This window comes from Corvus cornix, chromosome 8 (genome assembly GCF_000738735.6).
Source record: "Corvus cornix cornix isolate S_Up_H32 chromosome 8, ASM73873v5, whole genome shotgun sequence".
Taxonomy (NCBI): Eukaryota; Metazoa; Chordata; class Aves; order Passeriformes; family Corvidae; genus Corvus; species Corvus cornix.
This window is the reverse complement of record NC_046338.1, coordinates 29,197,915-29,486,272: the sequence shown is the minus strand read 5'-3', so window position 1 is coordinate 29,486,272 and position 288,358 is coordinate 29,197,915. Positions and strand designations below refer to the sequence as shown.

The following is a 288,358-nucleotide window of genomic DNA, read 5'->3' as shown; positions in this document are numbered from 1 at the left end:
TTTCATGCTCAGTTGCTCTTTCACCAGATCCAGTCATCCTACTTGACAGAACACAACATAAATCACAAAACAAAAGCTAAATATACAGTCTACCAAAATCTATCATTTGTTATTACACATAAGAAAAAAAGATTGTGTAAATAACCAGATTTTCTTCCTGTTGTCATTCCTTTCCACCTGCCCTTAACAAATGCACAACTCTGTGGCCGAGGGAATCTCCCATGGACCAGAGAACCCCAGGCTAGAATAAATGTACCAGAGGCTCTTTCTTAAAGACGTTTACAGCGTAATGGATGTGTAGTTCCCTGAAGAATTTCCTTTCCCAGGCAGTTGAAAATCATAATGTAAAGTAATCTGAAAGGTTAATGATCAATTAGACCTGGGGGCAAACATTAACTAGAGGGTTTGAAGGAGTTTGTCCTTTGGGTTTTTGCTTTTTTGAGATGCTTCATCACGCCAAACCTTCAGACTTTAACTGAAGTGAATTACTCATTCAATGTTTCTTCTACCACGTAATTTTGTCCTTTGGAGAAAAAAAAAAGTAAAACAGCAGAAACAGATTTCCAACACTGAGAAAAAAAAGGTTACACATGTTTAAAATATCTCCATAGGTGATGAACATATATTTTTTCCCGGCAAGGGTTTAATAAGGATAAAAATGTAAACACCTACGGTAGTCAGCAGTGCTATTATCTGTATTTACCTCATGGATTAGAGCTCAGTTTCTGAATGAAAACTCCAGTGTGGTTTATACACAACATCCCTTCATCCATCATCCAGTTTTTATTCATTTTTCTTTAACACAAAGAAAATCTTTAGTCCCTTCAATTTTCTGGAAAGACCTTGCCATTCTGAAAGGAGCCATAGATAAACAGTCTAACATGCCCCCCTGCGTGATCCCTGTGCATTTCCTGTGTTGGAAATATCTGCTGCCTTAACTACTGGAAAAAGATCATGGCTCTGCTGTACTGAATGCACAGGCAGGGATCCATCTTCCTAAGATGTCCAGAAATACTCACTTAGAGAGGATGTAGTCAATAAATACTAGAATTTTTTAGGTTGAGAAAGACCTCTAATACCATCAAGTCCAACCACTCCCCCAACTCTGCCAAGGCCACCACTCACCCATGTCCCCAAGTGTCATATCTTACATGGCTTTTAAATCGCCCCAGGGATGGGGACTCTACCACTGCCTTGGGCAGCCTGTTCCAGGGCTGGACTACCCTTTCCGTGATGAAATGCATCCTAATATCCAACCTGAGCCTGCCCTGGCCCAGCCTGAGGCCGTTCCCTCTCCTCCTGTCCCTGTTCCCTGCGAGCAGAGCCCAACCCCCCCGGCTGCCCCCTCCTGTCAGGGACTTGTGCAGAGCCACAAGGTCCCCCCTGAGCCTCCTTTGCTCCAGCCTGAGCCCCTTTCCCAGCTCCCTCAGCCGCTCCTGGTGCTCCAGCCCTTTCCCCAGCTCCGTTCCCTTCCCTGGACACGCTCCAGCCCCTCCAGGTCTCTCTGGCCATGAGGGCCCAGAACTGGACACAGCACTCGAGGTGCCTCAGCAGTGCCAGCACAGGGGACAGGCACTGCCCTGGGGCTGTGGCCACACCGTGGCTGGCACAGTCCAGGGGCCACTGGCCTCTTGCCCACCTGGGCACATCTGGACTCCTGTCCAGCCTCTGTCCTCAGCACTCCCAGGCCCTCTTCCAACTTTCCAACCCCTCTGAAGCTGGGGTTGGAGTGACCCAAGGGCAGGACCCAGCACTTGTCCTTGGTGACCCTTACGCAGTATTTTGTCCACCTCTTCACCCCGGTTGGGTGATGCATAACAGATTCCCTCCACTGTACCTCTCTTGCTGACCTTCCCCCTGATTCTTGCTCATTCTTGTCCCAGTAAACAAGAGAGGAGAAATACTGATTCTAGTAATGGTGAGAGATGTAGCAGTTGAGGTCTCAGTGCATCATTAGGTAACTCAAAACTTCTGTTACCAAAGCAGTAACATGCTCTGTGTTTCAGTTGCAATTTTTTTGCAGCAGATTTTTTTTAATACAATGTCTATCTATTCTATTACTTCTATAATCCTGCACAGAGTAGAAGAATAGCACTTGTTGTAAGCCTTGATATAGGGAAGAGCAATTGGAGATTAGATTTATATCCACCAGAAGTGCAGGTACTTCATTCCTTGTTTGTCGTGTTTTTATGAGAATAATTGTGGCTATACTAATATTTTGAGCTGATTTTGAGGAGAGACTCTACCACCATGAGAGAACAGCAAATCTGTTCTGTAAAGCTCAGACTACTTAGCATTAAACTGCAGCATCAAGTGCTGTGTAGTAGGGAAATGCTGAACAGGATTTATTAGAGTTGTTTTAGGTAACAGAAGCAGTTTATGTGTCAAGCATGGAGTTCAGAAGACTAATGTTCTCCTCCATCAGTCTGTTGAACTGCCATAAGCAGTGGTATGTATTAAAATAGAAAAAAATAGCAAATTAGTTCATGCTGAGATCCATGCTCTGAAATAATGCTTGCAAAACCCAGCGGGTAGGCTGCAGTATGGCTGTGACTTTGTATTCATAAAGCATCTTAAAAACTTCTTGGAAGGTAGTTCTCCTCCTTTAGAATCCTGCTGGTTAACTCTTAAACTTCATTGGCTTCATCTGGTTTTCATAAAAGCACTGTCTTAAGGACATTGAACATCTGAGATTGTAAGGTATTTAGTTCCCCACACTGCAGCATTCTGTGGCAGAACTATCCTGATTTATAGTGGGCTATGGAAAAAGTCTGGATGAATAACCATAAAAATCCCAGGGTTAGGATGCTCATCTGTTACCATACTGGAAATTATTGTAATGCAGTGAAGAATACAATTAATTCAAAAGCCTTTGACTGCTTTCCATGCACTAGAGGCTTGAGTCTATTAAACCTACATAAGTATTGGTCATTTATTAGGAATGAATTTCAAAATTGTACAAATCCATTTTTTTTTACAAATAGCAGAAGGCACCAGACCAGATTAATGACTAAAGAATTGCCTGCCAAATTTCTTATTTAATTAAAACTTTGTCTTTTTCCCTCTGAAAATGAGAAGAAAACTACTAGAAGGGACTTAAAAACTGTTTTTCATATTATGCAAAAATAGTTGGGCTTTACTAATATTAAAGTTTTTCTGATTTTTGTGTGAATTAGTTTAAAAAGTAGATTGTGCAATACAATTTAAGACTCAAATTCCAACACAGAATAAACTGAAAAATGAATTCTATGAATGATTTTTACATCACATTTTAAAAAAATCATTATTTTATATTTATTTGTTTAGACCAGACCAGGGTTTCAGTGTTCCAGCAGCTCTGAATAGATGTCTGAAAATGCAACACTGTCCTAATAATTTTAGGATTGAAAACCATGCAAATTTTGGGTTTGTTGACCGTGGGAGGATCTCCTCAACATCTGGTCTACTGACACCTGATGGGATGCACCTTTCTCAGAGGGGAAAAAGGAGCTCTAGCACAGGAGCCAGCAGGGCTCATTCAGAGAGCTTTGAAATAGCTTGGAAGGGGGAAGGGGACCAAGCCATGCTGGCATGAGCAATGGGATGGAGTGCCAAAACTTGAGGAAATGAACACTAATGGGATCCCTCAATCTGCTCTATGAGGCTTTGGCCACAAGGAACCTCACCCGAAGTGTTTCTGTATCAGCACACTCAGCACAAGGAACAATCAAGAGCAGCTTGATGCTTTGGCCCAGTGCCAGAGATTTGACATCATCGGCATACATGTGATGCCAGAATGATTTTTGCTTTTCTATTTCCTTCATATGTATTTGTAGTTCTGTAGACTATTTCAAGAAGTGCCATCTTCCTCAGCAACAGAAGTGCATCTGCCGGACTCTTCTTCTGTTCCTTTCTCAGTGTATGGTCCAAATCCACCATGCTAAAACTTAGAATTCTCTTTTCCACTTCTTCTAAGGAGCCCTTGACACGATCCTGGCAATCCCAGGCAACCCATTCCCAAGATGATGAGTAATAGAAAGTGTTTTTCATTCTTTGAAGTTCAGCATACTTTGACAAGGAAAATAAAGTCCCAGAAAGATTTCTTAATGGCAGGATCTTCTCTGCAGGACAGCTACAAAACTGTTTCAAATTAAAGACAATTTCACAAATGCAGAACAGAAAAAGCAATATTTCTCACATTAAACCTGATTCCTTTTTGGGTTTGCCCTCTTCCCCTTTAAAAACATCTTGCAATTGTTCATCTGGAATACAGAAGTGCTTCCACAAATGGTAGGTTGATTTTCATCCTGGTGGATCTGTACAAGGGTGTTTTTCAGTTCTAAGGAAAGCATCACCCCAGAGGAGTCAACACACTACAGCTTGGGCATTCGGAGGTCATGTCAATCATTTGATGTTAAATCTCTCTCCTCGGCTACCTTTAAGGTTTATCTCGCCTTGCCTGAGGACTTGTGAGTACATTTTGTTGTTCAATAAGACATAATACTAGAAAAGCTACAACTCCAGCTCCAAAAGAGTGTCTCAGCAAAATCAGTCTAGCTGGAATGCTAATAACTTACACTACTACAAAATAAAACTCTCCACTGTCTCAATGAGCTACTTGGGTAGCCCACCTCACCTTCCTCAAGAGCAGACACAGACTTACAATCAGCCTTAGATTTTCCTGAGTACAAGCAACCTCTATCTCCAGCCATCACAATGCAACAGGCTCTGTGAGCTTAACACTACATGAATTATTTTTTCAGAGCTGGTAGCCGGTGAGCTGCTTAAAGTGATTAACAGACACTTTCTACAAACTAGAGTATTTTTATTCTTTCATCCAAAAGAGACACGAAAGGAGCTAGGGAAATGTACTAGGGGAAAAAAAAGCAGTTTCTGTACACTTCTAAATGTTTATCTTTCCTGATGAGGTTTATTAACCTGTTGTTGGCCTGTTGACCTTGATCTCTGGGGTGGGAGCAATGGCTGTAAGATCCCTCATCTGCCTCACGATCATCGCCGAGGACAGAGACTGAGCACAGGAGTCCTGGCCTGGCTGAGGTGGGATGTCTGCCAAGTGTTGGCTGCAGGTGTGCCCACTGGGAACTGGTACACATTCCTGAGGAAATTAGTGCAGGTCCCAATGGACTGCATCAATTCTTGTTGCCAAAGCAGGAAGGACTGCACTGAAGTGGAAAGGAATGACCTGTCCTGTACGACCTGTCCTGTACGTCCGTCCTGTACCTGTTTCCCAAAGCAACGGGCCCCATAACAACGGCTGTAGATTTCCCCCACCTCTTGGCCAGTTGGCCCTCACTTCTGAAAAGGACTATAAAGGGACTTTCTGAAATAACTGAGCTTGGGATCTCCCCACGGAAAGAAGGTGAATCTATTGGCAGAAGACCATGAGGACTTCGTCTCATCTGTTGGTAGCTATTCCCCCCCTTCTTCCTCTCTACTCTTTGTTTTCTTTATCTCTCTCTCTCCTCTATCACATTACTGTGTTGTGGGCACTTAATAAAGGTGCACTGTTCTGATTAAAACTGAAATCCCTTGAGTCCTTTTACACTCTGAGATCTATAAACGAACCATCACGACCCCTGCTTGTATTGCCGGATCGTGACAATGGCCTGAACTGTTGAGGCACTTTCCTTGTCTCAAAGTCCGTGGTGCTCAACTGCAACACCAACTACTCATCTTCTACTCACTTCCAAGCTTTGGCAAGTATCTCCAAAGCTCTCTTTGGGCATCACATCCCAGATCTTTAGATTGATTCCCTATAAATGTTTCCAAAATATCAGGTCTCAAGCCAGAAACATTTCTAATGCCCTTTTTGTATTCATTCCATAGGGGAATTACTCTCTGCCACCTGTTTTTTACCTTCCTACGTCTTCTACGATTTAATTTCAGTCATTCTGGTATGTCACTCTTACATATCAGGGAAAAACGTGCCAATTGAGAGACATCCGTACACAAACCACCCAAAACGCCTCTGCTCCTAACAGCCCTGTTTGATTATCCTGTTTCATTAGAGCACTCTTCTCTCCATCACCTCTCTCCCCCGTTTCCAGATAATCATACAATCACTGAGGTTGGAAGGGGCCACAGAAGGTCTCTGGTGCAGTTCAGATGAGGTTGCTCAAGGTTCAGGTCTCAAAAACCTCCAAGGATGGAGGCTGCACAGACTCTGTGCAATCTGTTCTGCTGTTTGCCTGTCCTATTTTCAAGCAACATGCCTCTGAAAAAACCCAAAGCTGCTGCTTGCAGGATGCACAGAAATGGTAACGAAGCAGCAGTGGAAGAATTTAAGGGCAAAATTATCACACATACAATTTGCAGAAATTTATCTGTGGAAATATGAAGGGAATTTCGTATTTTTGTTGAAAATTACTAGAGAGGGAAACAGAATCTCTTTCAGTGCCTGTTTTTCCTGCCCCTCCCAATGATTTACATTTTTATAACATATTTTGAGGACAGAACAACAAGAAACACCCCTCTGAGCTACAGAAAGTCAAGGCATGGCTTTAATGGAACCCACCCCAACTATTTTAAAACATATTACATGGCAATTTCAAAAATTCTGTGACCAAGACAACCTCTAATTGCTGCCTCCTAACACATTCCCTGTTTGCATTTTGCCTGCCATTACTCCTCTATGCAATATGCTTTACTGGAGAGGTTAAATGGTTTTTAAAAATTGATTAAAGTTGACTAAGCTTCCTGTGCCTGCTTGCTCATTCATACATTGGAAAATGAATGAGCACTGATTTAGCATTTATGAATTTCACACAAGATGCAACAAAACTTGCATGCTGGACCAGAGATATTTAATTATACAACATCTCTGTGCTAGCAAAATATTTAGTCATATGCTGCTGCTATTTGACTTGGTGGCTTTTCTATCCAGGACAAACTCCATGTATTGTTAGGATTTGGCATAAAGGTTACAGTAGTTTGTACCACAGATACAGAAGCATTAATGTTTTTTGCTATCACAGAAATACTTTTAAAGAAGTAAGTTAATACATAAATAATGAGTTAATGTTGCTTGGTGATGAGTCTTAGAAGAAGTTCAGTTTTATTTTACTTAGAAATTCTGAATCTGGCTTCTGGATGCTTTAAAAGTACACAATGTATAAGTTGTGTACTTTTGCAGTGGGAAAAAATGAACTGGAGGCAATTTGAAAAGGAAGCTCAAAGAACCTTTTTATATACATGCATTTAAAATTTAATGTATATATATATACCAAATATAGTAGTATAATATGATAAATATCTGTATCTCAAGCTGTTTACTTTCTGCAACATTAACAGAGACAGCTTGGATTTTGAAAGCAACTAACTGCTTGCTGTGAATTTCACATTAACTGTATATTTTCTTGTCTAATAAATATTTCTAAAACCATTGCAGCCTTGAAAAATGCAAAATTGAGTGTGACTGGAGAACTGTTCTGACTTGCCTGCTAAGAATGTCAATAGTTATGTGAAAGCATAATGCATTTGGAAATACTGAGAAATATGCTAGACAGAGCTTGAACTACATGACCCGAGACAGCAGAATTAATTAATTAGTACCAGTTGATATATAGCTTGTGTAGGGCAGCTCTAAGCTATCTCAGTGCATTGCATCCCTAATATTGTATATTATATAAGACGTATAAACCTTCATTGAGAACATAAGCAAAAATGTGTGGATGTATTTTTATACATCAGACAAAATATATTGTGTTTGTCACACAAAGGTCTGTTTTTAAAAGAATATATGTTTCCTTTCCCCAGCCAAAAAAGAAATCTCTGTTCAGGCTCACACTTTCAAGGCCACCTACATTCAGAAGAGCACAAAACCTGCGCCACGTACATAGACTTTAGGGAAACTTTTAAAAAAGGCTGAACTCTAGCCTTCATATCCTGAACTGCAGACTTCATGGCTTAGACACTTCTCTTTCTCTCCCTTAGTTCAGACTGAAGTTATCAAAGAAAGTTTCCTAATAGAGAGATTTTAACTGCTGAACCATTTCCCAAGGGAAGTAACAAAAGTCTGATGCTAAAGCTTTTGGAAACCAGCCATGATAAAATCCTGGCACACATAATTTGAGAAAGACTGCTACACTGGCTCTCGAGGGATCACTAGTTGTTCTGCTAAATAACTGCACTCTGTGGATTGAGAGGACACAATTTACTGGCATTAGCTGAGGGAAAGGGACTTCTCTTTTGGACAGAGATGAGAATTTGAGACCTCTAAAGAATCGCAGAATCACAGAATATTCTGAGCTGCGAGGGACCCACAAAGGGTCTTCGAGTCCAACTCTTAAGTGAATGGCCCATGTGGGGATTGACTCCACAGCCTTGGTGGTGTCATCACCCTGCTCTGACCAACTGAACTACTGTGGCATTATGTCAAAGGGATGCAAAATTCTCTCAGTTATTATAACAGTGTCTTCTGGCACTTTGGAGCTTCAAAGCTGTCTCTGCATCACAGTGAGGAAGAGAGCTGACTTTTTTAAAAGTTTTTCTGCAAATTCTTTGCACACACACACAAATATAAATATAAATAAAAATAAATAAATAAATAAATATATATATATATACACACACACATTGTGTAATCTACATAGTCATACAGCATATAGACAGGCATAAAACTCAGTTTGCCATGCAGCCAGAATCTACTGAAGGTGATGGGGACTTGTTGCTATGGAATTCTACACCCTGAAAGAATCCTTTTAAACCCCTTTGTTGAGCCAAATGATTTGTAAAGATGCCTCTGGGTTGGTGCTTTCAGCTTTACCACCTAGTGCACATAGGCTTGTGCCAGAAGAAAAACAGGACAAATCACTTTTATCCTGTCTTTAAAAAACCCAAATCCCTGTCTGGCTAGAGTTTACACTAAAACTAGGAGGGAAAAACTTGCTTTATTATTTGATTTCTGCATTGTTAACTTATTAAACATCATCTCAGCTTTCTCTCTCTGAAAATGTGCATTGGATTAATTTTGGTAATCCTTGTTATAATATTAATTCAGATTTCTTTATAAGACAGGAAAGAGAAGAGGTCAGGGCCTAATTAATCAAAGTGACACCCAGCTTGTATCTATCTTTTCAAAAGCAAGTATCAGTTTTCCCGAAACAAGAAGAGAAGAGAAAGAATATTTAGTCCTAATGACATCCAAGTTTCAGCAATATTTTTCTGGACTGTGGTGCCTAACAGAGATAGATGATGTTATTTTACCTTCTAATGGAAAACTGCAGAAAGATAAAAGGTAATTGGGAAAATAAAATTCTTTTCAGGAAGCTATGAATTTAACTCTCTTTAAAGTATAGATAATTCTCTTAGTAAGCCCTTAAGAGGAATGATCATGTTTTCTGCTGCACTGACAATGAAAGGTAATCCAAGGAGATTATATTTTAGCAAATCATTAATTACATAGTTCAATATCTTAAACTGTATGGTAAACAGAGAGGATGAGCCAAACAACCCAAATCTGTCACTGCTTAGTTGCGTTGGGAAGCTGATGGGTTTCTTTACCCCAGAAGAGATTAATGTGGGTTTTTTTCAGCTGTTTGTTGTGAAGCTGTGATATATGAGATCAATAGCAAGCACACAAATTTAGGGGTATTTCAATAGATTTTCCCTCAATTCAAGCACAGGACACTGAATCTTCATCAAATATGCTTTTGCAAGACCAGTGTAACAATTCGGTAACATAGAAAAAGGAACCATAGAATCACAGAATATCCTGAGCTGGAGTGACCCACCAGGATCATCCAGTCCAGCTCCTGTACCTGCACAAACAGCCCAACAATCGCATCCTGGGCATCCCTGAGAGTGTTGTCCAAACACTCTTTGAGCTCTGGCAGCCTCGGGGCCGTGCCCATTCCCTGGGGAGCCTGGGCAGTGCCCAGCACCCTCTCGGGGAAGAACCTTTCCTGATATCCAGCCTAAACCTTCCCTGTCACAGCATCACACCATTTGAGGAACTGGAATATGTATATGCCTTCTGTTATAATTAGGGTCTACGTGGCCCACCCCAGTGGCACATTTAAGTGTTGATAAGTGGATGAAGATGCATAAAATGTCACAGTTATGGGCATGAATCTAACAGAAAAAAGTACTAAAAAGGAGACAGCAGAGTGAGACTAAATCAGAGCTGTGTTATACATCTCAGTGACCGTCCTGAGAGGATTTGTGCTAAAATATAATGGGATGAAATAAAATATGGATGGGATTATTTAATATGTCTGATTGGAGGCCAAATGGGTGTGCAGAAACAAAACCAGGTAAACTACTCTCCCAATTTTCTCAACCTGTGCGATTGTAGGGGTCTAGTCTTGGAATCACGGAGACAAGGTGGAATGGCTGCCATGATCTGAGTGTTGCAATGAAGAGATAAAGGCTTTGTAGGAATGAGAGGATGGAAAGAGGGGAAATGGGCCTTGCTACATGTGAGAAAACATCTGGGGTACACGAAGCTGTGCCAGGGGATGGATGAGGAGGCAACTGAGAGTTTATGGGTTAAGATTAGAAGAGGCCGGGAAGGGTCTGCTCTAGCCTGCCTGACTGGAAAGAACAAGTGGGTGAGACCTCTATAGACAGATTCTGGTCCAGCAGCTGGATTCTGGAGTAGCTCTGGTCCTCATGGGGTTTTTCAACTACCCTGATATCCACTGGAGGGACATAACCAGGGCATAAGCAATCCAGAAGATTCCAGAGACCGTCAAAGACAATTTCCTCTCCCAAATGGTAAAGGAGACAACAAGGAGATATGCTTTGTGGGACCTCATACTCACCAACAATGAGGACCTTCTTGTGAAGGTCAAAGGCATTATTGGCTGCAGTGGCCATGAGATGGTAAAGTGAAGAATGATTAAGAGGAGAAAGAAGCCTTCCTACAGGTTGTAGAGTTATTGGGTAAGACATTAAGAGTGCTGATCTATCAGTAATGATGTTTTCTTGTTTTGATTGCTTTGCCCATCCTGCCATTTTGTGTTGGCTAACACAAACCTATCTTGAACATTCCAGCCCTCTTTGAAACAGAAATCTCTGCCTACAGTCAGTTGCACCCTTGTCCATTTTATGTGGCTGTAAATAGAAGCAGCAACATATTCAATAGTCCAGAGAAAACCAGTTCTATCCATAGTAAAGAAGCAGTTCCTGCCTTGCACAACCAACATGTTGGATTCTGCACCGTCTAGAGATGGTTTTTTCTTCCATTTTCTTGCCAGGTCCAAGAGGAGAAGGAGACATAGCCCAGGATCTGGATAGAAGGATCAGAAACAGTTCATGACAGTCCTATAGATGTGGGTTGCAGACTGCAAAAGTGATAAAGAAATCTTTGGCAAACGTGTTGAGAATAAAGGCAAGGTTTGTCAAGGTGAGTCTGGGAGTGCCACCACAAACTTACACACACAGGGACAGTGAAAGTGGGAGCTAAGTTTTAAAACACACTTTAAAAATCTCTGTATGTTTGGCAGCTGATAATTTTTCAGCATTTTGGCTGGACAGAGTGGTTTGCCTCCTCCCAGCCTCTTGCATATTGTCTGCACCCATGTCTGTACCCATGTCTCACTGAAATGCAACAGTCAGGGACCTCTCAAAACCTTTCATTGAATGTACAAATTTTATTATATTGTTGAAGAGAAAAGTAGTTTAAATATGTCAGTTTTTGAGCTGTAGAGATGTTTTCTGCAGCATAGAAAAGGTAGATAAGGCAACATATAAGCGAAACACAAAAATGGAGGAATACAGCTTTGATATCTTTAATCCTTCAAATTAATAATGATAACCCAGTACCAGAAACAAAAGAAAGTACTAGAAAAATCTCAAGAAATTGGATATGCAGTGCAAACAGACTAGTCTGACCTCTTTATAAATCACAAGGAATAAGAGACTACACGCCTAAATTAGCTACAGCATTGTCTAGTTCCAGTAAGCCATGGGTGAATTTTAATTTACAGCATGTCTAAATATGACTGAGAATACTTGGAAAGCCCTAATGTTTCAAATATTTTTCAATTTCCTTTTTGGAAAGCCAAATTCTAAAGCTCATGGAGAAGACGAGAGCTTGTAAAAATCCAAAGTTTAAAAATAAGCATTTTTTAATTTCTAGTTCTTCACAATTAATTGATGCTTTCAAGCTCTGAATAATTTATAATAATAGCAATCAAAAGCAGCTGAAATTAAGCTTTGTGATCAGGACAATAGTGGTATATTGATGGCGTTGTACATTTATTTATGGCTTTTTTTTCATAATAGGGCCACCCAGAAATTTGGTCTGAGAACCAATTCTTCCCAGAGAAGCTGTGGCTGCTCCATCCCCAGGAACATTCACAGCCAGCTTGGATGGGGCTTGGAGTAACCTGGTCTAGTGGAAAGTGGATATAGGCTTTAATGCAACAGGGTAATCTGTGAGTTCTGACTCCACCCAGCACAAATAGTCTATACCCTGAGGTGCGGTGTCTGGCTCCACTCAAATCTCTGCAGATTTGCCTTGGGAATAGCGAACCCAAATCTCCACTCTTTGCTGTGGTCTTGGATGTACCTCAAGTCACATCACCCAGTTATCCTTAGTGTTCTCTTTTCTCTTCCTGTTGTTGCTATTTCAGGTTTAACTTTGGGTAGAAAAAAAAGCAGTCTGAGGTCAGCAGCAGACCCTGGACACAGGTGAGCAGAAGACCACTGAAAAACATGAAGGTATGACTGTTAGATAGAAACTGTCCATGTTTTAGCTCTTGGGTGCTTTTCTAAAGGATTTCAGTGAGGACGTGACAGGCTGAACTGGACCAGAAACCCACCAGAACCATTATCCACCAGAAGTGGGCCCTCTGGTTTAAATTTGAGGTGCAGTGTCATCTGTTGCCAGGCTTATTTTGAGGATTCACTGAGTTGCCTCAGGGCCTTTTCTCCTTTTGAGAATATATAGTTCTATAATCAGTTTCTTCTGCATTTGAACCACTGAACAGATGCACAGACTGCCCTGGCTCCAGATCTTATCATTAATTGCCCCTCTCTCATAAAGAGAGGACAAGCACCTTATTTCAGCCTGCATTAGTGACCATGCCACAGTCATTACTTGTCCCAGTTTGTCAGCAATCCAGATGATTCCCTTCTGACTTGCTACTCTTCCCATTTAGTTTTGGATAAGTTTCCTTCACTTTTCTAATTCAAAATGAATTATGCTGAGAGTAGTATATATATATATGTTAACAAAATACTGTATACGGGAATTAGAGGTAAGTCTTATGCCAAATTCTGACCATAATTCTTCAGTACTGCATAGTAGATGATACTCAGTCTCCAGGCACTTAATATACTGCCTGATTTACTTTTGTTCACTGTTTTGGATAAAGAAAAAAGCATCTTAAATGGAAGGTGGATAGAGAAAGCAATCCCAAATTTATAACTTGAAAACTGTACTGTTCAGCCTTCAATATGTCAGTTGCAATAGAAAAGAATTAGCAATTTTAGCTCCTGGAGGTGCATTTTCATGTGGCAACATGAGACATGAAAGCTGGAGATGAGGGTAGAATAAGAATTCTACAGGTCATAAAAATACAAGATTTGTTGAAATCCCACCTATGCATCATCAATAAAAGATACCAATGATGAGCAGCACTGCCATATACTGGTCTAGAAAAAATATTTAGGCTTTAGTTCTGTGTGGAAGAAGTAACAGTTTATAAATTCAGCCTGTGAAAAGAAGAAAATAAGCCATCTACTCAACCTACAACATTCATATTCCTTTAGCTGGGCCATGTGGTTTTTAGAAAATCACTTTTCTGCACAATATTTTAAAAAAATAATCATTAGAATGGTAACGCTAATACTTTATCTCAGAGTCATTTTGTGATCACACTCCAGAAGGAAAAAGCCCTCTGTCAGAGGAAGGAGCATCAAGGGACATCCTAGAGGGCTGTGGTTCCATTTCAGATGTTTTCAGCCACAAATACTTAAGTTTGATATCTAATGGGTATATAAGGGCTGATGCAGCTCTTGCACTGGGAGGGAGAGGACAAAATTAACATTAGTGGACAAGAAGCCATTTGACCATTTCTTCCTTCTTGCATGCACACATTTATAGAATTAGAGCTTTTCCTTGTCCACAGGAAGGCAGAAATTCCCTCAGCACTTTTCACGTGAATATTTCTGTCTACAATCCTGAAACAGAACACCAGATGAATTTAAAAAACGTCAAATCTGGATCTAAACTTTCTGTATCAGATATATTATTACATGAACCAAGTTCAAGTTTTAAAATTCCCTTATAAAACTCCTCAGGCTGATCTGTATAGAGTAAAGTGACCCAAACAGGTCTGACAGCGCTGACATCTTGCACCAGAGGTTGATATATTCTTATTAAAAAGTAGCTATGGTTTTCTCAGAGGAAAATTTATATTTTGAGCAGTGGAATAAGGAGACATCGTAAAGTTTTTAATAGAATTACTGGATGCCTTGTGATTTGGAATTCTTTAAAGCTACAATAAAAACAGCATTTAAAAATGAATCACTATTCAAGTCTCTGTCATTTTCCATAATTGTGGTGGCCAACTGTGGTCCAAGAGACAGAGAGAGCTCTTGGTAAGACAGTCTCTGGTGCCAAAGACTTGGTGGTTCTGGTGAGGCAAAGGAGCCTCTCCCTGATTTATCAAGATATGAATATCGATATACAACTGAGAGAGACAAAAGCACTCTTAACAGTTTAGAGTTAGAAAGTGAATGTTTTATTGGCGCCAGGCACTGCGTGGAACAGCTTCCTAAAGTGCAGTGTCCAGGTATGAATGGTTACAGAGTTCATTTATCCACAAAAGTGATGAATATCCAAAATACAAATACATATTTATAACAATGACCCCTCCCATTCTCCGCTTCATATGGAAATGAGCTTTAATGTCATTAAGCATGCCTAGTGCGTGCTCTGAATTGAGTCGCTGGTCTCGAATTGGGTCAGTGGTCCCAGATAGATGAAGTAAGCTCCTCTCCCTCATTTTGACCTTTTTGGCCTTTCTGAACTTTAACAATCTTAATTACTTTAGTGACCTTCAAATTTCCTCTTGCGTGACTTTTGAATAGGTTCTCGCAGAGGGAGGAAATTGGTAATTGTTCTTGTTCCCTACACCAACTTATCAAAGTTTCTGTTCCTTGTTCTAAGCACAGCTAAGCAAACATACAAATGGCAGATCATCAATTATTTAGTAATCAATTACTAACATTGAAAACTGTTTCAGGTCCAGCTCTCTTAACTATTTTAATTAACTCTAGCTGGGCCCGAATTCCTTCTTATTCTAACTAATTTCAACACATCTAGCCTAGAACTAAAATCTTTATGTTTCTTCTAAATCTATGTTTCATCCCAGGATGCCGTGCTTGGTTATGGTAATGTTCTGCTTCCCCGGTTGGCTCCTGGTGCTAGCCACACCCCTGTACTTAAGCTCCAGCTGTCATGTGCTCGGGGTCCTTTACCTCTAGAGCCCTTCGCAAGTTGTAGAAATAAACTGCTTTCTGTGGAACTCTAAGCAAGGACCCTTCTCAACTCCTTGCCGTTGGCTTAATATTACTGAAGCCATCCCTGCGTCTGTGTGCTCACAGAGCCACAGAGCCAAAAGGGACTCAGTAATACACAATCTTTAATATAGCCAAAGGACATAATAATTTATCTAAAAATTTAGAAGTAGAATAGATAATAAAATATATCTTTCAAGTGCATGAGGGCCTTAGCTCTAAAACCAACATCTTCATTGGGACCTTCATGCAGGTGTTGAAACCTTTGTTGTTTTTCGTTTTATTTCTGAAGTCAAAGTCTACAAAGGCCCCAGTTATGTAAATTGTACAGGCACATCTAAACTGACAATTAGGAGCATTCTTGTAGCTTTAATGGGGCCACCAGTAAACTGACTGATAATCAAAAATTAATTATTTATTAGTCTAACTTCAGATTAAAAGCACTATCTCAACTTTGGAAAACATTAGGAACTTCTGGTCTTGAGCCATTTCTTTCTTAACAGAGTTCAAAGTTTAATCCAACAGGAACCAGTTCCCATTTTTAGTGGCTTCTACCCAAAACACAACAATAAACAAAAGTTAAAAATGTTCAAAAGTGTATGTCCACAATACAAATTATCACAAAATTGCCTGTGACACTGATCTCATATGTAGCAGACACAGTGATCATCTTGAGAAAATTAATCTGATTTGCCTCACAATTTCACAATCCTTCTAGTCTAATCTTATTACAGGTTTTGATTTTTTCAATATTTATATCTACTATTATATAAACACATGTTGTTAAGCCACATTTGGGGATGCAGTAAATTATTTCTGTTTAAAAGAAGATTAACATCTCTGCTGCAATTTACTGATGTATTTTTGGGATTGCATCAGTCTCATGATCACTGTAGGCTTTTGTCTCAGGACTTTTCTCAAAGGAAATAACAAAGATATTGAACTGGCTTAGGAATATTTCTCTTCACCATTAAATTGTAGGAATGGTATCTATTGAAAGCTATTTCTTAAATTCAACGTAGATAGAAAATGTAGACCTTTGTAGCATGTCTGGGTGTGATTTTAAAAACATAAATATACTTAAGTACAACTCAGACTGAGAAAGTTGTGGCCAATTCATTTCAAAGAATTCTTCATGATCTAAAAAGCAGATGAAGTTTTCCAAAGTGCCTGCAATATTTGGGTGTGTCACGTGAAGGAAGTCATGATACCCTGTGTATGCAGGCACATAAATGAAGTTACAGGTACCTACCCTAGATGCTCGTTTCATTTTCATTTTACTTGTTCTTTCTGGAATTCAATAAACAGTGGAAGTTCCTACACTTATATTCTGAGAGAATATCCTCGAGGGCAGAGAGGCCCTGCAGACACCTTGACAAATTAGAGAGATGGGTGATCACTGATTGTACGGAATTTAACAAGGGAAAGGGCTGGATTCTTCCCCTGGGACAGGGCAACCTTGGCTGTGTGTATGGACTGGGGAGCAAGAGGCTGCAGAGCCGCTGTGGGAACAGTCCTGGTCCATGGCCAGCTGGATCCGAGTCAGCAGTGCCCTGGCAGCCAGGAGGGACATCCCTGTCCTGGGGGGCACCAGGCCCAGCAGCGCTGGTCAAGTCAGGGGGGGATTGCCCCGCTCTGCTCTGCACTGGGGCGGCCTCACCTCCAGTGCTGGGGGCAGTTTTGGGTGCCACAATACAAGAAAGATATAGAGCCATTAGGGAGCATCCAAAAGAGTCCACAAGGATAATGAAGGGTGTGGAGGAGCCGTATGAGGAGCAGTTGAGGGCACTTGGTCTGTTCAGCTGGATAGAGGAGACTGAGACCTCACTGAGCTCTTCAACATCCTCCCAAGGGGCAGCACAGGGACAGCTCTGATCTCTGCTCTCTGTGACCAGGGACAGGACTCAAGGAAATGCCTGGAGCTGTGTTAGGGCAGGATTAAGCTGGATACCAGGAAAAGGTTCTTCCCCCAGAGGGTGGTAGGGCATTGAACAGGCTCCCCAGGGAATGGTCATGGTCCCAAGGCTGCCAGGGTTCCAGGAGTGTTTTGCCAATGCTCTCAGGCACAGGATGGGATTGTTGGGATGTCCTGTGCGGGGCCAGGAGTTGAACTGCACGTTCCTTGTGGTTCCCTTCCAACTCAGCATATTCTGTGATTCCATGAGAACTATTTATTGACTGATTGGTCATTTGGGCTGTTAATCTACTTGTCAATATCTCCTGCACAACAGATAGGGTATTATTCTTATTTATGTCTTCTCTCTCTTTCAGTCCCTTTTCTCATCTACTTCCATAATGACCATAATCTGGAAACAGAACAAAATTAAAGCCATATTTTTGGCCACTATAAGTATGAAAACAAACTCTTGTGCAAGTTATTTTTCCTTACTCTATCACTGCTCATTTGCAACAAGAATCATAGAATCACAGAATACTTCAGGTTGGAAAGGACCTTTAAAGGTTATCTGGTTCTAATCTCCCTGCCCCAGACAGGAGCACCTTTCACTATCCCAGGTTTCTCCAAGCCCCATCCAACCTGGCCTTGGACACTTCCAGGGATCCAGGGGCAGCCACAGCTTCTCTGGGCACCCTGTGCCAGGGCCTGCCCACCCTCATAAAAAAATTAGTACAAAGCAGCTGCAGTTACCTTTCCTGAAACTTTTGGTGTTTCTAGCCATTGGTATTATGATCTCAGCCTAATCATCCTCAGGACATCCCTTGGACAAATCTGCACTCAGTCTGTACTTTTAGAATTAATGTTAGCTCTAACTAGACACCAAATCAAACATGGACAGCTTCCAGGAAAGCTATTTCCTGTTTCCATGTAGAGGACATTATTTACAGCTCCCACATGTAATACACAATTAGAGTAGTAAATCTGTTTATTCACAGAAAGAATAACAAGTGCCAAGTAAATAGGAAAACTTACAGGCAAGTAATATAAAAGCATTACTTTTGCTTGGAACACTATTAGCTATTAACAAACGTGTTCTAACAAACTGAAAAATGTCTAGAGGATTTAAGTGCTAAATCTGCATAAAAACCAACTGATTTTAGCCTGTTTGAGTTCCCTTCTGTTTTGATTGTGTGGTACTTTCAAAGGATAGAGCCATAGTCATAGTGGTGTATAGCTGCCTTTTGTTAACCCCACATCTTGGTTCCAGGTGTAACTGCTTCCTTTCTTCCCCTCACCCAGTTTGTGACTTTGTCCATTCCTATCTTGGAGACAAAACCATGGAATGTCTGAGAACGGAGGAAACCTTTTTTGGAGATCATCCAGTTCAACGTGTTCGATTAAGCAGGTTGCTCAAGGCCTTGGCCTGAAATAAAATCAAGGGAAATTTGGCCTACAAAAGCACAGGAATTATTCTATATTCTCCCCCTCCTCCCCCCTCTCTTTTGGGGGAAGATGCTGAAAACAAGAGATGGTAAATACTGTGAGGTCTACCCATACTTCAGCACTTGTTGTTTCTAGATTTCCCTATTTAACAGCAGGGAAAAGCCATCATAACCAGGGCTGGCAAAGAACTTCTCTACAGATTTCAATTTCCTTTGCTTTTTTTAGGGTTTTTTTGGGAGTGAATAAACAAACTAAGCTTTATTAAGCTAAACTGCTAACATACCTGAACTTTGTCCTGTCTCTTAGTAAGACTGAAAAGTGTACAAAGGGCTGTTTCAAACCCATCTGTCTACAACTACCATGCTGCAGGTTTTCCACTGTAGTTTTCAGGCCAGCCAAGAAATAAAAAATGTACTGTTGAAGCCAATAAATTATTCTGCCCACTCTGTATTAGAGCAACGTGTTTGTTTGTTCTTGACCAAAAGACATTTGATACAATAATTCAGAAGCAGATCAATGTTGTCCATAGAGGAGAGGTCCTTGAGCCTGGAGAATCAAGTGTTTCAGATTTTTTCTTGGTGACTGAGAAAGGGTAATAATGCCTTTCTTATCAAATACAGTGTTAGCAGAGTCTAGCTTTATTCTATGCAGTATTTATATGTTATTTCAGAGAAAAACAGCAAGACAGTGGAATGAAGTTTTATCAATATCTACAATTTCTTACCTTTCCTGTTCCCCCCTTCCCTTTTAATTGCCACCATTTGTGCCATATCTCAGAACATCTTAAAAAGCAAGTCTGAAGATTAGGTCTAATAAAGTTGATTTCGCATCAAATAACACACAGTCCATTAATTATGTTTCATAATCCTTTTTTCTCCAGCATTTCTGGCCCTTGTTGCTTATTTTTAACTTTAATCATCCGAGATCCCATGACTTTTTTTACACTTTAGACTTAAAATAAACAATGGTATTAATTGAATGGCATCAAACTTGAAACGAAAAAAACCCAAACCAACTCCCATCCTCATTGTTTGGATGGCTTTAGCTTTTCAGTTTAGTTAAAAAAAAAGGTAAATCATACACCAAAAGGAGAGGAAATTACGTGTTTTGATGGTGAACCTCCACAAATGTTTGTTATGTATTTTTTTTTCACAAGCAACAAATCTTTCTACAGTTCAAGGGCTGCAGTCATCATGTGTGACACAAAACCTATTAATTAGCCATTAACTCCCAGAGTAAACATAATGTGCTTGTCCCTTGTAAACTTCTGAAGAAAATTAAAATGCAAGTGTGAAACAAACAACAGATACTCAGGATTACAGCTATTTATTTCCTCAGTTACATAAATGAGTGATTCTTAAAAAATTCTGGCAATTAGACCATGTTCCAAGGTGATGTCAGCAAGAGCACCTTGTGACTGGAGATGTGCTGCAAGTTCTTTAAGCTGCCATTGTCAGCACCAATATGTGAAGCATAATTAAAGGGCACAATTTAAATGCAACAGAAAAACACAATTTAAAAAATCAAATGGTAAGTCTGATTTTATAGACATCCAGAAAAACTGATGTAACTAAACTTGGCTGAAAGAAAAAGAGGTATGACATGAATTAGGGAGAGATCTCATAAAAATCATCATGCTGCATCCCTGTCCCAAAGTAGGGCTTGTATATAAAATGCAGTTAATAATTTTTTGTCCCTATTTAATACAAAAAAAGATAAAAAAATTCTATCAAAAATTTTTCAAGTAGTAAAAAGACCTAATCAATAAAGTCTGCCACCCTAGTGTGGCATGTAATTTTTCATCTATTTAATAATTCAGTGCTATAATATATCAAAAACAAAGTAGAAACCCCAATCTTAAAATGAATATAATGACAAAACCACTAAAATATTAAATTTCCCAGGAGTTTTCTGGGGGTTTGAGCACTACCTTATCAAAAGCCGAACAGAATGCCAATTCCAAAAATCTTGCATAACAATGGACATTATTTCCATGAAGATTTATTTATATGGCTCTAATGCCAGGGGCTTACCTAAACTTTAATAAAATATCCGCTGCAGATATATGTGAATTGTTAGGGTGCAAAGTTGAACTCCTGACAACTCTACAGGCACTTGCTGCTGTTTTTATTATAAATCTGTCAGCTATCCCTGCCTTCTCCACCACATCCTGTTCCATTCACCTGGGGTGTTTAGTGCCAGAGATACTAGGCCATTTATTCTATTTACATTGTGACAAGTCAATGCACAGTAAAAAGTGGTCGCTTTCAAAATCTGAAACACATATAAAGCTAGGGAAAAAATAACATAAACAGTGTCTTCTGTGTGTTCCACCACCCACCCCTCACCAGGGCACTGGATTGCCCATCAGATCTTGATCTCAGCCTCTTGATTTGGATTACTAGCAGAGAAAGTGGATCATTTCCATTCTCCCTGCTGCCCTGGTGCTTCCTCAAATCTTATTTAAAAGCAAGCACTGACCTGCAGATTCACATGCAATCAGTAATTTCTATGACCATGGATGCTCAATTATATATAATTACTAAATTGCAAACCGGTAGGGATGTTTGTTCATTCGTTCCTTTCTTCCTCCCTCCCAGTCTCTCTTCTTTGCCCTCCTTCCCCCTTGCTCCTGAGAGTAATTTTAATGAAATAAAAAGCAAATAAGTTTCAGAAAACAGTGGGGTTAGAAACCGTATCTTCTGTCAGATATTTAGAGCAGAAAACTCATACAAGTGGCTAGGGGAAGGATGACTTTGCAAATTAACACTGCCCATGCAATATTTTTGATCTCTTCTCTTTGACTGCCACAGAGCAAGCCAAATTACGAGATTATGTTGCAGTAAATTTTCTTTCAATCAACAAAGAGTGTAGCTTCAGTTCTTCTGGAGTATTCAAATCTATCACTTGGATCCCTAAGAAATAGAATAATAGAACTTTTAAGCTTATGTGTCATTAGTCAATCAGCAGAAAAATACAGAATCAATCTCTTAGGAGCTCAGTTCTGCACTCATTTCAATCATCTGGAGCATTGGCTTCTTACACATCCCAGTGAATTCCTTTATATTCACACATCTTTGTGTAAATATAAAGGAATAAATATAAACCAACTTTGTGGTTGGCTGTGTTACAAAACACTTGATGAGGTACATGTTGTTAGCAAAGTCACAATGGCACAGTGTGCTGCTGTTGGTTGTGCTGTTTCCTTGGGTTGGTTTGTTTTGTTGTGCTTGGGGGTTTTCCCCCTGTAGAAAAATTATTAGTTCCTTTGTACCCTATGTGATTTGAGTAAACACCCTGTAAATATTCAAGGTTGCACATGCAAACAATGCTGGCCCAGACTTTCCTTCTGTTACCATTTCCAGAGGTGTGTCATTAACTGGGTATTAAATGTGCTAAAATTTATAGCCTACAGTATTCAAGTACAAGTAGAAATCAATTATTGTTTCCTATTAAAGTAGAAGTTATGGACTATTAAACAATGTCTCAAATGGACCAAGGTTATTACTGGAAAAAATTGATGGAAAACATTCCAACTCATTATGCTCATGAGCTCTTACAGGCAGACCCTTAATTGTGAGTATTTCAAAATGATGTAGCATTTCTGGTCGATACAGAGGTAAGAGTGACCATCAGGTTTTATCAGACCTCTGTGTGATGAAAACTAAGGAAGTTTGTGGAATAGTGACACATGTTCACATGCTTGCAGATGAGTGAAAATAAATTAATTTGCTGCACGATAATGTGCAATTAAGTCTCAAATCCCTGACTACACAATACTTTTGATGCCTTAGGTTTTAACGTTTGTATTTTTCAAATCCTGCACTGCCTAGTGTGCAACTCTGAAGTTTCCTGTGGCCTGTTAGCTGCTGTTCTCTCAGGCTGGTTAGACAAACCTCTCTAGGTTTGCACACCAAGGACACCAGGCCACAAAATGTGTAAACTGAAAGCCCCTGAAGAGGAGGGCAAACTTGGGGTAATTACATAATGGACTGAGGTTATAATTGGAGAATTAACCCTGATATGCAAATGGACCAAACTTATAAAAGGGTGAAGAACCCGTGACCCAGGGTCCATCTTGGGTGTAGCCTTTTAACTCCCTAGAGTGTACCCTGAAGGCCCTTCAAATAAATACCTACCTTTATTCCCTTTTTCTTGTCTAGTCTCTGTTTTTAGGTGGCCACCTCAGGCATCACTTTCATGGCACAGCTCAATACAGCACACTTCATATGGGTTTCTAGTGCTCTCTCAACACTGATAGAGCTTTCTGAGGAAAAGCAGAATTTAGAAATGAAGATAGTTACTTAGCACATTTTCAAACCTCTATCCAGTGGTTCAGATGACAGCTAATTTAAATTAACTTTTCGGTTAAGATTGTAAGACTTGGTAATAAAAGCATTGCTAATATTCAAATATAATAAATATATGACACTTACTTTATCTGCTAAATAGGTTTTTTTTTAAATAAAATTAGGTTTGCTCATAAAAGTATACCAATACTCTAATTATTGTTTCAGATTTGATCCAAATCCTGCTAGAAGCAATTGAAAATCTCCCAATGCCTTAGATGGAACAGGATTGGGATTTTCTGGTTTTAAATTTAGTTTTGCCAGGGAAAGGGCACTGATATCTACTAAGTAGTGGGAAAATGAGTAATAACTGGCTAATTTTAATATATAAAGCCTTTACCTATGTAAAATGTTGCATAATACAGCTCATTAACAGGAAGGAAGGAAATAAGAAAAAGGTGAAATTTTCTTGCAAAAAGACAAATTGAACTGCGTTCAAAGATCCGTCTGTATTAGATCATTGTTAAAAGATTTCACTACACTGTGTGGTTAAACACTCCTCTTACAATATTCTAATACTGGCAAAAGGTAAACTTGGAAAGATTTGCCTTAAGTTATCAGAAAATTCTGTATCCCAAAGTTCAAGTTTTTAATTCAAAGCAGGGACAAATGAGGGTACAGAAAGCTCACCCCCAACACCCTGCCAGAACAGGGTGGGCTCCATGGTGTGCTGACACTCATCCTTTTTCACTCCTTCTGTCTCCTCCCTCCAAGACCTTCAGTCCCAGACGATGTCCTGGACTCTTACACTGCAGATGGGCACCGCAAAGCCACTGTGAACTGACTTCCTCAATTTTACCAGGTCTGGAAGATATTAAAATTAGATGCTCATATAATTATATGCTTATACAGTTATGCAATTTTATGAGTACATAATTGTGGTGTAATTGTCCACTGTTTTAGGGGTTGTCCTTACTCGAGAGAAAAAGGAGTCAGGAAACTAGATTTAAAGAAATCAGATGTTAACTCCTTCAAATAAAATAAATGATGCCTGACAGGAAACCTGTGGGATTCTTCAGTCCCACACTCCACATACACACTTATATGGAACCATTCCAACAACACTTGTCAAGTGCTTAAAAATTATTTTCCCTCTTTAAATGCAAAGATTATGAGAGAAGAAGGAAACACTGGCGTAGTAATGCTTCATGATGTGGAAAATTTGTAAGTACACTGTTTTTTCTACAGGGATGACAAAGATTCTGTCTCACAGGTTCAGCAAAAAAGGAAACTTAAATCTGTCTTGTGGTGAAATAATTTTCAACAAAACAATTCAATCAATCCTATTAAATATTTCAGGCCGAACTAGTCCTTCCCTTATTATTTTGAGGTCTCTGTAGGCTGAGCAGTTCAATGCCAAACATGCAGTGCAGCCCAGTCTTCCCTCCTCACCAATTTCCACTTCTGAGGAAAGAAATGAGCTCTCATGCAGGTCTCTTTCTACTTGATTTTTCCCACTCAGGAAGCTTCATCCTGCTGGCACTAATTACTCCTGTCGCTCCGTTCTCTAAGTCACTGACAGATTTTAGTATCAGGTGCAATCCTGCTTGGAGCAGATTGGGAAAGGAACTTCCTTTCTTTAGAGTGAGGGAGTTGTCACACAGGTATACAAGAATCTTCTCATATCCTGTCCTCATCTCACCTCATTTGATTTCAAATTAAGTAAATAATCCAGTGGTGAATTATATTTTGAAATTACTGTGCATAATACTTAAAGTTTTCTTACCTAAAAGTGCTGCTGTGCTGGCAGAATATTTCCAAAGCAACACAGTTTTAGTCAAGTCTAATCTGTCTTTTAAGATGTCCAAGGCCTTCACTGTCTAAGTGTCTCAAGAATGTCTCATAATCTTGATAACCTGCTAATTAGGTGCCACCAACATCTGCTGTCCACATATATCTTGTCCTTGCTAGAAGGAACTGGTGTTTTCACACACATAAGCTCTCATTCAACGTCTTCACGCCAGTCTTAATATTTGTAGTGCAAATCTTAGCTGAAGGAAGCTGTGCAGGCATGTGCAGAATTGTTTTGTACCAGTCTGGTATAGATCTACTGTACCAACAAGTTGATTTATGGTGCAAAGCACATAGAGGGAAAGAAGTGTGAACAACACAGACAGAACATTTTACAGGCTTTTAATAGGGTGCATTTACACAGATGAGTGAAGGGTGTCACATGTTCCTCCTGACTTAAGGTTCTTATCACGGGATAGAAGACTTCCCATCTTTAAGAGGCAGTAATCCAAATTTCATCAGAAATGTTCTATTTTAATGCTGCATATTTACCTTGATTTTAAACTCTTGAAATGAGTACATTTGCTGAGGGTTTTTAAAAATCACTAGAAGTCACTGAGGGGAACACACAACACTGACTCCTTGTAAGAAAAAATATTTCATGTCTTTATGAGACACAAAAATCAAGATGATCTGATCAGAAACGACTTTGGTTTGTGCCTGCTGAGGATCTGAACTGTGATTCATAGAATAATTCATTGGTTAGAAACATGCAGAGTTATCAATCCATATATCCCGACTTACACTGCAATTGCAAAGGTATAAGTTCGATTCTTGAAGCCACGTTTTCTAGACTAGAAGGAACCCCGTTCTCTCTCTCTGCACCTCCAGCAGTGCTGCGAGTGGGTATAGAATGTCTGGGTCCTGGCCATGCCCCTCCCAGCTACTGCAGAAATTAACCCTGTCCTGGCCAGCACCAGGACGCAAAGAATTTTTAAAAATTATCCATTACTATAAAATAAACTGGAAAACACTTTTTTTTTTAATGGCACAATACTGCTGTGATGTGACAGTGAAATGTGGCAGTCTTTTGGTTAGGGGTTTGGGGGTTTTTTTCAGTGAAAAAGGAGATTTCACAATATTTTCTCAGAACAAAATCTGGAGCTCAGATTTCTTGTTTTTAAGAACTCATTTTAGTAGGATATCCACAAATTATTTCATTTCAAAATGTGTTTCACTAGTTCTTGGACCTAATCAAGATGAGGGTGATATTGCCTGTGTGAGTCTGTACAGAGCAAATACAGAGCACGAGGGGAGAACTACATCAAACAATGCACTCAGGTCCAAATGGGCACCATGCACAGAGATTTTCTAAGTTTTCAATTTCTGTTCAGCCTGCTTAAGGAGCACAAAGACAGAAAACAAGTTATTCTTGCATGTTTAAAGCCAGGTTTTAGATCTAACTCAAGTCTTTTGCTATCTGGAATGGGAAAGGAGACAGGCAAATGGTAAAGTATCAGGTAGAAACACAACATTTAAAAACAATGTAAACTTCCTTAAAAAAAGAAAACTTCCCCACAGCCAACATTAATACCAGTTTCATGACTGGAAAAAAAAGATCCAGTTCTGTATGTTTTCAGAAAATTATTCTAGCTCTTCAAGACATCCATCCATCCATGGAGTCAGTTTCTGTGTCGTCCTGTGTGGCTGTAAGCTCATTTTTGCACTGTGGACCAAAGTAGAAAATATTACCATTATCTTAATGTAAGTGCAGTATATTTATTAGATTTGAGTATTACCAATACTCTTATTACCAAGTCTCAAAATTTTAATGGAAAATTTAATTTAAATTAGCTTTCATCGGAGCAGTCTGGGATTTGAAAATGTTGTAAATATTCACCCTAAAATAAACACTTTCTTTGCCATCTAGAAAGAGTTCACATAACATTTGCTTATTATTCTTTAAAATGAAGCAAATCACACCACCAAAGTACTTCTTCAGGCTGCTCTCTTGTGGGAAGGATTAATCCTCCTCACCTACACAAAGGAATGTAACATTGAATACCAAACAATTCCCAGTGGGCTGTGAAGGAAGCATTGTGACAACTCGAGGGCAAATTTTTGAGGGACTTTTTAAGAGGGCACAGAGTGCCAGGACCAAGGGGAATGGCTTTAGTCTGATGGATGGCAGGGTTAGATGGGATATTGGGGAGGAGTTGTTCCCTGTGAGGGTGGGGAGTTCCTGGCACACGGTGCCCAGAGAAGCTGTGGCTGCCCCTGGATCCCTGGAAGTGTCCAAAGCCAGGTTGGATGGGACTTGGGGCAACCCAGTCTATAGTGGAGATGTCCCTGCCCATGGCAGGGCGTGGCACTGGGTGGGCTTTAAGGTCCCTTCCAACCCAAAACTGTCTCGGACTCCATGACTCTGTGATCCGTAAGTGTAAAAACACCACTTGGAACTGGGTTGTGAATATTTATCGTTAGTTTAAATAAGAAATATTTTCCAAGGTGTGCGTCCTGCTGTCTCCTGACCTGGGTGTCACGAGAAGGAAGGAAGGGAGGAGCAAAGAGAAAGGGAGAGCTATGGGCAAGAGCAAGAGTGGGAAAGAGACACCAAAACCATGTGTATAGGAAAAGAACAACTGCCTCAATCCTACTTGTGTCATGCAAGGATACAGGATCTCTGAAAAATACCTCAGAGATAAGCATTTCTCCAGCCCAAGGCACTCAATTTAAGGCAAAACACAAGCAAAAATATATTATTTACAGCATAAAATCTCTTGAAATTGACTTTCATGAAGTTGATAATCTCCACTGAATTTTAAATTACCGTTAAAAATTGACTGCCTTATTTATCCTTCTCATCTTTGGATTCCCAGGTTGGAGAGAAACTCTGCATCTCTCAGAGACTCTGAACAAAAACTGTTTAAGAAATTGGACTTTTCTTAGAGATATTTGGAATTTTTTTTCATTGTAATTAGTTATGAAAATCAGTGCGTATAATTTCTTGTTCTGCAGGAAAAAGGTTTTTGGAAAAAAATGCTGTGGGTTGTCTCTGAGAAGGAGGGATTTCCTTTTTATATTTTTTCAATGGTTAAATGAGACTAAATCACTGAAATGGACACCTGCAGCTAAATATGAAATGTTAATTCAACACAGTAAAAAATACAATATTATTCTCAGTGGCCTTAATTAGAAAGAAACCTCAACAATCTTCTAACACCATTTCTTATGCCTCACTAATGTGATTAATTTGAAAACCAGTCTATTTTCATAAAAAACAACTGAAGCAATTAACTGGTCTCTATTTACTCACTTCTGAAGCAAAAAAAAAGTCCACCCAGCACAGAATATATAACCTCTTTTATTTATTCATTTTAAATTAACATAGAAGACCTGTAATCAAAGAATTCATGGGAAAATAAGGAAACAAAAGGCAAATCTGCTGGCTGCTCACTGTGTTAAAGGGAGCTTGGTTTAATTTTGGGTCTCCTTTACTTTTCCCTTCGTTCCACAGGTAAATGACAGTCATCACCCCCCTGAAGAAGTTTAGAAGAGGCAGACCTCTTCCCAGAGGACCACTCAAGGGGACTCCTTCTTAAGGGCCCTAAAATGTAGAGACATTTTAAGAAGGAGTCCCCTTGAGTGGGGACTCTTGCACTTGAACCCACCCTCCCATGCTCCCTGCTCTGAAAAAGGCAGGTGGCAGTAAACTGTTGGTCCTGTTTTCACCCAAGTCTCCAAGGGACTCAGATGATGGAAAACTGAGACATGAATGGCTGTGGAACACGTGGAGCTGCATCTAGGCAAAAGGAAGTCATCCTGCAAGATATGATTTAAATGGGAGTTCTGGATGCGTGTTTGGTGGAGTTTTTTAATGGTAATGTATTACTTTGTGATGGACACAAAAGCAACAAATGATTTAGACACTGTTGATTTGAATTAAACAGCCCATGGATTTAAATTTAATTGGTTTATTCTTCTCTAGGTCTAGATACATAGAACAAAATCCAGGGAGCATCCATGTAGCCCATTGCTTATGCAAAAATTTCTGCAAGCTTCCAGAGGTAAAAGTATTTGGGGACACTCTAGTTTTGCTCTGCAGGGCCATGATGGTCCAGCAGAATCACCTGGTTCAGATAATTAAATTTTGCTGACCTACTTTCTCTTCCTGTTCTTGAACCACAGGACATTAAACTGAGGCAGGGTATGTTTAGATTAGATATCAGGGAGTAATTCTTCCCTGTGAGGGTGGGGAAGCCCTGGCACAGGGTGCCCAGAGAAGCTGTGGCTGCCCCTGGATCCCTGGCAGTGTCCAAGGCCAGGTTGGATGGAGCTTGGAGCACCCTGGGCTAGTGGAAGGTGTCCCTGCCTATGGCAGGGGGTGGCACTGGGTGATCATCAAGGTCCCTTCCAACCCAAAAGGCCTGGGATTCCATGATTCCATGATCTGTCATGGCCATGTGCTCAGTCACTCCTGTGTAGGAGCCGCAGAGAGACACAGAGGTACCCAACATCTGGGGAGGAATTGAACCCCATGTCCTAAGGAATTAATTCTGTAAGTGCAACAGTGAAATTCAGGTTTGTGTCATAGTTACCGTCGTGGTGTAGCTTGATATGTTGTGCACGTGTCCACACTCAAGTTTGAAGTAATAGAAACATCACAAGTCATAGTTCTTGAATAAATAATTTGAATTATATATCCTGACAGAAAGAATGGGGCCTGTGGAAGAGTCCGATCAAGCTCACTTTCTTCACTGGGAGAAAAAATGAAACATGGATTTTTGAAATATTTTTCTCCAACAGGCAGTAGTTCAGTGGTAAATTCTTCAAACCAATTTTGGGGAATTTGGGTATATTGTCATCACTGCTTCACAATGAAGAAATGAAATCAGAGATGGGAGTAATGTACATATAAAACCAGTAGTGACAAGAAATAATGTAAATGCTTCCTCACTGAGCTTTCTGGAATGGTACCAGGATGGAACTGGTGACCATGCCAGCCCCACAGGCAGACATGACATGAGACTTACAGAATGACACAAGAAAAGACTGCTCTGGACATGTGTTTTAACTCAAATCGGGATCAAAATTGTTTATTGATTTTTATTTGAGCAACACCTAATGAAATGGCAATCCCAGAGCTATACATTTATAATCAATAGCAGCAATACGACACCTAAATGGCATTACTACACATTCAATAGCTGTTAATAAAACCCTATAAATTTCCAGAACCCTTTAACACCTTTCTGCAAAACGTTCCAAGTATGCACTCCCACACAGTGCCATTCACACACTCACGTTGATCCACCCCCACACCGTGTGTGCTGCCATCACGCCTCCCCTCTCCTGGCTCTGAGGGTTCCCCTTCTTGCACACCCTCCGTGGGAGCTGCCGGTGGTCCAGCTCCTCCTGCTGCTTCTCACAGCCCACTGAGCCACTGACACCTCAGAGAGCCACAGCTGCACAGCCAAGGTGGGGCCCTGTGTGCTTCCCAGTCCGGCAGGGATGGTTGGTTGTGAGACACAAACACCCTCCTGGGAGGCTTTTTGGAAAGGGGACTCCTGGGGTGTCAAGTCTGGGCTTACTGCTCTCTGTTACCTTCTTCTCAATCGCTGCATCATGTATTTCCCATCCTTAATTTTATGCCTTTTCAAGCTGACTCCTTCTTTCATCCAAAGCCTCTTGATCATGCTCTGGACAGATCTTAATTTGGCTGATCATGATCATAAGGAAACCTTGTTAAGATCTTAATTTGGCTGATCATGATCATAAGGAAACCTTGTTATTTTTAATTTGCTCTTGATCGTAATCATCAGTGTTTGGGCAAGCAGCCTCTCAGAGGAGAGGGTTTTGGGTATTCTGGTCACACACTGTTGTCTTCACGCTCCCTGAGTTATCCAGGTTACATTCCCCAGTGGTGTACTGGGTGTGTAAGGCAAGGTCTTGGTACAGGGAGGGCTCTTAGGGGTGGCTTCTGTGAGAAAATGCCAGAAACTCCCTCATGCTCAACACAGTCAGTTCCAGGCAGCTCTGAGATGAACCTACTGCTGGCCATGCCTGAGTGGAAGAAGTTGTTGACCCTCACCGCCCCTTGGCAGACCCCTCACAGCTGTCATCTAGAGAGGAGGCCGAAGTGGAACAAGTCTTCTGGCAGGACTTGTGACCAAGGCTGGAGCAGCCTTTTGCTGAAGGACTGACCCTGTGGAAGGGACCCATGCTGGAACAGTTTGTGAAGAGCTGCAGCCCATGGGAAGAACCCAGTCTGGAGGAATTCATGAAGGATTGTCTCCCACAGGTGCAACCCCACACTGGAGCAGGGGAGTACGTGCTGAGGAAGGAGCAGCAGATATACCATGGGATGCACAGACCACAACCCCTGTTCCTGTTCCCTGTGCTGCTCAGGTTTAGGAGCTACACAACTGGGAGTGAAGCTGAGCTCAGGAAGAAGGAAGGGTAGGAGAAAGTTTGGTTTAGCTCTGTTGTTATTTCTCATTATCCTACTCCTTTGTTGTTTGGTAGTAAATGAATTCCCCAGAACTGAGTCCATCTTGTCCTTGCTGGGGATCTGCAGGGGATCTTTTTGTCCTTACCTCACCCACCAGCCTTTAATCACGGTTTCTCTCCCCTGTCACACTGAGAAAGGAGGAATGATAAAGCAGCTTGGTGGGCACCAGATATCCAGCCAAGGTCAGTCCAACTCAGAAGGCTATGCAGATTACTAAAAACTGGAAAACAGAGACATAAGGAAGAGGTAGAGATTTTACTAAAGACTTTTTTAATTTTACAAAAATGGATGACAACATCTTTTCAAAATGTTGTTCCCCTGAATGAAGAGAGTTTAGAGTTCTTGGTCTGGCAGAGCTCAATCAACTTCACTTTATTTGTGTGGTGCATCTTGTTATTTCTGGCATCCTCTTACAGCCATAAAGTCAAATATGATGTTCCAGGTGGGTTGTGCAACCGTGGTGCAACCTGGCATTATTTCTGCATATATATCACGGCATGACTTTAACAAATGCAGCACAGAAACCCTACTCGCAATTTTTCTTTCATCTGGCATTCTGCCTTACTGATGCAGGTTTCATTTGTTGCTTTTTATGAGTTCAACTTTTCTTTCATATCTCCCACATCAACAGTGAATCTCCAAAGTTTTGAAATAATTCTTCCTTAGGTGTATTGACTTGACATTTTTCAAGATCCGTTTCATTGTGTTGCTCTTTCCTGCCTCCCAATATTACTACGTCCCTCTGCATTCTATTTCCTTGTCCTCAGTTTTGCTTTGCATGTGAGTGAGTGATCAAGGATCACAGTGTTCACTTAACAGAGAGATGGAAGAGTTAACAGGTGGAAGTGGCTTCTTCACCTTCACCAAGGTGCATGCCTTCTCAAAATCTCTTCTGCACTTAGGCCTAGGTTAATACTGCTGTGTCTTTAAACCATCTAACTCAATCTAGTTCTTTATCAGCAGTTTTGTTTTTTCTCGTGGTGTGTAGTTGATACATGAAATTTTCATGTGTTTAGAAAAACATATGTTCTGCTTTCAAGCTAAAAAATCAATTAATTTGCTAGAGAAAAACAAGTTCTTACAGGTAAACCACTTGTCCTTATGCCAATCTCTTAAATCAATTCTGTTGTCTGTTTGAGGCCAAGTAAAACTGACATTTTTCACTGTTTATGGTACTGGCAAGCTTATTTTTCAGTGGGGAAATGTTAACTAAGGAAAAGGGAATAGAACTTTTATCTCTGAGTTCAGCCAACAACTCTGAACAGCCTGTCTTTTGAAAATGAAAAGGCACCAGAAGACAGGAACTCGCCTAACTGGGTGATTACTGTACTGTATGTAGGCAAACACTTTATCTGCCAGTGAGGCTGGGATTTTGTGGCTGTGCTCTGAGAAGAGACTCCAGCGAGATCACAGATGAGATGGCAGCAGGTGTAGGAGTTCCCATGAATAAAACAGAACCAGCAGCAATAGAGGAGCTGAGCAGCTGGGCTTAGCTACTCGATGTTGCCATTCTCTTCCTGCAAGATTGATTCCGTGGATATCTCATTGAAATTATTTTAGCTGGCTGGTTGGATTTTCCCCTAGATTTGTCTGATAACTGATCTCCCTTCCTAGAGATGGGTTTTGAGTTTATCATGGTAAATTTAGGAAAATGTCTAAGTAAAGTCTTTATGAAATTCAGCAAGTTGCTCAAGAGAAAAAAATAAAGTTATATTCCTCTTCCTTTGGAGCTGCTGGAGTACTGTAGCAGAATCTAATCTTTCCAAATCTGCTGCGTGCACTGTGCATTTTTCTTTTTTTCTGTACTTACCATTCCCTTTGGTTCTTGGATGCCTTCACAGAAGACTATAAAGGGCCTTTTTTGGGTCAGTTCTGCTTTATATAACATTTAAACGTGTTATATAAAAACAACCTCTCTGCAGGGGAGCCTGGTAGTAACATGGTAGAGCCCTTCCATTTTTATGTACATTGTGAACTCTTGTCAGCAAACTGGATGCTGATAGAAGCAGAGAAGAATCCCCTTGTGTGTGGCTAAATTCCTAACAAAGGCAAATCCAGCCAGTGGGCTACACTTAACATTTTTAGGAACTAAAAACTGAATTTACTGTTTTGCTACAAACACAGATGCTGGTGCTTCATCACGAGTCCCTTTTACCCAGGGGTGAGAGAGAGGGGGGATTCTTGTGAGTAGCAGCAGATGGCTCTTCTGCCTATTTTCAAGCAGTCTCATTAAGAGATGCCACTGAGAAAAACTGCATGGACTTCATTATTTTTCTGGTAATGTGTAAACTTGGAAAGCATTATCAGCAGATTTTGTCATGCCGTGACAGGAAATAAGTACAATTAGTGGTTATTTCCAAAATAAGGTGGCTCCTTTGCTCAATTCTCACATTATAAAAAGAGCTACAAAGGAAAGACAAGCAATTCCAGACTTCTTTATGGAATGTGCTACATTGCCGTGCTGTGCCAAGGGGACCACAGCAAGACACACAGACAAAATTCTTGTCTTGGTCCTCCACCCAGCACTCCAATTTTAGCATTTCTTAAGGTTGTCCCTAGTAAATATTTTGTCAAAATGCATTAATCAATCTTCATCAGTACCTGGAAGGGGCGTACAAGAAAGATGGAGAGAGACTATTTTAAGAGCTTGTAGTGCCTGGACAAGGGGAATGGCTTCACGCTGCAGAGGGCAGGGTTAGATGGGAGGTTGGGGAGGTCCTGGCACAGGGTGACCAGAGAAGCTGTGGCTGCCCCATCCCTGGCAGTGTCCAAGGCCAGGTTGGACGGGGCTTGGAGCAACCTGGGACAGTGGAGTGTGGACCATGGGTCTGGGTGGGACTTTAAGGTCCCTTCCAACCCAAACCATTCCCTGATTCTCTTCTGTCCCATGTCACATTGAACTGTGACTAGAAGTATTCCAGAAAATGTCTGTCCAGATTTCAGGAAGAGGGTCAGAGTTCATGAAAATGTTACTGCAAAAGGTTTCCAGGGTCTTAACTGCAAAGAGGCCCATAAAAGTTTGAAAATATAAACTGTTGTGAAATATCCTGATTTTCTCCTCCAAGAAAAAAAAAAAAAAGATGAAATTCTAATTTCAAATTAAATGAAGAATTTTCAATCCAAATTTCTGCTCACAACAATATTATTGTTGTTTTTATTGCTCTCATCAGCCACCTGCCATGTACTTAGTCCAAGTACAAAAATGCAAAGATCCGTCCAGGGAATGTGCTGAGGCTCCAAGAGTTTGTTGCTCCTGTTTCCTGTCTTGCTTAATTAGTTAAGCAAAGAACTGGGAGCTTATTAATATGTGACTTAAAGCTCCTTATTTCCTTATGGCTTACTTGCATGGAACAGCAAATGGCTGCCCCAGAGAGTGCAGGTCAGACGGGTAATGTATATCTGCATGTACTTCAGACATGGAGAGCAACACAGACAGCTCTGTCAGGGACATAAACAAGCATTTTATGTTCCATTAGTCTCCCAGATTTTATTCTCACTTTCTCCAAGAGGAACAGACTTTGATACCGTACCTGCACTGAGTTATAGCCCATTATACTGAGAAACCTGAGAAATAAATTTGCAGGCATTCACACATCCCTCAAAGCACTCAGCTCTGAGATGCTTCACTCAGCGTTGCCTTCCCTGCAGAATCCATTAATTGACAAGTCTACTGAAGAACAGGAGAACTCCAGGGTGCACACACTGAAAGTAAAAGGGAGAGTTGAGGGTCTTTGGTGTCTCTGTTGAGAGGACGGACCAGGGTCTGCTCCGTGGGGCCCAGCAATGGCACAAGAGGAATGGGCAGGGACTGATGCCCAGGAAGTTTCACCTGGACATGAGGAAGAAGTTTCCAGTGCAGTGACTGAGCACTAAAAGAGACCAGGGAGGGTGTGAAGTCTTCCTCACAGGATATTTCAGAACCATCTGGACAATGCTGTGCCACATGCTCTGGGATGGCCCTGCTGGAGCAGGGAGGTGGGATCAGATGAGACACTGTGGGCCTTTCCAGCCTTGTTTGTTGTGTGATGGCACAGACAATGAGACCTTCCAGCCTTGTGCCTTAAGGTCGCTATCATGGGCTGGTGTTTCATGGGCTGCCCCACCCCAGCGGCCCCCAGCAGCAGCACATGCCCCAGAGCTGGCAGCTGGGATACCCAGAGCACGTATTTTAACTTACTGCTGACCACCTCATCTTTGAGCTGAGCCTGACGTGTCCATTTTTTTCATCCCTTCAAGTGAGGCACATCTTTTTTTTAACAGTAGTAAGAAGAGTAGCTATCTCTGTAGCAGCAGGAATTTGTAGTAGTCGTATCATAGATCCCTGGAATCACAGAATCGCAGAATACCCTGAGTTGGAAGGGAGCCAAAAGGATCATCCAGTCAAACTCCTGGCCCTGCACAGACACAGACCTGTGCATCCCTGAGGGTGTTGTCTGAACACTCCTGGAGCTCTGGTGGCCTTGGGGCTGTGCCCATTCCCTGGGGAGCCCGGTCAGTGCCCAGCACCCTCTGGGGGAAGAACCTTTTCTTGATATCCAGCCTGACCCACCCCTGACACAGCTTCAGATGTTCCCTTTGGTTCTGTCTAGTGGTCATGACAGAGATGAGATCAGTGTCTCCCCCTCCTCTTCCCCTCATGAACATATTGAAGAACCCAGTGAGGTCTGACCTCAATCTCTTCTCCAGGCTGAGCAGACAAGTGCCCTCAGCCCCTCCCTATAAGTCTTCCCCTCCAGTCCCTTTCCCATCCTCATAGTTACCTTAAATCTTCAGAAAAAGAAACTCAGGAAATTAGGTGGCACAGAAAAGCAAAAAGTTTTCATTTGAAGCATTCACATGATAAAAAAAAAAGGCCTTTAGTCCACACAGAAAGCTGGGAATTCTTATAAACCCTCAACAGAGAAGGTGCGAGAAATGAGGACCTAACAGATAATGTAATAAATGAAAAGAGAGAACCAAAGTTGTCACAAATGGAAAGGGTAATAGCCTTAAAAAGAACTTCAAAGACATAACATCCATTTCCTCACAGCCACTTTTATCTGTAAGAGAAACAAATCACAACCTACACAATTTGGCAAAGAAATTTCAATGCTAATTATTTTTCTTCTATACAAGTTCTAGACAAGAAAACTGTGAAAAATCTTTATGGCTCTCTTTTATTCGCTTATTAATGTCAGTGACTCTTTAAATCTTCTTGGGGGAAGTAAAAAAAAGAGTATATTCTTCTTTTACAATGTGTCAACAAACAACAAAACTGGTACATGTGTCCTTTTATATCCTTCTTTGGTCAAAGAAAACTAACAGAGTTTTACAGCTTGCAGAGCAAATATAAGATATTGGAATCCAGCCTTAAAGATGATATTTATTTCCAGCATCCCCAGGCCTATCAGTATATAAGGAGCAAAATGTCATTTGACATTGTGTCTCGGTTTTGAAAGACAGGTGTCTGCTAAGGAAGGCAGAGGCCCCCCTTGAAGTGGCAGATATAACCCCTTTTCCCTCCAAGTTATTATATTTTGAAATCAAGAGCCCTTAGGCGAAGATGTGGGAAATAGGAATAACAGTTCTTTACTATATATATGTATGTATATAACCAGTCAAACAAAACAACAACAACTCTGGCAGTAACAGCAATCACAAACCCAGTCCCAGCCTTCTCGGCTGTCAGGCTATTTCCCCTCGGGTGCAGTTCCGCTCGCAGCCGGCAGGGGCGCTGGCGGCTCCCGGTGAGCAGGGCAGGTGCGATGGTTCCCCCGCGGCTGCAGGGGGCGCTCCGGAGCGAGCTCGGGAAACCCGCGGCTCTGGTGCTCTGGGATCCCGGGAAGGGATGGAACAAAGGCTTCACAAACCCCTGGGCAGTTGATCCCGGGCTCTCAGGAACAGCAGGCTGGAACGGCAGGGACGGACGCAAATCCCGGGTGGCAGGCGAGATGTATCCAGATGGGAGAACCCACGGAGGCCCAGGCAGGCAGGGCGAGCAGGGCTACAGCGTAGCGAAAGCTCGAAGCAGCAGCGGGGCAGGGCAGCCACAGCCCGGTCTCCAGCAGGGCAGGGAAAGCGGCTTTTTGGGGTCCCGGCGTTGCTTCCAGCAGGAAGAAAGAACGGCCAAAAAGAAAGAAGCAGCAGCTCCTTTCTCTGCAGCTTCTCTCTCTGGACGCTCAGAGCGAACTGACCCCACACCCAGGTGTAGACAAAGGAGTAGCCAGGCCCGCCCCACTCCCCTTTTTGTCTTTCTTAAGTACAGCTATTTGTCCCCTAGCAACATGCATATGGGAGAAAATTCCTTTAACAGGAAAAAAAACTAAGACTAAACTAAAACCCCAACACATTGCTGCATGTGAATAGCATTCATGGTTAATAAGGTTACCAGTACCACTGACAGGGCTTAATACTGCCCTTTAGGACTAGATCTTCTACTGCAGAGTGTGCAAATGATAACCTCGAGTGTCTATTTTATCCTCTTCTTCAGTACTCTGCCGTGTTCTGTTGCTCTACAAAAATATATTATGTTTAAAAGAACAAAGAAAGCAGTGGGTGTAGTTGTATCCAGGCGTAATAGACATACTGAGAGCAACTGAAAATGTAAAGATTTCTGAATTAATTCCAGCTAAGTCCTGGACTTCTAGAGATGCTGGATCTTCTGCTGAAATGTTAACGCTGTCTTGTACACAGATGCTTTTTCTGTCCCATCTCTGATTAGCTCATAATTTCAGGCTCCAGAGAAAGAATCAATCCTGAAGTTTATATCAAAGTTACATTTTTTCTGACCAAACTGCAGCATGTACATTCATAGAGGCATGTTTTTCTTCCTCCATAACTTTGCTAAAACAGTAGACTTCAAACTACAACAACAGTATTTTCTCATTTCTAAATCTACACATTTATTTTGCGTTGTCCAAAACCTGCACCCTGAAGAGACTGCACCTGGAATTTCTTTGTGCAGGAATTTACAAAGTGTAAGTATTTTACCACAGTCGTCTTCCACACAGAAACGTATCAGAAAGCAGAAGCTTCACATCAAAATAAGACTAAAAGTCTCTCAATATAGGGCAGCAAAAGAGACAAAAGGCTAGTGCTGTTTCCCTTCTTCCTGTAAATGCAGACTTCACATGACTGTCGTGATGCCCACGAGTAGGAATGGTGCTCCCCAATTCAGTGCCTTCTCCAAGATTCTCCAAACCACTCACCTGCCATCTGGAGAGGACAACTGGAGGCAGAAAAGTGCAGATCGTGGGCTGAGATCAGAACAAGGTGCTGGAAACAGCGATGAGATAAGAAAAGGAAGGCTAACAGCAACAACACTAATGACAGAGGGTAAAAGGAATGATTCACACAGGAGAGCTCCCTGAAAACAGACGATTCCAGATGGCTCCCTCAGCCATGTTGTCTCCACCAGGAGGAATCCCTGTGCCCCAGGAGAAAGTCCCTTTCCCCTACACCTGGCAACGATGTGAGTTGGTAGAGAATAACTTCAGGGTCTTTGCTGTGTCCCTCCTGGCAAAAGATTAACCCTGTCCTGACCAGAACCAGGCCAGGACTTTTCAAATATGATGGAGAGAGCTGCTTAGAAATTACATCTGCCACTTCCCCCAGGACCCAGTGATGCATATAACTGGGCCCCACAGATTTGTCTGCGCTCACGTTCTTCAGATGAGCTCAGCCTTGATCTTCAGTTATGATGGGAGAGATTTCTCCCCCCCCAGTTTCTGACTTGACTTTAAAGGATTTGAGAAGTGTGAGGAGAAGGATCACCATTGAAAACTGAAGCAAGAACAGTTTTTGAGCACCTCAGCCTTCTCCATGCCAATTGTCACCAGCTCCCCTGTGTCATTTATTGGGGGTGCAAGGCAGGGGTACATCTTTGTTAATCTTCCTTTTCTGCCCTACTCACTGGTAGAAGACATTATTATTATTAACTATTATTCACATCCTTTGTTGAACTTAGCTGCAAACATAATTTACTTTTCCTGCTCCCTTCCCTACACTCTTGGACCATATTCCTATATTCTTTCCAGGATTTTTGTCCCTGTTTCCACTGCCTATACTTTCCCCTCTTGTGATTCAGTGTGATTCAGGTTCTTACTCAGTCATGCTGGTTTTCTGCCTTTCTTTCTTGGTTACTTGCACATGGGAATCAAGGGTCCTTGTGATGCAAGAAAAATGTTTTAAAGGGCTGTCAGCTCCGTCCAGCTCCCTTTATCCCCGAGGAGAGCTTCCCAGGAAAAGCCATCCATCACTTTTTAAATTCACTTAGCTAGGGTTTTGGTTCTTGGTCTCCTGGGCTATAGCCCTCAAGATCAGGAATTCCACCAGGACATGATCCCTGCAACCGAGGCTCCACTTCTGTAAGCTCCTCTGTGCAGGTGTGATACAGATCCAGTAAGCCTCCTCCTTCACTTGGGTTTCTGAATCCTCTGCATTACCCTTGATGCACTCCAGGAGTCTCCAAGACTGCTTTCAGCTTGTTCCAGCTAGGATAAGGGTCTGTGGGTGTGATGCTTCCTGCAGTTGCAGTGGGAACCCTTTGTCACCAGGCTCCCCGTGTTCTGATGACCCGAAGGAAGCATCAGCCACGAGGTTTGTGTTGGCTTGGTCTCTACTCTTTATCCATAAACCCTCAACCTCTGCACTGCTGTTTCTCAAGGACAGCTTTGTGCAATCAATCCATTTTTTTTCAGAGGGCAGCTCCCTCGCCGATTCCTTCCTTCCGAATTCCTTCCTTCCTTCCTTCCTTCCTTCTGAATTCCTTCCTTCCAAATTCCTTCCTTCCTTCCTTCCGAATTCCTTCCAAATTCCTTCCTTCCTTCCTTCCTTCCTTCCTTCCTTCCTTCCTTCCTTCCTTCCTTCCTTCCTTCCTTCCTTCTGAATTCCTTCCTTCCGAATTCCTTCCTTCCTTCCTTCCGAATTCCTTCCAAATTCCTTCCGAATTCCTTCCTTCCTTCCGAATTCCTTCCGAATTCCTTCCGAATTCCTTCCTTCCGAATTCCTTCTTTCCGAATTCCTTCCGAATTCCTTCCGAATTCCTTCCTTCCGAATTCCTTCATTCCGAATTCCAAATTCCTTCCTTCCGAATTCCGAATTCCTTCCGAATTCCTTCCTTCCGAATTCCTTCCTCCCTTCCCTCCTTCCCTCCTTCCCTCCTTCCTCCCTTCCGAATTCCTTCATTCCGAATTCCGAATTCCTTCCTTCTGAATTCCGAATTCCTTCCGAATTCCTTCCTTCCAAATTCCTTCCTCCCTTCCCTCCTTCCCTCCTTCCTCCCTGAGCAGTTTATAGCCACTGAGAGCAGGACTCCATCCAACCAAGCCTCAGTGATAGCCATCAGATCACAATTTTCCACCTGCATGGTGGCTTCCAGCTCATCCTGTTTCTTTCCCAAAGCAGTTCAGAGGTTCCTCTAGATGAGCAGAACAGACTGGGAGACTTTTCACACTCCTGCAAACTTCCAGTAACAAGATGCAAATTGTATCTGTACGTGACCAGAAGTAAATGCTGTCACCACCTGAAAAGTGACTCGGAACTATGCCCAACTGCAGCTTAAATTATACAATATCTCTGAATTGATGAATTTTGCAGTGTGCACATTACTAGTTTTTCAGTGTTGTCTCACAGCTGAGAACAAGTGCTTTAGCAATTCCTTGGCTTTTTAATCCTGATACCTCACTGCCTGCTGGTGGTCGAGATTGTCAAAGAAGCCAAAATAACCACAATTTCTCCATTGAATTCTTTCCCTTTGCTGCCCAGAAGCTTCATGCTCCACATGCCAAGTGTGTGTGTAGGAGAAACCTGCTCCATCCACGGTGATGTCTGGGATGTTTGTAGGGTCACAGGAGTTAATGCTGTCCAGGATTAACAGGTCCTCAGGGGCTGTTTTGGGGTTTTTGAACCCTGTGGAAGTTGCTATAAAGACTGGCAATGATTTTTGGCTTTAAGAGCTGATCCAAGTCCAGTAATGATCACATTTTCTGCATCTTGTTTATGTAATAAATAAGGGAGCTTTAATCCCTCTGAAATTAGTATGAGTTGAACAGTCACAGCATTGTCTGAGTGTCCATGAATGAATTTAGATGGGCACAGAAATAGATCTCTGGCTGCAACTGTATTTCTCTGCAAACCTTGCAGATAACAAGTAAAAAATCCGAGTCATTGTTGTCTACTACACAGAATTTTCATATAATCTTTAGATAAATTTAAAAAAAAAACTCAGAAAGGACTTTTAATATTGTTTGGTCATCAGAAATCTAATTAATAATTTTGTCATGCTCTTGAATTATTTTCTGTCACTGATGGAAGGGTTGTGTTTCCCTTTCTAATTTCAAAAGTATAGGTCCTACAAGTATGCAAAAGCAAAACAACCTCTAAATGATTTTCAATGAAGTTTATAAGTGGTTTTTTTTTTTTCCCTCTGTTTTAATAGTGTTTAACAGTGCTTTTCAACACAGGAAAGTAAGCAGGACAAGACACAGAATGTCAAACTGATTTTCTAAATTAAATTGTTGTTTGATTTTTATTAAAATTCCAGAAAAGCAGCATATTGCAAAGCACAGAAACACATGACACCTTCTGGGTGTCAGAGTGCCTTACTTCAGATTTATTAGTACTGAAGAAAGTTAACCTAAGATATATTAAGCAAAGTCAGCCCCAAACTTTGTGGCTTCACTGAAGTTACGCCTGTGAGGACTTAATTACATTTTCTGCTGAGCCATCCCGAAAACTTTCCTGATTTTTTTGTCCTTTAAGGAGTTGGTAAACATTTTTTTCCTTCACTAACCTCTTCCTCCCCCTCAGAAAGCACCAAGCCCATTAAAATTTGTTCCAATAATTTTTTACAGTAAGTTAATTGTTGGAATATTAAGGCTACAAAAGTGGACAACTGCTCTCCACTTCACCTCTTCTTATCCCCCAGTTGTCATTGCTTGAGAAATGAAATGCCTGAAAATGGAACTGCCTGTTTCAAACCAAGCCTACAGAATGGCAGGAGGTCCTCTTTTATTTAACCCACAAATTCCAGCCCGAGTCAAAGATAGAATTACCATAACACTCCTATTGTTCAGTTGGCCAACTACGGAAGTCCAAATTCTTGGACGAGAGCAACCATCAGCGCACGGATAACTAAGGCATGGTGTTTTATCCAAATGTGACTTTTGCCAGCATAAAGAGAAGTATTTTCTTCCCTATTCCAGTGAGCCCACTGCCAAAGGTAACATCTTGGTGGGATATGCTGCCAGTGGAAGAAGCGCTGCCGTGTCTCCAAGCCCTGCGTGGACTGCAGTCTCCGGGAGGGCAGAGGCAGGAGGCAGCGAGCAGTTCCTGTGCCAGCCTCTCCAAACCTCTGCAGCCTCCCAGCCTGACACTGATCAGACATAACCCTCCTTCTGCCTGCTGAATGGGAATACGGATGGAAGGTTTTCCAAGGCTGAATATTTATCTGGAGAAGGTCACTACGGCTTTGACAGGGAAACATTATTTGCTATTGATTTAGGCAGAGACATAATTCCACTTCTAAAGTGAAGAAAAAATTTATATGCATAGTCTAAGAACTGAGGGTCCTATTTTGACCAATGAGAAGTGCAAGTCATGAGAACTCACGGTCTGTGTCTCTCCCTCACCCTTTTAGCATACATTAACATCTATTGATACATACATAGATCTCACTTATTAAAAGACTGCTTTATGGTCTTAGGGTTCATTTTTGAAGCAGATGGTGCTTTCTGTTACTGATGCTTGTCACATTCGTTTTCTAGCAGAAAGTGCAATGCTATTGACATAAAACCAAATTTAACATGTGAAAATAAAATCAGTTCCTGCATTCTGCATAGGGATGTTGAAGTCCCAGGAGACCTGGCTTTGTCTGACAAGGTACAAACTCAGATGTCCTTTTCTTTACAGTTATATTGCCTAAAACGTTTAATCATGGCTTTCATTTCAAAATCTCATCTTTTCATTCCCCCCCAATGCCTTTGCAAAGGCAAGCTGTCAGACAGAACCACTTTGGGTGTTCCACCTTCTCCTTCAAATCTTCCCCCCACCCACTTAAATGGTGGAGTTATTCTATAAATCTAATATGAGGTCAAACTTTTCTTTTTCCACTTGAATGGGCAGTGTCTGATGTCCAGATGCTTCCAGTGCCCTAACCAGTAAGCTGGCCTCTGCGGGCTGTGCCTGCATTTAGGTATTTCGAACTCACATACAAGGAGAAGAAGGGATAAATCAAAGCTCCACAAAACCCAGAAGATAACAATTTACATTCAAGATGTCAGGACAAGTCCAGAGAGTACCAATTTGCCTGTGAAAAGTGAGGACAGGTGACAATACTCCCTGGTGCCAGGGAGCAGCTGCTGTAGATTAAACACTTCCAGCTTCCTCTGCTGCTGAGGTTGTGTTTTGCCCTGCCCTGTGACCCCAGAGGGGATGAGCAGATGGAACAGCACTAGAGAAAGGGACTTGGGAATGCTGGTGGATAAAAGGCTGGACATGAGTCAGCAATGCAAACTCACAACCCAGAAAGCCAAAATTCTATCCTGGGCTGAGCCCCCAGCGTGGGCAGCAGGGAAGGGATGGGGATTCTGCCCCTCTGCCCCACTCAGGTGAGACCCCACCTGCAGAGCTGCCCCAGCCCTGGGGCCCAGCACAGGGAGGACCTGGAGCTGCTGGAGAGGCCAGAGGAGGCACCAGGATGATCAGAGTGATGGAGCAACTCTGCTGGGAGGAAAGGCTGGGAGAGTTGGGATTGTTCACCTGGAGAAGAGAGGGCTCTGGGGAGACCTTATTAAAGGGGCTTTTTAGAAAGAGGGGGACAGACCTTTAAAGCCATTCTGGCTTTAAACCAAAGAAAGGTAGACTCAGGAGAGATATCAAGAAGAAATCTTTCACAGTGGTTGGTGGTGAAGCACTGGAAGAGATTGCCCAGAGCAGCTGTGGATGCCCCTGGATCCCTGGCAGTGCCCAAGGCCAGCTTGGACAGGGCTTGGAGCACCATGGGACAGTGGAAGGTGTCTCTGACATAGCAGGGGGTGGCACTGGATGGGCTTTAAGGTCCAATCCCACCAAACTATTCTGTGATTCTATGAGTCAAAGGAGCAGTTGTTATGTAAAGAAAAGGGAAAGTGCTTCTCCCACCCTGTCCAGAGCCCTCTTCTATCCCCACAAAACCCGCAAGCAGCTCTGCAAAGCTGTGAATCAGCTCTGCCAGAGCAAAACTGCCCAGAGAAGCTCTGCCAGAGCAAAACTGCACTGTACCATTGCTTCTTCTCAAAGTGTTTATTATTACTAAAACCAGGAAGCCTTTATTTCACCCTTTTTCCTTTATCTCTGCTTTGCTAGTTGCTGATCTTGGATTAGAAATGGTAAGACCTGGGAAGAAAGCTAAGAAAGTACTCCATTTGGGAATTAATTCTTCTTAAAAGGGAGGGCAGATGTCCACCTGCTTCCCTCTCAGAATCTCTAATGCCTCTGGGCTCTCCTTAAAAAAAAGGGAGTATTCTTTCTTCATCAAGACTGTCTGGTTATGTGCAGCAGCAGGTAGAGGAAAGTAGTCTCTATGGAATGAAGATGCTTTGCTTTGGGACTATCTCCGTGCCATAAATCTGTGCAGAGAGATTTCAGGTAAAATTTCCTTTTTTATCCAACTGTATGAAGTCCAGCTATTCTTCCCCATCTTCACCATCTCCTTTAATAAATTTTGCTGTAAGAGTATCTTTTAAAGCAGGTCCTAAAATTTTCGGTAGGGACGGGGTTTGCTGTTGCACTGCAGATTTTATCATGTGTATTCTCTGCATCACCAAAGCTAAATCAAAGCCATTGCAGAGAATGCTTTTGGAACTTGTTAGCATGGATAGGTTATCTGCAAGATGGGATGATAAAATTATTTACTTCCTAAAGTTCTCTTATGGCACAACCTGCCTGTGTTCAGTAACTAAGTGCTCCTCTGAGTTGATACACAACCATTTTACTCTGCAGCAGGCACCAGTTATTCATCTGTGTCCTAATTCCATCCAAATTACTTCAAGTTGCTAATTTCTACCATCATTTAAACTCTTATATCTTTGTTTTTCAGTTAGCTGTTATTGTATTTAAATACCTTACACTGGCATCTGTCTTTCCTTTTTAGGGTATTTTTGAACCTATATTTTTCTCCGAGGTCTCAGTTTCCTTTGTGCATGCTGGCAGAGCCTGGTTTCTCATTCCTGATGAAGCATTTCTTTGTTTCCAGTGTTAGTTGAAGAATTTTTTTTATCTTTCCCAGCTTCTCATAATCTTTATGTGATGTCCTAGAAAAGAAAAGCAAAGGAGGCTTTGCTCTTGCTCTACCTGTGAGTATTTGCCTTTTCATTGATACATCTCACTTCTAGGGACATAATAGATGCCAAGACATTGTTTACCTTCTTGCTGCTACCAGACATTGTGCACGCAGCTGATGTATTGTCCTTAATCAATCCCAGGTCTCGTTACTGCCCAGTTTTGTAGATTAATATTTTTATTTGTGCTGCAAAATTTGCATCATGTACTTCTGGCCTCCATGTCCACTTTTTCCTTTCAGGGGGGCATAACCACATCCCATTGAATCCCATTGGAATGTAGGACCATGGCATAGGGATGCTTTGCAGGATAGTTGTTTCCTTACAGCTGTTTCTGCACTTCCATCACCTTCCATTCTTTCACACTCCCCCCCCCCCCCTTTTTTTTTTTTCTTTCAGGGAAATAAAAGGAGTCACTCCAGCTGATGCCTTGGAATTCAAATGGCTGGAGATGTTTGGGAATCTATTCTGCATCCAGTGATATAAAATACAGAATTTTACAGCTCAAAGAAGGCATCATTAGATCAAGAAGTGCCAGAGGCCAGAAGTCCACGATATATTTACCAGCCCAAAAAGTCGCTGGCAGGACTTGCTGGGAAAAGCAGCCCCTCTAGAGTGCCTGTGTAGAGCACTCTGTGTCCTGGGTGGTTTAATGTTAAATTTCTATACCTAGGAGCTGTCACAATATCTGTGCTCCCCTCCTCACAACATATTTCTTACCTAGAAGGGTATAAACTGTGCATTTAAGGAACAGCCAGTACAAGGTGAACTCTGAACTTCAGCTCCCTGAATCCTGTGTTTAAGACCTGTGAGCAGCCACCGTGGCCATGGCAGAATTGTTATTTTTGTGCCTAAAACAATTCCAGAATTCCACGTCCCAAGCTCATTTTTTTGACCCTCTGACTGAAGGGGTAGGCAGGAAGCAAGAGCAGCTCAAGCACCAAAAAAAAAGGGAAACCAAGTGAATCTTCCCGTTTGAATCGCAGCTCATTGATTTGTACCTCCCTTGCCTAAGCACCGCCATCACCGGCAGAAATCTTCATTTCCACTTGAGTTCCGAGGGAACAAAACAAACCATTTAGGAACAGCATGTGAATTGGTGAGCTGTCAGGTCGCAATGAGTGTTTTGTTTGCTAAACATCCATTCAGAACCTCATTACCCCAAATGAGCTCCACCTGCACTCCATTATAGCAGCTTTATTCTTTTGGGTTTTTTTGAAGTGTAGGAAAATTTCACCTTATCTAGAATCGAGTCTGTGAAACTGTGGGCGATGGTGTTAGATGGGCCAGCTTAAATGAAGGTTTAGCTCGGTGGATGAAACATGTAACAGGAGTAAAAAAGCCATACATGAAATACTGCATGATTATAAGTAATAGCGTCAGAGGCACTTTTGTTGTCAAGTGTCTCCTGACCTTGCTCAGCTCTCAGGCTGTAGAGACTTTTATAAGCTCACTGTATTATTCAAGGTTTTGCCAGGAAACAAAAATACTTTGTCTGTTTTGTTTCATGAGAAGCTGACTAATTTCTTTAGATTCCTTAAAAAAATATCAGGATAGTGGAAGAGGTCACTGAAGGTAAAGAGAGGAGCCCCAAGGGGTGAGCATGATTCCCTCTTTGAACAGGCCATATTTATCCTAGAGGTTTTGAAATATCGAAAGTTGGTGTTTTCAATTTTAACAAATAATTATGTGGCAAGAACTGTCAACTTTCCTCTTATTCCACCTTATTTTCTAAACAGTTGTAGAGATGCTTAAGAGGCTGAAGCATTTTCATCTGTGCCTTGTCCTCCCATTAGATGTTTCCCAATCAGATTTTCTTCCAATCAGCTGTTCAGACCCTAATGACTGTTTTAATGTTCTACCTGGAAAGTATTATTTTCTTTCAATTTTCCCCTTGTTTCTTACCCTTGGGGTATTTGTCCTTTCACTAGGCCTATTGCAGTGTTTTAGTCCTAAAACACGGCTCTGTTGAAAGGTTCAGAACAGTACCTACACCCTGCTAGGCTGAAGTGTCCTTCTGGAGGGTTTTTCAGTGCATTACCACGTTTTCTTCCAAATCTTAAAGAAATGCCCCAGGATATTTTTGATATAATTTCCTACAGCCTTGGTGACTCTCCAGCTGCCAAATAATTAATTATTCCCTGATCATAAAGTCATAAAGAAAGCTCTCTCAGATCATTCTCTCTGGTCAGAGACAGTACATTCCCAGTAAGGTATTTTAGTCTTGGATAAATGAAGGTTATATAGGAACCAGCATCACCATTGTGACTCAGGATTCCTGTGCAGATCAGCTTGAGTGCAATCAAATCTGAAGGGCTTGTGTAAGCCAAGGCAAGAGACTGCTCTCAGAGACCCTGTATAGGCTCTGGCTAGTCAGCTTAACAACTACTTTTGATTATTAATAAGAGTATTTGAATTGTTTTCTTTAAACCTGCAGTCATACCCAACTTTTAGAATCTTCCAGTGCAGAAGAAATGAAATTTTTGTTCATCCAAATGCAGCTTTCCCTATACTTTGCTAATAAGATTTTTGCCCTAATCTGTCTGGATCACTTATATTACATATGCAAAAATTCATTAATACAGGTTAGCTTTACACCTGCCAATCAATGCAAATTATATTAAATGACAGGCGGCGACTTATATATTTGAATTATTGCCACCACCAAAATGAAAAAATATGCTACTTCAAAGCAGAGAGAGGACCCATGGCATAGAATAATAGAAAAAGAGCCAAAGGGTTTATTAAATTTGACACCTAATCTTTCCATCAAGCTTATAAAAATGCGACTGCTCTCCAGCAGTGACCTAGAGCATTGCAGCAGCACTACTGCAAGGTGTCGTGTTCTCAGCCACTGCTCTAAAAATGTTATTTTAATAGAAATGGTGAGCAGGTCATTCTTATTTGTTTTGCCATACAACCACATCGCTGCCCTGGACCATCCTGAAAGGCTGCTGCCCTTCAGAGTGTGAAGCACTGGGATAACTCTGGGAAGATGGCCACAATTATAATTAGAAGGCACTCCACCTAATGTCAGGAGGCTAATCCTGTGGTGTCAAGCATTGTGTCCCTGATTTAGCATTGTAGCAGCAAAAGGTACAATCCCACAGCACACCAAGCTCATGAAACCTTGTCAAAAACCTGTTGTACACGTAAAGACCCGGCAATGACTTCTGGGTTTAGTCACGTTAATCTCTGAACTGTGTAAAAGCTCAAATTTTGCACTTGCTACAGACAACCCTCGTTAGTAATACAGTCAAAATTTTTATATAAAAAAAGGCATTGCTGGCACCTCCCGTTTTCTTCAGCACTAGGCCTGCCCTCCCAATGTTCCTCTGTATCCCAAGGCTGGCAGCTTTGGTCTTCTCCAAGGTTTTGGGGAAGGGGGGATTAACCATGTGCAATTACCACCTCAGACTTTTTCTGGGAATATTGTGATGACTGTGGTGACAGATTTGTTCTCAGTCTCGGAATCTGCCTGAGACTTTCACTAATAATAGTTCTTGGGGTTTTTTACTAGAAATTGTAAAAATCATGTACCTTGGGTGGCCAGCTGGTTTGTCTAGTTTCAGTGTGTAACTTTCCTACAAAAAGCTGATTTTTCCCCATTGTGCTCAGCACAGTGATCATGTGCTAATCTAAACATTTTGGTGAATTTAAATTAGTGTGTTCTTCAAGATTTTAATTTCAGCACCTAAAGTGGGCCAGGTGCTTAGTTGCTTTAATCCATCTACTTCTGTCAAAATCAATTATTCTGATACAATTCCAATGCAGGATTGTATCCACTACAATTTTATCAACCTGTGGTCAGCAAAAAAAAACCTCAGCTATTTTTGCTGAGGATGGAGATAAGACATTTATTTCAAAGGCTTTCTATTTTTAACTGTGGCCCTCTTGTTTTCTTCCCTCTTCATGGATGAGTTTTACGAGCTGCTGGATCTGTGAGCTGAAATGACAAATTTCTACTACAATCTCTGTTAATTTTTGAGATAGCTGAATGTATAAAATAGTGCACATAAGTACACAGATTACAGACATAGTGAGTTTGATTGCTGTGCTTTTCCAATTCCTTTTTCTTTTCTTTTTCTACCATTCCTACAGCATGCATGTGCTATATATTAATTTTCAAACCCTTTAACAGTTATTGCATGACCTTAAAGTTAACATCTAATAGAGAATCTATTTACCTATGTTCCTTACCAAACCCTTCATTAGAATTGACAATTTGGACTCTTCATCATTTTTTAATTAAGCTGCAGGTTTAAAATAAATAAACAGCTGTGTTTTTCCAACGGAATGGTTGATGACAGAGATAAGAGCTTATGTGACTTTGTACATTGTGCTGATTTAAAAGGTCTCCCTGGTAGTAGCTGTGGTTTTTTTCTCCACTATAAGGTCACGACACAAATATGTTTTAACTTTTTACCATGAAGAGACCCTATTAATGCTAAAGCAACCACCATGAAAGAAGAGCTGGGTTAATACACAGTGGTGCGTATCAAAGATATACTTGCAGTGCCAAGGAGAATTTGTAATACCGATGTTTCTAATTTTTCCTTTGAAAAAACTATGGGATAAATGAATTTATTGTGTTCTTTATCTGTTAAGATGGGTGTTAACAGATATACACAGACCTTTCTGGTTTGGAAAAGCAGCATAAATATTTCAGATCAGAAGGGAAATCTGAGTAGTTACACCTTTGCTGAAGGTGAGACAAGACACCCATTGCAACAAAACTCTTATTGTTTGTGGCTCATTTACTTCTCTTATTTTATAAGTATTTCCTATACAACTGGCTCGCCACAACAAGCCTCAGTTTCTACTCTGCTGTCCCATTTCCTCCTAAAGCACCTAATCTGGATGGATAACTTACTCGTGGCAGAAATGCTTGGACAAGAACCATGAAGGAAATGATCCTAAACTTATTCAAGGTAGGATATGGTTCTCATGGTGTAACACAGGGGAAACTACAGGATTACTTATGGGTATTATTTGTCAAGTTATACCAATGAAGAGAAGAGGGGAAAAAAACCTTTAAGATTGAAACTTATCCAACCAACCCATTTGAAAATTATATTTATGTTACAAACAACACCTTTTTGAAGTTCTGTGCAAACTGAAGTATAGACTCCATTAGGTGTCCTAAACCCTGGGCTAAGAAACTGTTTCCAACAAAACTGAAAGACTGGAGGAAATGGGGACAGCAGGCTTATATGGGTCTCCCTAAGCATAAAACCCATTCTGGATGGAGATGAGAAGTGAAGTGCTTAAAGTATTTCCATAGCTTCCAGAAAATATCTCTGCATTTCGAAAGATGACATGGCTGACTAAAAAGAAGGAAAAGACTTTGGAAAACACATTTATTAGGAAAAAAAAAAAAATACAGAGAGTGTAATTAAAATGGTGAGCATCACAGTAACTCCTGTCATTTTGGTCTGCTCCTTGCTTGTTTCCCAGAGCCTCAGGCTCCTGACAGCCAATGCTCCCTGCCTGCTCTTCTTCACCTGCTGCCTTGCAGAGGAAACAATTTTGCTAAACCCTACCAGAAGGAACATGGCTATAAGTGACGCAGGTCTGAGTCAGGTGAGTGCAAACTCTATCAGCCCTACAACCCAGGCAGCCAGCACAGACACTACTGGGGGTCTCTCCATGCATGTTTTGCTGGCATATCCCATTAGCTCACAGACCTGCTGAATGCCATGCTGTTATTTTATGTCATTGCCATGAACTGTACCATTGGCCTCTGATAGTATTGGGTGTTCTGGACTAGAAAAGCTCAAAATAATAGCACGGTATAGCCAAAGCTGGGGCTCCAAGGAAATTCTGGGTAAAAGCTGTGGGTCATGCGGTCAGGAAAAGCCAAATACTTGGCAGTGCGAAGGAGGCACTTGGTGGATCCGAAAAGACAGATAAAGACATGCTGTTAATCACCAGTCATATCATTATCTGGAATATCATTTAAATGGAGATTCTAAAAGACCAAAGCATGTTCCAGAGAGGCTGCTTTCTGAATCATGTTTGAGCCAATCAGTGGAGGAAAAAACCCCCCAAAACCAACAAAAAACCCCAAGCCCAACCAAAAGAAGCGTAAAGAGCAAAAATTATGACTATTTGTCTCACAAATTTGTCTCTAAAGGTTTTCATGTATCTTGCATATTATTTACACTCAGTCCAACACTGGAAAGCACCAAGTAGATAATCATGGAGGAACCCTTTCTGCAAAGTGTTTTCTCGGAGCATCAGAGGCCTTCCAGTCATTAGATGCCCATCAGGATCACCAGACCTCTTAATGACATGGGCCTGGCTTTAAGTTTCTCTGCAGAAACCAGCCCAGCACATTTCTGAACAGACCCTATCAAGCTCCTGAGGGTCTGCACCCTGCCATTACAGCTCCTGTATGGCACACTGCTGCTCCTAAGGTAATCTAAAAACCCCAAGAAGTCGGGAAGGCAGAATGCCAGCAGCTATACAATATGCAAAGGTGATAGGGACACTGGGATTGATTGTGAAAAAGCCAGAGGTAAATCGAGCCCAGACAGGACTGACAGCAAACTCTGGTATTTGTCTGTCAGTATAAGATTCTTGCATACACAGTGCATTGAGGAAACATTTTGTGAAGAATACTATAAACATAAACCTATTCTCATGAGCATGCATTATTATTCCTAGAAGGAAAAAAAGAAGATAAATAAAATTAGGAGACGTTGAGAAACCATAGATTTGGGAGAAAATAGTGAAAGATATTTGTGGTTTCAAAGGTTAGGTTTCTCTGACCCATCTGTGCTGATTGTGTCTTCCAGGATTGGAATTTCTGATGGTCAGGTTCTCTCAGTTCATGCCATTTTTACTGACACTTAGATGCAATGAATAGGTGCCCTAACTGCTTTTTATGTTCCAGCTAAATAAAATAAGGAAATAGAATTTGAATTCAAAAGAGGAGTGGGCTTTTAAAGTGCACCTGGTCATCACCATCACTTATTGCACTTTTGGTTTTCACTGTTGAGCCATCCTGAAGCTCCCAAACTGGAATCCTCATTAATAAAATTAAACTAAGAGACTCATTGTAAGTGTTAGCAGGCTGGCAGTCCACAGTTTTAATCTGTCTAAAGTAACCTCATCTCTCTTCCTGAAGCACTCACGGTGAGGTTTCCACGTCCTTAACACTTTTGCTGCACAGATCCTCTCTGGCCACGCCACACCTTCTGGGAACAGGGGACTTTCCAATCCTCAGTGGGCATTATGGAGTCATTATGGTTGGCAAAGACCTCAAACACCACTGAGCCCATTAACCTAGTTTGGGATTCAGATGTCTCTAATCCACAAGTCAAGTAGACAACTCAAAGGAGGTTGGAAGACAGGTTTAATGCCTTTGCTGGCTGTGATATGCCAGTTACCAGTGTGACTATAAAATTATATTATAACATGCTCTTTATAGCTGAAGGAAGTATGTCCTGCATCTCTAAATCTTGCCTGCATTAGAAGCTCAGAAATAGTTGCCATTTTAAGGCTCTGTTCAGATCCAGGTTTCCACAGACAGTTATGCTTGCAACCCCTCCAATGGAGAGAAGCTGCACCACGTGGTGCTTGAAAACCGTCGTTTTCAACCCAAACCAAGCTTGGGCTCTTCTGGGTCTAAACTCTGTGTGAAGACAGAGACCATCTTGTTCTTTCCTTTGGAGTAACAATTCCCAAACTAGAAATCATGCTTCTGGAAATGTGATTGCAAGTGGTGCTATGAATCCAGCCACAAAGATAGTATGAGAACCTGCTATCCCCAAAATCCTGCTTGCATGAAATGTGAAAAATGTGAAGTCTTACTAAGAGGGTTCTAAACCCTCAAAGACAGGCTCCTTACTGTGGAGGAAATATGTTGAAGTAAAGGCACAATTTCCTGTTTTGTGTGGCCAGTGTATACAAAAGACAATCAACTGCATGGGTACCAGGCCCTCTATTTTTCTCCTCTCTTTTGAAGGCTCCGTTTTTTGGCAGTGTTTGGGCTTTTTTAAAAAAGGGAGTGAAAGTTACTCTTCAGTCTGAAATTAAAACAATATTAACTACCACCTCCCCAAACACCCCAACTCCCCAAACTGCTGTGATTTGCATAGAGAGGGAAAATATTAGATGATCACCTCATGTGCTCTCTGGTGCACCTCCTTCCCTCAAAATCACACTTGGAGAGAAGCTTAGAGTGCTTTGTAAGTTTTCAGCCTATCACTGTGCAGGTGGTGTCATTAGGATTTCAGACTAGAGGCAAATTATCAAAGCTAATAAAGTCCTAGGGAATATTCTACTGTAGTTCTCTCAGTGAGAGCTGAAGAAGCTGCCATACAAAGAACAGAGGACCTCTTCTCTCTTGTCTTTGTATTTAGTTCATTACCTCCATTGAAAGCTTATGAAATGTACTTGCCAGAGTTTTGGGGTTTTCTCCCCCAATACCTTTAAAATATAATAGAACAGACTCTCTTTACATATTACAGGCTCTCTAGTTGCACATAGATTTTGGCTATGCCTCAGAAAGAGCTCAGGCATATTTTTTGATCCATTTCTCTTCAAGAAAGCATATAAGCACCTGAGCAAAGGCAAAAACACAGGTAAGTTTTATAAGAAGAATTAGGCAAACTCAAAACGTGCACTGAGCAAAGGTGTCTTTTCATGCAGTGATGAGTTCATTGGGAAAGTCAATTCTCCTTCTGCTTCACTCTTCCCTCTTCCTTCAGAGAAAAGGTGCAGACAAAGCTGCCCATCAGCAACGTTGGTGGTGCCTCCATGAAAATGTATTTAAGAAAGGGAAAAACTTCTGGACAGGCAGAGGAGTGAGGGAAAAGATTATGAGAGACAGCCCAGCAGACACTGAGGTCGGTGGAGAAGGAGACAGAGGAGGTGTTCCAGGTGACTGAGATGAGAAGACAACAGTGGAGCAGGGAAAAAGTGTGAGGCAGAAGGAGCAGCAGAAAGGAGCTATTAGGGACTGACCGCAACCCCCAGTGTGGTCACAGCATCCCCCTGTGCTGCTCAGCAATGCAGGAGGAGGTAGAGGGGCTGGGAATTATGGAGTGAGGTCCAGCATGGGAAAAAGCAGGAGGAGAAGGTGCTGTTTTAATTTTTTTGTCTTCCTTTCTGATTTATCAACTCTTATTTTTAACTGGCAATAAATTAAATTAAGTTTTCCCAAGTTGAGTATGCTTGGCCCATGAGAGTAACTCATAAATGGTCTCCCTACCCTTATCTCAACCCATCCAGCTTTTTAATCTGATTTTATCTGCCTGCCCTGTTGAGGGGACGTCCCCTCTGAGGGGCAGTACCAATGCATCTCTGATCTCTGCTCTCTGTGGCAGTGACAGGACTCAGGGAATGGCTGGCGCTGTGTCAGGGGAGGGTTAAGTTGGAGATCAGGAAAAGGTTTTTCCCCCAGACTTTGTTGGGACACTGCCCAGGCTCCCCAGGGAATGGGCACAGCCCCGAGGCTGCCAGAGCTCCAGGAGTGTTTGGACAGCGCTGCCAGGGATGCACAGGGTGGGGTTGTTGGGGTGTCTGTGCAGGACCAGGGGCTGGACTGGATGATCCTTGTTGGTCCCTTCCCACTCGGGCTATTCTGTGATTCTGTGAGTGGAGTTGGCAGGGTGGACATCTGGCAGTTGGCCAAAGCCAACTCACCACTAGTATAAATTATTCCTGGGACAGGAGGCACACGGAGCAATTTCTGTGTGGTTTGTGTGTCATTACTACCAGCTGCCGTGCTGAAGGGCTAGGTCATTGTGGATGTAGGTACAGACCTTGCCTTTATGATGATGGATTACCAAAAGATGTTTTAAAGAAATCTTTCTCAAGCTACTTACAGAGTAGGTTTAATATTTGTTGAGAAGAGGGAGAGTTTATCTCCAGGAAAAGTTCTCTGTGACCAAATAAGCCTGTGTTTAATGCTGGCCAGAGACATGAGTCATTAGAGTGATGTGTTTCAGGAGAGGAATCTTTAAATAACAGTAGACCATATCTGAGTAGGATGAGAAGAATTTTGGATGTAGAGGTAGATTTTCATGGAGGAGCTAGCAGGATCAATGTGCATGTCCTTTAGCTAACTTGAATGAAAAATCCTGTAGAAAACTTGTCAGGAAAATGGTTTTCATTTTCCAGCACTGCAAGATGTTGCAGGTGATGATGCAGTAATCACTGTGCAATAAGCACGTTCAGAAACAGCATAACTTCAAATTACTGCATTGTTCCAAGTGCTGATTTGCAAATGGAAAATACTCCCAGTACTATTATAAACAGCAGACTCACTGGCAGACTATGCAGAAGAGTTCTTCTTTGCTGCTTGCCAACTTTACAGCCCCACAGGAAGAGAAATTGGCTAAATCACTGTAAAGTGCACCACAATTACCTGTGACAAACATAAAACATTTCTTTATTTATTAGTGTTGTGGTTTAACCTCAGCTAGCAACTAAGAACCGCTCAGCTGCTCACTCACTCCCCAAACCCTCCTGTGGGACAGGGAGAAGAATTGGAGAAAGGTAAAACCTGTGGGTTGAGATAAGAACAGTTTAATAACTGAAATAAATTAAATAATAATATAAGGAAAAGTCCTTGACTTAGGGTAAGGGTCACTGAGCAAGAACCAAACCATCAGTGGGTGATTCACATTGTTCTCATTCCAAAGACAAAACACAGCACTGTACCAGCTACTAAGAAGAAAATTAACTCTATCCCAGCTGAAACCAGGACAATTAAACACTTTTTTATTAACTGTTGTATGTGGTACCTTGCAGAATAAGACCATCTACATGCAAACATGAACAGAATGAAATGCAAAAGAATGTCTGAAGGACATTTATCTTGTATTTCTATAGAAATTGTTAACATTAAAAAAAATACCCTAATATCTGGTGGCCATCAGTCCATATTGTTAAGTTTATTTCTTCACAGGCTTCTGAAAATGAAGGGGACCTTTTATTTTAGGAATTCTGCAGTTTGGAAGAAGTGGAAGATTTGAGTAGTCTTGGGTTGTGGTTTTATTTCTTTTTTTTTTTCAGTTTAATGGCAGGTTTATGTTAAGTACAGTTAAAATGAAATCCTTGAATGTATTTACAGCTGAAGTTGTAAATTGCATTTACAATTGAAGTCAACTGATTACAGTTGAATGATTTCAAGTTGGCAGTGAAATGCCTGGTAAAATCTGTCAGAGATTGGCCAATAGAACATGAACATGAACATAAGGAGTTTTCCTCTGACCTAGAATTAAACTTCTGGTTATCAGGCTTCATTCAGACAGCCAGCAATCTGCAGGGCTGGGTTCAGAGGATCTGATTCAGCAACAAGGTTCTGTCTACCCAATGTGGTTCTAGAAAAGAAATATTGAGAAACCCAAATATTCACTGACAACTGAGACTACTAGCTAATGTTCTGAATAAAAAGGTGCCTATGATAAATGCTGTTACCCATCTCCTGAAGCTGCTCTGCCAACCCCTCCCCAGTTCACCAGCCCCACACAGACTTCTTAGCAAAACTGCAGCAAATGCGGACAGCTGGGCCTCCCTGTTTCTGTGAAAGGCTTCTTTTTGTGTGTGTTCAGCCACAGGCAGAGTAGCAGGAGAGTACAAACTGTGCTCAGTTATCAAGGAAATAAATGACCAAAGGAAAGGGCAAACACAAACAAACAGAACTCACCAAGCAGAGGAACATGGTGGTGATTGGCAGCTGCTCAGAGATTGAAACACTGCAGCAAACCTCAGTTTAATATCAGAACTTTTTGCATGAGAATGTACTCCCACCTTCCTAAGGGTTTGTTCTCATTTTCTGTGTTTTACTACATTTATTAGGAACATAGAAAACCATTTATTTAACAGACGTTGAGATTGGTGAGAAAGGAAAGCTTCATGGAGCTGCAGTATTTGGCAGACAAGACCATTCTGTGCCAAAAACTCCACAACTGCTAAGGCAGATCGGCTTCTCCATCCCCAAACCTGATCCTGGGGCCTGTGGAGAGTTAACTGGGTTAACAGCTCCCCCAGCTGCTCCTTCACTCCTCCTCACCTCCCTCCCCACCCCAAAGCAGGATGGGAGAACCGGAAAGGCAAAAGTGAAAAAACCTCATGGATGGAGACAAAAAGAGTTTAACAACTGTAAAAAAAACTACCCCAAAACAACAACAACAAAACTAAACCAAAATCCCCTGCTGATGCCAAGGCAATCCCTGACCACCTCCCACTATCAGACTGATGCCAAGCCAGGCTATGAGCAATGGCTGCTTGGGAAATTGGGGATGTCTACTTTTGTTAGGAGTGACTTGTTTTGAAGGTGTGGCAGTAGAGGGTTTTTTTAATACTCCACTGCTCTTTTTTTCCTCCTTTTGTGAAAGGAAAATTCATTTCTGAGAATTCTTTTAATTTTTTTGCTGTAGAACAAGATGAATATCCTTGCCTTTGGCTTTCTTTTTTTAATTGTACAGAAAAAAATGGGGTTTTTTGCTAATTCGCACATCAGAGGAACTGTAAATGTTTTCTTCCTTTACTTGTGACAGCAATTTTTTTTTTTTTTTTGCTATTATGCAAGTCTTTTCATTAAAAACACAATAGTGCTGACTATTGACTTTGGAAAAGGATCATGCTAAGGTTATTTCTTAAGAGTAGAAAAGGATTGGAGCACTAACAGTAAGGTACAGTTGTAGAGTATAGACTGGTTAAACCACACCAACCCCATTTGGATTAATACACATACCATCTTCTAGCTCCAAAGTCAATTCAGACTCTCTAAAAAAAGCAATTGCCAATATATATGCTTGCAATTAAATAGATACATACTGCCAATTATACACTGACAATTAATTGCATGGTAACTTCCAGGTTGAGAAGACCTTCAATTTCCTCTAGACAGTCCAAATGGTGCTCAGTGAGAATGTCTCCTCAAAGTTGTTTAGTTGTTATCCTGTAGGGTTTTTTTTTTACTCAGCCCTTTAAAGTGCACAACTAATGGGAACACTGAGATTATCCCATTTTAATACATTTTGTCAGTGTGACTTTTCATGTCTTTATCTGAAAAAAAGCCAAGCAAGAGACCAGATGTCTGGTTTCTTAGTCCCCAACCAGGAACAAGGCAGTGTTCTGCTGTGTCAGAGTTATGCCAAAAAGTGAATGTTATTTCTAGGGTTGAGCACAATCAAGACAGCTATCTCGAAATGGAACACATGTCTTTTTTGAACCAGGTTCCGAGATTTCATTTACTTTCTCTCCGATCTCATTTAAAGAAAAGCAACTGGAACGTGGCTCTCCGGTAAAGGCACTTTGCAACACTTTAGAAGTACAAATTCCTGCTGGTGTGTGATTCAGCAAAAGGCATGCTAAAGACATGAAGCCATCCTTGTCTGCTGAAGTTTTAAATGTGTGCTTACAAGCCAGCCGATTCCAGAGTGCTTCACAAAATCCACGTGGGCTTTGTGCTCTACTGCTTTGACGAATGGAGACCGTAATCAAATAAATGATGGAAGAGGCTTTTTTTTACTGCCTCCTTTCCTTTGTGACTGAGAAGAGAAGCTGACATCTGCCTACTCTCAGCGCCCAGCAGCTGGGAGGCAGTAGAAATGTCAAAAGGGTGACGGCTTCTGCTGACAGCACACATACCTGTTGTGTGCCATAATGACTCAACCCAGACTGCTGCAAGACAAGAACTGTGGAAAGCAAAAAAAAAGGAACACACAGTTTTATACAAATATTGCTTATTTTTCATGCTGTTATGTTTGAGTTGGAAATTAAGTAAATGGAGTTCATCCGTACAAATTCTTCGTGCTTTTTCTATCTCATTAACTCCATAGCCTGGGCAAATGACAAATGCCTGTAAAATTGCTGTATTTTAAGTGCAGGCTAGAGACTGGAAACACATGGAACAGAATGTGCAAGGAACTTTATTGTTCTTGTTCACTGTCATTAGTGGCCATGTAGTTTGATTCTTATGAGTTAATGACACATAATAACAAAGGTTATTTTCAAATCTTACTACAGATCTCTTGCTCAGCTCATTTCTGTGGGAGATAACCAGATTTATTGAGATAAGGCAGCAGATGTTATTCAGGGAATGACTATCAAATGGAACCAATATCTGTAAAATAATCTATTTTCCAAATGCAAATTGTATTGTCTACAAGTTTTTCTTCACAGCACAGCCACTTTGTAAAACTCTACCTTTCTATTGTGCAATTCCTTGACACTGCAAAGCATCAACTGAACTTCACTTGACTCCATCACCCTTCCAAAAACTCATTTTTTTCTGAACGTGGGTCTTGTTCTTTTACATGTGCCACAGAAAATTCATTGAGGGGTCTTCTACTCATTTCAACTCTTCTTCTGTCCTACACCATTAATTCAAACACATTTCAGATCCGAACTCTCTAGGAAGAAACTTTTTGTGTTAATACCTTGCCTAGTCTGGAAGGGACTCCTTTCTGACTGCACAGAAGTAACACAGCACCAGCTGGTAGGATTTTTTGCTAAGTCTGTGTGCCAACACCAAGGTCAGGTGGGGCTAAAACCCAATAGAAGATGCACGACTTCTTTATTTAAACACAAGTGCACTAAAATTACAGCTCGATTCCTCTATGAATCTGCTGAGGTCGGTGCTTCTCACACTGCTTGTAGAGTCAATGCTTGCGGGAGAGAGGCCTCCATTCTGTGCCCATCATATCAGCTACTGGAAGTACAGATTATACTTCTTTCAGAGGGCAGTCCTCCTCGTACTGGGCTACTACAGCAACTGAATAGATTTTTCTTAAGAAAAACAAGCATTTGATGCGCAGGAATCTCCACCACAACACTTCAACATGGTTTAAAATGCATCTCCTCCTTTGCCTTTTTCTCCACAAGTATTTCTTGAAATTAGCAGAGACTTTTGTGATTTTTCTAAAGTCCAGTTAGCAAGAAGAAATACCTGAACACATCAGAGGATATTTTAAAAATGGCAAACCCGTATTTTTTGCCTGCATGGCCGTTCGTCATTGAAACATGGCCAAGATATGCCTGAACTGAAAAAAACAATGATAGAGTCAGCGGCATCTTGCAGCACATTGCTATTGTCACTGTCCCATGGATTTGAAGAAAATTCATTTTCTGTTGACCTTTTTCTTAAAGTGCTGGGAACACTTCAAAGTCACCTGATTTTACCTCTCACATTGTTTGATGGCAGTCATCACTTGCCTTATGTGCTAAGAATTAACAGCTATAAACAAAGGCCATCACAGGACAGCCATGAAATCCCTCCATTCCTTCTTAGACGTAGTTACTTCTTCAGGCTGCTGCGCGTATCTGCAGTGCAAGGGGAGAACCTTGCAGCACCCTACCTGGCACAGATGACAGCAGCTGTGAAGATTCAACAGAATGGCCTCAAATCCTTCAAGGATAGGGGTCAGGAAGTTGGCAGCCCCTGGAGATGTTCATGCTTCCACATCTCATGTGCTATTGTATCCCTCCTAGATGTATGTGTCTGGCTGTGTCTGCTGAGTTCACATCAGCTTACAGGCCTTGCAATTAATACTGAAAGCAGTAGAGAAATACCACCTCTTCAAAGAGGTTATTCTGTCTCACAAAACTGGTCCTTCAATGACAGCAAGAGCCTGGAAAAAGCCCCAGCCTTTAGGTCTGTCCCCTGCTGCCAAAGGAGAGGGCAAGTGAATAAGCAGAAATGGTTTATTTCTTTGAGATTTGAGGAAAAAAATAAAGAAATTCTACAGAACTAGTTCATTTTCTGTAAGTGAAATGCTGGGAGATCCTAAAAATAATCTCCTCTGCAAGTGAGGAAAAACTCAGCGGGTATAATTTTATTCAAGTGAATCATATATCTGTAAAAGCAAAAATACATGGGTGGAAATATGTTGGTGGACAACAAGCTGACCATGAGTCAGGTGCACCTCGCTGGCAGCAACGGCAAAGTGGGCCTGGACAGGGATGGACCCTCACATTGTGCTCATCATGCTGCAGCCACGTTCACAGAATGGTTTGGGTTGGAAGGGACCTTAAAGGCCATCTATTTCCAACTCCCCTGCCATGGGCAGGGACACCTTCCACTAGAGCCTGTGGAAGAAACGTGGAGCACTGTGTCCAGCTGTGGTCCTCACAATTTGAGAAAGAAGCAGAAAGACAGGAGAGGGACCAAAGCAAGGCCATGAAGACGATCAAAGGGCTGGAGAACCTGTGAGGAAGCATGAAGGACTTAAGCCTTCTTTCCTTGAAGAAGAGAAGGCTTGGGCAGACCTTACCACAGCCACTGAAGTGAGTGGATCGAGTGGCACCACAGCAAAGTGCAGAACATAGCACGGGGAGTGTCCTGATCTGGGGGGACCTCGGAGCTCTGGGAGGAGATGAGTGGGCTGAGCAGTATCAGGCAGTAAGAGAGAAACAGCTGCTGGAGTCACTCCCCACCTTCCCTGGCACAGGCCCAACATGCAAACCGGACACAGGATTTGGGGGATTCCTGGTCCCTTCCCGACCTGTCTGAATACAGTGACTTGAGGGATTGGGGCAATGGTGCTAAGTTCCTGCCCGGCTGTGGTGATTTGACCTTGGCTGCACACCAGGTGCCCACCAAGCTGCTCTAGCCACTTCCCCTTTTGATACCTTTTCCTGGTCTTAAAATCAAGAGTCATACACGGTTAGAAGGGGAAAAGGGATTTTACCTTGGTATTTATTTTAAGGATCCTTAGGTGCACACGTCCAGGTCATATGCATCGAGATGCACCCCTCTGAGAGTGTCCCCAAAGATCTGGTCTAACATTATAGGTGTTACTAATTAGCAGACCTATCAAAAATTCCCCAATGAGAGGCTCAAGTGAGCCCCCCTCCCCAAGGAGCCTTCCCCTGGATGGTTCTATCTTAGTTTACAGAATGTGTTCTGGAGAGGACCTTGGGCTCTGGGGCACACTGATCCCTGGCTATGAAGCCTCTAAAATGTTGAGTCTCTCAGCTCGACAAACAAGTCCAAGAATGTAGGCAAAAAGCACTAGGAATACAGAAGTTGTAAAAAGGTATAACAGGGGTATAAAAGAAAAGGCAAAAAATCTTCATGACATCACTTCCAGCTGGACAGTAGAGAGAAAATGAGATGTGAAACAACTCATAGGTTGAGATAAGGCAGTTCCCAAAGCAAAAGTGAAAGGTCATGTGCTCTCAAGCAAAGAAAAATCCCAAAGATTTTATTCTCTACTTCCCGTCAGCTAGCAAGGTCTGGCCTCCTCCTGGGAAGCAGGACTCCAGCACATGGAGCTGTTGCTCTGGAAGGTACATGGTGTAAACAACACATCCTCCTCCCCAGCCTTCCTCCCCCACTTAGCTTTTATCTCTGAGCCGATGTCACATGGTCTGGAATATCCTTTCGGTCAGTTTGGGTCAGCTGGCCTAGCTGTGTCCCCTCCCAGGATCTTGGCCTCTCCCATTCCCAGATGGCAGGGAATCTTGAGAGACAGTGCTTAGGCTGTGCCAGCCCAGCAGTAGCCAAAACTGGTGTGTTATCTGCACCTTTCCAGCTCCCAAAGCAAAGCACAGCACTGAGGGCTGCTCTGGGAACACAAACTCCAGCTCAGCCAGACCCACTACACCAGTGGAGTAGAAGCATCTCCTCTGTGACCGGGTGTCCCTGGTAGGATTATAAAGCAAAATTCAAAATGTGGCATGTTTGTTTCTATAATGAGCAAATACAGGGCTTGTTTAGATATGCAGGTCAATTTATGGGTGCAAACAGTAGCTAGAAATGAAACTCATGAATATGTGAAATGTTGGTTCCCAAGCAAAATAAGAACTCCAGACCCAGGCAATTAAGCATTCCCTATGTTTTCTGGATAAATATGCAAATTTGACATTCAACTCAGACTTCTAAAAAAAATTTCACCCAAGTTAAAACACTAAGAACACAAGCGGTCCAAAGCTTAAATCTTTTTGCTCTAACTTTAATTACTTACCATAATTTCAGTTAAGGGCAAGGCACTTTAGTAGGTTATCATTTTGCTCCTCCCAACTGTTTCAAAAGTCAAGTACAGTTTCCCCTGACAAATCACATAGTGGATGGAATTTTTAGATGGAGAACTTACAGCAGAGTAGCATGCAGGGAATTCATTATAGCAGGGAGAAGGAAGTCACTGCAAGAAGGTGTCGGTATTGTTTGCATAATAGGTTTGCCTGTTGCAAACTAAGGGTAACTACTGAGCTGCCTTAATAAATTACATACATTTCTCAGTAGCTAAAGAGAAGCACTTAGAAGGTTCTGGAAGAAGGAGGACCAAAAGGCTGAGCATATGAAGTAGAAAAAAAATGTTAAGGGATAAGTTCTTAAAATGTGTTTATCAAGACAGACACACACTGCTGTTAAATGCAGATTTACAGTATAAAGGACTCTAACCACCCATAATTTGGGGCCACAAGGCTTTTGGGAAGGGACAGTTTGATGTGCCACTCCCCCCTCACACGATGCAGCTGCAGACAGGGTCCCAATCTGGATTTAGCAATTTTGGTGGTGATGTAAGTTTCTGCCTCGTTCAAGTACAGTTCCACTGTTTGTGGCTTTGGTGTACTGCCCTAAGATGAGATTTTATAATATCATATTTTAAAGCCATAGATTATTAACACCACTGAACAAAAGGCATCCTGGTCCTCTACAACCCTTTAACTCTGCTTCAGAATTATTTTAAGGGCTCAAGTCACCCTGTGGTGGCAATTAGGTCTCGGAGTTGACCACGGGGAAAGATTTGTGTTGTAATTCCAAAGTAACTTTTTTAACCTTTAGGTAATGGGCGTTATCTCTTCTGAGCAGCCTCTTCTAGTGGAATGTGTCCCCACCTCTGGCAAGGGGCTGGAATAAGATAATTTTTAAGGTCCCTTCCCAACTGAACTATTCCATAATTCTATGAGTCTATGAGGTGAAGAATATCAGAATATTCTTATTAAATTTAATGTGGAAAAGAACCACAAGAGTTGATACTAGCTGAGGAAACCAAGTTGTCCTGCTCTGTAGGTGAAAGAAGGTGGCAGGGAGGGAAAGGGAGCACAGTGAAATAAAGACCAGATGATGTCCACTGCACCTCTGGATGCTATGAAATAGGAATTCCGCCTTATTGTGAAGTGTCCGAGCCAAAGACTAATGAAGCCAATCTCTTTTATTGGGAGGGTGAGGTTGGTCAGACTCAAAATCCTCCTTGGCTGATTTAAGCTACCTTTGGTGTGAAGGTGCTGCAAAGAAAGTTCAGCCTAGGACACCACTAGAGAGAAGAAGAAACCTGAAGGGAAGAGCAGAAAGGCATTAACATACCAGCAAATCTCTTTTTATACCTTTTTTGTGTGTCTCTCTCACACACGTGCAATATAAAGGTCCAGAGGATGCTGCAGTACCAAGCACTGCCATGAAGGTGCTGCTGTCCATGTGCACCCCCCCGGCGCTGTTGATCTATCCCAGCCACACGCTACGTCTGTCCTTTGTCTTCTCTGAGATTTTATCAGTCATAGAAAATGGACAGTACCCTTATTGAATGTCTTGGATCCCAAGTCTATTTGGCAGTCATTGCAGGCTTGATGTGCAGCAGTCTCTGTTAAGAAACACAAGCTTTACATAAACAGGCTGACCTTTTTAACCGGCATTTTGTCAGGACGAGCTGAAGGGGAGGAGATAAGGGAAGAGAAAGGGGCAGAGGAGTCTTTGCTACCTGTTGCTGTAAGAGAAATCACATCCTGAAGGAAAGACACCTTTTGTTTTTGTAACTGCATAAAGAATCGTATTTATCTCTACATATTTAGCAGCGACTACACCTACAATGTACACTGCATTTTTTTCGTTACAAACCGTATCATCTTTCCTTCACTCCTTTTCTTGCGTCCTCGCTAAAGAAAAAAGTCAAAAAAGCCCCAAGCAGGGTAAATCATTGCTAAGATCAGCTCACTCCACAATTCTTTAGCATAAAAATGATTAAATATGCTGACAGGAAGAAACCAATGTGATGCCAGAGGAATCTCGGGTTTCTGCGGTTTCCGAGTTTTCCCCAACAGATTCTGGAAACATAAAACTGCTTACAGAAATAACTGAAAGAAGACAAAGAGCCTCTTAACCAAACACCAGAAATTACCATCGCTTTAAAAGACCACATGGAGCACAGCAGAGAACTGCTGGTGATGACTCCACATTGCCCAACGCACACATCACGTACCCTGTGTGGTTACTGTGCCTATTGATCCTGCTAAGTGTGGGGAGAACACAGCCATGCTGCATCGCAGGGGTGCCAAAGCTCCGTGCTGATCTGCACGCTGCTCCCTGACATGGGCTGGCTCTCAGTTTACTCGCGCTGAGCTCTCAGCCCAGCTACAGCCAGGGAAAAGCATTTTTATTAGCCATGGGCGCGTGTCTGCTTACAGCACGGGTGTAGAAGAGGGACCAGCAGAGGGGAGGGGGATATACATCAAGCTCCATAAATGCTGGCCCTGCCTTCCTCTCCCCCACACACCTTCAAATTCCGCGCACATTCCGGAGCCACTGTGCGAGGAAAAGGGTGATTTTTCCACCGAGCCAGGTTGTTTTTTCCATACCAAGAGCCTGGAAGCATCGAGAAGCGGGGGGGATGGAGGGGAGATGCTCCGGTTACCCGGGGCAGGAGAGGGACACCGGTGATGAGCAGGGACATTTCCGCCCATCGTCTCTCCCCTCTCCCCCGCAGAGGTTCCTGCGTCCCCGCGCAGCTCCCAGCAGCCGGTTCCCCGCTCAAGGATCTCTGCAGCCCTTCCGTGCCGGGCTCGGAGGGAGAGAGGCGCCGGCCGGCGAGGATGCGGGGCGCCGGCGGGGAGCAGGGCTGCAGAACATATAAAATAAAAAAATGTGAAACAAAGAGCTGGCCGAGGGTGGTACGTCCTTACCCGCTCCGTATCGCCGCCGTGGCTCGCTGGATTGCGGGTGCAGGAGGAGGAGGAGGAGGCGGAGGAGGAGGCGGAGGAGGAGAGGCTGGTGCCGCGCCACCCGCAGCCCGCGGGCGCGCCGAGCCCTGTCCCCGCCGTGCCCCGGCCCCGGGAGCTGCCCCCGGCCCTGCCGCCGCCTCCCCCGCGGTCTCGGCTCCCCGCACCCCCTCCGCCGCTCGCCCCCGCTCCGAGGGAGGTCGCGGAGCCCGGCAAAGCCCTGGCCAGCGTGGCTCCCCGGTCCCCGGCCGCGGATGCCGGGATGAGCCCCCGGCGCTCTCTGGCCCTCCCGGCTCGCTCCGGCCTCCCGCTCCTCGGTGCGGTCTTGTCTGTGTTCCACCTGCCTGGGCAAAGCCCCTGTCCTCCTGCCTGCGGCTGAGATCCCACAATTTGTTATTCTTTCCTCGAGAATCGCTTCCATCACCACCAAAAAAACCCACATCTACCCCAGCAAATCCCATCCCTCTTCGCAACTCCTCTTGCTATTCGGGTTTGCTTCCCTCTCTCCTCCTCCTCCTTCTCCCCTCCCTCTTTCCCCCCTTTTGGGTTTGGAGCCTCTCTCTGCCCTGCACACACACACAGACAGGCACGCACGGTGTAAATGGGTTGTCACACTCACAGAACCGCTGCTGGTTCCCAAAGTCCCCCCACCCTGCTCAGCCTTCCTCTAGCTTGAAGCCGCCGATCATGGACTATATGCTTGGAGCCGGGATGCGTTTTATTCACAGCCGCTTCGCCTCCTGCAATTTCACCCGGTGAGTAGGTTTGATCTCGCGTTCAGGTGGCGTGTTTCCAACAGGAAGGACACCAAAAACAACAGGGAAGAATTAAAAAAAAAAAAAAAAAGGAAAAGAAAAAGAAAAAATAAATTTTAAAAAGTATTGCTCCCCCTTGTTCCTGAACGGGCTGGCTGCACTTTCTAAACTCGAAGGAATTAGGAAACACCAGTTCTCTGCCCACATTCATTCCCAGTCACCGCGCTCGGCGCTGATTGCAGCGCGCGCCGCAGCATCGCTTCCAGAGCCTTCATCGTTGCACTGCTTATTCATCACATTTTATTCATGTTTCCATCAGGCATGGTATCTGCTCCATTCCCTGGTTTAACCCTTGCAGACGAAGCCGCTGGCGTGGGCGGTGGAAGGGCTCAGTGCTTCTCCCCGTGTCGGGGAAAGGGCAGGATTGCTGCTGGCAGAGGGAGCCGTGAGCGTGCCTGAGGAATGTCTGGGAATCTGCGGGGGGAGATCAGGTGGAAAAGTTCATCGCTCTTTCCCCTCCCCTGAAGAACTTGGACAGGATTGGGGGTTGGGGAGGATTCTCCAGAAGAGATAGGAAAGGATTTCCAGACCTAATGTCCCGTCGCGTGTGCCGGGAGGTGGCAGTGGCCAGGAGGCAGCGGTGGGGGCGGCCGGGGGTGCGGGGGAGCAGCGGGGTCGGCGGCCGGAGCTTCTGTCCTGCTGCGGCCGGAGCTTCTGTCCTGCTGCTGCCGGGGCTTCCATCCAGCCGCTGCCGCCGCTCGCCCCGCGCCCTTTCCTCATTTCTCAGTCCCATCGCTCCTGGTTTTAGTTATTACTATTTTCGGGCATGCCTGTATTTTCGGCTGGCCAGAAATTGGCTCTTGAGGAGCGCAGGATAGGAGCGAGGCGTCTTCCTCACAGAACGTACGCCCACCTGTACATCTACCTGACGCAGAGGTAGATGGTAGAGGTAGGTCTCTTGAATCTTTTTCTTTGAAAGAAAAAGAGAGAAGAACCAAGGGAAATAAGCACCTTATGTTTAAGAAAAGGACAAGCGCCCTCAGAGTGCTAGTTGTGGGTGATACTTCCAGGGTTTCACTGTCTCTAATTAGAGGCAGAGATCCACCCACGGTCAATAGCAGAAGGTAGGGAGGAAACAGGTTATCTCTCGTGGGGAGGTTTTGACGGGGCTCCGTGTAACTCTGGCGTTTGAGTGCAGGATAAGTGTGTGCGTGTGTGTCTGTGTGTGCGCGGTCATGTCTCCAGAGCAGCACATGAAGACATCACATGTGAGCAAGGTGCTAGAGGCTTGCAAGCAGGTAGAGACGCCAGGGAGAAACAACAAGATCCGAATTTATCGCCTGGTGGCAAGCAGAAGAGGGGAAAGACCAATTCAGTGCCAGAGTGTGCTCCCCCCCTGTTCTTCCCTCCCTCCATCCTCCTCCTCCCCGCCCTATTGCCCCCCCAGCCGCCAAATTGCTGGCTGATGTCTGGACAGGAGTAGTGAAAAAGCCCTTCAAGCGTGGATCCAAAATCCACCCTTCCTCCAGCTCCTCTCTTCTCCTCCCACCGGCTCGAAGCCCCCATGCCTACTTATCTCCTTCCAGCAAAGCGTCCTTCCCCCGGAGCTTCTACTCCACCAGGTTTTCCCATTCCTGCTGACTTGCCCCTCTGCCCCCACCTCCTCCTGCCCCGGCCCTTTCCATGAGACCGAGGTGATTAACCAAATCCCAGACATTTCTCCTGAATTACCCGCCTCTGGCGCTGCTGCTGCCGGGATCCTCCCGCACCAGGCTGCTCAGGAAAGTTTCCTTGCAGTCATATCCCCTTCCCTCCCTGGGTAGGGAGTGGGTTTCAAAACCTCTACCTGATTTTTAATCCTTTTTTTCCCCCTTAAACCTTTAAAAAAGAAAAAAAAAAAAAAAAACCAAAACAAACCAGCAAGTCCTGAGGGATTTATGTAGTAGTGGGAATAGCTCAGCCAGTGAGCATCGCCTTGCCGTGCTGCTCAAATGCTACCGCTCTGCAGAAGAGATTTATGTGCCCATCAGCAGAATATTTCCCGGGTTTAAGAGCACTCGATATTCCCTCTGCTGACGGGGATGGGAGATGGTAGGACACAGGATGAGGGCAGCGGAGTTGTTTAGCTCACAGGCACTGTGACGGATGGCAGTAAAACGGTGTCTGGGCAGTAAAAGTGACACAGGTTGGGCCGGGCGGCATTCCTACACTCAGCGGAAGGCGAGGGGACGCACATCAAACCCTTTGCATACAACACCAAATAAATCAATGCAAGTAACGCGGGCTTAATGGGCGATTGCAACAAGCGAGAGTCGGGCATGGCAAATAGAGAAGACTCCCGTTATCCTTGATTTCCAGCATTCCGCACTCCCAGCCCAGGGATACCTTCTGCTCGCATGGGGTTGGATGACTCAGAAAAAACAGAGGAATAGCGGGCAGCAGCCGGGCGGGTTTTGCTTTGCCGTAGTTGGTTCTTTTGGTACCATAGATTGGCCGTGTGGAAATACCGCCCGAGCCTCCTGAGAGAAGGCTCCCAAACATCTTTCTTCCCTGTATTTAGACGTCCAGGCTGCCTGCTTGCCCGTGTCTGGCTTCCCCGCCAAGGATTACCTCCATCTGCCCTGAAGCTGCGTGGCTTTGGGACTCCCTTTTTGGCCGGGAGTTAATTTCCTAGTCTCCCGTACTGGCGGTGGCAGATGGACATCCAGGGAGGTGGCTCTGGCACAGGCAACACCTTTAGGGATGCGTGTCAGCGTCCAGCCTGCCTTCTCAGCCGCCCGGGCTTCATCTGCCCCGCTCCCCCGAGCCGCGCGTGTCCCCCCCGGGGCAGGTCCCGGAGGCAGGGCCGGGAGGGGCCGCTGACAAGGCGGAGGTCGGGGGGAACACGCCGCCCTCGCCAGCAGCAGGAGGGGCTGCTCCGGCTCCGGGCGGAGCGAGCACCGGCAGCCGGGCGGCAGCGCCGGTCCCGGCTGCGGGACCCCCCTGCTCTCCCCCCGCCGCCCCTCTCCAGCCTCTCCGCATCCTCGGCAGCCGAGGGCAGCTCGTTTTGTGGGGGAAGGAGAAAACACGCCCCCCCTCCTCCCCCCCTCCCCGCCAGGGAGCGGTGCGTGCCCGCAGCCGCCAGTCCGTGCGGGGCCGCCCGCAGAGGGAGCAGAGGCTTCACCGCAAAGAGTTAACGCAGGGCTGCAGGGTGCTCCAGGCTGGAGTCCTGTGTGCGCCTCTGAGATGCACCAGCCAATCCTAGAGACAGCAGTGAACTAGATGTAGCATGCTGTAAGGAGGGAGGTGAGGAAAATAGGGTCTAAACTGTCCCCGTCCATCGCCAGGCAGACCTGCTTTTTGGGCTACGGTTTCTGTGCTACTTAGAGACCATCATGCATTTAAAAAGGTAAGGGCTTTGTTACCAACAGTCTGTGTTGTGATTCACTGCCGGATTCAAGTGCGTTTTCTGTGTAGCTTTCATTTAGTGCTAAATTGTGTAGCGCAGAGCGGGAAGAAAGTGGAATGTGGCATGATTTACTGTTCGGGAGTCGTTTTGGGAGACTACGTCAGCTTCGAGTTGTAACGATTTCATGTAGAGATTAAGCAAGTGAATGCATGTGAAGTAAAGTGAATTTATGACTGGCAGAAAAAATGAGATGTACGTGATAAGTGAAGGATGTTCTGTTGTAGCACCAAAATCAGTTATGGATCCGTATGAAATGAAGGCTAGTGTGAGATAGACCTGCTTTTGAAAAAATGTGGAGAGTAATTCAGAGGCATGTATCTGACAAGCAAGTCTGACAGAAAAAAAGCAAAAATATCTTCTTTCCTAGGAAAAACCCCATGCCTAACTTTATTTAAATACAACATCACAAAAGAATGCCATAAAAAGAAGTGAAGTCAGAACCTTACAGAGTCTGTATGTTCAGAGATGAGTGACTCTGACACATTAAGTGTACAGAGATAAAGCTAGAGTGGCCCTGCTTACATTTACAAGATATAAGAAATAACTTCAGAGGAGCAATCCGTTTAGATATCAGACTTTACAGACTGCTGTCATTGCTCAACTCCATCCCTGTGAGGAGTTACTCATTTTAAATAGGTGCTCCATCAGCTTTGCCATAAGACCAGCTTTGGGAGCAGAAACATTTGACTGGATCTCTTCCTTTCTGTACCCGAGCATAGCAACAGACCCTCGGTCTCAGATGCTGTTGCAGTGCTAATCAGCAGAGTTCCATCAAGAAACTACCCACAAATTCTGGCCTCCAACCATTTTTCTCTCTAAGGCATGTACATGATTTAAGCAGGGGAGGAATGAAAAAAAGAGATCTGTGATATTTTCTGTAAGCTGATCCACCTCCAGTGAGAGCAAACCTCCCCAACAGACGCTGAGTTCACCGGAGTCGTGTTTGGGGTGCTTGTTCACGAAATGCTGAAACCCTGTGAGTGAAAACGTTAACTAAGAAACATGAAAACAAGCAGCTGAATGTTTTTACAGAGCTCAGTGCAGAAGGCAGCATTTGTACAACAAGCCAACAAAACAACTTGAGAATATTCAAGTGATGTAATCATCCCCACTTATCCTTTCCTATTTTTTCCTACAACTCTCCGAATGCCTCCGTGAAGAATTAATTACAGAAGTCAATTCATTGTTTACACCAACATGTCCTAAAATTAACTTTTTAGTCACATAGATTGCTGTGACTTTTCATTCCTCTCAGTCCCAGGCAATGATTTATGGGAGTAAAGTGTTTTTACTTCATTTGTATTAACTCAAAATCGAGCAATCATATCTGATTGTGATCAGTCTAAGTAATTTCTTGCTTGAGATGCAACAACCATTGAAAACAAAAGGAAGGTCTTTTTACCAGCATGCTTGCTTCTTCAGCAGTTCTTGAAAATCTAAATGGAAAATTGGATGATCAAACTACTCGCCTAAGTTTTCCTCAGAAGAAAAAGAGTGGTGGGAAGTATTAGGTGATAGTTTCTGGAAACGTTATTTTCTAGCTCTCAGGCATACCTCATGCAGCCCGTTCTTAATCCTCCCAAAGCTTCACCTCTCCTCAGAACCAGAGGTAGACATTTGTTTTTACTCTCCTGAAGCACTCGTAATCTCGTATGGGAGCAAGAATACCAGAAAGACACTTTGACAAACAGAGCCCAGGTGCTCTTTGAGAAAGGTTGTGCTGAAACCACTGTCCTGTTAGAGCTGCAGGTAGTAGATTACAGCCAGTTGTGCCATGGGGAAGGTGTCTAACTTCTTCTTGATCTCATCCCGTACCATCATAAGAGAACATTTTTTAAAAACAAATTTGCAACCCCATTCTCTTCATAACATTGATTTCCTTTTTGCTCAATATATGTGTGTTCAGTGAGGGCCTGATCTTGGACAGTTGAAGGAGATCAGGACATCCCTATTAATTTCAATAAAAGCAAGATCAGTTTCCAAAACAATGTTTTGGAGCGCAAAGTGAACTTCAGATTTAGAAGGAAAAAAAGTGAGCATCATGGAGTTACATGCTGCACACTGAGCAGTGGGAGGCTTTGCACACCTTGAGTCAAATTGTATTAAAATACTAAAGAGCTGAAGAATTTGTAACCTGATCTTACATTGGTCTAGGCCTCAGTGCTTTTTCATAATTGATAAAGTAACATTTTTCTGTATGAAGTTGAGGGACACTGAGAGATCCCCACTGAGCTGCAGGTAATCAGCACCTTGTGACTCAGGTCATCACCCTGCTGAAAACTGCAATGTGAATAATTTGGTCTTCTAGCTTTGAAGTTAATAATGTATATGTACCCCAGTTTGTGTGCATACACAGATCCAGTTTATATATACATATGCACACATAGACATAAATATGCACGATATGCACTGCACATCTCTCCACATCCACGGTCTGTATAATCCCTTTTTTTGCCCTGGCTCACACCACAGGAACGATTATTTAGCCCAGTCTGTTTCCCATCTCCCACTGAAAGTCTGCCCCTGCTCTGTGTGCCACAGAATAACGCACTGACGAGAGGGAAGGAGGACACTGCCACACCAGAGCTTTTCAACTTCAACTAATGAGCCTCTCACAAAGGCCACGGATTTTGTTCCACCTTCAGGAGAAGATTGACCAAGCAATATATTTTGTTAGCTAAATTAAGACTATTAGACTGTAGTGGTTTCTCTTATAATGAGGTGAGAGCGTAAGGCTCGTGTGTCAGACACCTTTATTCTAACAGTTACGTTAATGGGGAAGAATTCTGCTCACTTGCAGTAACACCTTCACTGCCACATCCAGCAGCACTCAATTAACGAGGAAAGTGGTTTGTAAGGCAGTTATTGTACATTGGCAAGTAAAGGATGTAGATCTGGGGAATCAGAGCACTGCTCTATACCGTTAATCCCATATTATTCATGACTACTGAGAATTCTGTAGAGCTAATTTAGCTCTTTCAGTACTTACAAATCCACTGGAAGTAACAAAACCACCTGGTTAAGTGAACATGGATGACCACTCTGAAGTCAAACGGGATTATTAAAATCCATTAGAAATGTTACTTTTTAATACCTTTTTTTTTTTCTTTTTTTCCTTTATTTGAAATCTGTTTCTAAGGAGGCTTACCATCGCTGGTGAAAAGCACTGCTAAATGCTGAAAAATGCTATCATGGATGGAGGTGGCAGCCCAAGTGGATATTTTTATTTCACTGTTTTTCACCTAAAACATTATTGATCCCTATTCATTGACAATTTGCTGGACAGAGAGAAACACATATAGGTTACAACAATTTTGATATTGAATAATTCTCTATGGTTTGTGCTTAATGTGCTGCCCTAAAGGCTAAAATTGCTGTATTTTAGGGCAGAGAAGATACAGACCTCTTCTTCTCCAGGATGTGTAGCTGCCCAGCATTTCTTGGATTAATCCCCTTATTCCTTTAGGTCTGTACCAACATTTCTAAGGAAGATGCTTGTTTAGATAAAGCAGGAACGTTTATGCAGGTCAAGACTCATCCTGCTGCCAGCCTCTGGGGACTGTGGATTTATTTCACAGAGAGCCATTAGTTGGTGATGTTCTCTTCTTAAGTCGCTGCTCCTGTGGGATGCGAATCTGACTCATTGGCTTAAAAAGTAGAAGCTTTAGTAACTACCTAAGCACCCTTTAAGCTCTCTGTTAGCTTGAGTTTATTAGATTGATTAACATTAGTTGAAGAGATGGTAGTGGCTTTTTTTTTTGAAAAGTACTCTTATTTATAAACCAGCTTAACTTCTTCATACTGGCTTGTCTTGGCTGGGCCAAGTCTAGAATGTTTTCTCAGTCTTTCTGGAAAAAAAGAGGTTATAATAAAGAAAACTGATGATCCTCATACTCAAAAAGACTGCAGTGGTCTGTAATTCCTCATAAACTGTTGTGTGTCTCTCATTCAGCACTGCAAAGGTATTGCTGAAAGTTTAAAGCTCCTCAACATTAGCTGAACAAATTTCTGCGGAATAAGAACGTGTTTTGCTATGAGCTACAGCAAGAAATAGTGATCATTTTGTACTAAGGTGGCTTTAGACTGGCTCATATCTAAATTAAAACAGTGGAGAGATAGCAATTCCTGATGCAAACTCAGACTTTCACCTCTTGTAGCATGGTGTTCGTAAGAAATACATCTTTTAGCAGACAGACTTTTTTTTTCCCCTCTAATTTTGCAATTTCTTCTAATCTTGTCTAAAATCAAGTCTTGCAAGGCAGCGCTGGTGTTAGATTTATGTAAGATAGCAGGCTGCCCAGTACACATAACATAATTATTACTTGTACAATCAAGCTTTATCCATCCTGAGCTGCAATTAGACCTACACTGGCTTGTTGGAGCTTGAATCTTTGCTCAGTCAGCCATAAAGTCCCTACTCTTGCTATAAAAAATTAATAGCTGTAACATGAACATTTAAGAGGATCTGGCTACTGCCCATGCAGTGGCTACAGGCTTGGAATGCTGCGGGAAAGGGACCGTGGAGAAATCATGCAACAGTTTTGAGCAGGATCAGCTGTAGAACCATGGTCTCTTGAAGCTTCCACGAGTCCTGCCTTGGGAGCTGGCACAACAGGTGGTGTAAATTTGTTGTTTTTTTCCTGCTGGAATAAATAGGTTGAAGATGAGGAACCTGAAGGGAGTTTTAACCACCCATTTATATCAGCTGAAAATCATCTACACCATCTGTGAAATCAGCTGTAAAATATGCTATGAGATCTGGAGTACTTTTCTCTGAAAGGCATAATAGAAGGGCAAAATAAAAACATTACCATTCTATTACATATCACTGTTAAGAAATAAAATATATAAAATAATCCATTCTTCTTGCAATGCATCCAGAAAAGTGCATTGAAAGAAAAATTTCATGATGTTAGATCTTTATGGATGTTATTCTTAACTACTGGTCTGAGTTGTAACCACTAATTTCCACGTGGAAAATAAAACCAAGAAGAGTGTAAATCCTCGATCAGCTGCAGCCTTAGCTAAAATTAAAGGGCTACATCCCATGCCTGAGTCAGAGCCTCCAAACTGAGAAATTCATTCTTAGAAATAAAAGAATCCCCAGCCACATTATTTGTGGATTAGGTCAGGTAATATCTGAGGGGATGGAAGTATGTGAAACTAGGCTGGATTTTGTAAATGTGTCCCTGTTGCAATCAGTACAGTTCATTGCTATTTTGGCCCTCTTCTTAAGTCCAGAGAACTGCTACACACCATCACTTTCCCCCTTCATTATTGCATGAACAATATTAGCACTCCAACAGCTTCAAAGAAACTTCTATTTTTGCCTGAGACTGACAATTCCTTTCCTCTCCATTCTTTTTCTGAGCATTTGTTGCAAAATCTCCAGGAACAGAAATTTTAAGCAGCAACAAAAATAGTCAGCCGCTCTGTTTGTGGAATAATCAACTTCCTTTTTATTTTATAACATTTTTTGCCATCCAATAATTTGAAAGCTTTCTATAAGCATTGGCTGTTCAGGCTTCACAACAGAAACTGTCATTACAGAAGGTTAAGGGACTTGGCAGGGCTTATACAGTAAAATCAAAGTTGTGCTTTAAGGTAGCTCAGCTCCAAGTACTCTCCTTCCTCTCTGTAACCTGAATCTTCTTCAGTTCAACAATCTGTTGGCGAGCAAAGTTTCCTCCCACTCCATCCCATTTTAGCCCTTCTGCACTCATCAGTTATATTTGGATTTGTCCTCGGGCTCGAAAGCCTCTAGAACCAAAGCTTTGGTGTACAGTGTGTAAATAGCTGCTTCCTCCTGCTCTGGATGGCAGCAGCTGTAAGAGCCCTGGGTTTCAAAACCACTACAAGGATGAATTAAAAGAGGAAAGGGCTGTTTGTTACTCTGGAATGATTTACTGGGTACAGCTTATTTACATGTGTCTTAGTCTCTTCGTATCCTGCTGATACTTAGCTGTCAAATTGGGTCAGAAATCTTGTCTGGGGACTAAGAGTTATGAGTGAAAAGGAGATATGCTGGCACTAGTGTGTCATGACTGTTCAGTGCTCATTTATTACTTAATTTTAGGGTGTAGTCTTTACAGATCCTGAGAAGCAACTCGATTGCCATTAAAACACACTCAACGAGAACATCAGAGTAGAGAATACTGGATGATTAGAAGTTAAGCATTCAGTTTAAAAAAGAAATCCAGTAAGATGGAATGAAGGTTTCTAAATGTGTGTCTCCTGTTGAGATTTTCTTCAAACTTGAATGCTCCAGTATGAAAAAATTGTATGTCACAGCAATACATGTCATTCTGTGCCTGAGGAAATGCTGGACCAGAGCCTCTCCTAAAGCTGTTACTTTTCCATAGAGCCACTCCCAAACTTGTTCTGAGAGAGCTTGTTCTGTTTCCCTTCTAACACTTTTCACACCATCAGATGTTTTAGCTGAAAATTTTTGGACAGTTTGGGAGAATGTTTAGCATAACTTGTGTAGTGGAAGGGTGACTTAAGACTGAAATGTCATGCTGAGTTTTCATGCATAGAGATTTTGTCCATGTGCACTTGTGGACTTGCAAAGGTGAAGGTTTCATCCTCTATGGACTGCTGTGATTGGAAAAGTGCAGTCATCCAGCCTGGAGCAGACTTCCAGCTCTCAGAGCAGCAGGTTTTCTGTGCCTTTGTGGCATCCTGGCTGTTGGTCAGTTGAACCCCAGGGCTCAGCCAGGGTCCTGCTCATCCATTCCAGAAATCAGCTTCATTTTAGCTCCTCCTGTGACTGATACCTGTCATTTACCAAGAATTTTGGTGCTAGCCCACATTTAAAGATGAGGAACTTGAGACACTTGAGGACTTGGGTGGATTTTACAAGATCATGGAGAGAAAGGAAAATGGGGAATGGCTTTAAACTGAAAGAGAGTCAATTTAGAGATTTAGATTGAACATTGAGAAGAAATCCCACCCTGTGAGGGTGGGGAGGCCCTGGCACAGGGTGCCCAGAGAAGCTGTGGCTGCCCCTGGATCCCTGGCAGTGTCCAAGGCCAGCTTGGATGGGGCTTGGAGCAGCCTGGGCTAGTGGAAGGTGTCCCTGCCCATGGCAGGGGTGGCACTGGATGGGCTTTAAGGTCCCTTCCAACCCAAATCTTTCTGTGGCTCAATAATTTCTCCCTTTCAGTTTTTCACCTACACAGCCCCACCAGCACCACGCAAGCTGGGACTGGAGGTCCTGGAGCCCCTGGTCAGACCCAGAGAGAGCAGGAGACCCAGATAAGGCTGGTCAAGGATATTGAGGCCTTTTTTGTGCTCTCAGAGCCTTGACAGGTAATATCTTCTCCTCAGCGGGCTCCTTGCAGAAACAGATTCACTCATTAAGGCTGAAAGACTGCAATGACAATTTGGGGATGCTGCTTTACATCATCAGCTAAAACACATAAGGATCCATTTGCACAGGAGGATGAACTTAGAGTAACAGATATAGAAAGTGCCTGATGGAATTTATACATCATGATTTGGGCAGCAAAGGGAAAAATGAGGTCTTTTACAAATATCAGACATTGAAACAGTTACCTTGGTACGCCTGGCAGCCAGCACATACTTCTCAGGCTGAGGAGGCTGGCACTTGCTGCACTGGGAAGCAGCAGAAAGCACATGGGGACATCAGCTGAAGGCTCACAGGCACTTGCAGGAGTGAAATTCTGCAGGGACAGAGCAAATACCGAGGCACGCTCTGTGGGCAAGAGCTGCAGCACTCATCAACCAGCCCTCACAGACAGACCCGAGACAGCTGCAGAGGTCAGGCTGACATATATTCTCTCTTTCTGTGCATGCATTTTCTGTTCTTTTCTCTGAAGACAGGGATGAGGAAAAAATAGCAGGATGAGGAAAAAAGTAGCAGGATTTAAAAAAAAAAAAAATTAAAAATCAGACTCTTATTTGTTGTTTATTTCAGCTGTTGAGGACATAGTTACAGGGGTCTTGTGCTTGTCTTCGAGAGGGGAGAAGAAAGCTGAAATCTGGCAGTGGATGAAGCTCTATTCGAATAAAGAAAAGATGCTGATTTAGAGTACATGTAGTAAAAACTGCTACCAGGACCTGCTGTGAAGACCACACTTAATCTTAAGCCTGGAATGTAAAACTCTCCTAAGCTTGTTAGACATAGAATTAATTTCTCCTTTCAGATTTCTTTTTGGATTATTGTAGCTCAGAATGAATACCAGAGAACAAGCTGATCCAATCCCCCTCCAGAAAATCATGTTGACAAACATGGCTTGTCTATCCAGGTGCCTTCTAATTTTTCCACAGTGTCACACGCCGTCCCCTGCAGCTCACGTGTGTCAGATCTGATGGCAGGGAGGGCTCACCATCCTCCACCCTGGTCCTTCTCAGCAACCTGGGCCAGCTGGCATTGGAAGGAGCTGAGCTTTAAGATCCCTTCCAGCCCAAACACTTGTGGCTCTATGGTTCGGTGATTCCAGTGCCCCAAATGCCTCTTCTGTTTCTTTGTTCTACCAAAGGCACCTGTTGGGTCTCTTGTTCCTGCCCCAGACATCTGGTGGGACTTCAAACTGGCAGCTGACTATGACCACAGGACAGAGCAGCCCACCTCAGCTCACAAGTCCTTTTGCTGTCCTTCAGGAAGTTCAGCTTGGGAGATGTTTTCTCATGGATTTGAGTATCCTCCTTTGAAGAACAGAACCTACGTGGCGGCTAAGCCCAGAGCAGAGCACGACTGAGATCCTTTTGGCTCTCTGCTCTACCCTCCTCCTCCGTAGCTGATACTGATTGCAGCACTTTCTGCTCTTTTCTTCCACAGCACATCATCAGCTCCGCGGCTGTTTCATTTACACTGGGCTGTGTGAGGATTCCATGGGCAGAAGCCTCCTCGGGTCTCACTCATTTAAAATTGTTAGCATGAGAAAAATTGCTTCTTGAAAAAAGAATAAGAACCACTGATGATAACGCAGTAGGTCCTGCGGTGCTCTGCAAAGGTGGGCAATACGATCATCACACTTCAGATGGGGGAGTGAAAGCAGAGACACATGAAGTGATAAACCCAGGGTCTTGTGGCAGATAAGAGCAATCTCTGAGACACAGACTAGTGCTTTATTCTTTATGCAAAATGTCTTTCCATTTTTCAGTGTCAAAATACCTTTGAAAAAAAATGGTCTGGACTTATCTTGCATTCTCTGAGCTTCACCGTTTCCCATCCAGCTGCAGTGAATAAAATGTTGCTCCTTGCCATTGATTCAAAGTTGCAGCGTTCCTGAGAATTTTGTGTAATAGCTAGGAAACAAAGAGTTTGCTCCATTCCTCTTTTCCATGATGTACAGTCTAAAAGAAATATGAGGAATACTCTGCTACACCATGTATTGTACTTGATCAAAAGTAGTAACTTTGAAATCCCTAAGGCTTGTGAGGAATGGAGGCATGGAGTACCAAAACCCTCATAAACAGTAAAATTATGACCTGACTGAAATCCAACTGCCTACAAACAGAATTGGATATATTCCTCTCCATCTGTCACCAGATTTTGTCTTTTTTTTTTGTTTATTTTTAAAGGATATGTAAGTAATAGTTAATATTTTGATTAGTTCAAAGAAAGCCAAACTTTGTGTTTTGCAGAAAAAAAGCACCATCTTAGATACGTTAATTTTCTAAAGGTTATAAAAAAATTATTTATTACTTTCCTTTGAGAGGAAATATCTGAGAATAACAGTCTTAAATTTTTATTTCATCATTATGGGAAGTTACAGCCAGGAGAACCCCACTTCAGCATAGAGGATTCTCAATTTCCACGGAGAGCTGGGACGTATCAGCGTTTTCTTGGAATTCAAGTGAACATAAAAACCAAAGGACTTCAGAGAGACCCTGGTCTTCTTCATTTTCACTGACAGAAGGGGATGTCTGTGGGATCTCAGACCAAGGCCTCAGATACATCTCTCAGATTGCAGGGTAGAGAGAAATATTAATAAAAACCAAACCCAAACCCAATCTTATTGAAAATGCCCGTAAATTTGTGCAGTTATTTTATTTTGATTCTTGAGAACTGCAGGTAGATGTGGCCCAAAAAAAGTTGCTGGTGATGCCTAACATCAACTTCATTGACCCTTATGTAAAAGGTTGCTCCACTACTGAACCAGTAATGACCAATTTCGAAGCTATATCTTTACTGTATATTAACACATCTGTATTATACTTGACTCTCACCTCTTGGGAAATAAAAGATTACATGCACTGAGGTAACAATAGATCACTTTTTTTTTCTTTTCCCTGAGAAATTTTTTTCCCACAATTTCCATTTTAGAAAGGATTTAAAATTACTGATTTTTTTTTTTTTTCCTTGAGCATTGCTGTGCACACATCTGGGCTGGCTCTACATTATTCTGTGTATCTTGGTATACATTGTTTATTAATTAATGTTCTGCAAGCAAGAGAGCTCAACCTGCAAATCAAGCAGACATTTCAACCTGCACTCTTTTAGCTTAGTATCTTAGTGACGTCATAAACTACCCAATGTAATTATATACAATTTTAATCTTTTAAAAAATTACCTACAAAAGAAAGACTGAATTTGGTGCGTTCTGCCCTGAAATACCATGACAACAAAAAGACCACAGATGCCCTGTTCTCTTGTTTGCAGCTGAATCTTGATGAAATTTGTCCCAGTGGCCACAACGTTTGCACTGCTCTTGCCAGCTCTGTGTTCTCACGTGACATAAATACATGGATTTTGCCAGGCTCCAGAAGCTTTACATGTTCATGAGAGGTAGGACTTAGCTATGGTATTCCCAGAAGATGCTGAGTCAAATTCACTAATGCCAGTGAGGAGACAATAGGTTTCTAACAAAGAAGAATTTAGCCTGTTATGCTTCTCCAACCCACTTTAACCTCAGAATTTAGAAGAAGGACCAAAAAGCTTCACAGCATTTGCAAATGGTAGCTGGGTGAAACCATGGGGATAACAGAAAATAGTTGTGCAGAGCATCTGCACCTGAGAATTGTCCTTTAAGCCAGCATCTCAAAGGGACAGTTGTTGACACAACAGTTTTAATCACAGAATAAATATTGCATTATTTGCTCTCTGTATAAGGTCTCCTCTACTTGAAAATCCACCAGCTCTGTTACCTAACAGGTGTTTTAGTGGCCAAGCCCCACCCTTTGTCTACCACAAATTTAATACAGATTGTTCTTCTCTGGAAGAATTGCAACTGCAAACCTTGTATGTTCCCTACGTCTGTAACAGTCTTTAGAAAATGTTTTCAGGGCATTTGCATTCATTAGAGAATTTGAATATTCAAGATTTTAAGGTATTTCTGATACTGTAAGCTTTGCAAAAATCCTTTGGCTAGAATTTTCTAAATTATCTTTTAATAGGAAACACACATTTAGATGCCTCTAAACAGCTTAACCCCTCCCTTAGCACTAGTTTTTTTTTCAGGCTTCTGTCCCTTGTTTGTTAAAGTTTCCCTCTCAGGGGTGTTATGAGAATTAATGCAATGCAGAATGATTTTGCAACGACTGGACAACAGAGATAAGTGGATAAGTACCAGTTACAAATACACATGTGATTTTTCTCTCCTTATTTCTCTCCTGTATATTTACAGGAAGATACCTCCATAGATCTTTAAAACAAGGAGATCTTTAAAAGAAGATTATTTTCTTCTGTACCCTCACAGGTTCTCTGCAGGTGTTTTGCCAGTGGTTAATTTATGACACACTATGAGGTGCAGCATTAAGCCAAAAATAAATTCCTGGCTCTTCACTATTCCTTTTCAACTGCTCGTTTAGTCTAGTTTTAGGAAGATGCTACATATACACAGTAATTCACTTTGCAATCCTAATATTATCATTTTGAATTCAAAAGGGACTCAATTAGTCACCATTGCAGTTTAACAGCCTGAAACACTTAAGTGTTAACAAGTACCTGAAAAAGCAAACTCCTATCCCTTCTCATTTAATCAATTAAGCAAATTTTTCAAAAGAAAAGTTAGAAATTTTATAACAGCAGTAGGTATGAAAATTGAAATTCTCATTACACTCACTTTCTGTAACTTCCACATAATGTCAGAAAAATTATGCTCAGGATCTTCCCTGTCTATGCTAAGGATGATGGAAGGGAATGAATATGCTGTGCAATATATTGTCCCCCCATTAATGATAAGAAGAGACAAAAGCATTTGTGGATTTTTGCTCTGCTGTGATGCAGAGGCTGGTCTGGCCCATCTGGAAGTGACTGGAATGTTTTCTTCATTTACACTGAGGTAGTTTCTAGCAGGAAATGGCAACCAAATGATCATTGTGGCTTTTATGGGCCAGTAGAGCAATCTAAGGCATTTCAGTTTTGCTTCAGATCTGTGCAGACTTTCTCACACAGTGGGAGGAAGGTTATGCAGCAGTGTAACCTCAAATACATGAATTTCAACCTGTGAAGGAAAAAAAGAATCCACCAGTCTAGGAAGATGATGCTCAAACTTCATAGAGTAAACACAAATATGCAGACTTTTTTTGCATGGTAGTGATGGCTTGGGAGTAGAAATAAAAGTTTGAGAGTTCTCCGTTGTAGACTCCTGGAATCTCATTTTGAAAGGATTTATAAAATTAATGCAATCTGTGTTTTATGGTCAGAAACTACTGCATGGCTGTAACTGTTTATGGTTACAACTCAGTGTCTTGGTACAGGCTCAGCATTAAATATGAGCAGGGTCGTTCTTTATACATTTACTGTTTGCACAATCACGTCCAAACCATGTTACAAACAATTACACCACATAAAGCCTGAGTATTTATCTGGTTGTGTAGACAGATTATTATATTCTTAGACTGCAAATTCCTGTTGGTTCACAAGAACCTCTGCGCTCTTCTGGAGGCAGTCAGCTTCCTGCAGACCCTTGACAGTATTAATGTCTCACATACATGCACACAGCATATTCATTCAGTGACACAATTTTCATTATAAAGGACAGGGGTGCTGGGTGTGCAGTTGCAGGACTGTTCTCTTGGAAGTATCCTTCTTGTAGGGCGCACTTACAGACCAAATTACTCATGGGAAGGAAAAATCTCCCACCAAGTTCCAAGAATCATTGCAAAGGACATGGTAAAAATGTCGTGATGAGTGCTGATTTGAGTGAATGTGGATCCAACATTTTGTTCCCTGTAAACTCATCAGCTAGAAAAATTAAAGCTCTCACATTCATATGTTTTAATTCATTCTGTGCTGTTTCACCTTAGACTGAAAACTGGAACTGATTGCTTGTATATATTTAGGAATCTACATGAACTTTGTTATCTCTGGGAACCTCATGGTCTTGCATAGATGTTTTAATGAAAGCTCTACAGGATATTAGAAACATTAGCCCATTCCACAGGTGTGGGGCTGAGGTACAGAGGGAAACTGTGGCTTGTCTTCACTGAGTTCCTACATGCTGCAATCAATACTTGATTTACGATTGGGCACCCAGAAAAAATTGTTTAGGCACCATTTAAAAGGAGTTTCTAGGCTGATCCATTGAGTTGGAGTGATTTGGACTGAAAGTAAAATGCTGCTGTCAGGGATACTCAAAATTTTGGCGTCTGGAGTTGGAGTAACTCACTTGAACTGATCACTGTGGGCTCTTGATCAGGGCAGTCTCCTCTGTCCAGCCATGCTGGTTTGGACAGAACAATGTGGGTCTGTTAACTACACTTTGCAGTGAAGACAAACCACAACGTAATTTTCCCAAGGACATTAAAAGAGAAAGCAGCCTGGGTTCTTCTGAATCTCACCTGTTTTCTGTCCAGTGTGTGAACTGTGAGCTTATGTACAGACATTGCTGAATGATTTTGTACTGCTGCTAACAGACAAGAATCTGATGTTGCATATTTTTCATTAATGACTAGCATGAATGGGAAAAAAAAAACCCCAACAATCCCTCCCCTGATGATTTGTGAAGATTTCCCTTCAACAGTAAATATTATCGCTGATGATGTTAATGAAGACATTAGTTTCACAGCATTTGAAGTACTGAAACACTCCACTGTTAACTAGCCTAGTGGGGTTTATGCTAATGTAAAATATAATAAAATAGAGGCCACTATCTCTTTAAGCTGAAAGAAAGGAAACTTGTTTCTACTTCCAAGGGATGCCTAGTGTGTGCTTATCTAATTGACTGTGTATTTTGTCTAGGTGTTGAGGGAAAGCTAAGAGAATGAAGGCTCTAAGTCCCCAGTGGAAGCATGATATGGCGATGCAGTGCTGGTGCTGAATTGTTCTCTCTGATGGCTCTATGGGAGTGGATAGCACTGAGTCTTCATTGCTGGGTTTTAGCGGTTGCTGCTGTCTCGGATCAGCATGCCACAAGCCCCTTCGACTGGCTCCTCTCTGATAAGGGACCCTTCCATCGCTCACAGGAATACACAGATTTTGTGGACAGAAGTCGACAGGGATTTAGCACAAGATACAAGATTTACAGGTATGAAGCAAAGGGAAAGCAATTACAGAGGTGCCATCTTTAGAAGTTGTAAATTATCCATAAGGGTTTCCTTAAGGGAAAGTTTCAGTTGTGGGAACAAATCCATAGACACCAAACTCATTGCTGAAATATATGCAAGGCCATATGCAAGGCCACTGTGTGTTATGGAAATGCTGCTTGTGTTGTTTCTGTTTTGTTTGAAGAACTTTTGATAATTGATTTTGTTGCTCTGAAAAACGTTGTTGTTTACTACCCACCTTTACTCTGTCCTAGTGATATAGTCAAAAATGTGCTAGGGATTCAAACACCACCTTTGGCTGCAGAGGGATCACCTTTGATCATGTATCAAGTTCAATTGCTTTCCATGTGGCTCATCAAGACTTAAGCTGAGGCTTTAAGAATGAAATTGTGGCTCTGCATATGCTGCTGACAGAAGAGACTTCATGGTACAAAGGAGGGAGTTTCAAAAGCGACTCAAAAATGTTTAATGTGGTTTTATGCCAATGCTTTGAAAAGGGGTGTTCTCTTCCCTGAGGAATTGAGGGATAAGAGCCACTGTGAATTTTAACAGAGGTTAAAATTCAGGTGTTTGGTCCATCACAAATCTCAGCATTAGGCTGGCCCAGTTCAGGCCAAGAAAAGAAAAAAATGGGGGAAGACTTCAAAAGTGTAGGTCTGCTTGAGAATTTGGGCCTTGCTGTGGAATTGCCTCAATGATATATTTGTAACCTGTGAGTCTCTTTTGAGACAGTGCTGGTGAAATATCTGCTCAATCATTTGCAACGGGTGTAACTCAGTAGCATCCAATATTATCAAGGACGTAGGGAGGAAAAGGGGAGTTCAGTCTAATACGAGTGACCTAATGGCAAGTAGAGAGAAGGGGACAAATGAGAGACCAGGAGAGATTAAAGACTGGGAAAATAAATCTATAAGCAGAGATACTTTTCACTTCAAGTTGTGACAGACCCCTCCCAACAGCCAAAAGAAAGTGAGGCAGCAGGGCAATACAGGGCAGATTTTCAGCTCACCTGACAGCTGCCCGTCCTACAAACACAGCCCATATTGGTATGGGAAGACACACACTGATGTCACTGAAAAGCACAGAAGAGTTTGTGCAAATGTCATACCTATTTCAGGTTATTATTCCCTAGTGATACCCAGTCCTTTAGAAGAAGGTAAGAGGGATATATGCCTATATGTATATTTAGTTCACTGTCCAGTGGCCTGTGACAAAAGTGCTGGCCTAAGCGTGTAAAGAATTTATTTTTAAGGGGTTTGCTTTATTTTCCTTTCCCAAATACATGCAGTAGAGGGCACTCTGTTGCAGGTCAATTTTGCAGTGGGCTCCTTTGCCATAGACAGAGAAATTAAACACATTTTGAAAATAAAGTGTGATTTGGAAATATGCTTGATGAAGTGGCTTGTCTTAACAGAACAGCATTGCCCAATATTTACTGCATTTTAAAAGCCAGCTGTCAGGACCAATAATGTAAAGCCAATAATGCAGAGACTGAGGCAGCATATTTTATTCCCATTATTCTGTATTAGTCAAAACTGAACCGAAATTATCTTGCTAAAACATGAAAGATGGAATTGTATTTCATTTGAGCTCTTACAATCAGGTCCTTGAGAATTTTTCTCCTCTCAGCCATCATTACAGCAACATTGTTAAGTTTCACAGATCTGTAATCACATTGCTAATATTTATTTGGGTTTGTGCATAGGTTTCAATTGACTTTAATTTACACAATCCCACAGAAAATGTTTCTCATGTTTAGTTCCATTCTCTGCCTGTACCCTTCAGGTAATGAGCCAGGAAGTCAAAAGAGGCACAAGCTGTACTTTTTTTTGATTTTGCCCTCCAAAAACAAATCTTATTGTAAAGTTTCCTCGTAAAATATGGTCCCATTAGTGAGCAGTGCAGAACACCGTGACCTTGTTACAAGCCACACACTGTAAATTTAATCCCTGTTGCTTTTCTATGAGCTTTCCCAGGCTATAGGACTTGGAGCCTAATTGTCTGTTCATTCCCTCACCTGTCTTTTACCTAATGGAAACAATCCCTCCGGGGCAGGTCCTTGTTTGAAGGGAGAGGTAAGGAAGAGGAAAGCACCTGCCTGCACGGACTCAGCCATATTAACAAGGGAGAAAGGTGCTGACAGAGCCCCTCCAGTCCCTGAGCTCTTCACTTCAGCCCTTGAACCTCACACCTGACACCCGATATTTAAAGATTAAGGATGAAGGGAAGTCTTCTTCCTTCATTTTAGATCCATGTCAGGTCGAAATCCACGGGGCTGAGGAAGAGTGGGATGCGTAGGGTGAGGGACTCCAGGGGATTGTGTCCCATTTGAACCCTTCCTGGCAGGATGCTGGTAGCACAGTGGGGTCAGACAGAAAATTACTGAAGACGCTTTTTTTTAATGGCACAAATGTGGCAAGTGGGCTACCTGAAGGTAGGTCTCTCTTCTGGGGAAGGGGCTGGCTCCAGAAGGACTGATGGGGCTGCGAGCAGTCACTGCTCACCTCCTGTGTCTCCAGACCGACAGCATCCAAGCCTTACACAAGAGATGACCATCACAAAATACCCCATCAAGTCCTGTTGCCCATGGGAACCAACTTAGGATGACCAAGCTCACGCTGGGACTGTTTGTCTACAACTAACAGAAGTGAAGCGGCCTTAATAAAAATAAAATATTCCATGTTATAATTTAAGGTGTGTAGCAGGAGATTTCAGCACGAGACTGCCGCCTGATTTTTGCTTTCCAACAATGGAACAATTATTCAGTGACTAGAATGATATTTTGATTTCCCCTCCATTTGCAGTCTCAGGAGAGGCAGTAATGATGTGGAAAAAAAATAAGATCTCAACGGAATCTGTAATATCCCTAAGATTTTATTTCATTCTCTCATTAATAACATTCTCTATTTTAATCAAAAATGTGTTAAAAAGCAGAGAATACATGTTATTCTGCTTTTGGTTATATCAGGCAATGCATTTTTCTGTAAATACCAAAGTCAGAGGTACAAAGGCCTTTGTCTTGTACCACTGTTTGACACTGGTTTGAATGGGACCAAGGTCACACACTGCAGGCCCATGAAAGATATAGAATGATTAAAATCAGATAATAGGACAGAGAACTGGAGAAGCAGCCAGTAGAGAGAACAACAAAGAGTATTAAAATGGAACTTGCTTGAAGGAAACATGGTCATTATTTCTCAGATATTGAGTAAAACAATGTTGTGATAATTCTTCTACTTCTGTCACTTGCGTGGCAGGAGACAGACGGATTTTAAAGTTTAATTTCACATATGGCAATTGTTTTTAATAATACTCAGTAGGCTTACTTTTTTCAGTTCTTATTTTACATAACCTGTTTCCATTTAAAATAGATGTAGTCAAACTTTTAGCCTAAAACAAGAAAATTGATCACTCCATGGACTGTGTGCTAGCATTTCTATTTTCATGGAATCCCAGACTGGTTTGTTTTGGAAAGGACCTTAAAGATCACCCAGTTCCCATGGGCAGGGACACCTTCCACTAGGCCAGGTTGTTCCAAGCCCCGTCCAAGCTGGCCTTGGACACTTCCAGGGATCCAGGGGCAGCCACAGCTTCTCTGGGCACCCTGTGCCAGGGCCTCCCAACCCTCACAGGGAAAAATATCCAATCTAAATTTACCCTTTTTCAGCTCAAAGCCAACCTGTTCGTATGTCAATGAGGCAAAAAGCAGCTGCTCTGTACCCACACCCTCTGGTCACTGTAAACCAGTGTTCATTTGACCATGAATCTGTTATAAATTGTAGGGATGAAGCCAAAGATTTGCACCAAGGAACACAGTGATTAACTGAGCCAAATTTCTAGTAAGAGGTCTTAACTTCAGCACATTTTTTTGAAGCATAAAAGTTTATGCTTTCTTTTAATCTCCATATCTGGCTTTCGTAGCATAAAACCATCATGTGATAAAACCAACTGGTGCATCAATTGTGGGGATGTACCAGTAGGAGAATCATCTGCTACCCATATTTTATTCTATCTATTAAAGTTCAGTTATGTTCATGGGCAAACAAGCTGCCTCTCCCTAAGGCCAGGAGTTTTCAGTGTTACAGGACAGAGCTGAAAGATGCAAATATATATGAAATAATGTTTTAATCTGGTATTGCAGAACACTAAATAATTACAAGTGGTGTTCTCGACACTGTTATAAGTTGAAACTGGTGGGCTGGTTGTGTGGATTATGTGGCAGTGTTCTATTCCCTGTAATGCTCCTGCAGGAAATTTGATAATTGCTGAAGTTTTTGGTGGTATTCATTGTCACTGATCTATGAAGAAAAACACCAAGAAAACACCCTGATGGCTGCTGAAAACCTCTACATTCATGGGAGTTCTATGTCAATATTTCATGGAAGGTGGCTCCCGTGGTTAGCATCAAAAAGTGTTTTGGCAAGGAAAACCAAGTTTACAATTTGTCATTTAATACACAAAGGAAGTGCTGTGCCTCTTATGTAAATCAGCTACCCAGACAAAGGAATTTTAAATCCAAACAGAATGAGATGAGAGGTTACCAGGATGGAAAGAGTGATTGTGAAATTATGCAAAGTACCTACATTGTATCAGAAGAGGTAATTTCTGCAGAGATAGGGAAGTATTCATGCTATCAAATAAGGTCTTGAGGAAATCTCCTCAGGGATACTGTGGAGTTTTGTTGAAGCAAAATGATTTAAAACCTGAAACAGATGTGAAAAATCAGGGGAAGAAAGAGCATCGTTCTTTCTTTTAAGGTGGAAATACTTGGCAATACTTAGGGGGAAAATAAAGAGAGCTGAAAGAGGACACAATTCCTGCCAACAGAACACATATTACAGAGTGAGATGAGCTATCTAAACCAAAAGCCATCACTGTCTTAAAATCAAATTGGTATAAATAGGCTTTGAATAAATTTTGGGTTGCTTCTTTAGAAAAGGTTCCTAATCATTAAAGAAATTCAGGGACATACAAAGTTGCAGAACCTTCCCAATCCTATGTCTAGGAGGAAAGGGTTATAAGCTATGATGCACATGAAAGTGGTTGAAGTTTTAGTACCACTGACGTCCCTTTGGCGCAACTGCACCTAACAAGTGTCCAATACTACTCTGCAAAAGGATAAAAAAGGAATCTCCTGAAGAAGTGAGTAGCTCTTGGCAGCATGGTATTCATGTGGCTTAAGAAGATCCCTTTAGAGGTGGTTTTAAAAGGGATTGTGTCCATGAACAGCTACAAAAATAGAAGCATTGGAAAATAATGCTATCAGGATAAAGACAAGAACATGTTGGGTTCCTCTCCTATGTTCTGAATCCTCTGGTGACTGAACCCATTGGGCAAAGTGAGCAAGACTCAAGACTGTAACAGAACACTCATAAATATGTTTCACCTCCCACGTGTGAACTTAAGTAGGGCAAACATTAGTTGTTTTTGTCATTTTTTTATTCCCTATCAAAATTTTTTAGCCCATGATTCTCACTAGACTTCTTGACACATGTGACAGACAGTGTTAATAAAACCCTAGGGGGTTCAGTTGTGCAGGTACACAATATGCCCTGAATTATAATTTTCACTCCAGTGTATGGTCTGGAATAACATTTCCTTGTGCTCTTCCTGAGGTTGATTTGAACAGGTTAATTTGGAATTTGAAAGCATGGAGAAGAACTAATAAAGGTCTTCTGATAATGGTTTTCAATACAAGTGCTTTGTGAAATGGAGATGTCTGTCATCACACCTTTTGAATGTCTAAGGGGATGATTTCTTGGTGCTGCTATTTCCCATACATTTTGACCACACTTTAGAAATCAGCATCACTGATATTTTTCTGGAAGGGCCCATTTAGTACTGATCAAGTATTGGAGCTTTTGCTTTTTTCCAGTAAAACCATTTCTTTGGAAATTAAAATAGCAATGTCTCATTGCTCAGACATTTCTCAGGAGTGCAGTTTCCTTAACAAAAAGCATCACTCACAAAACCCATAAAAGGTGAGGGAGATGGAGCAGGCTGCATCAGGGAAAGGAGTGAGGCAGATTAGTACTGCAGAAGCTGAGGGAAGGAATGGGCTGTAGTCATCAAGCTGTAATGGGTGACAGGGGGGTGGCCTCCAACAGGTGGCTCAGCCAGCTGGTCAACCATTGCCTCCTGCTCCCCAGACCCTTCGTGTGCACAGAGTTACTGCCAGGCTGTGGAGAACTGGGGTCACACCGAAGAGCAGCACGTGTATGTTCCACAGCTGCCATACCAATAAGGAGTAAATAGCAGGAGGGGTTCTTTCTGCCTTTCCCAGAAATTCACTCCATCAGTACATTGCTTCCGGTCTGTGTTGTAACTGGTCAGCTTCCTCCAGGGAATATTCCATTCAACTTGGTGGATAAAATGCACAGAAGTCAGGTGAGTCATCATTCCCAGAATGTTTGCAAAAGGCTAGACTGGGGAATGCATGAAGGCTTCCTTTTAAATCCAGGGGCTCACAGGCTGGTAACAGGGAAGAGCAGCTCAAAGACAGTTTTTGGGATGGTAAGTTGATAAATTTCCACTAGAAAAATAATATTTGTAGCCCAGTACATTTTTAAGAATGTCTGGATCTGAAAAACATCAATGAGTTTAATTTTTGATTGTGATACTCTTTAACAGCCTCTCTTATTCTAGTTAGCTGGGCATAAAAAACATGACACCAGTTAAATAACTAGGTTTGGTGGAACTGCTTGAATAAGGACATACCTGAGCAAAATTAAAGCTTTAGATGACCACGTTTCCAGGTCTAGCAACACCTGGATAATGTCCTCCAAAATCATTGAGTTTCCATCCCTTTGTTCCAAATGCAAATCCCTTTCATAGGAAAGCGTTTTTGTTTTAATTTTAGAGCCTAAGCACATATCAGGTCATGATGCTTTACAGTGAGCAATTCCTGTTATCAATATTATATTAGTTTCTTGGTCTTTACCCAGGGGATTCTCTGGAGGGTATGTTCTTGTGAAAAGGTAGAAATAAAGGAAGAGAAATTTCAAACTGAGAAGCCATGCATACAAACAAAAACCTTAAGAACATGTTTTCAAGTGAATTACACCCGAGCCTAGTTTAGTTTAGCCAGAATATTAAGGGTTCACAAAGGTGAAGGAGGGTTTGGCCATCTCCAGTAGCACTGGGAGAATCAGGGGACTGCTCAGATGGATACCAGAGACATGAGAGGTGCAGAAGATAAAGACTGGACACTTGTTTAGGTCTGTCCTCACACTCCCAGTTGTGTAAAATATTCCCAGCTGGGAATATCTCCATATGCATGGATAAATTATATCTCCATGGGCAATAATGAAAGAGTCTGAGCTCTTGTGGGTACTTGTGGCTCAGGAAAAGGCCAGACAGAAATGAAGGCTCAGAGATGGACAGGAAGATAGGTAGGCAGCTCTGATTCCCAAAATGACCCTGTCTTTCCAGCTCTCTTACATCTGTGAGCCAGCATGGCAGAGAAGTCATCTGGTCTGGGTAAAGGACAGCACTTTTTCTCAAGAACAAAGGAGAAATCAAGTTCATTTTTGAGAATGATCCACAATACCAGCCCTCAGTCCATCTTTGAAGATCTTGGAAAAAAGGCCGCATCCCTGGAAGTGTCCGAGGCCAGGTTCCACAGGGCTTGGAGCAGCCTGGGCTAGTGGAAGGTGTCCCTGCCCACGGCAGGGGGTGGAACAAGATGGGCTTTGAGTGAGTCTGTGAAAATCATGACAGCCCCTGAAGAAACAGTGTATATTTAAGTGACTCTGGCTTCCTACAGAATCTTGCAGAACGTTCAGAATACCACGAGTGATTTATCAGAGAGCCCAATTCTACAGGACTCAAAGGCCTCTAGGCCGTGTTTTGCCACGGACCAGACTCAGACCTACCCTGCATCCCCTCACTCCACTTGGTTGGCTCAGTATCAGCCTCCTGGGCTTCAAAGCAAGGGTGGAGCTTCTCTTGGTGAGATACAGCAGCACTGGGCTGGGTGCTGGAGAACAGTGCTGGCTGTGCCAGCAGGATTAGGGGCGTTCTCAGGAGTCAGTTTGACAAGAACACAGGCGTGTTTCAGCTTGGCAACAGAGGGAAATATTGATGCCAAGATTGCCTTCTGTATAATATTTTTTTCATAATACACTGCAGGAGTCTGTGTTTTGACAATCTCTCTTTGTATTTGTTCGGTGTATTTAATCAAAGATCCTGAAGAAACTCAAATGGCAAGGAGAAGAACAAATCTTATTTTTTTGTAAACACTATTATAATCTATTTCTAGAATATACCCTCTTTCAAAATCCAATATTTTAAGGATAATTATTAGATCAAACCTCCTACTGATATGTTTCCCAAGAACAAAGAACATTTATTTAGAGAATATGGTGTGTCATCATTTCAGTTAGTGAGTTCATGAATCATTTAAGTTGCCCTAAAAAAATTAGTATAATAGAGGCTGTAACTTAATGGTTTCATGCAATCATTGAAGTAGTGTAAAAGCTGTTTAACACTAATAACAGATACATTCTTCAGTCAGCAGGGTAGTCTGTCAGGATTTTGCACATGAAATCAGGACATTTTCATTAATTCTTTGAAGATTTTTTGTTAATTTGGTCTTTCTTCTTTCATTTGCCCTTCCTTTTCATTTTTGTTTCAGTATCCCTGCTGGTACTATCAGTGATGCTCAAGATGTAGAGGATATCAGATGCTGATGACTTTCATAAAGGAGAAAACAATTACCAAGACTGCTTTTAGTTACTGAAAAAAAAGAGAAAGATTTTAATTTTTATTTCTTGAATCAAATTCTCCGTGCTTTTGTTTTAACCCCCATGTTGTTGTTTTCTCTTACTGCTGCTAGGGCAGTAGCTGTCTCCCAACAGAATGGCTTTCAGGTTTCTCTTTTTGACCATATGTTGAGTCTATACGGGTGGCATGTTGTACCTCACACAGAGAGAAATGACTGAGTAGCACAGAAACCTCCTCTGAATAAAAAGCCAGTGGTATTGATTGGAATGTGTGACTCTTTGTACAGAAGGGCATTTGTGCCTTTTCCACGCAGAAAAAGAACAACTGACACCGAATGTGCTCACTCAAGGATTCTTGTCATTTTCTTCTACTACCGTTAAGTTAAGGTCGTGGTCAATATCTCTGAATCCAAATCTTAGTTGTGCTCCAGCTTGGATTGATTGATTCTACAGGTTTTCACAGTCATTATGCTGGTTGTGAAGTTATTTTTTGTAGCTGCAGATTCATTTCAGCAGAGACCCTTGTGAAGAAAAGCAATACTTCAAAATAATGTCTTGTTGCTCGATTCTGCCTAGAATCCCAATATGATTGTTATGGATAACAGTGTTCTTAAGGTCATTAATGGCTCTGTAGCTCAATTCATCTTCTGATGCTCTCAATTTCTACCTTATTTATGCAGCTTGAGAAGAGAAGATACTGTTACTGACCAGACAATTTGATATATACAGAGCTCTGCAAAATGCACACGCAGAGCCCACCATCAGCTTAGAAGTTGTGTATGCTGGTCTCGAGAGCATCCAAGAGAGAAAGTCTGGCTTTGGGGAGTGAATGCTAATTTCTCAAGGGAAAAGCACATATAGAGGTTTTGCTTTATACGAGTAACATAATTTAAAATCAAAACAGAAGAGACACTCTACCAAATATTCAGAAAGATAGCAGAATCCAAGACCTGAGGAAATGTAATTGATTAACCTAAATTAAATGTGTTTCAGCTAATTCTGAACTATATTCTTACAGTTCTTGAACGGTAACTAATATAGATTTCTTCCCTATATCCTGACTGCTAGCAGTAGGATTGGATGCTTTACTAGGAACTCAAATACAACATCATCTTTGCTTCTTGATAAATATGCTCTAATAATAGAAAGTAAACAAAGACATCGCTTTATTATCAAGTCACATCTTGTTGTATTTTATTTAAACTACATCTTTAGCCATTTACATAAAATACTGGCTACAGATTATAGTAATAATACTGAAGGCTAAACCTCACACGGCATAAACAATCTGATAACCCGCATTAACAAACAGAATGTAGCCTTCTGTCTACATTTCATGTATTTAACCATGCAAAATAAATTTTAAAAATAATTAATAAGATCAAGTGGTTAAAAATGAAGGACTTTTAGTGAGGTCTCTTGTTATGAAGAATTGTTCATTTCCATTTTCCTTTTGTAAAACAAACACTCAGCTGGTGATGCTCAAGTGGCTGTGACTGAAGGAAAAACTGGGGGTGAGATGAGGCTGTACAAGTCGTTCCTGAGTTCAGGAACCCATCCTGAGCCTCCTCACACTCCAGAAGCCCTTGGGAGCGATTTGACTCCCTCAAAGGCAGAATGGCACTGCAGAAAGTCCTCCACAAATTAGAGAGATGGACAATCACCAACCATGTGGACTTTAACAAGGAAGGTGCTGCCCCTGGGACAGGGCAACCTTGGCTGTGTGTATGGACTGGGGAGCAAGAGGCTGCAGAGCCGCTGTGGGAACAGTCCTGGTCCATGGCCAGCTGGATCCGAGTCAGCAGTGCCCTGGCAGCCAGGAGGGACATCCCTGTCCTGGGGGCACCAGGCCCAGCAGCGCTGGTCAAGTCAGGGGGGGATTGCCCCGCTCTGCTCTGCACTGGGGCGGCCTCACCTCCAGTGCTGGGGGCAGTTTTGGGTGCCACAAGGTAAAAAAGATATTGAACTATTAGAGAGCATCCATCCTTGTGAGGAGTCACTGAGGGCACTTGGTCCATTCACCTGGAGGAGACTGAGGGGAGATTCATCATGGTTACAACTTCCTTGTGAGGGGAAGAGGAGAGACAGACACTGATCTCTTGTCTCTCATGACCAGGGACAGGACTCACAGGAATGGCCTGAAGTTGTGTCAGGGGAGGTTTAGGTTGGATATTAGGAAATAGTTCTTCCCCCAGAGGGTGCTGGGGCACTGACAAAGCTCTCCAGGGAATGGGCATGGCCCCGAGGCTGCCAGAGCTCCAGGAGCATTTGCACAATGCTCTCAGGGATGCACAGGCTGGGATTGTTGGCCTGTGCAGGGCCTGGAGTTGGACTCAATGATCCTGGTGGGTCCCTTCCAAACTTCTAGATTCTGTGATTCTGTAATGATGCTTTTTGGTAGCAAATCACAAGGCTTGATAGATTAGAATAAGTGGAAAACATGTAGACTGTGGTGCTTGCTATTTTCCAGATGTCTAGAACCCAAATATTGGTGATTAATGTGAGAATGAATCAGTGTGAATATGAATGCATGTGTTTATATATATTCATGAGTATATATTTCATGTGTGTGCATGTGTATGTGTGTAGAGGTATGTGTATATCTACATACATAAATAGAAATAGATATGGATGAGTTAAATAAATCAGCTTAATGATTCATCTTTTCACAGTGAGAAGAACACAGTTCATTAGAAAGAAAAGCTTGTATCCTCTGCAGTCTGGTGTCTGAGTAGGAGCCTTTGGCCAAGACATTAATGAAGTTTGCTGTGGACACTTGCTCATGAATCAGACATCCAGAAAATCTTTGTAACCCTTGTACTGCCAAAAGATCTTTCCTGATTAGATCCTTGTATTAAGATGCCTCTGGCAGAAACATCCTGTCAGATCTTGCTGCATTTTCTCATGCTTTTGGTCAACTCTAGATTATGTCTTAAACTTATCCATTAAATTTTAGCTGTGGCTGCAATAGAAGACTTCTGAGAATCTGTAACTGAAAGATATTAGCATGAAACTTCTTTTTCTTACAGGGGCTACTATGACTTTGCTCCATTTTTTTCTCTGCCTTTCCATATGATTCTGGATATAATGAAATTAACCTTGACAATACAGAAAGAAAATAGGTATGCACGTGGCTACAGAAGCTCTTCATTTAAATCTCAGTTTTCCATAGATTCCTTGTGTGATAATGTCATGGAAAATTCATATGCTATAGATTTTCCACCTGTATCTTCATTTCTGGATCCACTGTGTGCTCATGTGTTAGCAGTCAATATATGTTTGATAAATACTACAAGTGCTGCACAACTCCAAACTTTCAAAGAATCTGAAAGGAGTTGGTGTCGAGTTCAGTGCCTAGGCTGGGTGGCCAAGCTGTGACTAACAGCGTGTGAGTACAACTCAAAACCTAGACCCATCCTTTCACATGCTTCTCCAGAGGCTCCCTAGCCTCTGTTTCATTAGCAATTCCCACAAAATTCCCTCAAGGCCTACTTTGTTCCTTAGACACTTTTCCCATTTCTCTCTCTTTTTTTTTTTTTTTTTTTAATTGCCTTGAAATTTGATTTTCCTTCTAGTAGAACTATTTCTCACGTGGTTGACTTCAAAGGTGCATCTATTTAATTAGGATTTTGCTTGATGAAGTAACGGTTATGTCCATTTTTACTGTTGACGCCTTGGCCTGGATGAGCACAAGTGTGTTCTTGTTTACTGGTTCTGATGTAGCAGTTCTGTGTGACTCGGGTATGTGTTTCCTTGGCACCCAAACCATGAAGGAGTGTTAGAAATCAGTATAGTACATCAAACTCCCTGACACTTATTCTTTCAGAGAGACAAAACCAATCAAAAAACCAAAATAAACAATCAAACTGGTCGGTTTTTTTTTACAGTAATGGTCATTTTCCCATTCTATGAGATTGGTAGAATATTAATAACTTAAAAAGGAATTTTAACCATAGTCATTCATTGGAATTTAGAGATTATTAACAAGAACATTTACACTTAAAATGTTGTGAAGTAGGACATTAAAATGAAAGAAAAAGAATTGTACTTCTACTTTTAAAAAACATCTTCATGTACCAATTCTGCATTTATGGGGGGACAAAGATATACAATTTATAAGTGACACTTATTTCACTCTATTTCTCTTGTCTTCACAGTTAAACCATGAGAATTCCAAACCATGAGTGGGTTTGCAAGATGTTATATGGTTGTTGACAGCAATAAAACAGTCTTCATGTAGTATTTATGTTAAAACAAAGTGGAACTTGGCAGGTTTCTACACCAAAAAAACTGAGGTCACAGAACTCCTGTCTCTAAATCAGCTTAAATCTTTGGAAATTCCTGTGTAAGGCTGATATGCATGAGTTAACATTCCTCTCTCCCTCAGAAGCATTAGTTCTGTCATAGTAACTGGGAAAAACCAGTAGGGAAAGGTCAATTTTAGTTAAGTGAACTTGGTAATACCTCAGAATTTAGTCAGGGAGCAGAACTTTTGAGAGTGGGTAGGGTGGAGGAGAGAAAGGTGCACCTACACATTACCAAATGAATCTGTGGCTGATAGCTCTGTGGGAACAGCCTTGTGCCTGAGATGAGGGGGTTTTATCCTTGCGAATTATGCACTTCCCAGTTGTGAAAAAAAGCTTGTGCTTTGCTTCCCTGTTGTGATGTGAGACCATCCTGAAACGTGGTAACCAATCAGTAATTTCAGAAGGAGCTAGCCTGTCAAGAAACATCCCTTAAAGCCAGAAAACAAAGGAAGATGGTGGTGGCGATCCCACGAGTGGAAAGGCCGCTGGAGCAAATGCCTGCTAACACTACTGCTGAGTGCAGGGAGAGGAAAGGGGCTCCAGCTTAACACCCACAGGGAAAATCTGGGGAGCCAGCTGTTCTCTGAGTGCCAGAATGAATACAAGTGGCTTTTCCATGACTTCCTGTCCCCTGCTTGATGGCTGGGTCTGGCTGCAGCTTACCTTGCAGTCAAGGCATTTGTAAGATTTGTTTTGGCACTCACATTAAACTCTGCAGGGACATTTCTGGGTGTGCCTTTTGTGATAACATTATTTTGCCCACTATGACGTATGGTCATCAAATGTGAAAATAGTTTTAAAGTGATTTGTGGCTTAATATGTCTAGAAATGGGTGAAACTCATTTGAGGATGTACAGTAAGTTCAGAAATAGATACACTCATCTGCCTGTAACACCTCCCTGTATCTGTAACACCTGCTACCAAAATGCTGATTCATGACTACCACTTTTTAAGGAACCAGGTTAAATCAAATCGAGAATCAGACTACCTGGGAAAGATGGTATTCTTGACTGTTGAGGACCACTAATTGCCATTGACTTGAAAAAGCACCACGGAATCATAAAAATCACAGAATGGTTTGGGTTGGAAGAATCTTAAAGTCTATCCCATTCCAACCCCCTGCCATAGGCAGGGACACCTTCCACTAGCCCAGGTGACTCCAAGCCCTGTCCAACCTGGCCTTGGACACTTCCAGGGATCCAGGGGCAGCCACAGCTTCCCTGGGCACCCTGTGCCAGGGCTTCCCCACCCTCATAGGAAAGAAGAAATTCCTTTTAACGTCTAATCTAAACCTACTCTCTTTCAGGAGCTGGGACATTTGTGGGACATTTGTATTCTTGACAAGTAATGTCACAGCTGCATAGATTGAACTTTTTTTTTTATGTATACAGCTCTAAATCTTCCCTCCTGCCCCTCTCAAAAAAAGACAGACTTATTTCTGTTTAGAGAAATGAAACAGAAATTTAGTGATATTTCATCATTTTTGCATGGGCACTTCTAACAGCACTATGAACAGCTCACAGAAATAGACTACAAAGTACACAGGGCTTTTCATTTGGTAAAAGCATTTATATTAAAGTTTGGGACACTGGATATTGTATCCAGAATTCATATTACATTTTACTATTTTCTCATGGAAGAACATCACTGTTACACCCTGTGTTGCTGCTGGGATGTACTACATTCATGGAATCATTTGTTCTTGCCAGATCAAAGCAACAAGGTCCATTCTCCCTCTAGTCTTTTCTCATGAGACCGCAGCTGGCACTACTCTCTGGGGTCCTCAGCATGAGAAAGACATGGACCTGCTAGAGCTGGTCCAGAGGAGGCCACGGAGATGCTCTAGGGGCTAGAGCCCTGCTGCTCTGGAGCCAGTCTGGGAGAGCTGGGCCTGTTCACCTGCAGAAGAGAAGGCTCCAGGAAGACCTTACAGCCCCTTCAGTGCCTAAAGGGGCTCCAGAAGAGCTGGAGAGGGTCTTTGGAATGACAGGACAAGGAGGAATGGTTTCCCACTTCCAGAGGGCAGGGTTAGATGGGATATAGGGAAGAAATTGTTTCCTGTAAGGCTCTGGCACAGGTTGCCCAGAGAAGCTGTGGCTGCCCCTGGATTCCTGGAAGTGTCCAAGGCCAGGCTGGATGGGGCTTGAAGAACCCTGGGACAGTGAAAGGTGTCCCTGCCCCTGGCAGGGGTTGGAACTGGATGAGCTCTAAAGGTTTTCCAACCCAAACCATTCTGTGATTTTTATGATTCTCAGAACAAATGCAGGAAGCTGGGGTGGCTTTAATTCTTCAAGCAATCAGACTATATCACCAGTTTTCCTCTGCACATTTAATACTAATCAATAGAGTTCTCCACAGTTTATCATTCCATGAGATATATCACTGAATATCTCACCTGTTTGGTCCTTGCAAAATGCTCTATGGAAATTGGCCTACAACATGTAACTCAGAACCAAAACAGTCCCTATGTTTTCTGCTTGCTGAGTTAAATTATTCTCCTGCCACAAGGTTTGGTAATACCTTTTAGTCAATGCTGAAAAAGTAAGAAAGGAGCGAAATGAATGACTTCATATTACAAATGCCTCAGGCAAAGCCACTCATGTTATTTACCCTTTGGCTATTACCAGGTCTTGAAAATCAGGAATCATTCTATCTCTGTAACAACATTATGCAAAAATGACATGACCTGTGAATTAGTCTTGTGGGATATTAAACTATCTCAGATGAAGCAATCCACTTCTTGTTAAAGCAGGGGGGCTGAACTGACAACCTACAGAAATTTCTGGGTCTAGAGTAGCATGAAGTGGTGTGTTGATCTCCATTGTAAATTGACAGGCATACACAGAGGGAAATATATAAATGTGTCCACTGTGGACTTCATGCTGAGACTAATCCAGCAAAAGGATTAGGATTTGGGATTTATTTAACTCCTTTCTAACATAAAGAGTGATGATGTTTTTGTCACTGATAGCAAATGGTGGAATTTGGAAAAGTAGTATGGAGATTTAATTCCCATGCTGTGAAATGAGGACCAGTCATGCTCCTCACAGGCAGAAGCAGAAGGTGAAGGCAGAAGCCTTCACAACCAGTGTGTTCAAGGACTGTACATTTACTTTTAATGAGATTAACTACTACTGAGTGCAGTAGAAAATTGTGGAGGTGCTGGAGGGTAGGAAGGCCATGCAGAGGGACCCAGACAGGCTGGATGGATGGGCCAACACCAATGGTGTGAGGGTCAGCAAGGCCAAGTGCCAGATCCCTACGCTTTGTCCACAGTAACCCCCTGTAGCTCCAGGCTGGGGCAGAGTGACTGGACAGTGCCTGTCAGGAAAGGCCCTGGGGGTGCTGGTGACAGAGGCTGGACAGGAGTCCAGGTGTGCCCAGGTGGGCAAGAGGCCAGTGGCCCCTGGACTGTGCCAGCCACGGTGTGGCCACAGCCCCAGGGCAGTGACTGTCCCCTGTGCTGGCACAGCTGAGGGACCTCGAGTGCTGTGTCCAGTTCTGGGCCCTCATGGCCAGAGAGACCTGGAGGGGCTGGAGTGTGTTCAGGGAAGGGAACGGAGCTGGGAAGGGGCTGGAGCCCCAGGAGTGGCTGAGGGAGCTGGGAAAGGGGCTCAGGCTGGAGCAAAGGAGGCTCAGGGGGACCTTGTGGCTCTGCACAAGTCCCTGACAGGAGGGGGCAGCCGGGGGGGTCGGGCTCTGCTCGCAGGGAACAGGGACAGGAGGAGAGGGAACGGCCTCAGGCTGGGCCAGGGGAGGCTCAGGTTGGATTTTAGGGAAAGTTTCTTTACTGAAAGGGTAGTCCAGCCCTGAAACAGGCTGCCCAAGGCAGTGGTGGAGTCCCCATCCCTGGAGGCATTCACAAGGTGTGTAGGTGTGGTGCTTGAGGACATGGGTTAGAGGTGAGCATGGTGCTGAGTTGATGATTGGACTTGGTGGCCTGAGAAGTCTTTTCCACCGTTAGCAATTTTATGATTATATGATTTCCCTAAGGTATTTCCAGGTTGGTTGAACACCTTTTTCATACCAAACAAAATTTTAAAGCATCATTTTCACCGAAGTCGGTTATATAATTAACTCTTTACTAAAAGGAAATAAAACTTTGAGAATAGGTGTGAATACATATGTGCAGCTTTGGGAACCAATCTTGAGGCAGAGAGGATGTTAAACACACACACACTGTGTTCTCTCTGAAGTAGTTCGTAGTCATTTCTGTTTTCAGCCATTTTTTAAATACTGATAAGCTTAAATGAGCAGTTTCACCTCCTTTTTGTAATTTTTTCTAATGTGCTCATGTCATGCTGTGTAAGTTTTCTCCAGAGTGGTGGTATTTGTGAAAGGATTAGGTTTATTCTGTATCTCTTCCCACTCTGGTGCCAGGTGTATTTGATGGTACAAAATGATTTTTTAAAATTCCAAATCGGGCAAAGCACAGAGTAACACATTCCTTGCTATCCAATGATACCCTGAAAAGCAAGTGAAAAGCAAGTTCACCTTTGTCGTTTTACTGCAGTGCTTGTTCCCACTTTTTTTAAAATTATGTTTTATTTTAATTTTCCCCTGTGCTATGGCCATCCCACAGTTGCAGTTTGCAATGGGAAAAGTGATTAAATACTACAGGATGGGAACCGTCCAGTTCTGCTTTTGGAGAAGTTAGTCAGATGCGTCAGATGAATAGAACAAATTCTGATTTTCCAGTTATATATTTAACTGGTTTTGTAGGATGGGTGCTACTCAAGTGGAAATATTCTTGTATCTCACTGCTAAAGCACATGGCATTTTACGTTTTCACATGCTTTGATTTCGTGATAAAGTACTAATAAAGGTAAGGTAAAAAAGCTGGCTGTGGTTTTTCTATTAATTGCCAATAGAAAGTGGCCCATGTAATCTTTCCTATATGCTAAGCCACCTCTTGCTGTCAATATAGACACAATTCACCAATCAGCAGCAATGAAATTAATTGCGTATTTTTGCTGCAAATATTTCTAAGTAAGCATGTCCAAAGTCTAAAAAGCACAATTAAAATCTATAATTCAACGATCTGGGTCCATTGGTAGAAGTACAGTCACATTTTAAATGAGCTTTAACAGTTTAATAGCTCTGTGCTTCAAAGAAAAGTAGATTAATACAAATAGCCTGCAAGGAAAGATAAAGGTTCAGATCTCAGCAATCTGTAAAACTTTGCATTTCTATGGAATCCAATTTCAGGCTGCACAAATAAAGTTAAGAGGATGAGTAAACTTACTGCACAGAATATTTTGTTATCCTAACTATTGTTGCTCATTGAATTAAATTTGATCATTCTGCTGAAGTTCCATTTTTGCTTCATATTCCTCATGACACAGATATGTTGTGTCTTTGATGTTCTCTAAGTGTCATTGAGGCTAATGCCATATCAATTAAATATGCTGTTTAAGTACTATTTTTTTTCACTAGTCAATCACTGACATTTTCTCTACAGCTTAGCATTAGCATTCAGAAACAGATTTTCAAAAGAACCTCATCTTTTCAAAAGACTTCAGTCCTTGGTGTGACATTTGTTTATTTAGGTACCTAAGGAGGGTAATTGCTGTGCTGAAGAAGATGGCTTACCAGTCTCATATTAACTAGGATGGTTCCACTGTCATCAGTGGAAAGTTGTGTGAAGAGTTGATGTGTTTAACAGGATTATCCCTCCTCGTTTGGTTTAGTAGGTTCAGATCCTGACTGCAAAAACTTTGGGAGAGAGAACGAAAGAGGGACAAAATAAATAATGATGCGAGGCTGTAAAAATATAAGCAAAAAGCTGAGTCTGACAGGAGGAAAGCTCGAGGGTTTTGTGAATTAGAGGAGTTTAATACATGGGACTGAATTACTTCCAGGAGGTGGTAAAGTACTGTGGCTTTCATGATGGGGTAGCAGGAAAGGAGTTTGCAGAACAACAGCATTGATACAGGGTGGTGAAATTCCAAGGTTCTTAAACAGAAGTGAGGGAAAATTTACAGGTGATAAGTTCAGATGATAGATCTATAATTGAATTCAGAAGGTTTCTTGCTGTATATTTTTTTGCGTAATATGAAGTGTGTTGGTTCAACTTAATTTTACATAGTTTACGTCATCCTGCCTTAAGTAAATTTTGCCACCGGGTTGTGGTGCTGGATGACATTATATCTCTCACCTAAACCCAAACAATTTTCTTTTATAAGTTGCTAAAATGTTACTTTCTGTGTTGTCAATAACCAACTTCTGCTATAGAACTCGGAGATAACATTCTCCTCCACCTTTCCTAGGCCTATGAACCCTTGGTGTTGGCTTCTGACAGTGGCACAGACAGTGATGCACCTGCCTTGCTTGCAAAGAGATTTCTTGACCCAATGTCAGGTGTGGAAGAAAGCAGAATTCCTATTCATTCTGGTTTCTAATGGCATACCCTACATTTCAGCAGCTGGAATTGCTGAAATTAACTGTTCTTTAAAGATATGAACTCATAGTTACTGTGGGTTTTGTTATTATATTACATATTACCTGTTATAGGTATTATGGTTTGTACTTATTTTATTTTAAAAACCCCAATCCAAAACCAAAAGCACTCCAGTTGTGTGGTGATGTGTTTGTTTCCTTACTTTCTTTTGGGGGCTGTTTTTTTATTTCTCAAACGTTCTGGACAGGTCAAGAAATATTTTGGAGAGGAGAAAAACATTTTGGCTGAAAATTTTCCTGTTATCTACTTACCAAACCTGTGCTTCCTTTAATTCCATGTTATAGATGGATCTCAGGAAAAATGTCATCGCTGAAAGGGTTGTAAAGCATTGGAACAGGCTGCTCAGGGAAGTGGCAGAGTCACCATCCCTGGAAGTGTTCAAAAAACATTAGATGTGGCATTTAGAGATATGGTTTAGTGGCAGGCCTGTCAGTGTTATCTTAATGGTTGCACTTGATTTTAGAGGGCTTTTCCAACCTTAATTGTTCCAGGATTCTATGATTCTGTATTTTAGGGGCTGTGCTCTGTAATGCATCCCATACCAAGGGGGTAGGGAGCATTCTGCACTGACTGTGCAGGAGAACAAAGGCAGGAGGAAGTCCTGCACCTCTTGCTCTACTCCTTAGAAGAAATTGGCCCGTGGGAAAGAGGGATTAAAAACCCCCAAGAATAATGACAGCTAAAAGACAGTGTAACAATCTTTTCTATATACATCAGTGAATATGTGTTCAGCTAGGGATTGTGTAGGCTTTGAGTTTTTGGCAAATGGGTTCTAGAGCTGGATTCAGCTGTTTTAATTGTAGAGGGGACTGTGGATAGCCTGATTGGAGATCTCACAGTAAAGTTTCCTCATATGGTGTATTTTTCTTCCTCTGATTGGGTGTAATTGTCACTGAAAAGTCGATCTCTGCTCTTATACTGAGTGAAAGTGAACTGGGCTATTCCTAACATAGACATTCATTTGTAAGTTAGATTAGAGATGAATTCGTAGCACAGCTAAATAACTGGGTGCATTAAAGGCAGATTTGTGGGTTGCCTGACACTGGAGCACAAGCAGATACAACAAACCTGTTCTCCTCTGCACAGGATGTGTCTCGTAAGGCCAACGTGGGCTATAAAGAAAGAGCTCTGCCAACATGCAACGCCTCATTAACTGAGACCAATCTTAAAAGATTTATCTTGAGCTTTCTTAAAATGAGTTTTGCAGGTCAGATCTTTTGGGAAGAGCAGACCTGAGATGTCCCAGACTTTGGTTAAGAAGATGTGAGGACAAACAGTAGGTTTGTTTGATTTGTGTGAGATTGGTGCTGTGCTGGGGACTAACCAGGTCAAACAGAAATGTTGGTCAATTCAATCAAGCTTTAGAGGTGCAACTTTACTTTTTCAGGATAGTGGTTTTTTCACTGTTTATTGACAAGCTGTCATGGTTTTCCCTGTGAGAAGCATACCGACAGCTTCCAAGTCACATATACTTGTTCTGGAATTCATTTGCTGGTTTGAATGTATGTTTGTGTATCTGCATACACATACATACATTTTTCCAACATCCTCCCCTCATAGGATGCTTTAGGTGAGCTTTGAGAGCATCCTGCCTTCATATTTACTGTTATAGTGTCCTTGGGTAAATGTAAGAAAGTTCTGGACTTCTCTGAAATTAGCTGAATACCTGAAATATTCCTGAACTACCCTTTGTAGTAAGCATGTTTGCATGTATTGACATCATGTTTGTGTGGCAGAGGGAAGCAATTTCGAGGGATGCTTTACATGAACTTAGACTAATGGCTTCATGTGATAACATCAGCAGCATGCTAAACACAACCAGATGAAATGCAAACTTACTTTGGGAAGTTCCTGCTCTGGAAACATCTCAGAAAACAGTATTGATTCACATCTGTGTCATCTGTTTGCTTTAAAAAAGACATGTAGAATGGAAATATATGGTGTCATATCAGAGGCTGAAGCTGAGATGTTCCCCCTACATGAAGAGTGAATGGTCAACCTGTGGATTTTTGTGTGTTCATCTGTTCTCAGTCTCCAAAAGTCCAAAAAGTCATAGTGGGTCATTAGCCAAAGTAAAGAACTCTTCAACATTAATTCATAAATGCTCTCAGGTACTGTAAAGCATTTCCTCCAAAAAACCTGAAGTCAAAAACTGTGCCAATGTCACAGCTTTGTTGAACTGCTTTAGGTACTGTCAAGACTGACATTTCCTTTGGAAATCTGGAAAACATAATCAGTTCCCTGACTGCCATCTCTCTCTTTATGGAATAGGCTAAAATGCTGGGAATGATCTAATTCAGAATGTCAAATATTCAATGCTGATAATTCCAACAGTTATAGCGCTTTCCTCCAGTGTCCTTCTGCCATCTAAAAGTAAAGTTATACTGACAAAATGCTGAAATAAATGTATTAACGTTTCTATTTTCTTTGTTAGGTTAACTTCAAGTAAGAAGTTGAGACAGATAACACACAGACAGAAATAGTTACAGAAAATCCCAAAGAAACCAAGTTTATTAAAATTTTCTTCCTTCCAAATAGTCAGGCTGGTGGATGCCAAACACTGCACTATGCAATGGTTTTAGTTCTACCTGAAATGAAAAGGGAATATCACTATATAGCCACAACTTCAGAAGTGATGCTGCTGTAACCTGTTATTCTCCCCCAAATCCCTAGAAATAGATTCTTCTCTGTAACCATTTGGATGCAGCTTCCTGGAGGTTTTTCTAAAACACACTTTCACCTAACAGTTGAATTTAAATATAGCCTCTCTGTTGCAGGCGTGCGGGTTTAAGTGTCATTTCAGTGTAACAGTCAGCATATGGTGCCTGGCGCAGGGAGAAAGAAAATTGAAGTTGAAGCCAAGCTGTCACGAAGCTGCTGCATGTCTCCAAGATAAACTGCAGAGTTTCTGCAGAGCTTCAGGGCTCCTTTCTGATATCTATATCTATATCTGGCACTTTTGGAGTGGTCGCAAGGTGTCCTTGGAGGGGAAAGAAAAATTACTCACAAGTTCTGGTGCGCTGGCATAGGCAATTAAAAAGTGGTTAAGGCTATTACTGCAACTAGTGAGCAACTCTTTTAAACTGCAAACTTGGATAGAGGAGAAGGTTTTGAGTAGAGGGATCCCTCTGAGCAAGGCTCATAGGTATGCTTGCCTATCTAGCCTCCAGATTTCACAAATGTCTTAGCAACAACAGGTGAAAGGCCAGATTTCACCCAAGATGTCCTTTGGTTTTAAATCTACCTTCTCTTCTAAGGCAGTCTTTTTCCTTATCTGCTTCTTAGCACTTTGGTTTTCTTAAAAAACCTGGCTTTTAGCGGAGAGAGCAAATCCAGCAGAAGGGATGCAGCTCTTGTAAGGGAAACAGCATTGCCAGGCTTTACTAAATCATTACAGCATCCCTACAGCTTATCTCTTGTGCAGACTGGATGGAACAGGGTGCCCAGAAATACTGTGGCTGTCCCATCCCTGGAAGTGTCCAAGGCCAGGCTGGATGGGGCTTGGAGAAACCTGGGCTAGTGGAAGGGGCAAGGGGTGGAACTGGATGAGCTTTGAGATGCCTTCCAATCCAAACCATTCTCTTCACAAGATTTAATTCTGAAACCACATGAAAATTTTCTCAAAATTATTTCATTTAGGCAATCATTTGAAACATTAACTTGTTGAGAGAGAAATATTTCTGTATGAACTGCTCATAACTCTCTCCTAAATATTTTTTTCCATTTCTCTTCCTGGTAGTTTTGAGAATTACCTAATTCACATCAAAAAGTGTGAACTTGATACGGTGTAATGACTAGCAAAAGCAAACATGTATATGAAAGATGTTCTGAGATTCTGTAGAGGTTTAGATTGTGAGAAGTAGCCACAATTCTGATCAAAAAGTAATTAAAATCCTAATTTCAGCTACCCTCCAGAGAGACCAGTATTCTGCCTGCTTGTGTTAGTTCAGATTTTCATTCTGTAAAACTCCTGTAGTTTGATTTATTTAAGAATTTAAAAAAATCACATCAACCAAATAATCTCTTATATTAATATCTAGAGAGAAAACAAAAAAATAACATTCAAGCTCTTCCCTCTTTTTTCTAAAGTTATATATTAATGAAATATGAAAGTGAAATGAAGTCTTACATGCTGAAAATGTCCTTCATTTTAGGGAAGCATTTTGCTATTAATTCTTCGTGTTGTTGAAATATTAACACACTTCTTCCAACTGTTATTGAACGAGTCAGTAATCGGCACTACTCAGTGCTATATTCACCCCTGTTGTTCCTGGGAATGAGGTAATTATGGTGATACTTGGGAATAAAAAAGGTGATTTTTGTAGGTCATTTCTGACTGAACTGCTCTACTCTAATCTGGTCTAATGAATTTGCTAGACAGACTTGCCTTGCCTTGCCTTGCCTTGCCTTGCCTTGCCTTCCCTCTCCCTCCACATGTTACTGCTGGGGGCTCAAGGACATGAAGAATGGGCTTTTCCTTAGAAGGAAAAAGGCTGGGGAATGATTGTGGGACCCTGAAGGTCAACACCTGTACTGACAACAGGGGGTTGTTGTTGACTATGGGGCCTTCTTTTTGGTAGAACAAGGAGCACTAGAACACATCAAGAGATGGGATCCTCCACCCCCTTCCTTTCCCTCCTCTTCCCAGTCTCCCATTCACTCCTCACTTACCTCTGTGTTATGGTAGCTCTGATGCCAGAGCTCTGGCTTGGGATGGACAACACCTGGGCAACAGCTTTTGAGTCAGGATCACAGGAAAGATGGGCAGGGGATGACACTGCAGTGACAGTGACTTACAGACCTCCTGGTCAGGGCGAGGAGTGAATAAAGTCTTCCTTAAGTGACTCAAGGACATCTGTGGATGTCTCTGGATCACACACCCTGGTTCTCAAGGCATGCTTTAACCTTTCTGACATCTGCCAGCATGGTGGGACACAGGCAGTCGAGGAGACTTTTGGAGGCTGTTGGGAATAACTTTCTGTTAGAGGTACTGTGTGGATCAACAGATGTGGCTGCAGACAAAGCTGTTGTTGGTTAATCAGGATGTGCTGTGTGGCAGTGTGAGAATTTGTGGCTTTAAAGGCCACAAATATTCAGGTTCTGGAGGGGAATGAGAAAAGAGAATAGCTGAGTACAGACCTTGTGCTTTAGGAGAAGAGACTTTGGGTTATTCAGGGAACTGGAAAGCTTGTTGGAAGACAGAGGGGCTCTGGAAAGTTGGCAAGACGGAGAGAAGACCATCCTGTAGGCACAGTCAGGAAGATGAGTGGAGGTATCAGGGGACCAGCTTGGGCAAGCAGAACCGTGACAGAGCTTTAAAGCAAGCAGGCACTGCACAGGAGGTGGGAACAAGAACAAGCTGCCAGTGAGAAACTTAAAAACTTCCTTGAACATGCAACAATAGTGTTAGGAAAATGAAAGATTAGGTGGAATATAGACTTGCAAGGAAGGAACAAAAAGGGCAAAAAAAAAAGAGCTCATTACAGGAGCAAGAAAATGCTGCACAAGGCAAATTTGGACTCACTGCTGTATGGGACAAGTGATTTAGAAACAGAGGCACAGTAAGGCAGAGATACCCAGTCTGCATCTGCTGTTATCAACAAGCTTTTCTCTGCCCCTAAACTGAGTGAAGAGGTGCAAGGGGGGAGAAGAGCTACCAAGAGAGAATGAGGGTTGTCAGGAATTACATGAGAAAACCTGGATCATGCAAGCCCATGGGACCTAGCCTGGTCCTGAATGGGCTGGATGGTGTCCTTGTAAGGCCCCTTTCTTCTGCTCTTGAAAGATGGTGAGAACTGAGGAAGTTCCATGATGACTGGAGAAGTAAAAGTTGAACTCATCTTCCGAAATGGCCAAAAGAATTATCTAAGAAACTGATGACCTTGGTTGTGATCAATGGGAAAATCATTGACCCTCTATGAGCACATTTCTGGGGACATGATGGCCACATAAGGTGGCTGGGAATAACATGGATTGACCAAGGTTAAATCATGTCTGACCCATCTGATTACCCTGTAGGGAAGTGACCGGATGAGTGAATGAGGGCACTGACTGCCCTTTACCTCTGCTGTAGTGAGCCTTTGGTCAGCCAGCTTTTGATACTGCAGCCCAGATGGGAGGACAATCACATGGACAACAAACACAGCTTGACTGCTTTCAGAAGGTCAAGGATGAGGGGCCTCATCCTGTTACAGTCTGCTTATTAATGGGCTCACGGTATTACTCCACTGTGAGCCCATTAATAACCAGGCAGTAACAGGGCTCTGCTGTGGAACCTGCCCTGTTTAACATCTTATCAATGACACAGAGGGTGAGACAGATAAGAGTACAAGAGCCAACAGCTATAAATTGAAACAAGAGTGGTTCAGATTATATGTGGGGACAAGCTTTTTCTCCATGAGGACAGTTAAGAACTGAAGAGGTTGCCCAAACACACTGTGCATCTTTGTCTGATTTCAGCAGGAGAGTGGACCAGTAACCTTCTGAGGTCCCTTGCAGCCCTTAAGCCTGTGATTCTATGACTCTTATAACATTGCTGAGCTAGTGACATGGCACTGACTGCCACTGCAAATGTTCAGAGGATATTTTTCTGTCAAATGTCAGCTTTTCAGTAAGACTGAAAACCTCAGCTGTTCCTTGTATGGCTTCCCCTCCAGACCTTTCACCATCTCCATGTCCCTCCATTGGGTGCTCTCTAAGAGCTCAAGATCTTTCTTAAAATGTTTGATGATTAGGTCAGTACAGTGCCATGATGGGGAGAGGTGAGGTATTCATCACCAGAGGACATTGAGTGTGAGGTGAGCACAGGGAATCCTTCAGCAAGATCCATGACACTGCTTTCAACAGAAAGCACTTTCAGTTTTGGGAAAACAACAGAGGAACTTCTCCCCTAACCCCTCCCAAAACACAACAAGCACCACTTCTGTCTTTACAAAAACAGAACTTTTCACGAAAGAAGGGAAAATGAAACTGTGAGGAAGATGTACATTCTGTCTATACTTCTAACTGATGGAAAGCGTTTTCCTATAGAAAAGAGTTTAAAAGCACAAAAACCCTTGTCCAGCTCCATTGTTCATTTCTTGCAGAGAAAGGATATTCCACTGTATTATCTTCAGGATATTCCATTGTGTTTTCTTTATGTATGACTCAAATATATCTGCCTTCTGGGATGAAAAAATAGGCAGTGGTATATCTATGTATTCTGGGAGATTTAGCCCTGTGGGTTTAAAAGAGTAGGCTCAGATCTTTCTGCATTCAGTTCTAGAAAAATGCTGATTTATACAGCTCATTAAGGGACTCAGAACTAACTGCTAACTGAGAAAATATGGGTGACTAAGCTTATATACCTTTGTTTGAAATAGATTCAGAGTCCAGGGCTTAGAGTGCTTTTTACAACTGAGAAAACTTATGCCCAAATCCCTGTTTCCTTATGGATTCATTGTGTGACCATGCACAAATCCTTTAGCCTGCTTTTCCACACATAAAACCAATTTCTTGCCTCACAGGAATCTGTCACAAGGAATACATGTAAATGTGCCCAGGTACTATGACAAGGGTAGGGGGTGTGGAAATTAACTGAGCACCACTTTTGCTCAATCTGAACTTGTTTGGCCTTTCTCACTTTAAATTTAACTGTTATATAGGTGTAAGGGGATTGTTTCCAGCATGTGTGCATGTGTATCTTCTCATCTGAATCCTCTAGAAATGAAAAACATAGTAGGAGGCTGTAACAGTGTTTATAAATTGAGTTTATGATGAACAAGTTTCACTTCTGCTAGCACAGAGGGAGGAATTCCACTTTTTCAAAACCATACCAACCTTTCGTGGTTTAGTCCTTGGTTTTACAGCACTGTTGGGATTTTCAGTGTACTGCAGTGTCTTACGTGTGTTGTAGGTGTGATTTCTGCTCAAGGTGTTCTTTGCTCTTTGTTAGAAGGAAAAGCAAAGTGATGGATGAAAGATTTAAGGACAAATCATCCAATCCTTTCACCCACCAAGAGGTAGGATCTGGTTTCCACGTGATGTCCTTTTGAGATGTGAGCTGCAGATGTGTTTCTAAAACAGCCCCACACAGATCAAGATCTTGCAGCAGATGATGATGAAGTACAGCATCAGAAGGCAAACACAAATATCAGAAAAGTCTGGTTAAAGTTTTCCCTGGACTAAAAGGGAGAAGAAGAAAGGTTTATCCCAAAAATTGGAAGCTTAAAGGAACAAAGGATTACTGTGGATTATCCAACAAATATTAGTTTCCAATGTACCTGGCCACAGAAGAATTTGTAGGCATTTACTGGACTCCATCACTATATTCAATGTCTTTTAGCTGCAAGGAAGAACTGGATTCAGAGTGCTTATTTTATGATTGGACGTACTTAAGAGAGAGCCTGCTGTTCAGCCATGGTTCCTGGGATAACATCGTTCACTCATAGGGGAAGGAGGAATCTTTAATGTTCAAATTGCGAGGCACCACTCACTGCCCTGCACTGTACTAGGTCAGATCAGAGGAATTCCACAGTCCCTCTTCACCTTAAAACATATGGATATGAGAATCTCTGAAATAGTGGTGCTTCTTGCCTATAGATCATCCCCCTGTCTCTAGAAATGAGGGGGACAGTCTGTGCAATGAGAGCAGCTGCTGCGCATTCCATATCTTATTATAAAGCATGTTGAACTTACCTTCCCTCCACTATTGACTCTGCATTCCTCACTGGAAGCACCACACAGGTGTTCTCTGATTCTCACTTTTTCCCCATGCATCATTTGAGACTCTTCAAGACACCTGGGGGCTGCCACCATGTGTTTTGATTTCGGTGTGTTAAAATAGGGGAGTCAACAAATATGCATAAAGCACTAGAGGCAGGACAAATTTGGACAATTCACATCCAGTTCTTTCAGTGTGTTCACCTTTTGAATATCTGCTTGTTCGACCCAGCAAAGGTGATGACAACTGTAATAAAGTCACTCCAGGAAAGTTTCTCTCATTGATCTACTTGGACAACAAGGACCAAGATTTTGCAGCACAAGCTCTTAACTTTGGAGGCAGTCAGTGGAAGGGAAAAAATGTGAATAAGAGGTAAGATACAAATGTAGTTCTTCAGGAAGGTGGAGAAGATTGGCACGTGGCTTTTGTAATCGCCATCAAAATTTGGCTATTTCTTCAGCAAGCCTAGTAGATGTGCAGAAACAAAGAAAATATTCTCCCATGTTAAAAAGAGATTTCAAATACTGGAGTGAACAGTTTAAATATAAAAGTGTTTGTGAACAAACAATCCATTGAGGAATTATTCAGTTCAGCTGAAGGTCTTTATCGCTTTTTTAAAATGTTGAATTTTGACTTTTTCACCTCATTACTTGCACCGTTTTCCGGATGATTTAGGAATATGCTGAGCAAGAGAGATCCATGTGGGATGCAATAATCTTCTCCCTTGTGCACAACCCATCATTTTTTCCTCTATATTTGTTTCCTCTCTTTTAGCAATCCACTAATCCACTAGAGGATCTTCTCTCTTGTCCCATTGCACCATGGCTTCTTTAGGAGATTTTGGCTAGGAAACTTCTCTAATGCCTTTGGAAAGCTGAGTGCTCCAAGATGAAAGTGAAGCTGTTTCTGTTTGGATAGAGGAAATAACACCCTTCCTCTGGTAATCCCTTCCAGAAGAGCTGTAACGGGACCAAGCACAGCCAGTGTCATTACTACAGCAAAATCATCAAAGCCTGCCCATTTTTCTCTCCATACTGCAGTGGTATCCTGGGACAAATCCTGCCACAGGCAGAGCAACTATTTGTGCCTCACCAGAGACATTCTGCCTAACACTCCCTGCTGCTGTTGCTCAGACCCTGTTCCTCCTTTGCCAGTGCCTTTCATCACAGCTTGCATCCTAAGCAGTCATAAACCTTTATCAGCTGCACCCACACAATCCAGGTTCCTGGGTTTAAATCCTGAACCAAACCAAGGAGTCAGAGCTAGGTGAGCACATGTCCCCACAGCTCACTCTGATCACATCTGTCTCATTTAATTTGTAGCCTTATAAGATTTAAGCTGTAAATGAGAAGTGAAAATTGAATTTCTAGTGTTACTCAGTAGGCAGGCCAGGTTGCCTGTGGGCTTGGTAGCAGATGTAAAGTCAAACAGGCCTCAGCACCTTTCCAGTGCCATTTGTGGTGCACAGGAATCCACATGACCCTCAGAACACCAACAGCGGTACCAGCTGTGAACAGAGAAAGAAATCAGAAAAGCTTTCATGGAAGGTGGGGTGTCTTTCTACTCCAGGAAATTTCCTGGTAGTAGTCTTGGATAGTACAAAGAAACTACACTGAACAACTGCAAGAAGCTATAGTGGAAAACACCAAAATATTTTCTTATATAACCTTTGATCCCGGTTTAAAGCTGGTATGTGGGTTTTCCACAACACTGGGAAAAGATTGCCTTATGACAGTTTATACAGACTGTTTATAAAGGCTGAATTATTCTCATGTTTTTATGCAATTGATTTTGAAATCTCTTTTAAAAATGAGTCAACTAAACCCCAATTTTGATGCCAAATCATCCTTGGGAGATCATGCATTTTTTCCAAAGCAAACCATTTGTTTGTGTTGTATCAAAATGTCAGCTCGTTTTTATTTTGCATGTTATCCTCTGTCAGAATATTATTTATATGGTACACAATGATCTCACTGGATAGAAATGTATTCCATCTCCTGGATTTGTAAATGAAAGCTGTAGTTTGGCATGAGCTGTGCCAAAATTCTTGTTGTTGCTGTCTTGTGCCTTTTGCTGCCTCCAAGGGGGTAATTGAGGCATTAAGTTAGTCATGTATTGTGGATACTAAAAAGCAAAGATCAGAGGAATTCTCCAGCTGCTGCAGCATCCTGTGAAGTTTTTCTTTCTCATGCAAGCTAGCTGAGAAACAGTTTTAGCTTTTTGTAAACCAAGGCTTTATCTCACAGCTGCAAACTTGTTGTCCAACTCTTGTTTTGGTATGTTGGAGAAAATATTTTGAATGGGCGTTGCGGAGCCTCCACCTGTCATTCTAGAGGGTGGTTGATCAAGGGACCAATCGTATCATGCTCTCTTGCAGACCAAGTTATATAACCCGGCTTGTAATTAATAAAATAATTCCATTTCTCCTTGGACTCCTGTCGTGATTCTTGCCATTTCTTGGTACAACAGAGACAATGTATTTAAGATATCATAGAGGCAGGAGAGAAGGCAAGAGTAAAGAAAGGTTAAAAAAATGAGACCCAGGGATTTCTTGGGAAATTAATATTTCATCTGAAAAGCAGCAGTGCTCTCCCAAGTTCAAGAATCTGATGTCTCCACTGGGAGTGGCCCTTTGATATTGTCTATTGTCTGTTAGCTTGCCAAAACTGAGCAAATTATTCTTGAAGTATCCAAGGTCATATTGGACCGGACCCCAAGCAAGCTGGTCTGGTGGGAGGTGTCCCTCCCCATGGTAGGGGGTGGAACTGGATGGTCTTTGAGGTCTCTTCCACCCCAAACCATTGATGCTGAGATTCTGCATTATGATTCTGTACAATAAGATGTTTGCATAGCTCTGGGGCACAGAATCAATGACAAAAATCATAAGGAAGGAAGGAAGGGTCCTGGCTGCTTTGCTGAACATAGAAAATGCTGCATAAATGCTCCATCTGTCTATCAGCCTTCTGCCCGTCTTGCTTCGATGGGGAAGCGTTGCCAAATTCATTGGATCGTTCCATGTGCTTCTGGTGTAAGTCACAGAATCGTACTGTAGAATCATCGAATGCTTTGGGGTAGAAGGGACCTAAAGCCCATCCTGTTCCACCCCCCTGCCATGGGCAGGGACACCTTCCACTAGCCCAGGGTGCTCTAAGCCCCGTCCTTGGACACTTCCAGGATTCCAAGTCCTTCACTGGAAAAAGAAGGCAGGATATTTAAAAGCACAAGAGATAACACACAACTAGATCTGTGGAATAGGCTGTCACAAGGTAGTAGAAGGAGAAATACCTCTGTGAATATTTCTGAGTAACCATGACAGCTGTACGTTTCCTAACATAGGCTTGACAAGGCTATGAGGGTTCATGTTTCGATTTTTAAACTGGTAACCAAGTGGGCACTGAAGAAATTTGCTTCCAAGCATTGCACAATTAAGCCTTCTCGGTTGAGTGCTGAATGCCTTCAGCTTCCAGGGAAGCTGAATACCTCACAGGCTTGCATTCCCTGCCAGATGCTTTGTAGATGTTAATCCACCCATCTGTGAACCATCCACTCTGCCCCAGCTGGAGGTGGGATGCAGAAAACACAGGGAAAATAGCCTGTTAAACCACGGTCATTTCCTAGACTTGCACTGAAATGTGTGGCAGGACAGAGCAAGGAAATATATTTAACAGAGTAACACGTGTAATTTATTTCTGGTTTTTCTCCTAATATTAACATTATAAATTTACTGTCTATTCATTGATTTTATTTAGCTCACGCAGAACTTTTGAAAGTGACAGACTACTTAAAAAATCATTCTAAATCATCAAAAGAGCAAGCTTGGCAGCACATACAAACTCCCTCCTCTGGATCCAGTTGCTGTGTTTCAAGGGCACTGCCAAGAGAGGTGCTTTGGGGAATGAGAGAGGAGAGTACAAGGGAAGAGTACAAAGTCATCCTCAATTCCCAAAAAGCTCTCTGTCCCAGTAAGAATCCCAGCCAGAGGTAATCCAGGGCTCTTACTGAAAAACTGAAACTGAAGTGTCAGAAATAAAAAATTATTTGATTTTTTAGCCAACCTGTGCTTGGTTTCAAGTTGCAGCCTTGGGTGGGGTGAGTTTCACCTCACAGCTTTAGCTCCAGCAGGAGGAAAGCAGATCAAGGGTCTATCAGCCGCCAGTTTTCAGTAGAATATTTCACAGATAAAATATTTGGATTTTGAATTATCATCAACTTCCAACCTTTCACAAATATTAAGCTTCATTCAGACTACCTTATGACATGTCAGCAGGTGTGTTAAAGGAGCCCTTGACCTCGGAGGAATTAATATATCACTAAAGCATATGACTTCCACTGTTCAACTGGTAATATTTATCCTTTCTGCAGAAACCAGCTTTTAAGATATTTTTCATCTTTCCTTTCACTCTCTTCCTCTGAAGCTTTAGAATTTGATATCCGTCCTCCTCTAGCTAAACTTAATATTTTTTTCTGGGTGTTGTGATGAAAATATGCAGATTTTAAATAAGAAGAAAAGCTGTTTACAAGTTTTTAGATTTCCCTTGGTTTCCAATCTGTGCTGCAAAAAGCAATGAAGCTTGCTCAAAATATTAAACACCATTTGCCTTGGACATCTCACCTCCATTTAAAGTAGTTTTGCACCTGTCAGTGAGGTCATGATTAAAAGCATATTCAAATTGCCTTTTACAGAGTACTGTCACAGCTCACTAATAATCCTCCCCAGTCAAGCAAGGAAATTCATATGATGTTTTCCTTTTTATTTCAGTAGAAATTGGGAAATGGTGTAATAGGTTATATACTTTAATGTCTGTAAGTCTTGCAGCTCATCACCGCTGTAAATAACTTCATTGTTTTTCCATTATTTTTCCATTCCATTTATTGCCCCTTCTGAGAACTGTACAACACACAAGTGCCTCTAGGAGTTTGTTGAATGCTTATCAGATATCGGGTAAAGTTGCTGCTCTACCCTTTCTGGCTGAGAGCTCTGATCCAGGCTGTTTGGAAGACTGTAGGAGGAAAACATTCCTGTAATGTTTACATGTGGGACACGGGGAAGAGAAAGAGGAGCCTTAGGACTGAGCAGAGCCATAGCTCAACACTCTCACTCCTTTGGCTTCCTTCCAAATAATGATGGACTAAAGGAAAGGTCTCTCATCTTGCAGAACTGACCCCACGGTGGGAAGGGAGGAAAAGTGGTGTATCCCCTTATTCCATAAAAAATTGGTCTTGTTAGTGAAAACAAGCTCCTGGATAGGCTGGAGAGCCTTTGGGAAATTATCAGTATCTGTCCATGAAAAATAGAAATAAACAAACTGATGAATAAGGACATTTGCTCTAGAGGAATTTGAACAGGCTTTCAATTTCTTATCTTCATGGCAGACGATTTCTTTTCTTTGTCCTAAACATGTATAGTTTTTTTTTTTAATCTGACCAGCCCTTTTTCCTTTTTCCTGCCTCTGGTAAACACAATTGTGAGCCTATAAAATCCCTTTCCCTTTATCTTTTATGGGGATGCAGCAGTCGTTTGCAGCAGCTCCGCACATTTTCAAGTCGGTAAAAGTGACACTTGTTCTAATGTAATAAGCCTAGAAACTGCATTTATTTAAGCAGTTAATGACTCTTGCTACAGTAAGTTTTCATTAGCTTGTTTTTTATTTTCATTCTGTTTTCGAGTCCCCTCTATTGTGCAAGGAATAATGAAGCTTGGTACCACGGCAGAGGCTTTTGATTTGCTTGCAGGCAGCAGCAGTTCTTTGAATGGCCTAAAGTTGCACCAGGAGAGGTTTAGATAAGCTGTTAGGAAAAAAAATTCACAGAAGGTGTTGTAAGGCATTGGAATCGGCTAATCGGAGATAGTGGAGTCACCATTGCTGGAAGTGTTCAAAAAGCACGTGGATATGTTCCCTGAGGAGCAGTTAGTGGTAAATATGGTGGTTGGTGCTGGGCTGGTGGTTGGACTCTATTTTAAACGTTTTTTCCAACCTGGGTGATTCCTTGCCTCTATGATCCCATGAACATCTAATTCTCTGAATCTTCTGCACCATAGTGCCTTTTCCAAGGTCCCATGAGTACGTCTGAGGTCAGCCAGGCACAGCCAACATTAAGAACCCCTTATATTCATGTAAAGGCCCTTGTTTTGCAGCTCCTTGGGAGATGACGACAGTCTGCAACATTCAAGGGCTTTGTCCATTGAAGCACAACCCTTCTTCTCATCTGAAAGCTATCACACTGCAGATAAATTGGGGCTTTTTTGCTCTTTTTTACTCTGTCTGCTTTAGCTGGGGTACTTAATGCAAAGGCTGGTGTTGTGACCCTCCTTTTCAGTCATCTCCTTGGACCTGACAGTGGCAGGTCCTGGCAGGGAGGCCTAACACCTTCCCTACTAACAGTTCCTCATGACCTCAGTGCCTCTGGTTTGAAGGCTTGTACATCACCAACAAGTCAAGCAAGGAAATGAAATCCAGGAAATATATAAATAGAGAGACGTGTAACCGCAGTAATAATTTGTATGAGATGTAGAATTTAGCTGACTGTAACTCAGCTGCCTCTAAATCAGCCTCCCGTTCCCTGGAAGAAGATTTAACCAGCCTTTACCTACATACACTGCTGAAAAGTCTCGACAATTATATAATGATTTTACTTTCTAGGCAGGTAGAGATTTAGTTGCTGCTTTTCTTTATAAAACCTCATATACTTCAGGGCTTCCTGACAGTTCAAAGCAGAGCATTCTTCATTAAATGCTCTCTACTTTGGAAATGTCCTCCAAGCCACTCAGATTTTGTGTCTCTCAGAAGCATTTATGCATTTCTCTGTGCCTTTGTGGGATTAGATTGCAGGATAGAAATATGCCACGTCAGACTTTTAAAAGCATTTCTTTAGCTTTCAGGTGTCAAAGTAGACATTTGTTTAGGAAATAGGTAATGAACAGTGGACATAATAAGAAGCCAAAGCCTGTTTTCAGCAAGTATAGCCAAGAACCATATAAATACTGTTACAAACGCAGTGTGAGCTGCACTGCAAGGTCTCAGCTTCAGTTTTAGCCATACTGTGTTTTCTCATCAAAACAAGGAGCAAGAAGTAGGTTGTGAATCAGTGACAGCGTTTCCTAAATTGACCTCGCCTTTGGTGCCAGTAATAGAACCGGGTCTTTATTAAACCACTGAGTGCTCATGCCTCTTAACGTGCCCAGCTGGACCATGTCTTTTTAGGCACTTATGCTATTTGCATCACAGTGGCAGGACATATGAAAAAAGTCCTGGGGCCATGCAGCTGCCATTTCTTTAAACTACCACAACTCCGGCATGTTTAAGACTTTAAACAAAATGTGTTTTATTAGGTTCCCTCTGTGTTCAGACTAAAAAAAATAAGCTGACACACCGGACTCGAGTGCAAAAGACTCCAGTGTACCTGCTGGGATGGAAGAATCTGGAATATAAGAGATGAAGGAAACACTTGACCACCTGGGCAGTCCCAGCTGCCACTCCTGGGAAGAGCGAGCAGTGTGGACAACCCACTTCTTCCACATGCCAGCAGGGAGGAACATCTCCCAGGATTGCAGAGGAAGGACTTACTGTTTTTCTTGGTGAGAAAGTGCCGTTCTCCAGTGGGCTAGAGGCTCTGAAGAGAACTGATATCTGAGACACCAGGAATTGAGAACGATTCAGCAAGTCACTCAATGTGGGTTTATGAATAAAGCTACCAATTAGCCAAATTGCAGAAGATGGGGCAAAAATCAATGCTCAGTAGCATTGAACTATTGCTGTAATAGTTGTCAACACTGCAGTTATTTCTTATTATAGAGAGAGAAAAAAGTGTTTGTATCGTTGGAAAAATCATCCATAGAAATAATCACACATGACTGGAAGATAGATGACCTGTAATCTGAGTGTCTTGGCCAAAGGGTTTCTTGACACTGCTTGACCCAAAAGGCACAGAAATGTTAAAGGAAAGGGATGGGAGCCCCAAAGCCTGGCTCCCTCTCCATCCATGAAGCTTGTTTTCCCTTCAGCTCTACACTGAGAAGCTGCTCTTCCGTTCTTTTCCTGCCGTGAACTGAAACACTTCTATTTCATGTCGGCAGCAGTTTCACTTTAGTGGTGGATGAAGTGATTCAGCCATGGGGCCTACATGCACCTTAAAATTTTTCCAAGACCTTAATGCTATTTTGTATTTTAAAAGCCACCACACAAATGAAAATTGTTTTTCCATATTAATCAAAGTCAAAATAGTTACTTACTTTAGTTGCTTTATTCTCAGTTGAGAAAACACAAACAGTGAAAACATTAAATAGTGCTCTTCCTGAACCAAAAACATGGTGTCTATATCAAGATGTTCTATTTTTCTTGTTGTCTCTTTTCTTCACATTTCAAGGTACTCTCCCATAATAACATCATCACTGTCTGTATTATTAAATTAGCTTGAGCCAAGACCAGGCAATAGGTAAGGGATGGTTCCCTCTGCCTCTAGTAACTAGAAAATTAGAAAAAAAATGCTGCTTTTGTTAAGAAATAATGAAAATTATTTTACTTTATAGTATAAATTAATTGAAAAAATAATACATAAGAAGGTTATAAGGTTAAATTGTACCTAGTACAGAAGGGGAAAAGAAGTCTCTTGATATTTCATATTAACAGAGCAGAAAAAGACTTGGTTTTCCTTTTCCTTTTAAGATCAACACAGATATTAAAGTGCATAGCTACAAGAAGTACACAGATGCAGGAAGTATCTTGGGAGTTACTAGAGTATTTCCAGCGTTTCTTGCAGCATGTGCAGCATATCTCACAATTCAGGTTAAACAGGATGACAGAAAGCAAGAAATGCAGGCACAGCAGCCTGGAATCTGCCCTGAAACGTGGGCTGTGTCTGCAAGAGTGTCTTGGACCGGCTGGGTTTCAGTCACCTTCCTGAGGGGATTCTCAGAATTAATTTTTGGGATCCTGGAATATTTCTGTTAACTTGGGATTTATCTCTAGGCCAATGAGTAACTTTGGCTTCAAGGCTAAAATTATTTTGATGAGACTGAATGAATTGAAACATTGAAGAAATGTGCGTAGCAACGTCCTTTATTTTAAAAAGCTGCGTAGAGGTTTTATAAGTTCTGTCTTGCAATGTTGTTTCATTTTAAGAACACAATGTCTATATCTGTGCATGTGGATTTTATTTTAAAATTGATTCTTATTTACTTGTATTAAAAAAAAAAAAGCAGGAAACATCTTTTTCCTCTCCACAGTTCCAGTAGAATCACCAGACATTATATTGCACATTGTAAATGACATTGTTTTCTGCTGTAGGACAAGTTTCAGCTGGGACAAAACCATAGGATTGCAGGGGCAGCTCTTTATAATGGAAATTTCTTTAGGTATGAGGAGGTTACAGAAAAGGTACACTATACAGCTATAATATACCATCCAAAATGTGTTCCAGGTAGTATAAAACAAAGAGAAGAAATTACTGGAGAGTGGATGAACAGGAATGTAAAATGCAAGGCCTGGAAGGACTGTTGCATGTTTTTTTCATTTAATTGCACTATGTCTTTAATTCCTCATTCTCTGTTAGACTTTGGTTATTTTTATGGTTTAGTCTCACTGCAGTAACTAGTGGGTGATATTATAAAACTGGAGTGTTTAACAAGAAAAAAATGAATTATTATTATTTTAAATGTGCAGATAAGAGGAAACAATTTGTTTAGTGACAACAAAAAATTCAAAGGATTCTGGTTTTGGTGTTTGTTGTTATACAGATACTCTTGCAAAGAGAATTGCCATTTAGAAAAAAACATGAAAAAAAAATCAGCGAAAGTCAATGTTATTGAAAAGAATTCTATTTTAATTGTATTCTCCTTAATGAAGCAATTTTCATTTCCAGAAAAGAAATTATGTTCTTTGAAAAATAATCTTTGCTATCCAATATTGGCAATATTGCAAAGCAAATTTTGGATATGTGATAATTTTTGGGGATACATCTTTGGATACAAACGTCTTCCCACAGTTTGTATGACCTTAATAATAAATGCCTGAAATTTAAAGACATTCTGAAACTGTGGCAGATACCTTCCTAGAGAGAACAAAATGTAGCCTGTCATTTGTCCAGGATGAAAGATACCTTCTTGCTTTGGTACTGAAAGGCTTTGAAAATTAGCTGGGTTCCACCTTTGGAAGTGAAGAGCCTGTGCTGGTATTTTTTGGACTAATTACAGTAACATATTTATATTTAGATTAGATTATCTTTGAAATCTTTCCCTGTGGGGGTGGGCAGGCCCTGGCACAGGGTGCCCAGAGAAGCTGTGGCTGCCCCTGGATCCCTGGCAGTGTCCAAGACCAGGCTGGAAGGGGCTTGGAGCAACCTTGGCTAGTGGAAGGTGTCCCTGCCCATGGCAGGGGGTGGCACTGGATGGGCTTTAAGGTCCCTTCCAAACCAAAGCATTTTGTGAGTCTGTGGTTCTGTATTTCTGTTCATGGGCCTTCAGGTACAGTAGAATGCATCAAAAATGGAAATATATTTGTAAATGCCTTGTGGTTTCAGGGGAAGAAGGGCAGGAAGTGGTGACACACCAAGTCCTCTGGTGCCAGAAATCTGAATGCCCCTTGCCTTTGCTGCTACATCCTAGAGCCACGCTTGGTTCTCTGGTAGAAAGGTGTGAAAAGCACATGTAGAGCTCTGTAGCAGAAACTCTGCTGTCACAAGCTGGGATGTCATCCTGTAGCACTCTGCATTCAAGTGAGATGTGATGGACTCATTAGGACTGGGTTCAGCTTCTGGAACCTGCACTGAATTTCAGCTTCTGGAACTTGAATGCCTCCAAGTCTGGAGATTTTTTTGCTTGAGTGAATTTTACAGGGTTTTGCAGGGAACAGAATAAAGTCAGAAATGCTTTTATCAGTAAAACCTTCAGTAACAAATATTCTTTCCTTCTAAAATGCTTATTCTTTCCTTCTAAGATGCTGTGCCTTGGTCAGGGAGAGCCAACTGATCAATTTTGAAAGGTTTTCTTCCCTCCTGTGTTTGGACTACTGTCTGAACTCTCTGGAATGGTGCTCAGTGCTGGCACTGAGATTTCTGCCTGTGTAGCTCATTTCTGTGCACTGAGGTGACAACACAAACTTTACTGGGGTGCTCATTAATACACAAATCCTTCTTGAATGCACATTAAATTTTCCATGAGACAAACATAGCACTTACCATCCCATATACAGTGACAAGGGTTTTTTCCTATACTTTGTGCCTGGCTCTATTAAACTCCAACATTTCTTGACTAATATTTTTATATTTGGAAACAGAGAACTTTGTTATAAACTTCTCTGTGTAATGGTTGGTCACAAATTTTTTTAGTCTCCCTTGAGATTTCCAGTGATATGTCAAGCACATTTTGGATATTTTATTTGAAGGTTCTAAAGATTCAAAATTCTAAATATTAATTATGAGTTAATTCTGAAGATCTTTCTCATTGCTTTTGAGATAGATTCCAAAGTTTGCTCTTACTGGAGTCTGCCATGCTTTATTTTGAAGGTCCAGAGTCCTTAAAGCCATATCATGATTCTAGTCAAGACAAATTTAAACAGATTTTATCTTTTGAAAGACTATTATTAAATAAGTTTCCTACCTTTTTTTTTTCAATGTTTCTTTTTAATTAGGAACCTTTTTTCTATACCAACACTGTGTTTCATCCTACTGCACCTGTAAGTAGAAAGACATTTGGCTTCTCTCTAAAAGATAGCCAAGACAAATCTCTGCTTTGTGGAGGCTGCTAAGATTCCCATCCCATGACGACGATGATGAATTTTCCTTTGTTTTATTCCCCAGCTCCCTCTTTGTGCTGTGCTTTTGTAGGAGAAATATATAAACTGAATCTTTGGAGTGAGGAAGAGACTGAGAAAGCCAGGAAAGAGTTACTTTCAGAGGGAACCAACAAGTGAGTTTCAGACTTTTATGACTCCAGGTGAAAGGCATCCCTGCCCGTGGCAGAGGCTGGATTGAGATGAGCTTTAAGGTCTCTTCCAACACAAACCAGTCTGGGATTCTGTGATCCCATAGTGGGAAACTAGAAACATGAAGGAGACAGCCAGACTATGGAGGTGAGGGAAATCCCTTGAAGATCCTAGGGCATTTCTGGAGGGCTAGGACTCAGTGTATCCATGTATACCTGTTGAACTGGTAGAATTAAAGTCAGGAATCGATAGACAGCAACGCGTAATTTTTAATTTCTATCTTACCTTTTCCAGCTGCTTAGAGTTTTTTGTATTTGAAAAGTTGGAGAGTCTAATATTATTTATTCATTTCTTAGATCTTGAGCTCATCATTAGGAGCAGGAATTTGGTCCCTTGGGGTTGTTCAGAGGAAGAAGAGGCCAACACAGCTCAGTCACAGAGCTCTGTGCAGCTCGGGGTCCCGTGACACTTGGCTAATCCCACTATTGTGGGATGGCTTGCTCTGAAGGCAGGCTTGGGCTCAAGCAACTGCTTAGGCTCCTGCTGAAAGACATCATTAATTTTCAGGATGAATTGGAACATTGCAGGGATTCTGGTTTTTTGGCAAGTGCAACTAACATCCCTTTCTAAATCCGAACAATATCACAGTGTGTGCTTGCACAGGCTGGACTGGCAGGGTATTCTTAATGGTGAAATAACAAAGAATGAAAAGTCACCCTGCAGCAAACTGTCAGGACAAGAGGAAATGGCCTAAAGTGGTGTCAAGGAAGGTTTAGATCAGATATCAGGTAAAATTTCCTCACAGAGAGGGTGGTCAGGCACTGTCACAGGCTGCCCAGGGCAGCGGTGGAGTCACCCCTTGAAGGGTTCAAGACATGTGTGGCACTCGAGGACATGGCTTAGTGGTGAACATGGTGGTGGTGCTGGGTAGATTTTCCAATCTTAACAAATCTCTGGTTCTATGAAATGTAAACATAAGAAAGAGAAGAAGAATTTAGCTACTTTCAAGGCTTAAAGCAGCACCCAATCTACTTGTGTCATAAAGAGATAAAAAGGGGCATTTTCAGCAATGAGACATTAGTCTCATGTAATTTATATTCATTTTCTGTTTCTGCATGTACTTTGCCTGTGCTCCAGAAAACACGTGAGTTTTTCACAGGCAGCATTGATGGCAGGGTTTTATTTCAAGAACAGGCCCTATGCTATTTCCTTACCACTTCTTATGATAATCTCTGTTTTGATAAATGAATAAACACTAAACTCCCCAGTAGGCAACTTTCATCTGTTTGAAGGAAGTGTTGCTTGCAGGTTCACCATGTCTCTCTTTTCTGTACTATTTCAAGTACTTATCCTGAAAAGTTTTAATTATTTCTAGCAACATATATTCTCTGGACATTTATTGCTGTTAAATAGTTTTTAGAGGATATTCCTATCGTTTTGCTTTCAGCCTGCATGAACAGTAAATATCCCTAGCAGAGCTGCTCTCAATCCCTTTTTTCTCCCCCTAAATATGTACTTTTTCCAGAGCAGCTGATCTGCTCTTACAACATCACTATTTTTATAAATTCAGCTCATGGGTGTCTAGTTTCAAACACTGCAGGGGTTTTGTTGACCACTCTACATTGCAAACAATTATTCTTTTTTATGGACTCATTTAGAAAGGATTTCTTGCTTTATATACACTTTTCACTTGATACCTTTGAAATTATTGTGATAATGTCCCTGGGTCTCCTTGAGAGCCAGATTTGATACCCTGAAACACAGTGAGTAGGACCTTGCTTAGCCATGGCCCACTGAATTATTTTGATACATCCCATGACTGGAAATCTTTCTGGGAAAATTGCTTTCCTTCATAGCCGTACAAGAACTCAAGAATCAAAGCAGATAAATCTGTTATCCCCATCCTTGGTGGTTTTCACCCCTCAGCTGAATAAAGCTCTGAGCTATCTGGTCTGGCCTCAGAGCTGCTCCTGGTGTGGGCAGGAGTTGGACTGGAGACGTCCTGAGCTTGCTGTGATCCTGCTGACACAATCAGCACCTGCTCATAAAAATAAGTTGTGGATTTGGGTTTTTTCTGGTTTTTTTTTCAGAAAAAAAATGAAACCACAAATGCTCTGCAGGAGTTTAACCCTTGAGTTATTTTCATATTTTCACATCTATCTCTGTAACTAATTTTTTTTGGTAAGAATATTTTTTCCCCCCCAGTTTTTATAGACTGCATATCAGGGGCTTTATTCTACTTGGGTCTTTTCTTCAGTCTTTCATTCATGGATTATCCACAGTGCCAGTCACACCTGTATAAGAAGGTGTGATGAATTTAGCATTAAGCTTTCATTACAAATGTGGTAGCAAGTGTGTAGTGTGTTGATGACCTCCCCTTAGGTTTTCATGCTCAAAATTGTTCCTAAGTCTTGCAAAATCCCCCCCTTTGAAAAATTTTAAGTTACACAGAGAAATGTAAATCGACCTTGTGACAAAAATAAAAAATTGATTGCAAAAAATCACTGTAAAGCCAGGGTTGACCTGTGTTTGTTTAGAGGTTGTGTCATCAGCAGGTGTCTCAGACAGGGAACTCTCAGGTAGCCTGGGTAAGCTTCAGGATCTCTTCTTCTGTAACTTGTCCACCCACCACTGATCACCTGGAAGCAGGATTCAGAATTAATGTGTAAAACACCTCTTGCTTTACAAGATTCACGAGTTTTATACTGTGGTAATCAATTCTTTTTTCCTTTAATAGAATTTATTTTTCAGATTTATTTCTTCTATTTTATGTTTATCATTTTGGCCACATCCTTTTTCATCTGAGATTCTGAGTGTCTGTATTTTCAGGCTGTCTCAATTCCCATCTCATGAGTGGGTGTGAAGGGTCTGAGCACATGGCAGCCGTGTGGTGCCCTACTCTCAGGATCCCTGCTTTGGAATGGGATACATGATATTTACCTGCATGAAATTTAAAGGAATCTGTCTTTAGCAAAACACATTTGCAACTCTGGCACTGCCATTTCAAGGTTTTCATCGAGAGGAAACATGTCTCTGGGGAAAATTGCTGTTTCTCAAGTGTCTCTACTATCTTCAGTGCTCCAAGCAAGCCCAGTGTGGAATTTTGGGTCAGAAAGCAAGTTCCACCAGGTGGTGATTTGCTTCCCAGCACATGGTTTAATTAGACTGCTTTAGTTTTGTGTTTGATTGATACTTTTCACAACTGGAATAAGGAGGAAAACTGCAATTTATTTATACCTAGCTGAAAGAAAAGTGGAACTCAGATTTAAGGTGTGAAAGGTCTGAACTTGGGAAAAGTCATTGTTCCAGTGCCTGACCACCCTCTGGGGGAAGAACCTTTTCCTAATATCCACCTTAACCTCCCCTGACACAGCTGCAAGCCCTTGTGCAGTTTTAAAGTTTTCCATTCAGGTATTTATTCCAGCATACATTTCCCATTTCAATGGTTTCAGATTTCTGATGTTATAAAAATTATATTATAAAAGATCCAAATATTTTATGTAATACGTAACAAGAATCACAGTAATCATTAAGGTTGGAAAAGAGCTCTAAGATCATCTGCTCCAACCTTTGACTGATCACCAGAGTCATGCTATGAGATAGATTAAATAAAAGCCAATAAGAGACAGATAAAAGATTGTGAAGATCTTAGATAGCAAAGTTGATTAGGTTTTCACATAACAAAAATGCACCAGATGAAGTAATGTATTTAATTTAATGAAAGTGGGGCTACAACCATTAGGAGACTGGGCTTGTAGTTAGGAGCTGATCTTTGCTTCTTAATATACTTCTAGTTGTCATGACAGAGGCTTTACCCACCATCCCTGGCTCAGCTGCAGCAGGTAAATACTGTTTTATTACCCCTGAAATTAAAAAATTATAACTTTGGATCTGTATTTTATCAAAGCAGCTGATTTCATATTCAGGATTTTTTTTTTTAACCTTCAAATTTATGGACTTTCTAGTTTCTGAGGATTTAAATGTAATGAGTTTTAGAATCTGTTATTATAAACACAACAAATTATTCACAGGATAATGGATGGAAAGTGATGAATTACCGGAACATAAATCTGTAACATTCACTCATGTTGGGAAATAACAGAGGAACGGCAAGGCTGATTTATTACTTGCTGGTGTATCTATTCCTGTTCGTGAGTGTTAAAACTACAGTACATAGAAAAATTTAATTAAAGTTATTAAAATGAGAAAACTATTTTCTGTTTTCCATTCCACAGCTGTAAAAGTTTTTCATTTGCTCATAAATTTAGGAATAAGTGTAACATTCATCAAAGTGTAAAGAACGATGTTAGACATAGAGCTTATTGTAAATCTCATATTTCATCAACAGAAAGGATAATATGTGTCAGAGAGTGCAAGAACTCTGAGCTTTAGAAAGCCTAGCATAGAAAGAAATCATTTTTCATAGCTATCTGAAATCCTCATACAGACAAAATGCATTCAATCCATTTGGATGTTAAAATAGTACATATAAAATTGGCATGATGATTTTATTACCTGCTTGAGCCATGGCTCTTCCGTACATTGGAGAAATTGCCTCACAATAAATTTCAGAACCTCTTTCTTTACTGTGTTCTAAATTCTCCCAAAAAGCAAGAAAAACCAACAGTGTTCACTGGGAGGGAACAAGATATCCTTTATTTGATGCTCCAACATGATCCAGATCTAGAGGAGGAAAGACACTTGCAACAAAATCTTTCCAAATCCACTACAATCACTTTTCTATCAGACTATCCGAAGAGATCGTGGGGGAAAAAAAAGAGTTTAGAAATGAGTTTCTCCTTCCTTGATGAGACTTTATTCCCTGACACTTTATTTTATTGATTTCTAACCTTCAAGTAATTTGAATGGGTTTTGCAATGAACCAGTATAGAATCTCACTCAAAACAGCAATTGGTTTTGCTCAGGGAAGGGAAGTAAAATAGGCAGTTAGACCAGGTTTCAAAGTCTGAAGTAAAAGCCAGGCCAGTTAAGGTTCAGCTTCTCAGACAGTGCCCAGCTCTGACTGGTTATCCAGAGTTAAACTTCAGCTCAGACTTAGGGAATGTTTTGCCACTTCAAGAGTTTCCAGCTCTACTTAAGAGTTGGAGCTTTTGTTCTCAGAGAGGGAATTTTTCTGCTGAGCCAAGGACACAAACCAGAGTTTAAATTCAGAGCATTCTTAGGGCTGCCTGTACTCCTGGAAAGATTTATTAGCTTCTAGTACCAGCAGATAGTTAGCCAGGCTGCATTGGCAGAGTTCCATGGGGAAATGCAACCGATGGACAGCCTGCAGAAGAAGAAAACCATGAAAAGCTTGACAAATCCAGGCAAGATCAGTGAGCTGAACAGATGAAATAAGATCCTAACGAGTGATCAAAAGGCAGTGTTAGCTCATACCTAAAGGAAGGCACTTGAACAATCTCCTGTATTTCCCGGGAATGTGTGTTCCTGTGGTGTCAGCTCCTTTACAGCTCATGAGAGATCAGGGTGGTTTCCTTAAAGCTGTCATTTTAACAGAGCAGAAGAGGAGAATTTGAATCCATCTGATAATTTCCCTTGAATCAATATACTCTTTTCTTTCCTTCTTATTTCCTTTTAGATGTTTCCTATAGTTTAACCTTCTAAAAAGTCTTTTGCTCTACACCAAAGACTCTCTTTGTGTTCAGGGAAGAAAAATTCTTCAGAGTGGGGTAAGGAGGAATAGCTCACATAGGCAGCCAAGAAGAAAAGGGGAAGAAAGTCGTGTGGGTTGACAATAGTAGAATAAATATGGGGAAAGCATCTGGATTGATCCTCAGCATTTCTCATCTGATGAAGTGAAGGTTTTGTACAGATGGCACAGCTGTGAGAGCTGCCAAAAAACTTCACATATGTTGAGAAGGAACACTGAGACAACCACGTAGAGAGAACCTATGGATACTTACTTATATATATATAAATATGTATATTTAAGTAATAAAATGGGAAGTTAAAAGGGAGTTGGAAAAAGACACATTTATCATCCCTGTTCCTTGGACGGATGCAATGAAGCACAAAGGTCATATAAAAGCTCTCTGGGGATTAAAATACTGAGCTCCCATAGGCCATATGTTGAATCAAATGCTTTACTAACATGATACCTTTTCTTCAATTCAATAAAGATATTTAAAGCCTTTAAACCAGTGACAGCAACACACACCGGACAGGGAATCCCAAGAACCTCTCGGAGTACAATGCAATGTTTTAAATGGAGTGCTGTGCCTTGCATGCGTCCACCTGATTTAAATATGTTCATTTGAAGAGTATGCAAGCAGCCTATTTAAATTTCCAAAATGCTCTACAGTTTTGCAGGCCATAAAAGCAGTTTTATTTAAGGACAGTTTTGCATCGTTTGCCAGAAGTAATTCCTACCTGAATATCTGGGCACTGCTACATCATTAGATGCTTGAGGAAAATGGTTAGTTTAGAGCAGTAGGATAACAGAAATGGAAGTAAACGTGTATAGGAAGAAATGCTGACCAAGCTTTAGCTCAGTAAGAATATCTACATAAAATTCAGATAGTGCAAGTTGAGCACAAATGGTTCACTATCAACACAGAGATTAAGAATTGGGTTTTTTTCTTCCACAATAAGAATTCAAAAAATCTGAGCTAAAATAGCAACAAAATCAGGAATTTGAGGCTTTAGGTAACTTAGAGTTGCATGAGTTCACGCAAATTTGTAATTAAAGATGAAAGAGAGAAGTCATTATTTTTGGTGTCATTTCTGTTCCATCAGATTTGCCATTTTCCAAGGATAATGAGGGATGGATATGCTCTCCTAATAGTTCTGAATTAAACACCTGAAAAGGCAAACAGAAAATGAGTCATGATGCTTTGCCAAATAACTGGAGCTTAAATGGTGAATTCACTCGGTCATAAAATAATCTGGGATAAAATATTCATATACTACCTTTTGGGATGCAAGTTACCTTAAAAACAAAATAATTGGTGTATCCAAATTTCTAAACCACTAATGATACCCTCAAGAACAACAGGGAAAAGCTGTAATTTTCACAGAAAGTTTCTTAAAAGGAATAATTATTTTCATTTCAGCATCATTTCTATTTTAGTATTGGCCCATTAAAAAAATTGAAAAATAAACCACTTTTAGACAAGCTACTGTTTGGTTTAGCTTTCCATCAGAGATTGTGATCAGGGATGTAATTCAGAAACAAATCATGAGCTTGCAGAGGGTATGATGACTTGGAAGTGTTCTGTGCTATAGCATTAATATGTAAATAAAAATATTTGTGAATATGTGGCAGTAGATTGGCCAACCTGGTGAGGTGGACTTTAAGCTAAAGGTCTTGAGGGGCAGGGTTCAAAGTGTCAACACTCCGGTCGTTGCATCCAAGTGGGAAATTAGCCAGGCCATCAAGAGCAGGAACAAATGTTCCTTCACTTCCTTCCAAGATGAGAACCAGGAGAGCAACACCTCGAGTGAATGTGTGCAGTGCATGAAGCCCGGGGAACCAAGAGGAGGAACAGGAGCTCCATGCCCTGTTGGGAACTGATGGTGTCATTAACACTGTGGGACCACTCCCGTGAGCAAAGGATGGCTGTGGATGGCTGTTGGGTGCTCCGTGAACACAGGGAGGGAAGAGAGGAGGAGGGATCGTGCTCCACGTTAGGCAGAAGCTTGAATGTGTAGAAGTCAGCTGTGGCAATTGTTGACTACCTCACAGTGCTGGTATCACCTTATTGCATGACTCTGGGTCAAGATCAGTGGGATGACCTCCAAGGAGGAATCTTGCAGTAGGCATCTGCCACTGACCTCTAAACCAAGATGAGAAGGCCAAAACAATATTGGGGTCACAAACCAGCTGGAGATTCCAAGTCAGAACTACAGTTTAATAGGAAAATTAAGATAAAGGCAGAAAACACTGGCTTAAACAGACAGTCAGGATACAACCTGACACCCTGTCGGTGAGGGTGGTGGTAGCAGTCCCATTAAACAGTGGCTACAGTCCTGTTGAAGATGAGGTTGTGTTAAAGCAGTGATCCTGTAGAAGGTTCTGGTCTTCCTCTGAAGGTCCAGTGGTGGTTACGTAGCTCTTGTCCTCGGGGAATGCAGTAGGTCAGGGCTGCCTGTGGTGTTCCAAACCTCAGATTATATCCAGGTAGGAATGCTTGGTTCCTCCCCCTGGGCAGAGCATCTCACGAGGGGATGATGTAATTTTATGAGTCAGGCAGTGAGGCTGGATGGCTCATTAGCAGAAGATATCTCCTGGAGGGAGTTATCAGAGATGTATCATGGAAGAGATAAAGAACACTGCCCCACTTAACATCTTACATAGATGGTGATAAAATACATACTTTTGGTTACATCTTACATTGTAACCTAAGACAGCCGCTTAAACAAGTTTGGATCAACAGGACCTGGTTCTTATGGGTGACTTCAACTATGCAGACATTTATTGGAAGTAAAATGCAGCAGCTCGCATGTCAGCTCGTGTGACATGCAGTTCCTGGAATGCCTAGAGCACTGCTTCCTCCTACATTTTTTATTTTTGCCAGCCAGAATGAACTGCTGCTGGAATTGCTACTCCCAAACCAAGAAAACTTGCTTTGTAGTTCCTCAGTCAGTGATGACCTTGGCTGCAGTGATCACAGCATTGTGGAGTTTGGGATCCTGATGGTTTGTACTAAGACAGAGGATTTAGATTTTAGAAGAACAAAGTGCAGCTTGCTCAGAGCTCAGTTGGGAGGGATTCTGTAGGAAGATTCCCTGGATGATAAAGGAACTAGTGCGTGCTGGGGTTATTCTGGAACATTCTCCTGGAAGCACAAAAACATTTATGTCTTTTAAAAGGAAGGGGAGCAGGCAGAAGAAGAGAATGCTCTTGGCTTTCTGTGAGCTTCTGGGTCTGCTCAAATCTGAAAGAAAGTACCAGAGATGGAAAAGCAGTCACATACCCACTGAGAACTTCAAGGGCATTGCCAGGGTGTGCAGACCTGCAGTTAGAAAAGCAAAAATCTCAACTCAAACTGACATTGGCCAGAGATGTCAAAAAGCTACAAGAAAAGGTTAATCAGGTTCATCAAACACCAAAAAAAGCTGAAAAGATGGAGGTTCTCAACACCTCCTTCACCTGCTTTCCACAGCACTGTTGGACCCCAGTGCTTGGAACACCAATCCAGGCTCATGCAAACACAGACCCGCCACCAGCGAAGAGTTGGCATGTGAACTATTAGAGGAGCTTGACCCTCATAAATCCTGCGGATGTTAAAAGGGTTGGCTGATGTAATTGTGAGGCTGCTCCCCATAATCTCTGGGGAGTTGTGGAGGTCAGGGGATGTCCCAGAAGACTGGAAGAAAGTTAATGTCTACAGGGAGGGCTTAAAGGAGGGTTGAGGAAATTGCCTGTCCATCAGTCTTACCTCGTTCCCTGGGAAAGTTAAGGAAAACCCACATAGGTCAAGACAAGTCCATTTACTCAAGGAAAAGCCAAAGGCTGTGTGCAACGAAACAACAAGATTTTATTCTCTATTTCCCATCAGCAGCACACAGCCATAATTCTTCTTTTTTCTGTGTACCATCCCAGAAATTTCTGCTAAGAGCTAGATTCTGATACCCAAGTTCATAACAATTCTATATTTCATAGGTGTTTCTCCCACCTACAAATACATATGTTACTTAAATCAAAACACTACTGAGACAAGTAGTATAAGTGTTATATATTTGATTGACAGTGAAAAAAAGCATCAGGAAGTGTCTACCAGCTTTCTGCAGAAACTTAAGCCTGTGATATCAGCACTGTTTTTATCACATATCTAAACACAACCCCATACCAGCTATAACGAGGCAATTAACCCCATCCCAGCCAAACTCAGTACAGAGAGGCACACATCTTTTGCAATGGTGAAAGAGCTATGGAAAACTTGTCCTTTCTCTTTGACACACCCAGTTGGATGCCTTCAGTAGACCATCTAATTCAAAATATATATAGTATAGAGCAGCATCTGTTTCTGCGTTAAACAGACACATATTGAGTGGGCTCATGGTTGCATAAGGCTGCAGAAGTGAGGTAGATCAATACATGGATTTGTGTGGGAAAACTATTCTGGTTTGGATTAAAAGCAAGCTGAAGTTATTGACAACATATAAAAAGTAAATAGGATATAGACTGGACACCATTTGTTTTCCCAGAGCAAGCTTACTAGAAGCTATATGAATTCCAGACTTGCTCAAATTACATTCATTTGGAGCTGTTTTCCATCTGGAAAGGAAACATTTGCTTTTAGGTGTTTTCCTCAGCATTTTAGGGTTGGCTTTTGAGAGTAGTAGTCCACTTTCCCCTCGCAGGGTTTAACTTAGCCCCTGATGGCATGGCTGTAGTGTAGTGCAGTGGGTCCTTGGGGCTGCTCAGCTGTAGTTATGGTCTCACACTGCCTAAATTGCTGGGGTCAACTAATGAAGTGTGTTTCATTTTGATTGCCACTGTCATCCCCTTGGTGAGGAAAGAAACAGTGCTGGAATGCTCTGCTGAATTATCCAGAGTCTGCTTGTTCTCAGAAGTGATTAACACTGAGGTTTTTATAATCTCTTCACAAATTTTACTTGTGGGAGAAAAGTAGCTGAGAGAAGCTCTTCAGTGAGACGATGCTGATAAGTGGCCTCCTAGATAGTTTTGTCCTATTCTCCAAATTTGCTTTTAGCCATGCACCTGATTCCAGCAGGACTAGGCTTCAAATTGAGACTGGGATCGTGAACACTTGATCATGTTACACTTTTTGGTACAACCAAGTCTGTTCTCTCGCCTCGGGGCTGACGGGTGTTGCTGCTATGTCCGAAGTACCTAATCATGCCTTGGAAAATCATTAGCAATGAGTTCCTGATTAGTGACTGACCCATCTGTAACTTAGGAAACACGTAAAATTGGACATATCTTGAAAGCTGCTGCTGATGTCTCAAGGCTGGGTACATCAATATGTTGGGTGCCATCAGGATTTATATTGTTTGTGCCAGAAGGATGTTTCCAGATTGAAAAATGTCCAAATGGTAATGAATTGGAGGCAGCAGATTTCATTCATTCCAATAAGAAAAAAAAAAGTAACTGATGGGATGGACAAGGACTATTTTGATGAAATAGTCCTTTCTTGGCTTCTTTGCTAGAGAAAACTTGCCTGAAAGCTTGAGAAACAGATTAACTAAAAGTTAAAGGCTCTCCTCAGTTTTTGATTTTGCTTTTTATTGAATGACTTTTTAGTAGGTTTTGAGACTCTGCTCAGACACAGAGTCACCTAGTGACAATCCAGTAAAGATTTACACTGCTGCAATTATTATTGAACCAATTACTAAAGAACCCAGTTATTGCAATCATTTTATTCTCGATTACTGGTGAGGCTGCTCCACTGAGTCAGAGTTAGTTCCAAAGGCAGCGATATGATTACACGCATTTTTACAGGTAATTCAGCCCATTTCGTGTGCCTCAGGGTTGGCATCTATCAGTTGAAACTGCTGGTTTTGGTTGTGAGACCTATGGAAGGTTTTGTTTAGGACTTTTCCACATCTTTACCTCGTGCTCCTGTATCAACAGCTGAACATCCATGATACAAAGTCTGTGCTTCATGAGCTCACCGTTTTGGAGATAGATGTTCCTTGAAATCCAAAAAATTCATCTTGCTCTGCTTCTAAAAAAGTACCCACCATGATTTTTCCAGCTGACCACCTCATTAATTTTGTAGTCTCTTTCAGCTTTTTCTGATTTCTTTACAGTTTTGATGATTTTAGAGTGTCACATTTAACAAATAATTTTATATTTGGTTGCTGTTATTCAGCATCTCACGTACAAGTACCTTATCAAGAGGGAGAAATATTAGCTCAGGTCTGTATATAGACGCAGCTGTTTTGTATTTTTGTTCAAGTTCTGAAGGTGAGGCTTTAACAAGTTCTTCTGAAAAGAAAAAGAAAATCCTCTACAAGCAACAGGGTTTTCAAGAATAGCATATCTTTCTCCATTAAAGCATGTCAAGTCTTATCTCAAGTGTATTTCTGAGTTTGCCACTTTCCATTCTTGTTCTAGTGTCACTGAATTAACCTTCTATACACAGTATGATCTCAGAATCAAAAAGTTGTTAAGACCTTGAAGGTAAAACACTAAAGATGTCATATATCTTCAGAGAATTGCTTGTCTGAATGGACCTGTCTTCCTTTTTTTCTTTTAAAGAAAGGGAAAAGTACATTGTAAAAATACTGAGCTTCCTAGTGGTGCATCCTGTCGCTGCTCCATGCAGAAACCAAACGATCAGCTGTCCTGGAAAATGGGTTGTTCTCACATTAGCAGAAGTGTCCTGCTTCAGACTGAGTCCATGCTCACAGACATTTGGAGTTGCCTTAACAACTACTAGTCTTGTTTTTAAATCTTTGCCTTGTGAAGAGGGTACAAAAAAATGAAGAATTAGTCCCCAAAGTTCTCTTTGTGCCCTCTCTCATTCTCTCTGCAGCTACTGCTACTACCCCAACTTAAGTAGTCTAAAGGAATGACTGGCTAAACCTTTCAATAATTTGAAGCTAAGTGTTCTGTCTGTGATAGAAATTAAAAGTGTGCCCATTACTGCAGCATCTCTCAGTCTTTAATGCAGGCAGCTGTGTATTACTCTGGCAGATTGGCTACTACTGGGAATGACTTACAAAGGCACAGGCAGTGGCTGAGTGGCACTATTATACTTGAGATACATGAAATTGTTTATTGCTAAAATTAGCTAAAACCACCAAAAATAAAAAGAGAAAAGGACTACATCTCATAAGGCAACAAGGAATGTAGAAGGCTTGGTTCTCGAGACGGTTGAGGAAACACAGATAAGTCACTTTTTTTGCTTTTTGTTTATATTTGAAGTTTGGATTGGCAGGAACTCTTTGACAGAATTGACAACTTTGGAATCTCATCACTTTGATTTCTATCACTTTTTCATTCCTATTTCCCTTCCACCCTGTAACAGGAACTTCAACACGAAGTGCCACTAATGTGATTGCCATGTTGGGTCACTAAATCCCAAAAACGGGGCTGAACAAAAGTTATTCTAAAGCTTTGTTTTTTTTCAAGTACGGCACTAAATATTACCATTCACTTGCTCAGAAGAGAGGGAAAACAGGAGAGGAACTCCAGCAGAAGACATAAGATCCCTGACAGAAACCAACTGTATGGAAGGCTGTACAAAGGCAAATAATTTGAAAACTTTGCCCCTTATATTAATATTTCCTTCATAGTTTTTCCTGAAACATCATAGATTTTGAAAGCTGATGCAAGGCTATTGAAATAAAGAAAAATGTGTGTAATACTTTTCTGTAAACTGCCAGCTAAAAAGAAAATTTCTGCCTCCATGAAAAGGGGACACAAAATTAATTACTTAAGTCCCATTATTCACAAAGACTGAAGGGTGGTGAAAGCACACATTTAGAACAAGTTTTCTTTGAAAGGGCATTTCAGTGCCCAAGTTTGCTATTGCTGCTACGTTATGATTGAATATTAGCTGTACAAAATTAAAAGACTATCAAAAGGTGTCAGAAGTGCTATCACATCCCCTGGTGAATAGATATCTTACAGTTTTGGCCCTTTTCCAAACAGATGTCTAACAAAGTGATCCCAATATTGACTGCTCCAGCTAAGGCAAATGTTTGCAGAACTTTGAATCAGAAAGGAAGGATTACGGGTTTTCGTGCTCTGTGATAGGCACAGGAGATGACACATGCAGCAACAACCTCTTTTTCTCTGTATTTTGTCATCCTTGAATTCCTACAGTGAGTCATTAGCATTTATCACATGGTTTTCTTGACCTGGGCACCTCTATTCCAGTATTTGGTCTGTCTCCAAAAACACACAACTCACGTCTAGCAGCTGAAGGTTACTTTTGTAAAAAATCAATTTATATGTTGAGATCTTGTGTCCATAATAAAGGTTGGTCACAAGAATAGGAAAAATTCAATTGAGGATTAAAGCTGGCTAAAGTAAGCTCCATATTCCTGAGAAATTATATTATTGAGCATTCCCTTGCAGTCCAAAGAAAAAATCTGTAAGGCTGGGCATTCCTACACCTGTGGGCACAACACAGAAATATGGCACGAAGGTGAGAGGTGCAGCTGAGCCTTAGGGGTGGGTTTGGAGCAGGGTCAGACCACAGTGTCTTCCACAGTTCCTTCTCCAACACACGTAAGCCCAGGGCTGCACTCAACTGAAGGGCTTCAAGCAGTGGCTTCTTGCCAGTTTATTCTGCTTAACTAAATTCTTTCACAGCTGACTTTCTTCTCCTGCCAGAAACGGTAGAAGGGAATTGAAGCAGAATAGAAAAGAAGCTGATCCTGAATATTGTGGTTTATTTTATTATTGTGATTCATTGAAAGAGACAGAAAGCTTCAGTTTGGTTTCATTCTCCCTAGTACGGATTTCTGTCAATGCACACACCTGCCCCCTCCAGCCCAAAACACTTTTTCATTATTTACAAGTGACGGAATGCACATCATAATTATCCCTTTATTTGTTAGCGATGTGACCTAGTTGAGTTGAAAAGCTGTTTCCACTTACACAGACAAGCAGAACTGCCCTGGAATGTTTATGGAAAAATCTGGTGTATAGAAATGTTCTCACTGTAAACATTTTTCTACAAGAAACACCCAGATCAAAACTGTAGGCTTCCAAAAGATAAAACAGGCCCTTAATTCTTTCAACATAGTTGTTGTAAATCTGTGTGGTTACTTTTCCATACAGGACTACAACCACATTAAAAGGAATCTTCATGATATGGTTTAACGGGCGTGGTGGGTTTCAGATGAAGACTGGACTTCATCATCTTGGAGGACTTTTCTGGCCTTAATGCTTCTATGAAGTGTGGTAATGAAGCAGTTGTTTCTGGGAGTCAAAAATTAAAAGCCACCATAATTTTACTGCCACCATAAATTATTTCTTCCCTCCTGCAAAGTGCAGCATTATGCTGCAAAATGCAAACATCATGAACACGGACTGAGCTGATGCTTTGGACAGGATAAAAGTGTTTCACCCCATTTAAAATTGATTACCATGTGCCTAAGGGTACAGAGATACAGATCCACAGTTTAGGATACAAGCAGACAGCGTTCCTCCAAAGGGAGAATTCCATAAGTTCAAAGCTTTGTCCATCCAGCTGAACCAAGAGCAGCTTTCTTTTCCTCATTGCTGCATTGCCATGTTTTATTCCAGTCACACTTGCACAGAACTTTCACAGTATTCCCTTGTTGTCTGAGATAATTTACTTTCAGCTTGATCTTGAATAACTGGGCAGAGCTGGTTCTGTTCATCTGTGAAACAGAAGGTGTTACATCAGCGCTAAAAGTGCTTATGGAAGGCAAGCACTGTGGAAATACCATCAGAAATATGCATGCAAGGGAGTATTAGCACTTTAATTTTCAGCTGCTGAAGAATCCCACGTGAGCTTTTCGGGTTTTTTGAGCAAGGGGAAGTTCTGCTTGCTTCCTAGGAAATTCCCAGGTGCTCACAAATGAGACAGGGCTAAACTATATTGCAGAATATGTAAGTTGTTGCTATTTTATACGGATGGAAATTTGAAATTGTAACTGTTCAGCATAGTCTGTAGGGAACTGGCTGGTGAAAGGGCTTTGTGGACTCCTTGCAGAACTGCCTAAGGCAGTAGGACATGTTAAATCATGTGTTTGGTTTTGGTTTTCTTTTTGTTAATATTTGAGCACAAACATGTGCTTTATTTACCTCAAGGGGTACCATGAAAATTCCCCAACAGTCCTTTTAATTTAATCTGATAAGAGAGGAGTGAAAAGACAGGTTTTTATGATGCCAAATTTCCGCTATGGATTTTGTCCTTTTTATTTTCTTTCCTCTGTTAACTGAGAGAGAGCAGATTTAGTTTAGATATTGGGAAGGAATTGTTCCCTGGGAGGGTGGGGAGGCCCTGGCACAGGGTGCCCAGAGAAGCTGTGGCTGCCCCTGGATCCCTGGAAGTGTCCAAGGCCAGGTTGGATGGGGTTTGGAGCAGCCTGGGCTAGCGGAAGGTGTCCCTGCCCATGGCAGGGGTGGAACTGGATGGGCTTTAAGGCCCCTCCCACCCCAAACCCTTTTGGGATTCTATGACACCAGTCTTATCCATTTCTACTTCCACTGCCTTCCTTCCTCACTGCCCACTTCTCAGCTTATTTTATTTCTCAGTACAAAAATTTGCTACCTCTTCTTCTGTTGTCCTTCTTTCTAATTTTCATCTGCTTTGGTTCTTATCATCAGAGCCTTCCTCTCCAGTGCTTCATCTTAGATTGTGGCTTTCTTTGAACTTTGCTTCTGCCTTTGTTTCTCATAACAGAAGATTTGGGGTCATATTCATGCAAATGTTCCTGGCAGTGGGGGGCACAAGCTGATTTTCATTAGGAAGAGAAACTGGAACCTATTTTTTTAATACATGGATAGATACCTGTTTGATATGGTATTGGAAAAGAGGGAAATGAGCCCCTGTTGATTTTGCAGAATTATATCTAAACTGAAATTCAAAAGGTACAAAAAGTTCCTGCAACTAAAGCAAGAGAGTTCCATATGTGAAACAACTTTCAGTGATGCAATTTTAAATAAAGTCTACCATATTAGAAAAAAAAAAAAAACAAAAACCAAAACAACTCTTATTTGTTTCCCCCAGAACTTTAACATTCTGAACAAGATATTTCATTGCAAAATTAGCAGCAGGGGTGTTCATAAGGAGTAGTTCTTTGGACATGTTTGAGTGGGTTGGTTATAAGTTACATAATTTTACCTCAGCATTTTATGTGAATTCATGTGCATTCCAGCAAGCCATGCGTGACACTCACACAGCACATGAGCAACAAGCTGTCCTGTAGTTTTGGGAAACTAACACTTGCAAGTTTGCACAGGGAGAACCCAACTTTACTCCTCAGACAACACAGAGCTTAAAAAAAAGCCCTTCCACTCCTGCACACTTAGATGTAAATCTCAGCCATAACCTGGCCTTGCTTGGTATAAGAATGGGGCTGTTTCACAGCTGATTTTCTTTTAAACCCAGGGACTTTCCACTGAGTAGATCCCTACAGTTACATTTTGGAAGATACTGTGCAAAGGAAACGGCCTCAGCAATCATCCCAAATGATTTATGGGATGTTCAAATCCAACATGTCTCTCATTCACGCTCTGCCTTGATGCAGATCTGTCTAAGCAGAGTGCGTGCGAGCAATGTCATTCCCATGCACTGTAATAAGGCTCCACATCCCTCCAGGAGCTTTGAAAAGATGAGGGATACTTATCCCATTTTTATTCATTGATCCATCCATTCTTGAAGCAAAAGATATTATATTTCACAGCCTCAGCCACAAGGACCTCCAGCCTTGCTGAGGAATTTTTGGAACCACTGACTCTCATTTCCATATGCTGGGGAGAACAGTAGAATGCATGAGATTAATATCTGAGCTTAGCAAAGCATTTGATATCATAGTTCACAAGAATTATTCTTGAAAATAATCTGTCTCGGCTTGACTATGACCCTTTGGAGGAACTAGCGCTTAAAAATGCTTAAAGGTGATTGTCTATGAGGATGTAGCTGACCTAGGGAGCAATCATGTCAACCTCAGCCCCCAGAACGAAAAGAAAAGCAGTGTCATTCGTGGAGTCCCTTATCCTACTCGAGGGAGGAAGTTTAGAGTCAGTAAAGTGTTTGAAAAGTGCTTTGCTATGAGTGACTGGGATATTTTGGCTGACATTCTGCTTTTCAATATTATCCATTTTAGGCTTACTTGCATATAAATACACCCTGGCTTATTTTCCCTAAGAGGCCTCTGGGTGCATTTCACCAATTAAAAGAATATTGTATAAACCATTAACAATACTCTGCCAACAACTGGCAGCACTTACTCAAAGCCCAGCTGAAATTAAAGCTGCTGTGGTGCCACTAGTGAAGAGCAAATGCCACCCACACCTTTTTATAAGGCTTTGATCCTTCATTATCACTTAGAGGAAGAGAGACCAGCAGATGCCATTCTGATGGGCACTGATAAGTGCCTGGGTGAAACACAAATGCCATGGAAGTGTTAGATGGGTCATTTTTGTGGAGCAGAAAGAAGCAAGAATAGACTTAGATACTAGATTTGCTCCAACCCTGAAGTAAAAAGGTTTTGACCACTGAGAATTATTTATTTATACCTAGTTGCTAGCTTTTGGGTTTTCTGGCTTTTGTCCGTAGTGATGGAGAGAAAGGCATTCATAGCCATAAGGCTGATCATTTTCAGGAGCTTCTCTTTTCTAAGAATTTCCTCTTCCCAAAATTCCCTATAGCCCACGTACAAGCTGGAGAATTCTGAACTTGGAACTTAAAATTTAGGCTGAGCGTGAATTTGCCTTTTCCTGGGGCAGTCGAGTTTGATGCTCTCTGGGCTGTTTTAGTGATTGAGATAAATTTTGTGCAGCTTGTGCCTTGAAAATGATAGGAACTATCAATTTAATGAGCAGTTGCACTTACCACAGTTCTTTGCTCATTTTTTTGTGTGTGTGCCATGATCAAGTACAGCACCAGGGTCACTAAACTGTATCTTTATACTTTAATTGCGTGTCCACATTTGTGATTGACTAAAAAATTGATAAATTGGACCTCGTAGAAAACAAATAGCTTTTAAAAAAATGCTCCAGATCACATTTTCTGTTTGTTGCCTTATTTTCCCCTGCAGCAAAACTCTGTGCAGCCCTGACAGCGAGAATACAAGGTCAGTGGAGATGCTGACATTTAATGCCTGTAGTAAACATTTCAGCATACAGAAAGCAATTATTTACAGCTTAAGCAGTGAGAAATTACAAAGCTTGTCTTTAGACCTTGTGGCTTCTTGGCTGGTATTTGCAGAGGTGATGTATACACAAAAGGATTTCTTTACTGCTGTATTTTCTTTATTGTATTCTCTCTAGATGTTATTGTGCTGAACTTTCTGAAGGCTAATAGCTCACAGAACACCATAAAAAGTGGTTATTTAGCAACACTTCTGTGGCTATAATACTTTTCTTTTTTACCCTCTAATGCACCTTTCTAATAACTTCCAGCTGAAAATACTGCCCTTATTTCCTAAGAGCTCCTCATGTTTACTAAATCACCAGTAGGTATTGTTGTTTTTACAAACCTCCTCACAAAAGCAGCCTGTAAAATATTATTATTTCAAGTAGCAGTTCATGGGAGCAGAGCAGTTCCTTGTACTGAGCAGAAGAAATCATGTAGTAGAATACAAACTTCTTATTCTTTTAAATAGTAAGGTTTTATTAGAAGCTTACATAGTTTGGGTTTTTTCTGTGAGTGGTGTGTGCTGTAGTAATATCTTATAATGCCTGCTGTGTTATGTGTATTTCACACTTTTAGAAATTATAATGCACTTAACTAATGCATTCTTTGTAAAATTTGAATTTAGAAATAATTTTCTCTACAAACTCAAATTATTATTGCTTATTATGCATTGCTATTATTATTACGTATTTTAATCCACGCTATCACGGCAAGTACCAAAGACGAGCAAAATGTGAATTTAAAACTGTAGCAGTCTGCACAAGGAAAAAGACACAAAGGATAAATGACAGCAGAAAGTGACAATAAAAAGCTGAGCACAGCAGGGATGTTGTGTGGTTACAGTACCTGAGAACCCAGCAGCGTGACACAGGCTGCTAAAATACAACACAAGAAAACAGGAATTAAGGGAACTAAAACTTTTTCTAGGTAAGAAAGTGGTATCTAAAAAAAGCAGGAAGGGTTAGGGAAGCCAGGAAATTTGTGGCTCTCTTAAACACTCCATGTTAAATTCTCATTATGAATTTGGGGATTTTTTAGCGTTGTGGTTGTTGGATCTTTGTTGGCCATTCCCAGAGGCCCCCTCCTCAACAGGACACGAGAATGAGATGAAAAAGCTCGTGGGGTGAGAGACACACAGGGAGACCATGTACCAACTACCAGGCTAAATTAGGAAAATTAATTTCGTTTTTTGCCAATTAAAATAGAGTAGGAAAGAGAACACCAGAGACAAGAACTCTGAGACAGTTTTCTGAGAATATATTACTGTTTTGTTCAAAGAAACTGTGATTAATTCTTGTGTGTGGTCTGTTCCACTCCTTCTTTCTTTTCTCTCTGTCTAGCAACTCCACCATCCAAAAAAATAAAAACCCCTCCAACAGTTCCTTTCCTTCCAGCTCTTGAAAATTCTTGAGCAACCACAGTTGTTGGCATTCCCCTTTGGGGAAACAGAGGAGTTATCATCCTTCAGCTTCAAGCAAGACAATCTGGAAGTCTAGAAAACAGCTGAACTGCCCTCGGTACCTGTATTTGGATTCAGGCCCGGCTTCCCAAGAGTAGGTGGCCCAAATGGTCAACTTGGGCCCTCAGTTAGCATCTTAGATGGGCAAGTCAGGCAATTTAGGTGAGGAGATAAAATATCTGAGCTCCTGTAAAGGTGTTGTGAGCAACTTTTAGTCCAGGTGCCTGGCTCGGTGATACTCTTGCAGCTCACAATACATTCTACTCCTCCAAGAGTTATGAGCTTCTCCTTCATATTTATTTGTACATGGAGTTATAAATTTCTGATCGTATTTCTTGCTCGTGGGATAAATTTTCTCCCTGTGCATTCTTATTCATGCAGGCTTTCATTTGATCCTGCTGTAAGATTCTTTCCTCCTCCTCATGTGCTCAAAAACTGTAGCCACAGCAGTTTCCATGGCCGTGGAATTATGCAGCTGCTTAACACTCCTGTCTTTATTGTTGTGCTTATTCTCCTTCCCAATGTAATCCCAGGGACAGGAGTTATGACACTGGAGTCTCTTAAATCAGCAGTGTTAACACAAGAACAGTTTGCTCTCCCTGCAGTCAGAGATCCAGAGGCAAAGGGTGCCCTGGAGCCGGGCATGCTCCTGTCTCGTGGGGCTGCTCTGCAGCTGATGGACAGAAACCACCTTCCATGCTGCATTTTGAGCATTGTGGAAGTGCAGTATTTTAAACTGCCACCTAAAAAACCCCAGCCAACAGACTGAGCAAGTTATTTCCACTGCCTTTAATTATGCATAACTGTTCCTAGAAAGTTGTCTTAAAATGCATCCAGTGTGACCTGCAGATTGCTTTTCATTTTCTTGCTGTCATGGACACTTCATTGTGCCATCCTCCATTCAGCTGGCTAAAAAGAATGGAAATAATGCTTTCAGATAAACAAAGATGCAATTTCACCCTCCACCCCTTTTGTCCTGCCCTTGTTTTTTTCCTTTTTGAGAAGCAGCTGATCTGATCTGTCGAGGTCACGCACTGGGAAGTACGAAATGCAGGTGCTGGGAGGTGTCCAGAAGCCTGGAAACATTTCTTTGTACCTCAGACAAATTGTTCATTTAGTCCTGGGACTGTTTAGCTCTCTGGCTCCTGACATTTTCAAATGACAGTAGTAAAAATGAATGTGGTGAGTGGAGTTGTAGCTGCTGGTTTATGTACTGCTTGAACAGGGGTTAATGAATCCCTTTTCTGCGTTGTGAGGTTATGAAGTAAAGCAGAGAAAAGGCTTGTGGAGGTGGAAAAACACTGAATAACACCAACATCATAAATAAATTCCTAAAGTAGGATTGGTTCTATCTTCTGAGCTAAATTTGATAGCATAGTACACTTCCTCCAATGTTAGGAGAAGGGGGAGGCACATCCAAAACAGTATTAAAGGACACTGAGAAAAGGCAGAAGTTGAGGAGGACTTGCTTCAACTCTCTTGTAGTAAACCTTAAAGAAAATCTTTGACAAAAATCCATGTCTAGTCCACCATAAGATGTACTAGCCTTCCAACAGGAAAAAAAGAAAATCTACAACATTAAGAATTAAAAAATTACTGGGATGAGGAAAGGAAGAAAAAATCCTGGGAGAAGGATTCTCCACTAGCTGCCATACTGATCTTTATTTTTACCCCATGTAACCAGCACCACGAGCTTCAGAGAACCTGGTGCACCAGTGACACAGACACCTCTTGTAAATCAAAGGTGGCTTAATGAGATTTAAATCAATTTGGAATTGAAAAAGTTCGTTAATGCTAAACAGTTGGCTGTCCGGGTACATTCAGGATCAGTACTGGTAATACAAGGGGTAAACAACAGTAGTAAATAAACAAATAATAAATGTACAGCCCTAATTCCCTGGAACTCTTCTACAGCTGATTGAGGGAGCTTTAGTCTGACACAAACAGACAGCAATATGTTCCTGTACCTCAGCAAAAAGTGAAACAGCACCTACAGAAAGGAATGAGTGCTTGGGAGGAAAGTGCAGCCAAAGTGATAAATAGTAACATTGTGATTGCGGGATCTGGAGAATAAAAATAAGCCCCTGTATTAAAAAACATACTCAAGAGAGCAAACCAGAAAACAGATTTTAGGAGTTTATCCTGAATTTTTATATAAAATAAAAATAATCTTATAATAGAAAATATCTACAACTTCAAGGAAAGAGCTGAGGAAATGAAGGGGGAACCCTGTGGGGTTTTGTGTATGAAGAGGCAGAGAAATAACACTATTTAAATCATCCCTTAATACCAGACTTACAAGGGTGTGGGGAGTTGTTCCTCTTAAAAAAACAAGGGTAAAATAATGCATTTGTAGAAAAATTTGGTATTGCTGCTATGGTAAAGACAGATCAATCAAAGCTTACTTGTCCTATTCATTAGACATATAGAAGAAAAAATCCCTACTACTCAAACTGCAAAAAAACCCCAAAATAAAAAGCTCTTTTTAAGCTGTATCTGTTTGATCCTTGCTTTTAGTCTCTTTAGATTTATTTTTTCTGGTTTATAAAACCATGCACACAGGTGACTGAGCAATTATTTGTATGACCAAGCTCCTATAAAGCTTGTAAAAGGACTGAAGAATAATTTATGCACCCCGTGAAGCGGAGCGGTAATCAGAGAAAAAGTGACTTCATATGCAGTCTGCATGGGTTATAAAGGGATTTCCGTGTTTCACCCTAAAAAGCAGAGATAAGTGATGATCTTTTCTAAATATGATAAAACATATGTTCCTGGTTTCTTCGTGAAAAATCCCCGGAAAAATATCAGGAGGTGCCATTTTCCTATGTTGTCATTAACACTGTGAATGAGGCAAGTGATTTCTTAAGGAAAATATTGAGACTTTTTCAATGAAATCTCAGTCTGTTGAAATTCTGTAGGAATACTGGGCTTCAGGGAGCGGGGGAGATCCCCTTCCCCCTCAGTGGCCACCCTGAGGGCTCAGCACCCATTCTAGGGGTGCAGTAGCACTTGCACAACTGGGCACAAAACCTCCCAGACTCCTCTTTTAGCCCCTGCCCACCAGTTCCCCACGTTGGTTCTACCCCCAGTTACGTATTCTCTCCTTCTCTGTCTTGAGCTCCCCTTAAATTGATCACTTGTCCATGGTTTCTTTTTCCCCACAGAAGTCGTTTTTCCTATACCAGCACACAAATTTAGAATGTTTGACAGCATTTCCAGGGTAATCCTGGTGTTGCTGGCACATTGCCCTGGGTGCTGCTGGCCTTTCAGACTGTCTCCACAAAATGTCCCCAGTGCTCCCTTCCAAATATTTCTAAAAAGGGCCTTTCTCTCCCATAAATCCCATTAAACTCCTGAAAATCTGGTCATTCCTAACAGCATTGTCTGTAATTTTTTTTTCTTATCACTGTGCTCTTTGTTACACCCAGCAATTTCTCATGTCATTCCTTGTAGTTTCCCAGGGTCTGTTCACTTCTCAGGTCAGGGCTTAGTCTTTTACCTGTGTGCCCAATTCTACAGATTCTTTGAAAATCTCAAGTTAAAAGAGCATTAAAATCAGAAGAAAATTTGAAAATTACAATTATTATTAAATTTTAGTATCTTTTTTTCCTTTATTGCATAGTATTACACTTACAAAAAAATATTTAGTGGGTCTAATTTGATAATAAAGTTACCAGAAAATTTTTTCATGAGTTCAGTTTGATTTTCTTCCTTGTTACATCCTCATGCTGTATGAAACCTCAGAACAAAGTGCTTCAGCAGGAGGCTGCATGTCTCCTAAGGATATAACCCAAAAGTAACCAAAAATTCATGAATCTGGTAAAATATTGATTTTATTACATGCAATTGCCATCATATACATGACAAACTGATTTAAAAATGGACAAAGCCCTCCACGTGTGCTGTATATCCTGGCTGACCTGGCAATAATAACCAAGTACACTTTTAGTGCAGCTAAATGTGATATTCCAGTGGTTCTACAAAGGCCACACACTTTGGCACAGCAGAAAAAACTGGACCCATGGCTCCTCAAACTCTGTTCTGTCACATCAATGCCGAAGAGTCAATGACCTCAGCGTGACCAAACACCTGATCAAAAGGGCTCAAATGTACAATTGGCAACTTCACAGACGCTGCACGATCAATAATTTGAAAACCACATGTGTGACCTTCAAGATGAACCCAGAAAGACAACGCCTTTGAGCTTCCTGGCACTGGATTCCCACAAGGACAGGGTTGGATTAATGAGCACACTGTGCCTCGCGGCTTGTCACCTCTCAGCAGCAGTGCTTGAGCCATTAGCTTGCAAAACGTTCCCTGTCAACCCAGCAATCTATAGATGCTGTTCCCTTGACCCCACAGAAACCTGTGTGCGCTGATCATCCCATCAAGGACCAGTGCTGAGCCAGGGGTTTAATGCTGTCACCTCCATCCCGCACGCAGAGGCATCCCAGGGACCTTCACCCTGGTGCACCCTGCCAGGGATACACATCAGTCTTCCTTGGTGTTACAATGTCCCAAACATGCCCTACATAGCAATCACGGGAGGTTTTGCAGCGAGCTTGTAACCAGTGACTTCAAAAATGTGTGGTACGTGGGTGAACATTGGAAATGTTCAACCACCACAGCAGATTTTGCCTTGAATTTTCCCCAACAAGCTAGGGAAAATGGAATATTGGTCTCTTCTTAGGCTATCAGACCAATAGGCACGAGCTGCAGTGACAAACCTTGAGCTTTGGCTGATGTCCCTGTGGGGCCCTGTACCTGGATGCACAGACAGCAAACCACGTCTCACAAGAGCTGGTTTTAACAATATTTCAACAAGTAAAAGCTGTTGAACTCCACGCCACAGAAAGGAGGTCTGGGCTTTTGAAAAGCTCCAAATCTGGGTTCTGCTCAGGCACCTTGTGTCTGGCAGTAAGCTCAGAAGGTAATGAAATGCCAAATCCCTAATGTGAGAAACAGGTAGTTACCATGTGAATGCTGCCCAGATGGTGACCATCCTTCTACCTGTGCTTTAGCCAATTTGTATCTGTGTATACAGCTCTGACAGCTATTAAGTTCTCTTAGCTTTAACACTGGTTTTAGAATGCATTTAATTTTCATACTAAGAGACCCAAATTGATGATGTGGGATGGAATCCAAAACGCACTGAACTCAGCAGAAAAAAAAAAAAAATCACAGCCTGACTGCATCTTGGAACTAGTAATTAGTGACTGAAAGTATTCTATAGCTGGCACCACACTCTTTAATAAATGCAGTAGAGTGCTGGAAGGAGAGACATGGACAGAACTGCACTGCCACATGTGTGATTCTTCTCCATTTCTTGTCTTGGCTTATTGGGACTAAACATGATTGAACGTGAGGTGGAAGGGATTCTGGTAGGATAGCCTGCTTCAGACAGCTCATCACAGCAGGAGGTTTAACATCAATATACTGTGCAAATAAACACCTTTGTAAATGGAAAACAACCACATTTCCAGTCTTTTTGTTCTCCGGGGCCTCAGCTGACAGGCAGCACTTTGGCTTTCTTGATGTGGAGTAATTCATGCAGTGCAGCTATACTGCTCCTCATAACCAGGATGGTGCTTTCAAAAGGTGCCCAATACTGCAAAATTTCCCTTTTCACAGCCCCAGGAGCCAATAAAGGCTGCTCACAGTCATTGACAGCATTTTTCGTATTATCACGTTGAAATACAGAGTCATAGAATCCTATAATCCCAGACTGGTTTGGGTTGGAAGGGACCTTAAAGCCCATCCAGTGCCACCACCTGCCATGGGCAGAGACACCTTCCACCAGCCCAGGTTGCCCCAAGCCCTGTCCAGTCTGGCCTTGGACACTTGCAGGGATCCAGGGGCAGCCACAGCTTCTCTGGGCACCCTGTGCCAGGGTGTCCCCACCCTCACAGGGTGGAATTTCTTCCTTGGAGCCTTCTCTTCTCCAAGCTGAACAGCCCCAACTCAGTCTGTCTCTGTAGTAGAAGTGCTCCAACCTCTCCCATAATTTTTTTTTTAATAACTTATATTATTTTATTTTTAATGCTTGTGTGCACATATCCTGGTTCAAAAGTATTATCACATATATTGCAGGCTAACAGGCAAAGCTCCCCAGATTTCTTGGCCAAGTGGTATAAATCAGTTCTCTGAGTCACTGGGTGAGCTGGCCCTTGGAGGACTCTGGATCTCTCAGGCCAGGCCAGGCTTGGTTTAGTTTTCTGTATAAAATCCATTTCAATTAAAAGCCTTGCTGACAGTAGCACCATTATTCAAGCTGGGAAGAGTCATTCCACGCTGATAAAATTGGATTTCTTTGTCACAGTCTTTCAGACTCTATCTCCACAATGTGTAGCAATTTTGTACAGAAAAAAAAAAAAAAAGGTGATTTAATCCGCAGTGGTTATTGCAATTACAAATAGTGTTCACAAAACTGAACAGAATTCGTAATTCTCCAAAGCTTCACAGTGCCATTCAGCCACAGCACAGCTGGGGAAGAGAGTGCTGAAGAAGCTGAACAAAATAACTGATTGGGGTGATCACAATGGGAGTGGTTTAATGCTGCCACCCAGCAGAAATTACCCACTTCCTCCCCCTCGGGGTTTGCTGGGAAGTCCCAGCACAAGCCACTCAGCTCTCACCAAGCAGGCCCAGCAGTAGGAAGGGGAGAGTCTGTAAGGAAATATCAAGGTATCGTTGCCCGTGTGTCCTCTGGAGCCTGGAAGTCTGAAAATGACCGCAAAGTCTGTGCCAAAGCTAAAGGAGTACAGATGGAAGAGTGACAGATTTGGGCATTTGAATAAATCTTGTAGATATTTGTGGCCATTCCTGGAATACTGATCTCAGAACTGTAACTATGTAATTTGCAATATCATGGAATCATGGAATAATTTGGGTTGGAAGGGACCTTAAAGCCCACCCAGTGCTACTGCCTGCCATGGGCAGGGACACCTTCCACTAGCCCAGGGTGCTCCAAGCCCCATCCAACCTGGCCTTGGACACTTCCAGGGATCCAGGGGCAGCCACAGCTTCTCTGGGCACCCTGTGCCAGGGCGTCCCCAACCCTCACAGGGAAGAATTTTTTCCTAATATCCCATCTAAACCTGTGTCTTCCAGCTCAAAACCATTCCCCCTTGTCCTGCCACTCCAAGCCCTTGTCCAAAGCTCTCCAGCTCTCTTGGAGCCCTGTTAGGTGCTGGAAGGCCTCAATCGCTTTACCCCAGGGTCTCTTTGGGCTGCCCAATCCCACCCCTGCCAGCCTTTTCTCACAGGAGGGGTGTTCCATCATTTCACAGCCATGGGTGCCCTTGCTAGTGGGGTTAGTTTTACATCTGGGCGTGAAGAACCTCCTTTGCTTCAATGAAATCAGAATCAAAATATGCTTCTAAGCACAAAGTAAGCGTTCATTAGGATTTCTCTTACCTAACTGGCCCTTAGGAGAGCAAGGTGGGAGCAAGCAGGCTCTGCTGATGCTACTCTCAGCAAACGAACTCTGTGGGATGAGTTACCTCGTAAACTCCATTTTTTGACGAATTTTTCACTCCTTCCACAGATGGAGCAGTAAGCAGGGGCAGTGAGGAAATGCCTGTAACTTCTGAGAAGTACCAATTGTGTGCTGCTTTCTAAAGGAAGTCATTGAAACTGCGAGGGTTAGTATGCAAGGTGCAGAAGATGTTGAAGAGGAAAAGACATGCTTATTAATTATTATAATTATATTAATAAATCTTCCAGGAAGTTGTGTATAAATATCAATAAGTAGTATTATTTAATAGGATTATTTCTCTTTCTCTCATAACCTTATCTGGAAATGCAAACTGACAGAACAGAAAATGAAAAGACCAATTAGATGGGGGGAAAAATGCGTTGCCATCCAAACACTGAGCTCCTGTCATTTCTTAGCCTTCGTTAACGAGCTCCTCAGCTCACTTCCTCTCCCTGCTACTCCCACAAGTTCAGTTCAAGCTTTTTCAGAGTTGCAGAAGTTCTTCAAGCTCTGATTGATCTGCAACAAACATAAAAACAGGTCAGAACCTTGAGTGTCTCTGAAACATGCACTTCACATAAGCACAGTAATGCTACTAAAAATAAAACTTTTTGGGATCATAGCAGATATCTGAAAGATTTCTGTTTCTCTGAAGAGTTACAGAGACTTGAGCTCTTGTTCCAAACGTTTTAAACATTTGAGGGATTCTGAAAGCAGCCATTCTTCTAGAAAATAAAAACTTGTGCAGAAATGATGCTGGGATGATTTTTCCCTTTGTTGTAGCTGTGCCACAGCCCTGTGGCACACGAGCGCCTGAACACGAGCTGTGCACACATATGCACACAGAGGCACCTGTGTTACAGAGCCCCCACCCCACTGTGCAACAGCCTTCATCTCTCAACACTTTAAAGTGCCTTCCTGAACACTTTTGCTGCTTTGAGTCTTTTTTTAGCTTACTGCAAACCTTGTTAGCACTGGTATTGAGTTTAGTGAGGCCAGAAACCACCTCCCTTCTCTTGGATATGTGGGGGATGAGGATCTGATGGATTCAGCTGTCTGGTTTGATCAGGGTTTCCACACTGAAGCCGAGCTATTTGCGTTCAATGTCACGAGAACACCAGTCCTGCTTTTCCCCTCAGACATTGTGGAAACCTCAGTGTTACAAGTGAAATACCCACACCCCGACAGCTCACCAAACATGCTCTCCAAGAGTACAGGGCATATTTGTGTTCTCTAACCTTGTAATGCACTTTTGCCATTTCCATTTTTAGTTTTTGAATCAGCATTAGCGGTGATGGAATTATCAGATGCTCTTCCCAGCTGTAGTGGTGTTAAGAAGAAGGAAGGAAAGGAGAATGAGAGAAAAAACCCTTATTGGAAAGAGTTTTTGAGTTAACTCTGTCCTCCAACACTATCTATGATTACAATATGACAGGAATAAGTGTATATACAGTCCATGTGCCTAACACTAGGAGCGAAGGTCAAATTGTGAGAGTGGCACTTTCACCATCCTAACTTTTGCCACCTAAAGGGAAAAATAAGCCCCCGCTAGGAGGGAATTTCAGACAGGTACAGGACACCTGGCTCCATGCTTGTGTCTGCCAGTGGATTCCTGAACAGTCATGGTCACTTCCCTTTATTAGTATCTCACCTTTTTTAAAGTGTGAGGTGCTGGTGTCACGAATACTAAATTGATTGGCCAAATAAGAATAAAAGCAGTTGAGGATGTGGGAGGAAGGTCAGGATTGATACTCACATTTGTGCTGAGGGGTTGTCTCATTCAATACTCACTGATTTCCTAGTAACTGAGCTTGGAAGCACTCTTCCTGGTGTCTGGTGTAACATCTCCAAAAAAACGTGTTAAACTTGTCAGCACTTCAACCCTGCAGAAGGAGAGTGACATAATTATAAGAACATAATTTTTATGGAAGAATATATCCCACCTGATATACCCTGCATAATTTCAAAAGCACCAGCTTTTCTGCTTCAGTATGTCAGCATTTCCATTGAAACCCTCATTTTAATGGGAATGCTGTTCATCTGCAAAAAGTGTGTTCTAAGCAGAAAACGGGAGCATCCAGGATCAAATACAAGCACACTGCCATTTAAATGAGTTTCAATAATTTTAAAGAGAGTCACTTGCCTTTTTTTTTGAAAAAAACATAACCATTGGAAATTTCATTTTAATTTTTTAAGATTTGTTAAATCTTGGCTGGAATTCCAAACGGTCCATAAACCTCTTTTCAGAGAAATATCTGCTACCAGGGAATGGAATGGGCTTGGGGAAAAGATTTATTAGACCTGCTCGATGTCATTAACACAAATCAGGAAGTAGTGACACTCTGAAAATGCAGAATTCTGGGGGGGGGGGGGGGGGGCCAAAAATATCTCCAAAATACAACCTAGTAAAAGGAATGAAGATAATTGTCTCTGATCCTAAGATGCCACTGGGAATTTCCAAATGGGCCCCAGGGGATGTAGGAGCACTGATCTTCAAAGGAAGCGCACATAGGGCTGTTACAAATTATGTAAGGTCTGATAAGGAAGTTACACGGTCTGATAAAGCAATTATCTGGGAAAACACCATCCTTAAATCCAAAGCAATCCAGAAAGGCACTTGCAGGCAGCTTTGGCAGTGTACTTTGGCCCGTCTCCATGCACTCCTAAGCAGGATGGGAGGAGGAGAGGGGGCTTGGTTCTGATTCTGGCATACAGGACTGTATAGACACTACAGATTAATTCATTGCACTGTCACCTCGTGATTTCCAGCGTGTGGCTGCCCTAGAGAGTGTGGATATTACAGTTGTATGTGACGGGCTTAGCTCAGAACTCTCACGTATTTGAGCGCTGGAGAGTCATGGTGGCATGGCAAGCCAGAGGAGTTCAAAGCTGAGGCAGCATCTCCAGCTGCACCTTGGTGTCACGGGATCCGCGTGATCCCGACCTGTGTGGGCTCCGTCTCCGACCACGAGGCCAAGAATCACCTCGTGCACAGAATGGAAATGCTTCAGAGCCATCCCAGCTTGTGTCTCAACACAAGCTTGCTCATACCTTAGGTATGCCCTGCAGAAGTGTATTTTCCCTTAGCTACAGCCATCCCAGAACAAGGGCTATGATTGCAAATTTAGTGGTTTCTTTAGCAGGAACTTTTCTCTGAAACGTACCCGTTAAGCGTCTTTCCTGTGATTTGTAGCAGCTGTTGTGTCTCCATGCCAACTGATGGGGGAACAGGGGAAGGACACGCTCAAAGTCATCTCTGAGCTCTGCAGTATCTTATGAAGAAAAGCTCATGATTATAATGAGAAAAGTAATTCCTCGCCATGAAAGCTGACTGAGAGCAAATGGAGAAAAGTAAGACTTTCAAGTAAAGAAAACCTGAGTAGGATTATCACCCTACATGAAAAAGGTGGAATTGCTTTGGAGATGAGACCATCCTCCTGCCTCCTGAGATCAGCTCCTGGGAAGGGCTGAGAATTGGCTGTTGTGAGTAATCTTTGTGCCAGTGCTTGTGGGGTGATAAAAGGCACGAGGATTTAAAGTAAATTTCCTCGCCTGATAAATCCAAGCCTTTCACCTGGGGAGAACAGTTAATTTTTGTCAGAGGCATGTGTGTAATTGCCTCAGTGCTGAGGCGAGTGGGATCTGAGGCAATAACAGACGAGTCCTAATGGCGAGAGAGAGCAAGGAACTCTTCAATGTCTCCATGAAGGCACAAGTGTTTCAGAAACGCAATAAATAAAGCACAAGTTCTCTGCCAAACTAGAAGTATTGTGACAAGATGGACAAAGAGAGCAAAACAAACCTGGGGGAGGACGAGCTCACATTGAAGCAATGACACGGTTGCTGCATATGCAGCAATCTCAGCACATTCTCAGCTGTGTCGCCGTTGTTATCCCAGACAATGCATTTAAGTATTTGCTGCAATGCTATTTAGCAGATGATAATGAAAGAGCAGGAAAATGTACATGAAAGAAGATGGAAATATCTTGTTCCTCCTCACAGGGAAGCTACCAAGCACAGAAACAGGGAAATGACACTCAGAGCTCTTCGCCGCTTTCCGTTGTAAATTGGGCACTGGGGGAAAAGGACAGAAATTCCACTGAAGTGTAACAGAGGGTAACGTTCACCACCATGTGTCAGCACTGCACCCAGGGAATGCAGAGGGATGAACTGCAAGAGGCACCACTTTTAGAAATTTATCTGTCGCCACTTTCTACTGCCGAGCAAAATAATAATAAATAAGAAAATGTTGAAGGCAAAGAATGATGTCTCTCTCATTTCAGCTTCAAACAACCCTAGCTATGTGTATCTTCTTCTTCACTTCTCTCTGTGGTGTCTGCACAAGGTCTGGAATACTGAGTAAATTTAACATATTTTTGTGGACAGATCTACTACATAAGAGAAGGTTTGAATTTCTAACTTTAATAACAGATGTGAAGGTGATTGGTCATATCAGATACCTGCTGAAAGAATTGCCTACACCAATGGATTTTTGCTACATTAAAGTCGTCATGAATTTTATATTCACCCCCTAAGCTGAATTTACAGGGTAATGAAATAGATGTACACACGGAACATGCAGGCACTATAATTGTGATGCAAGGTGGACACAATCGAGTGAGCTTCACTGTGGTCTACAAGTTTTGCCTCAGCTTTGCAATTTGAGCCTAATGTGACTGATGCATTTAGATTAATGGCAATTTGAAGGGTTTTCTTTTTCTCCTTCTCAATGTTAAAATATGTCCAGTATAATTTTATCCATTTTGCATCAAATTGGGTGCGCCTCTCCTTTACCGTTCAGAAGTTGCTGGACATCTTTAACTCAGAAATTAACAAGTCAACAACTTTGTAAGCCCTTCCCTTGAAACAAAACTCTTGTGATGCTCTGTGTACATAAAAATTGGTTGCTCCAGACAAAATGGAACTAGGCAAAGGCGACAGAGTCTTACTTTTCCTGGCTGGCAGGTTTGCTCATTGTCAGGGAGCTTCCGGAGGACATTTTGACCAAAATCTTCTCACTTTTATCTACTTATGGTACTGCCTAAGAAGAGGTGTGAGTAGCACTGAGAAATCCTTCTAACAACCCGCAGTTCAGATTGCAGTGAAGAAACGTCCACACTAACTGGCAGTGACCTTTCTGAGTCAACATTCCTGCACTTTGAAATTAGAGCGTTTCTAGTTCTGCCTTTTTTGCCTTTGATTCTGACCTGGTACAGCTGGAACTAAATATAGATGTGTAAGGTAAAACCCATGATCACAGTGCTTCAAATGTGCCTTTCAACTTGCTTGCTAGAGGCCTTACAAATTGTGTCGTGCACCAGTAGTCAGTGGGCAATAATCGCCTCTCCTCGGATTAATTTAGGATAAGGACACTTTCATTTGGGAATGTGTTGTATTTAACACCATCAACCTTTTTTTTTGAGAGACAATTTCGTATCATTCACGTATCTTGTAGATGCATATTTTTTTATCACTTTGCGGTAGTGGCACTATATTTGTAAAATTAGACAGAAAAATATTTTGCTTTTACTTATCAGTGCTTATTTTACTTATTAATAGAATAAATTTCAGTTGCAGCACGCTGTGGTGTCTAATTTTATATAATAAACCTTGCTAATAATGTAGCTTAAGGTACTGGGGCACTGCTGAAATATAAATAAGAAAGAAGAACAAATCGTGTCTGAAACCAGCAAGGCTGACATAACCAGAGGGTAATTAAAAAGTCATTAGTTGCTTTTTTAGAGTCATCTGAGGTTTTGGTTGATAAAGTAAAAAATTAACATTTGTGTTCTGAAAATTGATTAACAAACAGATACACAATTTTCATCACAGAAGATCAAACTGTTGGTTAAAATCGAATTTCTTATGTACTTCACATAAAAAAAGATCGTCTATTATGTTCTCCTCTAACAGGAAAAACTGGAGTCATGTGCAGTAATGCATGGGGTATGGCTTTGGCTCTGGTCCAGTTCTCCATAAATTCTCATAGATCAACAGGAATAGACAAGTGAGCCAAACCCAATGAAGCTAATTTTAGATGGCTGAAACCAACACCATCTGTATATCTGGCCTTGGTAACTTTCTATTGATCCAATTCTTCCAGAATGATTTGCTGCCAAACGCATAAGGAAGTTTTCCAGGTTCAGAGCGTGCAACGGGAACGTTCTGGATTCATGTCCTTTGAGGGTTTCAGATGCTGTAACTTTCCTTTGGTTTTGGTTGAACAACCTTGTGTTTGTTGCAGGTAAACGTTAGTATCCATTTCTTTGCACAGTTCCAGAAAAGAAGAGTATCAATTTAAATTATCTTCTCTCTGAAGCCACGGAAACAGTTTGAAGTGGACAGATGAGCGCGTTCCCCATGCGGTTCAGCTCATCTATACATCTGCTTGCTTATCCCACTTATGTTAATCCAATAAAAGGAGATTCATGCAGTGATCCCAGTTAACTGGCACTCTGGCTGTGGTGTCAAGCAGATACAATGAATTATTCCCAGTACAAAATACATAGGAAATATTCTCACTGCATTCAAACATTGAATCAGCTACAAAAGTAATCTGCTACTGGACATGCTGTGAACAAAAGGAACTCGAATCGATCAGACATTGATTGTGAATAATTTACTCAAGTACATCATTTTAAATCAGTTTTAAGACCAGAGGGCTAAAAATACCAGCTAAAATTTTTGTGGCTTGTGGATTTTTTTTCTGTCTCTTCATTTACTTCAGTGGGCTTTGTATTGAGCTCTCACAGAGCAGACTTACATCAGACATCATGGAACTTAGGGTCCATGACCCTGTTTTTAATAATGGTAGTTATAATGCTAGCACTTGATATGAAGAATGATTTGCATCTACTAACTTCTTTTCTCTGTTAAATTCTCTAAATATAGTAAATAAGATGTTCTAACCTCTTGGGACTGTTAGATTTTATGACAGACCTTGGTTTTAATTTACTTTCAGAGCTGTCGGATTGTCAGCAGAGCTCACCAATGGCATTATTTGTCCTGAGTGTAGGTATTTTAGTGTATCATTAAATTACATCTCCTACACATGCTACATAAACCCCAAATATAGATACACACTTCTTTATACCTACTACAAATTAATAAATAGGCCCTTTTAGATTAATTTTTTTCTTTTTTTTAGTGACTGTGTCCATTCAGGATGAGAACATTTCAGCTGCTGGTTTTTCATCAATGCTGGGTAACTTTGCTTTTGCATATCATTATTCAGTGTCACAACTGCTTGCCAACAGTATCAGAGGGGCTGGAATCCTAAGGCTCAAAATATTCTTGCACAACATCAGTGTCCTGAGTATATTTATCAGATGCTCAATAAGCCCAGAAAGTTGCCTTTCTTTGATGTTGGTATAAACACCAACTTCTGCCTCATTATTGAGGACACCTCCCAGGGTGAGGTCTCTAGTGGCTCATGGCAAATTTGCATAACTCCAGCAGGTGCAGAACAAACGTTCTTCACTCCCCATTCCCCTGCCATTTCTGAACTAATCATTGTTTACTTCATTAGTCGTGCTTCCAAACTTGTATTTAGAAGAATGCTGCTTTATTGGAGCTATTGAAAGGATTTTGATGGTTCATCCTTGTAAAGATGCCTTGGGGAGAAGTTAGATATTCAAATGTCTGGGTGTAGATTAAAACAAAGGTGAGAATTTACAATTTTTTATACCTATTTTTGATTGTCTTTAATCAATTAAGTCAAAAGCCAGGTGGGAGATGGAAAGGAGAAAGAGAATTACAGACAGTTTGCATATTTACTCCTTACTGAAGCAGATGCTGAATTTAGAAGACCAGATTCTACCTTAAATTAAAATTACTCCAATTTTAATCATTCTCTTTGGCATATTTTAAGTGCTTAGGATTTCCAGAGGGATGAATTTCCATAGAATGTTTCTACTCTTTGATTTATCTTGATTAAGGTAAGACATGGGCAAACTAATCCCCCTCAGGCAATAGCAAGTTTGCTGTTTTATGATCCTTTGCACAGGCCTGCCGTGCTCCTGACTTTTGCCATTACTTCTGCTTGTGTTATGCAGAAAGGGAAGTTAAAAGCCCTAAAATATCCAACATTTTTTTCCTTATCATGTCAATAAACTTGTCACGGAAGTGTCCCACGTATGGGTGTGAGTGTTTGACCAACAAAGTGCCAACCACTTGCGTTGGCTTTGACATGGCCTGAGGTCAAAGACCTGCTGCAATCAAGGGCAGGTAGAAACCAAAAGGGCTCCAGCAGGCAAAGGGATTTACTGCTGCCTTCTTATTCTGCCTGTCTTGCACCTTCTATTTGAAGGATTCACTTTTGTTCTGGACAATCTGGCTACAACAGCTACAGCTGCAGTTTAGAATGAATTTCAAATAATTGTACACAATTATGAAAATATAACAATGTCAGGCATGCCCCCTAACCTCAGCTCTGGTGCTGGGGATAACACACCTTTGCTGCTGTCAGCAGTCTGACTGGCAGCTCGATGTGAGACGCTTAAACCAACTCATCCATCCATCCATAGCCATCTGCGCCTTCCCAAAAATGTTCAAGGCACGTGTAAGTGATACAACTTACAATTTTGTCAACTTTGATTACTGGCTATTTTTTGTGGTTATTAATACATGGCTTAGATCATCCTATGATGCCATGGTTATTACCTTGCTAAGAAATTGTGCTGGCAGGGCCATATTCCTGTCTCATTATCGGAGTGAAGCTCAGAGGCCCAAGTACATCTGCACAGAGATACAGGTAATTACCACTGGAGCATCTCAAGGAGAACAGAAACAATGACTTTTTAGGGGCAGCAGGGATTGCTTGGAGCTACGGAGGCTCCACTGCTGCATGGAAGTGAAATAAGGTCCTTTAAAATCACAAGGGAAATGGAACCTCTATGCTACACAGACCAAAGGGCATCCCCATTTGAAATTATTTTTGCAGAAAGAATATAATGCTGGAAAAGCCATTTAAAATCCCATCCCAAACGTCCTTTTTCTGCCATCACCCTGAATGGCATTCTTGCCCCCAAACACACAGTCTTTTAAAACAACCCCCTGGCCAAGCATAGCTCTCTATAAGTGCCCTGGGGAAACTCCTTATTCCTCCCACCTGATTCCAGCCATGCTTCCCTCAGGAGATTCACTCTACAGGCAGCTGTGCTGTCTTGTGATGAGAGCAAAGTTATCAGCTCTGTTCTTGTTCCCCAGACAGAGGCTCTGGGTCACTGTACTTTGTTGCCCCACAACAAGGAAGTGCACTTTTTTGCCGTGTGGAATCTCCACCTGGACACTGTTTGTCCATGAACAGTGACCGTGACTGGCTGAAGAGAGAAGGAAAATACTGGCAACCCCTTCAAGGCAGTGAGGTGTAAAATCTTAGAATCTAGAGAGCAAAATGAGGGAAAAAAGAGTGGGTGAATAGGTTCCTCTCCAAGTTTTCCTGGTTTTCTTTTACTACATTCTATTCTTTCTGAGCAGCAGCTTATAAAATCCTACTCTTCTTGTACTGAAGAAAGGCATTAATTAAACTCCCAGTGCAGACATTTCTGATTGCAGAGTGGCACAGAATTGTGCTTTCAGTAATATTTTACAGATACAGGTATTGTGACTTCCATAAATGTCTCAATACTTATCTTTTCCAGCTGGGAAAACTGAGGCTGGAAGGGGCCGTTCTCTATGTTTAAACAAGCGCAATTGGCGTGGCCATATGAGACTTTTAAAACACATTTTGTTCTTAAAATCCCTAAAGCTGCTTCCCAAACAACATAAGGTCAGGTACACACTGATTACACACGTAGTTTGTATCCTGGAATACTCGCTAGAAAAAAGAAAGTATTTATTCTGATACAGTGTAAATGTGTAAGGACATAAAAAACCTTCAGAGCAGGCTTCGTTCCCCATGAAAATGAGATCAGTGCTCAAATGGAGATGCCAGGTCTTGTCCACTACGCAAAACCTTTCCAGTTTTGGCTGAACAAATACCGCAGAAAAATATTTTGATTAAAAAAGCCTGAAGAGTATTTAAGGCAAATAGAATCTTAAAACAGCATTTCAGTTCCACTTTCCCAAGATATTATCGTTGAAGATCTAAGGCAGGGCGTTCCTGGAATCTTCAGCACATCTCTGGTGCTCTCACACTTCCTCTTGTACAGCTCACTTGTAAGCCTTGTAAATGTTTAATGGAAGATCAATCCCCTCTGCTTCCAGCGTGACAGGAATCCTGTTAGGGATCATCGCAGCCACTCCAGCACTCCCAAACAGCTCTGCTGCTGAGAGCAGAGCTCTGGGAAGGCTCTCCCCCTCACCTGGGCATTGCTGCTGCTTATCCATGCTCGACTTTTGTTCTCTCCTGGCAGCACATTCCCGTTACATCAATGTCTCCCCTGGAAGGGCTGTTTGTCCCCCCACCTCCAGCTGCCAGGGCAGTGGCCACCCCTGAGTTACTGAATTTTGCTGAATTCCTGACAGCAAATCGCTACAAATGCCGTTTATAAAGGACCCACGGAAAGCCTGGAAGTGCTGTTTCCTGATAAACAATCCTCCAGTTTGCAAGAGGCATTTTCCCTTCTGTTCTCCTTCTCACTGAGGACATCAGCTTCTAAAGAGTCACCTGTTCTCAGCGTGTTCACCTGAAATAATCCTTAATAAGGATTAATCCTTACAGGGTTTATAATAAGGCTCTATTTTCAGGAGTTGCCTGATTGCTGTGAGCTGCCAGGGAGCACTTTGGTCCGCAGCAGTGATGTAAACAAAATTAGCACTTTGCATAGTCATGCTTCAAGCAATTACAGAACAATGCAGTAGAAGGTGCAGCAACATAACCCAAGCAAGAGTTGAAGGAGAAAAAACACTTCCAGTTTTGTACTGGGGGGTTTCCCTCAAATCCCACAGTGATGTTTGCCTTGCAAGGGCAGGGCCAGGCAGAAAGGACGCCCTGTTGTCCTGGACAGGACTGACTGTTCCTCTTCCTGTAGCTTCAAACACAAAGAATCCCATGGTTTTGGGGACAAGCGGCAATTTCTTTATAAGCACTGCTATTTGTATGAGTATTCATCATTCCTTCCCCTCCTCTTCTTGGGAGTGAGTTGAAATGATAATTCAGAGTCTTGATAATAACTGCACCGATTCACATCAGCCTAGAATCTGAATAGTAATAAAAAGTTACACTTATCTGTGCTTTTTCTTATTTTTAATCCCATGAGGATAAAAGTATACATTATATTACTTTCAATTGCCCAACTTCTCTGTAATTAAAATGTCATCTCTCGGTGTCTCTGAGTCAAAATGTGTCAAAAATACACATTTCTAAACGCACTTAAGAAAAATATCAGTCCAAATAAAATTATAGTTGATTAAAAAGTAATCTTGAAATACTTTCAATATCACTGAAACAAAACATTTCATCTAAGCATGGTAAGTCTACTGAAATGCTGAAACAGGCAGCTTCTACTGCATATTTGACATTTTCAGTGAAAATACCATTCTTGAGTACAGCTCTAGACTACGGCTCCACTCTGGCATTTTGGAATAGTTCTCCTTGCATACTGTTCCATCCACTACATGACTGATCCTTCACGAAACATAGCAATTATAATTAGCACTTCATCATTTCTTTTATTGCCTATCCTTGTATCAACTTGTAGCAAACCTGCCTATTCCTGCAACCCTAGGATATATCACCGTGTCCCGCAGCCTTAGGGAGGAGGAGGAGAGAAGATCCAGCAGGCAGGAATTGTGCAGCAAGATTGATTTATTTAATTATTTTACAAACTCTTTTATAGACTTTTTTCTTCATAGTCTAATTGGACAAGGATCAGCCACCCCTTGAGGGTGATTGGCTAAAATCCTAAAACATCCATTGTCAAAATATTTTTCTACTGTACTATAAACAAGACTTTTCAAATTTGCAGGTGTTTGGTTGTTTCCATAACTCTGCCGCCTCTTCTGTGAGAGAGAAAAGTCCCTCATGGGCTTAGAAAATAGCAAGAAAATCCTCGCTAGCAGCATTTTTTTATCTACACCTGCCTTGCATAAAATATAATTATATCTGATTCTTTTGCTGACAGTTCCTTATTTTCCTTGGTGAGAATGTTTCTCTACCTTTTCAGGAACTACTGAATTGGGATAGCACAATAACTGCGAATACTCTTAGTTTGTGTATTGGGACTCACCAACAGACCAAGACTAAAGCATGTACAGGCAGTGAAGGTGCCCACAGAACTAGCCTGGAGCAAAGGAGGCTCAGGGGGGACCTTGTGGCTCTGCACAACTCCCTGACAGGAGGGGGCAGCCGGGGGGGGTCGGGCTCTGCTCCCAGGGAACAGGGACAGGAGGAGAGGAGGCAACATCAAGCTGTGCCAGGGAGGGTTTAGGTCGAATATGAGGTAAAATTTCTTCACAGGAAGGGTTGTCAAGCATCGAAATGGGCTGCCCAGGGATGGGGGGCAGTCCCCATCCCTGGAAGTGATGTGGTACTTCAGGATATGTTTTGCTGGTGACCACGGCTGTGGTGCTGGGTTGATGGTTGAACTTGACCCTGAAAGCCTTTTCCAACCTTAGCAAAGTCATGATTTTATGAAAAAGCTGTCAGTGCTGGCAGATGCTTGCAGTGGAAGTAGGAGATGGAGAGGGTGGGTGGAGGTCAGCAGAGAGGGAGCTGTGGCAGGTCACTCAGCACCAGTGCTTCACCCAGATTTGCAGTTCTGCACTGGCAGAAACGTGGCACTGGCAGCCAGCTCTCGTTCAGCCTTCTTTGCCCCAAATAAAGCTTGTTTTCCCTAAGTGAGCAATTGTTAGCCTCCTGTTTCTGAATAACATTTCATATGTTATGGGATTTTCGTGTTCCTCGATAAAATCCAACTCTGCAACCTTTCCCACTAAGGAATTTCTTACCCCTTTTTTATCTGCTTGTTATTTTGAAAAGGATTGAGACAGATATTTTATTTTATTTTATTTTATTTTATTTTACTTTATTTTATTTTATTTTATTTCATTTTAATTTAATTTTATTTTTTATTTTATTTTATTTTTTAAATTTTACTTTATTTTACTTTATTTTACTTTATTTTATTTTATTTTATTTTACTTTATTTTATTTTTTAAAATTTTACTTTATTCTACTTTATTTTATTTTGTTTTACTTTATTTTATTTTTATTTTATTTTATTTTATTTTACTTTATTTTATTTTTTAAATTTTATTTCTATTTTACTTTACTTTATTTTATTTTATTTTTTATATTATTTTCTTTTACTTCATTTTATTTTATTTTATTTTAAATTCATTTCTCTCTCTTTGTGATTGGGATCTTAGCAGCCCTCTGGCAACTGACGTAGCTATTTGGTTGTCACACATAAAACCTTCTTGTTTGATGTTAGAATTTTTAGAGATTGCAGTGGATTTTCCAAAAATAATTAGGTGGACTTTTTGGAAATATGTCATATTTTACCATATTTCTACTTGCTTAGTTATTTATTTTCATATGAAAATAAATATTTTCATAAAAATAACTTTCATAAAAAGTTATTTATTTTCATATCATGGAAAAGACCTCCAAGATCAGTGAATCTGACCTTTGACCGAATCCCATCATACCCAGTAAACCACATCTCTTAGCACCATATCCAGGCATTTTTGTAGGGATGGTGACTCCACCACTGCCCTGGGCAGCCTGTTCCAATGCCATTCTTTTAGTGAAAATATTTTTCCTCATAACCTGGACCTCCCCGACACAACCTGAGGCCGTTTCCCCTTGTGCTATTGCTAATTGCCTGGGGAAAAAAGGCTGCCCCCCACATTTTGTGGTATTTTCTCTTTTTTTTTTAGCATTGTACCTTACCTTTCTCAATTTTCAACCTCTTCTCTGGTTTCTCTAAACCTTCCAAAGTACTTGCCAGGGCCCTCAGCTTAATTTTGTCTGGGTATTTCATGAACATGCTTTCTATCCTTCTGCTCAATAATAAGAACTTTTAAAAAGATCATGTTCAGGATAATCTCTCTAGGATCCTTTCTAAATTGATAATGCACCAGGTGCAACAAACCCTTTGCAAATCTGGGTTCCGCCGAATGACTGGAATCGCTCTTTCCATGTTGAGATACACAAACCCTCACTATTTCTTGAGGCTGCACATGGACACTAACAGATCGAGTTCCAGCCTGAGGGACTCTCAGCTGGCCCGTAGCACAGAGGTTTTCCACTGCCTGGGGATTTCTGGGGCTACAGAGTTCCTGTGGCCAAGGAGAAGATGGCAGAAGGCTGCAGTGAGGTCTGCGATTATTCCATGCCACAATTTTCTCTCCTTACGTGAGTTGTAGAGTGCAGTTTGTGTATGCAGAATGCTACAAAAATTCCACTAGAAAACCGAAATTTGCACGGTTAATATTTTATATTTTTTTGTTATTTTCGCATAAGCCAAGTTGTACTGAGCTATGAAGCAGAGAATAGATTAAAAATTACAGTGTAAGTGAAAAGTATTGATTTATAATAACTTTAAATACTTTCACCTTTTAACTTTTCTTTGGTTCAGTATATTAATTTTGATGAGACACGGATGTAAGATGTGGAGGGTATTTTTTCCTGTAATTTCCTTCAATTTCAGAAATTTCATTAGTTATCGCAAGATGCAGCAATACCACATAGAACAAGACTTACAACAAAATCAACTGTTTTAATAACAAAAAAGGCTTGGATTGCTGCAACTCTTTTTATTTCTGTTTCAAGGAAAAATCAGAGAGGAGATGAAATCACCTGCTGTAATTAGCATTTAAATAGTCCCTCTTTGGCAGCGAATTTCGTGTGCTTATTTAGGTTAAAGAGGTGAAGAAAGCCTTTGTTCTCATCTGTGCAGCTGCTGCTGGGTCAAGTCTCTCTTGCAAGGGTGCAGGGATTCATGGCTATGTCAGAATTGTTGGATCCAAGACCACTTCCTAATTCTTCATGTCAGAGCGTTTTTCGTCTCATCCAGATTCAGAGCAGGATGTCCATGAATTTTCCTTGTGCTTTTATTTATTTATTTATTTTAAAAGGCTCAGGATTTTCCCCAGAGAGGCAACAGAATTGGGCTCCACGTAACACATCTCACTTCCAGGAGTAGATCAGATGAGGGCCAGTGCTCTTGTGGGAGTTAATTTCTTCTGGAAACCTGCTTTTCTACCTTTTCCTCTGTGGACCACTATTGCTGTGGACCTCCCCTGGGCATGGATGCCTGTGGGCCCTGCGGGAGAGGAAGAATTATCACCACTCTGAGGTGACCCTGTGGCAGGGGGAGATAAACCTCAACCACACACAAGTGTCAGGTTTAGGATGAGCAGAAAGCAGAGGCATGAAGAGGGTGGTTCTACTTCGTGTGTCTGAGCAGTTGTTTGGAGCTTATGGCACGGTGTTTGAGCCCCTGCCAGAAAATCAAAAGGAGAGATATTCCTCACATTTGAGATATCAAAATTGAGATATTCCTCAAAGCAGAGGAATATCTACCTCTGCCTCTTCCTGCCTGACAGAGGTGTTGTGGGGGGATAGGGAGGTTGTGGGTTTATGGCTTTGTTTGTTTGTGAACTTCTTCTTACAAGGAACCTCTGGCAAGGAGTCTCATGTCAGGGAGATTTCTGTTTCTGTGCTGTTCGGGTATTCACTCATCTTCTGCTCTCTTTGACCCGATTTCACCTGGCCCTGGGTTCAAGGGGGAGGGAAGTTCTTCAACACATGTGGCACAGCAGCTCTCTGACCTTGTGTAAAGCACATCAGGAATCAGCACGGGCTGTGCCAGCCTTGGTCCAGCTCAGAGAACATGAATTATCTGCACAGGTTGGTGGCTGTGGGTTTCTCTCTCGTACAGGACAGCCTTATACAACTCAATGCACCAGCAGCACAAAGTGAGCATTTATCTTGGTGAAAGAAAACTATTAGCCATGCTGTCTCTTGTTCCCACTGCTTGCATGCTGTGAGACAGGAAGAGCAAACCCTGGTGTTATGTAGTTTCTACCTCGTTTTCAGTGGGATTATTTATGAATATGCTGATCAGCTTGCTCCTGCAATTTGTTGATGTGTACATTTCCCCCAGGAACTGAAGCTGGGGGTCCCTTCACACTGGTCACTGTCAAATATCAGATGGCAAAAATGCCTGTTTTGTTGCACCATGAATGGTATTCAAACTCAAAGAGCAAGATTTTGTAACTGCTCACAGGACCCTGTGTCAACAGATTTGCCTTGTGCACTGCCATTGTCCATGAGTACGATACAAACAACCTCACTTCTTCTCACACCTTTCATCTAATGGAACATATTCTTATTATCTACAAAATACTGGACTATATTTAACGCTTAATCTCGATTTAGGAAAAGCTGCAGAGGTGCACTGGTGGTTTTTTTCCTGGCAGCATCGCAGAGCTAGTGTGCGCTACAACCAAACAAAATCCATCTTGGCCAAGACACTAAGAGCAAATGTTAACTTTTTTCTGGCCAAAACTGAATCCCTGGTAATTGCTCAGCATTGTTCCTCACACAAAGAAGCTGGAGAAAAACACCATCACATCTGTTGGGCATATGGATTGGGAAGCCAGTTAATCTTGGCTTTATTTCTAGATCTATGTAGCTGTGTTTCATTCTGTTTCTTCCTAAGCAAGCTTTCTAGGAAAAACCTAGGCCTTCATCATCCTAAACCAGGGCAGAACAGCAGTCAGGACAATGTGGTTGCTATACCGTGGCTAATAATCTGAAATTATTGGCTAATCAACCTCAAACTGAAATATACCTAGAAGACAAGTAATAATCTTTATGCTAATTTTAATTAAATTATTGTGCTTCTCCTTTTTTTCAGCTGGCCTGCGTAGCTTACGCTGCTCCCAAATATGTTAACACTCATGTTCCAGGAAAAAAATGGAAGAGAAAGGCAGAGTGACCCTGCCCACAGCTAAATGCTTGGGAGGATATATCATGTATCGCTTCTCCTGGATGTAAAATATGTCCCTGGTCTGCAGTTCTTGTCCCAGCCTCTGCTGGGTGCATAAAGTCTCAGTTCCCCCCCAGTCCCTGTCAGGACTCGTGGTATTATAACTAAAATCTACTAAAAGTGTAGATGATAATTATGTGGCATTATTAATACCAATTTTATCCCCCTCTGGTGTTAATATCCCATTTGAAATTTTCCAAAATCACTTTTATTTTTCTCTCTAAGACCTCTTCTACAAAGGTGCTGGGAGTGACAATGAGATAAACTCAGAGGCACAGAAATTTTACAGTAATGCATTTTTAGTTTTTATATTTTACACAGAGCTTCATTCTATGTACAGCTTATGAAAAAAGCTCATATTTGGACTCTGTAGAGGGGTTAAGTATCTTTTTCAGGATTTTTAGTGTAGTCAGAGCTTCAGAATCGGTCTAGTTGCATACAAAGTGTGTAACTCTCCAATGGATGTATTACAAGGTACATTACCAGCTGGCCTACCCAGTTTTATACGATTCCCAGAGAGCTGAAGGTTTTGTTTCCATGTCTGCTTCCCCACCTTGTGTAATTTCTACATCCCTGTCACTCAGAAAGGACTGAAAGAGGGACCAGAGGGCCTGGACAGGTTGGAGAGCTGGGCCGGGGGGAACCCCATGGATTCAACAAAGTGAAGTGCAAGGTCCTGCACCTGTATCCCAGATACACCAACAGGCTGGGCAGAGAAGGGACTGAGGGGCAGCCCTGGGAGAAGGACTTGGAGGTGCTGGGTGAGGACAAACTCCCCGTGAGCTGTCCCTGAGTGCTCCCAGCCTAGAAACCTACGGAGTCCAGGGCTTATCCAAAGCACTGTGACCACCAAGGCGAGGAAGGGGATTCTCCCCCTCTACTCCGCTCTTGTGAGACCCCACCTGGAGCTCTGTGTCCAGTCCTGAAGTCCTCAACATAAGAAGGACATGGAAATGTTGGAATGAGTCCAGAGGAGGCCACAAAGTTCCTGAGGGGACTGGAGCACCTCCCCTCTGGAGCCAGGCTGGGAGAGCTGGGAATGTTCATCCTGGAGAAGAGAAGCTTGTGTGGAGACTTCACAGCAACTTCCATGGTGTGAAGGGGCTGCAGGGAAGGTGGAGAGGGACAATTCATGAGGAGTGACAGGACAAGGCGTAATGGCTTCCCACTGCCAGAGTGTAAGTTTAGGTTCGATATTAGGAAGGAATTGTTCCCTGGGAGGGTGGGTCACCCTGGCACAGGGTGCCCAGAGAAGCTGTGGCTGCCCCTGGATCCCTGCAAGTGTCCAAGGCCAGGCTGGATGGAGCTTGGAGCAACCTGGGCTAGTGGAAGGTGTCCCTGCCCATGGCAGGGGATGGGACTGGATGAGCTTTAAGGTCTCTTCCAACCCAAACCAGTCTGGGATTATAGGATTCTATAAAGTAAGATAAATATAGGCTTTGTTCTTTCACAGAACACATTTAACACTTGACTGTTTCTGTGGCAGAAGTTAATAAGTGAAGTCCCATCCAATGCTTTGATTTAGTTAAGAGCATTAGGAAGCTCTGTGTTTATAATCTGGAATTATATTGACAATTTTCTTGCCCTGATTCTCTGTTTAGCTCACCGGTGCAATTCCTCTGCTTCTTTAGAGATATTTGCAATTTAGTCCACTGGAAAAAAGGAAGAAAACCAGGACCATTTTTAATAAACCACCACTCGAAATTTAATTTGGAATTAATACAAATAGTTTTCCTAACAGAGAAGCATCCTTTGCTGTGGTAGAAACATTTTTATACGCTGAATAAGAGTTCTTGGCTTTATTTTTTTTGCATGCACATAGAGATCTGAGCATTTCCTGCCACCAGTGCAACAACACTTACACAGGAGGAGAACATTTAGATGCAAAGATCAGCTGCACATTCCCCCAAGAGATAAGCCATAAACAAACAAATAAAACACCAAAGTATTTTCAGGAAATATTTTCGTTTGCATCCTACCGCTCTCAACAATTTGAATTGGTACAGACAACAATAGTGCAGTTGATATATTTCACAATATCAAGGCAGCATTTATGCATGTGTTTGTGAGATTTACACCTGTGTGAAGCCAGTCTCATCCCAGAGTGTTGGTAGAAACAACTGCCTTTATAAATTCAAGTGCAGGTTAAGTAACTGTCATCCATCAGTGCTGTAAATAGCACTGCTGGCATCAAACTGGAGACAAAAAGCCTCCACTTTGGAAGGATAAACTTCTAAATTGAATAGAAAATGAGCCAAATAATCTGCACTGTAGAAGGTTAAGTGTATACAACGTTCTTCCTGGAAAAGGAACAACTCTGGGCTTTATCTGCAGCTTCGTAAATAGGGCTTTGGATCAGTATTTCTTTGAGAATCTGTTTGAGACTATTTCTTTTGTCTGAAGCCAGCAATTTGGGTACTTTTTCCCTCTTTCAGGCAGTCAGGTGTTACATCAGCTTTTGTTTTGAATAGATGGCAATTTGGTCTCTGTGGCACCAAGCAGGAGCCAATCCTGAGCATCAGTAACATCCCAGAAACAAGCAAGCACACAGCTTCCAGAGGCTTTAAGAACTCATATTCCCTGCCACACTATCCAGGTCATAAAGTTTTTTGTTTGGCTCTGGGTACCGGGTAGAAGGAGGTCATGGCTGCTCACAGCACTGCCAGAATTCTTAGCCTGACTGTGCCTCATTTTTCAAATGAGAACTAAGGTGAGTAAGAGCACTCCCTTTGAATTTTAAATCATCTGCCACGGTGTGGGTTTGTCTGTATGCCTCTCCATTGCCCAGTACTACAGATCAATTTGTAGCTCTGAAACAGAAATTGTAAAAATGGTAATAAAAGGCATTTCAAAGACTTTGAGACTATGATCTGTCGCACATAATGAGGAGGAATTTTAGCAGTTTGTGTTTCCCCTGTGATTCATCTGGGTGTATCCATCAACACTGAATCTATGAATCCTCTGCTCTGTTTTATTTTCTCCAACAGATCTTTATGCTGATTCATCCTTCATAAACTGTATTTTCATGTGTTGATTTATGCACTAAAACACTTCCACAGATTCAAATTTCTTCCTTATCTCTACAAGAAACATGGTTCAATTCTTTTCCTTTTTAGTCAGGACAAAAAGAGAAGGAAGAATAACATGATTTTCATGTTGATTTTGAAGCAGGATAAGGTATAGCCAAATCCCTAAAGCCCAGCCCCAGTGAGAGCTCCAGAGACTTTTGAGTTTCATTTTCTTAGGATCCAGAATCATTAAGATTTTTCCTGTACAATTAACTACAGGGACAGGACCATAATATCAACTGGCTCTTAAGCTAAGGCAAAAAGACTATAAACAGACCTTTTTGGTTCTCTTTCTCATAACTGTTCTCCTTATTGTGCCAAAATTAACTCTTTTCCAGGGCAATCTTCTTCATTTTAAAGGTTAACTACTGTTTTAGCTGTAGGCAAGATACCTTGTTCCCTGAAAGTGAAACAGTCTTTTACCCCATTTACAAAGTATGAATTTTTCCTCACATTGAATTTCAGGCAACATTGGCTTTCCTAACAGTCACAGAGAAAATGAAAATGAAAATAAAAAATAAAATAAGTATTATAAAATAAATAAAAATAAAATGAAAAAAAAAAGCAGCAAGAATCTTCCAGTCAGAGAAATTTTTTGGATTTCATTTGTCTTCTGCCAGTCTAAACAAATGCACCATTTTATAAAACCTGTTACCTGTTTAGTTAATAAATGATTCCTATGGGCAGATGTGAACTGGGAGAAAAGGATGCTTTGGGCTTGCCAAACTCTCTACTAGACTGCAGAAGGACTGGATTACTGTGAGCAGTGCATATACAACGTGTTGAAAACTCTCTTGATACTGTCAAGGGGAGAAGGAACAACTTTCCAGTCCCTCTAGGGCATATGACAAACCACGAAATCAATACTTTTTGCAGGGAAGAATAAATAATAATAATAATATAAACCAGTGAGAATGGATTATTGTAATTATTTGGATGGACTTGTGACTCCAAATATGTCACCATCTCACCTGCAGGCTGTAAGCCCAAGTTGTTATTATCATTTTCACAGGATCCCAGACTGGCTGGGGTTGGAAGGGGCCTCTGGAGAACATCCAGTCCAAGCCCTGCTGAAGCAGGGTCACCAGAGCGGTTGCACAGGATCACACCCAGGCAGGTTTGGAATGTCTCCAGAGCAGGAGAACCCACAGCCCCGCTGGGCAGCCTGTCCAGTGCTCTGCCACCCTCCAAGAAGAGAAGTTTTTCCTCATATTTGGGTGGAAATTCTGTGTTTCAGTTTGTTGCCCCGTGTCCTGTCTCTGGGCACCGCTGGAGGGTCTGGCCCCATCCTCTTGACATTCACCTCTGAGATGTTCACATGCGCCTACAGGCCAGAGAGCATCTAAGAAATCCAACCCCAGAAATATGAAAGGGATGTAAAATCCATTTCCTCCTTACTCAGCCTGTATGAAACACCTCCCAAGCACCCCACTCGTTTTTCCATTTGAGATGTAGTGGAGGCAAGGGTAGGTTTTATTGGGAATTCTCCCATTCCTCTCTGCTCCCTGGCACTACCTTCATATGCAGAGCTAATGAATCATTTGCTTGGGATGTAATCCTTTTCTTACCAGCCTCTGCAAACTGGTGAGATCTCACAAGATAATTCACCAGTTCCTCACTCTTAGATGGTTCATACAAACACATTTCAGCTCTGCAGTGTTTGTGCTCAGCCTGCAGTTGCTGTTTAACCCTTGTGTCATTTGCAACATGCTCCTGGTAAGAGCGTTTCTACTTTATTCTGTGCTGCTTGGAGATTGAGCTGCCTCTGAGGCAGGAGGGAAATCAGGTTTAGTCATTAGGAGCTGCTGGTTTTGTGCAAAATACCTTTGATGAGTATTGGTCCAGCTGAATATGTGGATGGTGAGTTCCTGAATGAATGCCCACAAAAGTGTTGGGCAGTTAATCACAAACTATGGGTAAAAGGCAAACAACGCCACAGGACAAGACACAGAAAAAATTCCCTCTTGGATTTCATCAGAGGAGGAATTGTTCAGTGCATATGTTACAGAGGCTAAGTATCAATCAGACATGCACAAAAGGAAAGCCACATTCCTTCCTCTTGTGTCCCTTTAGTGTTCATGACATGTGAGAAGTTTGAAATCACTGATGTCACAGCAGCTGACACAGTAATCAGATTACGAGTAGTCATAAAAAAGAAATATATCCAGTACATTCTAGGCATAGTGTATGTACTTTTTATTAAAATTCATTAATACATTGCCACGTATTTCATATGCATAGTGCAAGAAAATAGTGAAGCTGATACTGATGAATTCTAGTTCTGGAAGTAGAATTTCAAATGCCAGGAAGCTGATAAGGCAAAAAAGGCATAGAAAGGAAAAAAAAAAAAAAGACTAGGATGTTTCAAAGGAATAGCATATTAGGATAAAAAGAAGTCCTACTGATACTGCTTATTCACTGTAAGGTAAAAAGCAATAATATGGAAAAAAATGCATATGTTCAATAAACTTTTCTGGTTTGACCTTGGGAAAATGTCAGACAATTACAAGCACGAAGTTAATGAAGAAATACTTTCCATTTCATCGAGGGGAAATATGTTTAAAAGGAGCTTGTTATATCTTGAATGTCTTTCTTTCTGATCACCACATGTAGACAATTGAAAATGTTAAGGGGCATAGATGAGATGTGTTCTGTACTATCAGGCCCTGCTGCTTTTCCTCAAGGGAGGTGGTTCTGTATACTTTGCTCACATTGCAATGTTTTTCCCTATTATCCTGTTTCTATACAAAGGTGGATGTTTTCAGGAGGCCGCTCAGCCACAATATAACTTATATATAACTTATATAATTCCCTTCTTTTTCACCTTGGATAGAAAAATCAACCATAACAAGCATTTAGTAAAGGTTGTGGCAGATTGTCCATTGTTTAACTGATCTTAATAAGCTTTGAAATTTCTATGACCTGTGCTGGTAAGGAGAATTTTTTCCCTTGACAATCTGTGAATAACACAGTCTTGGACATTACCTGATTCTAGATCTGTCCACATCTGGGTGAATCCTCTCTTTAAAAGTAATTTTTATTTTTTTTCTCTAGCAAATATTTTCTGTACTTCCTGTTTTGGAACTGCTTGTAGGTAGAATTTTAATATAAAATGAAACTACTATCATCTCATCTTGGCCTTATTTAAGCCATGGCCTCAGGCATTAGAAATACTCAGGCTTTTGAAGAAGGGAGGAGGAGAAAAACACCATCTGTTCTCTCAATGAGCTGTCCTGCCAACAGCAGAACTTGCAGCTTCATGGGAATACATTGGATTCACGCTGGGAATACATTGGATTCAGGCTGGCATTCCAGCCCATTCCAGCCCACACTGGCATTCCAGCCCATTCAAAGCAGTCACACCCTCACCCTCCAAGAGTGAAGGTGTCTCATTTAGAAGACATTAAGAGAAAGGAACACAGAAGAGTTCTTTTGTGTTAGAAATTATATGAAGAGTTGTATTTCCAAGAGTGTTCTCCACATTATGCCACAATAATATTCAGTAACAGTTATGCTTACCAGCAATAATGTTGATTTATAAAACACAATAAATTACTTAAAATGAGGCCTAACATTGTTAATTTTGCCTGGGTTCTGTTTTGCGTGTGGGTGACCTTAGGAGAGGCTTTTGTAGTTAGGAAGAATCCATCAAACTCACAGTAAATCTGTTTATGGCTAATTCAGTGACTGCAGTGGAAGAGATTATATTCCCAGTTCAAATCTCCTCACACTGCCATTTTAGAGTACAATGGCGTTTTTAAAATTTCCTTCATCTAGATGTTTTATAGAGAGCTTTCCCTATAGCTCTCCATGCCATAGGACTTAAAATGTATTGAAATGAATACAGGGATAGAAGCAAGTGCATAATTAATGTACACATTTGGAAAAAAAGCTACGGCTTAAAACTCAACAGAGACATTGACAGCCCTTGTTGGCCTCTGCCCTAGGATTCCTTTCAGATCTACTTGCAATTTAAGCTTCTTTGAAGAGAAAAATTTGTCCAAAACTTGTATGATAACTTTACTAACAGGTCTTTCCTGTCAGAGCACTAATAGTTTCCTGAGATTAAACATCCCTCTCAATGTCATTAATAGAAGAAATAGCATTGACATGACAACTGTATTTTAAACTGTGCTTCTTTCCATCCCACACTGACTCTCTGGTTGATCATTCTTCAACCTAGCATTCCCATCAGAACTACTGGCAGGAGACAGGCTGTGGTCCACCTGGCCAGGATCAGCACTGCTGGGCTCCAGGGCTCCCATGGCCAGGGCAGCCAAGCACCCAAGGGTCAGATTTGTGGCAGGCCATGCAAATCCACGGCTCTGATAGATGGGAAGATGGAGAGAACGTTGCCCATGGCCTCCGGCACTACTTATGATAATAACATGATTCCATTATAGGCTTCATCCTAGGAGCCAGACTGACTGATTTCCTCTCTCTTGCACAAGCCTGGGAACTCTGAGCCATCATCCTTCTCCACAACAGGCTTTGCCTGGAGCACTAAAGAACTCCATCCAGTGAGCAGCATATTGTTTGGGCTGGAATTAGATGGGCAGCACAGGGGGTGCCACCTGCTATTCCCTCCCCGAGAACACCATGGGAGCTGCTGGCCTTGGCTCTCACACAGCAGAAGAAGAGGAGGAGCAGGAAAGAAAAAGCTTCTCATAACTCCAGTGTTTGTTCTCAGTGGAAAATTGGTTTTCTTGACCAGCAGCCAGCATTGATGCCGTGCTATTCCACGGGAGGTGTTCTCCTGATGAATGGGACTCGGTGACTTTGGAGAGCAGTGTTTTCTCTGCTCAGAGTAAGATTGGTAACTCCATCAGGCCTGCTGGTCTGCCTTTGGCCCTGAGCAGGAGCATGATATCCAAAGGGGAATAATGCACACTGGGCACAAACCAAAATGTTTGGGGCTGGAAAATTTCTGTTAGAGACACTGCAAGACAAACAGGTAAAGAAAGGGGTGACGAGAGAGGGGAAAAGCAAATAGGACTTGCATTGCTTGCAAAGTAAAATTAAGATTAAAAAGGAAAATTATATGGATAGGTATGTAGACATTTTTATGTGTCATATAAAAGGAAGATAAGGATGTGATTTTCCTTAGAGTGACATGGCTAAAAGGGAAATCACCTCTATTTTAGGAGCTACTAATGATCCAGAAAGCATTTGTGAAAACCTCCTCTCTCAACATGCTAGAAATAATGCACCACAACCTCTCACCCTGAACTCCATCCCAGCTTTTACCCTGCTCCTACACTTTACTCTTGTAAATCCAGTTCCTTCTGAAGTCTGAAATATTTCCTCAGCTCTGGAAGCTGCTCATCACTTCTCGCTTGTCCAAAGCCAGGTATCCCTGCTCCTGCAGACAGGCAGACACTTTTAGTGTCCTTCATCCCTATTTTATCTTCAGAGATGAACCTTCTTCTTGTCCATCCCAGTGGGTTTAGGTCTTCATCTCTCCATAAGCCAAAATACTTCATTTAAGAAAGACCTCAGCAAAAGAGAAAAGCTGTTTTCTAAAATCTCTTAAAAGCTTCAGCTCACTCTGTGGCAGAATTACAAAACTGTCATCTTTTTAAAAGGGTTCTGTCTTCCATATTCTACTCTCCCAGACTCCTCAGCAGTGAATTTCAAAGGCTGATTACTTGCTGCACTAATAAATGTTTCCATTGATATGTTCTGAACCGAAGAAGAATGACAAAACTTTTACAAAAGCATTTGCTTACTTTCTCTCTCAACATACAGCAAAAAAAATTCCTTCTGTACCAAAAACTGTGCAAGGAACTCAAATTTGTTTAAGCCAAGCAAGTTTCTCTTAGTTCCAGAATAACCCAGTCCCTGGATTCAGTAAATAAAGGATTTGTAGTAGGTCAGAGGGAACCTCAACTTGGAAATTCTTCTGAATTTGTTATGGATGAGGCCATTGTTTCCAATTCAACTCTTCCAAGAAAGGATTTGCTGCTTGTGGAGCAGGGCTGTAAGACATAATATCTGAGCCCACTGTGCACAGAGAGGCACCAAGGAAGGCAATGGGCTCAACCCAAGGTTGAGAGGGGATTCAAACGAGCTGTAATTACTTGCACAGAATGTGTCTAATATTCAGAATTTTTTTTCAGTTGCCCAGCATGCATTAAGAGCTCAAAAAATTGGGAACTGGAATTGGCAATGTTCAAACAGAAAATAAAATGCACTCTCTGTGGTTAAACAACAGATTGTTGGGGATTGCTGAGAAATCCTCAGAATTTAAGTCAAGATGAGATGTTTTTCTCGGGGGACAGTTTCTTCTCAGTCCCAAAAGTGTTACATGGGCAGCAAGAGGCATTTGGTGAGATTCCTCTGACTGTGCCAAAAAGGGGGCAGGTTGAGGGGATTAATGTGGTCTTCTCTGTCCTTAAATACTGACAATGAAAATCAGATCAAGGGTGGCAGCAAACTGTCTTTTATAAGAATTGTATCTTTTCTGTTAATATTGTGTTTGAACCTCAGCTCAGCTGGCGAGCTTAGAACAAAAGGTTTCCTCAAGGTATAAAATGAATATTTTACATCATAAAACTTGTAATATTTTCTTGGTGTCAAAGCAAGTCTGTCTTGCTGGTCTGTTCAGGAACCACAGCTAGCCAATATTTTCTGATGTATTCAAATGAAAAATATGACCAGAAAGCAGAGAATTTAAACACCAAAAATGGGAAGCTTTTTTGTAATAGATTTTTTTTTTGGTGGTTTGTTTGTTTTTCACTCGAAAATTACATTTACAGTGCAGGGTAATTCACTGTTTTTAGTGTCTGCATTGGTGCGATCAAGATACACAATGAGGATTTTTTCACTTTACAGGCAAAAAATATTAATGTGTAATTTTTTTCATTTCTCTCTACTCATATACAGTAGTTCCATAAAAGCTGCAAATAGAAGTTATTGGTTTTATAGTTTCCTGAAAGGAAAGCTGTGAGAGAAAACTTTAAAACCTGACAACTAAGTTGGAAAAACAATAAGAAAGCAATTCCCAAATAGTAATTTAGGCACACTGGTGATGTGTAGAGTCTTTAAGAATTATGGGGATCTGTTTAACTTCACGCCTTTGACTGGTAAATTGCATTAAATTTCAGTTAAGTTACAGAAATCTCTTCCTACCATCATTCTTCACATTTGTTTTTGGTAAAGAAATGGCACCTGTCTGAGAGGAAAGGCAGTTTGGATCTGGGAGAGAAGGAGGAGGGTGCTGGAAAGCAGAAGGGCTGTACAAAAATGTGTTTATCTGGGTTCTACCAATAACCGTGGACTTCAAAGTATTACAAAAATCCTTGTGTTGAGTACGTGTTCCACAGCCCTGGTCATTCAGCCTCTGGCAACGCTTTGTTTCGGACATCCCCCAAATATTCTTTTTGTGCTGCATCTTTGATTTCTGCTTCTGTGTTAATTTTGTGCGTGAACATCGCTCTCTGTTTACCTGGGACCTTCAGCAGGATCCTGCAAGCTCGCTGAGCTCTTTGCTTTCCTACAGCCTTGTCTAAGAGGAATCCTGACTGATGTGGCTGCACAAAAGACTCAACTAAGTGGTGCTGAAGCAGAGTCCTCAGGTTGCTTGCACTTAATTCCCGGAGTCTGTAACCAAAACAGCTATTGCTGTATCTGGGAAAAGCCACTCTACTGCCAAGGCTGTCTGGCTTGTCTAGATTTTGAGGACAATGAGTCCTTCTAATAGCTCTATCTGGTATCTTAATTGGCAAGCGAATGAATAAAAGATGTGTTTATTGCTGTGCAATGAGCTTGTTTGTTTTCCCTGCTGTCATCGATTTATTTTGGGGAGGGGAAGGGGACAAGCCTTTGAATTCAACTTATATCCCTCCTACAATTGAAAAGTCATCACTTTTTAGGAATCAGTCTTTCTGGCTGTGTATTTCCTCAGAACGGAGGCCAAAAGTATAGAAAACTGGAATTATCACTGTAAGGTCAAATGTGGTGTGACAGTGTTTCTCCAAGTTATTCAATTTATCCAGTTCTGTACCTAAGTGACTTAACATCAAAAGGCAAAGAACATGGACTCTTTCTTGTTACAATTTTAAAATTCACCTCATTCTAACAAAAATACTTGTTGCCTCTGGTCCAGATTTGGGGAAATCGTTGCCTTCGTTTTGGTTTCTACCAAATCTGGATGTTTTCATGCAATATTCACGTCAGAGGCCACAAGAAACCAACAGAAGCAGCAGCAAGCTAAGTGGCTTAGTTTTTATTTATTTCTTCCCCAACAATTATTTTATTATGGAGCACTGTCTGCACTCCTAATAAATAACCCTCGTTGCTTGCCCTGTCTATAACACATGACAGAGTATCACTGTCAAGGCCTCTTGTAATTCCCAGCCAGTCGCCCCCAGCTACTCAGCAGAGCAGAGTCGTTTGCAAATGAAGGACATTTGTCTGAATGACACATTTCTGAATGAGAACTGCTTTGTTTTTGCAGAGAGTTTGGCCGCTGGAAAGTAAACAATCTCGCTGTGGAAAGAAGAAATTTCCTCGGCTCCCCACTGCCGCTCGCCCCGGAATTCTTCCGTAACATAAGACTGCTGGGACGGCGCCCGACCCTTCAACAGATCACAGAAAACCTGATCAAGAAATATGGGACACATTTCCTGCTCTCAGCTACCCTGGGAGGTAGGGTGGATTCTTGGAAATATTGGGGACGAGCTAAAAGTGCTGGTCACAACTGTTTCTTTGTAGAGCTGATCCTCCTCCAAACCGCTGAGATGGGCAACTTTTTCTGTGGATCAGGTTTTGTCCACAAGTCTTGTGACTCCTTCTTCTCTTTGTTGGTGCTCTGTATACATTTTTTATGCCCACAAAGAGATCCCCAAGGATCTTTCTCTGCACTGAGGTCATTAAGGATAGTGACATTTATTTTCTGTAACGATTTACATAATACCAGGTTGCAGAAGTACCTGGGTCCGTTGCAGTCCTGCAGAAACAGAGCCAGAAAACCAGTAGCAAGTATTTCCAACAAATCTCTTAATTCATGAGACTTTTAAACTGCTTTGTCCGTTGGAAAACCCCCATATTGTCACTCTGCCCTTTTTAGAATTAGTCTTCACTTAACCAGTGGGACTGCATTTTCAAAATGGGATGATGGGGCTTTGCCATGTAATTCCCATTAACTTAATGGAATCTGCATCTTTCAGTCCCCACAGACTAATCTGGAAAGGGTAGCCCCATGGATAATTGGGATCCAGTCACCAGATGGATTGAAGAAATCCAGTGAAGAGGCCTAATGTTCAAAGGAGAGCATAAATTGTTCTGAATGAAAGATAATTAGTACCTGTGATTACCCATCCAGGCATTACAAAATGAACTGACATTTTAGAAATGCAGCTCTATCCCATCGTGGGTGATAATATTAAAGATAATTCTGGTGATTGAGTGTCCTTCCAGCAGAACAGGCTTGTCGAAATCCTTTATTCACCTGAGGAATGGTTCTCTTTAATACATTTCATAACTGAATCCTAACCATTTGTAAAGGAAATGAGAGCCTTCCTAGTCTCTCTTGGCTGATAGCTGAGGCCTGTAACAACCCAAATGGCTCACAGAGGCTTCCTTTTGAAGGAGACCATCCTAGAAACAAGAGGAATTTCTATCTTGCTGAAGTTATTTTAAGAAATAAAGAGCTAATTTCTATCATTATTTTGGGAACTAGTACTTCTACGGCATTACTATTAGAATTTTAAGAACGATTTACGTGTGTGGACCAGCAATTTGTCACAAAACCCCCTGAATTTCTTTTAATCACTTTGAACATTTTTGCATGCAAATATACACTATTTATACATGTCTGATTTCTTGAGTGCAGAACACTTGGCACATTTGAATAGAAAAACCAAATGCTGAAGAGAAAGAAAATGTTTCTTAAAATATAAAGCATAATAATTAAAGCTCTGGCTGCAGCGTGTATCCTACTGCAAGGATTATCCAATGGTAAAAATTATTTTGCAGCATTGCTACCTAATTATTAACTAATATAATTATTATATTATATATTATAATGCTAATTTTTAACTAATGTAAGTAGCAGCACCTCCTCAGCCATGTGATGAAACCCATTGTCGAGGTGAAATTGGATCTAACAGCTCTAGGAGAACATGGCCACAGCTGATCTTCACATTCCAAGCAGCACTATCACACTGATCACAAAAGAGCCACGGAGCTGACACCTTTCAGCAAGTCTGGACCTGAGGAAAACTAGAACTTGATGGCATTTCCCATGAAGACATTTGAAAATCCTAGCTTAGACATTCAATATTCTCCCCAAAGCCTCAGGATTTGCTGCAGGGAAGCTGAGGCAAGGTATATTTTTCTCACCTCTCAAAGGCTCTAAAATGAAGTAGCTGCCACAGCCTTGCCCAAATTTCCACTCAGAGGGAGACAGTGTTGACTTCTGGGCTCTGTCACTGCTTAACAAAGTCAAAGGGAGTTTTTATATTAACTTGGGGTTTGATTTAGGTCCCTAATCTCAATTTTTAGGCGTGATTTAAGGCACACCTGCTGCCTTCCATTATCACTGGATGGGTGCTGACTACTTTGGAAAATTGCTTCAATTACAATAATTACAGGGAATTAGTAATTTCTAAGAAAGCTTTGATGAGGTAGCTAATAAACCCATACTTTCCTGGATGTGTTAGTTCTCATTTTCGGGCTGGATTGAATGGGGATTCCCACAGATGCTTGTCCACACTTTATTAACATGTAATTAGATTTTTTTTAAATTATTTTAATAATCTATGAGTACTTTCCCTTTAATTACAAGTTGTTTTATTGTGAAAGCTTGTCACTTATGCAGCTCGTTAAAAGCACAAGACCAAACGGAGTGTGCACAGTACTTTTATTTAATGAATCCCCAATCATCTGTATTCATGGACAGAAAGGAAAACTTGGCAAATGAACGATGCTGTGATAAGATTTGTGTGCCTCTGTGACCATTTGGTTTCCATAAAGATCCCTTTTTGAACATAAAGGGAACTCTTGCACATGGTTGTTTGTGATACATTCCCCAGTCTTTATTCACAAACACAGAAATACACTCCTCAAGGGCATTCAGAAATGAGAACCCAGGGAAAAAAAGTTCTATATTTCTTGCTGCCACAAGATAATGTGGAAAGTGACATTTCTCACTGCTTTTATTTCTTATGGAAATTTTATCTCCTTGTGACACAAGCCCAAAGTCCATAATGAGCAGCTCCAAGCTGCATGATTGAAGGAGCCCGTGTGACCCAGCAGATCGAGCAGCCAGTGTTACTTTGCCTCCTTTTGTTTCGCATTTATGCTTTTCTCTTTTGCCTGCATGCAGTGTCATGCAGCGATGGTCCGGTTTGCTGGAACTCCACTTCAGTGGCTTGCAAAAAACAGCGCGCAGCAGTGAGCTTCAGAGCCGGAGGGTGCTGGGAAGCCTGGGGTACCACTGTGGGATAAGTGCAAGGGCACAAACCCCAATCACTCCCGCCTTAAAGACGTTCACTTTAATGCTGGTCCTACAGAAAAGGCCATTTAGCAAAGCAACGGAGTTGGTGAGGAGGGTAATTAGCACACCGCAATGAGATGATAGGCTCTTGTTCCAGGCATTTGGGTGAAGTGAGGCTGATTTGGGTGCTTTTCGAGACGGAGATAGCGGCCTTTCCAAGCAAGTCCTCCTTGCAGCTGGAAACAGGGTAACTGCTCTGAATAAACCAATTTGCAGGACAATGCCAAAGCTTCTCATGGGAGGAGAACCCCGTTAGGCAACTGGCTACGTGGTCATCCGAGATGATCCAGGTAGATTTATTTTTACTGCTCAAGGTGTTCATTAACAAACCACCAATCCATTCAGCTCTCTGGGTCAGGAAGTTGCCCTTGATGTTGTTGAAGGCTCTGTGAATCGGAAGGAAAAGAGGTAGGATGTCGCTGTTGTACCGAGAACGGCGAGAAAACGACACAAATCCAAGTTCAGGAATAAAATGGCCCCATTTAATTAATTATAAATCCGTTTATATAACTTGGTTCGCAAGAGTAGCATGATATTATGGGTCCCTTGATCAACCACCTCCTTGAGTGATTGGTGGAGGCTCTACAACAGCCATTCAAAATAGTTTCTTCAATGTACCATGACAATACTTGAGAATAAGTTTGCAGCTGTGAGATAAAGTCTTGGCTTACGAAAACCTCCAACTGTTTCTCAGCTAGCTTGCATGAGAAAGGGAAACTTCACAGGATGCTGCAGCAGCTGGAAAATTCCTCTGCTTCTAACTTTTTAGTATCCACAGTAGTTTTGTCTTTAAAACAGGCAGTCTTAGCAGGTGTGAGCAGACCAGCTTGACCCCAGCCTCTCTCCGCTGGTTACAGCCCTGCGAGTGTGATGGTTACACCTCGACTGTTCCACGAGTGCCAGCTTTGCTGTCCCTCATTAACATTCCCCTGGAGCTGCGCATCATTCTGCCTGCAGGGATGGGGGGAAATTGTCAGGTGGTGTAAAACAGCGAATCTCGATGAATTCTGGAGGATTTATTAGCGCTTACACTAACTGCTGGTATGACCTTTCCTTTCTGTAACACTCTCTCAAGGTAAGATACAAACTACTGGCAAATAAGGAGGAGGAGAGGACAGTCTCAAATGACTGATGAGAGAAAGAAACTTGAAAAGTTTGCATCAGTCACACGCACGCCCCCACCCCCCCTCCGGGTATGTAAATTCCCCAGCATTTAAGATTATGGAAGCTAAGGGGAGGGAAAAAACCCACTAAATGTATTAACTTTCTTTCCTCTCCAGTCTACTTAATGAAGAAAAAAATTAAGTCCTTAAACAGATGGTGTGTATAGAATTAACACACACTGTTATTCACTTGAACCATGGAAATGATACCACATCTGGCCTGACATTAATTTATATCGTTTTTGAGCCTGTGCATTTCCATCAGCATCTGCTTAAGTTTGGGAAAATGACCTGATAAAACCCTAATGGTACCTTTGGTGATCCAGACAGGAATAGATTTTCCACTAGCCAGTAGTAGCTGGTGGATTTATTTAGGTGCAGTTATTTAGGTGGTGGCTGAGGTATTCTATTTAATCAGTAACCTTTGAGGAGTTCACAGGCCAAAGACCTTCAGGCCTGTAAAAGATACATTTATGTGTATGAAGAGAGAGCTCTGAGTAGGTGTCTGTGGGTTATGCTCAGCTATAGCTGCCTTTGAGTGCTGTCCTTTTACTCCTGTTTCCTCTCTTTCTGACGTGAAGTGATGGGAACTGCTTGGACCACTGCCTTTTCCTAGCACTTCCCAGTCTACAGATGAAAATATGTAACACCAAGGCCTATAATCCCTTCGTTATTCCAAAGATGTGGGTACAGGCAAACAATCCCCCAATAACTGAGGCAGAAAATAGCACTAACTATTTAAATCATATGAATATGTATTGTTATGTATAACAAAATATATTTGCTCCTTCAATAGATGGTTATATTCAGTTACAGTTGTCACAGCATTATTCCAATCCCACCATGTTGATGGAGATGTTAATTTTTAATTTAAATAGTTCCTGAATATGTTCTTAAGATGAACACAAAAATTAAATTCTAATTAGAAATTAGAAAATTAATTTCTAATTTCTAAATGCCACTTACAAACTGTTACTTAGGAGTCTAGTTACATCTAAATGGCCACAGACAGGGTTGTATGTCTGGGTAAATTTCTATATACCTATTTTATTTCATATTTTTTTTAAAAAAACAGCATGTGTTTCTTAACTCGGGAGCTAGTTTAACTTATAAATCATGAACAATATGTTCCTATAAACCTAGGAAGAATTAAAAATTGAGGTTCAGTTATAAACTTGCATATTCCAGGGCTGGTGGGGACATTGTGCCAAGGTCAATGAAGGGTGTGAATGGTGTGAAGGTCAGTCCCCTGCCCCTGCAGTGACTCTGTCAGTGACAGCCTCCACATGGCAATAAAACATCCCTGGAGTGACTCTGCTGGTTTCTTGAGGCACCCATTGGGCTACGAGGCATTGTTTTGTGAGCAGAACTGAGTGTTTTCATGCTATTTCCTTTAAACCTGAGTAGGTGAAGCTGACTGTCTCTTGAGTTTTGGGGAAAGAGAGCAAATGCTGCTTTCAGAGCTTGTGAAAAGCACAGCTGGGAGGACTCAGTGCTGAATAATCATGTTTCCTAAGTGTTCTCTGTCATTACTTCTTTTCAGTTCTTAAAATTCATAACCTTGAATAGTTTTCTAAATCACACTTGCTTTCAGCTGATGCCTGGATGTCTTCTTAGCCTGTTTTATGGTGGTAGACAGCAACCAGTGAAAAACAAGATTCGCCCGTATTTTCAGTGTGACAAAAGAGTCTCTTCTGGCATGGGTTTTATTTCCTCCAGATGAACTTAAAACTCAGGTTGTCTTCCCCAAATCAGGGTCGGCGGTGTTACTTCCCAAACCCTGGAGTTCTGGGTGCCAAAGTCCAGCAGGGAGACGGGTGCCTAAGCCCCAGTATGTGGGAATCCACTTTGTCCAGCAAGAGCTCAGTCAGCTCTGACAGATGAAAATCTCAGTGCAAGGTTCTTTTCCTGAGATGTTCTCATCAAAGTAAAACAGCACAACGAGCAACCCTGTCCTTTTTCAAGGTTGGTTTCTTTGTTTGTTTGTTTTTGAAATGGGAGGTTTTATTGCAGTTCTGCTGTCTGCTCCTGGAGAGCAGGGAATGGGAAAATGCCTGAGATTTTTTTTTTTTTTTTAATGTGAACAAAATTCAACAAACTCTGTTTTAATAATAAAACTTAGCAGAATTCTGTGGAAGTAGAAGGAGCCCCACCATCTCTACTAATGACTGATACAGATCAATCAAAAGTGTTTACATGAGAACAAGGTGCCGTGGGTGCTCCACGGGCTGGAGAAGGTATCCTACGGAGACAGGCTGGGAGAGCTGGGGTTGTTCAGCCTGGAGAAGAGAAGGCTCCAGGGAGACCTGGAAATTCCAGAACTTAAGGGGACTTATAAAAAAGAGGAAGAGTGACTTTTTACATGGGCAGATAGTGATAGGATGAGGAAGAAGAGTTTTGAATTAAAAGAGAAGAAACATAGATCAGAGGTCAGGAAGATCTCAACATCACCCTCAGCTCCCTGTGAGGGTGGGCAGGCCCTGGCACAGGGTGCCCAGAGAAGCTGTGGCTGCCCCTGGATCCCTGGCAGTGTCCAAGGCCAGGCTGGATGGGGCTTGGAGAACCCTGGGCTAGTGGAAGGTGTCCCTGCCCATGGCATGGATAGAACTGGATGATCTTTAAGGTCCCTTCCAACCCAAACCACTCTATGAATTTATGATTCCGTGATAATGGAACACAAACAACTTCAAAAAAATTTTTTAAAAAATCTTTTCCAGAGATTTTCTGCAGCTTTAAGTCCTTGTTTTCTTTGCCCTTACAATTCATTATCTTTTCAGTGAAAAGGTGGTTGACCTTGCAAAAGCCACTTTAATCTAAATAAACTAGCTGAGATGTCTGGAAAAGGGGAAAGCATGGAGAGAAAGCCCCTAGAGAAATTTTGCACCTAGTTTGTGCAGCCTGGACTGGTCACTGGCACAATATTCACCCTCTGACTTCTGATGTTGTCTTCTCTGATATCACAGAACTGTGGAATGATCTGGGATGGAAGGCCAATCCTTGGGCTGGGTTGCTCCAAGCCCCATCCAACCTGGCCTTGGACACATCCAGGGGCCCAGGGGCAGCCAGAGCTTCTCTGGGCACCCTGTGGCTCCTCACAGGGAGGAATTTCTTCCTAATATCTGTTCTAAACCATGTCTTTGCAGCTCCGCAAACAGCTGCACAAAGCCCACAGCCCCTGGCACAAACCTCAGCCCACTCCATTGCTTTTCATCCCGGAAACCTCTTTCATCCTGGCTGGAGTCACATGGCAGGTTGTGACAAGTCAGGTTTTATTGCACGGGCACGGTTGAATTCCAGCAAAGCTGGAACCTAGAGCGGCTTCTGATGGCAGATTTCTCTCAGAGGACAGGCCACTAGAGCTTGCTGTGCTTTCCCAGTTCCCTCCTCATGGCAGTTGTGAACCTCTGTCTGCTTATTACAGCAGCAAGATGAAATAAATGGGTGGGGAAATCCTGGTACTTACAGAGGCTGCGTTAATTCCCGGTTCTTTGGAGCTTCAGGCAATTAATAGCTGCACTGATGACTTCATGCACAAAATAATGACCCGTTAGGAAACTGTAGGAGGAGAAGTGTGAATGTAGTGGTGGAAATTGAGTTAAACTCCAGCTGGAGCAGCCACCTGTCCCTTCCAGGACAAAAGGAACGTACTGGACAAGCCCTGCAGGTCTAATTAGGTAATAAAGCTCCTGTGTAATGCCAGTTTTGCCTCTGTAAGGTCTGAGGGGCTTGACTGCCCTCTGAATTTCTGAGAGATTGGGAAACACATAATGTACATTGGGGAAAAAAGAGTACTCATGTCAAAATTTGCCCACAGATGTGATCCCCTGCACGGAGGCACACGTTCCTCGCCTAGCATTGCTCACCACCAAAATTAGCTCCCTTTAAAGATGATGTCATGTTTCCATCCTTGGTTTTATCCTTCTGCAGCTATTACTTTTTGGCACGTAAACCCTTCTGAAGCTGGCATCCCATCCTCTGCATGGGCACTGTGCCACTGCAGCAGATGGGTGAGCAGTGAAAGTAGCACAAGTGGCAAGTCAGACCTTTAGCAGGGTAACTTCTTCTCCAGCGACTAGGAAAAGGCACTCAGTGGAGTTGTTCAGCACCTAAAATCCAGGTATAGTGACATTAGTAATCCACTGATGAGCTAAATGCTGAAGAGTGCAGGTTACCAAACATCGGCTCAGAGAGTAAGTGCTTTTGTAGTTATTTTGGACATAAATTTCACAAAAGAAAGTACTGGGTCCAGAAATTACTTTTCCAATTTGTTTTGTGATGTAAAGGGTTTTTCCTATACACTTCATCAAATGAATGAATTCTTGCTTAGCCTGAAACACAGAAAAATATATCCATGAACTAGAGAATAAACATGGAAAATTTACAGTATCTGTAAGTCTGTTCTGGAAATGGTCTTAAGAACTCACTCAGTTAAGCAAGTCAGGTTCTTGGTTTTCAATAATCTTATGGAAACGAAAATTTCTGGATCCAACAGTATTTATCCACGTCTCTATAAGGAAGTGAGAAATCCACAATGTAAGATGCCAGAGCTTCTATTTTCTTTTGGAAAAACACCAACTTTCTGAAACCCCCACACTTTTCAGTTGCAGGAATTTGGTTTATGGCAACGGCTCTATCAGATTCCAGGCACTGCTGAATTGATTGGAAAGCACATGGTTGCTCATAACAAGGTGGAACTAGGTACCTTTCTTCTGAAATCAGCTGTGATAGGTGTTGTAAGAGAAGGAAACAAACGAACATCTCAAGTATTACACTGGTTTCATTTCCTTTCGTGCTAACCTTAAACACTACAGAGGGAATGTACTAAGTGACCTTGGAAATAAACATATTATTTTGTATGTGCTTCAAGTTGAATGTCTACAAAATCTCTCTGTGCTGCTGGACATTGCTGACTCCTGCTGGGCTTCTGTCTCCCTGCTCAGGAGAGGAGTCACTCACAATTTTTGTGGACAAACGGAAGCTGAGCAAGAGGTCGGAAGGAAGCGACCCCAGCACCAACAGCTCCGCGGTGACGCTGGAGACCCTGCACCAGCTGGCAGCCTCCTACTTCATCGACAGGGACAGCACCCTGCGGCGGCTGCACCACATCCAGATCGCCTCTACCGCCATCAAGGTAGGCAGAGCTCCGGGACACACCTCCAGGGGAGGTGCCAGCCTCACCAGCTGCTCCTCAGGGGAAATGTGGTTTGATCAGTAATTGTTGGCAAAATAATCGGTTTTATTCTCTTTTTTCACCCGAGTCAAAGCATTCAATTTATAATGAAGATGCTAGAGTGGGAGAGGGCCTATAGATGTACTAGAGGTATTAGTGAAGAATGATACATAATTTGACTGATACAGAAGTGTTTATAGAAGTGTTTGGTCATTGAGACAACCTCATGTACATGCGTGATCAGTAACTCCATTTATAGACGGATTTATATTTCTCACACTTCTTTCTTTTTCTTCTTCTTTTTCTTCTTCTTTTTTTTTTTTTAATGGATTTTGGGACAGTTTGGAACTCTTGCCTCTGCAGTTTTATGGAGATGCATTATTTTCTGTTAAGAACTAGCTTTAGCACGGTTTGTCAGTCAAAGCACCCTCTGTGCTGACTGCTGCAGGTCACTCCTAGCACTGATGGATGCTTGGCCAAGATCAGTGCCCCAGGTAGGACATAAAGCAACTGCTGTCCTCCTGAGGAGATCTCTAGTCTTATGTTACTCATTTGAAATATCCTCTCCCAGTTCATTTCCAGCACTGAAGGGCAAATAAAATCGTAACTTGCAGTTGAATGTGCAGTAATTATGAAGTTCTTAATGCAAGATGTGATTTAGGATCCTTTCTGCTGATTGGATCTTTCCACTGGTAACCAAGATCTTCACTAAAGACTCCTGAAACCAGATGCAATTCCCACCTGCCTTAGCTGTTACTCAAATAAATATAAATTTACGTCCTTGAAAGTGCCTTTACTGGGAGAAGGATCCAACCAGAATTTGTAGCTCCACAGCACGAGTTTGGCTGCTGGTCTGTGGAGGACATTCCCACAGTCCCATCCATCCTGGAATGGTGGCGTGGCAGCTCAGCCCAGCTCAGGGCTGGTCACCTGCTGGTGCCAGATGGTGTTTGGCTCTTCAGGCAGCACCAGGGTTTGGTTGATGCTGCCCATCTCATCACCTGGTCTTGGAGGAAGGACTGGATTGGGAGGTTCTGGCGAGGTGGGATTGGATTCTTCTCCCAGGCAGCTGGTGATAGACAGCTCAGGTTGTGCCAGGGTAGGTTCACAAGGGATTTTAGGAAAACTTTCTTCACCTAAAGAGTGGTGAGGCACTGGAAGGGGCTCTCCAGGGCAGTGGTGGAGTCCTCATCCTTGGAGGTGTTCGAGAAGTGAGTGGATGAGATGTGGGCTAGTTGACAGAATGGTTTGAAGGCTGGTGTTCTTGGAGATCCTTTCAACCTTGATGGCTCAATCAATTCCATGATTCTTGCTGCAGACCATGGAGTCACCCACCCCTCTGATCTGACTTACCTTCACAACCTGACTGTTTATCACACAGATATACAACAACCTTTAAAACCAGGCTCCTTCCACATGCAAAAATTCCTTCTGTGGGAAGATAATTGATGACTGCAACCAGTGGTAACTCAAGTGACAGAACATAGCAATGCAGAGACAAAACACTGCCTGAAAGAAATCTTCCCCTTCTAGTTGCTGAAATATTTTTAAGAAAATTTGTGTTACAGTGCAAAATTCAACCCTGCTCACCCAGAGTTTACAGAATGAACCTTCTGCATGTCCAAAGATTTCTACAAACACTACAAATGAAAGATTTCTCTCCAGCCCGCTGCTGAGGTGGATGCAAACCAAGTGTTAGTCCACCAGCAAATTTGATTTGGTTAATTGGTGGCAGGAGCCTCCAGGAAATGGTTCTCACATCAGATGCACCAGTGCTGATAAATGAAACCCTGGCTTCTTCCACCGTTTCCATTGAGAGGCCTGGAACATTTGCATGACAAATTTCTACTGTCAGAACACTTAATTGAACAAAAAACCTGTTTCTGTTGAAAAGCAGGAGCACAAAAAGAGCCAAGGAAGGCTTTTTTTTTTTTTTTGTTCCATAAGCATAGGTTTTTGAAAGACTGCTGTTTTTAAATTGGAAAGCCATCGGGTAAAGTTTTAGATCCAGGGTGTAAGTAGCACATTTGAAGATTATTCATTAAAACATATACGCTGACATCCGAGATAGACTCCTTTCCATACAGCTGCTGAATCAGGTCTCCGTGTCCCAACGTGAGGGTTGATTTGGGAGAAGTGACACCCTGAAGGACCTGGGGACCAGGGTGACCGTCAGACCCTCCCCTCCTGTGGGGCTGTAGGGAGGAGTGACCCCAGTGCTTTTTACACCACAGACTCCTGAGCAGCTTTTTAAGTCCCAGTGTCACCAAAACTGTGGGAAAAAACACAAAAACTCTCCAGCATAACTTTTAATGTTAGAGAATTAAGGCATTGTTTTATTCTGGACAGGATGTTCTGGCCAGGATGTGCAACAGAAATAATTTCATCCATGCGTTGCTCGGGGTTGTGCAGAGAAAATCATTCCATCACACATGGTTCTTTACTAGATTTTTTCACGTATTTATACAGAAAAAACTCATAGAAATCCACTGGCTCGAATTGGTCCAGAATTATACAATTCTTACATCTTACATCTTCTGTGCTACTCCTGGTCTGAAAGTGCTAAGCTCAGCAGGCCTCGTCCAGGGAACAGAGTCTTTTGAAAAGAAACTTTAATTCCTTTCCCCTGGACAAAGATGAACAACCCCCTGACCAAAGTCAGTTAAAAATTTTAAAAGTTGTATCATTTCCCACACCAGCACCTCCTGTGTCTGACTTGCTCACCGCAGCTTTGCTCAAAGCTTTCCTCTGCACGAGAGATTTGCCAAAGGAGCCCAAGAAAAGGTCTCGCAGCTTGGCAGAACTCCCTTTTGACCAGCATCAAAGAAATCCAAGATAAAGGTATTGGCACCGGTTGAGAAATCCCTAAAATTCTGAAGTAATATTAGAAGTTTTCCCAGTGACATGTAATCATTTTTTGATTGTTGACTGGTTAGCAACAACATCAAAAAAATCATGTTCAGGACCTAGTTAGTGTTTGATACTATCGCTTTTTATTAATTTTGGATGGCATTTCCATATGCAGTATTCTAGACTCTACCATTTTAACAGAGTTGTTTATATTTTAGGAAGAGAGAACTGAGAGTATCAAAAATGTTTCATATAGCTCATGCTCGTACTAGGATCAACACAACTACCCTGTTGGTAATGCACATCTGAATAAACCAACCAAACCGAAATATTGTATGGAACAGAAAAGACTTAAAAAACACAAATCAAAAGCCCTGACCCTTGCTGTTACATCAGAGCACTCCAGTGCATGAATGAAATCTGCCACTCCAGTTCCTGGACTTCGAAATGAACAGGAATAATTTGCTTTGCTATTTGACTTCTTGTTCGTCACATTTCCTGTGATGATGGGCAATCTGAAGCTGCAGCAGGAGTTAGAGAAGAATAGCACAACTGCTTGCACACCACATGTCTTCTGATTGAAGTGTTCAGGGATGGTTATCTCGATGGCTGGGACACCTCTAAAATATTATTTGTGAAGAGAAATTCCAAATACCATTTCTTTCCTTCAAAATCACACAACCCCCTACAAAGCCAATATGTGCTCATTCTTTTTTCCCCCAAATTGGGATAAGCATCTCTTTTACAGGTTAGACTACATCACTCTCACACCTCTTTTTTCTCTATGAAAAAAAAATTGCAGATTTTCTCCTAAAAAAAACCAAAGGATAATTTTTATAAACACACGATATATCTTCTAAACAAATGCCTACATTAATTCTGTGTCCTTTCTTGTCATTTTTTGTTCCTCCTACTACCTGAGACATAATTATCCTTAAAAGTTGCATTGAGGCTGCTGCTGATGGGGGCTCTGCGTTAATCATGCAGACAATACACTGTTTATTCCACATTAAAAGAGGTAACATCACTCTGTGGTAACATTTTCTGACTGGAAATCAAAACGTCCATGGGAAGTGCCCGTAGCTTGTATCAATATTTAATTTATTTCAAAGTCCCTGATACGAACATTCTTCCAATATGAATTTAACAGGCGCATTTCAGAGCGAGTGCTAAGGCTCATGTGCTAAATCAACAGTTTGGAGCCTCCAGGGCCTCACTGGAACCTCACCAGGTGCCTGAGGGCTGTGTCTCATTTGCATCACATTTACATGAACAGACAGCCTGTTGTGTTTGAAATATTACAGGTCCAACGTTGCTTCCTCGACATGCTCATTTTGGAGGTGTTATCCTAGGAAAATCTCTCTTCAGCTGCACGGATGGCTCTTGGTTCTCCTTGTTAACAACCTATTAGGATGATGGGGTGTGCTCTGCTCTGGTCTAACAAAACCCTGCCTGGCCGTGGTGATGCCCACAGCCCACTTCAAGGCGTCAGTGGGAGCAGAATACAGATAAAGGCAGCAGATTTCCCCTTGCCCCGTTAATGAGTGATGCTCTGAGCCCCCACCAAGGCGGTGCCGTGCTCCTCTCAGACGACTCCAGTTTGCCACAAGCTGTAATTCCAGCACCGTCCCTAACAAACTTCTGCAGTAACTCCAAACAATGGTGCAGAACACATAAAAACCACCTCGGCTGCATGGTAAATTAAATATTACCGAACAGTCTCACTGCATTCTGCAAAATTATAAATGCAGTTATGTCAGTTACAGCATTGCCATTAATGAAGTGAGGCTGCTCCGTAGCTGTCTCTTGGAGGAAACTGCCTTCCATCCCAGAATACACCTCCTTTTGTGGGAGCTGGGCCAGGTGAATACAGCAGAGGTGTTATTGTAGAGTCCAAACAGTTCTGGGACAGCCACAGTGCAATAAAGGAACAGGAGGCAACAGAAGAACAGATGCATAAATTGAATTTTCCACCAGCTATTTACAGCTATTTACAGCCCATTTATTCCATCTGAGTGAGAAAGAATAAACATCCCTGAGAATGTGCCCTGTAATTCCAATTAAATTTTATTGTGCAATTTGCCTTTTACTTTCCCCAAACCACTTTTTTTTTTCCTTTGCTATGAGAGATTTAAGCATTTTGTTTTATCTGAGAAGTTTAGATTACAAAGAACAGGGCTCTATTGTGATGGTAACTATATCTGATTATCTATAATTAACCCGTGAATGACTCATGGTGGGCTGTTAGAGAGGAAACTTAAGTGTAATGAAATTAGTTTCTCACTCAAGACTCAGACTGAAATACAGACCTTTTTTTTTTTTGGTTTTCCTTGTTTTGTCTGAAAAAGCTTGCTTGGTTCAATTTTTTTTTCCCTTTCATACCTCCTTTTTGAATGTGTTTTTCTGTGAATTCAAATAATTGCCATAATCAAAAGCAGAAATGCTGAAATACCATAAAGCCCTGAGCTTTTGTCAGATTTCTGACAAATTCTAAATCTCAGCAGTTTGCACAGTTTTGTATAAACAGCCAACTTTTGGGAAGCTTTCGAAATCCAGATCTCGAACCCTTCTTGCCCTCACTTTATCCATTCAGTTTGTGGGTAGAATTTAAGACTGCACTGCTGAGAAACCTTGTAAAGGACCAAAGACTGGGAAAAAAATTTGCCCAGCAACAGCTTTAAAGTGTAAAATCACAGCTAGAAGCACTGTTTTGGAAAGTCCTGTGATAGCAGGTTTGTATTTATTTCATTGAAGAAATGAAATACAAATGTAAATTTAACTGGAACAATCTACAGAATTAAGAGCCAGAAATTATTGATCCTTATGAAAAATTTGGGGTTTCCCTGTGGTGTAGGTTTGGTGACATGACTTAAGCATGTCAAGGAAAAGCCACAGAACAGATTCTCAAGGACAGGTATTGCTCAGGACCATTACGAAATGCCAAGTTCTCCCCTACCTTGGGAGATCAGACTGCCTTCATACAAGACCAAAGCTTGACATTTCTCCAAGGGGGAGTTAAAAGTTAGGAAATACGTAGGAATTGTGATCTGGAATGTTTTTCTCCCCCGAATTTTCTGTGAGAATTGAATACTTCTGCAGGTGTCTTCAGAAATCTCACTCAATATTAAGAGCTTCGCAAACCCAGCTTGCTATTAATATGGCAAGGTGGGAACTTCAAATTTAAATCTGGGTCATTATTTTATCTTGCCAGAAGGACTGGGACCTGCTGTTAGACTTTGGGCATCACCCAAAGGTAGCTAGGAAGTCTCTGTACCATCTTCTACTGCACAGCACGGGATTGGTGTTTGTGTCACTATAAAAATGAAGTACCTGAGGTTTCATGCTTCTTCTTTGTGGAAATTGTTGGAGATCTTTGGATTAAATTCACCATCGGTACAGCAAGGTATCTCATGACTTCTGTGTGTGGACTGTTCACTAATTTTAAGAATATACCAAGTGAAATATTAGGGATCTATTTCCGTATCTTTTTGAGGAATTTAAGGGGATGATATTAAAAAGCCCTTTAATTCATCGGACAGTTGAGCTTTAATTAAACTGAATCTCCAGGGCTGAATCTCCAAAGGTAACGTACAGGTCAGTTCTTGAGCAGGTGTAAAACAGCACAATTCATGTGAGAATCTGGCCCTCAGTATTTCAGAGAGAGAGAAAAGAGCAGGAGGGAAATCCTAAAGTATCTAAAGGGGGTTTTCAAGAAGGCTGGAGAGGAACTTTTGAGAAGGAGAAGTAGTGATGGGAGAAGTGGAAATGGCTTTAAGCTGAAGGAGGGCAGGGTTAGATGGGATATTGGGAAAAAATTCCTCCCTGTGAGGGTGGGGAGGCCCTGGCACAGGGTGCCCAGAGAAGCTGTGGCTGCCCCTGGATCCCTGCAAGTGTCCAAGGCCAGGTTGGACAGGGTTTGGAGCAACCTGGGCTAGTGGAAGGTGTCCCTGCCCATGGCAGGGGGTGGCACTGGATGGGCTTTAAGGTCCCTTCCAACCCAAACCAGGCTGTGATGCTGTGATTCCAAACCCAGAGCAGGAAGTTGAAGCAGTAACATTTCACTAATCACTCTCAATGCCCACTCAGCAGCATCCCTGCCACGATCCATCACAGCAGCTGCAGCACCAGGCACTCCCAAGGGGATGTGTCTTAGCAGCCCCTGATACCAGCCACACTCTCGTTATCTTTGCAGCAGGGAGTGCAGAGGAGTAATGACTGCAAGGAGTTACAACTCGTTGGCAACACAGCGTGAGATGCTTTTAAACATAATAAAATGGCACGTAATAGAGATGCTTGGATAAGCATTTTGGAAATATTTTGGATAACTATTCTTCACTTAATGAAAAAAAAAAAACAAACAAAAGCACAAGAAAACAACAACAGAAAAGGAGAGAACACATGACGTGATAGAGAAAAATAAATTGAAGGGCTCTTCTATTAGTTATGAGTTTAGTCAAGAGAGAAGAGTAAAAAAGCAGACAGGGAGATGAAGACTGCCAAACCCTGAGCAGGCTATAAATATACATATGTAAACGAGAAACCTTAACAGCACTCACACAACACTTGCCATCACAGTTGTCAAAAACCTATAAACAATTCACACTACAGTTCCTCAAATGTTCCATACTCTATTTTTTTTTTTTCCCTCTCTCTAAAAAAGTGAAACTAAACAAACCCAGAAGATGGAGAAGGGTTTTAGTATTGAGAGCTCCACAGTGAACATATTGAACAGTGCAGTTAGGCAGAGCATTCCAGCAGGAATTTGGAGGCACTCAGATTTGTACAGGTTTCAGTTTGATCTTTATTCTGGCTGGCTTGTGTATGGGTTGGGGAACTTCAGCACTCTGCCTGTCCTCCACCCTCTAATTGGCAGCTACTGCTTGTCGGCAGGTCAGAGAATGTCAGGCAAGGACTATAAAATTCACAGAACATTTCCCTGCCTCTGAGCTCTCAGAAACAGGAGATAGCACGTATCAACAGCTTGTATGAGCACAGAGGTCAGATTAGGAAGAATATCTCAGACGAATGGAGACTCTGCATCAGAAGAAGGCATCTTAACGAATAAGAAAAGGCTGTGGAAAGTTTTCTGTGTTCATCTTATTTTTCCTAGAGAATTTTTGCCGATAATACATTTTTGCATGTTTTGTTGTTATCGTTTATGATTCAATCTGCAATCAGCCCCTTCGAATAAATGAATAAATCTGTTCATTTAGTGTGAAAAATTATCCCTTGCGTGGGAATCCTTCACATCTAACTGACACTGAGAGTTATATCATTGCTGTCTTCTGCACCTCACTGTTATTTTTACCTTGCAGACCCTCTCATGGTGCTTCAGCAGAATTTGCATGTCTGACAGCAAAACTATAATTTAATCTCTTACAAGATAATGCATATAATGCCTCTACATGCTGAAGCAGAGCTGGGTTTACGAAAGGTTTCATCATTCATCCAGGAGACTTTCTGCGCTGTAGAGTGAGCATTATTCCCAGATCTTTAATGCCTGACAGGTTGGAAGTTTCATCACTGTTCTACAGAGTTGAGAGCAGAAGCCAGTGAGTGAAATAAAGGGTGGCTCTGGTTTTGCACGGCGAGGTTCTGACCTTACGCAACGAATAAACACCGCTGATGTCAAGGAAGCTTCTTCTCATTCACATGGGTGCCACTGAGAGCAGGGCTTCCACAAGTCAGCCTCACCAACCATCTTCCCAATCCATGGAACTATCGCTCATTATCTCTCTCTGGATGACCCAATTTAGCCCTCTGTTTTCCAGGGAACAGTTAATACATTTCATGGGCTTTGGGTGTTCTTCCTTTGAATTTTATTAAAAGTAATACGAAAAGAAATAATAGAAAGGCCTTTTTGTGTCATGGTTATAATAGTTCATAATTTTCCAACATTTATAATAATTCCACCAAATGGAGGATATGAAAGTCTCCCAAATAATATGTAAATTTACCAGGAAATTTAATTTTATCTTCTCCAAGTGTATCTAGAGTCTGGCAAACGAAAAATCATTCAATGTCTTTTCTTCAGCTTTTCATGAAATCCTTAATGTGTAATATTAGGTGATGATAAAACCTTGATGATAATAGAGAAAATGGTTTGAAGAGGACCATTAAAACATTTTTCCTCTCATGATTTAGTCCACTTTAGTAGAGTTTATTCTTATTCCATCTCTCTGTTCGAAATACAACATTCACAAGAATACTGAGCTGTTCTCGGAAATAAATAGCCCATGTTCCTTCAGGCATAAAATAAAATGTGTTGGTCCGCTTTTCTTACTTTGCTATTGGTTTACACTGTGGAGGATCTATCCTTCCTTGATGAAAATATCCCAAACTGGCAAGTCTGCAGTGTGTGACCTGAGAGTTCTACCCAGGCTTAGAAATACTTGTGCATACATATGAGACAAACATTCTGATAATTAATGGGGCATAAGGAAAACATACAGTGGCATATATATTCATTTAGTCCAGATATTTACATGTGTAAGATTTTTAGTTGAGAAAACAACTCTTGTCAAAAGGTTTTTCGTACCTACCATACCATGAAAGGAGATGGACACGCAGATATCTGGGAATGTCCTACCTCACACGGCCACCTGCTCAGAAACAAAGCAAAACCTGCTGGTGGTCCAGGGTTTCATTCAATTCTGAGCAGAACAAAGTCCTTTCAGTTCCACAGGACTCCACAGTCCTGATGATAAGCGCTGCTTTCTTTTCAAAGGTTTCCTCTTCTTCCTTCTGAACTTCCCTCCTTCCCTAGATTCTTATGCTTGTAGGAATTCTGGCTCTCTCTTTTTCTGTTTTTTGATGGAAAAAATGCACTTGCCCTTATCATACATCATTCTTTGCCCTCACCATTGTCTCATCTATGTCAGGTCCAGAAAGAAATGAATAAAACCCCTTGGACAAGATCCTATAGTCTACATTCTAAATATTTTTTCCTACCCAAAGTAGGACACATTCACGTATGTTTTAATGAACAGGTCTTGATATTTCATAGGTCTTTCTATTCCCACGAATCAGGATGATGTGAAGGATTTTCCAGCTGGGCTCAGCAGTCTGTCTGGGTAACGTTGCTCTTATAGCCTAATTCTAAGGGCAGTCTTCTGTACATTAAAGTATCTCTTCCTGTTTAGTTCATGAAATAACAGTGTTGAGAATCACTGGGTTCTCAGCCAGAAGTTTCCATATGAATGAAGCAGCTGTATGAAATGAAGTTTAAAGCTTCAGTATTAAGTTGGTTTTCTTCTCTAACACAAATTCAACGAAGCTTAATTCCCTTTGGCTTGAACAACTGATTGGGATTTAATGATGAAATTATAGATCAGTTGCAACTGCCTGGTCTGTAGGTAGGTCTGCAAAGATGCAGGAAAACACACTGAAAACCAGTTGGATTAAATTAAGAGTTTAGTAAAACCGTAAATTGAGAGTTGGCTGTGACAAAGGGACAGAAAGGGCAACTTGTGTTACAATCACTTACCAGAGGGAATAAATGGGTGGGAAGTAATGAGGATATAACCTAAAAATAAATCCCTGCACACATCTCTGTGAGCCAGGCAGACACCCACGTTATGGACACTAATGTGATTCCTTGTGAGAGCTTGGGATGGCAACCCCAGGAGGGGGAGTTTGATGGCCAAATCAAATGGACATGAAAAATGTCCTGCTGCAGATGTGACCACGAGTGAGGCGCAGGGTGATCCCAGCTGGAGTGCCACAGACAGCACAAATAACTCAGGAGTTTCTAGGCAGGAAATGTAAGACCTGGAAGCAGCTTAAAGCAGTCAATTGTTAGAGATATTGCTGAAAAGAACATTGCATCTAAGTTTTAGAATTGCACAGAAATGGATAATCAAAGGTGAAATCTCTATGGAAAATTGAGTTCTTAATTAACCTGACCTTGTCATTTTGATATTTAAGCTTCAAGACTTTAAATGCCTTTCATGTTATTTTTAGGACCTAATGTTAACCTGTCACATTTTTTCTTTGGCACAAGTTTGAGGGTTTTAAAATTTTTTCTTATTTCTCTTAAAAATAATATATGCATAATTTTAAAAACTGACCACATTAAAGGTAAAACGTTCCCAAATTATCCAAAGATATTTTTTATATTTACAAAGAGGATCTTTTTCCTGACACTTCAAAAAGAAGAGGAACATTTTAACTTTCCATCCTGATTCAGGAAGGACTATATTTTTTATTCATACTTTGACAACATAAGAAAAAAAAATTATATAGATATATTTTCCATTCAACTGCAGTATTATTATGACTAATAATATCTGTGAGTCTTATAAACAGGCAAATCATCCTGTCTTCCTGAAACTAATGGGGACACAGTGAAAAGTCCCAGTGGCCTCAGCACTGCCTGTTGGAACTGGTCCATGGAGATACAAACCCTGTTTCCTCTCCTCTTCTCTCCCTCACTCTTGGGAAGTCCTTGCATGGGATTCTGCAGTTGGGTTAAATGTAAGAAGACATTTAACATTTACAGTATGAGCCCCCAAATTTCTTCAGAGCCTTTTGTCTTTTATATAGTAATGGGATTATGTTTGGAAAAGGATGGAAAGTTGGGAATTGGGTTTTTCTTAAGTAGGCTTTTTTGCTTTTGCTTTCTGCAGATACCTTGAGATTTTTATGAACATGAAATATTATTTTAATTTGTATCTGCGCTGTTGTCTCTGTTTCTAATTTTATCTTTTACACCAAATATATAGATTTCATTTACTGTTTGTTGCTCAGCTGTCTCTTTTAGGCAATAAAAGCTGAGAAAAAATAGTATTAGTGTTAATTTAAGTAAGATATGGGCGAGCAGAAGTAGCTAAATGGAGACTGAAACAAAATTCTCCTTTTTTATTACATTTTTGCTAACTCTATTACCTCTCTGTAAGAGAACTTCGCTGTCATCTCTTGCTTCAAGATTAATTAAAAGAGATAACCTGTTCTTCTGGAGATAATGCCTGTCCTCATTCTCTGTATGAGGCTGATGCACCTTTGATTTCTGAAAGTGCAGGAAATAAAGGCTCTGGCTCTGCTGCCCTGCCTGGTTTTCCAGCAGGCTCATTTCCTTGCAAACTTCCCTGTTGCAATCCAGAAGGTGGCATGGGAATGTGGCATCTGACAGGCAGTGGATTTAAAATGTCCTTGAAAAGGGGAAATTGTGGCTGCGATGCCAGAGCTGCCGGTGCCAATATTGTTCCAATATTCTTGTGGATTCTCCTGGAATTTACAGACAACATATTGCTCCCTGAGATAGTGGGGAACAGACTTGAGTGGAGAGGTGATTGTTCCCTATCAGAGGAACCTGAACAGCCTTAAAAAATCATAGTATTTTTAACAGATGTAACAGCGTAGAATTAAAGTAGTATGAGTTGATTTCTAGGTCCTGAAGTATTCTGATTTCTGAGGTATTTAATGCTTTATGTGAGGAGAATACATTTCAATTTCCTTGTTATTTTAATGTAACAATCTGGTCCACAGTAAATTCCTGGGAGTGTAGAAACAAAGGAGCGCAAATGGAAGGATTAGACTGATCTCTTGGGAAGCTTTAGTGCTGCATTCAGTAAAATTCAAAGTCGTCTCCTTGCCCAGAAACTTGAAAGAAGTCCCTATTTCCCTTCGAATGAAGTTGATGGAAATTTTGCAATTATCTCTTTTGCAGAAAGATCAAGTTTACTGTTCCTATTCCATGTTACAGATGACAGAAAAATATGATGGGAGTGTTTCCAGGTCTCCCGAGTTAGTGGGCTCTTCAAATTACAGCACCAGCCCTATGCTGTTAGAAAATGTGTTGAAATTTCACATGCCTTTGAGGTATTGTTTTAGATTCCTGGCAATTAAAAAAATGATATTGGAAACATGAATCCAACCCCTGACATTGTGAATGCTTCTGGTTTGTCTGTACCTCCTCCAGAAATGTTCATCTAGCCCATAGGGCAAGAAGTACCAGTGCTTGGAACACTCAGAAAATCTGATTTATTTTAATTACACACTCATTAGCGGGAGTTTTTTAATATGTTCAATGACAGAAATAGGGCAGCGGAGCAGCAACTATTGTGTGGCAAAGGGAAGTGCTGGAATAAAGGTGCTTTTGTGAAAAACTGTCAAGCCTGGGGGAAAAGAAAGAAGAGAGTTAGCAGGAGATCCACATCTAAATAGAAAGTACATTTAGTGCCTATTTATTTGATCAACTCATTTCTAAGGTGAAATGAGCATCAGCCTGGGATTACAGGGTGTGGGAGCACGGGCTGCAGGACAACCTGAGGGTGAGGTTGGTAGGAGAGTCATGGAATCCGAACCACTGGGGTTGGAAAAGACCTCGCAGATCACCAGACCCAGCCATCAGCCCAGCACCACCACCGTGTTCCTCAGGAGAATCCTGAAGCCTTCAGGTTTCTCCCCGTTCCACACTTTTGCCCCGTGCTCTGTGGGCACAAGCACTCAGAACAAACCTTCCTCCCTCACGCAGGTACGAGGAGTTTGCTCTAAATCCTTATTTGAATGTTCAAAGTGTTAAAGAGGTTTGTGAATGCGAGCGCAGCTGCCTGTTCTGCAGTGACCAGCACTGCCTCATCCTCCTTTGTGCTGCTTCAGTTCTCATCCTCAGAAGCCAAATCCATTTTTAAATAGTGCTGCTGAAGAGGACAGTCCTTTATGCAAGGCACACACCACCTCTGCATGGGCACTTCGTTAGGAATATCAGCTACGTGCGCTTATAAGGACGTGCCAGGAGCAAAATCTCCACAGAAACGTGTTCCCCTTTTATTGGGAAAGTCTTCTATAGGCTTAATTACCATGGACAAAAAAAGCAGACTGTTTCCCAGGGAAATACTACCCACTGATATCACAAGAATTCAGCCCTGCTTAAGTGCTAGGAGGTATGTTCTCAGTGCACTTATAATCGGGTCATTATCACCATGGTTATGAGATTTAACTGACTGAAAACTGTAGGCATTTGTCTCATTAATGCCAAATGTTAGAGTTTATTTCTGGGAGCTGAAAACTCTGCTGCCCAGGGAAACCTGTTCTGTGATAATCTCTGAAAACAAGGTGCCGGAGAACATCCTGCCTGCTTCGTATCAGATGATTTCACAGGAGTTTTGTTACTGGTTCTTAGGGGGTTTTGGTTATTTAATGACTTTGTTCTGTCGTGGTTTGCTTTGTGAGTTAATGTTCTTTGTGGGCCACAGGTCGTGCAAAGCAAACGTGGTTCTGGTGCTCTCGGCACACAGTCAGTCACTTCTGGACCATGCTACATCTCAGCATAATCTGCATTTCTGTTTTATTACCTTTCCCTCTCCTCTTTTTGCTTCATCTTTTTTTTTTTTTATACACTTTCTGACGAAACAGTTTTCAGCTGTGATCTTGGGACTGAACATAGTCACACTTCTCTGCTTGGAAGATAATTAAAGACGTGCCATTGCTTTTCCAATTTCATTCCTATTGTTTCCGAAACAAAAAATGTAAAATCATCAGTGACACCAGTAACACTTGGATCAAACCAGAATTAAAGTATTTGTATCCTTTTAAATTTGTTTTTTTTTCTTCTCTAGTCTGCTTTGCTATCACCAAAGTTACCCCAAAATGTCCAAGACCAGGTTGGATGGAGCTTGGATCAACTTGGTCTAGTGGAAGTGCCCCCATGGCAGGGCTTGGAACTAGATATTCCTTAAGATCCCTTCCAACCCAAACCAGTCTGTAACTGTACGATTTAGGAAAATCTGATCCTTTCATTTGAACCAAGAATTTGATAGAAATTTGAGGCTTTCATTTATCAGTCACTCACATTTTTTTCTGATTTACAATCTTTGTGGAGTAGGATTTGTGTAGAGTGTGCAATAGCATATGTAACTGCATAACTTTGACCTCTGACTAGAATTGTCATCCATCAAAATTTGAAGGTTGGGTGATTTTTATATTCTTTAGCATTTCTTTTTTTATATACGGAGACTATTCATTTTGAATTTCTTCTTGCAATTTATTTTCTATGCAGAAGCTAAGAGTACCAGAGCAAGGCAGCTGACAGAGGGTGTGAAGGCACCCAGAAAAGTAAAAGAATGAATAATATAAATATAACATTGGGAACTAAAAAATAACATTTAGAAAAAGTCCTTATTTATTGTAGTATTTGTCCAGCATTGTCTATTATTATCATAATCATTATTATTATAGCAATTTTTTATTACTTCACTGCAACAATGATTGTCTATAAGTCATATCAAAACTGCCCTACATAGTTTTCTCCTGAATCAATGTATTTATAAATGCTATCCCTCAAAACAGTGGTAGTCTCTACCTATGTCTGCCATAATTCAGATAAGAGTGAAGAAGCATGAGCAAAAAGGGGCACAATAAGTACAAAGCTCCTTACCACCCTGCCTTATTATGTGATTTCAGGGGGCATAAAAGAGTGACAGGAATGGATAGGAACTCTAAAGTTTGCTTTATAGTTTATACATTCCATATAACTTTATGAAGCTGCATCACCTTATAGACAAACGCTTGAAAAGCATAATAATAATACGCAAACCAAAACAACACTAAAATAAATGGATCTTTAAATAAAGAATTGCACAGATGAATGCTGAGCACAGTATGTCAGAGTAAGGCTAAAATTCATTGCCACATTTACCTGTCTTTTTTTGTCTCCTGGCTATTTCTCTTATTTGATCTAGGGAACACTCTTTGTTATTGTATAAAGAGAACAGGATTCTATATATGGACTGGGGGTACTTCCAATAAAGAATATTTTAGAATGGAATTTTAGACTGCTTGTTGGCAGAGGGCTGAAGGATCACATGTAAATCACAATTGTCATTCCAGCCGTGTCCAACCCAACTCCTATCCCCTTGCAAGAGTCTTTCTACTGATTGAGGATGATTAAGCAAAAGCTGTAGTAAATCTGGTGCTGTCGTGAATATTAAGGATTGCCAAATGTGTGCAGAGAGGACCCAACCTGACTTGGTCCCATTTCCTTGTGCAGCTCGAGCTGTGCTAGCAGGTTTGATGGAGGCCAGTTCTGTGTCCTCTCCGTGGGCTGTGGCTCTGCAAAGGGCCTCCTGCTCCACCCTCAGGAACACTTCTTCAAAGTAATGGAAGGGTGCCAGGAGCTTGGAATGACAGGAAGTCTCATATATTCTTTGCAAAAGTGCAAGAAGAATGTGAAATCCCAGTGGTTTCAAGAGCATCATGACCCACCCACAGGCTATGGGCGAGCCAGGTGACCCTCAGCCACATGAACAATCAGGGTTTACATCAGCAAACCTTCATATACCCCCCAAATCAGACTGTTCAAATAGCCCTCTCCCTTCTGTTCTTTACAATTCACATTGGTTGTCTGGTTGCATGGCTGTATTTTGGAAATCTGCTCCCTGACCCTATAATTTAGGCTTATTCTCCAGGAGATCCACAGGTGAGTATGATACCTGCAGCAATAGAAGATAGAAGGGGTTGTATTCAAAACGGAGGCAGATACCAAATGAGGGTAAATCTGGCCACAGTTTCTGAAACAGTCAAAGGAAGAGAAGTAGGAAGCTCCAGGAGAGTGGCTGAGAACAGTTTGGGAAGTGCATGGCAGAGGGATTGGTTGTACTTTGACAGCCAGTGGGTCTAGGATGGCCACAACTCCCTGCTGTGCCTGCTTGCACTGCTTTTTCTCCACTTTCACCTTCTTTTCTCTGCCTTGTCTTGATACAAAGGAGAAGGAACTACAAACTCATGAATCTTCTACAGCACCCAATGCAGTTTAAAAAATGTGAGATCGTGGTATATCCACCCATGCTAGGGGTTGGGGTTTCTGCGGCTGCCTGCTCTGCTGACCACCTGCCCTGGGCATCACAGCAGTGCCTCATTGCTCAGAAACTGTATCAGGCCCTTCTCATTTTAAACAGAAATCAGCCCTTTTAATTACTTTGTTGATGCTCAAGAATGATATATAGCATTCCAGGAAGCAAATAGATTGCTAACTTCTTTTTTACCTTTTATTTAAATGTGCTTACTCACCACCTTGCACCAGGGGACGTTCAGATTGGATATTAGGAAAAATTTATTCACTGAAAGGATGTCCAGCCACTGGCACAGGTTGCCCAGGACCATTCCTGGAAGTGTTCAAACACCATGATATGGTGCTTAGGACATGGCTTAGTGGTGTGTGTATCTGTCAGTCCTGAGTTAATGTTTGGACTTGAAGATCTGAAAGGGCTTTTCCAACCCCAGTGATTCCATGATTTAAATAACTGCTCTCTGCCAAATATAAACCTCCACTGTTAAGCCAGAGCTCTGCTTGTGGAGGTTCTGTTTTGATAAATGTAGCTGTGTTTTGGTTCTGTGGCCATGGATTTGGTGATTGCAACAGAGAGAATATCCAGAATTTTGTGCCTAAACTTATCTCAGGCCCCCTTCCCTTATGAAAAAATATCCCACACTCCCACCACTATAAATACTGCTCATAAAGGGTTTTTAATTCCAAATACTGATCTTCTTCACTGGAAAAATCTAAGCTTTTTCTATGATTTTGAGAAAGACTTGTCATGTGCACAAGTTTCAAGAGGGGGAAATCACAGTCCTCGTTTTTATAAACCACATTTGGCAAACTCATTGTAATTCCCACAGCTATGAAAAATAAATTGTCTTTAGTTTTGTAAATTGGTGTGGCATTACAGCATTCTAGCATTGTACTACTGTAGTATTTGTGTAGTATTGTAGTGGTGTCGTGCTTGTAAGGATTCTCTGTGATAGTACTTCCTGCAGTTTGTGGGACTGGTGAAACATTTGCCCTCATCCTTTTGGCAGTTAAATTGAGTTATGTCACCATAATCAAGTCTGAAACGTATTTCTGGCTGAAATAGAGGGAAACTTGATGACATAATCTTATGAACTCCCCAGTCTGCTTTGGATAATCCAGCAAGTGCTTCTCCCTTCCCTTCCACCAGGTGACAGAGACACGGACCGGTCCTCTCGGCTGCAGTAACTATGACAACCTAGATTCTGTCAGCTCTGTTCTGGTTCAGAGTCCTGAAAATAAGATTCAGTTGCAAGGTATGTAGGTGCAATTTCATTAATTTGTTTTGGGACGGGGTGACATTTATCACGCTATTTGTTTTTTTCTTTCTTCCACCTCATAAAAGGTCATTTTCCTAATTTTTGTGTGTGTGTGTGTGTGTGTGTGTGCAACGAGTGCGTTCCAGACAAAGTGAAGGAAATGTCAGTACCTCGTGCTGCCTTTCGAACAGAAACAATTTCTGCACCCATCAGAAAATAATTGGAATAGCCCTGCTAACATTCTGCATCCCTCTTTAGCATCCACTGGCACAGCTCCTGAACAGCCTGAATTCCCCGAGATTCCACCAAGCTGGGAGTGGCATGTAGTGCGCTCTCAGCCTGCTTTGCACATCCTGAGCAGTAGCTCACACCCCGTGTGGTTGTTCCACCAAAATTAATGGGGTTGCCAGAGGAGCAGGATATCCATTTTCAAATACTCTAAATCAGGAGGAGTCAAAGGGCTCCTCTTGGGAATTAAAAAAAAAAAAAAACAAACTTGGAAGGTTAAAATCTCACTCATCAGGAAAATAGTAGTAATTGTGTAAAAATAAAAATTAAAAATAGAAAGAAGCAGAAAGAGAAAGCAAAAGGAAGAAGAGAGTAATCATTTCTAAATAATACTTTTTTTTCAAAATTCCAGCAGAAGCATTTCCCAACCTGCATATTAGGTCGCAAAAATTTTTGATAAGTCCCCCTTCATGGTATTAGGCCATTAATAATTTCTATTTTCAGTTACAAAAATAAAGCATGAGCAAAGTATGGCTATGAAAACACCCACTAAATTCTCTTTAATGGATGTATTCGTGTATACCTCTGACTCTACGGCAATTAATTATTAATTTAAAAATTAATTAAAAATTAATTCTTAATTTGCAGTTGGAGGTAGACACACAATTATTTCCAATATTTAAAATTTTCTATATGAGTTTTGTAAATCACTCAGACAAACAGTGTGAGGTGGTTGGTGACATTAAGAACAGCTCTCAGGGATGATGACCTTCAGTCCTTCCTATCCTTCCGTCTTGGGATATTCTACGTTTCTATGACTCTTCCATAAAATATCCATGTGTGTTTTCTCCCTTTCCTTTCTCCCCAGAATAGATTAAATCCATAAAAACATAAAATTATTTCCCACAGAGAATATTTTAATTTTGTACTAAAAACTTGTCATTTCCACTGGGATGCAATGAATATTTCCAGAAAGATGTAATTTTTGATGGCTTCCAGCATATTCGCTGTGTTTGTCAGTTAAAATTTGGAAAATAATCTTTGCATCTCTCAGGCTGTGGTTTGTTGCCACTGGATTGTCATGTGGTGAAATGTGTTACCAGAACTGTGTAAACTCTTTAATGGAAGAGTCAAGCTGGGTTTTCTTTTCCTTTCACTACCTCATGGTTTTTCACAAGCACACAACTCTACTGCAATATTTACTCAGGCAGCAGCAGAGTTTCACAAATTTTGACATCAGACAGAAGAAAGCACAGTCAGACCAGGTTTCAGCAATTGTGGTATGAGTTTCGACTTGGAAGGGTTCTGAAATGACTGTTACAGCTATAGTTTGGGATATATCTAAAAATAAGAGATAAATCTCTGTGAAATCGTCCAAGTGCCTATGGAGAAGAAACTTGTATCACCAAATACCCAATTCATATGCTGAGAAATTACTTGGAACACAAATAAGCTCCGCTGGTTCTGGAGGGATTATGTTTGCCACAGAAAACAACAACAAATATTAAATAAAAATTCATAATGTCCCTTGCTGTGGCTCTTTGATTGGTTATCTCTAATGCAGCTGGAATGACTGAGGGCTACAGGGTTAAAACACTTCTCTGAAATGATGCCTTAGGTTTTAACTTTTATATTTTTCAAATCCTGCACTGCCTGGTGTGTAACTCTGAAGTTTCTTGCAGCCTGTTCACTTCTGCTCTCTCGTGCCAGGCAGACATAACAAAGCCTCTCCAGGCCTGCTCTCCAGGGACACTCAGACCGTCCTAGGCCCAAAAAGTATAAACCAAAGAGCCTCTAAGGGGGGTAAGATGAGGGGAATTACCTCATTAAACTGAAGCTTTAATTGGAGATTAACCCTGCTATGCAAATGAACCAAACCTATAAAAGTGTGAAGAGCTCGGTGACCTTGGGGTCCATCTTGGGTCCATCTTGCAGTGGCCTCTGGCTCCCCAGGGGTACCTTTGAAGGCCTTTCAGATAAATACCTGCCTTAATTCCCTTATTCCTGTTTAGTCTCTGTTTTTAGGAGGCCTCTCAAGGTATCAGTAAAATACTCATTCCCATCACTGGGATCTCATAAACAATGGTCAAGGCTTTCTGGTCACAAACATGAGGAATTTTTCATTCACCTGCTCCCTGGTTCTGACACAGGAGCTGGATTTTGCACCCTTTGCATGCTAAAACTTTAGTAGATTTAAGACTGAGTTTTCTTCCTCGAGGTTTTGTAGCCCTACCCTTCACATCCAACTGACTGTCCCAGAGCAATTTGCTACCAATGCTAGAAAAATAAAAAAAATCAGCCAAATTTATATTTCAAAAATTTCCTCCAGCCCAATTTCCCCCTTCCTTCTTAGTTTACCTTACAGAATCATGAGAGATAATGAGTTGTTTAGACAAGCTACATCTTCTTGTGCCAAAGGAAACATGGAAAACCAGCCCAATTTCGGATGGAATTGTTTACACCTCTTTTCCTGATTATGCCGTATCTTTACTCTGTCTCTCAGGGCTGCTTCCCCCTCATCAGCATTTTCAGAATCTGCATTATTGCTGGCACCAAGATTATAATTCAGCTGTGTGATTTCCTGCTACAAGGCTCTGACTGCTGTTCACTCAGCAGCTCTTCCCAAGGAGAAGTTGACGTTGCCCAATCCCCCTAGGAAGATCACAACAGGAAATATCTGAGGAATATAGGCTACTCATGAGTGGATGGATGTCCCATGCTAAGAGGGAGATGTGAGGAATATGTCTGAAAATAACTATTAAGAAAGGAAAATACATTACGTAGTACAAATGCTGGACAGACATGCAAATTGTCTTAAAAACTTAATTTATTTTTTGTTTTTCATAATTGTTTGTTTGTTTGCTACGTAGGTTGGGGAAGCTGCTTGGCTCCAGAACTCCCTTTGTGTTTAATACCATCATATTTCCTCCATGTCCTTCAGGTCTTCAGGTCATCCTTCCTGAGTACCTGCAAGAGCATTTTGTGCAGGCAGCTCTGAGCTACATTGCCTGCAATTCAGAGGGCGAGTTCATCTGCAAGGACAATGACTGCTGGTGTCAGTGTGGCCCCAAATTCCCGGAGTGCAACTGTCCCTACATGGACATTCAAGCCATGGAAGAAAACCTGGTCCGCATAAGTGAGACTTGGAACGCATACAACAGTGAATTTGAAGAATCTGGTGAGATTTTTATGGGGTTTTTTCCCTCTTTGGCTGAGTCTCATGGAATGGTTTGGGTTTCAACTGGCCCGATCCATGTTGTCTTTACAACTTGCATGTGCCACGCTGGGTTTTCCTTAATGCATCCAGGTTTGTTTCCTACATCATTTTCACCTGTCCTGATCATCAGAACTTCCAGTCCCATAGAGAATGGGAACTACAGGTAAAATCAGCTTCTGAACAACTGTTTTCACAACTCGCTTGTTCAGTGCTACCAGGAACAGCTGTCTAGCCAGATGGCGGGGAAAGTAAGGAGAGCTCAGCAGACCTGGGAAAAATCATTGTAAAAAGAAAAAAAAATTGAGGGAGATAAGGAAAAGTCAGAAAAAATACAAAAATCACAGGTTTTAATGAGTTGTGTTGGAGAAAGAGAACCAATCAGTAGAAGAGAAAAGGAGGAAGACTACACAGCGGTCAAGGGAAGAGCAGAATAAATATCAAACAAAACTGAATGAACAGTACTTTATAGACATTCATTTTCCTATTTCTTGTTTTATTGTTACTGATTCCTCAGTTCAAGAGAACTGATAATTTCAAGAGACCTTGTATCAGTTAAAATTTCATTTCTACTTTTAACCTGAGCTTTTTATCTAAGTCTGTTTAGAAGACCTGAGGCCCTTTTGCCATCCCCATGCTCACTTTTAGCAGGAGGAGACCAGAACTTAACAATATTTCTCCTTGGAGCATCACAGACTTCTCTGACTATAAAATCATGGATTTGTGTTTTGGTTTTGTCTACATTGGGGTGCATTTTCCCAATGACAATTTGGACACCTTTAATGATTTGTGGAGCCATGCTATCATTTACTCCTTTCCAAACCAGGGCAAATATATTCACTCTGCAGAGGGGCACATATTTTGCCCTATTTTGTCCTATCTGCATGGGCTGTGACACCATTCAGTGCCTGAAGAATATCCTTTGTAGGCACCTACTTAACAGCAATTTTAGTTAGGCTGGAAGAACACACACATCTGAGTCTGTGGAGGATTCTTACAGCAAGCTGTATATGGACAGCAAGTTAATTACCAGTTTGAATTGTTGTCAGCTACATTTCTAGTCCTATGCTCAGGTCTGTGACATGACTGCCGGGGAAATTTGGTAAGAGTCAAATTCTGGGCTTTTAAAAGATTTTTCAGTTCTGCTGGGTGAATCACTAAAATGCCAACTTCACATATATCTGTCAATTTGGTAATTGCTAGTAGGTGTGGTTACTAAGAAGTGTGAAATTTAGGTTATTAACATTGTTAAGACACATGCCACACTCCCCTCTTTAGCCCTTGAAATATTTAAATCATTTTTAATCTAATAAATATACCAAGCATGACTTCCACAACTCAGAGGTAGCTTAGAATATTTCTGCTTTTATCTCACAAAGTGTTTTGCATAAAGATGTTCATGGGAAGATGAGATAGGTAACCTTGTGTGGGTCTACACTTGGACAAAAGGTGGCACGCGAATTTTTGATTGATGACTTTGTCATTGAGCATTCAACCTCATATAAATCAGATATTACCTCTGAGCAGCTCTTTCAGTGCTGTCACACATGGTCTGTAAGCATTTCCAGCCACACTGATTTGTATATATATATATATTTTTTTTTAATATAACTATTGGGACATATTCTGCAACATTTGGAGCTTGAGTGATATTTACGTGATGAAAAGCCATTAACAAATGTCAGAGTGACCTGATCCATGTTAACAGCACGATCTGGGAACAAAAGTGACCTTTATTAAGGAAAACTCAGAAACCGCTAAACGTTTGTCTAAATCAGTGGGAGTCAGCTTTTGAGATAACAGTATATTGCTTTATTCTAATCTATTTATAATAAAAAGTAAATTCACTAGAAAGAAGGCTAGATTATGCAGTAATTTCAGTCTGAGCAGCAAGGGGCAAAATAATCCAGAGCACTCACTGCTGGCCCATACAATCTACTATTAATGGCAGAGGAATTAATGAATTAATGAATTAATGAATTTCCTTCTATGACACTGTAAACTCCAGAGCCAACCAAAGGTAAATACAAGATAATAAATCTTTTACCTTTTCTGCCCTCCAAGCCCATTCTTAGCTCACATGTTACAAAATAGTCCTCAGACTCCAGAAATTAATCTTGTCCCCTAAAACAGACCTTTAAGACTTACTGGGTTCACTCGAGGCCATTCACAGTGCCTGTGGTGGGCAGGGTTTAGTTTAAAGAGGAAGGAGTAAATATTCGGTTTAAGAAGGTTTGTTTACTCTTTGTGTTATCTCTCCTCCTGTCTGTTCAAGATAAAACAACTGAGGAGTGGTTTTTTTTTTGAAGAAAGGATGAGAGGGTTGGGGCTGTTCAGCCTGGGGAAGAGAAGGCTCAGGGACAACATCTATGAACACCTGAAGGGAGGATGCAAAGGGGACAGAGCCAGGCTCTTTTCAGTGGTGCCCAGCAACAGGACAAGGGGAAATGGGCATAAACTGGAACTCAGGAGGTTCCCTCTGAACACCAGGAGACACTTTTTCACTGAGGGCGACCTAGTACTTGCCTAGTTTGCCCAGGGAGGTTGTGGAGCCTCCATCCTTGGGCTTACCCCAAGGTTGACTGGCCGTGGTCCTGGACAACTGGGTCTAGGTGGCCCTGCTTCAACAGGGCTTTGGACCAGGGGTTCTTTCTCATCTCAGCCATTCTGTTGCTCTGTGATCAAAGAATTGTTGTGGTTTCCACATAGAAGGACTCTGCTCTGCAATCTGGCCTTGCTGGTAGAGACAATTCTCTCTTGAGCCACCCTGACTGCTACAGGTTACATGACCGAACACATTCCAGTCCACAATGTGCCGTTTATCCTCATGTGCAGACTGCACTTCACTCAGGCTCCTCTGGCACTTTTTAACTACTCAAATCCCATTTTGGAGGATGTGCAGCAGTATATTATTTATCCCTCAGTAAATTTGGCTGCCTTTTTCATCTCCCTAGCTGCCCTCCAGCAATAAATACTTGATCACTATTAGCTCAACGAGCTTCGTATAACCCCTTAGTGTCAGGTTATGTACTAAGATCTTAAAGAAATTACATGAGCTACTTCAAATTGTTTACTCTGAACCATCTGCTTATCCTTTATCAGATCTTGTGGCCTCCAGACTCTACTACTCCCCAAGAAAATGAGCAGCTGTTTCCTTATCAAAAATCCATACGAAAGCTGCTCAACTTTTATGTACATATTTCATTAGTTTCTTGAGGCATTTGGCTGAACTACTGTGTAAGAAAAGTCCTCCCTGAGACCATCGTTCCAACAAGCCATGTTCTTACCGCTAACGTGCGGCCTAAAATATCACCTCTAATGGAATCAAGCAGCATTTCATCTACCTTTCCTCACGTGCATGAAAGTAGCCTTTCACTGGAATTTGTAGCCTGAAAGCACAGCTAGGTGATCCAGTTCGACCTGCTGTCAAAGGTCAGAGGTCACTAAGTTTCCCTGAGATTCCAGACTGTGGAGTCCACCCATGTTAGATTAAGGCTGTGCAGTCTTCACGAGCGTCCCTGCAGCCCTCCTCACCTTCTTGGTGTTCAACTATTCTTTGATATTGCCAATTTTCTTGTTCCTCTTCTGCCCCAATATAGGAGCACCTACTTGTCCAGGTGCTTCATCCTCCCAGTGAACTCAGCCTTTCCATTTCAGGAAAAAGGTTTGACCTAAGCATTTGAATGCAATTTTTTTCCCCCAAATAAAGAGTGTCAAAATATTCCTTGAAGAAATTCTCACATTTTGGAAGTAGGTGGGACTTACACAGCTGATGGTTGCAGCAGTGTTGAAGATAAGTGGGGATAAAAATGTTGCCATGTTACCCATCGCTGGTTTGGGAAGATTTTGAGAGTGTCTTGTCAGGAGTTAATATACAAAGAAACCAATTCTGACACACAACACTGACTGGTGATTTAACATTTTCCAGAGTTCATGACCCACTGCTCTAAAACACAGGGAAGACAAGAAGAGCCCCCAAACCATCCACAGGCTCTGGATTCTGGGAAGGATAAGACCATGATCACACATTGCCTGTGCCATTATCTCGGTGTGGTTGGCTGCTGGGTATCTTTGGAAATCTGAACACTTTGTATAAATACTTGAAATGACAGCAATTTTCTTTTAAGGTGATCTGGTTGTTGACATTGAAAGAGAATTTGTAGCAGTCCCTGTAGTGACCTAATTTCATTTTTCAGAGTTAAAAAGGCTATCAAAATAAATAAGGACATGGATGATAGTGTTGCTCAAACAGTAGAAAATGGCAAACTGCATTTTCATAGTTTCTTTTTTTTTTATCACTAGCATTTACCAGACCTCCTGGAAACATGAAAGTAAAATCTTCCATCAAGCATTTATTTTCACATATCTGACATGCAACGGCAGCTTGTTGCCTTCTCCCTGCATATTTCACAACATGCTGAGCAGTGGATTTTTTTTCCCCACCCCCTTGAAGGCAACAAAATCTCTTTTGGAATATTTCCTTGGAAAGCCTGGGATGAGGAGATGTGCAATAAGTATTATGAGACGTAATTTCAAAGTAGCTTTGAAATGACAAACTCATACTTTTAAACATTTGGTTTAAATGCCAGCTAAGGTGGAAGGGAAGAGCATGCCCACCACAAACTGGACAGAAACTCAAAGGGGATTCAGTGGAGCAATGAAATATGTGCCGGTGTGAATCATTTGTAGCCCATTAACTTCAGGGATTTGACTGGAATGTCCAGCACCAGCTTAAGTAGAGCAGAGCCAGAGCCATGGAGGCCCTTGAAGGGTTTGACCACGGGACACAAACACTATTCACTCCAACAGACACGTGGCTGCACGGACAGAATTAAACATCAAAAGTCACCCCGTAAAGATTTTGAAATGCATCCTTCTACAGCTTTAAATGATGAACAACTTCTCAAAATGTCGAGTTTGATTTTTTCAGTCACTTCTGTATCTGCTTTACAGAGATAATTCAAAAGGTAAATTTCAGTATCACGGAAAGTGCAAGCGATGAAAGTACAGCCAAAGTAAATTGATATTAACTCTCACATTAATATTTGCTGAAACTATTTTTCATTGTCCATCCATCCACCATCACTGCTTTGATTGCAGAGTAGTAACAGAAGCGAATTGCTGGTGCAAGCTATTCTTAAATCCCTGGTTTCATTGGATTTGGATTTCATGTCTAATGCATTCCATAATTCCCTAATAACTCTGGGGTGCCTTGCTATTGAGCACTGGTTACCCTTTACATGTACTGACTTAAAATCATCTGAAAAAATGCATGGTTTTGAAAGGTTCACCTAAAAATGAAGTCTGTTCCTCAGTTAATACACAGCACTGCACAGATGTGAACAAAGTTTTTTGTTTGCTCAGCAGAGATTGCTTTGGAGACTTTGGAGTCCTGTTCCTCAGTTCAATTATATTTTTCCCTTTCTTTACAATGATTGAATTAATGATGTTCCCAAAATCCCTTGTATAAAAGAATTTGATTTAAAGGGTTGAAGAAAGTGGGTTCTAATAGAGGAGATGATAAGCTTATTACTGAATTAAATATCAGTAATACTGAAGATGAAGAAGTTCAACCATTCCATTATTTTTGGGGGTAGCATTTGCATCCTACATAATTACTTTTATGCAAAACCTACTGACAGTAATGGGAAAGATCATCTCCAGCATTCCAAAATCTGCAGAGAGATTTAGAGAATAATCCATTTAATAGTGTCATGAATTTATATCTCCATCTTCCAAACTGCAAAATGTGGAAAACCACCATATTTTGCTGATACACTTTCCTAGCTCTCGCTTCTCCTTCAGCTCATATTTTCCCAAATGAAGTAAGGCCATGCTGTAAAACACCAACTTTGGAACAAGAAAGGCTCCTTCCACTAAGCACATCTGCTTCTCAGATCTGTGAAACTGGTTTAGGAAAGCCAAGCACAACAGAAGATTGTGCTTGCCTTTGTGGTCACACAGTCTTTGTAAAACAGGACCGTGCCCTCACTCCTGGCTTCAGAAATGTTCTGCTGTTTCTTGTGGAGGACACTGATCCCTGGTTTTTTTTTTCAGTGAAAACAAACCACTTCACTTGAAAACAAATCACTTTGTGATACTTCCAACAGGCAGGCTGCAAACTGTTGTAAAATACAGCAAGAACAAGACTGGAAATGAGCGTTGGCTCACACCTGGAAGTGCAGGTGCTCAGGGGAGAATTCCCTACACTCTCTGCCAGCCTTATGTATTTGTTACAGATGGAAAGCATTGCTTTTGTGATTGCTGAGGCCGTAAAGAAGCTGAGAAATAGGAATTCTAAGATTGTTCCAATGTCAGAGACACAGTCACATAGTCAATCAGTACACCCACCCATGGCAAGTGATCATATTTGATCTCAAAATCCACACAAATGTCTTAGCACTTCTCAGAAAAGAGGATTTTAGTCATCACTCTTGCATGTAGATACTCCTAGATGCTGAGCACATAGCAACACAGAGCAATACATCTGTTGAGTTACTTTTTCATTCATTTCTTTTGTAGCAATCAAAAAATATCAGATACAGCTGGACTTATTTAATTTGCTAAAAATATACTGATGCTTAAGGAAAGCAGGTGCAAATCCAGGCCATTAACAAAATATAAAGTTACATATTTAGCTTAGATTTAAATAGACTAAATTTGAAGTTAGAAAAAAAAAGTAATGTAAATAAATTTAAATAGATTCTCCAGTGCTGAAGACAGAAACCTTAGACATGTGATGCACAGGATGCATTATGAGGAGAGCCAAAGACAAATTCAAATCTTCAAGATCAAATGTGAATCACAACACAAAGACACAGGAAACCTGGGGGCAAGAAGTCTGCACCATCAGATAAGTACTAGCTTTTTCATCATTTCATACACTATTGTCAGCTGCAGTTCTGGAATCATCTTAACTATGGATTATATTAATATCTCCAGCAGTGCATTAAGGAATGCAACCAGTGGAACAGTCGTTCTCCTCCTCTTCATCAGACAAGCATTTTAAACTATTGCTGTGATTAGAGTGCGTCATGTTCTCTCTGATGCACAGCTCCAGCCAATCTGCATTCAGTCCGTGAAGTTTAATCTTAAAAATCCCTCTATATCTAGTCAGAAAAATCAAGTGTAACTTTGTTTGCCATCCCAATAAGGGCCAGATTTTTGCTATTCCTGTGGCAACAAACCCTTTTTTAAAACAGCTTTAGCAGAAGAGGATGCCATGGGATTCCTTTCCACTGCCCCTCACTGCATTCAAATCAAGGTCAGCTGGCTGACATGTAAAAAGGTAATTCTTCCCAGCAGCCAAGCTTGTAGATTGACATCATGGAGACACTGAGCCAGGTTCCAGCCTTCTTCCTTCTTACCAGCAGTAAAAATGACAACCCTAAGAGCCAAAAAATGCCCTCAGTAACTCCTGTGTAAAAATACAGTGATGTTGTCTTAAAAAAATTCAGATCGCCATTTAATCTTTAGCTAAAAATTGTCTTGGCATTTATAGTGTTCCCCGTGGTTCTTCTAGGACAGGAGAAAGGGAAAATAACCACCCCTCTCCCCCCCAAAAACAAACCCCCCAGAAAAATTCCCCCCAAAAAAGATCAACAAAAATCCCTCAAAGAGAAACTACATTCTACGACAGACACTTTAAAACACAGTTAATGTACCAAATGTCTCATTTATACCTGTTTTAAGGCTTCTTAAATTACTAAAAGGAAGTAAAAGGGCAGCAGGCATAATTTGGAAATGTCAGTTTAAGCAGAGATGTTGTGTTGTACACTCTGATCAGAAGGAACTTATTGCACTTATGATGGAAAAAAGGGGCCCAGACTGATTTTCAGACTTGATGTTGAGATTCCAAACATTAAATAATGCCACAAGATGACAAGGTTTGATTTGGCATCACAGACAGATTATAAATTCACAGGCCCACTCCATCATTTGCAGTGAAGGCAGTTTGCACTAGAAGTCCTCTCTTACTTAGGCCAGGGACATATTCCTGCTTTTCCAGCTGCTGTGATTCAAGTAAAACGCATGTAAAAGGAAGATTAAAAATGAGATATGGAATTCAAACTGAATACTGGAGGGTTTCTTCAATTTATAGACGCAAGCAATCCAGCCTTGCTGTCTAACTAGCTTTGTTTCTATGCAGGATGCCCCTGCAAGGGTCCTGGCAAGCTCCTTGCGCAGAGCCCATGCCAGGTGTGCCCAGGCCACTCAGCACAGCCTGGCTCTCTCTGCTGACCAGGACAGACCCATTGCCATGCAAGGCGAGTCCCATTTGAAATCTCAATTGAAAGACTCCTTGTGAACAGCCTGAACTGACTCCCTGGCAGTTGAAGGTGCTTTTTAATCACTGAGAATAAAGACTTCAATCAATATGGTTCAAACTATTTGCCCTGAGCAGTAGTGCGGTGGTTTCCTTTCAAACACCGCTTTCAGCTTCAGGCTCAGGGCCAAGAAAACTTAGCCCCCTGAGTTCTTAATATAATTATTGTTTTCTCTATTATCTGGCAGGGGTGTTAATTTGCCTCCCAGTAATTAACTTCCCTCTGTGGTTGTCAGGGAGTTTAATCAATAACAGGAGCAGATACACCAAGCTGCCATTCCTTCTGTGACCAATACTCCCCTACCCCACCTCTTCCACCCCTGTGGAGGTGTCATTGTTTTAACAAAACGAACAGGTGGGATATGCATAATTCCTTTGGAGAGTCAAGTGTCTCAATTGTTCCTCTCCTACTCCAAAAATGATGGTGCAGCCAATATAATTGCCCCTGTTCCCAAACTAAAAGCATTATACGGCTCCTGCTAAAGCTGCACCTGGCAAATCAACTTATAAAGGTTTTACATGGCATTGCACTTCAAACGTCGTGGTGACATTGTAATAAGAGGAGGAGCAGAAGGCTTGATCTAATATAATTCTACTTATGTCCACCCTGTACAGGACATAATGTAATTCCCTTCAAAACTAGTGACAAAATCCCCTCGTTCTTGGTGGAATTCCAATCTGCCTTGGCAGCTTTGGGCTTTCTTTATTAAGAGTGATGTCACTCTGTGGCCTCTCTTTCCTTCTAGGGCAGTGTTGTCTGTTCTGATTCATAGCTTCTTAAATCTTCTCCTGGAACAGCTTAACACTAGTTATTTACTTCAGTGTGTTTTCCAAGAACATTTTTCAGTTTCACTCATTCTCTTCCCTCCTTTATCCTCCTGTGAATCATTACAAGTTTATTTACCCTATCCAGTTTTCAAACTGCAGGAGTTCCCAGAATGATCAATTAAGGTAAATTTTGGACTGACACAGGTTATATCTATATCTACCCATAAGGAACATGTCTTATTCATTAAGTGAATTTATAGTTCTGTTGAAAGATAATAAAGGACATGGGGACATCCGTGTTGCAGGACCACTTCTAAACCACGTTGAAGTCATAAAAATGTTTAAAAAAAAAATCCAAACTAACCCATAGACAAATTTTTGAGACATTTTTCTTGAAAACTCACTGTGAATTCCAAGGAACATCCCTTTGAAAGGTAGTGATAGAAACATTTTTAAAGGAGTAATGAACCAAAATCACACCTGAAAGCAAACCTGACAGGATGAAGGGAATGTCCTTCAAACTCTGGGACTTGCAGAGACAGCTGTGGAGTCTGCCTTTCTGGATTCTGGAAAGGGAACTTGCTGTCAGGGTCATATTTAGATGGACAATAAGAAACAAGTTGTTTCGTTGTAGGAAATGTGAGTCCTTCCAGCTCGTAGCGGAGTCCAGGCAAGGTTGTTATCTCCCTCCCAGCAGAACTTCTGAATTAATCCACAATTATAGGACGATATTCTGGTTTCACTACCCATTTTGACTGCAGTTTTTTCACCTTTATGTGCTGCCAGGAGACTTTCAAGGCTCATGAGAGAAGGATTTTTGGTCTCCTATTCCTATAAGAGGCTGACATTACCAGCATTAACCCTGTAACACACGTACACACACGTGTGTTTGTAGATTTATACAGTAGCATCTATCAAAGAATCACAGAACCATTCAGGTTGGAAAAGACCTTTAAGATGATCAAGCCCAACCATCAACCAGCACCACCACCCTCTTCACCACTAAACCACGTTCAAACATTTTTTAAACACTACCAGGTTTGGTGAGTCCGCCACTGCCCTGGGCAGTCTGTTCAATGCTTGGCAACCCTTTCCACAAAGAAATTTTCCCTAATATCCCTAATCTAAAGCTTCCCTGGTGCAGCCTGAGGCAATTTCCTCATGAGGCTCCTCAGAACTATAGCTATAAATGACTGACCAGAGGATCTCTGTTCCCCACCAATTCTACCTCCATGCTGACACTTAGGCCTGTTCTTTCTTTCTTGCACAGCACAGGGTTGAGAGGAGCTATCCCTGCAGCATTCCTCACTTCAAAAAGAAATCAGCCAAAAAAACCAAACCCCACAGATCTACCCTCCTGTCAGAATCGCCCAAATTTGCTTCCCTGAGGCTTCTGTAGCAGTTGGATTGTTCCACTTCAAATAGTCTGTCCAAAAGGAGGTGTGGATCTCCTTTCCTCCTTGAAAAACAGAGACCGTATCTCTTGCAGAAAACACACATTTCCTTCCTTCCCTTTGTCCTTCAGAAAGTTTAAAGGAGAAATCCTTTACTTTGGAGAGGGAAATATTTTAATTTTCAGGAGAGCTGGCTGATTTGGCCTAAATTGGAGTGAGAAGGGGAAGGAAAATTCAGATTTACTATCTCTTCTCTGAAGAAATAAGGTTGTTTCCAGCTGCAGTCTTCTGCTTCTTTGAATTGGATTATTTTCAAACATATATTTCTTGGAACACAGCTGCTACTTCTTTGACAAATTGAGTAATGCATCATGAAGAACTAAAATTCATGGCAACATAAAAACAAATATATGTTCATTTTACCACTTTGTTTTCTCCAGGCTTCTGAATCATGGTGGGATATTTTAAAAAACATCTATCTTTTATAAATCTCTTTAATAACATCTACACAATATTGAGGCAGCACTTTAATGAAGGGCAATCACATCCAACCATTTGAAATGTGGGTCCCACGGTTTATATCCTCTCAGGCTTCCAGCTTTGTGCTTTCAGGTCTTGATTTACAGCTGACACTGGTATTTGACTTGCTGTCGCATTTATTGCCCTGATTAAAATCAACAAAGCATTGTTATGGAATGGGAGTGATCACATGGTGGTCACACTGCTGGAGCAGCAACAGGTTTTCACAAACAGTACAGGAAAATGTGGGATAAAATGGGGATTAGGAGATCTTTCCTACCAGAACTCTTGCTCCTTACACTAATTGCAGCTCCCACTGAGGGCACCAAGGAGGATGCTGTTGCCTAGAGCCATAGGCAAATTTATTTTTAGTATTTGTAATAAATGGCAACAATTAAATTTGGGGTCTGTTGTGCTAATTGCCCTATAAAGATATAATAAGAGCCTGGCTCTCCTCTGAAGAGCTTGCAGTCTAAACAGCAAAGTCTGTTCAACTGCAACAGAGATGAAGATTTATATACAGAATATTACAAAATATAGAGACGGCTGCTTTGAATAAACCAACCAGGAATAATCTTTCAGTAACTGCAAAATTATGGTTTGTTGGGTTTTTGTTTTGTTTTTTTCTTTTTATTTTAGGAATGCAGTAAAGCATTTAACCTTCATTTTGAAATGTTTATTCATTTTTTAAATTTTTTTACTTCATAGCTTTGATGTTATAATAGGAAACTAAAGGTTGACATAACAATAAAAAAATTCCTATTCTGTCAAGGTGGAGTATTTTGACTGACTCAAAGCAAAGCAAGAGAGGAAAACTTGCCAATGTTCCTTTTAGAGGATTTCAGAGGAATTAGAAGAATCTGGAAAATTTTAGAACATTTCTAAAGATTTTAGCTAACCTTGGAATGCTAAAAATCCTCTCACAAAATGGTTTTTCTTTTCTTTGCACAGTTCCACTTGAGAGCCCTCTGGGTGGTGGCATGAATAGCTTTAGCAGCTTTCCTTGGCTGTTGTGTGTGATTAACTGGCAGCCTTCTTTCCAGCTCCTAACCTGTAAGAAAAACCAGCCAGTATTTATATTAAATAATAGTCTTGTTTACAGCACCAGCAGATAATCAGCCCTGAAATGGGCACACAGCAGGGCTGGCTGACTTTGCTGCTCTGTGTCACCTTTTCTGGAGGGAAATAAAACTTCTGGAGCTACTGGAGATATTTCCTAAGTGTTTTCCAAGGAGAGCTTCTGGTCTGAATATTCTTGTTGGTCCTGATTGTTGCTGCTTTCCCTTATGCAGTATTATCTGTTTACTTTGGCTTGCTCTTAGAAGGAATCACGCCAAAGGAAGGCTGGAGTCATATTAAAACCAGGTGTAGGCAAATGATTAGCAGAGACAAGGAGACAGGTTATTTTGAAGGAAAAACACATTACAAATGAACTAAAACTGCAGCTGATTTTTTTTTTTTTAATCTAAAGTTTTGGGTTCCTTAAGTTAAACTTTAGTTTAACTAAACTTTACTATGAAGTTTTCCATCTGTCGGGCAGTAGTCTGGAAAGGCTTTATTACAGGCATGGCTCTGGAATATCGTCTTGTGGATGGGATGGGGCTCAGAGAGGGAAGAGCATAGCTGGAATGCACCAGGAGCCACACAGGGCTCAGGCCTGTGAGGAGAAGGGGGAATCTTTCCTAGGAATACACAGTGCAGGGTGACAGCAACAGGAGCAATGGTAAAAGATGGGACATGGAAATCCACCTTGGGTGTGCTGCTCAGATGCACTCCATGTGTGAAATTAGTAGAATGAGGGATGAGGAGGAAGGCAGTTGCCTTCTCTGCTATGGAGTCGCCTGGATGTATGGAGCTCTGCTCTGGGATGGACAGCAGGGATGAGAATTTGTGGGTCAGGGTCAGAGGAGAGGCCAACAAGGCCTCTTTCAATTCAAGGATGTGTCGGGATCACAGACCCTGCTTCTCATGGGGAACTTTGGTCTCCCTGACATGTGCTGAAAGACCAACGGTGGGACACAAGCAGTCAAGGAGGCTGTGCCAGTTTGGCCAAATTTAGAAATACATCCCCTGAGAGAAGGCAGGCCACAAACCAGCCCTCCCCCACCAGGTTCAGGAAAAAAGAAACTTTTTCCTCGAAGGAAAGCGAAAGAGACAAAAACTATTTATTTAACAAACACACGGGAAAAGGATAATAATGATGAATAATAAAATCTCTCACTGTGGAGAAAAACCTGAGAAAGTGTTCGAGTCCTCCCTTTGGTCTCCTGGGAGCTGGGGCTTGGCCCAGGGCCAGGCCCTCTGTGCTCAGTGGAAAGTCCTCCTGATGTGCTCTGATATTGAAGCAGTCCAGCAGAAAAGGGAAAAAAAATATTCGAAATTCCAGAAGAAAGTCCAACTCTCAGTCTCTCTCTGGAGAAAAAGAAGCTGAACAACTGGCCAAAAGCTGACTGGAAAGCAGCAAGCCCGGATGCCTCCTCCCTCCCCTGCCGCAGTTGGGAAACAAACTATCTCTGTGTGACCTTGAACAAGCTGCAAACTGCTTTGAAAAAGTTTTGCTCAGGTTTTCCTTCCCCCTCTCAGGCTCAGTTTAAAGGCACAGAAAGGCACAAAATTAATTCCTGGGCATAGGGCAGCGATAGGGGATACACATCATAAGGTCACCCCTAGAGAGAGGCTTTTGGAGGTTGTCAGCAATAACATCTTGATCAATCAAAAAGGGGTGACACAGAGCTGGACTGACTACTCCCTAACAAAGAAGTGCTACTTGGGGGTGAAATAATCAATGGCAGCCTTGTCTGTAGAGGACATGTGAGATAGTGGTGGTTAGGATTTGGAAAGGACAGGGTAGGAGAGAAGCAGAATTTAGACCTGGGCTTCATGAAAGAATTCCCAGTTCTGGGAACTGGGAGGAGGTGTTCCCTCTGAGAAAGCTCTGAAGACAAAGGAGCTCTGGAAAGCTGGCCGGGCTTTAAGACAGCATCCTCAAGCAGAACTGTCCATTCTGATGCTCAGGTCACACACTGGGATTTGCTAAAATGGGCAGCTCACGGCAGAGTTACAAAGCAAAAAGGCAGCAGCACAGGAGGTGCAAACAGGGACAGGCTACCAAGGAAAAACTCAGGAACACTGCCCAGGCATTCGGAGACAGTGATGGGAAAAGCTACATCCAGGGCTTGCAAGGGACACCAAGAGCAACAAGAAAAGCTTTTCTAGCTGGAGGTAAAAGATTGAACAAGGAATTGTGGGCCTGCTGCTGAACAGGTTGAGGGATTTAGGGATTTGCTTCAGAAGTACTCAATGCCTTCTTTGCCCTCAGTCTCCACCAGCAAATCCTGCAGGTCCTTGAGCTCGGGAAGAGGAGGCACCAGCAGTGAGCAAGGGAGCAGTCAAGGGTTATTGGAGAGGGCTTGACCCCTGACAGGCCATGGGAGTTAACAGACTGCACCTGGGGTTTTGAGAGACAGCTCTCCTTGCTTTGAAAGATCATGGAGACTGGGGAATATCCCTGATGACTGGAGAAAGGCAAATACTACACTGATCATCAAAAAAAGCCTGAACGGGTGGTCCAGGGAATTACTGACTGGTCAGATTCACTTTGGTCATTGGGAAAATCATGGAAGGAGGAGAACTGGGAATTTAAGGAGTGAAATTGAGCACTGGAAGAAGGAAGGGCTGGGCGAAGGTGGCTTTAATTTAATCTTTTTTTCTCCTCACTATCCTACTCTATTTTTAACTGGCAATATGTTAATCCTCCCAAAGCTGAGTCACTTTTGCCCACGTCTGTAATTCATAAGTGGGATCCCCCCATCCTTATCTCAGTCTAGGAACTTTTCCATCTTATGTTGACACCCTGGGGAGTGAGAGAGTGGGGGGCATCTGGCAGCCAGCTGAGGCGAAGGGAGAGCAAAGGACATGAGGAAAAAGATGGTAGATCATCTCTGACCCATCTCATTCTCTCCATGATAAAATGCTGCTTTATGGATGAGAGGAGAGCAATGGGTGCCATTTACTTCAGTTTTAGCAAGGCTCTTACACGTGGAATCTGGCCATACAACTGGATTTTTACCCATATTTGTCCTTCCATCCACAGCACTGTATCTTACCCTGGACACCAGAATGTTGTGGGAGACAGAGTGCAGGGTTAGAGGGTCACACATCCTGTCTGAAAAACTGGTGGCAAGTGCAATATAGCCAGGGTTTGTCCCAGATACAGCCAGGGTCTATCCCAGGGCTTGTTCTATCTACTTTCTTTAACAGTGACTTGGAGAAACTGCACTCTCATCAAGTTTGTAGATGTTTCCAGTTTGAGGGAGTGAGACAGAAATCTTCAAGGTCAGGGCTGGCGTACAGGGGGACCTGGACAGGCTGGTGGATCAGGACAACAGGAACCTGGTGAAGTTCAGCAAGGAAAAAAGGAAAATCCTGCTCTGGACAGGCAGAGCCCCAGCATCATTTGGAGCTGGATCTGCCTGGCCAGGAGCAGCTCTGCAGGAAGGTTCCTGGGGCAGAGGACGGAGTGCCCTGACAGTACCAAGGCCACATCGTGGGTGCTACGAAGGAGGTGAGGGATCAGGAGGTCAAGGAGGGGATTAGCCTCAGTGCTTTTTAGCCCACATTCAGATGCTGCATCCAGTTTGGGGCTCCACAGTACAGGAAAGACATCAGCAGCCTGGAGGGTGGTCAGGGATGTCCTCAGAGAGGTTGGGACTGGAGAAGCTGCCCTGAGAGGAGAGGCCCCAGAAGGGGTTGGTCAGCCTTGGGCATGGAGACTTTGGGGAACTCAGAGCAGCCACCTTGTCTGCAGGGAGGGGAAAGAGAGAGCCAGGCTCTGCGTGGTGAGAGACAACAGGCATAAAGTGAAATGAAACAGATTCACACTGGGGATATGGGGAAATTTATTCTCCACGAGGGCAGCTGAGCCTTGATTGCCGCAGTTTCCAAATCCTGACTGGACCAAGCTCTGAGAAAGCTGATCTGCTGTCAGAGTTGACCTGCCTGAAGCACAAGATCGTCTCTCCTTAGACTACAGACTGCCCAAGGAAGTGTCAAGCCTGACTTAACATCTGATCCCGACACTATGGTTTGAGAAGCAAGCCGGCTTCCTAAGGTAGCAGTGCTTTGTACAGAGGAGTGATCATCTGCAAGTCTCATTATGGGAGTGAGAAAAGAGGGAGCACAGTGGAGAACAAGAAGGCACTCGAGCTAATTTCGAAGTTGTCTGAAGCACTCTCACTTGGACCAGCCCATCAGATATCACTGCTTGTTCAGACATCGTCACACCCTCACTTTAACTAAAGGCCAGGCCATTTGTGTCAGCTCACCTTAATCCCACTGTAACATTTTGTTAGAGCCAAAGCAGAGCAGTTTTTGCACGAGGTATTACTCACTTCTAGACTGTGATGGCAGAGTTTTAATACCTCTAGAGCAAGCTAAGGAACTTGATTAAAAAAGAGGATGCGTGTACGAATGACAGATGTGTAGATTTTTAAGGCAGAAAAATGTTTCCTTAGAGCCTCATTTAGAGAAATGACAAAACAGCCCATTAAGGTTGCTCTCTAATGGTAGATTTTGACATGCCAGTGTGATGTAAAAAGGGGTTTTCTCCTATATATGTATTTTTACTGAACTTCGTTAAATGAAAAAAAAACCTCTAAAGTCCAAAACCTTATTAACATTAGAGAATACATAGACTATATATAATTGTGAATAGTATGTTTCAGTCACCAAAAGATTCTTAAATTTTTTCAGCTCCTGTCAGGCTGCTTCTGCTCAGAGAATATAATTGCTTTTTCAAGGTTTGAATATTGTTTAAAAAAATTAAAATTGATTTTGGGTAGATGATGTAATCCACAATTAGACAGGGTTATACATTTACTGAAACACTATGCTCTAATTTCCAATGTAAAGGTTTTGTTTCCATATGATTATATTATTTCATGTCAGGTAAAATGGCTCATCAGAAAATATGACATTAAACCAAACAACAGAATAAAGCTTGATGGAATGTCATCTCCCCAGAAACTGTAATTTCTGGAGACTGAGAGAAGGTGGCTGAAATTTCTTGTAGGTTGCTTTGCTATGAAACTATTTTTTTCTTAACATATCACCAAATGCAGACTCTTTTCAAACTGTGTTTTATGTTCTCCTAGACTGCACGTAGATTTTCACCTCACCTAATTACTGTCATGTGTATGTTGTCATCAATTTCAGCCGTAATAAGAACCAGCAGGGGAAAAAAAATAATACAGTATTCTCTTTCCTTTGATAGAAATCCATGTCAAATTTGAATTTTCCTATTTCCTTAGGAGTTCTGGTCTTCCATAAGCACATTACTGAGAGCTCCCTAGAAACAAGCTACGGCTGCTGTTTTATCCCCCTGCTCCTTCTACCCTGACTGCAGAGGCTCAGGCTCTTCCCTGCCTTTTTGAAGGAGGAAATTGTTCCAACACCCTTAGTCCTGAGATAATCTCTGTCATACTGATTGGGGAAACAGTGCCTGTAGGATTTAAAACAAAATTTTAGGAATGGCAGTTTGAAAGCTCAGTTGTGGACTTGCTCTGTTTACTCTAAAAGGAAACAGGAGACCAAAGTGCAGTGACATAATTTGGTGTTTCCACATTTCCAGCATTACATTGCTGTCAGATGTCAGCCTGCAGCACCTTTAATAACCTGCTGTTCTGAATCCCCGAGCAGGAATAAATCCATCGACTTCCAAGGTGCTTCCCAAGATCCTCCACAAGGGATCTTAGGAAACAAGCTAACCCACGACATTTTGGCAGCCTGGAGAAATTGCACAAACCACTCGGCCTCAGCTGGAACAAAACCAGAAGTGTGCTGTGTAGGTGAGGCAGTCTTGTACAGACCTTGTAGCAAAATACCAGGGAAAATAAAAATATTCACAGCAGAGAAATCCTGTTCTCTTCCAACGGTGACCAGGCACACTTTTCCCTTGTAGCAGAGCACTGTCAAACCCTTGGATGAGGCTTCCTGGATTTTTCTGGCCTTTGCCAGCTCCGTCTGCAGAGTGGTAATTACTGCACTCAGCACTCAGCACTCAGCCCTGCTCTGACACCAGATAACATCCCAGTTACATCTCTGCGGCTCTGGGTAATTCTCACAGCCTAAATATGTCTGATATTCATTGGATTTCAGCAGTAATGTTTGCTCCCATTATGATATTTCTCATTTATTCTTTCCCGCTGAAATATGGGATGCCATTTCCATCTCCAGGCACTGTTGACACGAGGAAGATTTACCTGACAGAAAAGGGGAGGTGAAAAGAGACACAACCAGCCAGAAAATGAACTTGCCTGACCCACCATATACATATAATGTTTTACCTTTTTTACCTTATTTGCAATTAGTTAAGGATATCTAAAATCGTACTGCACGTATTACCCATGTGAAAATAAAAGAGGAAGTGCTGAAATCAGATTTTATGTGGTATCAAGAATCATGGTCTGTTTTTTGGGGTTGTCCTGTGCAGGGCCAGGGGTTGGACTCAATGGTCCTTGTGAGTCCTTCCCAGCTCAGGATATTCCCTGATTTTGTGTATTAAAGTATCAATTTCTATGGCCCCCAGGCCCGTAATACTGGCTGTTAATCCTCAGGAATGGCTGGCACCGTGTGTTGATTAGAGTGTAATAGTCTAATCATCTCTCAGTGTTAGGAGTTCATGTTGTAGTTTCACAGATCATGAAATGTGTCTGTTTAAGATATGGGCACATTACCTTCTTCCTTTTTTTTTTTTTTTTTTTTAATGCAGCAGGCACTGTGTAACCGTGCTCATTTCATCTCTGTCTCTCCTTTACCTGCGTTAGGGAGCTCATTAGGAGGATCAGACAGGGCACAGGGGCAGTCAAAGACCATGTTTATTACGGGGAGAAAAAGAAGCATTTTCTTATTGGAAATGCTGTTGCATCGCAAGTTGGGGAGCGTAAAACCGCCCTTATCACTTCCAAACACTGCATGGAGCAGTTGTTAGCTGAGCAGATTAGTGCCATGGTGCAGAGGACAGCAAAGTGACAACGTTTCTTAAATAAGTGACTGGAGCGGTGTGAGGGCTGAAAAGGCATCGTCTGAGCCTATTGTCTCCTGAGGGAGTTGCCTTTGTTTTGGCTTCACGAAGCTCGTTTTTAGCAGATATTCCAGCGTCTCAGAGGAACAGAAGGGAAAAGAGACCTTAGGAATTAAGCAGGTAGTCAGGAATGTGGCATTGGGATCTAATCCTCCCAAGGTGTCCGAGTATATATTTATATACACATATACACCCTTAATCCTGTAAATCTGGTAGAACTTGTCTGATTTTTACAAGCTGCAGATCTGTGCTTTGTAAAGGACAAATCAGCTCAGTTAACCTTATTTCCTAGTAATTATTATTTTTTTTTAAAGACCATTTTTTAGTATTTTTAAATCTTCACCAAGCCAGTGGAACTGTGGTTCCTTCAGACAAGCCAGACATAACCCCCTGTCACACCTTCTGTGCAGACCTGGGAGGCACTGGAGACTGGGAAGGGCAGTGTGAGGATGTCACTGAACTCGGGAAGGAACGAAACTCTCTGACACTGAGCTGTCAGTGAGTCAGGCATTCCTTTATTCTGGCCAGGATGTGCACTGGAAATCATTCCAACTACACATATCCATCACAAGACTTCTCACATATCCATATATTTATGGAAACAAAGAATTCCTTGGTTCTACATTACACAATTCTTTCCATTAGTTAGTGTGTGAACTTCTATTGGGTATTGATCCCTTTGCCTTTAATGCTCATTTGGCCCAGTTCTGTGGTTGCTTTAGCATTCTTCTCTCACACAGGGCGTCTCCAGCTTTGCCAGGCAGTAATGTCTGTTTATCTCCTCCATATCTTCTAGATTCCCAACACCTAAATTTTAAAATCCCAGACCTCCGAGACTCCCTTTTTGTTTGTTGAAGCTTACCAGGCCCTGCCCAGCTAGACCCAAAGCCTCGGTGGTTTAAAGATTAAACCAACAGCAGAGCCCAGCTCTGCTCCCCCTTGGCAATGGTCAACAAACCCAAAACTAAAGCTACTTAAAGCTAAAAAGAAAATTACGTCATTTCCAATAAGGAAATGGTAAAGTTGGACGGGGCTCTGAGCAACCTAATCTAGTGGAGGGTGTCTCTGCTCGTCGCAGTGGGGGTTGGACTATAAATGTCCCTTCCAACCCAAACTACTCTGTAGTTCTAAGGAAGGAATAATTATCACTTGGGAAGGAGAAAACGAAACTGTTTTTCCCCAAACTACACTAAGATTCACAGAGATGCTCATCTGGCAATGTAGAATTTATTAAATATTCCCATTAATTCCAATCGTTAGCTGTACACCCAGAAATGGACATTCCTGATTGTCAGAGGATAAAAACCAACTCAGACAAAATAAAGGAAGGGAAAAAGCAAAAGATAAAAGGCTCCAAATAGCTGATAAGATAAAGAGACAGTTCCTTTCCCTCACGCCCTAAGGACAGCACAGGGGCTGTCCTTCAGGGGAGAACAACTCCTACCCAAAGAGGAAGGCATGAGGGTGAAGTGAACACCACATTCCCAGAGGAATTATTAAAAACACTTTGTTAAACATCAAATCATCATCTTTGCCCCTTGGCCTTTCATTTTTTACCTTCCAGAGGACCTTTCAACACCTTTTGTTTTCTCATGAGTCTCCACCCATCACAGAAAATACTCTCCTGAGGTGGGACTGTTGTATTCCATCACCACCCTGTGTCCCTCAGGATGAGGTCAAGGGCCACTACAGCTTATTTACAAAAGATTCTTTTTTTCTCCACCCATAAAAAAAGAAAATATTTTTGCCTGCTTTGTGTAAAAATGTTTTTAAAAAGCCTGAACTAAAGCTAAACCAAAAGACTTATGAACAAGGACAGTAATGAAGTATTCTTTGATGTGAGCAGACGTTTTCCCCAATCAGCCCTCTCCCACGAGCAACCTAAAATTACACCAATGTTAAATATTATGATTATTTTCATTTGAAGAGGGAGGCTACTTCAGGCAGTGGGATCTTTGCTTTCACGTAGCTTGCTGAAGTGTAGACTATCCAAAAGGAGCATCTGGCAGGGTGAAAGCCAAACTGTGGGATAAGTGACTTTGCTGGAGGAACAAGCTGAAAGAAAAAAATTGATTGTGAAGGGTGGGAGGATAGCAGCAGGCAGGAGGGCAGGCAAGGAAATCTACTGATATATGGGAACAAAAAAGAAAAAAGATAACCATGTGCCTTCCGGGGTGCCACTCATTTTCACATATTTCCCCAGCATCTCGAGTCCTTTCAATGGAAGTTTATTTAGGTTCAGAAGTTATGAATCATTCCACTTATGGAAACTGACTCTCTGATGAATAAAATTCTGTTAATAAAACTCTGTCTACACATTTTGTGTGGACTGAGCTACCAGAAGAAGTCACAAAGCATGGCATGTTCACAGTAACAGTGACCTTGTGACTGAAGAACTCCTTTCCACCACTTTAGAGTCAAAAAGAAGTTATGGGAACATTTTTGAAGTGTCATAAAATTTTGAAGTACCATAAAATGCTTTGAAAGTCTCCATTTTAATTGTAAACACTTATGAAAGTCTAATTTAATGGCTTGTGTCAGGTGAAATAACATCTATATAAGAGAAATGGCCTGTAAAATCACATTTACTTGCATGTCCTAAGTACTGGAATACACTTCTTTTTAGACAGTTTCTGATGTTCTTCAAATGAGTCAATAAACATTGATCATTAAATGCATATTTGCTTTCACATCCCAGATCTGAAGGTAAGAAACTCTGATCCTTATTTAATCTTCATATTATCCAGGTTGAGAAACAAGGACAACGCTTGTATTTGTTTTAATATTAATTTAAAAATGATATGAATATTGGATTTTGCTGGCTTCATTCTAGTATTACCAATAAAAATGTAGTCAACTTTCTAGTCTGCAAGAGTTAAAACGTTCAATTTTAAAATTTCAAAAGACCGAGTTTATGAAAATTGGTTCAAGCAAAAAACGAATTAGAAGTTAATTTCTGCTGCGAGAATAACCATAGCTGCATAATTAAAGACTATTAATTATTTGGTTTTTTTCAGATGAATTCAAATTATTTATGAAGAGGCTGCCTATGAATTATTTCCTGAACACATCTGCTGTGATGCATTTGTGGACAATGGACTCTAATTTCCAACGCCGCTACGAGCAGCTGGAGAACAGCATGAAGCAGCTCTTCCTCAAGGCCCAGAGAACAGTGCACAAGCTCTTTGGCTTGAGCAAGAGGTGCCACAAACAGCCACTCATCCGCATGCCAAGGCAGAGGTAAGGAACCCTCGAATCCCGGGAAATCCAAACTGATGTCTTGGCACTAAAATCTCCTCAAGGCCATGGAAATGGGAATGGTACGGGCACAGGGTACAGTCCTTGTGTTTTTAGGAGTTGAACAATCCCAGCTTTCCATATCACTCCATTCCTGTTTTCCTAAATGCAATGGGAAAGGTCAGAATGAATCCTGATGTAGGAGGCAACTTAGAAGAGACACGAGCACAGATCCATCCCATTTGGTTCGCCTCTGTTTTACAGAGCCATGTTTTCCGTGGCACTTGGCCAGGCGTGACAATGCCAAAGAATTGTGTGCAGAATCCTGAATAACTGCTCTGGAGCAAGCATAACTATTTTAGGAACTTTGTGGGTCATTATACAGTGTATACTGCACACAATTGATTTCTCGTCTCGTTTGTCAAATATGAATTAGATTGGAAAGGATGCCTGAGGAAAGAAAATAGCAGAGTTTCAGTCCTTCTTAGAAATAGAGAGAGATCCTGAAAGCCAGCTAATCAAATCTATATTAGCATAAAATGGGTATACTCGATTGCTGGTCGAAAATTGCTTTGTTGAAATTAGCGCAGTGACACTACAGTAAATCTGAAATGAATGAGCTTTTAAGGACATTGTTCTTCTGAGCACAAGCACTGTGGGATCATCCAGTGACTCCTGCATTTAGCACGTTTCTCCATTGATTTTAAAGAAATCTAGCTTAGGTTCAGTGTTCCAGAACTGCCAGGGATACTTTACACTCCCCTGCTTTCGACTCTGCTGCTGCAAGCAGAAGCACCATCAATTCCTCCTTGCCTTTCGGTGGCCCTCCCCCTTCTTTCAGGAGGCAGTGCTTGTGGCTTTCATGCCCCCCTTCTTCTACATATTGTGCTTTGTGCTTTGTGCTCTCATCTGGTAGTTGAATGTATTTTTCACTTGTGGGGGCATTTCATGATCAGAAAACATTCTGCTAAGGGAGGTTACATAACCCTTCTAGAGCCTTGTATCCCCTCGGGTGTGTCTTGGGCGTGACCTGAATGAGCATCCTGCAAAGAGATGATTCACCATGAACAACCTTTGCAGGAGACCAGAGCTTCTTAAAACACAAGAGACAATCCAGGCTCACTTTCTTCCCCACCAAAACTGAATATATTTCAAATAATTTAACATAATCAGGTCTTCTAAAATGACCTCCACAGGGCTTTGGGGCAACGTTTGGTTGCCACAGATAATGGCAGTGATAAAGATGAACGAGATATTCAAAGTTGCAAGGATTGATCAAATACAGCTTTCTCGTTATGTCAAGGATTTTTTTTTAAATGCAGAACTTGAAACTTAATGATTTATGTTTTAATATAAAGATGTGGCACTGTGCCAAAAAGATGTGGACAGGCTGGGAAAGGTCCAGACAAGGGCCACAAAGATGATCCCAGAACAGGAAGCTGCTCCATTAAGAGAAGCTGAGAGACTTGGGTTTGTCTGGCTGTGAGAAAAGAAGTCTGAGGAGAGACCTTATTTCCATGTTCCAGTATTTACAGGGGGACACAAAGAAGATAGAGACTCCCTTTTTATAAGGAGTCACATGGAAAAGACGAGGGGAAATGGGAACAAGTTACTGCTGGGGAGATTCTGAGTGGACACAAGAGGAAAACGTTTCACAATGAGAACGATCAGTCACTGGAATAACTTCCCCAGGGAAGCAGTGAATTCCCTAATGTTGGGCACTTTTAAGATGAAGCTGGACAGGGGGGCTGGGCCATCTTTTCTAGACCATGCTTTTGCCGACAAAGGTTGGACCAAATGATCCTTGAGATCCCTTCCAACCTGGAGGCGATTCCATGATTCTACGACAGTAAATGTTGCTAGCAATGAGCCTGCCTGTTTCACAGGGAGTTGCACCAGGCTTTCATGGCAGTTTGATTTTGCAGTGCATCTCGAACTTAGAAACACCATCACTCACTTTTGAGTTAATTATGTCTCATTTTAGTGACTACCCTAAATTTTTTTTCTTGTCAGTACAGAGGGAGATAGGGCGTATGATGTAGTGATGAGCAACAGATGACTCAAATATCAGTGTTAAAGGCAGGCTTGGGAATACTTTGCCAGTGGGATACGTTTGCTAAAAGAGACAGTTTTCAAAGGTTGGATTCCATCTGACTATCTGGGAAAACTGCCTTCTGACATGCAGGCTTTTATGGCTGATAAGAAGAGCTTTAAAATGAGAAGCGAGGGGAAAAGGCCAAAAGAAACTGGTTTAATGTCCAAACCTGTTTTAAAAAAAATCTGATAGATCAAGATAAAGTATTGGATAAAGGAATATCAGTGGTGAAAATACCAAAGGGAGAAAGAAAGCAGAACTTTGACAGAATAGTTTTCAGATATTCCTCATGATAAGAGTATACCTAATCCAGATAAAATACTGAATTTTTAATACCTGCCAACGGGTAAGTGAATGGCAGTGTAGAATGAATACCCGAGTAATGCCAGGGAGAAACAGGAACCATTGCTCAGGCTGTAACATCAAGCATTTCAGCAGACAGTGAGTGGAATAAGAGAACCAAACCCCAGGACTAAATTTTCTTATGTTCAAGAGAAGACAGAAATAAAAGCAGAAAAAACATCTTTGTGACCTTCAGGGTCCCTTCCAGCCTAAGCCAATCTATGATTCTGTGTGCCATTGCCAGTCTAGGTTTCAAGCAAACAAGAAGGGGGAATTGGAACAAAATGTCATTCTTTTCCAAGGTTTTCTAAACATCTCCTTCAGGTTAGTGTTTGGGCTCTGCTACTGGGTGAATTTTATTATGGAAAGAGAAATTAGATTGAGTTAATGAAGATATAAATACTATTTTTGATAGTACTTTTTGGGCACGTGTCTTTTCAGATACAGATTAAAGAGGCAATGCTTCAACTTTTAGTAAAGGTCATGGTGCTGGCAGTGAGTAAAACCAACTCTGCTAATGTTTAATTCTACACTGAGTTTCACTAATCGACAGAATATTTGTAGAAAGGATTTTTAAAGGAGTATCTGGAGAGTGAGGGTTGGTTTTTCTCTTTCATGAAACTGGGAGGTATGTCCTCAAAGTTTAATATAATTCATCAAAACACTCTCTCAGACTGGAGTTTTACAGGGATTTATCTATGTGGTCTGCCAGAAATCATTTGGTCACGCCTGAAGGAGCTCCTGCATATGGTCAAGGTTATCATTAATTACTGAAAATACTCATCTCTTTTCTCTGGCCACAACATTTCTTTCTTGAACATGAAACAAATTGTTGCCTGATTGTTTTAAATGGGACTTAATTAATGAGTTACACAGAATTCCTTGCAACTTCTTTCATGTCTCCTGAAGACCAAGACACTTAGTAATCATAATACTAAATTACATTTATATTTAAATTTTCTAATCCTGAAACCAAAATACCATTGAATCCTCTCCTTACACCATTGTTCACAGCACAAAAAGACTCTATTAACCTGCAGGTTAAAGGAACTACATTTCCATGTCTTCTTTTTGAACACAGTTTATAGTTTTCAGCTAGAATAAAGTACAAATAGTTTTCTTTCAGTTTGCACTTGTGGTCAGAACAATTTACTGCAGCACTTTTGTGTACAGTGTGGGTGGGCACAGGATTACTATTTTTATTTTATTCTGTTTACTGCAAATCTTTTCAAGTTCCAGATGTTCTGCCCCGCTTTTAAGCTTGCTTTCATTACCATGAAACAGACGATTGGTCCTTTTCCTGAAAGTTAGATCATGCCAAGACACATCAAAACCCCTCATATTTCCATTGTGGCACTGCTGCTTGTAACTTTTATAATTCACCTGAATCAATTGATCAGTCTGTAATCAGTGGAATAGTTAGTGGTTGTCTTGAGTTCAACGAAAAATACCAACTAAAATTCAAAGCCAACGAAGTGCAGAGAAATTGCTAAGTAGGTAATCTGCTCCCATGTTGTGTCTAAGGATGGACTAACAAAACAGTCCATTCCAAGTGACAAAAACAACACGAAAAAACAATGCACTCTGAAAAAGAAACGTGTTCTGCAGAATAGTACTACCAGGTGAGCTTCTGCCTCCATGAACTTGAGGCTCTGCTGCTTCAAGAGGCTGAGGTGATTATTTCTAGTGTGTTCTCACCACATTGACACATCAGGCTTAAAAACATGGAGTATCCTTGTGTTTTCTTGGGCAGAGTCCACTGCATGCAGCAATGGTTATCCCACTCAAGGGCCAGCTCCTGCTGCAGTTTTTGTGCAGCAATGTGGTTGAGAGATGGCACAATACATTGTGCTTTGCAGGGATCAGCAGGACCTGTAAAACATGGATGGGAGGGTTGTTGAGCAGTGCAATGAGTACAGCACATTTGGTTTGCAGGAATCAAGCTGAGGTGCAAAACACGTGTGTGCCCTGAGCTCATCTTCTGCATTTCTGGGTTAGGACCATGAGCTGTGGGGAGCAATGGTTAATCTTTGGAAGGGATTTGTTGTGGTGTGCATCTACCGTGAGAAAAGGACTAAACTGGTCATTTAGTCCAAGCTCTGGATTCCAGCAGCATCTTCCTCAAATGAGGTCAGAAAGTGAGTGCAAGTTTCCTCACTGGCTTAGGCTAAGCCTACTGACTCACACCTGCACTGGAGGGTGACATCTGTGAGCCATCTCTCGCTTTAACATCACCCTCAGGTTGAACCTTTTCATTTGAACCTTTTCATTTGTCAAAGACAAAATAAGTGGAGGGAATTAGTAAATATCAATTGTACTGCACAGGGCCACTGTAACTCACATATAGCAAGGGAAGGGAAGTGGTGAAGCAGCAAGCAAAGTTGTGGTTATACAGCTGTCACTGTGTTATGGGGAGGGAAAAGGGGTTTTCTTTCTGTTTTGGTGAACACAGCAGTAAGGTTTAATTTCAAATGCAATGACTGTGCTGAGAAGCTGAAAATCCCAGAAACAGAAGACCTGATGCTACCCTTGAATTGCTGTCAGTGAAACCCCTGATGTGAACCAGAGCTAGGGGTGTGCTGGCACTCACATCCACCCAAATTATGGAACCAAAGTGAGAGGACTGGAATCCCCATGCTTGAGAGCATGAAAGAAATATAAACTGTCTTGGTGGAGAAGAAGAATCTTCCCTTTCCCAAACACTTTTCAAGAAGGACAGCAATGATTTCCCTGATTTAATATCCAGCCATTAGTGAAAGACATTGAAGAGAGGGGAAGCTTTCATTTCTTCCTTCAGAAGTGCCAGTTTAGAACTTGGTTTCATTCTTTTTGTGTCATTCAAATGGGTTCCTTCACTAATCATCCTTTTGAGTGAATACACTCAGTACAGGACATTGCTGTAGGTATGAACCTTATCTGTATGCACTTTAAATCATTTCACAACGAAAACGCATCACTTAAGGCCTAATTTAATCAGGACCATCTGTGATTTAATAAAGACATAAACAAAAATATTAAAAGAAGAAATGTAATGTAAATACAGCAATAAGTCAGTGGGAAAAAATTGTATCTTCCTTGCATAATAACTAAATGGAAACCGGGTGCAACAATCTGCAAATGAAGATTATCAGCATCTCAAGTAAATAAGAATTTCAAACTTAGAACACCAAGGTATGGCATGTGAACAGAAAAGTATGGAGCTTTGAAGAGAATGTTAGTGTTGGAATCTTTGAAAAGACGGGATGCTTAATGTTGCCATATAATTTACAGGGAAGGTGATAATTACGCCAATAGTTGAGACACTTTTAAAAAGGATCTCATTCTGGTAACAGAAACTGAAGACAAATACAGACAAAACTTCTTAATAACTTTATAAAAGTATTTTAACATATAAAACCCCTATTTCTGGAAGGAAAGCCATTCTTGGCAGTTCTATGTTTGAAGCATGTCCTTATCTCCATGAAGGTTATTTTTTTTAAGAAGCATACTCTGAAGCTAACATAGACTTAGAAGGAGTTCATCACTAGAGGCAGTGAATAGCTACATCAAACAGAAGAGCTTCAGAAAGAATTCTGCTGTTTAAACCCAGATTTTTTTCTAGAATTTCCCCCAGAATGCACCACAGGCAGCTATGAAAGAAGGAAGAGCCAAGAATTTGCATTTTCTTGTTTTTCTCTTATTTTTGAATTTCACGTAGCAAAACATTCACATGCCCTAGAAGCACTGCAAGGCCTGAATATTCTAAAAACACTTCGGAGAAGGGATTTGTGTCTTAGTCTTCTCTTCAGTCCATAGGGAGAAAAACAGATTTAAACAAGATGACTTTTTTACAGCATCTGTAACACAGTCCATCAGAACACTGAGGCCTGGAAACCTGGTTCCTTCAGAATGCTCCAGAATGAAATACATAAGAAATAAAGAGGGTAGTGCAGGTTAATCCCATTCCCTCAGGATGTAAGGCAGGATTAGTTCCTTACATCCCACAGTTGTTTATCAGCTACTTCAGATTGCTTTGCCGTGAGTGTAATTGATTCATGGGCACAACATTACTAAGGAGTAAAATCTTCCACCAAGGAAGCCACAGAGTTCAAGATATGAAAGTTTCACCGTGCTTCACACAGAGACTTTTTTCCTTAAAGAACATTTGTGGCATTGGATGCAAGGGGAAAAAATCTAATTATCCATCACTTAGCAGGCTGCTGGAATGAAGGTGACCAGTGAGTCCAGAGGAAAATGATGTTTTAGAAAGGCAGTGTAAGACAGCAAAAGCTCCTCTGGATGGGCTGGGTTTACAATGATTCTTCTGAACATGAGGTGCTAAATAAACAGTATTTTGTCTGATTTCAGAACATCTTCTTTAATAGAGGACAAGGATCATGGAGATGTTTCTAAACAAAAGTGGTTCCAAGAAAGAACAAAGAAAAATGTGTCATTACTAGTATGTTTAAAAAAAAAAAAAAAAAAAAAAGATTTTTACTTTATCTGCTCCAAATAAGATATTGCATCTGGGAGTTAAAAATGGATTTACAAATTTTAACGTAAAGGAATGCCTGTCCAGTGGAAATTTAGATTGGATCTGACATGCCAGGTGCCCATCTGAAAGTCACATGGCACAGACAAGGAAGGTGATAAGACGAAAGTGTGTGAGATAAAAGGAAGGTCAGTTTGGTAGTGGTTGCTTTACTAACCCGAATACTAAGCGTGCATCTGCTCTCAAAGGAAATGAAATGAACCGCTTTGAGGTGATACCTTTAATTGGATCAGGGATTAGAGTTATTTAAAACCAACGTGACATACATAAAAATGCGATCTGGAGCCCTGCAAATAACAGGTCTGATAACAAGGAGGAGCAGAGATAAACTCTTGTGTACACATGTGTTTTCACTTGTGGTTTAAGAGCTGTATAGACACAGGGCAGCCTGCTCTTGGCACCTGTCCCTGGAATATCTTTCCTCTCAAGGAGATTCGGGGTTCTGATGGTGCAGGACTTTATTGCACATTCCTAGAGGCTGTTCTTGACCACCTGCTACCCATGAAAATTTTTCCAGCTGCTCCTCAACTCCACTTTTGATGTTTTTGATGAATAGCAACATTAGAATGAAGTAATTTCAGCATGTCAGACAGTGAAATGAGTAGAGAGAGTTTATATTAATGTCACAGGGCAGGAGTATTCTGTGCATTATGTGCAATATGTGCAATGAAATCACATTTCCACACCAATGTTCTGTCCTTTTCAACTGTAAACAACTTACCAGTGCAACTGTCCCATGAAAACAGTGTTTTGGCCAGCATAGTTTACATTTTGTCACGGAATGTTAAAAAAAGAACATCATCTCAGTAAGATTCATCTGGCATGAAAGCTGTTATACCAATACAGTATGACACATGATTTAATGATATTGAAGATATATGATATAATGCTGATTTAACATTGTAGGGTGTTGAGTTACACCTTGTTCTGAGGCTTGCAACACTAAAATATGACTGCTGAATCACTGACCACACGGCAAACAGCCTACACTTTAACAGGACATAGCAGATGTGACTTGTATTGCCCACACATTACCTATGACTGCTGGATATTCAGACAACATTTCAAAGGAGTCACCATTCAGAACTGCAACAGCAGAACATGACTCAAGGAAATCATCTGCTCAAGAAGAGTGATGTTCTTGTGGGATCACTTCTGAGAGTGACAGGGTGATAAGAACGGAAATCACATACTCTGTTGGAACACGAATTTCCCCTACACAGTCCAGTTCTGAGAAAGTGGAAAGTTGGGCTCAGCTTCCACTTCTCCATCATGAAAGAGTTTCTAGAGTGTCCATTTATTTCAGATCTGCTGACACTAATTTGCTACCACTGGAAATTGCCTCTGTCCCTTCCATCTAACAAAACATCTCTTTGTTTCCAACCCAAATGTCCAAACTTTCTTTTTTTCCCCCAGGTAAATTTTGTAATTCAATTGATCCAACCAACCTGAAAATTTGAAAAAAATTAAACACAAGGTGCTTAAAATAACATTTTATTTTATAGATGTGTGGTGTTAAAAAAAAAAAAAGAAAAAAAGAAAAACATGGGTTAAGAAAAAGCTGCTAAAGAATTTCAGCTATAAAGTATTCAGCACATTTAATCCCCAGTGTAAAAGCAAAGTACTGAAGATCTTGCTTTTGGCCTTTTGGCTTTTACTGTGACCAAACTGCTGTAAAGGACTTTTCCTCAGGCCAGATTTAGAGACATCTTAATCACCTATCCACATGAATCACTTGCAGAGACAACATCAGAGCCAGCACTGCGGTGACTCAGAAGGCTTGGAAGTCTACACTTTAAAATAATTACTTGACAGGTGGATAGATCCTGGCACACATTTCTGGACTTGGCAGCTCCCGTTTGCCCCTGGCCTGGTGACCATCTGTCTCTGCGGTCATGACATGTGACATGGTGGCCATGAGCCTCTCTGGACAGCACCCCACCACCTTCAGCATAATGTACTCCACCAATGCAGCTGGAGGTCAGGCAAGGATACCAGAGGGGTATTGGATCTTGGAGCATCCTGGGCTTCAGGCCATCTCAAGTCCAGACAGTTGTAGTATCTTCCAGATTTCCTGCATAATAACAGCATATTTGAACAGGGAGATCATAAAATGTATCATAAGGGTGTATCTTTTATCATTTACGAGTTATTAAGTGAGGCATGTACAAACTAACTAAAAATGAGCTTTGTCTTCTTCATCACTCCAATATGAGAAAGATCTAAAGCTGTTGTAGAGCATTCAAAAGAAGCCATGAGGATGGTGAAGGGCCTTGAGGTGAAGCCATATGATGAGCAGCTGAGGACACTTGGTCTGTTCAGCCTGGGGAAGAGGAGACTGAGGGGAGACCTCCCTGCAGTTACAACTTCCTTCGGAATGAGAGAGGAGGGACAGACACGGATCTCTGCTCCCTGGTGACCAGGGACAGGACCCCAGGGAATGGCTGGAGCTGTGCCAGGGCAGGCTCAGGCTGGAGATCAGGAAAAAGTTCTTCCCCCAGAGGGTGCTGGGGCACTGAACAGGGAATGGGCATATCCCTGAGGATGCCAGAGCTCCAGGAGAGGGTGGGATTGTTGGGGTGTCTGTGCAGGGCCTGGGCTTGGACTGGATGACTGGTGGGTCCCTTCCAACTCAACTTTTTCTGTGATTCTGTGGTCAGGAATCCTCTATGGAGCCACCAAAGCCCCTCAGTCTGTAGCCAGCACAGTCCCACAGCCTGGCTAGATCCCATCTCCCTCGTTCTCTTTTTCCATTGTGTCCCTTCACAGTGACAGCCAGGGTGTTTGTCACAGCGGGGTCCCAGCCCAGGCTGCCACGAACTCTGTAACATAAACACTTGTCTGTGCTGTTTGAGGGGAGAATGTCTCCTCTGTGGGGAGATGGTACTAATGCAAAGCACTAGAAAGCTTTGACACAAGTGCAGAGGAAAAGGGGAGATGAAGGCTGGACTTGTGTGGATATTGCCAGGCATATCCATATTTCAGGATTTTGTTGCTCCCATGCCTTGCTTTGACAATGAGGTCTCGGCTTGTCAGGTCAGGTTTGTCAACACTCTGAAAATGAGCTTTTCACGATCAGAATCAGAAAAAAAATCTCAATTAAACAAGCAGAGGAACTGTGAGACATGCATTGACATAGAAATGAACAGAGACTAGTGAGTGTCTGATATTCCTCACCTGGGTTAAGTCATATGCAATTTACTTTGTGAGATTGCTCAGAAAGTGAGGTACTAGCTCCTCAAAGGGACATCAAACACCATTCTTTACCCTTCAGGGTTGTGTCACAGGTCATCTTACCTAAGGACATATATTTGCTTTGAACAGATAAATTTGAAGATTGCATAGACAGGTTAGATTAAATATTAGGGAGGAATTATGTGCGAGGGTGGGGAGGCCCTGGCACAGGGTGCCCAGAGAAGCTGTGGCTGCCCCGGGATCCCTGCAAGTGTCCAAGGCCAGGTTGGACAGAGCTTGGAGCACCCTGGGCTAATGGAAGATGTCCCTGCCCATGGCAGGGGGTTGGCACTGGATGAGCTTTAAGGTCTCTTCCAACCCAAACCATTCCATGATTCCAGGACTCCGTTCCTTAGCACTGGATTGGTGCAGGAGGTGCTCAGCAGCCGCCTCAGTGGGCTGCAGGTCCCCTTTGCCTGAGTTCAGGAGGATTTTCCCTTTTCCTTTGCAACAGCCTGGCAAACACGGAGCCTTTCAGCCCACACCATTCCCCCTCTGGGCGAGCACCAAGACATTCACAGCCTCGCAAGGCTGCGTTGCCACCCCACGTGCTGCAGCCCCTGCCAGGCCTGCTCAGGGAGCCCAGGCAGCTCTGCACACATCTCCTGGCAATTGCTCATTTGGGAGCAAGCAGGAGCCACACACTGCACAGACACACCAAGCATCTGCTTTGCTCTGAACCCCAAGGACAGGCAGTGTCCAGCGTGGCACTCTGGGCCATCCTGGAGGTTTCAGCTGCACACTGGCTGTTGCCAAGCACGTGTCCTGCCAGGCTCCTTGTCTCAGGAGATTTTCACCGAGGCAGCAAGAGCTGCACTGGCAACTGCATTTTAGTGCTGCAGCACCTCTGGGGGCACCTGCCCCAGCGAGTGGGATCCAATGTCCTGGCAGCAAAATGCCTGTGTGCCTCACAAGGAGTTCCACAAAACGGCCTGGGAGCTGCTCCCCTGCACAACAGGGACTTGTGCCACATCTCCTTGCCATGGCTGAGAGCACTCCTTCCTGCAGAGATCCTACACAATCATCCCTGCACTAGGGCAGCTCTCGGCGAGGAGAACTGCACCCAAAAAAGGGGCTTTTGCATCAAACAACCGCCCTGTGCCCCAGGAGTCACAAGGACTTGCTGTCCCCGCGTCCCTCCCGGCCCAGGCAGCGCCTTTCTCCTCTGCCCCACCCAGCACACCCTGCAACACCCCAGAACCAAAAGGCTTCGGGCTCCAGCATTTCCCCCCTGATCAACGACTGCAGCACAATGAAAACAACAAGCACTTCTGATTTATCAATTCAATCCTTTTATTCAATCATTTTATTTCAATGAAATCATATAATCTATATCCAACCTGTTCTAACTGAGCAACAGCTACAGCTCCACTGCCTAAGGAACATATTCCAGAGGAACAGATTCCAGAGCAAGTGCTGAATAAGATTATCTATCAGGAACAAAAAGAGCTTCCTACCCCTTCTCTTTACAAACCAATGTCTAGTTTAAACCTTCAGAGCTCTTGGCTTTCTTATGCCACTACCTAGGCTGAGCCCATTTGTAATTTATCAATTAAATAGGAATAGAAGGCATGAGATTGGCCTTTATTCTGTTATCTAAAATACTAGCAGGGAGCTCTACTAACATCTACCCCGACTTTACCCTACAGACTTTATTCATTCTCCTAGTTTTGCTCCTCCAATCCTTGGGGCAGCAGCTACAATGGCACCTCAGTCAGGAGCCTCCTGGCCCTCCAGCAGATCGACACTGCCACTGAGCTTGGTGTCGTCTGCCAAATGACTGAGGGTGCCCTCGATCGTCTTGTCCAGGCCGTTGATGAAAATGTCGATGCCATAGTCAGGGTTTTGGCTACTCAGACCAGAACCCTGACTTGCTTTGGCACTTGCTTTGCCGTGTCTTGTTTTCTAGTCATGTTTGTGTCCCAAAGAAGAGAACCAGGGTCTGTCTTTGAGGACCTGCCAGATCGGTGAAGGTGCCTTTAAACCCGGTTGGTTGGGGAAGGGCTCCTATCCATGCCAAGCCTGCCAGTCGGATGCCAACAGCTGTGATGGATGCCTGGGACAATGCAAAGGCATTCCAGATACTCCAGCCATGGCATCCGCTTTGTGCAGGGCCTGGCTCAGGTGCCTGTGCACAAACACACGCGGTGTGGGGAGCACAGCAGAGGAAGGACAGATCCTTCCAGTGCTCATTGCAGGGCTCATCCCTCCATGGGTGTTCCACCACTGGCATCCCCACGGAGCCATGGTGGGACGGCCTCTATGCCTCGAGCACTGGAATGAGGTGTCTGAGGCTCCCGAACGCCCTGTGCAGAGCCCTGAGCGCCCTCCTGAAGAGGGACGGCCTCGGCATGGGGACAGCTGCAGTTTGGTCACTGCTTTGCGACCATAACTCGCTGGGGAGGGACACTGAGCCGCTGTCTTCAGCAATGCTCCCGCTCAGGTCTCCGTCTTCGGCCCAGGCCTGACATGGGAGGGACCCTGAGCTGCTCTCCTCCTCACTGCTCCAGCTCAGGTGCATGTCTTCGGCCCATGACCCGCATGGGAAGGAGCCTGAGCCACTCTCTTCCCCAGTGCTCCTGCTCTGCTGTGTGTCTTCTGCCCACTCTGTGGACAGCCCTGATGAACTGCAGACACTCCTGAGCTCCTCAGAGCAGGACCCGTCCTTGCTTGGTGCCTCTGACAGGCACAGCTCTGCTTCTGCCCCTGCCCATCGAGATCTTCCAGCTGGCTGGGCGAGGGGCTGGGGGAGCTGCGGTCCATAGCCGGGTATGGGGTCGAGGCCCTTCTCCGGCTGTGAGGGGCTCTGCTGGGCAGAGCTGGGGCTGGGCCTGTGGCTGTGCACGGGTGAAGGTTCCCGTGCTCTGCCCATGCCTTGCGTGGCCTCAAAGGGGGCCTCTCTTCTCCAAGTCTCCTATCCACTTCCCAGTCTCCTCTAGGATGGCACAGGCCCTCTCTTCAATCTCTGCTATTGGCAGGGCAGCCGCCACTGCTGCCCCTGCCCCCTGCCAAGCGACAGCTTCCAGCTGGCCGGGCCAGGGGCTGGGGGCGCAGCAGGGGCTGTGCGGGGCAGCTGCCCGGCTCTGTGCCCCTGCTGCGGGGGCCGCTGCCGCCGTCCCTGAGCCCGTGCCCTGGTCCAGGTGCCGCTGTGTCCCCGGCTGCTGGCCGCGTCGCCGGATCACAGCCGCCACCCTGCTCAGCATGGCCCGGGAGCCGCGCCGCAGCGAGTGCAGCAGAGCCTGCCCGCAGCCCCTGGGGCTGTGCGGGGCCGCTGCCCGGCTCTCTGCTGCTGCCGCCTGCGCGCCAGGGGCAGCACAGGAGTCACGGTGCTCCTCAGCTTCCTGCGGGGCTGCCCGTGACTCGCAGCTGCGCCCCTGCACGGAGGAGGCCGAGGCTGAGCACCCGGCACTCGGACAGCGGGGCAGGGGGCTCAGAACCAGCTGCAAACCGGCTGGAACCAGCTGGAACCGGCGGGGGCAGGAGTGTGTAAAGAGTGCGGTGACAGAGCTGTCACACAGCTCCTCGCAGTGACAAATCAGCCACTGCCAATGGAAGCCGTGGATGTGCCACAGCTTTAGAAAAGCTTGTTTTCACATCATGCACAGCTGTAGAGTTGTAGAAGGCATCACCGCAGGCTGAAATTTATTTATTAATAATTACAAATGAAAAAGAATTGTGGAAAATGTTCAAAACAGATCCAAGAGCATCATTGTATTGGTGTTTATTACGTGTGATAATTGCACACTCAGCCGAGAATTCCCTTCTAAAATCAGCACAGAGGGCCCACTGAAAAATGCAGAGGCTCTTGCACAAGGAACATGGGCAACACCAAGTTTAGGATCAAGACCTGGGATGTGAAAATCCTGGGCTCATTGGGAAAAGGGGTTTCCTTCCACCACAGTTAAGAATTCCCTCATTTGCCCCTTTATAATGCAGAGTAAACCACAGGAGAACTCAGACGGTTCAGGAGGAAAAGGAAAAAACTCCAGAGATGAGCTATTGGAATGCAGTTTAAAGAATGGCTGAAATGTTGACATAGCTCCAATTTCAATTCGGAAATTACAAGAGGAAATAATGGTGAATATTCCAGTGAAAGAGGGCAGGGTTAGATGGGCTGTTGGGAAGGAATTGTTGCCTGTGAGGGTGGTGAGTTGGCCCTGGCACAGGGTGCCCAGAGCAGCTGTGGCTGCCCCTGGATCCCTGGCAGTGTCCAAGGCCAGCTTGGACGGGGCTTGGAGCACCCTGGGACAGTGGAAGGTGTCCCTGCCCATGGCAGGGGGTGGCACTGGATAAGGTTTAAAGTCCCTTCCATCCCAAACCATTCCATGAGTTCATGAAAAGATTTATGCAAAGTTTCATATGACTGATTCCTACCAGGGTGTTTTTCAATTTGCCACACAAAGAGAGAAATAACTCATATATACATAACTCAGCTTCATAATTATCAAAAGTTTATAATTCTCTTATTTACAATCTGTTATGTCTTTTATAAACCAGAATTTAGTTAATTTTTGGTGTAATATATTCTCTTTATTTTCTCATATGCTCTTGATAAGAGCAAAATAAATTGATAGAAAGAAGTTAAAGGGTAAAGGGTAGGGAAACATTTGATTTTTCTGAAATTGAACTGTTAGATAAGAATTCAGTTTGTGCATAATTACCATGGATACTTTCAAGTGTAATTTTTAACAAAAGCAATAGAAAAAACTATATACAAAAGTATTTAATTTTTTTAGAAACATAAAGAAGCCTCTGCAAAATTAAAATTTTCAAATTAAGAATTCATTACAGGTATCACGTGTATGTAGCTATATCCAGATTGGTAAACACAACATACATTGATCACCCTGAGGAGCAATATCAACATCTCTGCTGTCAGCAGGGATATGACACCACTGCCTTTGCCCCCTCCCCTTGTCCTTCTCCCTTCCTGCCTTCCCCAGTTTTGGAATGAATTTATGTCTCCCAAGAGGTGCCAGGCAGACAGCCCAGGAGCATCCAGTCCTTTGTGCTCCTGGAGGGACAGGAATGAGCAGCAGGTCCAGGCTTGCTCTGTCTTGCCAACATACATCACCTTTCTGTGGGAGGGATCGTGGCTGGAGGGGTGAAGGCAAGCCCGTGATAAACAATGAGCCCAGTGTTGTTTTATTCTCTGCTGGCTGTGGTGTGCACAGGTGTCACCCAGGGACAAGCTTTGCTGTTGAGGGACTCACCTCATCTTCTGTGTTGCCAGAACATTTACATCCCTGACAGATTTCTTACAAACACGACGTAGCTCCAGGACTGCACCCAGAGACTCTGACAAAAACAAACCGGAATCCTTCAGTCCTGGGTGGTTTGGGTGGGAAAGGACCTTAAAGCTCATCCAGTTCCATGCCCTGCCATGGCTAAGGGGATGCCTTCCACCGGACCAGGTTGCTCCAAGCACCTTCCAGCTCTGTCCTCCCTATCCTTGTTATTGTACAAAAGGCATAGACTTGCACTGATGCAAATTCCCCATGTTTTTATTCTTTTGGAGAAGTGCCACAAATATACCCCAGAAAATGAATATAAAGCACTGTGTTATCAGTAATATTCTTAAAAAAAAAAAAAAAAAATCAATTTGAGAGTCATTTTTAGGCAGGAAACAGAAAAGCTTCAGGCTGAGAGGATGCAAATGAATTTTATTGCACCAAAAAGTGAAGGAGATCAGGGCCTTAAAGCAACCTTTGAAATGAAAACAAGATTGCCTTTCTGTCAAGTTTCCTTCCTCCACATTGCATCCCAACCAGTGTTTTGGAATTAAACAGTTGTCTCCTTATTCTACAACTGCATAATGACCAATGGCAAAGAGAAAAATCAAATCTCCAAGCCAGTCCCATGGCTTCAACCCACACCTCTGCAGGAAATGGCAGGAGGGGCCTTTTTCCACAGAAGGGCATCAGAATTCATACGAGGAACTCACAGAAATCACACTCTGGGATCCCATGTGATCTGTCCCAGGAAGACAATGCTGATTCAGGACATATAGTCTGTTTACCCTTTGTTTTGGACCCTGGGACGTATTAACAGGATACAATCAGTGCAGTAGTTTAAAATGGATGAGCACAGATCATTACAAAATCCCCCTCAAGCAGCAGATAACACAGCAAAGCTGCAGAAGGCATTAGTTCCAATTAATTTGTAAGGAATTTATCCCGGTCAGAATATTATCAGACTTCTAGAAACCCATCTTTGAAGCTATAGGTGATGGTGAGTATAAAATACTTATCTATTGCAAGGAGCAGAACTAATGGCACTCCAGACAAAAGGTGACACTTGCTAATTTTCTAACATAGTTATATTTTATTATCTTTAATAACTGACTCCTCTCAATTGTTGAGATATTAAAGTAAGAAGATAGCCCAAACCAAACTGAAGTCTTCTCTGAATTCTGCTAAGAATCACTTTCTCTGTGCTTAATTTGGAATGAGTCGATTTGCTTTAAACTCAAGAAACTATAAATGTAATTACAACCTCTACAGAAAGGCAAGTTTTTTTTTTCCCATTGTGAAGCTGCCACCATATTTACCACAAAATTTTTCTCCAGGTTTTTGTTATTAAAAAAACCCCCAAACTTTAATTTTTTTTAAATTATTTTCCTATATGGCTTTTTAGTCATTCAGATTCTTAGATAATTAGTTCCTGCCCTACCCATATGTCAGGAAAAAACTTCAGTATGCCTTCAAACTTCTGCTGTTACGTAAAAGTACAGCAAACATCAGCGTTTGTTGTGTTAATTGAAATTAATGTATGTCTTTGTGTTAAAAAAGAAATTTGGAATGCAATTAACTTTTTGAAAGGCATTTCCTTTTACAAAGCAATTAGAAGTCTCTGTCAACATGGCTTAGACTTTGTTCATTATATTTCCATTCCCTATTTTGAACAAGATATTTCCAACAGGATCCAAAATCAGGATCAGTATCTTAAACTTTTATTATGTTGTTGTGTTGTTTGTTTTTTTTTTAAATCTTCCAAATTTAAGAAGCTGCGTGTTGATAGTTAAGATGAAATCCTAAAAAATTCTTTAATTGGCCTTAGAAGAGCCCAAAGGCATTGTGTCCTTGGAACTGTGCATGTACTGTTCTACAGATTTTTGAACAAAGCTGCCTTAATTTTGGAAAAAAATAGGAACAATAACTGATGATTTTTTTAATGTAAGTTGATAGCTTACCATCTGTGTAGATTGCTTCATCAGTGCATTATCTGCAGTAAGCACTACTGGGTTGGATCATTCCTGGAGTGATGGCTAAGATAGAGTATAAATATAAATGAGACAGTTGGCAAATGTGTCCAAGATGGGAGCAAGGCACTGGGAAATGGAAAGCTGAGCTGCTGACGGGGCTGGCCCAGCCTTCCTTGACAAAACTTCAGTTAAATAAGCTCTGAGCAGAGACCAATGTAGCAAATCCCAGGCCAGCATGCAGACTTTCTGTTTCATCAATTTAGCCCTCGATACCTCGCAAAACCCTTGAGCAGCAGTTTCTGTCTTGCTGAGTCCAGCCCACGGTTTAATGAGTCTTGCCACTGGTATGAGGTTGTTCAACATTAAGTGATTTTTTCTTTCTTCTGCTGGCCATCTGCTGCATATTCCGACTACTCCTCTCTGGATATCCACATTTGGATATAACATCAACCGTGTGGAAGAGAAAACATTTTACTTGTGGATGAAGAGATGAGCAAAAGTCCATAAAAGCCAGAATCCTCAGCTTCGAATGATAGAAGTAGAGAAACAGGTTTCCAGCCATGAATATTTAAAAGGAAGTCTATACAGAATGTCTACATCTGGGTTTCCAAGTGTTGCTGCAACTTAGGGTTGGATTAACTTCAAAGACAAAAATAGACCCTCTGTCCGTGAAAGGCGGAATTTCTCTGCACTGAATAGAGATTAGTGTCCTTCCACAGAGCAGTGAAGCTTTATAAAGAGGGTTTCTACAGGAGGCACCTGTGAATCTTGGCAAATAATGACTCCAGGGCCTGTTTCTTCTTTTTTTTTTGCTGAATAGCAGACAGTCATCTGGTTATAGAGCTCTATAGACAAATTCAGATGAATGGTGCCATGCATTTGTGAATTCCATGACATTGCAAGGCTCACAGTCTATGGGATCACACATCTCACCCGAACTTTCAAATTTATTTTACAAGAAACCTATTTAATCTCTTTCACCTTTGAAGTTTGCAAGAGCATTCAGTATATTCTTGTTACCCTGTGTACAACAGTGATAGTGAAATGGAACTGATATCCTGTGTCCATGAAATTTTTATGCAATTCCTGGTTTAAATATCTAATCCTAACAGTAAACACAGCCAGGAATTCCTTTGCAGATCATAATCCCTAATACTTGATATAAAATATACAACCCTGTGCACACAAAATCATATTCATGTTTACCTATGATAAAAGAACATTTGCAGAACTCTTTCTTTAACAAAAGTATACAATTTTCCTTCAAATTTGTCAAGTAAAAATTTCTTGAGCATACAAGTTAAGATGCACTGAAGTTTGCCTCTTAAAAAAAAAAAAAATCATAAATGGTTTCTCAAATCCACCCTCAGGAATGTTATAAAACTGCCCTCACTTGTGGTTTCTGCTTTTAGTCTTTGAGAAGCTTTATTTTAGGGGGGTACGTCACAGATTAATCCCTCCGAGTCACGGAACTTTCCACACTTCGAAAGAAAAGGCTGTTTCACATCATTTCCAAGGGTCTGATGGGAGGTATTGCCTTGATGATTTAGAAGAAAATTGGTAAAAAGTAATAACCATTTGCAGTCGTTTTCTCTCTTCCTGACCTTGTGGTATAGAATCATGGAATCATGGAATGGTTTGGGTTGGAAGGAATCTTAAAGCCTATCCAGTGCCACCCCCTGCTGTGGACAGGGACACCTTCCACTAGCCCAGGTTGCTCCAAGCCCCATCCAAGCTGGCCTTGAACACTTCCAGGGATCCAGGGGCAGCCACAGCTTCTCTGGGCACCCTGTGCCAGGGTGTCCCCACCCTCACAGGGAAGAGTTTTTCCTAATGCCTAATCTAATTCATATCCTTTTCTTTTAGATCTAAACTCAGTTGCTTGCTCACAGTTCAAACCCAACCATCCTGTCAATGCTTTCAGCTCCAGGAAAGAAGTGAGCAGTTCTAAGTGCCCCTTGTTGGCACTCTTAGGTCTGCAAGCTCCCACAGACCTTAAGACGAATTTCATGTCTTTATTGGCAATATCAGTCGAGCATGAATTCATGCTTGTGAACCCCATATAATCTAATCTCTTGTCGCCGTAACAATGTAGGTTTACCACGTACTTTTATTCGTGCTTAGTAGCCTCATGGAATAGAACAGAACCTAAATCAGTTCAGATAACCTGTAAAGAAATAGATTTATTGAACTACTTTTGGGTTTTTCTTTCGTGGTTAACAAGTTGTCAGGTCTGGAAGCTGTCACCGTGCTGAGGTTTCATTTGCTCACCTAGAGTTTTAGGCGGCTCTGCATATGTTGTTGACATCAGAAGGTGCTGAATTACCATTTCCACTGGAGGAAAGGAAAAGATTGAGTGCTTAATTTCTTGAGAAGATAGCTTTTAAAATGCAGTTAAGGTGTGCAACTGCCAGCACTAAGGCACCTGAATGGCAGCAACACTTTGCATACCTTTAAGCTGTAAAGTAAAACTGAGTGTGATTAATGGGATGGCTTTGCACATAACAGCACAGCTGGGGATTATGTTATTTTATATTCATCTTCCAAACTCCCATAAAAGTAGATGATTGTAGCATAGCACTTGTGAATAGTTACATGATGACTGGAGTCTTAACAGCTCCCGTGTTCTTACAAAAGGGAATGTACTGCCTGGAAACTCAGTCCTCCTCTGTGGAATTCACCCTTCAAGGAGGATGAGGAATATAAAAAGCTGGAAGGCTGTTTAGGGGACATTGGGGTCATCATAAAAATATTGGAGGAACTGTAAATACTCGGCTGAGCATGGGAGTGCATGAAGAGAATCTTTGCTGAACTCCCGTGGCCCAGGTGGGCTGTGCAGGGGTGAGGGGCACTGGCTGGGCACTGGTGACCTGAGCACCAGAGTTACAGCTGTCACTGTTCCCTGAGCCCCAGAGCCATGGCGAGAGGGGGAAGGAGGTTTTAAGGAGCACATCTGAGCCTGAGGACGTGCCCCAGAGTGTCCTGGTAGTGGCATCCATGTGGGGAGCTCTACACCAGCACCTGGATGGATGGAGCAGCGAGAGAGTGGTTAGAGGGATAGAAGTTACATAGATACAGAGGAGATATACATTAATGGAGCTGTGAACAGCTCTGCATAAAAGGGTGTTTGACTTATGGTTCTCATTGCCCACTAATTACAAGATAAAAATTTGCAGCCATCTAAACTGTGCTGAAACCCAGCTGGAGTTAGAATTGCTGCCATGTGTCATGTGAAAACTCTATCACAAAGGAAGTTTTTTAATGGCTGTTGGCATCAGCTGGAAGATGCCCACTGATCTCATGGCATAAGAATCAGGCTTCTCCTTTAGAGTGACTCTAAATTAAAATGCCTTTTTATAAAAAATCAAATTTTCCTTGATTCATAGTCTTTGATTGTTTTACTTATGACCAGCTGAGTCACAAGAAAAGAAATTTCTTATTGCTTAAGTTTTTCCCCATTCCTTTTTGTTGTTATTTGTGAGAAAATGTAAGTTTACCAGTAATTAAATATTAATACTTCAATTTCATTAATTTTAACTGTATCCATATCTAAAAGGATTCAGGTTAATTCCAAAGAAGGAGTTTTATTGATCTGCAGAAAATCTTGCTCTCAGTCTGGCAGATATCACAGAGATAGGGTACAAAGAATATTAACAATAAGTAATTCAAAAATTTCTAAAGTTTCTTTACACAAAAAAAATTTACCGAGTAGGATTTTAGCAATTAAAAAAAAAAATTACTTTTAATAGAAGACTAATACTCATTAAATCCACTTTTCTGTACTCTGTGTTCTTCTGGATGTATGTTAAGCACCAGACCTGCTGCTGACATGGCCTCAGGTACCAACTTTCCTGGAATAATTTTTATTTTCTCACTGATCTGTTACACTTCTGGTGAATGAATAAGAGAAAATATTAAATGCATTTTAACCCCCTCCCTAATTTTCTGTGGAGAGTCTCTCCTTTTCTTTTAGCTGTTTATTTGTAAGCATCTGGTATTGCAAACATTTACGAGGCGATGATGGTGTACTTAACTAAAGCTAAACATGGAACTATTTTCCACACATTACTGCAGTGCCATTTCTGGGCTCCTAAAGTTCTTAAAAGGGTAGATCCCACTAGGAGAAACATAAATTTAATAACAAATACTTAGCAGGTCAACAAGAAATGAATAATAACAGGTGACATTGCTTTACCTCAAAACAAGTAGGAGTAATGTAAATATACCAACCTTAGCAAAAGCCTTTGAAGGATAAATAATGTAAATGAATATTAACATGTTGTGTTCTATGGTTAAAATGTATGCTGATTCTTTATGCTTTTAAAAAATATGTTGAAGTAATAGTTGGATGGTTTTTTTGGAAACTTTGGTTTTAAAAAAAAATATATTTAAGAAAAAAAAAGCAAAAAAATTATTCAAAGAGAAAATAGTCCTGTAAATGCTGAAACTGGCAAGTCCTGTTCCCCTATAAATTAGCCATTCATTGCTGAATTCCCATGTGAATCTCTGGATTATTTGGGCTCACACTGCAAATTAACAGTTTCTCCATTCTATGGACTATCTTATTTTCATAAAACTCCATGTTCTTGATAATTCCGACCCTTTCCAAATTTTGTAGATATTAGCTGAGCGCTTCCAGAACTTCATAGGAATGGTAGACAGCACTGCTAGGCAATACTGCTAAATAAGCCTTTTCCCCTCGGAATCTGGGTGGGACCCCATGCAACCTTAAACCAACACAAGCACCAGTGGTTCCTTTGGGGTCCCAAACGAGAACACTTCAGTGGCAGGGAGGTTATCCTAAGTCTCAGAACCAGGAACCAAGTTATGAGGATTTATCCTTAGTGAGTATCCCCTTTGTGCCTACACATTTGAGAACTTCTCTGTGTTCATATATGACTGCATTTTTTCTGAAAATCCCCCCAGTTTCAGAGAATTTATGAACATCTCTTTGCTGTAAGGTCTCAGTTAATTACCAGCATCATCCTCATGGATGGATTTTCACACGATCTCTCCCGGCCTTTGAAGAACATCAAGGAGGTGTGAGTTTCACAAGCAATTATGTGTAGATTTAGGAGTAAACAGAAAGAGCAAGTGTATCTCCACAGGAGTACAGAGTAACTTGAACTGTGCTACAGCAAAACTACTCACCTCTACAAATTCTTGGGAATTGAAAGGAATGGTCCGTCAAAATCTGACACATAAGTGTCACACACGGAATGCAAAAGACCACTTGAATGAAAAACAAGCTTAAGAAACCATCACATCCAAGAAAATAAACTGTTAAGTTTGAAGGAACAGGTGGAATTGGGAAACTGACAAAGTCCCTCGCAAAGAAGAGAATGTAGGAGCAGAATCTTAATCATCTTTTTCTTTAATATTTGCAAATTGAGCCATCAGGCTAGGGTTTGGCAAGCCAAAAATGTAAGAATCATTTTGTCTATCTATAGTAAGTTCTCCAAAGTAACAAACAAATTCCCCCCTCTATATACCTAGTGATCTTGTGGAAAATTGCAAATTTAGCAACAGATGGCAGGAAATGGAATTTGCTGTCTTATCAGGACAATAAAGCTGAAAACAGTTGGGGTAAACTTGTTACAAAGGAAAGAAAATCTAGCGAAAGAAAATAGAACAGATACTCTAGTTCACATTTATAGATTCTATTAAGGACAATCTGTTTTTAATTGGAGTGGGCTCCTGAGCCTGAAAATGTAGTGTCTGAGAAAGCATTTGCAAGTTATTGTCATGCAGAACATGAGTGCTGCTCATGCACTAAATTAGATTCACTGCTCAGTGACTCCACTCCTGTAGTAGCAAACCAGGAGAATCATGAGTGGTGTCTGAAACAGCATCTCCACCAATCACTTACCTTGTAGTGGAGCCTGAGGAGAGAAGCTGATTATTTCTACAGCTCAGCTCAATCACTGCTGTTCAAAGGTTCTGAAAATGTACTGCACAGGTGACTGGTGCCTTCAATGTGGCTCAGCACACGCTGGAAATGGGCTGAAAGTCTCCCTCAGATGAACTGAGACATGGGAAATTCATGAGCCATTTTGAGTGTGAGAGAATGAAAAGACAAATAAATAAAAGACTCCCAGTATCTGGATAGAATGCAGGGACAGCCTGGTTTTAGGGGTCAACCCAAAAATTTACACTTCTAAACTTTGCATGATTTCTCTTCTCTTTGGTTTTTTTGTTGCTTTTTTTTTCTTTTTTTTGTTGCTGTTTTGAGGTTGGTATTTGATGAGGAAAGGAAAGGGGAGGAAAGGTGTAATGGAGTGCTAATTCTGAGTTCACTGTGATGTGACCTCGTGCGACCCTCAGAAGGAGCTTTGGGTCTCTTTGTCATTGGCATGGTGTCCTTTGGGGGCAGAAAGTCTCATCCATCAATCACTTCTGAGAAAGATCTCTCCTCAAGGAGGAGAAGGATTGCAGCCATGTCCAATGTCTGAACCAGTCACTGGCAAAAGAAGGAAAAGTCGTCTTTTATCCATTCCCATCTATCTGATGTGGGAACAACATGCTGCTTCCACCCTCCTCCCAAATAAGAGAGCTGCTCCATAACTGCTCTGGGTCTAGAACTAGAATAAGGCAATTCCCAGCACCATGTAAGTGGTATATTTTCCTCAATATTCGCTGAGTTTCCCTAGCAAAAAGTTTCTGGACCATTTTTCATGTCTTAGTAATAAATCTCCCTGTGATACTTAGTGGACGACCTGGTCACTGTTATGTACAAGGTGTTCATAATTAGCACTTTGTTTATAGAAGATATTGCCCCTCTGTGCTCCAAAGAGATCTTATATAAGGAAAAATAAATAAATAAATAAATATTTTCAAAAAACAAAGCAAACAACCCCCCCTCCAACCAGAAATTGAAATTAGTCAAGAAGAAAATAAAAGAAAATGCTTTCCAACATTAAAAAGATGGTCATTTTCCTGCAGAATGGTGTGAGAGTTGAGAAAGGTTATTTTTCTTTTGGCTGCCACAATGCTAAAGCCAGGTTTCTGCAGCGGGCTTTTGCACTTTAGATCATCTCTTCTTCACTTTGTGTCCATTTTGTCTGAAGTCCAGTGGTTCTGTCCCTAAACTGAAGTGCCCTGACTCCAAGTCATGATTCATGCTTTAGGAAAGGCCACAGGAATTATCTCCCTGAGGTCTGCTGGCAGAATTCAGCCCATCTTACAGCTGCCTGCCTTCTGCTCCTGTCCGTGAGGACTGGACTTGGCTTCAGGATTACCTGAAGGATAAACACCGAGATTTGGGGGTGGGGGATTATGCCTTGGCACTACAGAGGTTGTTTTGCACTCCATCTAATGGATTTATGTTTATGTGTTTTGCACGTCAAACAGCATTACCTGAATACAAGCTGCCTAAAAACATGCTCAGGTTTTTCATGGTGCAAACCATAAAAGATGAAAATATAAACTAGATTAAAGAGGTCAGAATTTAAAAGGTCTGTGAAACAGCCTCAACAACCATGATCAGCTCAGCAGAATATTTTAAGTAGAAGAATCAATCAAATTGCAGATCAGTAGGAAAGCAATGACCCCCTTGGCAAGACAATGAGGCTTTCTCCCACAGAAACCCTATCTTCCTCTTTATAATGGTTATTTTTACCCTAATATCGTCCTCAACTAGAAGATGGGAGATTGTTGAGATCCTCAAGCTCTGGGATTTAGTAGGATGCATTAAAGATTATGCCATGACAATTCAAATTTTCTCCCCCATTACAATCATTTAATGCTGGGAAACAAAATGGCCTTTGAATACCCAACAAACCTTTATTTCTGGAGCTGAGGGTAGAGATATTTCATTCAAGGGTTCAAGTACCCATTTGTGGACAGGGAGTCTATGCAGCAATTCAGTCCTGTGTGACAAAATAATAATTGCATATGTTTCCATAGAAACTAAAGACAGCCAGTGGAAACTGCTGTGGAGTATTAAAAGAATTCAGCCAAGTTTTATTTGAGTAAATAAGGACCACTTGCAATATACTGCTGGCTACAAGGACAGGTGGTAGTCTTAAAATTACTTTTAAAATTACATCAGTGAGCAGGAGCTTCTGTGGTTTCTCACAGAGCTACAGGCTGGCATTAAAAATATTAGGACCATGTAAGTGATTGATCATGAACGCTCTCAAGTTAAAGGGGTCCTTTTTGCCACTGCCTTAATTTTTTTTGGAGCAAGCCCATAGCAAGGTGAATTAGATAGATTAAGGGAGTAACAGGCATTCAGATAATAGTAATGCTTGACAGAACTACATTGCAATAAGCAGCACTGATTGTAAAACTCCTGCCAGATGTAAAGCCAATGCTAATTTGCTGTCCTTTTACCACAGACAGTTTGGGGTTTGGAGAATGAGTATTTGGCTCTAAAGAGTAAACTTCAAAATCCAAGAAGGGAGAAACATTTGGTCAATTTTTCTCTAACCTTCTGGGGATGTCAGTCCTGGCTGTAAACAGCCCTGTGAAAAGCACTGGATTGTGTGTGGTTCTGGGCTCCTCAGCCCCTTTGCTGTGGGAGATGGATGGTGTGGCCAAGGCAGGGTAATCACTCATCGAGGTGAGAGTGTTTGTGCTGCAGCCCTGTTTACCTTCCCATGACAGACCCTCTTACCTTTGCTGTCCATCAGAAGCACCACGAATTGCAGCAGCTTGGGAAGAGGGAAAAGTCATCAATGATTGGATGAAAGGCACGTTTAAAGAGATCCCACCAAAATCTGCCTGCCCCTGCAAACTCCCCTTTAGTATAAATGCTAAGCGGCCTTGTCCACTGGGATCCATGTAAAAGATACTTCCAAACCCCACGTGTTGGACAAATCATGGATGATATGTTTGCCTGAGGACATCAGTGCTATTTTTGTGGCTATTCAGTGGTATTCGCTGGGCACAGCAGGCAATCTTCTGCATGACAGAGGGACTGTTAAAGATCCAGACTTGTATTTCAGCTCGTGGCTCTGCAGTTATCCCCCTCCAGCCCTCACCGTCCCTCACCGCAGCTCTAAAACCCCTGTGAGCACACCCTACAGCCCGTTTCTATTTATTTTGTCTGGTTTGCACTCAGATTGGGATCTCCTCGAGGCAAAGACTCTTGAGGCAGATTGGCTTTTTCGATGTGGATCGTGTCTTCAGGCTTTTGTCACTTCTACTATAAATACAATAGAAGGTGCAGTATCATTTGTAGAGTGTTGAGAAGAATGGATGGCACCCTTTTGGGGCCATTTTGGTAGTGCTCTTACCCCAGTAATGAAACATTTAGAAACTATCACTATGACATCCTTCGTGTTTCATGACCTCTTTCACAATCTTCAAGTTTAACCAACCTTCATGAGCTTCAAGAGCTTAAATTGCAAAGATATTGAACTACAGGTGGTGTAGAATCTGTGCAAGGTGGTAAAGAAAATGAGCTCTTTGCCATTTCTCTGTCCTCAGCAAAAAATTCAATTTTATCTCTTTGTCATTCATTTCCATTAATTAGTATCATCATCATTCCCCTAATGCCATCATGACCCTTGTTGCCTTGGTTCATTTACAACCCCTGAGCGTGTGTTTGGGAGGACTTTTTTTTTTTTCCCAGGGAATTTTGATAGCTTTGGTTTTTTTTTTTTTAATGTTCCCCAGGTGGAAGTATCTGGTCTTTCTGGAAGGGACAGATAAACCTTTCAAAGAGTGCCTAGAGTATTAAGGAGGAATGTGTGTTGTGTGTATATGTGTATATATATATATGTGTGTGTGTGTTTACATACATATATATATTTATATAAACTAATCTAGAGACCTTGTTAATGATAGAATTGCCTCCAGAGCCTTCAGTGCCCCACTGTGGTTATAATCCAAGATTCTTGGAATGACTCTGTGGAGAATGCTAAATATCTCTTAAAGCACGTGCCATTGCAGGCTCTGAAATGTTACATGCCACTTGTCAGAAGAACAGATTCTCTGACAGATCTTTTTCTCTTCTCCTGCAAGGAAATCTTGTCTGCTCCAATCCACTTTTGGTTATGGATGTGAACACTTAGGAATTCTTTGGGAAAGACAAGGTCCTTAAATTAATTCCTTCTGTAGCAGCCTGTTAGTTTTACTAAGGAGGAATTTGAAGGGGACTGGCGTGTTGGGTATTTTGTTAGCTTTTTGTTGTTGTTTTGGATGGGCTTGTGTGTGTCTTTTTAATTATGTTCCCTTCAATAAAAATTGCAAGGTATTAAGGAAGCTGTTCTGCATGGGGAGATTTTCTTTCCTCCCTTGACTGTTACGGCATATAAAGGCATACAGTGCCAACAGGGGATGAACTCATCAGAATGAGATTACCTACGTAGATAAATAGCATTTCAGGAGTAACATGGTCTTTTTCTCTTCAATAAGAGTTGTCACTGCTTCAGGGTGTGGTTCAGAGTTCCTGTAGTTGTGCAGATCACAATTCCATATCTTCCAAGGTGGGACTTTGGCCCCTCCCTCTGTTATCTCTACTAATTTTTCTGTGATGTAGATTAACATGTAGAAAGCTGCTCTTTTTTTCACCCTTTCTATCACCTTCTACGTTGCATTTCAGGCTGTGGGTTTGATTGCTTAAGGAAGACAGAAATGTCCTAGGAGATGCAATCACTTGATATTTGTTATAAGCATTACTGCAAGTCTGTCTCCTAATTTATATTATAGACATGCAATGTTTGGCCATTTATTTTAATGCTTTCCCCGTTTATAACTGTGACACAAGTGACATCTTATTGCAAGTATTATACATTATTAAGGGAAGTGAAATACATGTTGTTTTTAGAACAGCAGGATCCAACTTTTCTAGACAGCCTCTAATTTTCCTTCAGGAATTTAAGGGTGTCCTTGCAATTTATTCAAACATACCATGGCAGAAAACCTAACCTCTCTTCTGTTTTGTGCCTATATTAAAATTTTAAGGGTTTGCTCAAAATTATAGCTATTTTCAGTTATTATAAAATTAGAGAAAACAGCACACTGATCTCAGAATCTTATTTTGGTTTATTTTGTTTAATAACAAGATAAGTGAGGTATGAATACAGAACTTGAGTTTTGTATTCTTTAATTAAAACCATTACTCTTGTCTGGGAGATCCTTGCTTTGCTGTAATGCTTCTGGTTCTACACAATGGAAGAAAATGACAGATTGTTGCTGTTTATATTACAGTAGCTTTTAGGGATAACTACATTTATAATCCAAATAGGAAACAGCAGGGAAAAAATAAGGATCATTATCAAAGGAAAGAGCAAACAACTGGCCCATAGTCATCATCACACAGAAATAAGCCAGGAATAAATGCAGATTGTCCCTAGCTCCACATTTATAGCTGCCACAAAGTTTGCAGAAACAGATTTTCATTTTTTGTTTGTTTGTTTGTTTATTTTATTGCAGTAATTTGTATCTGGGAAAAAGGATGCCTAAAATAGAACTAAAGGTCCTGCCTCAAAATCAATAGGACAATGGGAAGATGTAATGGTCTTGTATCAGCTTCACAGATGTAATCGTGGACTTGCCTCTCTGCTACTGGCTGCTAATGAGGCTCTTATTTTACCTGGAATAATGAGGTTTAATTCTTTTAATTCTTCTTCTGGTGCTAAACCTCTTTTCACATCCAGATTCGCCTCTCACCGTGGTTAAAACTTTGGATGCTTTTGTCAGCAGCGGGGTTTTTGTGGGTTTATTATGGTTTAGTAACCCTACCAGTTACCCCTTTGCTTGATTTTTAGTTATCCTGCAAAATATTGGAAGGCTTTAGCTCAGAAACGATCTCCAGTCTCTGAACTTTCTGGTTTACTCCTGTTTTCAAGAAAATTCTTCAAGAACATGGATGCTGCTTCCTCCTACCTGAAGCGCAGCCTTAAAACACACAGGGTTCTGTACTCATCTTCAATAGATTTTGTGATCTGCTATATTATATACAAAGACCTTTCAGTCAAGGCTACTTTTTGATTAATTCTAGAATTTCTACTGCCAGCTAGAGCTGCTGGTACATCTTGTTATTGTTGCCAATAGAGTTCACACAAACAATTTAGAATATCATTGTGCGTTTGGCTTCAAGATCTTGAAAAGGGAGTCCAGTTGGTCTTAGCTGCTACTGGATTCCTTCCTCCTAGAGATTAAATATTGGAACTAGGCTTATGCCAGCTATATGTATATTAAAATTCAAAGAACCCCCTGAATTAGCTACATTTACAATTCCATCTTAAATTATTCGGTGAAAGGAATTTTCATTTCAAAATCCTATTTAAGTTTTCTCCTTTTTCTAAGTCAGGGTGTTCCTTCACTTCTTTCTTTGTTACCCCTGCCTTATGGGCTGCTGATCACAGAGCAAAGAGCTGCCAGTGGTCCTTGCTCTGCGTTAATGTGAGCATCTTTTAGAGCTAATAAATCCACCTGGGAGGGAAAGGCTGGCAAAGTGCAGGGGAGTACACTGGGCAACATCAATGCAGACTGAGACATGAATGGACTTCTATGAAATATGCAGAGAGACTTTTAAAGAAGGCCTGTAGTGAGGGGACAAAGGGCAGTGGTTCCAAAATGAGAGAAGGTAGATTTAGACTGGACATAAGGAAAAATTCCTTTTAGGGTGAGGGTGGGGAGGCCCTGGCACAGGGTGTCCAGAGAAGCTGTGGCTGCCCCTGGATCCCTGGAAGTGTCCAAGACCAGGCTGGATGGCGCTTGGAGCAGCCTGGGCTAGTGGCAGGTGTCCCTGCCCATGGGGGAGGATTGGATTGGATGATCTTAAAGGTCCTTTCCAACCTAAACTGTTGCAGGATTGTCTACAGAAGTGTACACAGCATTATCATACCCAAGACAGGGCAGTGTTTGCTTTCAGTTTGTCCAATATTGTGATGTTTCCACAGTTTTCCTTCACACAAAAGAAGATGATTACATTGCAGTAAACGTGGCTGTTACTTTTCTAACGCCTTAAATGCCTTAAAGCCTTAAAGGGGTTTATTAACCTGACTGTCACAGAGGCATCTAGTTAAGCCTTATAATAACTTCATAATTTTTTTTTATATTTATGCTTCAAGATACGTCTGGAAAATGCCACCTAAAATTGCAAAACATTTGTGGCTGATCTGTGAGCCAAGGTCAGTTTTTCCCAGGTCTAACACTAGGAACACAAGCACACTCACACATTGATGCACGACAGCTGAGAGGCTCCAAGAAGCACACACTGCTTGGCTTGTTTGGTGGGCTTTGGTTGGAGTATTTTGGTGGGGTTTTGTGCATGTGTGCAGCAAGTTTCTTCCTCCTTTACATGGAAACTCTTATTTTGCCTAACAGCTCTGATTCCTTTCATTCTACAATTGACTGCATTAATTAATTTTCTGTGTGTTTCCTTTGTCCCTGCTGCCCTTTGGATCATTATTTAGTAAAAGCTTCCAAAGCTTGTCTCTGATTTGACTCCTTTTATGTAAATATTTGGTGCTGCAAAGCAGTTTGATTCCCAATTAAATATATCACATTGGTCATTATGATTAGAGCTGTGTCAAAAAAAAAATTATGGGTATATTTTCTTAATATATATTATTCTTTTATATATATATTATTCTTTTGGGGGTGTGTGTGGCAGAAATGTTTCAGGTTAGAAAAATTTTACTGTGGGAATTATAAGGGTGTAGCATCAATGTAGTTAAAGCTACCAAAGCTTTGTAAATCAATTCATAACAGACCAACTAGAAATACCCTCTGAAATATTGCATGTTTTAGTGCCAAAATATTGTTTAGCTTGAAATATCATGAAACCCATGGCAGTTTTTTCTATGAGATACAACAGGTTTCTACCACTTAATGTAGGGGGTTAATTCCTCTGCTTCTCATAATATAAAGACTATCTGGAATTTAAAAGGAAGAACATGTATTATGGATTTTAAAATATATGGCACCAGCCCTGAGGGGCCCAGGCAACAGCTGCAGAATGGTGGCACGAGGGCTAGAGGTTCTGGAAAGACTCTCCTTAAATGTGATTAACAGGGAAAACAAGATATTTTACCTCCATAATTCAAAGCAGATTCAGTTTAGATTGTGAATAACCCCAGCAACATAATCCAGAATCATGCTCCAGGTTCATCCAGTCACCACAGAGCGACCTCACACTGAGACAAGTTTCTTTAGTTACTGCATCCACTTCAGTGCTGGAAGCAATTTTAGCATGTAGAAATAACATTTCCATTAAACTTCCTTAGCTAATTAATATCTTTTCTGTGTATGCTAACAGGCATCCCTTAGGTAGGGCTTTCTCTTTCCTTTATACACATTTAGAAAAGCGCTGTAGTCCTTCCCTACTTTACCCTACTCTTTGTGTTCACTGTGGTCCACATAACCCAGACCTTTTGATCAGCCTTAAAGCACCTGGCTCAGGTAGAGCAGGTACCTGAAATTGTGAAATTGTGAGATGTGAACTCAGAACAGCTGCATTGCTCCTCTTTGCCATCTTTTGGAGTGGGATTTGCAGCGTCACCAAGAGCCTCACTGCCATACCTGAATTGTGAGCACAGTAAAATTATTTCAGATGGGTTTATTTGAGTGGTGGGTAATTTTGTGAGGCTGAATAAACTAAAAGCATTCAATCTTCTAATGACAGAGGGACCAAGGGCACCCTCAGCAGGATTGCAGGTGACACCAAGCTGAGGGTGCAGTGACACCCCTGAAGGACAGGATGACATCCAGAGGCACCTGGACACGCTCCAGGAGTGGCCCATGGGAATCTCAGGAGGTTTAACAAGGGCTGCACCTGGTCAGGGCAACCCCTGGGATCAATCCAGGCTGGGGATGAGCAGCTGGAGCAGCCCTGGCAGAAGGATTTGGGGCTGCTGTGGGTGAGAGCTGGACCTGCCCCAGCCCAGAACCCCCCATGGCCTGGGCTGAGCCCCCAGCGTGGGCAGCAGGGAAGGGATGGGGATTCTGCCCCTCTGCCCCTGTGCTCAGGTGAGAGCCCACCTGCAGAGCTGCCCCAGCCCTGGGGCCCAGCACAGGGAGGACCTGGAGCTGCTGGAGAGGCCAGAGGAGGCACCAGGATGAGCAGAGGGATGGAGCAGCTCTGCTGGGAGGAAAGGCTGGGAGAGCTGGGATTGTTCAGCCTGGACAAGGGAAGCTTTGGGGTGACCTCACTGTGGCCTTGCTGTGCCTGAAAGAGCTGATAGGAAAGATGGAGAGAGACAATTTCCAAGGGATGGAGGGACAGGATAAGGGGCAATGGCTTCCCACTGCCAGAGGGCAGGGATAGATGGGATATTGGGAAGGAATTGTTGCCTGTGAGGGTGGGGTTGCCCAGAGAAGCTGTGGCTTCCCCATGATCCCTGGAAGTGTTCCAGGCCAGGCTGGACTGGGCTTGGAGCAACCTGGGCTAGTGGAAGGTGTCCCTGCCCATGGCAGGGGGTGGCACTGGGTGGGGTTTAGGGTCCCTTCCAGCCCAAACCGTCCTGTGGTTCTATGATTCTCTGATCACTCACTGCTCTTCTGGCTATGTGCAGTTGGTAGTTTTACCCTGATTCCTAGAAGCAAACCTCATTCACATAAACACCATTATCAAATTAAGTGGCAATTACTGCTGTTGTTTTGAATCACATCACAGAAGGAAGGTACTTGGGGTCTGATTTGTCCTTCCCAAGATGTAAATCCACCCGATGGAGAGTAGGACATTGCAGAGATGTCTGTAAGTGCATTTGGTGTTGATGTTGGTGTCTCACAGATTTATACTGGACTTGGCCTCCAAAGGAAGGGAAAATAGGTAATGGGTATTTTACTGCCTCTCCTCTTCTTGTTAAATTGTCTTCATTTTTTTACTTAGCATCTGCCTCACTGAGTACTCATCATCTGCTACTGAGCCATCTGATGTACAACAGATGTTAAGCACTTAGTGAGGCAGAGAAGGAGGTAAAAGTGTCATATCATGATTAAATACTGGCTCCAGCTATTCTATAGGGTGACCACAGTGCTTTGTTCTTACATTTAATGTTACAGTGTGCTGAACAGGAGTAGGCACATGGTCTTGATTAAGCTTGCAACTGCTCCAGTAAAAATAATTCTGTTTTTAAGTAAAGTTTTTTTCATAGCAAGAAAAAGAATTGCGAAATATTTAAAATGCACTTTAGAATTATGATTTGTGTTTCTCATTGAGATTCTCGTCAGAAGCTTGGCTGATGTTAATTGCTGCATTAACTTCCCTGGGATTACCATATTTTTTACCGTGCTTGTGTAAAAGTGAGATTATCTGGCAGGCTTTCTTTACCCTGCAAGCATTCCAGCTGAAAGCTGGTGCAGTTTATATGGCAGCAGATTTACCAGCGGGAGTCTCTTCATCCTGCAACAGTAGCCTGAGCTAGTAGCAGAGCAGGAAACGAGGAGTTGGAGCTGGAGTTGTTATTGAACCAGAATTAGTTAACAATCTGCTTCCAGGTAAATTTTAAGAACTGAGAAAATTAGTGGAATATTGTCGTGCGCCACTAGGTGCTTTCATATTCACATATTTGATCAGACGAGTTCAATAAGGAGGGAGGAGTTGTTCTTCTGTGAGAGACGTGATCTGTGTGAGCAGGAGCTCTTTGCAGTCACTGGTGAGATTCAAACCCCAGAATAACAGAGACTGAGTTTGGGGGTCCTAACTAAAAGGCAGGAGTTTGGGCTTTGGATGGGTCACCTGGCTCAGTGTTCATAACTCAGAGCAGCAGCTCGATGATCTATTTCCTACCAAGACAACAGGTTTTCTACTAACAGGATAATCAATCAATATTCGTGTTTTCATAGAAATTCTGTTCAGTCTTAGCACTTCTTCGGTACTTTTGTGCTGGTTTTGAAAGGTTGATTTCAATGACTTGATATCAATAAACAAAAGAAGTTTTAAAAAATTCCAAACAGTTTCCAGGAAGGTGTAATTCATTATATAATTTGACAAGTATCCTATACTTACCAAGTATCATGTTTAATTAAACTAAAAATTACTTTAATTCTGCAGTAAAGTTGTGATTTCAAGTGTATGAATCACTAGAAATAGCTCTTAATTGTAAATTATCACGTAATTTTGCATGATGAGGAAGGCACGGGTATTTCAAGCATTCCGTTTTTATTTGAACCTCAGTGGAGTGACTGGGAATGTTCTTGCTGCTTTCACTAGGTTTGGAAGCTGGTTCTACATCCCAGTCTTTGGAAAACTAACTCATCAGGCCAGCATATGTAATTTTCCAAATCAAATAATAATAATTTTTTTTGTTAAAAGAATAACTGAAGAGCTCTTCCAAGCCTCGCTCAGGGCTAATTGCCTTAATTTTTTCATTGACTTCTATAAACAAGAAGGAACTGCTCGAGATAAGCAGCCTTTGTCACCAGTCCCCCGTTAACACCGTGAGAACATAAAATATGTGAAAAACTGAATAAAGGCAAAGGAGCACTGGGATATGTAGAGAGCATTTGTGGTGGGGATGAGGTACCAAGCCATCCCACAAGGACCAAACTTCAGGGAATACTTTCTGCCCTTTCCCTGTTGACATCACTACTGCCCTTGGTCTTCTTCACCATGAGATTGACCTGCTCATTCCCTGCACTAATTCCCAGATAAGGGCTGCTCTCTTGAACAACAGGATAACTGTTCTGTTTCCTGCCTCCCTTACTTCCTTCAGGCTTGGTAATTGCCCACTGTGCAGTCAGAGCAGCCAAGGCTGCCACCAGCTCTCGCGTCCTCAACCCCTTTGTCCCTACTGAGGAGCAGCAGCCCCAGCAGAGCAACTGCCCTGTTCTGCCGCGTCAATATTTATCCTGACTGCATTTCCTGGAGCTGTGTCCTGTCATGTTACCCTGCCTGACACTGGCACTGGTGCTGGAATGGTTGAAGTCCCCCTGAAGTTCAGCACCTGTGGTCATGTTGCTTTCTCCAGTTGGTTACAGAAGGCTTCATCCATTTTCTTTGCTCTTATGGTGTGTAACAGGTTCTGACAGTGTCCCTCTCACTGGCCTCTGCTCTCATCCCTGCCCTTGAGATCCTGACCAGTCCATTGCTCATTCAGCAGTGAAGTTTTAGGTCTGTAGTCTTCTTTTTGTGGGGAGTGCAGTTGTTCCCCTTCCAGATGATTGCACCAAAGAGTCTCTGTCCACCCACCACAACTCTGTGATATCAAGGAAGTCACAGTACTGGAAGTGTGCCCAAATCTGCCTGTTTCCCACCCAAATCCATGTCCAGGCACAGAGAAGGGGCCCTAGGTGTACCACTTTCTGCACAGAACGAGTCACAGGACCACGGAACGCTTTGGGTTGGAAAGGACCGAAAGATCATCTCGTTCCAAGTGGATGATGCAGTTGCAAACCACGCTGAAAAGCCTCTCTCCCTGGATGCTTTATTCCCCAGCCCCCATTAGACCTCCAGCCCCAAGCTAACCATACTTGAAGCCCTTGTCACGGGGTCAGCAAGTCTGGCACTTGAGATGTCACCCCTCATCTTCTCTGAAACCCCCTCTGTCCCCAGCTGCCACCGTCCTCAGAGTGGCTGTGGGAGCCTCAACTGCATCAGCTGCTCAGCCAGGTGTTGACCTGCAGGATGCATCTGCTTCCAATCAAACCTTTCCCGTGTCTGCAGGGTCCAGAATTTATCTGATCTTTAATTTCTAGGAGAAAAAGGATGATTTCATAATGACATGCCAGTGTGAATTTATCCAATTAAGGATGAGTGGCTTAAATAAAGTAGGTATCGCTGGCATTTTATGTACTTTCACATAATTCACTTAATTTGCTCTACTGGAAGCAATGAATTTACAAAGAGTAACAGTATTCCTTAATGAATAATTTTAAAACAAGCAGTTAAATAAGGAAGTAGATTTTATTTTTTTAAATAGACTGTATTTGTTAACTAATCAAAGAGAAGTATAAGCAGATTCTTCTTGAAACCTCTCTGGTTAAAATCAGGTAAAAGGAAATCAAAACAAGGCAATAATATTAGAATGTTATTGTTTTGAACTTCCTTGGAATAAGGAGATAACCTCCTTCCCTCTAAAGTTGTTGACCTCTTTGCAACTGCTAATCATCAAAGACATAGCTGTTTTAATAAGATAGATGCTAACTTACAAACAATATAACTAATTTATAGAAAGAAACTTACTTAATTGTGCAGCTTTTAATTTCATGCAGATTTTTAAACTGCTGCTTCTAATCCCTAACAGAATAAAAGGAGGAAGGTGGGCTGATTAAAAATGAAAAAGAACAGAAAAGAAGTGACCTTAAAGATTTTGCTCCTCACAATCATGGAAACAGTAGATTGCATCATTACTAAAGAAAAAAAAAATGTTTTAAACACTATGTGGCTGGAAAAGTGAGTAACCCAAATCAAATCAACCCTTGCCAGTAAATTAATGCTGCTGGTTTAAGTAGGCTTATTCCAACAGTAGAAAATGCTCTTCCGAGAGTGCCGAATTCCTCACCAGCTGTCCCTCTTCCAGCCACCCCTGCTGACTGGGAGAATTCCTTCCCTGTGTTCCCAGTTCCATTCTCTACTCCACTCTGAAGTAATGCCATAGTTTTCACTTTTTTCTCTGCTTAGTGCAGCCTGCATTCCAGATACTTTTCCCAGCCAACCATGCAGGAGTTCCCTCACAAAACCTCTCCTATATGAAAAAAACTGATGTGCAGAGCACTTTTTGACTTGTTTCAGTGCCAAATAATTATAAGTAGTATTGTCATATATAAATATGAAAAATTGTAATGCTGTTGACTAGATCTAAGAGGAAGAGCGGGTACATGAAACACAAAAGGGATCAACTTAAAGCTGGAAATTATTTTCTTGTGTGGTGGGTTTATCACTGCTCCCACACACCCAGCCACTCTCTCATTCACTGCATTCAGTAGGAGGGGAGAAGGAGATAAGGTAAAAGAGCTTTTGAGTCAAGATAAGAACATCTGGCTGGAACCAGCTGAAACTGTGGACCCAGCTGTGGCTTCTTCCCCCAGAGAACACCACTGTGCCTTGCTGACAAAACCATTCCAGTGACACCCAATCCACCTCAATAAAGCAACATGCAAAACTTCACTCAGAAAATCTCTTCAGCTGTTTATCCTCTACTGAGGTGAGTTCAAAACCACAGCTGGAAGCTCAGAGCTGCTCGATGTAAAAAGAGGTTTCCTGAAATGTGCTCTGGAAATGCATTCCTGATATGTAACAAAACTTTTCAAAGGCGTGGACACTTCTGTTCCCAACAGAAGCGGAAGAAGCTGCTAAAAGTCACAGTTACAAACCCAGTCGACATCAGTGGTCATGTGGTACCCCCTGGTAGTAACAACGCCAGCAGAAAACTTGGAGATTAAAATGCAAACGGTACAGCCTTGGAATCTGCCCAGTTTTCTGTCCAGTGTGCTAAATCATAAGCCTTTATGAAGGCCATTGTGAAGCAAATGGCATTAGCCAAAGGCTTAAAGTAAATATACCACACTTTTGTACCTTACCTCCAGTAGCTTTCGGGACTCAGCATCAATTCTTAAATAAGCACAGAGAAGCACAAAGGATTAGGGAGAAGCTGCAATGAGAGGCCTTTGAGAGGTTGGTTTCCCTCCTTTGGAAAGGACCTGCTCTGTTTTGGTTGCTGTGGTGCCCATGGGGTTATGGCAGCAAACAGAGCTGAGAGACCCAGGCTGGCAGGAGAGTTCAGCCCAGAATGGGCACCGGGGTCCCACACACCTGGTCTGGCTGGGACAGCCTCAGGCTGCTGTCAAAACAACCCATACAAAACACACAGGGACTTCCCATTCCACCTGGGACAGCTTCAAGGTCTTAGTTTTGGGGTGACTTTTATTTTGTGAGATTTGACCTTCTTCGCAGAACGGACATTGTAATTTTTAACCAGGAAACAGAGGAATAAACTGGCCAGAATGCTTTTGCTTGACTCTGACTTTCAAATAAGCACAAAGAAGAATAATGATAAGGAGTGCTTATGTTGTGCATGTTATTGTATTTACTTGTGCTTCTGGAACATACCTAGAGCTATAGGCATATAAGCCTCCAACCCTGAACAACCAAAATTCCTGCCCTAAAAAGGGAAAAATTAGATTTAAAATGCCACCAGAGTGTAAAATGATGTAGTTTTTTTACTGAACTTTATTTTCATGTTTCTAAAAAATCAGGCTTTGAGATGCCATGGATTTCTCCTTGAGACAAATTCAGATGTGACTTAGAAGTAAGTCAGGAGTAAATGAGGCTCTTACATTTTCTCTCCAAAACAATGTAATGAAAGGGGAAGAAGCTGTACAACTATAATAATTCATGTGGCAACAATAGATCTGACTGCAGCAGGCAAAACAAGTTCTTTAAACCTTGCGTTGCTGGGAACAATAGGAGCTGAAAAATGCAAAGAAAGAAGATCATTTTTCCATGTAGTTCTTCTGTTCCCATTGTCTTTCTTCTAGTGACTGTGCCTCATCAGCCTAAATTGTTGGTTTCAGTATGTTTTCCCAGTGTCATGTAGGGTATTAACTGTTGCTCCTAGTGAAACTGAAATGAGATGACAAGAAGAACATTAAAGTGATCATTTCATTTTGTCCCCAAAGATGAAAAGTAAACACAGCATGCTTGTGCATGTAGAGATCCTGTAGAGATTCTGTAGTGCTGGAAGTTATCTGAAGAATCTCTGTAAGTGGGGAGCAGGGAAGTATTGCTGTTCTAAGAAAGAATTTTGGCTCACTGTCTATAAATCAGTGCAGTTCAAGCCAGTGAAAAAAAAACCAGCTTCATAATAGAATAGAGGGACAGTAGAGTTGTGGACACTTAGATACACCCAAAGCACTTCTTTGGTCAAATAGAACACACAAAAATAATCTCAGCTGCATAGGATTTCAAGATGTTAATCTGAAGACGATTACAGAAAATGGCTCTTTGTCAGGCTTCCTTGACAGAGACCCAGAGAAAGCAAACACATAAACCAAATGTTCCTGTCATGCCCGTGGGTTTATAAGGAAACTTTTCTTTGGTGATTTTGCATTGTTAAGGGGCCAATTTATACCTGTATCTATCTGACAGCAGATGCTATCATACCTTAATCTGACACTAAAACCAGCCTTATTTTTCTCTTTCTGATGAAACATAACAAAGTATGTGTTTGTTGTGTGCAGGTCTCTCTTTGTTAAAATAAGTTATTTTCACGTTGCAGGTCTTCCAACTATTGGCTCAACCGCATCCAGTCGTTTCTCTACTGCAACGAGAACGGGCTCCTGGGAAGCTTTTCTGAAGAGACTCACACGTGCACCTGCCCCAATGACCAGGTGGCCTGCCAGGGGTTCCTGCCCTGCACGGTCGGGGACGGCCCCGCGTGCCTGAGCTGTGCCCCCGACAACCGCACGCGCTGCGGGAGCTGCAACGCCGGCTACATGCTGAGCCAGGGGCTCTGCAAGCCCGAGGTGGCCGACTCCACCGAGCACTACATCGGCTTCGAGACGGACCTGCAGGACCTGGAAATGAAGTACTTGTTGCAGAAGACGGACCGGAGGATCGAGGTCCACGCCATTTTCATCAGCAACGACATGCGCCTCAACAGCTGGTTCGACCCCTCGTGGCGCAAGCGGATGCTCCTGACTCTTAAGAGCAACAAGTACAAGTCCAGCCTGGTCCATATGATACTGGGCCTCTCTCTTCAAATTTGCCTGACTAAGAACAGCACCTTAGAGCCCGTCCTTGCTGTTTATATCAACCCTTTTGGGGGCAGCCACTCTGAGAGCTGGTTTATGCCTGTGAATGAAAATAATTTCCCAGACTGGGAGCGGACTAAACTGGACTTACCCCTTCAGTGTTATAACTGGACGCTGACTCTGGGCAACAAGTGGAAGACATTTTTTGAAACCGTGCACATCTATTTGAGGAGTCGAATAAAGTCAAATGGTCCAAATGGCAACGAGAGCATCTACTATGAACCCCTGGAATTTATTGATCCCTCAAGAAATCTGGGCTACATGAAAATCAACAACATCCAAGTGTTTGGCTACAGCATGCATTTCGACCCAGAAGCGATTCGAGACTTGATTTTGCAGCTGGACTACCCCTACACTCAGGGCTCACAGGACTCAGCACTTTTGCAGCTGTTAGAGATTCGGGATCGTGTAAATAAACTCTCTCCACCCGGCCAACGTCGTCTGGACCTCTTCTCTTGCTTGCTCCGTCATAGACTCAAGCTGTCTACCAGTGAAGTGGTGAGGATCCAATCTGCTTTGCAGGCCTTTAATGCCAAATTGCCAAACACAGTGGATTATGACACAACCAAATTATGTAGTTAACCATAAATGTGAAGCACAACACAAAACCTTGAAGGAGTTTTTACAGTGCTTTTGTGGAACAGTTTATGTTTGGAAGAGTAAATTTAAATTGTCTTTTCAATATCTGTCTTATATCAGTCAATACTGTTGGATGGCAATTTACACACATGAACTTGCTGAAAATGAATATATTATACCTGCAGTTTTGGTTTATGAATGAAATAAATACTGACACCAGTCTAGAAGACATTCTACTTTTTACAATAAATTTCATTTGTAATTTTATATGTTCCGTGGCAATGCTTTTGTGCATTACATCCTCTAGAGGGAACATAGAAGGAGACCAATAAAATTTTGTAGCTGAACAGTTATTACAAAGAAACGCTGTGGGATTCTCTTTTCTTACACAAAAGTAGTAACTTTGATACACTTTTGTGTGTGTTGAACTCAGGAGGGGTAGGTAAAGAGAAGAGATTGACTCCAGATTTTGGGAGAAACTGTCAAAAAGTCAAAGCCATAGGATTTTTTATTTTTAGGATGTGGATCTAAGTGTTCATGCTGGCCTGAAGTGACAACTGTAGCGATGCTTTACATGCTCCACCTGAGGCTTGTCCTTCCCAAGGTGCTTGATGTGACACCCAGGCATCAGAGTGATCCCATGGAGTGTTTTAGGATGGGCAGGAGGTTGGAACTGTGGGATGCACAGCGGTGGAAGGCTGCATTAGCTCTACAGGAGACAGGTGAGAGGCTGTCTTTGCAAATGATATTACCCCTGTCACAAAAGCAACAATCTTTTCCAGCCAAAATGCTTTTCAGAAGTCTCCCCCTGATCCTTTGCTTTGCATATTTACCAAGAGAATCGAGCATGAGCACACATTGCCTCCTCCCAAATACATGCACTATAATATTCAGAATTCTCTGTTCTGAACTGCTCACCTAAGTGCAACCATGCTGCTTAGATTCAAATTAATGTTAAAAATTTCCCTGCCAATGCTGCTGTTTAGTAGGTGGGTACTTTTTCCCATTATTTTCAGTGCAAGGTTTTTCAGTTTTTAAAACATATCCCCTTTTACAGATACAGGACAGCCATTGAAATCCAGTTTATAAAGCTGACAGTGCAAATTATTAATGAAACAAGATCAGTTACCGAAACTAATTAAATGTGAATGGCTGTGGATCAGAATTAGGTTCTTTGCTACTTGACACATCCCAGCAGAAAAAAAGCACATCTGAGACAGCAGGAGCTTTTGCTGCCTCTTGCAAGAGAGCAGAACAAATGGCTGGACTGCCAGAAGTCCTTGTTAGTAAATACAGGGTAAAATGAAGGAAATTGATACAAAGTGGTTCGGTAGCACCTCCTTACATCCAGTCTGAATCTGGATCACAGATTTAAAAGTCAGTTTATGTTTTTTAAATGGGTAAGAATTACATAAAAACCCATCATTTTATGGGCAAGCACAGAAAGCAAAAAACCCCATTTCATTCGTGCACAATTTTAGTTCAGCCAGACTTCAATTCACTTCAGTGAAATTCACTTCATTCATTTCGATTTGTTATATTACAATGCCTTTTGAGTTTAGCCTAATCTGAGCTTAAGGTGCACTCCTCACTTCCAGCAAGACCCCAGCAGCACAGGGGAGGCCACGCCTTATCAGTGAATGTAGACAAGGTGAAATGCAAGGGCAGAAACTCTTTAGAAAGCTAGGGGAAGTATTTTCCTTAGTGATTCCTGTCTCTCCTGACTTCAATAAATATTTATCTGCTTTACTATTTCACTGCCACCCATTTGGATAATTCCTCAGACCTTCTGTATACTAAGAAGTCACTCAGAACTAAAATTAGCGTTTTTTTTTTTTTTTTTCTGGAGGAATTAACCTCTAGATGAATACCTGTTTGTTTTCCTCTGACAGCTTTCTTCTGCTGATAAATAATGTATCTCAGCCCCTCTTCTACATGTCCAGATTTTGGCTTGCTCTTGCATTAATAAGATCTTCCCAGTTAAAATTGTCAGTGTTCCTGTTTTCATCTTCAAGTCTTTCTTTTGCTCTTTTTTTATGTCTTTGGCAACTATAACAACTTGCAAAATTAGATAGTTGGATTTTGCTGCTCAGTACCTTGTGTAGTCTGTTCAAACAAATGAAAGACTCTGATGTTATAAAATGAACAAAAAGCAAAAATAAAATTCCTCTCCTGCTTATAGAAAGTAAAAGTTACGATGGAAGTGTGGGCCATGATGAAGCATTTGCTTCCCTTCACTAAGGAAAAACGCCAATTGCCACAGTAAATGATCTGAGGCATCTCCCCCCCCACCTTTCACCCTCCTGCTTAAAATTTTCCCCTATGACTGTTTTTGCTTTCTTGGCTGAGTTGGGTTTGGGGTTTTTTTCTGCATATCTTTCTCTGCCAAGATTTAAAGTTCTTCACTGTGCACAAATACGTCCCTAATAGAAGGTCCAGATCAGAAGAAGCCCCAAAAGTGAGACATCATTAAATTATTACACAGCATGTTCATTGTGTTGGACTGGACTAGTGGAAGCCACTAGCTTTGTGCCAGATTTCCTAGCTCACTAGTCACGGACTAGTTTTGGATTTTGGAACCTGTAGGCTCATGGAGTAGGGAGAGTTTCTATTTTACCAGAACTGGATTCTAGAAAGATAAATATGATAGGAAAAACCCTGCAAGTATATAGTGAGAAAAAAAAAGGCACAGGTTTATCTGGTTCTCAAAGAGGATACCATGGTATTTCCCTTTTGGCATCTTTTCCAATTGGAATCTTTATGTGTTCTCAAAAAAGAACTTCGGGATGCTTTTTAAAAAAAAAGGCAAGTCTGGGTAAGTCAAATCAGGAAATGACTTGATCCATAAGAAAGTTTTGTAATAAGATATGAACCCAATGGTGGAGGAGGAAGAACTGTGGCTACATCCACGTGTGCTCATTTCCATCTGAGCACTGCAGATAATATTTGGAGTGATCAGATCCTGGTGCTTCCTGCTGGCATTCACCAATGCTGTTATTACCTGCCATCATAAACTGAAAAAAAAGCCAAACCAAGGAAATTACGGTAATGGAGAATCACAGAATCATGGAAATGCAGACTGGTTTGGGCTGGGAGGGACCTTACAGCTCACCCCATTCCACCCCCTGCCATGGGCAGGGACACCTTCCACTGGCCCAGGTAGCTCCAAGCCCCATCCAACCTGGCCTTGGACACTGCCAGGGATCCAGGGGCAGCCACAGCTTCTCTGGGCACCCTGTGCCAGGGCCTGCCCACCCTCACAGGGAAGGATTTCTTCCCAATATCTAATCTAAACCTACACTTCTTCTGTTTAAAGGCACTCGCCCTTGTCCTGTCACTGCCTGTGTACCTGTACCCATGGAATGGCATGATGACAACCCAGGACAATATTCAGAACAAATTCTAGTGACTACAGGGATGATATCCAGATAGTTATTAATTAGAGAACAGTCATCATCTTGCTTAAGTGGAGGCTTCTCTGGCACAAAACCCTTCTAACACTCTTTTCCAAGCAAATCCAGTTCAGATCATGTCTGTAGTGTGGGAGCCAAGTTAATATCTAGAAATTCTATCGTGGGAAGAGACTGCAGTAAGGATGGGGTACCTGATCACTACCTGGGAACCAGAATTAGGTTTCCCAGACTGATCTAAGTCTCTGGGTGACAATTCAGAATGCAGAGGCTGAATTGAATCATATTAAAAGCACAGTGAACATGAATGAACTTTCATTTCTCTCATTGCTTGCTGAAAAAAAATATAGGCAGGAAGAAAATGTGTCCATATTCTAGTGGCTGGAGGTGGAGAGAGGTGTAGCCACGTTTCAGGTCTTCCTTCCCAAAATTTGAGGGAGAGCCTTTGTTTGCAAAGGTATGCATATGCTGACTGCATTTCTTGGGAAAGTGCTTATTCGGCAGGTACCTCAAGTCAGCAAAGAGGCAAAAGCCAAAAAAATTCAGTTTTCCCAGGCTGAGTAAGCAGCTTGTGCAGGAAGGAGGACAGAGAAGGCAGGAGGGGGCTGAAACTGTCAGAAGGTCTTTCCTCTGAAAACGCAGCACGTATTTCAGGGACAAAACAAAATGTCACAGGGAGGAAAAGTGATCCACGCCCTCCTCACTGCTGTGCTGGCAGCAGGCAGGCAAATGGGATATGGTGAAGGATCAGTGTTTTACAGTCCAGCAGCCAGTGTTTCTTTGGCAGGGAGAGGACAGAATCTGAGCTACTGTGCCAGCACAGGCACCCCTGTGAGTGGGATCACCCTCTGGATGGTGCAGCCAGGGCTCCTGCCAGGCTGCGTGGAGTGCAAGGGGGAAGCCAGGGAAAAGTAGAGAGAGGAAAGGAACCAAGATCTCATTTGAGTAGGCTTTTAAACAAGCTAGAGAGCCTGTATGCCCCATTACAGATAAAAGCAGAGGCCAAGATCTGCCTGGGTGTGGGTGAGGTTTGGGAACAAGGAATGCCATGGCTCCTTTTTAATGAGAGTCAGTGCTGGGAGATGTCACCACCAGAGCAAGTGCGGTGTTACTGCTGAAGTGCAGGATTCACTGGGACCCAGCAGGGCAGTTTATGGGGCTGCATGACTGACTTTGGGGTCTACTCACTCAGCTTCATTCTCTAAGCATGAAATCTACTCCAGAAGCCGCACATACCTAACACTTTCTGCATGCACAGACCACAGGTGGAGCCACCTGCAGCCCTGGGTCACAGTGGATAAAATGTCAGCTTATCCACATGGCAGAGGAGTGCATGGATTTCTGACATTTTAGGTTCACCAGTTTGGCAGCGTGGCCACACCAGAGATGACACTGCTTTGGGAGCAAGTGCACGTGGGAGAACAGGGTCATAAATTCTTTCTTTCCCTCCCAAGCCAACAACAGCAAGGTGTGAATTGTGGCTAAAGAAACAGTTTTACCTCCCAGAAATGGTGAAACTTTTCCTTCCCTGCAGGGTTACTCCTTGGATGGTAATGTGCATCTAAAAGTATCAGCATATCTTGTCAACACACTTATATGTTCCCCTATTTTAGGGCACATTTAGTGCAACGTGCAGATATGAAGGGGAAATACAAGAAATGCCAATGTTGGTGACAATAGGTGCTGCAGGATTGCCCACTCTCTGGGCACACCTGCACGAGGCATTGTTTGTGTGCCTATGATCTGCTCTCAGCACACAGCAGACAGAAAAGAGCTTAAAACCACCTGGGAGGCAGAGATAGCTTTGCTCTGAAAACAATGCTCCCCTAAGAAGGACTAATCCAGAGCGTGACCACCTTTGAACACATTCCAAGAGCTTTCTCTTTTTGGAAAAGGGCTTTTTGCCAATTCTCAGCTGACAGGGAAGACAGAAGAGGAGGAGTAACACAAAGCGAGGTATGTACACATCAAACCGCGATTCTTCGGCGGGGAGAGAGGGGAGAACAAAGCGTCTTTGAAGTGCTTTGGGATCCCATCACAGCTGTGTAATTTGCTCCAAGAACATTTAGGTACCACAGGGATAACAGAAGACCAAAAAAATGCAAAGATCAGGTACAATCGCTGAGCATGAGCGTGACAGAAGAAAACCCACCATAACTAGTTTTGAACACACAAATTTTTGTCTTACATCTTCCACTCGCTCTCAGCAGAGAAGAAACTTTAAGGATTAAACAGGAACAAGAGAATGGCAAGAGATAATTCATGGTGTAAACACGTGGAGCTTCTTTCACGTGCCCTTTCCATTGGGGCCCCTCATGTCCCCCTCAGTTATTCCCTTTACCTGGTGTGTGTTGGGCCGTAACTCCTTTGCTACAAAATGAAGGCATCACAACGTGGGAGAACTTTATGGTTGTGTAAGGTGTCCAAATAGTTTTAAATAGCCATATGTCCTGCTTATCATTATAAATTTTCCAAGTAAGTCCTTCCTCAGCATCAACCAAACCAAACCAAACCAAACCAAACCAAACAAACCCCAAACAACCAAACATAAAAAGACCCCCCCCTCCCCAATACAATATAGACAATTTCTACAGGATTAGACAGTAATTCTACCATGTATCAGCTCTCTGAATTTTTAATTTTTTTTTTTAACTGGTTTTGTACCACTGTCTTTCTATTAATTTAATTCCTCTCTTGCTGTCCAGTGCTTAATGCTTCCCTCCCAGAATCTGAAGGGATTGGTCTGACAGCTTGAGATGTGAAAGTTCTGGTTTAACAGCAGGACATCAGAGAGCATCACAGCTACCTTTTTAATATTTAGATGTGTACAGTTAAGGTGAAAACTGTGCTGCTAAGCATTTTAAAATGCTGACTTGTCAGCACAAAGTAGAAAATGGAAATTCTTAGCTATGGATTTTATCCAGGCTCCAAACATTAAAGCCTCTGGTCAATCAGAATTTAGTTAAAAACATGTAGAAGTACCAAGCATTTATTTTCATACATTATTTCTCAGCTTTAACAGACTCAGAGAGCAAAATGAACACATGAACTGACTGAGATTGAAAACATTGGTGCTATTTCTAATAAGCCTTTGGTAGAATGGAATATATTGATGACAATTTTTTTTTTCCTTCATTGGAAAGGCACTATTCTGTCATATTCTCTTAGAATAAATTGGAGTAACTACCTTCCTTCACTTCAACCCAGATATATCTGAATTTTTTGGTGTGAATATTTACTAAAGTAGCTGGATTCTACACACACACATACACACACATAGTCATTGAACTGCCCAGTTTTTTCTTTAAGAGACAACTTTTAATGTCTTTGATAGAGTTGAGAAAAGCTATTCTATAAAGAACTTTGGCACACTGAGCAGTAATCCCCCTGGCAAGTGCAGATATTTGACTTTCAGGTTAATAGATGTCATTTCCACCTAAGCACTGGGGGAACAGGCAATTCTTGAGCAGGTGAAGCTGCTTTGTAAGCAAGTCCTTTGTCACACTGCTACAGGTAACACACGTTTCAGGTGGCTGAAGCCATCCCTGCTCACATGGAGGCATCCAGCTGGTAAAACTTATGGCATCTGTAATGAAGGCTTTAAGACAGAAAAAAGCCTTTCTATTTGCAATAAAGCTCTGAAGGGCAATTTGGACATCTCAGTAGCCTGCACCTGTCCATCAGCAGTCCAAAGGTCCAAGGTTCCCAGCCTAGGTTAGATGTGTAATGTAGGGCAATGTGAATAATCAGCCCAAAACTGCTAAGGCCATTATTGACAATTCCATTGAGCCTAGGGCTGTTTTCTAGGAAAAAAAAATCTGCACTGCAAGTGAGAGACAAAGAGCAAAAAAAGAACAAAAAATGAAAGAAAAAAAAAAGAAAAAAGAAGAAGAAGAAAAAAAAAGTTCAGAAGTGATTAAGGCCCACATTTAGCCACAGCATGGAATCATGGAATCCCAAAACGGTTTGGAATCCCAGAATGGTTTGAGTTGGAAGGACCTTAAAGTCCATCCAGTCCCACCCCTGCCATGGGCAGGGACAGCTTCCACTAGCCCAGGTAGCTCCAAGCTCCATCTAAGCTGGCCTTGGACACTTCCAGGGATCCAGGGTCAGCCACAGCTTCTCTGGGCACCCTGTGCCAGGGCCTCCCCACCCTCCCAGGGAACAATTTCTTCCTAATATGTCATCTAAACCTAACGTCTGTCAGTTTGAAGCTGTTCCCCCTTGTCCTGTCACTCCAGTTCCTGATGAATTGTCCCTCTCCAACTTCCCTGTAGCCTCTCCAGACCCTGGAAGTTGCTGTGAGGTCTCCACACAAGCTTCCATTCTCCAGGCTGAACACTCCCAGCTCTCTCATCCCAGTTCCATAAGGAACTCCATGGCCTCCTCTGGACTTGCTCTGAAATTCAGCAAGGTGTGATGCAGCTGTGCCTGGAGACCGCAGCACAGTCACACCTCAAGGAAACATTTTTAACACATTAGGAGAAAATGTAAAACCTCCTTATGAAATATGATGTTTGGATTTATAACTGAGTTCCCCCTGGTAAGTTCTGGGAAATTTCCCTAAATCAAATTAAACACAGGGAGCTCAGCTGGCCTCATAAATCACCTGTCTGAACCAGGCATGCTTCAAGTGATGCACGTCCAAGTCAGGAAGCGTGACAATAAATTTGATGACATGAAATGAGCCTGTTAGGCCTGGATAAAACTGTCAACAGGCACTTTTTGTACCTTTCCTAGACAACTACAAATGAGGCTTGTTTTTGTAAAATGCTGGATGAAATGTCCACATGTGCAGCTACAGCCCCATTGGATCTTATTCACAGCAATGAAAAGTTTTCTGCTCAGAGAATTTTGGAGGTTGCTCCAACATTTGAACCTGAAAATGTTCAAATGAATATCAGGTCTTGGATATCTCCTTCTCCAATGTCTGTGCTAGCAGGCAGGAGGGAACTAAACAGGAGTATAGTGTGATTAACACAAAGATGGGGAAGGGTTTGGAGCATCTCTCTGGTGAGGAGAGACTGTGGGAGATGAAAAAACCAGCCCATGGCAATTATTAGTTGCTTCAGTTATCATTCAAAATCTTGTTAGAGACAACAATAAAACACACATTAAAGCAAAGAATTAGTTATCAGCATGTTGGAAATCTTACCAGAGTAATCAGAGAATTAATATTAGTTCAGAACAAATTGTTGGAATAAAAATAAAGAGTAGAATACTATTACACAAATAATAATAATAATAATAATAATAATAATAGTAATAGCAACAATAATGATAATAGTTAAACTCATTTATGAGATGAATAGCTAACTCATCTAATAGCTAAACTAGTGGCTTCAGGCAATAGTTTGTGGTGGGAGGAACATCAAGTTGTCAGTATCCTATTTGCTTTGCTGGAGAAATAGGATGTGACACATTTCCCACCAGCCCCCAGGGACAGGCTTGGTACTTTCACTTGTTGTCCAACAATTTTGTCCACTTTTCTCTTCCTTCGTCGGTGTGAAGGTTCCTGCCATAAGTGAATTCACTGCACGTGGTGCATTTTGCATAAGTTAAATATCGGGGATTTGTTCTCTTTGTTACCTCTAAATTGATTTTGTCCAGCTCCAGCTGGAGTACACAGCACAATATAAACACCTATGTCTGGCTGACATGCTAATAAAAGAAATAAATGATATACTGCAGCAGGACTTTCAGTGCTCCCCTGGTCTACCCTATTAACCCCAGAGGACACATTAAAAGCCTAGCACAGTTTCAGGTTTTTCAGTGGGACTCTGATGGCCAAGTTTCCATTTAGAAGGATGTTGGCTTGCCTTTGTTTTCATTTCCAGAGTGCTTCATTAAGCTCACAAATGTTTAATTAAGTTTTATTAAATGCATTAAGCTGAGAGTAAGGAGCTGCACTTTGCACACTGGGTGAAATGGACTCGGTGGAAAAAGCCCATTATCAAGAGTGATCAAGATTGATCTGTGAAGGCTTAGGCCAATTTGTAGCTAGAGGGAGGCTGCTTTTTACTTGCTGCTTATTTAAGGGAATTAACCATACAAGTAAAAATAAATCACTGTTTTGATTAGCCACTTTTTCTCTTTCTTTCTTTTACTATTTTTTGATTTCCTTGTAGCAAATGTCTGTTCTACCTGTTAGAGACAGGCTGGACTGACTCCTTTAGGAAGCGCTGATGTTTTGCCAGCTCAGGGATTTTACTGTAAGGCTGATGAGACCAGATTTGTTTTAAAGTCCAGGTCTTGGAAAGCTGTCATTGAGTGAGTCTTCATTACGTGCACACAAAAACCTCCATATCCTCAAGGCTAGAAATAATTGGTGATATAATGGGAATATTGTGGGGAATAGCCTTCCAGGTGGCATGTCCCATACCAGGCTTGAGCTAAAAGAAAAATCCAAAGATTTTTAAGCAGCCAAAGCCTTCTGATATATAAAAGTTTCTGAGAAATAAACCCTCAAATTTACGTGGCTGACAAAAACCGTCTCACTGTCTTTGCCCTGGTTACAACTGACATCTGTGGGTGAACCTCCCTGACTGGAAAAATTAAAAACAATACATTAATTAAACAAATGCTAAATCACAAGGCAGTCTCATGCTTTTTAAGCCAGATTCCAAGGATCAGATCCTTGTTGTTTTTCTCATCATTCTTAGTATGTGTAATTTATGCTAATATATAGCCCTGATTACTGATGTTTTGTTTTTTTTTTACTTGGAAGCTTACAACTAATCAAAGAACTGTTGCTATCCTTGGCTGAACTTTAATTTTTGTACTCACAGAGTTGTATGCGCCACAACATCTTGGCTCCTTGAGAAGATACTTGTTTTGGAAAAGAGTAAACTCAGCGTATCCACCATTTTTGTCTTTGTTCCTATGTTCTTTGTGCTAATTGGAACAGAACCTTAAATTGAATTAATTATTGTATCAGTTGGGCACCAGATCTACACCAAACAGAAGAACTATTTAATTTGTTAGTGAAACTCTACCATACCCCTGCTTTGAAAAGAAACAAAGAGTGGGGAAGGAATTGGGAAAAGCAGCCCTGCAATATCCAAGGGAGAGAAGGAGGGGAGAGGGTGCTCCAGATTGTCCTGCAGAGTTTGGGGAGACCCTGGTGGGGCAGACACCCACAGTGCAGACACTGAAAGGCTCAAGGTGGGTCAGGGAGGGTCAGGATGGATATGAGGGAAAGGTTCTTCCCCCAGAGGGTGCTGGGCACTGCCCAGGCTCCCCAGGGAATGGGCACAGCCCCGAGGCTGCCGGAGCTCCAGGAGCGTTTGGACACCGCTCCCAGGGATGCACAGGGTGGGATTGTTGGGGTGCCTGTGCAGGGCCAGGGGCTGGACTGGATGATCCTTGGGGGTCCCTCCCAGCTCAGGATATTCTGTGATTCTGTGAAAACCATGATTAATCAATAGGTCACTTTGCCAGAAAGCTTAACTCTAGTCATAGAATCCGAGAATCATGGAATCATTTAGGTTCGAAATCCCCATTCCTTAGATCCTAGTGTCAAACAAGCCTGTGGACAGCACTGACACGGCTCAGTGGGACAGCTTTTCCAGGGGGAGAGAAGGGAAGGGTGAACCATGTGAAGTAACTCTTTGGCCTGTTCAGAACCTCCTCACAAGACCTGCTCTTCACGGTCCAGACTGAAAAACCTCACAGAACCTCAGGGCAGAACTTGCAGGAGCACTTGGCATTTTGTTGAACTGTGTGGTGAAGCAGTTGTTTACATGGCTTTTAGCCATTCTGGGTAAGAAGTTGTACTGGGAGTAGGGGTAGCTTGGCAAAAGATAAATCAGAATTTGGGCAGAGCTCAGCTCTTACCTCCTCCCCTGACCTCGGAGAGACTAAGTTTAACCACTTATGTGACACATACGTTTAGGTATCAAGACTGCAGAGCCCATTTGTCATGTAAAACATATCTCTTTTTGGCTTCTAGACATTAAAACCTGCAGTTGATCAACACTACAGTCAGGAGTACAGACTTTGGAGTCTTTTGCATTGTGCTTCAGGACTTACAAACATTTCTGCAGCATGACATTGTTTGAAAACACAAAAAGCAGTTTACACAGTGCACCTCCACCCGAAAATTCAAGAATGACATAATTTGCAAGTCACATAGGGTAGAAGACATATGGTTTATATACATAAAATATGTATATCTTTCCTATCCCGCACCTTACATCCTACACCTTGCATCCCACAATTATTAAGATATCTCCAGGTGGCTGACACTTGAGCTAAGCAGAAGGCATTAACCTGTTACCTTTTCGTCCTTGTTGACTTTTTCTCAGACATTTTTGGATTAAGATTTCCAACTCCCAAAACAGTTGGGATCTTAACCTTAGGACTGCAAACACCGAGGGGTGAAGCAGAGAGCACGAAGAGCTTCCATCAGGTTCCAAATGAGAACCTGAAGGGGTGTGGGAGAGTCAGAACCTATTAGAGACACCTCTGCTTGTGAATGTTGTTGTATTTAAAGCTGCTGCAACTGGAGCAAACACGCAGGAACTCCTCTGCTGCTGCTGCTGCTGCTGCTGCTGTGCTGCTGCTGCTGCTGCTGCTGCTGGAGGCTGGGAGACCTGCACACCAGCACTTCCTGGCTTTCACGGGCACTGAATTCAAATTCCAAGGAAGAGTCTCTCACTTTCCTCTTCCTCTATGAATCACTAAGCACCATTTGAGCCTCCAAGTCTTGCTTGAAAGAATCTGCATTAATTACTACTCATCAGCCTTAAATATGGTGACAGCTCCTGTTGGCAGCACTGTCTATTTTGTGACCACCTTTTCAGCTCTGCTGTCAGATGGAGATTTTTTTCTCGTTCCCAAGAAAACAACCTTTCTCTGTGACCAGCTGCTGAGAACAAACCTCCTCTCCCTCCCCTCCCCAGTCCTGAACACGCCATCCTTATTTCCTTGCCAGTGAAATTCTGTCCTTATAAATAGGGCTCAGGCTGGTGTTACAGACATCAAATTTTAGGCTGCTCAGAGGACAGAAGGTATAGACTGCTTCTCTGATTTTCATCTTGGTAGATATTGTGATCCATCTGTCAAAATGTTCGTAATTTCCCATGACTGTCTGTGGTTTCCCTCTCTACAGAAATGTTTCTTGTTGCAGAGGTTTGTTTGGAATGCTCTCTACCAGCCGACCCCCTGTGAAAATCCTTTCTGATGGAGATGTTATTTAACATTTTTTTTTATTGTTTCTTGAGTAATCAAAGTCTATAAAAAAAGAGCTTGGCAAGCTATAAAACAAAACATCTTCTACCATCCCTTTTTCATTAAAAAAAAAAATTAACCTCTCCCAATTTTCAAATAACAGCACCCAAAAACCTATCAATATAGCTGAAGAAGAGTAATTATTGCCTGAGGAAAAAACCCCAGTGCCTGAATAAGACACCTCTGAAAGAGAAGAAACAAAGACTCATAGAGAATTAAAAGGTTTCAGAGCCTAAACAGTAGAACCCACAACCATAAACACAATTTAGTGTAAATGGCTTCATTTACACAATAAAACCTGAGTCTCTAAGTGAGAGAAGTGAGAGAAGATTTAGAGAATAAAGAGTATGGAAGGGAGGGAGGGAGGGAGGGAGGGAGGGAGGAAGGAAGGGAGGAAGGGAGGGAGGGAGGGAGGGAGGAAGGAAGGAAGGGAGGGAGGGAGGGAGGGAGGAAGGAATTCGGAAGGAATTCGGAAGGAATTCGGAAGGAAAGGAAGGAA

At 41.8% G+C, this 288,358-nt stretch overlaps 2 protein-coding genes across 4 annotated transcripts; one reads left to right on the top strand and one right to left on the bottom strand.

The window, feature by feature from the left end:
* Positions 1–63,601: 63,601 nt before the first annotated feature.
* Positions 63,602–67,058, bottom strand: LOC120410355 (AMME syndrome candidate gene 1 protein homolog). Its single transcript, XM_039555623.1, has 3 exons — positions 67,044–67,058; positions 66,156–66,966; positions 63,602–65,246 (listed from the first exon to the last, which is right to left on the bottom strand). The coding sequence occupies exons 1-3, from the start codon at positions 67,056–67,058 to the stop codon at positions 65,161–65,163; spliced, it is 912 nt and encodes a 303-aa protein (XP_039411557.1). The 3' UTR covers positions 63,602–65,160.
* A 71-nt stretch (positions 67,059–67,129) lies between these two features.
* On the top strand, positions 67,130–275,571 carry LOC104693596 (BMP/retinoic acid-inducible neural-specific protein 3). 3 transcript variants are annotated; one of them, XM_039556233.1, is made up of 9 exons: positions 67,130–67,352; positions 79,604–79,778; positions 84,953–85,238; positions 181,548–181,738; positions 190,693–190,883; positions 208,709–208,814; positions 211,987–212,223; positions 234,364–234,586; positions 274,105–275,571. In XM_039556233.1, the coding sequence occupies exons 3-9, from the start codon at positions 85,003–85,005 to the stop codon at positions 275,219–275,221; spliced, it is 2,301 nt and encodes a 766-aa protein (XP_039412167.1). In that variant the 5' UTR covers positions 67,130–67,352; positions 79,604–79,778; positions 84,953–85,002; the 3' UTR covers positions 275,222–275,571. The 3 variants fall into 3 exon arrangements, with proteins under 3 accessions (XP_039412167.1, XP_039412165.1, XP_010404640.1); XM_039556231.1 differs by lacking the exon at positions 79,604–79,778 and having other exon boundaries at positions 67,267–67,352; XM_010406338.4 differs by lacking the exons at positions 67,130–67,352; positions 79,604–79,778 and adding an exon at positions 70,635–70,740.
* The last annotated feature ends 12,787 nt before the right edge of the window (positions 275,572–288,358 follow it).

What these genes read in the sequence shown, in the direction of transcription:
- LOC120410355 (XM_039555623.1), bottom strand. An exon ending in AATGTGCGCGGAATTTGAAG is followed by an intron (nt 65,247 to 66,155) that starts GTGTGTGGGGGA and finishes GTTTCTTAACAG; the next exon opens with AGACTGCTGCACATCAAGCC.
- LOC104693596 (XM_039556233.1), top strand. Translation starts at nt 85,003, where the DNA reads ATGATATGGCGATGCAGTGCTGGTGCTGAATTGTTCTCTCTGATGGCT. An exon ending in ACAAGATACAAGATTTACAG is followed by an intron (nt 85,239 to 181,547) that starts GTATGAAGCAAA and finishes TTGTTTTTGCAG; the next exon opens with AGAGTTTGGCCGCTGGAAAG. An exon ending in AAATAAGATTCAGTTGCAAG is followed by an intron (nt 208,815 to 211,986) that starts GTATGTAGGTGC and finishes CATGTCCTTCAG; the next exon opens with GTCTTCAGGTCATCCTTCCT.